Source organism: Rhinatrema bivittatum, chromosome 10 (genome assembly GCF_901001135.1).
Source record: "Rhinatrema bivittatum chromosome 10, aRhiBiv1.1, whole genome shotgun sequence".
Lineage (NCBI taxonomy): Eukaryota > Metazoa > Chordata > Amphibia > Gymnophiona > Rhinatrematidae > Rhinatrema > Rhinatrema bivittatum.
In genome coordinates this window covers 54,974,916-55,263,273 of record NC_042624.1, presented here as the reverse complement: position 1 = coordinate 55,263,273, position 288,358 = coordinate 54,974,916, and the positions used below count along the sequence as shown (strand labels likewise).

The following is a 288,358-nucleotide window of genomic DNA, read 5'->3' as shown; positions in this document are numbered from 1 at the left end:
AAACAGTGCTCACATCCAACCATGAAATTCTTCTCGGTCATAGACACTTCTTTTTTTTATATATATAATTTTTTCTTTATTGAATTTTCAATTAAGAACATAAAGAGAATACAGGCAAACTTGTAATCCAGTTCAGACCTTAAAGGAAATAGATTAATCATATAAAATTACTGAATCAGTTTTATGATCCTAGTACGGGAGTGTTCCGATGCTTTGCTGATCTCCAAGTATTATATAATCTCCCCCCAAAAGACTTCTTTGCTTTTTTACAGGCGAGACATTATATCCAGGCCTTATTTGGAATGCAACCACTGGAAATATCATGGGAGGGGCTTAGGGAGATTTTTAATCCAGGTCCCAGAAGGGGCAATTCCTGTTCCATGTTCTCGAGGGCCCTAAGGAGCCTCCCAGATAAGTCTGCCTTGTGGGTCATTCAAAATCAGTGGGTAATACAGGCCAATTTATATCTATCATTGGGTGATATTGTCACAATTTTGGGGGAATATTATAGGGTATCTGAAAATGTAGCAATTCAAGAGACAGGATTTATGATCCTTCACTGTATGTATATGCCTAGAACTAGACTGTTTGCAGCTGGATTATGCGATTCCGATCTGTGTTTGAAATGCCAGAAGGAAAGAGGTTCTTACTTTCACAGTTTATGGGAATGTAACCAGTTGGTTCTATTCTGGGAGGAACTGTTGAGCAGTCTGGGGCACGTACTGCGGACGCCGATCCCTAGAGATCCAAAATTATGTTTATTTAGACTAATCCAGGTCCAGTTGGATGAACTATCAATTCATGAGCAAATATTTTTGAAGAAGTCTCTGTTGGTTGCCCTACAAATGATAATGCATCTATGGATTACAGGTGAACGACCGACAGGGAATCACTGGCGTGTCCGGTTGACTCAACTTCTACAGCACGAATACTTGTCAGCTAGGGCCGGGTTTCTGGCTGCCAGAATGACACTTATGCCATATGGAACAAATTTTGGACATCCCTACCACGCTCCAAGCAAGTCCTCATTGCAACCATTAACAAAAATATACGTTCAAGAACTCAGCAACGTGTGTATCCATACCCTGAGAGGGTGAAAGATAGACTCTGGCTCTTGCAGGGGGGGGGGGGGGGGAGGGTTTGGGAGAGTTCTCTCAGTTTTCATTGTTGTTACGGTTATAGGTGTCATTGTTAGACATCAATATGTTCCGGTGTAATAAAAACCAAGAAAAAAAAAATTACTGATTACATGAACTAATAATCTTGGGGGACGAAAAGACAAATAAAACCATTAGAAATAAAAATCTAGGAGAAAATATATTCATTTTGGTCTTTATCTAACAAAAAAATTCTCAAGATGCAATGGATCAGAAAATATAAACTTTTTCCCCTGAAAAGTTATGAAGCATCTGCATGGAAACTTTAAGAAAAAAGTTACTCCAATACCTGATACTCTACTTTTCAAGGTCAAGAAATGCTTCTTACAGACCTGGGTAGTTCTGGAGACCTCAGGAAAACCAAAAAATTTTCTGACCACAAAACAGTTCATCTTTGTCTTAAAAAAACTTTTCAAATACCAATTCCTTATCTCTTTCTAAGGAAAAGGATACAAATAATGTAGCCCTCTTATTTATAATATCTACCGATTCTTCTAAAAACGTAGAGATTACTGGGCGGTATTCAATTTCTTCTTCTTGTGTTCTTAGTCATATTACTAGGTTTATTTGAAAAATGGAAAATTTTTGAGATAGAGGGAATATTATCATCATAATATTTCTTTAAGAAACTTTTTAAATATTTCATAAGCAGACAACAGTCTCGTACATGGAAAATTGACAAAATGAAGATATTTTAGTCTCATCAACATTCTCTACCTTAGCATGCAATGCTAAACTATCCCTAATAAATAATCAATCACAATGAAAAGAGCCCAATATATATTGCAAACAAAATAATCTATTCAAAACAAACACATATTACAAGAGCAAATTAGCAAAATATTGCTAAAATAAATTAGCTTATTCAAATAGGACTGTCATACCACCCTTTGGGTTTAGAACATAGCGATGTTCAAAGGAGACCAATTGGGTCTTGTATAATCATCGGTCCGATTGTGGCCAGTTCAAAAGACTCCGTGCCACAGGCTGGAGGCCAACCTGGAAGCTGGTAGTATAGGGCCCTGTCTCCCACACAGAAGCACCATTCCTTTCTCACATACATACACACACAGAAGCACCATTCCTTTCTCAATACACACCACATACACATACACAGAAAGAAGATTGGCGTAGCCGGTCTAGCTGATCACGTGGCCGAAGAAAGGAAGATCGGTGCAGCTGGAAACCAGGCGCCGAGACTTAAGGGGCGTTGCAGCAGGCAGCAGAATTTTGAAAGGACAAAAAGTGCCCTTTCAAAATTCTGCCAGCTCCTGACTCGCCCTGCCTCCCCCCCAGTGCCACCCTCCCGACGCCCCCCTGGTGGTCCAGCAGAGGGCCTGGGAGCGATCTGCTGCTCCTGTGGCCTCAGCTGCCTCTAACCAAAATGGTGCTGATGGCCTTCAGCCCCTACCATGTGACCAGGGCTATTGGTGCCATTGGTTGGCCCCTGTCACATGTTAGGGGCTAAATGTCACTGGCACCATTTTGGTTAGTGGCAGCCGAGGCCTCGGGAGCGGCAGATCGCTCCCAGGCCCTCCGCTGACCCACCAGGGGGGGGGAGCATCGGGAGGATGGCACTGGGGGGAGGCAGGGTGAGTCGGGGGCTGGCAGAATTTTGAAAGGGCACTAGCTCGCCTAGTGGTTCCTCCGGCCCTGGACGGAACACAGCTGCACGAACAAGCCCAGCAGCGATTGAAGCCCTTCAGAATGGCAGGAGACCTCACAGCACCTCCTCTCTCCTCAATGGCGTCCCTTGTCATAGTCCCATCTTAACAAGTCACCTTCTTTGCAAAAAATATCTATAAGGCTGCTATGGCCCATATTCCTCCTAGGTTGCCACTGACACCACCTGGAAACATAGTAATAGTTCACTGGCCTTCCATGTCTTGGTTTTGCTGAACTGATTAGACTAGCTAACCCTCCAAGGAACTGTGAAGATCCCCCCCTTAACTCTCAGAACTCTGCAGCAGGAACCACCTGCTCTGTATACCGCCTTATAATGACCCCAGGGAAGCTCCTCCTTGTGGTTCTCTCTCATAACGTTCCTTTAAAGGAATATACCAAATCACCTTAATCAAGCTCTGCCAAAACGACTCATCACCAAAACACATAAGTAGAGGTTAAGTAACATCCCTCAACTTTTCTCAGGATCATTTCTAGTGAGCAGAATCTGATTTAGGGCCCCCATCAAACATTTAATAAAATTAATGTTGCCCTTATTTGTGTTTAGCTACTAATTGATGATTGCTATTGTGCACAATTTTTCCCCACCCCCTAAATAAGCACTAATCTCTATACCCAATTTGAGTGAGGGTTATTTTACACTTATTTGTCCATAGCACTAGTTGATTCCTATTATGTACATTTTCTCCCTGCCCCTAATTGGGCAATAGTCTAGATTTGAGACAGGGTAGGTAGGAAAAACAAGCAAGGAAACAGCTCTATTTCGCTTTCAAATAGCAAAATATTGTGTTTTTCTCACTGTCAAAGAGAAAATAATATGCTTCACAGAACAATCAAGCAAACTCCCAAACAGAGAGAAATGTACCTCAAAGTACAATCAAGCTATTCTCAGTGATCAATAGTTTAGCAAGATATATAGATTCCAGTTTTTACCCAGTATCAAGTCTCACACTCAGCAGCTCTTGATTCAATAACAATTGTAATAATTTAGCTTGTAATAATTTAGCTTCTAGGTGGGTAGGAAAGCATTATAGGAGCTTCAGGCTGTGATATAACTGCAGTTTTTCTTGACATACATTGCTCTGTTGCTAGTATCTAATGGCTATATACCTAGACCTTAAAATCAGCTTCAAATGGAATGAAACTTCTTGTTTGTATTGTGAAGGCAGATCCTTGAGCCGTGACAAGGTTGACACTACCTGCAGAGAGGAGGGCCTGCAGGTCCTTGTCGTCAGTAGGCGGAACTGGTTGAAGTAGAGACCCAATGTGACCTTCACCAATACCAGCCCTCGTTCCCTGCAGGTTGAGCCCTTGGGTGCCAGGGCCAGCTGGACTTAGGAGCGGGTTTTTGATAGCGAAGAGTCCCATGAAGGAAGAGACCAGGCTGCCGAGATGGATTCACAATGTCCAGCAAGTAACAAGCAGTGTGTAGGTTTCTCAAGGTTTGAGGCAGGCGTCGATCAGGCAAAGTCAAGGAGTCATACCGGGGTCGGGACAGGCAGCGATCAGGCGACGTTCAGAAGTCATACTGGGGTCGAAGCAGGCGGCGATCAGGCAAAGTCCAGAAGTTGTACCAAGGTCGAGGCAGGAAGCAATCCGAAGGGACAACAAGGCAAGGGAAAGGAGGTGGAGTCTGGAACATGGAATCAGGAACACTCAACTAGCTACTCCAAGGGGCTCGACCTGTTGCTGAGGCGTCCAATGCAGGTCTAGCCAGGCCTTAAGTAGTAAGGCCTAGGTGATGTCATCACTGGGTGCCGCAGGAGGTTTCCTGCCGCAGGCCCTTTAAATAGCAGCCAGATGCACGTGCGCATCTAGGGACACTCGCACAGCGGAGCGGTGTTCCTGGCATGGCATGTCCCATAGTGTGCAGCGGCCTGCCACACCTGGAGCCTGAAGATCATTGTGGTGGCGGTGATTTCCCTGGCCATGGCCCTACTCCACAGTCGGCCAAGCACAACAGTTTGGGTTTTAGATTGAATTACCTATTTTTACCAATCTGAGCCCAAGGAGAATTGAAAATTCAGGTACAGTTGATAGGGTCCTTCCCAAGAGGGCTTACAATTTAAATTGGTACCTGAGGCAATAAAGAATGAAGAGTTGCCTCACAAGGAGTATTAATGGGAGAAGCAAGATTTGAACCCTGGCTTCCCTGATTTTCAGCTCACTGTTCTAACCGCTAGGCTTGTCCTGCCTTCATTCTCCACTTTGAATTCCTAGACAGTCAGCTAAACATCATCATTCCCAACTTCCAAATATCAGAGAACTTTCTTAAATTCCAATGTTTATTAGAATGAAGAATCAGTGACTTGCAAGACAAGAAAAGCAGCTTTACAGACAGCAGCCTGGTTAGCGGTTAAGAGTCTTTTGAGCTCAGCAATCTGACGAAGACAGCTGCAGCTGAAGTAGTTGTGGCTACTGGCTACTAATAAATAGGATAGGCTAGCAGCAGATGGGCAATAGATTTGGAGAGAGAGAGAGTGGTGAAATAATGATGGCTTTCTAGGAGCTTGAAGAAGATACAGGAGAGCTGTAGCTTGTAAGAGTCTGCTTCTAACTGAACCTAGCAGGAAGTCAGACCAGTCTCAGATTGCTCTGAGTCAAGAGACCAATGGGAAGAGGAGATAGAGAGAGAGAGCGCAACAGGTAGATATCCAATAGGAGTTCAGCAACTTTCAAACAATATCCAGTAAGAAAAAAAGAGAGCTCCACATCCTGCAGAGACTTTAAGCTAAGCAATTTTCCTAAGATAATACAGGGTGGCAGCATAATAAATATATGCATACACTGTGCAAGTTACACCAAAGGCTACTCCTCCACTTTTGTTCCTTATACAAGGTTTATTTGTTATTTCAGTTTACTTTTTTCTTTTTACCTAAATCAACTAAAATGCACCAGAAAGAAAATATTGAATTGTTTCTTTCAAACCTTTACAGTAAGCCAAAAAGTATAGATGAGATGACATTTCCTTGCTAGTGGCTTTTTGCACTGCTACAATCCAACCTAATAATGTTTAATATTTTGAATACCGGTAATTTTTCCTGTAAAATGCTGAACTTTCTCTCTGGCTCTCTGCTGTTAGTAGCCTTTTCTTTGTATGAAAGTACTGCAGAACAACCTGTCCCTGACTGATTGTGCAGTCATGACATAGCGGAGGTGAAGATCCAACTTTAAACATTGCAAGATAAATCATTTTCACATTCTTGCTTAAGTAGCTGTTTTAGTGTTGAGAAATACATTTTCTGTCGAGAGCTAAGCCATTGTCTCCTTGACCCAAGGTCTTGACAATTTTTGAGCAACATAGAGCAGGTATGGTAGTTTGTTTATGAGCTTTCTAAATAAAAAGATAAATTTAAAAAATAAATTGCTTTGCAGAGTTTTGAAATTCTCTGACACTGTGGAGTTCTTGATATGATATGATACTATGTAAAAATGGTAGCCACTATGAAATTTGCATGCATCTATTGAACACTGTTTGAAACTTGGCATTGTATGGATTCATTATGGAACATACATTCAAGTTTCTCTCAGCAAGTGGGATTCTATCTTGGCCCCCTTTGTATCTCTGGGCTCATAGTCACGCTTTTGAAAGAGAAACCTGGAACCACATACATCCATAGCAGTTGTGCAAAATTAGAACTGGCTCAGCCTTTTCCTACAGGAACTATGGCCTCCATTCTATGTAATTTGTAGGTATGCAAAAATCATGTATGCAGCAAACCTCTACACTATAGAATCAAATTCTTCCTAACATAGCCTCACTACTTCTTTTGCAGTTTGTGAAAAAAATACTAGCTTTTGCTATCAGTGAATTTTGGACTGTAGGAGGCCAAGTAAAATTTGCTATCTTTTCTTTTGATCATTGGTTGCTTATATTCCACCGACAGAATTAACCAAATTATTTCTAGTGTAATTTTCCCTGTTTATACAAAGAACATGAGAACAGTAAAAAAATCTGTAAGTGTTCTTTACTACTTTGGGAACTGTTACTGGAGTTTTATGTGCTGTTTACAAAATATGCCCTTTTATGTTCATAATAGAATGATTTACATGCCAACATTATGCACACAATATGTTTTTCCTTACAATAAAAAAAATCACTAGAAATAACTCTTGGCTGAACATTTATAAAGTCTGTCAAAAAATGTGTTAAGAAAAATAAGCCGCTCAAAATAAATGTGTCCCCAGATTACTCTGGGGACACATGGTTTCAATTGATATTTCATGACAGCATTTTCCCCTATATTTATTTATTTATCGGTTTGATTTTTTTATACCGGTATTCGTGGGTACATCATATCAGTTTACAAGGAACTTGAAACATTGTTCAAAGAACAAGGGGCAGAAACTTGGAGGGGGTAATATAACAGTGTACAGAGAACTTGATTTAGGCAAAGTGCTGTAGATTATATAAGAATATACAAAGCAATGTCGGGGGGTACAGGGGAGGGGAGAAAGAGGGCAAATACAACGATTGAAAGGAGGAAGGGGTAGGAGGGGAGGAGAAGGGCAGATAAATAAGATTATTGTATTTATTTATTTATTTAAAATCTTTTCTATACCGTCGTTAAGCGGGTGCCATCACAACGGTTCACAATAGGGCACAAAAACTATATGTTGTAAAAGTGTCTAGAATTCTAACTCTTAAACAGGTGCCATCAAAATACTGTAACATAATTTCACAATAAATATTATTTGGTGGGTGTTATAAGTCATGTCCAGTTTTTCTTACTCCGCTATAAGATTAGTACTACTTAACTCTAGTTCTTTGTTGGAACGAGGGGAGGGGGTGAGGGAGCAAATATATATATATATATATATATATATATATATATATATAAACATTAAAGGGGTGGGGAGAGGAGGGAGGGGTATAAAGATGGCATTATTGAGCATATACAAAGATTATTGGGTCGGGATAAAATATTTTTAGGGCAAAGGAAGGCCTTATTGAGCAAAAGAGGGGTGGGAGGGAGAGGGTGGATGCATGGAGAATTGATTGAAAACAAATGGAGATAAAGGATGGGGGGGAGGGAGATTGGGGCGAGGGGTTCGGAGGAGTTATTCTGGGAACGCTAAATGTTCCCAGAATAAATATAAAAGTTCCTCTATTCTCTAAAAGTTTTATCCTGTAGGTGCTGGTTATTTGACTTCAATAGTGGTATTAATTAAAAAATACGATATGTTTTATGCAAAATCTATTGACATCGATAGAGCCTTATAGCGAGCAGCATGCAACAGTCTCACATATTCCAAATGTTTTAGTGGATAGCACTAGAGGTTAATTAAATAATCACAGCTCTTCTTTGATATCCCTGTAACACTATGATGACTGTTTCCAAAATAAAAATTATTTAGGTTAGGATGATCAACTTTCCAGGTCTGCTTGGAGAAGGCTTTAGGGCATGTATACTAATTATTGGTTTACTTGACAGTGATAAAAATGTTTGTGCTTGCCCTATGGTATTCCAGTATTGAATACATTTGTCCAGTATGGAAATGCTCTACCATGTAAAAAAATATGACTCAGTGCTAAATGAAGGCTACTGAATTGTCATAGGTTGCCTTAAAATAAATAACAAGATATATAATTTAAGTAGCCAAAATAATTATATCACACAACTATCAACTCAAAACCATACAAAGTGACATATATTTTCTTATTCTTTATTGCATAGAAAAAATATTACAACAATCTTTAAATATTTAACATATTACCCACAAAAATATGCATCTAAAAATTCTCCCTCCATTCATACATACTCTTACATACTTCTACTATCTTCATAAAAACTGTCCCAATCCTCTCAGATTAAGTTACATGCCAAAACTTCCTTTCTTACAATATATTATGAATACGAAATACAATTTATTAAATAAGCAGAGAAAATCCCATTTATCATAAATTATCACTCATTTAGAAAACAACAAATTCTTTAATTCTTCTTTTATTCTTTCTTATTCTCTCAACATGTTTCGCCCACAGGCTTCCTGGAGCAAGGAGGTATAAAAAAGAAGAGGGGAAGTGGTTTCCTCACTTCCCTTGTTTCACTTCATGTCGGTATCCGTTTGAATGTTATGAAGGTGGCAGTGTGCTAAGATTTACAAGATATGGTGAGTTTTTCCTTCACTTTGTCACTCATGTTTATGGGAGTAGGAAAGGAAAAAGTTTTTTTCCTTGTTGGTAGGAATCTTTAAATGATTGGAGTGATTGTTTTAATTCGCTCAGGTAACTCACAAAGGAAGGGTGGAAGAAGTGTTTAAACCCAAGCGTCTGGGCAAATACTTGTTGAAAAGACGTGGAGCAGCATGAATGGAATGGTATACTGAGATGTACGTCTAAGAGAAATCTTTTTGAGGACGTACAGGTAAAAGCTATCTATTGAGTGTCTTTTGAAGATTATAAATATAAAAAAATGTCTTTGATGAAAATTTATTGAAAATCATGTTAATTTGATTTTATTAAACTTTATAGATGAGATACTTTCAGAAATATGTGATGAGCATGAACAGATGAGCAGTAGGAGATTCGTTTATATATCTCCTGAGGAAGCCTGTGGGTGAAACATGTTGAGAGAATAAGAAAGAATAAAAGAAGAATTAAAGAATTTGTTGCTTTCTAAATGAGTGATAATTTACGATAAATGGGATTTTCTCTGCTTATTTAATAAATTGTATTTCATATTCATAATATATTGTAAGAAAGGAAGTTTTGGCATGTAACTCAATCTGAGAGGATTGGGACAGTTTTTATGAAGATAGTAGAAGTATGTAAGAGTATGTATGATGTATGAATGGAGGGAGAATTTTTAGATGCATATTTTTGTGGGTAATATGTTAAATATTTAAAGATTGATGTAATATTTTTTCTATGCAATAAAGAATAAGAAAATATATGTCACTTTGTATGGTTTTGAGTTGATAGTTGTGTGATATAATTATTTTGGCTACTTAAATTATATATCTTGTTATGCATTTCTTGAATTGGTGCTATATTATAGCTTCTGGAGATGTCCAAAAATCAGATAGTTCTGGGAAGAAGTTGTAGATTTTTGCAATAATAAATATTAAGTAATGATTTCTTTCCAAAGCAAGGTGATACTTATTGGAGTTGTACTAGCAAATAACCTTGGGGGCTCATTCACAAAGCTGTGCTAGGCCATTAACTGCATGATAAATTATGAGGAGCAATGGGGTTTTAAACCACGAGCTGTGGGAGTGGCAAGCTAAAGCCACTCCCACAGCTGTAGGCAGTAAAAATTTGGGAAGCAGTAGCTCTGTGAATTCCCAGGTATTGTGGGCTGGGTTATGCCCAGCCAGAGGCTCATTGGCTGGAAGATAGACCCACCCTTGTAAAACACCTGTTTTAAGCACATTGTTATTCCTAATCCTTAGGGCTCAGTCTGAAAAGGGCTACACTGAAGGATATTAAGCTGTTTGGATCCCCCTCTTCATTCGCCTAGTAAGTGAAGCCTTTTTGGCTGCTTAGTTTGTTCTCCTATATTATTGTGAGCAGGGGCGGATTGACCTATCGGGGGATCGGGCATCCCCCGGTGGGCCGGTCGCGCTAGTCACGTGGTCTGCTGAGCATGGCTGTGACAGAGCCGCGCTCGGCAGACCATGTGGTATCTCCTGGGCCGGCCTGGGTGGCCAGAGGATAGTGCTCCCCCGCCCCCCGAGAAGTAGCATTTTAACACTTATCTGGCTATATGACTTAGCTGGATAAGTAGCGAATTGTTAGATTTATCCAGCTATGTGGCAGCAAAGCCACCACTTACCCGGAAAAGTCAAAATGTATCCACGTAGGTGGCGTAAATCTTCTATATGCAAGTATACACATAAGTGAACCTATAAGAGGTAATTTTCAAAGGAGTTGCGCACATAAATGTAACATGCTATAGTAGCAATTTTCAAAAGTCTATTTATGTGTTTAAAGTGCTAGTCCTCTGGGAATTCTGCACAGAATTTGCGCAGAATCCCCCCCTCCCTGCGCAGAATTGCCAAATTCTGCAATAAAATGGCAGAGGAGACCTGAAGGCCCCGGCACACCATTCACGGCAAAGATGAAGGCCCCCGTGTGCCGCAGGACGCACTCTGCTCATGGCAAAGATGAAGGCCCCGGCACACCATTCACGGCAAAGATGAAGGCCCCCGTGTGCCGCAGGACACGCTCTGCTCATGGCAAAGATGAAGGCCACGGTGTGCCATTTGCAGCGAAGATGAAGGCCCTCATGTGCCGCGAACGGAGTGTGCACCGTTTGCAGCGAAGATGAAGGCCCCCTCGTGTCATGGGATGCGCTCTGCTCGCGGCGAAGATGAAGGCCCTGGTGAGAGTGAATGTGTGTGTGTGTGTGTGTGTGTGAGAGAGAGGAGAGAGAGATGGGTTTGAGAAAGGGAAGAGGGTGTGAGGGAAGGGGTGTGAGAGGCGAGGGGAGAGGAGGGTGAGAGAGTAGGGGGAGGGGTGTGAGAGAGAGAGAGCAGGGGGTGAGAGAGCAGGGGGGTGAGCAGGAGGGTGTGAGAGTTAGCATGGGAGGTGAGAGGGCGGGGGGGGGGGATCCTTGAGTGTGGGTGCCAGAGAGAGGGAGCCTATATGAAGAGACTGTGAAGGAGTGTGCATGTGTGTGAGAGTTTGGGAGCTCATGTGTATGAAAAAGGGATCGTGTGTATGTGAGGGTGCTAGCCTATGTGAAGGGATTGTGTATGTGTGAGACAGCCTGTGTGAAGGGGTGCATGAGACAGAAACATAGGTAGCCTCTGTGAGGATGTATGTGTGAGAGAGAAAGGGAGCTTGTGTAGGTGTGTATGCAAGAGAGGGGGAAGCTGTATGAGGGGATGTGTGTGTGCGAGAGAGTGAGGGAGCCTGTATGAGGGTATGTGTATGTGTACTAGAGAGAGGGAGCATGTGTGTGTGAGAGAGAGAGGGACAGAGGGAACCTGTGTGAGGGGCAGTACTAAGGATGGAGTCAAACTCTGAAAGTGGTGATAGAATGGAAGGGGTTGAGCCTAGAGGTGGAGGGGGACAGATGGAGGTGGAGGAGTTGGGGCCTGTGAGGGCAAAGTGGCCAGGGGAGTAGGGAGAGTGAGTGGAAGTGACACTCTTACAGTGAATTTCTAGGGAAATTCTGCTCAAAATATTTAAAATTCTGCATCTCTAAGTAATAACTTTTTTCTGTATTAATCTAAATTGTAATTACTTAAAGGCTGTCATGTAAATTGTATTTTGACCAATATACAATTTGCAGAATTTTGCAGAATTTTAAGTTTTTGTGCGCAGAATTCCCCCAGGAGAATTACTGGACAATTCAATGGCATATATTACAGAAATTTTCAAAAGCCACTTATACATGTAAAATGTGTTTTCACGTGTTAAACCCAGTTTTAAGCTTGTAAATGCTTTTGAAATTGAGGCCCTAAGCATGTACATGGGCTTTTGAAAATTGCTATGATCGTATGTTACATTTACACATGTAACTCCTATTTGTGTTTAAGTTTATTTTGAAAATTTGAATATATTTTTGTAAGGTGAAATGCCTTATTTCTACTCTGCACCCTTTTGTTGGTAAAGTTTTTGTGGACGCACAGTATGTTATCCTAATTGGATGTGCTTGGTTTCTATTGAGGTTCTGTCCCATCCTGTTTAGACCCCCAGACTCCACTTTCATAAAAAAAATTGGTTGAAGAACAAAGATAGTTAAAACTGGCCAAGGGGTCTTAATTGCATATAAGGACCTGTAAAACATTTTCTTTAAGGGTCTTCATAGCCAGATGCACCTAGTGACTGGCCAAGGTATGCATTATCTAGGATGCACTTTACTCCCCAGTTTTTTAGGTAAAATTTAAATTTGGGTTGCAACAGGTGGACATGTGTACGGCATAGGTGCAGATAGTGTATACCTGTGAGAGTGAATGTGAGAAAGTGGAATGAATTGGGAGGACTCAAGGAGAAATGTAGATATAGTAGTGAGATTCTTCTGCACTAGGTAGGTAGGGTCTAACATTATTTAGACACTTCAGAGCAGATTACATTCAGGTACGGTAGGTATATTATTTCCATCTCACTAAATTACCCACAAGTATCTTACCCCAATTAAGATTCAATCCAGAACTGGACTTCTGGATAACAGAAGACGAGGTGTTTACACCAAAGCCATTAACAGCAATCCATGTGTACTTCAACGTTCAGTTCTCCATCCATGGAATTTTCTGGCCTGCATATATTTATTTATTTGATTTATTTATAAAATGTATAGCCCGCTGATCCACAGACCTCGACTTAGACCTCAGCGGGTTACAATAAACATGCATAATAGATATATATAATACAACATTACAGTTAAGGCAAAAATCAATATAAAACCAACATAACAAACAGCCACTGTATGGGGAGCCAGTGAAGATGAGCTAAAATTGGAGATATATGGGAATGAAGAAGCCTTCTCAAAACCAGACAAGCAGCTGAATTTTGAATGGCTTGTAAAGCTGTTAGAGAGACCCAAATAGAGAGAATTACAGTAATCTAATGACGTAAGGATTAATGACTGTGTAACAAGATGGAAGTCAGATAGATAACATAGGCTTGATAGTGCATAAAATACGAAGTTTGAAAAAACAGTTACAAAGAAGAAGCTGAGTTTGTGAATGTAGAGAAAGCGTTGAATCTAACTGAATTCCTAAGACCTGGGTTTCAAGTTTAAATGGTAGGAAACATGGGTGGTGGGAATGGATGACAATTCGGGGATATGCAAGGGGATTTTGTATGTAACAACCTCTTCAGAATCCTTCTGCAATGCAGGGGCACACAACAGTCCCTGGGACTATTCTTATTTTCAGCTTTCTACACATCCACACAGTCTTTTGGCCATCAGGGTGACGGGGTTCTTCCAGCAGGGAGCAGGAGGACAAGCTTCCAGAGCTCTAAGCTCACTGGGGCGGGGACATTTAAACAGGGCTGGTGGAAGCACTAGACAGACATCTAGAGTGCCACTATTCTGGAGGTGACGTGAGGACAGCATCTCCTCCTTGCCCAAAAGAGCAAGTGGTGTAGTGGGGCCATGCACAGGAAGGAGGAAATACCATCTCCCTCAAGAGCAGGAGCACAGCACATTGCAGCATCAGCCGGTGGTGCTAGGAAGCAGGAGGCCTAGGAGCCAGCCCACAGCATGATCAGATGAGGAAGAGCATCTGAGCCTCTCACATTCAAGAGAAGGAGCGGAGCTCTACGTAGTCAGGAGGAACAGCAGCAGTTATGCCTCCCTGGTGGTCAGGAAAAGAAGCAGCAGTCAGTTCATTGGTTTGGTTTTACTATTTTGAGCGATGTTTTATGTTTCCTGATTTCATTGTTTGATGTTTTATGAGGAATAGTTTATCCAGTCCATAGTACTGGCGATGGCTAGTTCTACCACCCTATGATCCTACCAATGTCTGTCAAAAAATATTTGAAAGGAGGAGACAAGTACTAGCTATGGTAAACTATGTAGATTGGTGTAGTTCAGCTACAGAGAGAATTTTGACCCATTCTACCTTACAGATCATTTGATTCCTCATGCCGCTACAAAATATTTAAGATCTGAGGGAAGGAACTGCACACTATCCCATGACGAGTATCCTCTGCATGCCCATGCACAGAAAATGTACCACAATTATGAAGTCAGACTGATCTATGACACCACGTGAACCGAGCGCCGTGAGACTGACACCTGGAAGAGCTTCCCAGAGGCTAATCTTACAACGTCTCTTTATCATCACCTACTGTGCTTTATACTATTATTTGTGAATCATTTGCAAACTTCTATGCAGCAATAAAAATAAAATAGAAGAATGTGAAATACGTACACATTTTATTGGCTGTTTTACAATTCCTATAATCCAGTATATGTGCCTCACATTAGAGGATAAATCCTTATATTCTGCCTAATTCTTTAATATAACATTTCATTTGTAACCTAGATCAGCATTGCCTGATATTGCAGATGAGCATTATAATACCGGGTACTTTTATGCAATGCCCACAATCTATGTAAACGTTTCTTATATTAGAGATAGATACACACAAAAATTAAGGTAAATATAATAGTAAAAAAATAGATTGTGCTGTAGGAGTTATAACTAAGGATATTTGTTACAGATATAGCTCAAAAGGAACTCCTTACTGATTATAACTCAGTGTAAACTTGTTCAGGATTTGGCATCAAAAGGTTGCATCAGGTAGACCCATCTGGAAGCAAAACAAACTAACTTGTATAACATTAGGAAAAGGCAGTCTTCCTCTTCCAAAGGGCAACTGCATCAGAGCAAGTGACACCCTGGTCCTCTACTTCCCTTTTAGATAAATTTAGAGAAGACACTATTTAAAGAATTGACAGTTTTGCTTTACAATAATATGGGAAGAATTTGTAATAAGCTGGAAAGATTTTTTTTTTAACAATAAATAAACTAATACTTCCTACCCAAGGGCAGGACGGTGTGGGTCATTGTTATAACATTTATTTCAATGCCCCCAGTAAAGCTGTTGCATTAGTTTTGGAGAGGACAATTGAAAAAATTTGTCTGGCTAAGCTGAGGACTTAGCCAGTCAGATCTGTGGTTCAAATATGTCCCCCCACTTTCCAGATCATTTGTAGCCCAATAGGTCATTATCTGGCTAAAACTTATTCGTATTTAAAAAGAAATGTTCCAGGGCAGGGCTTAAATTTAGCTGGATAGCACTGAATATCCGTCCCATCCAGCTAAGTTTAGCTGAGTAAATCTGGCCATGGTAAAAGCAGTTTTACAGTTAGCAGAGATAACCTTAGCCTTACCCAGCTATATTCAGCATCGTCATTTTAGCAGCTGCAAAATAAAAAAAAAAAAAAATGTTTGTGAGCCTTCAGGTCCAATCCCGAATTCTTCCACCCCATGAATCACTTTGAAATAAGTGTGGGCTACTGTCCAAATCCCCACCTCCCACCCCACGCCTCCTAACCCACAAAATTAAGAAAAAAAAAAAAGAAGCCATAGCGCTCTGAAGCTAGGACCTCTCCTCTTTCCTTATTTTTGGTAAAGATTGTGAGTCTCCTCTTGCCCACCCCCAACCCCATTTACCTACAAACTCTACTCCCCCTCCTCACCCCCCCACCCTAACCTGGACTCCAAGAAACCCCACAGCCAGGAGCTCAGTAGTGTCTCACTCACTCCTGGCCACGTCCAGCACTGCACCGACAGATTAGAAGGCCAAACTGGCAAAGGGTCATATAAAATTAAATCTTTCCTTCTTCGCTGAACATCATTCTAGATTTGCTAAAATTTAATTTTGAATATATCCAGAGACCTTTGTTTTCAGTTTTTATTTTATTTTTCCTGGGAATATATCAGTGTTGATTGCAATAAAAATAAAAATGGGAGAAATTGCTGGAAAAAATGATGTCAATTTTTCCAGGTAAATATTTTTGTTCTTAAAAGACAGTTACATTTCCAGATGAAATGAAATTAAAAACTTAAAATGAAATCCCTAAATAAATATATTTGCTCATAGCTGATTACATCTTCTAGCTTGCAAAACCTGGAGGATTTTTGTGCCGTGCCATAGGATAAACATGCTGATATTCTCCATTCTTTTCCCACATCACTAATGGTGAAAGGATACAAAATCAAAGAACGTAGACAATAGGAAGATGTACAGCAAGACTCCATTCCCTCCTCCCACCTGCTAGTTCTTCATTTCTTATCAAACACCTTGTACTAAATCTGAGTTTAACTCTTGGTTTTACCATTTAGTGCTTGCTTGAAGCCATCAACTTTGATTTGTGTTCAAGAATCAGTGTAACAGGAACCAGATCAATGACGATACTGATTTTATTCCCTTCCCAGGCCCAATCAGGTTATGCCTTACATGCAGTCTCGGGAATTGCTCCTTAACTGGGAAGTTGTGAAAGCATGCAATGATGTCTCTAGCTGTTTTCCCCACCTTTGGGCCAAGAGCTCTATCCAATCTATCTAATTTGATTTCCATTGTAGATTGCCCAAACAGGGCCAAAGAAGAAGCAAGCAGCTCTCTGCAAATAGCAATGACAACCGACCTACAGTCCTCATAGGCAGGGGTCACTGGCACCCTTCGAAACCACAGATTACACCTATGGGACCTATTCTACAGGTCCTCGAGTTTATCCATAATAGAATTCTATTCCATCGGCATTTCTATATAGACTCTGCATCTATATAGACTCTGAAGATGATCTAGGGTGGTGGTTTGGCCTTCAGCTTGTGCGTCGAGCTCATCAACACACCAACCCAAATCAGTGAATTCTTCTCATAGATCTTCCATCATAGCTAATATTTCCTGTATGTATGCTTTCATGTCACATCTTTTCTGGAAGGTAAGTTGCCCTTCACTGGAGCTGAAGCTGACTCTGATGTAGGTGGATCTGCATCACCCTCACTGCGACCTACATCGCCTGTTTCAGTGTTTTTCTCGCCCAGCTCCACCGCATGTTTGCTAAATGCAAACTACTTCAAATTCACCGTTTTTTTCTTAGACATCATGGTTTGGTCAATGCTCATCCGTAGCAGATGAATAAGCTTGTCTCCAGTGGCAGATGGCAGACTTAATGGTCAGATTGCAATGGAGAAGGTACAGAGAAGGGCTACCAAAATGATAAGGAGAATGGAACAGCTCCCCTATGAGGAAAGACTAAAGAGGTTAGGACTTTTCAGCTTGGAGAAGAGACAGCTGAGGGGGGATATGATAGAGGTATTTAAAATCATGAGAGGTCTAGAGCGGGTAGATGTGAATCGGTTATTTACTCTTTCGGATAATAGAAAGACTAGGGGGCACTCCATGAAGTTAGCATGTGGCACATTTAAAACTAATCAGAGAAAGTTCTTTTTTACTCAACGCACAATTAAACTCAGGAATTTGTTGCCAGAAGATGTGGTTAGTGCAGTTAGTATAGCTGTGTTTAAAAAAGGATTGGATAAGTTCTTGGAGGAGAAGTCCATTACCTGCTATTAAGTTGACTTAGAAAATAGCCACTGCTATTAATAGCAATGGTAACATGGAATAGACTTAGTTTTTGGGTACTTGCCAGGTTCTTTTGGCCTGGATCTGTTGGAAACAGGATGCTGGGCTTGATGGACTCTTGGTCTGACCCAGTATGGCATGTTCTTATGTTCTTATTACAAAACAGAAGAATGGGAGCTCGGTTCTAGGCATCCATGCTGCCCGATGATGTCACTTCCTCCCTCAAGCAGGCATATCTAAGCTTTCCCATACAGAACCTACAGAAACTAGCTCCTGTAAGAAGCTCTTCATGGCTGTCCCTATTAGAGGAAAAAATCAGGTTGGGATGTCTCTTGCAGAAAGCAGAGAAAGTTATTGAGCTTGGGATTCCATTGAGGAAGGAGTCCCGAGACCGGAGTTGTAAAGCCAGGATAGTTCCAAGTTCTAAAGCAGGGCTGGTGCTTCTATTAGACAAACTAGGCAGTCACCTAGAACATTAAAATTTCAGGGCCAGCAAAATCCTGCTAGTGCAAGACCCAGAGGCTGCTGTTCCAAAGCAGGGAATAGTGTGCTGGAGCCACAACTACTGATAGGAGGGAGCGCTGTGCTGGAGCTGCCCTAAGGGGAGAACAGGGCCTCCAATAGTAGGACCTGGGGAAATGGCATGGAGAGGAGAGACTGAGGAGGGACTGAGGGATTCAGTGGGAGAGTAGAAATTTGCAGATTGAAGGGAGAGAATGGGGGGAGGGGGGAATTGAGGGAGAGAGCAGAAGGGAGGGAGAGAGAGTGGTCCCAGGTGGGAAAAAGCCTGAATATGGGAGAGCAGGTATTGGATTGGGGTGGGGACAAGAGCAAAGATTGGGGGATTGAGTGAGAGAGCAGTAACATAGGGGAAGAGTGAGAACTGGGAGATGAGATGGAGTGAGGATGCCTGTGGAGAAAGAGCAAAGACTCTGGGATTGAGTTGGCAGGGGGGCTCATGGCTGATGTTTTGCCTAGGGCACCTAATATCCTTGCACCGACCCTGATGATGGAGCTGCCCTAAGGGGAGAACAGGGCCTCCAATAGTAGGACCTGGGGAAATGGCATGGAGAGGAGAGACTGAGGAGGGACTGAGGGATTCAGTGGGAGAGTAGAAATTTGCAGATTGAAGGGAGAGAATGGGGGGAGGGGGGAATTGAGGGAGAGAGCAGAAGGGAGGGAGAGAGAGTGGTCCCAGGTGGGAAAAAGCCTGAATATGGGAGAGCAGGTATTGGATTGGGGTGGGGACAAGAGCAAAGATTGGGGGATTGAGTGAGAGAGCAGTAACATAGGGGAAGAGTGAGAACTGGGAGATGAGATGGAGTGAGGATGCCTGTGGAGAAAGAGCAAAGACTCTGGGATTGAGTTGGCAGGGGGGCTCATGGCTGATGTTTTGCCTAGGGCACCTAATATCCTTGCACCGACCCTGATGATGGAGCTCATCCCAACACGGCCCAAAGACATCAGGAGGCCCGCGGGACCATAGTGAAGCTCATCCCACCATGGCTCAAAGAATTCAGGAGGCCATGTGTGTATGAGTAAGAGTGACTGAGAACAAGTGTGTGTCTGAAAGACTGTTTGTGCATGTGTGTGTGTCTGTTTGAGAGTCTATGTTTAAGTAAGTGTGTCTGTGTGAGTACCTATGTGTGTGTGTCTGTGAGAGACTGTGTGCCTGTGAATGTGTCTGTGTGAGAGCCTGTGTGTATGTTTGTGTGCCTGTCAAAGCTCATGTGTCACATATAGGCTCTCACAGGCACACACATACACATAATGTATCTGTGAGGGAGAGGGGGCCTGCATATATTAGAGAGAGGGAGTGTATGAGAGAATAAATGTGTTATTGTGCATGTGTGTGAGAGAGAAGATAAGATTTGGGCATATCTACCTCCCCCAATCCATGATAATCTCAGGGTGACTGGAAATCAGAAGATCACAGGTATGGAGAGCAAGAGATTTTTTTTTATCCTTAGTTTTAATTATTGGGTGTAATTTGTTGTTTCTGCTCTTTTAAACATTTAATTTGTTTTTGGGGGGGGGGGAATAGAACATTTTTAATTATTGGATTTGTTTTATTCATCAGATGTTTTGAAATATTTTATTGGTGTTTGGGAAACTGTATGTTTTATCCATTAACTGAAATATTTATTCTTTTTATGAATATGATTTTACTATTATGATGTTTTATATTTCTTGATTTTATTATTTAATGTTTTATGAAGAATGGTAATGTTTCTGTTTGTCCATTGTTGCTCTGCATGTAGATGCTGGCTTCTTGTGGGTTCCAGTTCAGTTCTTCTCAGCACGTTTCTGTTTATACTTTTTGATCTCTTTATTCTGTATTTGGTGAGGGTCTGTCTGTGTTCTGCATATGTAACTGAGGTGAGGTATTTTGCTGGCATGTGATTTCTGTTTAGGGATCTATAGCAGCCTGATTTCCTAATAAGAGTTTTATTGGTGTTCTAGGGCCTTGTGTAATATGTGCAGTGTTACCTTTTCATAGATAAGGTTGTTAGGGTTGTTTTGGTACGGGAGGTTTACTATATTGTAATGGTAATTCTGTTTATTCATGGCTTTCTGAGGGTCAAGCCCACACCCAGCACACGTTACAAAAAATGTAATTCCATAGGAGCTCCAAGTGTCTTTTTTGCAGAGTTTTCTGGTTGGCATCACAGGAGTGCATATAAATATAATATGCATGTTGTAAGTGTTATTTTTGCCTCAGCAGACTGTACTTTTAAATGTTCTTTTTCATATAAAATTTATTATAAATGCATAATTTAATTGTGTGTCTGTAAAGGGTGTGGGGTGGCGTGTGTGCAAGGCTATAAAGTGTGCCTAGGGTACCTAATACCCTTCCCTATCCATGGGTTTTGGGGTGGGGGGTGGGGCATGTCAGTTTTTAAATATATAGATTGCAGGACGGAGCTGGGCTTTATTTGATGAGCCCGGGACAGTCACTGAATGAATGGGGGGGGGGGGGGGAGGGGCAGCACAGTAATTTTTCCCACAGGGCAGCAAAAAAGCTAGCACCAGCCCTGCAAACAGCTCAGTCACCAAAATTGTTAGAACAATTTTTCACTCCCGATCCAGCTGCATGCATGGTTTTGAAGTGTTAACTTGTAAAGCACAGTGGGAGCCTGTTTGAAAAAAAATCATTGTATCAATGCAAATTAAAGTTATACTGTCATTTTCTGCATTAAGTCTGAACTATACTTCAAACACATGCACATAAGGCTCCAGTTTTGTTTAATTGTATAAATCATGCACAGATATGTGTCAAAGACCAGCTAAGTAATTCTGATAATCTGGCTCAGGGTATCTAAAGATACAGTATGACAGTTTACACTGCAATAAAGTTTATATGCACAGTGTAAAGTAGAACTTGACAAATTGATTTTATTATCTACTCAGCTCTGCCTCTAAATATCCACTTTCCAGAGCTTTCAATCTGAGTTTCACCTGTAAAGATGATTAAGTAACTTCAGTGCCTCTGTCATTCATGCTTGTAACGCTTACAAAGCTGTATTCAAACAGTATAAATGTTTAGTCTTTAATGCATTGATACTGTTCATTAAAACTCAAATATATAAAGTGATTCTTCTTTAAAATATAAAAAAAAAAAAAAAAAAGTTTGTTAGAAAAATAATAGTACCTTCAAACTGCATACAAGATCCATGGGTCGAAGTTTCAGAGCTGAAGTCTGTCAAGTACAGCGGAGTCTTAAAAGAAAGACCTGGAACTCAAAAACTTAAAGCAGCAGTAAAATATTAGTCAACGCCTGTGAGAAATGAGTCTGTCCCTTCATTCAGGGTGTCTGTGTTTAATGGTGAGCTGGGATGCATATAAGCCAGCCCAAGCATGAAGGGCAGTAGGACACTCATATGGAAAAGCCAACTTTGTCCCTCAGTTATCAAGATAAGAAACCTGTCATTTCTCACATTCACTCTGTCAGCCTTGAGATACTCCAAGCAGACTTACCTCTGTGTTATACACCCCATATATCACAAAGATGAAGAGACCCTGTAAAATAAAACGGAGGGGAAAAGCTGTTAACTCTAATCATTTCAGCAGTAGAAATACCTGAAATAAACTTTCCTGGGAACAGACAAAAGGAGACACACTCCATCAAGGTCAATTTACTTTTCTATTTTTCACCATTATAAGCTGTACCTTGAGCATTTGATAATGTGGGAGGGCTTCAAATATTTGTGCAACTCAGTTGCTTGACAGTAAAATTCTCCCAGCCCCAGAAAACAACTCATGCTGATTAGAAAAATTAACAGGAGGTGCCCAAACGATCCCCTGCTGCTCAAAAATTAAAACTGCAAACAAATTCTAGCCGACACTCGTAAGGTGTCCCCATAGACAGAGAATGTGTGCGGCTTTCTGACTAGCTTAGCTGCGCCCCCTGGTTTCCTAGCTATAGTTTCCTAATTTGGGATTTATTTACCTATTATTATGTGCATTACATTTCACTTCTTCATTTAGGATTCTAGGAAGAGAGCAGCGCAGAGAATAAAGATGCTCAAAATTGTTTTGGAACTGCTTGTGGTTAAATGTTTAAAATGTTTTGCCTTGTGTATTAAATATTGGGTGAATTTTCAAAGGAGTTACGCACATAAAATTAGCAGATACACGTATAAAAAGCCAGTACTCACATACATGCTTTTTTTATAAACAAATATTACATGTGTATTTTCGCTTTCACGTGCACATCTACACGCACAGAAAAGGGGAGGGGGGTGTACAGAGGTGTTCCAGGGCGGGGCCAGTCTCTAGGCATAAAGAGAAGAGTAAGCCTGCTCAGTATACAGCTTATATTTGTATTATCCCTGTACTTAGGAATGGGGAAAACATTTTAATTGCATATCACCGGTATAAAGAACTGCACAAGAAACCAAACCTAAATAAGAAAGGACATCACCTAGAATTATATTCCTATATAACAGTGGATCTAAACTGATGGGTCTTCAGATATCAGATTTTGTCCCTATTGTCAAATGCCAACTCATAAGTATTATAAATGGCAAAATACTATAGGTATTATGTCCTACTTCTAAATTTCCCAGACACTAATCATGGGACCTATAATTGGCCAAAATCTTAGAACTAACTATAGAAGCAAGTGAAGCCTTCAGATATCACAATCTCATACTACAGTTCAAATATGAAGTGGAGATTAGCTGTGTGAGCTGTTTACACTTTTGAATTTAGCATGTGATGGCATACTTTGGAGGCTATGATGTAATTTATTGGTCTGACCAAAAGAAGTTATGCATAGATATTACCATACATTAGCTTTTGGGTCAACGTGGGTCCTTCCTTCAGACATCTCTGGTTGATCCAATAAAAGATATCATGACCTCTAAGGTATTCCATCTTTATTGGGGCCAATGTGGCAGCACTTTATTTCATAAATAGGATTTAGCAGATAAAGCTATCCATCCTCACCAAAATAATGGCTAACCTTCCTTCAAAAGATGTTTTGAAATGAAAATGCCCTAAAACTGAATCTGCACATCCATGATAAAATGTTGTTTTGCATTAGTGTACTCGTGAAAGACCTCAAGAAAAAACGTTAACCGGTGATTTATTTTACTGGCTGCTAACAATTAAGCTGCAGCCAAAAATATCTCTACTTTTTATTTTCCTGCTAACAAAGATATGGTAGTATCCTCTTAACTACAGAACTTTTATGAAGAAATAAGAATGATACAAAAATATAGGCTCTGATTAGCTTGCCTAAGGTAATAAGGAAAGCATTCAGATGTAGGAGACTGTACCCTTAGAAATTCTCCGTTGTGATGGAAATGAGACACATCAAGGAAGACAGACAGGCTAGGGAACCAATTCAGTGCTACTATTGCTTGATTACTATAAATGTCTTCTACTTTGAAGTGGCATGCTGCAAGCACACCAGATCATTATTTTAAATTTTCTGGTGTAGGAGGAATATGTAGAACTCAAGAAGAACATTTTATACACAGACTAAAATTGTAAAATGCTAAATTTCTGCATAGCAACTACAGACCTAAGCTTGGCTATATAGTATTTATTGATATTGGCCCCATTCACATCCCATAATTCACAACAAAATGTAATAATAGCAACAAAAATGCACCATGAAATGCAATCCAATAAATACTGCATAATGATTTTTCTATACAGCTTAATATATGAATTAATAAAATCAAATAAAAAATCAAAACAATATTATTATATTGCTGGCAAACACTGTAGTACAAGAAATCAAGTATGGTTTGTCCGGACAACCTGCGAGACCCGCAGGACTGGCAAACTGCACTACTGCAGTAGAGATGACACTGGATTCAGTTCTATTTCATGCACATTTCTATTTCATATATATTTTCATGACTATCTTTCCCAATAATAAATGCATGAAGCAGAATTTCCTTTACGGTAAGTACCACAGATTTAGCAGATGGGCTTGTCCATGATAGGGGATTTATCAGCCTAACCTTGGATTTAGAGTCATCATGTTCCGAAAGTTGCACTTTCAGGCCGAGAAGAAAAGTTGGGATTGCTTAGTAAAGCAGAAACTGAGTAGAATGGGAAACAGAAGTTGGTAAATACTACAGAAGGGAATGGGGATGAAATGGACATGCGAGCTGAGCTGAATTAGAAATAAAGGCTGCAAGCACAATTTTTTTTATTTGGGGGGGGGGGGCATCTAGTAGGGAGTTGTCAAAGAAGACCCCAAAACTGGTTGATGAAATAGACTTTTGGTCTCCATTCAGATTTGCTGTGCTACCATGTATGATGGAGCAGTGATATTGCTTCATTTTCTCTCTGACTTGCATTGCCTGGTTAACATACTGTAAATGCTTTATATTTTTCAGTTCCTTCTAGTGCTTTTGCCCTGTACTTTTGTATGGGAAACCTTGCCTTCCTTCCCTCTTCCTTACTTAGGTGCACCATCTCCTCTCTCTCTTGCCAAATACATTTCTTCTGAGGAGGGGGTCAGCCCCCTCACAATGCTGACATCTAGTGGCCATACTCTGGTTGCCTGTATACCATGTTCCAGAAGGGAGGTGTGGCCTTTGCGACCCCGGGCTGAGGAATATTGCTGCCATGACTGGATTATACGGGAGGTGAGAGAAGAGGGTTAAACTGAGGAGAAACCTCCATCGTTGCAAATGACCAGCTTGTGATACCAGGTGCAAGTGAGTTGAAAGTCCCAAGGAGCACAAAGAAAAATGTCAGCCCGATATAAATGAAAATAAAAGGGCCTCTCATCCTTTCATTCCTCTAACCCTTAACTCCTCTGATCACATTAGCTTCTCCTAGTCATTCTAAATTCCTTTAATTGATTTGCAAAAATCACCTTTCTGACTATCTTCCTCGGGGTGAGTTTCATTCCTAATATGGCCTGCACTGCTATGAGCAATGTACAAACAACACAAACTGTAATGATGTCTGATGTATCACTTATCAGCCTCTGAATGAATGCACCTTATTGTCAAGGAGAAACTGTTACCTGATTTAAAAAAAAACAAAAAAAAAACACAACTACATTTTCCTTTAATGTTGCCAACAAAACTGCACACACACACACACACACACACCCCTTTCTGGCTAAGAAAGCAGAAGACAACTTTCTTCTTAATTTGTCTTCTAAACTATTTAAAACAATCCCGAAGATTTAAAAGCTATTTCTGCTGCTTTTACAGGCCTTCAAGAGTAGCAGAACTGACTCCTGGAAGAGAGGACAGATCTAGTGTGTTCCTTCGCATTTCAAAATGAATGTGTCCTATTTAAAACCCAATGGAAACCAATTTACATCAATCCAGCCCGAACAGTTTCTTGACCTCTACAATCCTGAGTGCTCCTGGCCTCCTATTCATCCAGAAACAGTCACACAAAATACCTACTGTTAGCACAACTCTGAGCTGCTGCCACTAATCCCCACCCAGCCAGAGAAGGTGACCCTAATTCCGGGAATCATTTCACCAAAGCACCCGGAGTGTTATAAATAATGGACCATTTCCTGAAAGAGTAACGTGAATACTGGATTGTATGAGTAACTAATACCAACTAAAATCCATGCAACCAATCAGGTTTCCAGATCACTGATACTAATTTACCCCTCAGTGCAAAAAAAAAAAAAAGAGACAGAATCAAATACAGCTCACTCATAAAAAGTATAGTACACATTTCATAGTATTTCACCCATTTAGGAGGCAACCGGCTTATCCAAATATATTATTGATTTAAGCAGGTGTGGCATAAAATACTAGGATGAAAACTCTGATTGGCCTAGCCAAACACATGGGAAGTAATTTTCAAAGGAGTTATGCACGTAAATATAACATACTATCATAGCAATTTTCAAAAGCCCATTTATGCACTAAGGGGAGAATTTCAAAGAGAAGCTTTTGTTAAAAGATCCACATACACAAGTATCTGGGTCAAGCGCGAGCAACTTGTATTGTAAAAGCCACAAATTATGCATGTATATGCATGTGTGCGACCAACCAAATGCATGGCCAACATTTACGTGCATAAATCCGTATTTTAAATCCTGCAGCCGCAGCAGGCAATTAGCAGCATATATTTACTCAGAAATCTCTTTTTAGGCCTAAAATGAATAAGTGAGGGGTCTGGGTAAACTGGGGGGGAGTGCAGGCTGAAGAACCAGAGGAGTCTGGATGAACTTGAGATGGACTGGGCAAACTGGTGGACCAAGTGGTAAAACTGGGATTGTCCTTCACATGCGCATATTTTAAAATCCGCTTACATGCGCGTACTAAGGGAGATAAGCAGACTATGGGCTGGATTTTCTAAACTATCATGGCTCTGTGAATTCAGCAGTACCGGGGGGGCGGGCCTGCGAAAGCCGGCAGCGATCGCACCTCCGCAGTGCTATCGCTGCCGGCTTTCGCACCCAATAGCACTATTGGGCGAGCTACTGGCAGCAAAAAGGGTTCTTACCTTTCGCCATCAGAGAAGTCATCGCGTAGTCCACCCCGACGCTGGCCCGACGACTCCTCTTCTGGTGCGGACTCTGCCCCGATCTAGGTATCGCACGCGAAAAGTCCCTTTTCACGAACGACCCCTTTAGAAAATGACCCCCTATGTTTGCTCGGATAGCTGTTTAAAATTAAGAACACACATCACATGCCTGCTGTACTTTAAATTGTACACATGCAGTGTGCGCACAATTTAAAATTCCTGCATATGGGCACCTGCGCCCTTGTTTTAAAGTTAACGTTCCTAAGTGGATTTACGCATGTAAAACCTATGGAAAATTCAATGGTATATATTGTAGCAGTTTTCGAAAGCCCACTTACACGCGTAAGGTGCATTTATACATGTAAAACCCAGTTTTAAGCGTGTAAATATTTTTTAAAATTACCCCCGCTGTGTACTTCACAGCTCCATTTTCTCACAGGGAAATATCATTAAAATACACAAAAGGCCTAATTTTTAAAAGCATTTACACACTTAAAACTAGGGTTTACATGTGTCAATGCATTTTACCTGTGTAGGTGGGCTTTTGAAAATTGCTCCAGTATATGCCATTGAATTATCAACAGGTTTTACCAGTCTTAACTGCACTTAACGCAGGTAAATGACTTTTGAAAATTGCTATGATTGAATGCTAAATTTTCATGCAAAACTCCTTGGAAAATTCACCTGTATATGTTCATCATGAGCATCCTGAAACAAGTTTGACATTTCAGTAATAACTGACTATTTTAATTTTAGAATATTGGTAGCTGGTTTGATGCTTGCCACCAGCCGAGATTAATGATGGGGCAAGTTAAAGACTCTCAAATTTGCTGCCACTCTTCAGTTCCTCCCAGCAGCCATTATCTTCCAGGAAATGCCTCTCCCTGTTGATCATTCCTACCTAAGCACTGTCTGAGCAAACAGAAAATTACAATCAGAGCGTAAAACATCAATACATGTACATAAAACTATAACTGTATGTAAGGAACCTTTGGTTTCTTTACCAAAAGGATTGAACCAGAGGTCTGGGTGTTGCTCCCCCGTGTGGGAGGAGCAGGTGGTATGCTCGGAACCACCATCTTAGAGTGTAGATTTTAGCTGTGGGTTTCAGTTTGGATATTCAGTTGACAGCTTAAGTTAACCTTTTAAGGGGCAGCATATCCCATGCTGTACCACTTTTAATTATTTGGTGGGTCAGGCCTCTGGGGTCTCTCTACATAGAGCCTTGGGACAAGAAAGGAGACAGAGTGCCCCGTCCCTGCATTTTTGTCCATGTTTTGTGGTAACCATTTGAGTTGCCAGAGGGGGAAGTTATTTTTTCCACCCTTCCTGCCTCTTGTTTTTGCTAGTAAGATTTTTGCTTTCTGTCTGTCGCTGAATGCCCAAGAGCCAGGGGTTCAGATGCTGCAGTTTAAGGAGGGGGGGGTGCCTTTCCGGGAGTAGAAGAGGTATCAGCAAGGAAGACTGGACTCAAATTTATCTCCAGGAAGAAGCATGGACTCAGGGATGAGCCTCAGAGAAGAATGGTGTGATAAGGCGCCCCTCAGGAACCACAGTGAAGATTAGTGGGAACTGTGGGAAAAGCAGGAGAACTGGGACTTTGCGTGACTTTGGAAAGCAACTTGAGAGAATTTGGAGAGTAAAGTATAAAGTGAGGAGACATAAGGACTCAAATCATTCAAGGAATTGGCTGAAGGAATTGGAAAACTGGTTACTGGAAAAAGTATGGTTGCAAATGTATTAAGTTTCATTTGTGAAAATTAATTGAACAGTTTCAAATTTGAGTTGTCAAAAACTATCAATTTATTTTTACCACCTATCAGTAAAATTAAATTGGAACCCACCCAGTCTCCAGAGTGAGTTTTGCTACTGTCTATGTTGGGAGATCATCAGTGCTGTTTACATGAACTGGAGAAAGAGACTTACAGAGGGGTTTATGAGGAACTAATACAAAAGAGCCTTGAAGCTGAGTCCCCCCACCCCCACACCACCCTTTCTGATGTGGGTCTCTGGGTTCCATATTAGGGTTTTCCCGCCATGGGGTGACAGATATAAAGAATATGTATGCACAGTATAGTTCCTGATCGGCAATTCTAGTATGTTCACAACTTGTCATTAATGTCCGAAGAGCAGCTCTCACCGAGCTGCACCAATGCCCCTTGGTGAAAGCTGATTTGAATTTCTAGTCATTTTGTATGATAAAAATGTCATTGGCTCACTGAGGCTGCAGCTCTGTGCACTGCGATGTGGGGAGTCCAGATCTGGGTGTGTCATGGCCAGTCAGATCTGGAAGTGCAACAGAGATGGCACGCTCAACCCTAGGGAAGAAAGGAAAATGACTTCTGCCTTTACTGGAGCAGCGCCTGACTGCAGTGAGAGGTGCAGAGATGGCTCCTCAGAGGCGGTGCTCTTCTTGCCCTTCCCAGAGCCGGCCCAGTCATGCTGTTCAGGAAGGGCAGGGGCAGAGACACTCGGGAATAAAAATGGGAGAAAGACATAAGTAATTAAACATGCAAACAAGTCAATGGAAAACAGATTGTGCCAGTACAATTGCCTGCTTTGTCAATAAACATCTTGGCTTCACCCTAACATTTATTCTCTGCAGACACCCCTACATTTCATGCTACAGCCACATCCCATTACTCTACTGCACCTCTCCTAGCCCACCGACATTATCCTTTAAGCAGATCAGGATAAGCAGACAGCACGTGGTCCCGTTACTGGAGTGCTGTTAACATTCTGCAACCTCATGCCACTGTATTAGGAGAAGCAGAATGATAACTTATTTTCTTCTGTATGTAAGATACCCCATGGTAATTACACTTGTGACATAATATGCTCAGACTTTCTTTGACCGATGGACTGAGAACGAGCAATTACCTGTTTAACAAAGCATAATTGGATGTTTGGCTCATCACAGAGCATGCATTTGCAAAGAAAACACCCATTCTGACATATTTCTTGGAGAAATCTGGGTGGATCTGTTTATGACGTAGCACCGATCGCCCCCTGCCAGTGACTAATCAGTGCTAAGTAAGGAAGTAACCTGTGGAATTAATGTACTACATTAGCTACAGTGGGATAAAATTACAGTAATGCCACCAGCTATAAACCTTTATAGAATCTGCTCAAGCATGCAGTAATTCTCCTAACTATACCATTATGTAGAGCACAAATATTTCTTTGGGAGTCTGAAGCAATACATCAGGGAAACATTTACTGCTGCACCTAGATTGAGAGTAAATGCATCTTGGGCTGCTATGAATAAAAGCCCTAGCTTCTCATTACTTTATGACAAGACACAGAAATTCACTTTACTTTTCATTTAAGCTTTTCTGCTCCAGTTTATAGATGTATGCCTTCACGCTTTTATTCCCTTCCCGCTTCAGCTGTACGTAATAAATGATTATAAATTTTCACATTTGACCACCTCTCTGCTGGGCTCATGCCTAATGCACAAAGTTAGGCGGCTGCAGGTAAAAATCTCACAAACACTTTTATTTATGATGTTGTCCTTGGTAACGGAAATTTCAATGTACTGAAATGAAAAGTATGATTAAAGGGATACGACATGCTGACAAGGATAGGAGAGGGCAGCCTTCTATTTCCCACTGAAAATATATAATATTTTTTGACATCCATTTCATATAGAATAGACATGGATTAGTCATGGGGTGGGGTGGGTGGGGGGGAGGGAGGAAGAAGCAGATACAAATCCAGCTCCAAGCTTCCAGCTGTTGTGCTTTCTTCAATTAAACATCTGTACCAAGATGTGCATCCCCTAAGGGTTGATGAACTTTGAGAATGGAATAACTGAATCACAGTGATAACGCACTATGAGGGAAGCCGGAGCGAGAATGGGTTAGAATTCACTGAGGCATGTGACCACCTTGAACCTGAAGCATAGCTTCTTATAAACAGTACATGAAGCTATATTTAGTAGAGATAATTCCAAGATATAGATTACAGATATAGATATAGCAATAGCATATAACACATATGACACAGCTGCTATATGTGCTGCCTTGTAAATATAGTAAGCAGTAATATAGATACATATGGTGGATATTTAAAAAAAAGCCATATAGAAATATATATAATTTTTTTTGTTGCACGTACAATACTAGTTCACCATTTTAGACAGCTTAAACTTGCAACATTAATCCAAGAAATTTCATTCCCCTACCCAAGCTATCGGCAGTTCAGATGCAGACCTAGTGTAGCTACAAAGCATATATCCATATAAAGGTACAGTGACATATTTCTTTTCCTGTATTCAAAACTCAAATATTATACATAAAAAGAACTGAATAAAAATATGATGATATTATGATAGAACTTTTTTTTTTTCCTAGACTTTTTAACAGTAATCAGTATTCATTTGTGAACTAAAACTTTAGCTTACATTCTAAAACTTATCAAGGGCAGTGGTAGAACTTTCTATTTCTCTTACTCTGGAAAGAAAATCTCAGCCTCTGACCTCCCACCGCCTCTGGAGTGCCAAGAGGATCATCATGGACACCGTGGTCAGGTTTCTGGGATCCAGTTACAATGCCTATATCCTCCCGCAGTTAGCAATTCATGAGCACTTCCAAGAAGGGCACACATCACAGGGATTTGGCTTTTAGGTACACATGCATTTATCAGTACTATCACACACAACTAAATTTTTATCTCCTCCATATCTAGGTGGAGTTACAACATTGGCCCAGGAGTACAGCTCCACCCTCTAACATGGAACTGCCATGCTGCACAACACTAAGGAATATCTAACTCTTCTCTTCTATGCCTCTCGCCTACGAGTGATAGAGGATATCCACTTAAAAACTGGCTCATGATCCCATGAGCTAGTGCACAGACCACTGCAGATACTTGCTATAATAGGGTCCACCAGCAGATCAGGATAGTCATTAAGAGAGCCTTTGGCCTACTCAAAACACATTTCTTTTTTTTTTTCTTTTTATGCATTTCAAAAATTACACATATTATAACAATGTGAAGAAATTAAGGGTGATACATCAACAGAGAATAAAGAATTAATAAACTTCCAACATAATCTTATAGGTACATTATAATACCCTATTTATGCCCACCCTAAAAAAATAAAGGAATGCGTGGGGGGACAGTAGTCACATACATGGAGCGAAAAAATAGGCAATAAAGAAAAAAGAAAATACTAAGATAGCCTACTCATTGCCTAATGTACTGATCAGGTCACATTTGGGTGAGCATCCAAAAAGAATTTCAACTGGGAAGGTTCAAAGAAAATGTAATCATTACCCTGATATTTTATATAACACTTACATGGATACCGAACAGTAAATTTAGAACATATCTTTAATGCCTCTGATCTCAAACTTGGAAATTTCCTTCGCCTATCTTGAGTGACTTTAGTGATATCGGGGTACACCCATACCTTTTGACCATAGAATAATTCTGCACTGTTTCTAAAAACATTCGAAATATATTGTTCTTCTCAGCTAGAAAAGCAAAAGTCACTAATAGTACTCCTCTTTTAGTGATTATTTCTTCTTGAGATAGTTCCAAAAAATCAGTCACATTCAACTGTTCTTCCACCTTTCCTTGGTCATTCCCAGCTTTCCTTTGCGGCAAAAAATATGCCTTAGTAACTAGTGGGAGTGCTTCCTTTGGTATCTTTAACTTTTCAATTAAGTAATTTTTGAATAATTCCACAGGTATATCTGAGGTATAATGGGAAAATTCACAACTCTTATGTTTGTACTCCTTAAAGAATTTCCTTATTTTCCAGTTTTTTGTTTTGGACATTCTCAAATTGAATTAAATTTTGTTGATTTTTTTCAATCTGTTTTACTTTCTCTTCCATTTCCAAAACAGTTTTTTCCTGTTTGTTTATTCTCTCTTCATTATACCAACTGTTTTTATTTATTTCAAAGGTAGACCTTGACAAACCAATAATCACATTTTCTATCGAAGCTAATGCCTCCCATAAAGTTTCCATTGATATTTTTGTAGGTTTTACTAGGAAAGGTCTTACTTGGATCTGTTCACCTCCTCAGTATCATTGTCCTGAATCGCTCCCAACGTCGGCTCAGCAGGGTTATTCGGTTCTCGGAGTGGGGGTAGGTAAGCCCCCTGTGGGGGGACCAAAGGTCTCTCCAACCGCTCGCTTTCCTTTTCCCCTCCTCAGTCTCCTCCTTGGCAGCTCTCCTTCTGGGCTGTCAACTCTGCGGGGCTGTCCAAAGACGCCAAAGATGAATTCTCTCCTGCGATTCTCAACCATTGGGGTGGGGACGGCGTCACAGGCGCGCTGGGACTCAGCGAAATCTCTTCGGCCAATATCGGAGAGGCTCGCTCTGCTTCTCCGATTACCGCGGCCCTCGCTCCCGGCTCCATCGGCAGCAGCAATGGGTGCCGACAAATGTTACATGTATAAATCCAGATAGGCTTTCATCTCTATGAAGTAATGGTTTTCTTTTCATTGATATATACAGGTTTTGAGACATAGAGGTATTTTATTACAATGTGCATCATTCTGCTTCAGGTAAATAGTACTCCTACCTACACATCTATATAATACATCTTTTCTGCTGGAAGTAGTGTTGTAGTCAACATGACCACTTAATGTGTGTTGCTAGTCTTCCCATTCAGTAACTTTTGTATTGGAGAAGCATACAAGAAGTTTTTCTCTTAGAAACATACAAACAGAAATGACAGCAGAAAAGGACCAAATGGTCCATCCACTCTGCCCAACAAGCTTATGGTAGCATCAGCTTGCCATACAGATCTCCCCCATAATGGTAGCATCAGAGAGTGGCATCTGTCGCGCCATACAAGTTACCCTCATACTTATTTTCCCAAACCATCAAAGTGAGGGCCCTTGTTGGTTGCTGTCTGAGTCCAATTCCCCATTACCTCTTGCCGTTGAAGCAGAGAGCAATGTTGGAGTTGCTTCACAAGTATAAGGCTTATAGGTTAAGGGTAGTAACAACTGCATCAGCAACTTACCCCTATACTTATTTGTTTTCCCAGACCCTAAAATTCATTGCCTTTGTTGGTTGCTTTCTGAAACTAATTCCCCTTTTCCTCTTTTCCCCTGCCATTAAAGCAGAGAGCAATAATGGAGTTAATCAACAGTATGAAAACTTATTGGTTAAGGGTAGTTACTGCCACACCAGCAAGTTATACCCATGTGCTCTTTTATTCACTTTCATCCTCTATCCTTTAGGGATCCACAGTTTTTTCCCATGACCCTTTGAAATCTTTCACCGTTTTTGTCTTCATCAACTCCTCCAGAAGGGCATTCCAGGCATCCACCACCCTGTCTGTGAAGAAACATTTCCTGACATTGGTTCTGAGTCATCCTCCCTGGAGTTTCATTTCGTGACCCCTAGTTCTACTGATTTCTTTACAATAGAGAAGGTTTTAATGATGCACAACTGACAAACCTTTCAGGTATCTGAAGGTCTGTATCATATCTCCCCTGCATCTCCTCTCCTCTAGAGTGTACATATTTAAGTCCTTCGACCTCTCCTCATAAGTCATTTGATGGATACCCCCCACCATTTTTGTCACCCTTCACTGGACCGCCTCCATCCTGTCTCTGCCCTTTTGAGATAAGGTCTCCAGAACTAAACACAATACTCCAGGCGAGGCCTCACCAAGGACCTATACAAGGGGAGTATCACCTCATTTTTCTTACTGGTTATTCCTCTCTCCATGTAGCCCAGCATTCTTCTGGCTTTAGCTATTGCCTTGTCACATTGCTTCGCCATCTTTAGATCACAAGGCACTATCACACCATGGACCCTCTCTTGCTCCATGCACAAGAGACCTTCACCCCCCATCACATATAGCTCTTTTGGATTACCACACCCCAGATGCATGACTCTGCACTTCTTGGCATTGAATCCCAGCTGCCATATCTTCGACCACTGTTCAAGCTTCCTTAAATCACATCTCATTCTCTTCTACTCCTTCTATCTGGTATGTCCACTCTGTTGCAGATCTAAGTTAGTATCATCTGCAAAAAGACAAAACTTTACCTTCTATTTTTTCCGCAATGTCGCTCACAAAGATATTGAACAGGACCGATCCCAACACAGATCCCTGTGGCACTCCGCTTAACACCGTACTCGCTTCAGAATAGGTTCCATTTACCATCACACGCTGTCTTCTATCTGTCAACCAGTTTGTAATCCACGCCACCACCTTGGCGCTCACTCCCAAGCTTCTCATTTTATTCACAAGCTTCCTATGCGGGACTATATCAAAGCTTTGCTGAAATCCAAATACATGACATTGAGTGCTCTTCCTCAATCCAATTCTTTAGTCACCCAATCAAAAAAATCAATCAGGTTTGTCTGACAGGACCTTCCCCTGGTGAATCCATGCTGCTTCGAGCCCAGCAATCCTCCTGACTGTAGATATTCTTTTCTTTCAGCAGTCTCCATTACTTTTCCCACCACCAAGGTGAGGTTAACTGGCCTGTAGTTTCCAGCCTCTTCTCTGTTTCCACACTTGTGAAGCGGGACCTCCACCGCTCTTCTCCAATCACTCAGCACCACTTCCATTTCCAGGGATCTAGTGAACAAGTCATGCAGAGAACTTGCTAGCACATCTCTGAGCTCCCTCAGTATCCTGGGATGAACTTCATCAGGTCCCATGGCTTTGTCCACTTTCAGTTTTCCTAGCTCTTCCCATACATTCTCTTCTGTAAACAGAGTTTTGTCTATTCCATCCATATTTTATTTATTTATTTAAAATATTTTCTATACCGTTGCTAAGTTATATACCACCGCAACGGTTGACATGTAGGCACATAAATTAATGTAGGTGAATGCGTACTATAGTACATTCTAACAGGTGCCACAAAAGGTTCTGTTACAAAATATCGTTAAAGACAATCAATTGTTTAGTGAAGTAGGTCATGACCAGGTGTACATGTAAGGTACTGTTCACGGGTAAAATTCGTATTCATAGTGTTTACAATTACGTTTATTGTGATATAGAATTCATAGACTATTATAATGCACATTCTTAGAATAGAATAGTAGAATAGGAGCGTGGGATAAACACTGTGGATCCATCAAGTCTAGAGGGCGTGAATAAAGTGGAGGCAGCAAAACACTGCACGGAGCGGCAGTAGCCACAGAGGCATTCACGGAGCAGGATGCCAGTGGCCAGTAGTTAGTGTTCCACCTTCACGGAGCGGAAGGATGGAGGGCTGCTATCTCCAAAAAATAAAAAAATAAAAAAACAAACAAAAAAATAAAAACAGGAGTGGGTAAGAGTATGGGGCAAGGGTGTGGCCTGCTTGTTACAGCAGTTGCTACCCCTAATTGAGCTGGATGTCACTTGGATGCAGATACGGCGCTGCTCTCTAAATTGGTGGTGGGGTGGAGGGGAATTAGGGCTGGAGGGTACTGGAAGCCAATAGTAACAGGTGGGAGAGAGAAAAAGGGAAAAAAAATGGCTAAAGTGCGTAGCTTGCTGGGCAGACTAGATGGGCCGTTTGGTCTTCTTCTGCCGTCATTTCTATGTTTCTATGTATGTAGTGCTGTGTGCTGGTGCTCTTCTGCCTATTCCTGTATATTTTCTATTCTCCAGTCTTTTTATAAAATGCTTGTTTAAAAAGCCATGTTTTTAAACTTTTCTTAAAGGTTAACTAGTGACAGTCCTTCTCCTGGGTCTTCTTCAATGAACACCGAAACTGAAGTATTTCTTTAATATTTCTGCCATTTCTTCGTCTCTCTCCACACATTGATCTTTTTTCACCTTTCAATTTCTCTATACCACTTTGGACCTTTCTCCTTTCTCTGATGTATCTGAAAAATGTTTTGTCATCTCACTTTACCTCTTTGGCAATCCTTTCTTCCGCCTGAAATTTTGCTTTCTTGACCACTTTCTTTGTCTCCTTCAGTTTCACCAGATATTCTTCCTTGTGTTCCTCTTTTTGGGATCCTTTATATTTCTTGAACTCTGTTCTTTTTGCTTTTATTTTATCAGCCACCTTCTTTGAGAACCAGATAGGTTTCTTATTTCTCTTGCTTTTGTTTACTTTTCTAACATGTAGATTTGTTGCCTTTGCAATTGCTCCTTTTAGTTTGGCCCACTGATGTTCTCCCTCTCTCATTTTCTCCCAGTCTTCTAATTCTACCTCCAGGTACTTCCCCATTTCATCAAAGTCCATATTTTTGAAATTCAAAACTTGGGTCTTTGTGTGACTTCTCTGTATCCTATTTGCAATATCAAACCATACCGTTTGATGATCACTGGTGCTGAGGTGGGCACCCACCCAGACATTAAAGACATTATCCTCATTAGCGCGCACTAAATTGAGAATAACTCCCTCCCTCATGGTTTCCATTACCATTTGTTTGAAGAGAGCCCCTTGCAGGGCATCCACTATCTCACTACTTCTGTTAGATTCCGCAGAAGGGATTCTCCAGTCTACATCTGGCAGATTAAAATCAACACTTCTCCCTTCTTTCCCACATTTTGGATGTCTTCAACCAGATCTCTGTCTAGTTCTTCCATTTGAGTTGGAGGCCTGTAAACCACTCTAGTAACAATGGATACACCATTATCTTTTTTGTAGGAAGGCAATTGTCTTCACCATGTGACTAATCTGCTTTGCCAGAGACTGGAAATCTCTCTGTACCACTTGGATGTTGTTTCTAGCAAGATCATTGGTTCCCAGATGGATGATAATATTGTCAGAGTCCTTACTTTCTTCTTGGATTGCATTGACTATCTGAATAGCATTTCTACCAGCCGATGAACCTGGAAGACTTTTAACTATTGTGTTTCCTTCAAAAGGGTTCCCATATTAGTGCCTCTGATGATTGAGTCATCAGAGGTTGTATTATGGAATTTCTGTGTGCATTGGGTTTCTTCTTTCCTTCCATTTGTTCTTGGGTTCCTGTATGCTCTGTGTAAGTGGTGGGGAGGGGGGACATGTGGGCTGCACGATTGTGAAGAATGGGCATCTTTGGGTCACAGGTCTTAGCCTACCTGAGCCCACTGAAAACCACTTTTTTCTAGCCTTTTGAATTTTCTGTGGTAATGGGGAAACGATTCCTGAATTCTGTAAAGTGGGTGAGGATTCCTTGGTGGTTTCTGATACTTTATTGCAGCTAATTTAGCTTTAGGGTGACCCAATTCCTTTTTCAGGACAGAGAGTTCTGAACAAATGGGGCAAGCCCTAAATTTATAGACCATACCTGTGCTTGTGGCTAGGCTGCACTCACTTCTTTCAACCTTTGAGGAGCTAAAAGGCTAATGGTGACTAAAATCTGTTCTGTGTAGTGTCCATTACAGTAAGGTCAGCCTGGGGAGCCAAGTATAGACTGCACACTCTAATTACCAGAAGTTACACATGAGCAGATATAAGGGCAGATAAGATGAAGATAGAGATAATTGTACAGATCTGCAAGACTAGTGTGAGTGACAGAGTGATTGCAATAGGCTATGAAAAGGGTCTTTACTAGGGATAGAAATGGACCAAAGCAAGCATCCAATAACATAGACTCACACTAAAATGAAAATTATAAAACATTTAATAATAATAATATAAATATTAAAAACTTTTCAAACCATTTACAATTTTAAAAAAAACTAAGAAAAGGGTGGGAAAAACTAGGGGCTAAACTATTTCCAAAATTAAAATTAAGGCCCAGAAAGCTTAGGAGGCCAGGTCCTGAATGTGGCAGCTGCCTCATGTCCGTGAAGCCCTCTTGAGCCTGGACTATTCATACCACCACCTCCTCTAGCCTCCTGTGCTTGACTCTTGACCCTGCTCATTTCTTCCCCCATCCTCTATACTGCCTGGCCCATAGCTACCAGAGACCCTGCCTCCTGACCTGGAGTGGGTGCACAAGCCACTGAGGCGTTCTGGGCAATCACGAGGTGCAGTACAGAATCCGATGGAAGGTCAAAAGCGAGATCATCACTTCCCTTGCCCAGCAATGGCTAGGCAGCCTCAGGACCGCTGACGCCCAAGGTCTCAGGACAGAAAGGGGAGGAGGCCCTACGGGGAAGGAGAGATGGCTAGATTCTAGTATTTAAGAGCTTTTATATACCGATGTTCATGTACTGGTACATATCACGTCGGTTTACATAGAACCAAAGTTGGAAATTACATCGAACATTCTGTCAAAACAAGAGGGTACAAATAACATGTCAACATCATGAGAACTTATTGATAATGCTGAGAACTTATAGATAGAGCTGAGGACAACTTAGAAATTAAATTTAAAATTATAAAATTATGACATTATTACAAATAACAAATAAATTATAAAATTATTACAAGAAACAAATAAATAAATAAATAACAATCAACTAAGTCGGAATTAAAACAGACTTAATAAGCATGGGTGCGGATTGAAGTAAAGTAGAGCTAAATGGTAGATGATGCAAGAGGCCCATAGTTTTGCCGCCACAGGGTCCTCGACTGTTGGTTCTGTTGCTGAAACAGTGGTAGTGATGACTACTGCAACTGCAGGAGGGGCTAGAAGCTCACCTTCTTCTTCCTCTTCCTCTTATAATCTGGTGTTTGCTGTGAAAAGTGCAAAAAAGTGAGTGTGTCAATCCATCAGCTTGTATGCTCCAGAGTGTGATGTGCATCATCATACAAGCAGTTAGAGGGCATTGTGTAACAGATACTTAGAGTTCAAATCAGGGTCTGGGTTGTTTTAATTTTCCCTTTGGTAGCCATTTACAAACTTCTCAGGGAAAAAGAGAGGGAGAAACCGTTTTTGTTTCAAGCAAAGATATAACTTTATGTAATTTAGATTGAAAAAGAAGGTTGTTTCATCAGCAGCCATAAAGATTAGGGATGTGAATCGTATTTCTGATGATTGAAAATATCGTACGATATTTTCAAAGTTATCAGAAATCGGGGGCTCCCCGAAACCGATAGGAAAACCCCACGAAATTGTTTGTGGGGTTTCTCTTATCATTTTGGGGGAGGGCGGGAAAAACGGCACACAAAAATAATCCTTAAACCCACCCCGACCCTTTAAAACATCTCCCTTAGCTTCCCCTACCCTCCAGACTCCCCCCCCCCCCTACAAAACGTTTTAAATTACCTGGTGGTCCAGTGGTGGTCCCGGGAGCGATCTCCCACTCTCAGGCTGTCAGCTGCCACTAATAAAAATGGCACCGATGGCCCTTTGCCCTTACCATGTGACAGGGTATCCGTGCCATTGGCCGGCCCCTGTCACATGGTAGGAGTAATGGATGGCTGGCGCCATCTTTAAAAATGGCGCGGGTCATCCAGTGCTACTCTGAAGTAATCTTCTTTAGGAGTATTCTTTTGGCTCCACAGCTTTTAGGAATCCATTATTCCATCTGAAAGGAAAGTTTCTACAACTTGATTCCTGCAACCCACTAAGACTTCCACTGGCCTCTTGCCTACAGCACAGGTCTGCTGCCTCCTCGGAGGTCTTTGTTGGTCTGAAAAGCCCTTTCTGGACTTTTAGCATAGGGGTTCATATTCAGCTGCTGTGTTATCTGCCTAACTCTGAATATCGTAGTTAGTGGGATAACTTATCCAGCTAACTCAACTCCTCCCTGTTATGCCTATTCCCACCCCTAGCTGGATATTCAGCAAGCTCGTAGCCAGATAAGTAGTATTTATCTGGCTAAGTGCCGCTTTGAATATCGGGCTCCAAATGTTTATATTGATTAGCTTTTATTGCCAAAGTATTACAATCTAAATTACCTTATACCTACATATATTACCACAGGTTTACATCTGCAGAAGTATAACGTTATCTACAAGAGAAATAGTTATTATCAATTGTGCTTCTTAATAAAATTATTTAGCACTAACCTGAAAGGAAAGTTTCCACATCTTGAGTCCTGTAGCCCACTCAGATTTCCACTGGCCTCTGGTCTACTGGTATCCTGTTGATAGCACAGATCTGCTGCCTCCTCCAGGGGTCTGTGCAGGGCCAGGTGCTAGCTTTTTTGCTGCCCTGTGCAAACACTGTGTTGTCCACCCCTTCCCCCCCCCCCCCCCCAATTCATTCTCTGTCCCGGGACCAGCAAAAAAACCACCCACCTCCCTTCAGTGATACAAACTTTAAAAACTGACACCATCCCTCCACCCACCCCCCTCAAACCCATGGCTGGTTCAAGGGTATTAGGTACCCTAGACCAACCTTATGTTGCGACCGTCGCTGCTCGACACCCTCACTCCGCCCTCTTTACCTCTGTGGCGACTCCCTCCGGGTCTGATGGACGGCTGGCTACTGCAGCGTCGCCATGCCGTCTCCCTCCGGCGTCCCCGGACCGGCTCGACACTGCAACTCCGCTATCTTGTCCTGATGCCAAGGTGGTTTCTACTAACCTGTTTAATAAAAGAACTAATGTGTGTGTCTCCAAACTCTAGCCTAGCCGGTGGTCCCTCTCGGGGTATCCTCCCGGGAGTGTGGTCATCTGCCATCGGCCCAGGGATCCACCCACAACTATATCCGATTCATTACAGATTGCTACTCCTTAGCAAGACGATATCTGAGACACTACAAGATTGCTGACTCCTCCCTCTCCAGAAGCCCGCTACACAGAGCTTTCTCTACAGATTACTCCTCCTATCTGATTGCTTCTCCCATCAAGCATCTTCTCTATAGCAGATTCACAACAGATTGCTATCTCCTCACGGAGATCCATAACAGATTGCTAATTCGAGCAGCAGATATAGAACAGATTGCTTACTCCCTAGCAAATCGATAACACCTTATAGCCTTGCACAACACCCCCTGCCCCATTCCACACACACAGTTAAGCGTTACGCATTTATATTTTACATGAAAAATATCAAAGTACAGTATTCTGCAGTAAAATTATCACTTGCATTATATTTACATCACTGCTGTGATGCCAACCTGAAATACTTGCAAAAAAGACACTTTGAAACCCTATGGTATTAGGCCTATTGTGATGGATGTTGGGTGTGGGCTTGACCCTCCAGAAGCCTTAAAACACTAATATACTTCCTATTAGGAGAATGCCTCACCTCAGTTACACATGCAGAACATAAACAGACCCTCACCAAATACAGAATAGAGCAACCATAAAGTAGAAATACAAATATGCAGACAAAAACTGAACTGGAAACCGCAAGAAACCAGACTCTCTATGCAGTGCAACAATGAAAAAACAGAACCATCACCATTCCTTAAATATCAAACAATAAAATCAAAAAATAAAATAAATACATAATCATAATACTAAAAACATACTAATAATATTTCAAAAAAAGCTGATGAATAAAATATCAATAATTAAAAACTCATATACAAGTTTTTTTTAAATGTCTCAAACACCAATAATATATTTCAAAACAGCAGACACAGCAAATAACACTTGAAAAATAAAACTAAAAAGGATTTTTATAGTTCACGTTCTCTATACCTGGGAACTTTGATTTCCAGTCATCCCGAGATTGTCATAGATTAGTGGAAGAGGGATGCACAAACTTTCTCCTCTCTTTCTTATATGCACACACACACACACACACACATACGAGCTCATACACACATACACACATACGCTGTCTCTCAAACACACAGACATCTCCAGCTTTTCTTTGGTGGGATCTACCAGCAGGGTCAGGCCATCATCTTCATTTCAACTGTTGGCAGGTTGGAATCCACCTGCAGCACCCATTGTCTCTCTCTCACACACACACACACACACACACACACACACACACACACACAGTTCCCATTCATACACATGCACACATTGAAGGCAGACCCGCTCTTTCTTTTGCCAGCAACCTCGGAGCCTCTCTCATTCCTCTATTGCCACATGGCTATTGGGGAGGCACCGATCGCTGCTACTGGCACTGAAGCCCGTTCTGCTGCCTCCTCTGTGCAGGCCCCACGGTATTAAAAATTTGCAGGGCTTCCAGTTCCTCTATGTTGATCTCGTACATCATGAGATCAGTATAGAGAAAGTGCTACTCTTGCACATTCCCAAAGATAACATATGCCAGACACTAAAAATTCAAAAATGATTTTTTTTTCTTTGTTGTCTGATCTTAGTTTTCTAATTGGTTGGTCACAGGCTTTTTTTTTCCCCACCTTCCTTTTCGTGGCCTTTTGCCAATTCTGTTCATAGGGTCTCTTTTTTTTCTGTTTCTTCTCTATCCTCCTGTCTGCTTCTTTTCTTTCCTCAAACACACACTCAGGCTTTTATTCTCACATGCTGTCTTTCTCTCACACACACACACACACACTTAGGATCTCATTCTCAAACTCTGTTTCTCTCTCACACACATACACACACATGCACAGGCTTTCACACTCACATGCTGTCTCACACACACAGCTCTCACTCTCAAATGCTCTCTTGCATACATAAATACAAACTGTCTCTCTTTCACATGCTGTCTCTCTCTCATACACACACAGGCTCTCTCATTCACATGCTGTCTCACAAACACACAGGCTCTCACTCTTACATGCTGTCTCACACACACACAGGCTCTCACATGCTGTCTATCCGATCATACAGGCTCTCACTCACGCACACTGTCTCTCAACTCTCTATCACACACACTCTCATACACACAAACACACACACACTCTATAGGGCCTCAGCCTCTCTCTCACCTCTTGGCTTCCTCTTCGTGGGGTGCCGCAGGATGGGCTCTATGGCGACCTTGATCTTCTCGGGCTGCTGTGAGGTGGGATTTGCAGCATCCCTTCTTCCAGGCCTCCTCTTCTCGGGCCACCATGAGCTGGGATCTGCAGCGGCCCTGCTGCACTCGCTACTGCTCCTCTGCACGTGACCAATGTTCCTCCTCCTTCCTGCCCATGCAGCTCCACCAACGTTTTTCTTCCGGGGCTGCGCAGACAGGAAGGAGAAGGGGCATCTGGATGTGAATTTTTCTTTAGGCCATGGTGGAATGTGCTCTACCACAGCCCCGCCGATCAAAGTGACACGCCCCCCCTAATCCCACCCCCTGGTACGAAACTGCTTCCTGCTTTTTCTGCCGCTGGTGGACCCGATCCTCCAGTGGCAAAAAAAGTGAAAATCTGCCACCAGTGGGATCTGGTCCAATGGCAGCAACAAGGGCCTCTACAGGTTGCCGACGCTTCCCCACCGGGTGTGCCGCCCCATGCAATTGCACGGTTTGCACACCCAGTGGAGCCGGGCCTGGGTCTGTGTAGGACTGAGAAAATTCCACCTTCCTGCTGGCTATGTGCATTTATTCAGCATCTGTTTCTCCAACTACTAAGCATGTGCATTGCCCTTATGGTTACTGTAAAGCAACAGCATCCAATTAGGTATGCTTTATGCCCTTCTCTCTCTCAAGGCTTCTTAAAGAGAAACTCACTGTATAAAAATAGTCAGTGGGGAGAGGTAGAGGCAATAGTAAGTGTTCCTAGCAGTGGGAAACCAATGTACTATAGGGCATGACAAAGATAGGTTCCCCAAGATACAGAAGGTTCTATAAAGCTGTCTTTGAAAATATGATGCCTAGGTAGTAATTGGGGCTCGAGTTAAGCTCAGTGTCTAGGTGGTTTGTGTTTGTGTGTGGTCTAGATAACAAGCCATCAAGGGCCAGGATGCAGCCCCATGTATCTGGATCATAGTTGGATAGAAGGCATTGACTTTCCCTGGTAATAGTTATAGGCAGAGTTTCTCACACCCTCTTGAGTTCACTACTAGGCCTGAAAGTGCTTTACCTGTAGTGTTTCATGACAGTATTGTTCATGACCGAGGAAACATTTAATGTGTATGAGGGTTTTTTGAAGCTCTAGGCAGAGATAGGGTCTTGCAGAGTGGCAGTGCAACAGTGGGGCCTGTGATGGACACAAAAAATAGACAGACCTTGTTGACCCCTCTCTGATGGGCATTTAATGAACTTTCCTCTGACCTCCTCCTGCCAGACACACAGCTGATCCAGCAACTCCCCCTCCTTATGTCTCAGCTCCCAGGCCTTCTTCATGAGGTCCTCAATCTATACAGAGACATAGGAATCAACGTTTTGTGTTCAATATTGCTGATTCTGAGATCTCCTCAATGGTTTTTCAACTCAAGCCTTGAGTCTGTTGCATGGCTATTTGCTCTCCCTTCATTAATCTATAAGTGTTGCCAGCCACCTGATTAGAAATTAAACCAGAGCAAGGACAATCCCAGAACCACCAAGGTACCCAGTGTCAGGAGGGAGATAGCAGACCAGTGCAGTCTTTCAAACAACATCTTTCCGAAGGGAAAACAGATAGCACACAGCTTTGGCGTGTAAGTGTGACAGTAAGACTGACCCATTTCTCTCCCTTCTGGAACAATAAAACCTGAGACATGTCCCTAAAGATGCTCTTCCCTATACTTATACCTTTACTATAACCTTTCCTGAAGAAGTCCCTTTTTATCCTATCCTGGTATTTAACTCTTTCAGTATATTTTAGCAACACTAAAATCATGCCATTAATGTAATATAAACCAGTTACAGCATCTCTATATGCTTATTGCCTCTTGCCTTACCAGTAGCCCACACTGGCCCCCCTTGCACCCACCCCCACAACCTTACCTCATCCCAAAAGCTCCCTAAATGCCTTCCAATTGTCTATTACCCATCCCCAACACCCCACCCCCAAACCCCAATTGCTCCCAATCAGGGCCGGAGAGAAAGGAATTAGGCCCGTGCCAGCTAAGAAAAGTAGGCCCCTATGTAAGGCTCTGATGTGATACTTAATAAGAGAAATCATTTTTGTTAGCAAATTCTTCAATTACAATTGAAATTTTTATTAATGCATGTTAGAAATAGATATATTTAGCTTTTTTTTTTTTTAATTTTGCCCAACAAAAGTAGGCCCCTTGAACATTGTAGGTCCTAGCCAAATGGCCATACTGGAGCCCCAGTCCTGGAGTGCTCCCAATTGCCCCAACCCACCCTTAACACCCCCCACCCCCAAAACCCAATTGCCCCAACCCATCCCTAACACCATATCCCCAAACCATTACCCCCACCCACCTTCCTAGTTCCCACAATGTACTTACTCCACATGGGAATAAAGCTCAGTGACTGAATTTGGCCTGAAGCCACCAACAGGCCTGCTTTATCAGATGGTTATTCCTTGTGATCCCCCCAGACTGGAAATAAAACATGATAGATATGCATATTTTATAATTGTGCAAATGAATACACGCAGATTATATAATACAAGTGCACTTCTGCATGGTCTCATATACACACATAAATGGGACAGCACACAGTTCTTTGAAAGTTATCTGCTATGCTTTTCCAGCAGCAGATTTATGTACTCCACTTGCCCTGAAGCATGTGGACAGCTGGCTGGCCCCTCACTCCCAACAAGGTGGTGTAGAGCTGCAACTGCTGATGCAAAAAAGCGACTTGCACAGCAGGGCAGCTGCCCTTAGAGATTTGCCTATTCTGCCTATTGGTAAGTCCGCCCCTGTTCTTTTCTAAATGCTACACTGTGTTCTTGCCTCTAGTTTGGTTTGTTATACACAAATGAATCAGGTTCTAGCTCACAGGATTGCAGGACCATTAACCATAGTCACATTTCATCAATGAAGAAAACACAGCCTGGAGAATCCTGCAGGTTCACCCTACCACTCAAAGCCCAGCATATTTCTACGGTGGAAAATCTGTGTGATAAGTCATTAATGCTCTGCATACTAGAAAATATGTTCTCATAGCTGATAACATTAAGCATTGACACTGTTCTAGGCCACCTCTGTTTACACATAAGAACGTCCTTTAGCTGCTAGTCTATTCACAAATTGAAGTTTAGGATTCTCTTCAAATATGATTTGAAATAAAAAGGCATTTTCCAGTACTAGGCACTTTTTCTCTAGAAGCACACAGTACTGAAACAGTAAACTCCAATGATTATAAATAGACAGACCGGCACTACATTTGATGGCAGGAATCCACATTGTTACACAATTATTTTATTGTTCGCATAAACCGAAAATGGAAGGATCACCCTTCTGCTTTCTGTTGAGATCCAGAAGGGGCTGGTGCGGCACTGAATGGTGCTAGACTCTGTTCACCATTGTGAGCAGCATGGACTCTCAGCCAACGCGTTGGGCCTGATGCCAGTGCTAAGCTTCATGCTGCAAATCGCAAGATCCCAGGAAAAAATAATCTGCTAATTATCCTTTGGATGCCCACAGTCATCTAAGCTCAGCTTTGACCGCCATCTCATGCCACCATTAAATCTGTGACGTTTTACACTTGGTCAAGTTTTTTGTCCATTGTTCTTTCTATAACATTGCTACCATAAGCACTCTGCTCAGTATCCTTCGTGCAAGTGGCATAGCTTCTAAATATATTTAGTGTTTGCAGCTAGTGATTTTCACAAGACATGCTTGCAGTAAACATGTGGTGCCAATTACTGAACCCAAAGGTTAAAAGGATCACCCAGGCATTCACACTTTCTTTTAACTTGTTAATGTCTCTGAACTCTTTTGTTGCACAAACACTTTAATCAACAGTGTGGATGTTAACCTTACTATTTAACTGCCTCTAAAATATGTTTAGTTATCAATTACACATATCAAGTTGATGTGCTGCAGAGCCGGGAGCTGTTCAAGAGTGCTGGGTGCCCGACGGGCCACAGCAGTTCCTTTTGCAGCTTTCGGCCTTAAGACTGCATGTTCAATTGGCCTCGTTAGGCCGGCCAAAATAATTATGGGGCCCGGCCGTCTAAATAAAGCCAAAAATATTTCACGGGAAGAATTTGTGCGGTAAATGACAAAGCCACCTACAAACTGGATGCCGTCAAGTGTATAATAAGAGGACTCCACTTTCCAAATCAAAAGCATCAAAGGAATAAGGTAGGTTAGCTTTACCAGTGAGAGTCAAAAGAAAGTTAACTCTTGTCCAAGTTCACTTGCAATAGAGCGGCGGAAAACCAGTTTGTAAGGAGACAGAGGTTAAAGCCCAGCCCTCGAAGACAGAAGAAATGGGATTTGTGGTTTCTATTCTCAATCCTTCCAGTGACTCTCTGCACAACCTCAGATGGTCCCTTTATGCTCCCTGCTTCTGTTCACTCACCTGACATTGGGTTGCAAAAATACTATTTTCTCTGTCATTGCCCTTTCCAAGGCTGTCGTGTGTCCAAGCATTAAAACTGAGAACCTGGGAATCTATCCTAGAGGTGGCTGCATGGATATTTCAAAAGCACTATGAAAATGAAGCAAGCTGCAATTCTGTCCAAATGTAAGGTACTAAATAAAAGCAAATTAGTTTTATTATGAAGGGGGACAATGTCTTTCTGACGTAGATGGAGCATATACCTGAATTATGGCAAACGCATTGATCTGGATTCAGACAGAAGTTACCGGGGCCTTTCTAAGTCTGCAATAAAGCTTTCTTTGCATTTACCAGGCAAGCACATAACCATTTTAATGAACTGTTTTTATATGGTTCATTGGACAGCTAACATTCTCCTTTCATACAAATCACTCCGGTGTCACTCACAGTTCTCTCATTCTGCCCTTAGTTTGCAGTTCACAAAACGCAAGCTGAATTTCTAAAAGCTGCAGCGGTCCATTCAGGAGAAAGATATAACAGGTCTAATTCCACTAATTCTGATCTTAATTCTAAGTATCACCTTCTAATTGATCTCTTCCAGCCTTCTATATTCTATGCATTTAAGGAAAGTTGTAACATGTCAGGGAAATATCCGCAAGCTGAGGTTTCATTTCCGCATGGGTCAATACCGCATGTAAAATAAACCTCTGCCTCTTCGGCTATTTTTTCCATCACACATATAAGAACATTATTAGAGACAAGGCGGGAGGAACAAAATACCGATTGCAAAATAAAACAATACAGTTAAACAGGCCGACCTAGTGTCTCAGGTGGCAAGTGCTATGCACTGATCTAAGAGCGACCTCCAGCTTGGTCCTAGAGTCAGGTCTTCCTCTCCCCTGGGCTGAGGAAACTGCAGAGGCAGCGTTCACAGCCACCAGTGGGGTGGGAGTCACAGCTGTTGTGTAAGGGTGATGACTAGTTTCAGGGCCCATCATTGCAGGCTTCTGGAAGGAGCACTGGTCCTTGGCCCCTGGCCCAGGAGAGTCACTGCAATGACCATGCTAGGCTTGTTCGGGGGTGGGAGGACTATAAAAATAGGGGGGGGGGGGGGGGGGGGGGGGGGGGAAATCCCCAAGTTGTTGTGAATGAAAGCTCAGAGCCCAGCTCGGTTCCCAGCTGAGCCAGAAGTACAAAAATATGGGAGCAGGAGGGAAATACAGAGTCAACAAAATGATAATAAATTAAAATCAAAAGCTTGTTTCTAAACCACAAATCCTTTAAACAAAAAAGCTTCATGTAACATATAATTAGGCATGGAGACAATTAGAGGGTAATTTTCAGACAGACTGCATAGTTGTAAAGTCTGCATGCACATTTGATATGCTTCTAAGTTCACTTTGAAAATACTCTAGTAATTGGCTGAGTACACACATGCATTCACTCGGGTAAAGATTCACCTTCTCTTCCGAGGGTATGACATATTCACTCATGTAAAGATTCACCTCCTCTTCCAAGGGCGTGACTTACGCATTCACTCGTGTAAAGGTACTGCTCCTCTTCCAAGGGTGTGACTTACGCATTCACTTGTGTAAAGGTTCATCTTCTCCTCCAAGGGTGTGACTTACGCATTCACTCGTGTAAAGGTTCACCTCCTCTTTCAAGGATGCGACTTACATTTCATGCATGTAAAAGTTCACCTCCTCTTCCGAGGGCATGTCTTTCGCATTCACTCGTGTAAAGGTGTACCTTCTCTTCTGAGGTCATGACTTATGCACTTTCACTTAACCTGCACACTTCTTAAAATCAAATGCCGACTCCGCCTCCTGGAATGTCTCTCCTCATTGCAAGGGAAAGGACCCATATACTTTTATGGGCACCTAGCCCAGGTCAGTTTTAGAATGGCCATTTATGCGCACAAGGCTGGATTTTATGAGAGCGAATGACTTTGGAAGTTACCCCTTAGCGTTGATTGATTTTTATTCATAGAAACAAGTGCTAGAATTTATATTGGTCCAAAAGAAATCTTTGCAGATTGTGGCACCTTTTATTAGAGTGACATAAAAATTATCCAAGCATGCCCTACATGAGCCCTCAAGAGCACCTCAGCTCCCTCTTCAAATGAGCACCTGTACATTCATTCTTATTTCAATTGTAAAAAATCTCCCATTATTCTGAACCATGCTCTTGAAAGTCTTTTATTTAAGAAATGAAAGCTGAATCTAAAATACTTTAAAAAAACAGCAGAAGAGAGGTCAGCAGGAGAGGGAAGGTGTGATCAATGTATCAGATAAAATAAAGATGTCAGAGATGAGACACTGGCAGGAGGGGTGATGACACTGGAATGGACTTCCATCACCTTCTTAAGATAAATTTATTTTTCGTCTAAATAGCTATTTGAAACATCAAATTTTAAAATGTCTGCCAATTTTTAAGCTACAGTTTCTTCATATTGGAGATTTTTGTCTAGTAAATGTCCAAAATGTCTGCTTTTTAATCCACACTATTAACAAGTCCAGAAGGAAACAATATCTCAGCTGCCTTTCTTCGCAGTTTCTCCATTTCTTCTCCAATTTCCGTAATATCTGGATTTAGCCAGAGAAGTTGTATGCAGTTTTCCAGAAGCTCATTTTATAGTGGTTCTCTCCTTCAGAGGATGGCCCAGTGATAGCATTAAGAGCTATGTAAGGGCTTGAAATGCAATCAAAATTAAAAGTATGCATAAAAATGTTATCTACTCCCAACTCTACCCCCTGGAGCGCCTCTTTCTTGTGTGCACAAAATTATGCCTAAAATCAAATTAGGCAATACTTTTTGCATGCAAAGACGGGAAAACTTTCTAAGAAGCCATTGGCATGCATGCAACCATGTTTCATAAGCATAAAAGAGCTTTGAAAACCTAGCCCAAAATTTATGCACATGAATTCTCTCAGCAAAACTTCACACAACAGATAGCAGGTACAGTGGTGTGCACATAGTATTGCCATTAGTGGCTCGTTATAAAATTTCACAGGGGGTGTGCACATAAAAGCATTCATGTAAACTGATTTCCCATATACGTTTAGGTGCTTGTGGGGTGGAGTTGGAGTTTATGCACCTACTTTTGATTTTAAAAAGATGATACCCAAGAAGTGTGCTCTAATGAACTCTCGACATTTCTCGGCTTATTTCCTGCTCCTGCATTTTTCCATTCCCTATATGTTATTTTAAGTGATATGCTCCATGAAATGAGGCACCATTTACTGTTTCCACTGATTTTCTTCTATTCTCAGAAACTGACAATAAAGTCAATTACAGTTGTAAACATTGCATTGAATCTTACCTATTCCGCCTGCAATCTATTTTAATGCATATTATGCTAGAGGTCCAAAACCTGACCTCGGGGACCCCCCCCCAGCTGGCACAAGGGGAAGGAAAGACTATCATTCAACTATGTGACAGGCTCCAATAAAGTACTGGAAGGTGACATTTTCCACAGAAAAAGGAAACTCAAGGCACAAAATTGCCCACATACTCACGGATGTAGGCCACGTGCAAAAAAAGCAGATTTTAAAAAGCCACAAAATACACGCGTATGTACCCGTGTGCATGTGAGGAATAAGGGGATGAGGGCATGGGCGTTCCAGGTCAGGGCCAAGACTCAGGCACATTTTTGCATAATGTCATTATTGTGAAGAGTACTAGTGGTAAATTTGATAGATTAATTAGATCATACTCAACATACAAGTGAGGTTCATTTCTGTCACAGTATGCACAACACAAACCTATTTGGAGATACAGACCCCAAGAGAGATTTGTCATTCATATAGTATACTTTAAGATTATTTATTCAATATTTAATAAAAAATATTACTAATTTTCTTTTCAGGTAAATGTTTAGAAATATTCATATTTAAGCTGGACTTAAAATTAAAATGATACTAATAGCATCATAAAGATGTTATATAGTCTTAATATATCGCAGTATGAAAAACATAATTAATTTGCAATGTATGAATTTCTGAATTTTATTTCTGAATTTTAAAAACGAAACCCACAGCATGCATTCGCTAGACATCCGTGTGACTTTACTGCTGCTCCTGATGAGGAGCAAGTCTGGAGATCTAAAGTTTTAGGGCTTATGGAACAGGGTGAGGGGTCCAGGTCAACTGGGCAGTGTGCAGAATGAAGAACCAGAGGGGTCTGAAAGGCCTCGCTATTAACTGGACAAACTGGTGGACTAATTGGAAACTTAGGAATGTGCCTCATGCGAGCATGACATGCTGGCATACACGCATAAAAACCGACATGAACCTTTTGAAGACCCATGCATGCTAGCTGTGCTCGAGTAACCTCTTAAAATTAGAAGCAAACTTACACGCGGTTAGTGCATTTTAAAATATATGCATACTCATTTAAAATCGACCTGCAAGGGAGCAGTACAGTTTAGAGCAGGGGTCAGGAACCTTTTTGGCTGAGAGAGCCATAAACGCCACATATTTTAAAATGTAATTCCATGAGAGCCATACAATATGTTTAAAACTAAATACAAGTAAATGTGTGCATTTTATGTAAGATCACACTTTTAAAGTACAATAAGTCTCTGAAAATATTACACCAGGCCTTAAGACACCAATACATCTCCTATTAGGAAAACGGACCAAGTCAGGCTGCTATAGAGTCCTACACAGAAACTACACGCCAGCAGAAAACCTCACCTGAATCACGTGCTGTCCCTCACCTAACATAGAATAAAGAGACCAAAACGCATAACAAGAAGCATGCAGACAAAAACTGAATTGGAAACTGCAACAAGCCAGAGTCTCTGTATGCAGTGTAACAAAGGAAAAAAGAAACATCACACATCCTTATAAAACAAATCAAGAAATATAAAATCATCAGCAGTAAAACTGTACTAACAAAAAGAACATATTTCGAAACAGCTGATGAGTGGAATATCCAATAATTAAAAACTCATATAAAACATTTCCAGATACCAACAAAATATTTCAAAATAGCAGACACAAAGATCCAGTAATGAAAAATAATAAGGATACAAAAATTTTTTTGCTCTGCATACCTGGGAACGTTTGATATCCAGGTGTCCTGAGATTGTTCTGAATTAGCAGGAGGTGGGGTGGTTTGCTTGGAACTTTCTCCTCTCTCAGTCACATACCAGCGCTCTCTCTCACACTGGCTCTCAATGACACACCTATACACACATGCTCTCAGTCACTCACATATACAAATGTTTTTTCTCTCTCACTTATATAGGCTCTTAATTACACATTTACACACATGCTGTCTATCTTTTCACGCTTACACACACACAGGCTTTCAATCACATAAATACATGCTGTCTTTTTCTCTCACACACAGACTCTCATTCACATGCTTACAAACATGTCCTCTCTTTCTCTCATTTACACACAGGCTCTCAATCACATACTCACATGCTCCCTCACCTAAATCAGCTCTCAATCACACACATACACACATGGTCTCTCTCTCTCTCATTTAAACACAGGCTCTCAATCACATACTCACATGCTCCCTCACCTAAATCAGCTCTCAATCACACAGACACACATGGTCTCTCTCTCTCATTTAAACACAGGCTCTCAATCACATACTCACATGCTCCATCACCTAAACCAGCTGTCAATCAGACACAGACACACATGATCTCTCTCTTACTTATACACACAGGCTCTTAATCATACATACACATGATCTCTCTCACACACAAAGGATCTCAATCATACACACATACTCTTTCAAACAAACAGGTTTTCAATTACAAACTTACACATACAGGTTCCCAATGGTAAACTTACATTCATGCTCTCTCTCTCACAGGCAGGATCTCAATCACAGACATACTCTCTTTCACATATACAGGCTCTCAATCATTCACATACATGCAATCTCTCACTCACACACACAGGATCTCAAACACACATGCTTGCTCGCTCATTCATTCACTCTCTCTCTCCCCCTTCCCCCCCCCCCCCCCCGGGAACTCGCGGCAGCAGCAGCCACCTCCCAACGCTAACCTCCTTCATTTTCAGCCCTCGCGGAGGCGAAGGCGGAGTCCCATCGGCCGCAGTTGAAGATTTTCATTTTCCTCCGAGCCGCGCTGCAGTCTTCTTCCTGTCGGACACTAGCGTGCCTGCGCGGGTCTTCCCGCGCAGGCACCCGATGCTCTCCACTTCCTCTTCCGGGCCGCGGGAAGAAGAGAGCACCGGCGTGCTCTCTTCTTCCCACGGCCCGGAAGAGGAAGTGGAGAGCATCGGGTGCCTGCGCGGGAAGACCCGCGCAGGCACCCGATGACTCCAGCGCTGGCACCCGGCTGACACCCGATGACTCCCGCGCAGGCACCCGGATGACTCCAGTCGGCGTGCTCTCTTCTCCTCCCCCCCGCGGCCCGGAAGAGGAAGTGGTGAGCATCGGGTGCCTGCGCGGAAGAAGAGACCACGCTAGTGTGGTCTCTTCTTCCCGCGCAGGCACCCGATGCTCTCCACTTCCTCTTCCGGGCCGCGGGGGGGGGGGAGAAGAGAGCACGCCGGTGCCGCTGACGCCAGCTGTCCTGCCGCGTTCCGCCCGGGCTGACAGCATTTTAAGCCCGGGCGGCGGAGGACCGGGGAGCAGCTGGGTCAGCGGGGAACCGCGAAGTATGGCGACACTTGTCTGCGAGCCAGATGCAGCCCTCAAAAGAGCCATATCTGGCTCGCGAGCCATGGGTTCCCGACCCCTGGTTTAGAGGAAATTCGATGCACGAATCAGGAGCAGGATCTGGGGGTTTGATCATATCTGATTATTTCAAGTTGGCCAAACAGATGGATAAGGTTATGGAAAAAGTCAAAAAGATAAATGGGTGCATAGGGAGAAGAATTAGAAAAAAAGAAGATGATATTGCCCCTGTATAAGTCTCTGGTGAGATCTCATTTGGAATATTGAACAATTCTGGAGATTGCATCTTCAAAAGAATATAAATTGGATGGTGTTGGTCCAGCAGGTGGCTACTAAAATGGTCAGTGATATATGTATGGGGACAGACTTAAAGATGTAAACATGGATACCCTAGAGGAAAAGTGGGATGGGGGAGATATGATAGAGACATTTAAATACCTCTATGGTATCAATGCACAAGAGACAGACCTCTTTCAATGGGATGAGAGTGAATAGAGATAGAATCAGAAGTAATCTAAGAAAATATTTCTTTACAGAGAGGGTGGTTGATGCATGGAACAGCCTCCCAACAGAGATAGTAGAAAAAGAAGACAGTATCTGAATTCAATAAAGGCACAGGAGATTTGAGGGAATAGTAGAAATTTCAGAGACTGGCAGACTACATAGGCTGTATGGTCTTTTTCTGCCATCATGTTTCTATTTTTCTCAAGTTTCTGTCATTAGTTTTTGCTTCTTTGGAAAGTTTTCCTTATAAATACTCTCTTGGCTTCTCTTATTAATGTGCTTATTCTCTATTGCTGTTTCCTATTTTCCTTATTAGAACCTGTTTTCCATTTTATAAGGATACCATTTTGGATTTGATAGTCTCTTTAACAGCATCATTTAGCCATGCTGGCAGACAATGGTTTTCATCCAACTTTTTTCAACTTGTAGAATACATTTCACCTGTGCTTCCAAAATAGTATTTTCACACAATTTTTTAATTGTCTTAGGCACCACCAGCCTAATTAAAACAAACTTTCAAATACATCTCAATAGATTATGTGTGTGTGTGTGTGTGTATATATATATATACACACACACACACACAGAAGGAAACACTGTGTAAGCGTATCCAAATTATAATCCTGCTGTTAACATATCAGAAATACCTCCACAAAAATCAGCAAGCCAGTCAGTGTGCCCTATATGTTGCATGTACAATTGGTCTCTTCAATCATGGGTGGAGGTTTCCAATACACTACGTATGAAAATCATTCAGGAATGTTGACTAAGGAATTTATATGCTATTCAAAAATTTTTCTCAAAAAACTTTTTGCCATAAAATATATTGGAAACATCCACCCATGATTGAAGACACTGAGTGGCCCGTGCAATGCAAGCACATTGAGTGGCTTGAGATTTTGGTGGAGGTATTTATGTTGTAAGGTATTAATGGCAGGACTATAATTTGGATATTTTTACACACTGTTTCCCTTTGTGTTGGTATTTAAATTTTGGGATTCATGGCTCTTTTCTGTTGTTAATTTGGAGCTCATTTTTGCATAATGTCATTATTGTGAAGAGTACTAGTGGTAAATTTGATAAATTAATTAGATCATACTCAACATACAAGTGAGGTTCATTTCTGTCACAGTATGCACAACACAAACCTATTTGGAGATACAGACCCCAAGAGAGATTTATCATTCATATAGTATACTTTAAGATTATTTATTCAATATTTAATAAAAAAATATTACTAATTTTCTTTTCAGGTAAATGTTTAGAAATATTCATATTTAAGCTGGACTTAAAATTAAAATGATACTAATAGCATCATAAAGATGTTATATAGTCTTAATATATCTCAGTATGAAAAACATAATTAATTTGCAATGTATGAATCATTATGTTTTACCTCACCACAGAATGAAATTCGATATCTCATTACTGCTCCATTAATAACCCTTCTCTCCCTTCCCGTTTTCTTACATGGTCACAGTCTCATAAATTCATTTAGAGTTTTCTATGAGGATGTCAAAAAAGGAGCACTATTACCAGAGATGTGAAGAGGATAGGGAAGGAGGAGACACAATAAATTATTCTATCTGGGAAACACAATAAAAAAAAACCCAGCAAAACTACAAACTGAAATGAAATGAAGGAGAAGGAGTGGTATAGTAGAGAGAGATACCCGCCAATCTTAACACAATGTTGTTGTCGCACTGTCTAGCTCCAATATGGATAAGTTTATTCTTATGAACGGGTACAGAAGGTTCCTAAGTTACACTTGCATATGGGGGGAAGAAGAGTAGAAATTGCAGCATCTTGTCTCTATATACTAAGTTTGCAGAGACAACGTGCGGTCCCAATGTGCTGAAGAACACCCGGTCCCTCCGAGAGTAATAGGTAATTTTGTCTTTGTACAGTGAATGAGCCGAAACAAATTACCTGCACCTCTTACAGCTGCCAGCCATCTCCAGAATGCTGAGCAACATGCTTTAGTCTGGGCCCTATCAATTAACAGAAGATGGAGGAGGAGATGGTTTTCTGTATCTGATGGGTCTGTGGGGGAGGGGGGGGCAAAAAGAATCTATGATCTGGCACTTCAGGACAGAAGTGGAAAACATCCTTCTTTGATAGGGCAGAGACTCAAACGTGCTGCTCGGGTAATTGTTTCAGCTCACTCACTGTGCAGAGACGAAATTACTTATCACTCCTGGAAAAACAAGTTCCTCTGTGGTATGTAAATATGGCAGGAGACAGAAGCTTTTTGGTGGAGTAGCCTAGTGGTTAGAGCAGTGGACAATAAACCAGGGAAACCAGTGTTCAAATCCTATTGCCTCTCCTTGTGACCTTGGGCAAGTCATTTTATCCTCTGTTGCCTCAGGTACAAACTTAGATTATGGACCCCCCTGGGGACAGGGACATTCCCACAGCAGCTGAAGTGCTAAAATGCAGAATATAGATAAAAATCCTCCATAGCTTTGGGGTCCTGGGTGCCTGACTTTATAGATATGCTTTCCCTTCTACACCTTTAAATTCAGTCATCCAGCCCTGCCTAGTTTGTATTTTGGATTTAGTTCTTCACCTGCCCTCTCCCTTTTATCACTCAACGCACAATAAAGTTCTGGAATTTGTTGCCAGAGGATGTGGTTAGTGCAGTTAGTGTAGCTGTGTTTAAAAAAGGTTTGGATAAGTTCTTGGAGGAGAAGTCCATTAACGGCTATTAATCAAGTTTAGGGAATAGCCACTGCTATTAATTGCATCAGTAGCATGGGATCTTCTTAGTGTTTGGGTAATTGCCAGGTTCTTGTGGCCTGGTTTGGCCTCTGTTGGAAACAGGATGCTGGGCTTGATGGACCCTTGGTCTGACCCAGCCTGGCAACTTCTTATGTTCTTAAGGATAGTGGGCTGCTCCTCTCCCTCTCTTGGGGGGCTAAGGGTCATGCTGAGCAGCAGCTGATGATCTTTACAGAGTCAGGGCAGTCCTCCCTTTCTCATGCTTCATGGTGGTTCATCAGACACTCCCCTTTACCTTCCCTTTCCATCTCTCATCCCTTGCACCCTCTATCTCACCTCTAAATGCGGTGAGTGTATAGCTCCATGTCCAGGGGGATAAATTAACCCTCATTGCACACATGGAAATGCAGTTCTGCTTTTCTTACGAAACTCAGTAGGAAAATCAGAAGTACATTTCCATATTTGCAACGAAGTAAAACCAGGACTACTTCAGCTTTTGCCCCTGGACATGGACGGTCCTCCTGAAGTTGATATTCAAAAGATCTAGCACATAACTTAAGGAATTAGATGCCTAGATTAGGAAAATTGAAAAATGTTCCCATTTAAGCATCTAAATTTAAGCACCTAAAAAGTAGATAGGGCCAGGAGAAGGGTCGCGTCAGGAGAAGTACTGATTTCCATTACTAGGCACCAAACTTAGGCCTAGATTTATCAATCTGCTGTAAATATTGCACGCGATAGGAAAAGCGGTGTGTTTTATGGTAATTGCCTAATTATCACAATGTGTGTTATGTACAAGTATTACTGCAAAAGTACATAGTTGCATTTTCCTACCTGCAAAGTAGAGAGAGAGAGAGAGCGAGAGAGACTGAGAGACTATCTACAACGGCCTTGTAGTAGTTAGCTATTTATATCTCTATAGGGGGAACACCCTTTATGTTGCTATATCTCATCTATGAAAGTAATGCTGGACATATCAAAGCATCAAGGTTAGCTGTGGCTGTATGTCATTATTTATTGTAAGATGTCAATCTGTCCCTTATTATATACTTCAGAATTTCCACAGATACTATATGAAGAGGTCAGAAAAAGTAGGAGTATATAACATTCCCTAACACTTCCTAGTTTTTCCAAGGAGTGTGATTTCACAAAATGCATGTACTCACTTTGGCTGATGTTCTTTCACCTTTTCTTCCATCCTGGCAAGGTGACTGAGGCTCAAGGTTGGAACCCTCAAGCCTTCCAGAAGGTAGAGAGATTGAGGATCCTGAGATTGAGAGAGCCAAAAGAGGTGAAGAGTAGTAAAAGAGGCATTAGTCCATGCATTTCAGGGAAGATTTCCCTTAAGGTTTGCAGAGTGGGTTTCTGGCTGGGGGCAGAGTAAGGTCGGTCAGACTGGGAGATGTACTTTCAGTGCTGCTGCTTGTAAGGAGATAGGAGGATTGGAGCCCGTCTGTTCAGGAGAGTGTTACAGTTCATGTTACTGGACCACAGAGATCTGCACATTAGAAAGCAGGTACCAAAAATGGGAAGGGCCCAGGACTGGTCCAGTCTACAAAGAGTGCCTACTTGCTAGGGAGTGGTTGGTAGAAAACCCCTAGTGTGCGAAGACTTGCAGTGACTGTGATTTCTGAACTGTTCAGTTTTGGACTGTGTATTTGTTATGGTTTGAAGTGTTTGAGTGGATTCTCGGGGTACTGTGGAGATGACCACTCCCACAGGGAGGAGCCCTGTGAGGAGCCACAGTACCAGGCTAGACTCAGGCCACACATATACAGAGATTTGTCTTTATTAAACAGCTGATGAGTTCCACCAGAGGTGGCAGTAGTGAGGCAATCCAGAGACAGCAGTCCAGGAATCCTCGGCAGAGGAGACCCATCTCACTGAGATGGTATAGGGAAGTCCGATTGCAGGTTCCCAGAGCAGCAGAGCTGTAGATGAGACAGACTGAGTTAAATTACTCACTAGATGGTAGCTGTGTGGTGGCGATACCAGCAGGCAGAAGTAGTTGGTTACAGGCACCAAGGCAGGGAGAGCAGGCCCTCGAGGAGCGAGTACCTGATCCCAGGTAGGCACCTAGAAGAAAACAGAGGTCCCCCAAGGAGCAGGTACCCAAGTTAGAGAAATACCCCGAAGGGCAGAAAGAGCTTCCAGCGGCAGCAAGGAAGCGGCAGAGTAGCACAGACCGGAGGCTTTCCATCCAACACGATCCTTGCTGAGCTAGCAAACAAGGGCAGGCTAAATACCTCCAGGAAGGGGCAGAGACCAGTGGTGGTAGGCCGGCCTTCCTGTGCTGATCTTCTTTAAAAGAAGGGCTGGCTTCGCCGCGTGCGTCTAGAGGACATCAGGGGTGGAGTTTCCGCTGCGATGGCGTCCCGAGTGCAGGGGTAGGTCTTTCGACGTCGCGGTAGTCCCCGGGGGTCTGGAGCGTATCGGACCGAGGCCGGAAGGGGTACGCTTGGTCGGCCTCCTCGGCTAACCAGCATAACAGTATTGCCTTTTGTTTTTGCTGTATAAATTCCACTACTCTTCAGTATGCATCAGTTATTCCAGTAAAGGATTTATCTCTGTTAATAACACTAGACTGTATGGCAATGTGCTACTTTTGCTGCATGGTGTCAGGAAACCTGCAAACAGCCTAAGGACCTTGAAAGAGTAACTTTCCCCTCATAAGAAAAGAACCCAAAGAAGCATGGGGTGCTACTAGCCCCACCATTCCTGAATTTGTTCCAGAGTTGTAAAATCCGGTGGAATAGGGGCTACACGATACTATATTTATACTGAGAGCGCTGTGTTGGTAGTTTGCTGTACAACAACATTTCCACACTCCACTATGAGCTCCCATCTAATTTAGTCTTCATCTTTTCAGAGCAGAAGAGGACAATTTAAGTGTCAATAATTGCAGAATCTAAAAGAGGAGGCAAGTCCGTTTACTTTAGGTTGCTTCAAGTTGCCCAGCAGCCTGTCCAATCTGCTTCCAGGCAGCCTAAGAAATTGCATTGCTTTAACTTGCTGAAAGGTTTCCTCAAGTCCAGATTTCTTAACCCAGAGGAGATCCAACAATATACACGACATGCCCAGCATCCTGTCTCTGACCATGGACAACCCAGCTCTCTTGGAAGTAGCCAACAGATCCAAATGGGGAGATCCAGTACCTGTTTTGATTCCTAAGTCCACCTGGATTTGAGCTTCAGAAACTTGTTCAAATCCTTTTTCTAAACTCACTATACCACTGGACAGGACCATGTTTTCTACTTACAAATTCTGAAATTTAATAATGCATCGACAGAAAAAAAATTCTCTCAAATTTGTTTTAAATCTGCTAGCAGTTGATTTCATGGTAGGAAGTCAGTATATACTGAAACCAGTATCTAAAACGTGACTAGATGAAATCTATGACCCTGAGCAGCTGCAATGCAAGAAGATCCCCAAAGTCTGTATGAAGGGGGCATCAGGCTGAAATGAAAGAAGGCACAAAGAAAACACCTGCAGTACCTGAATGGAATCCACTTTGATGTGTCCCACAGGCGGAAGAGAAATCAAATAAATAAATAAAATGAGGAGGTCGTTCATGAAGCTGGGCCTGGTACCTCAGTGGTACCCAAATGGTCGGGTTTTCAGGATATTCATAATGAGTGTGCATGAGACACATTTGCATACAATAGCGGCAGTGCATGCAAATGTATCTCACGCATATTCATTGTGGACATCCTGAAAATTTAACTGGCTGGGAGTCCCCCCGAGGACAGATTTGGGAGCCACTGTCCTACCTCATATATACACTGAACTTCCATTTCCAGAATCTGCTACGCAATAGGCAAGTGGAGTGCTTGAATCTGTGAAATAACTAAGTCACATGCAAACGTTACGTCTCTCCATGCTTTGACACGATCAAACAGCAGTTTCATAATGTGCTTGGTATTTCCACTTGTAACCCGAGGAATCAGGAAAAGCGAAAACAATTCCACCCAGAGGTGTAGATAGACAGAGAAGACGACCCTCCCTCCCAGAGGAGTTCAGCATGATAAGTAGCCCCAGCGAGAAGCGCTGTGATCAGTCACAAAGGCAGGAGAGTTATTAGCTTAGCCCTGAACCTCCTACTTAATGTGGGGCCAGTGGTGATAGTTAACAGACCCTGGCTAAGGTGACAAGCTTTGGACCTGCTTGAGGAAATCCAATTGAAAAGCAGCCAAGAGGAACAACAAGCCAGAAACAGATGTTCCAGCTACCAGGATGTGCACAAATTTAACCCAAATAGGTAGAAAATGTTATCTAAATTTAGGGATTTCAAACCTCCAGGTATGGAAAGTGTTAATTACTAATCCCTGTACACATCATAGTCAGCTAGATAACTAAACAGATAAAACTGCTGGTGCATGAAAGGTCTATTTTTAGAAAACATGGGTTACCCAGTTAAAGTATTATTACAATAAGCAATAAATAACACGGAACCTGTTTATTAAATATTCTTTTTTTTCAATGGCATAAGTTGAGAGAAATTGCTAATGAATATATTTTTATGAAACAAACTAAGAGTGTATTAAATACCTCTCCATAGTGGCAATTCCTGTTCACTTGTGTACCTTGATTACTTTTTTGTGTGTGGGCTGTCTCCTGATTTTAATAAGAAAAGGTAAAAGGGAGCACTCAGATAGGCAGTTTTGCTTTTTTTTTTTTCTCACACTTTGCTTGTTAATATAGCGGGGAGAAGGAGAGACATGGGGGTCCTTAGCAAACCACAAAGCATTGTGAGGCACTTTCCCTATAGGTTCCCAATTGACTACAGCCCCTCAGAGAAAAAAATCACACTATATCACTGCAGGGCTGACTCTGGCCACCGTACCACCTCCCTAGAAAATGTGTGTAAAAGAGCGAGGGGAAGCCATACAGAGTTTTGTTTTCTTTTAATGAAATGTAAAAAAAAAAAAAAAAAAAGTTAAAATAAAAATGAGCATGTTATGTTAGGATGCTGCCTTTTTCCTTAAAAAGAGAAGCTAAAAAGGGATCAATGCAAGAGAGCTTAACAATCTGGATCTCAAAAGTGCTACTGCAAAGCCTGTCCTATTCTTATGAGATTCCACTGACAGAGAGTGAGAGGGAGTCTTCAGAAAATAAAACAGTAAGTACATAAGGCATGTACGATTTCAAAAAATAGTACATTATTTTGAGATTTTTTTCTACCCTGTGCTTGGAGTACCAAATAGTCTATACCTGCTAAGCTGCCAAAATCCTCAGCACACTCTGGTCACCAATGTGTCTTTGAAATTACAAGTTATAGAGTATCAATGTCAAATTCTTTTTTTTTTCCACTTAAAGCACTTTCGCCTTCATGCAGACTCTACTTCAATATTTCTTAGAGGGCAGTAAGTCAATATCTTCTCCAAATCTTTCATTTATAACTTTCTTTAACAACAACACAAAAAAAAAAAGGTTAACCTTTTATTTTTGGCATTTGATAAGTTATTTAGTGAAAGAAATGATCGAGAGCCAATAATGGGGTATTCAACGGCCCTCTAGCTAATAAAAAGAGAATCCCCTGGGGTGTAGGGTGAGGAGTTTAAGAAATAGCCTTTGTTCTACGAAGTGGTTGCACAGCAGACTTCAAATCAATTCCGATGTAAACATTTTGCAGCCTGAATGCCAGCCTTGTCTTCCCTTCGCGGAGTAGATGCATGAAATTAAAAACGTCCCCTATGAAACTGAAAAGTACGCCCTTCCCAGTAAATTGCATGTAATCAATACAGAGCGATCACAGTGTTTGTCTGGTCTCTGCAAACCCAGAGTGGGACCTGTCTGTCTTTTTTCTAACTCATTCAAATGAATTCTGTATTGTCAAAACCTACGGTTAATGTTACCTATCCTTTCTATGTCATAAACAGTTAAGATTTTTTAGCCAGATATACACTTTTGTCAAATAAAGCTTTGTGCCATTGTTTCGTAAATGTAGAGGACAAAACTAGTTTTAGGCTGCCCTTAATTCTTAATTCTGCAGGATTTGCAGTTCTTTTGTGCACAACTTCATCCCACTTCTGATATTAACATATTCATCATGAAACTCATAAGTTAAAATATTAGACTATGGTTGTTACAGAATTTCACTCACTGCTGGCCTTCTTGTGGATCCTGCAAGATCATTTGTTTTGAAGTCATATGATAATTTTTTCTACATTGGTCATCAAAACTCTCACTAGACTAGATAGATTTCTGTTACAAACTGCTCAGATACTAGGTTTTAATTGGCAGAAAGGAGGATATTCAGATTGTACTTCTACAGTATTTCTCTTGCTTGATTTAGTTGTCTGTATAATAATCTCTCAGCCTTTGTTTCTTGTATGACCTTATTTTTGCATGGTTCCCTCGGCACAAATAAACAGATTCTGTAATTAAAAAATGCATGTATAATAAAAGTAAAATACAAGTTTCATCCTAGTTCTTATTCCAGGCCAAAGATAACCTGTAGTATCTGGCCCTGTGCTATCTCTGGTACAAAAAGACATGGATTTGGCCATACAGACAAGATATTATAGGCTGCAATGAAAAAAGTCCAATGCACAATGTCAAAATACTTATCTATAAACACAGGGACACTTTATAGTTCTGCTGAGAAGGAAATAATCTGCAGTTATTAAATAATTCAATTAAATTAATTGGACTCAACTGAATAAGTTACAGCACATCACAGCAAGCACGCCAGATTTAGAGCAAGGCAATAATGCTAAAGTTATCCCAGGAAAATGCCTTCTCTTGTCAAACAAGCTGGGCGAAGAGTGCTTTTCTTAATACGTTTTAAACTGTTGTCCTAAATTCTGATGACTTTGAGCCATTTTGTTTCGCAATATAAGTATTTCACTTTGCATTTATGGACCCAATGTTTGGCCGGTCACACTGGTCAGACTTATTCAAAACATCTGGATATATGTGGTAAATTAATACTTATATAGACGGCACTCAAAAATAAATAATGTTTTTCACAATGATCAGACAGGATCTTGAAGTTAAAATTCAGTCTAAGTATTGCTTGTGCAGATTATCATCTGTCTACTTGGATTTGTGTAAGAGGATATGTTCTTGTTGCAGTATTGCTCTATGTTATTTCTTATTCATCACGCTGAACGAGTTTAAATCTGTAAAGAAATTAAGAAATTATAATAAATAAATAAAACATACAGTAATCTATTGTACTATTTGTTTCAAAATATTACATAATAAAAGTACTGAACTGGACCACCAAACACATTTCTACAAGTCCAATGAGGGTAATAAAGCTGGTGTGCGCCACTAAATTTATTTAAAACTTTTACTGGCTTTTTATTTTGAGCACTTAAGCAAGGTACAAGCAGAAACCAACAGAATAAAGCCAACCAAAATATGACAAACATGCTGGCTGATTCACTAAAGTGTGGTACTGCTTTACTGCGAGTTATTTACTGCCATACTCATTGTTTCTAATGGGGCATATTCACTAATGTAGTAGCTCACTTTAGTGAATCAGCCTGTTGGACATCAAACAGGCTGATTCAAATAAAAGTTAATCATCAGCAATTCTAATGCAACAAAGCATCCAAATAGACAAAATACATAACCTAAAATTATTAGTACCTAGGTAAAAATAAAATCAATCATGACAGCAAGCAATAAACTAAAAAAACCGTAAGGCAACAGTAAAACAGCATTAGGTAAAATTTGGTTCTGACAGAATCATACTGTCAGCCTAGAATCTCATATAATATCCGCTAGGACAGGATAGAATAATCTGTGCCCACTCTCCATCTGGTTTTCCACATGCCATCATGCAGTGCACACATTTATAGCAGTGGTGACAAGTAAATAATCCAATCCTTATTATGTCATCTTTGGAAATTGGGTGGCTGTTTTATGTAATCAATGTACCAAGATGATATGATAGGATGCTCACAAAACTCCTGAAATAATTAATTATAAGGAATGCCTTTACCTCGCTTACTTTAGGAAATATAACAGCGGAAGTATTTAATAGCAATGAATAATGATCCACTTTCCTGCCACACAAGGCCGTTCACCGCTTGCTGCCTGTTTAAATGTGTCTGTGCTAACCTGGTGTAGACCACTAAGTATGCACCGAATTTTCCCAGCATATAAGACCTAATTTCCACACTGATTGACTCCCTAAACCACTTTTGGTTAACTAATTTTAAATGTTTTCATCAATTTGTTTACTAAGCAAAGCACAGTCTAAAAAAAGAGGTAATCAGCACAGATTTTATTTTCGTTTTGACATAGGCACAGAGTGGGAGGGAGCCCATTTAAAAACAAGAGTCTACATTATAGTTCTACAGCTGAGAGCATATTAACACCAGCAAAGTGATTTCCCTACATAGCAAACACGAGCAAGATTAAGATGAACACAAATTCTCTCTTTCGCTATAAGTAGACCAACAAAGTTCCTCTACCCATTAATATTCTATCCAGCGTGACATAATGCAGGACCAAATTGTCACCTTTATTATGGCTGAGAAGTTAATAAACTAACCCTGCTCTGCATCTTCATCTCCCAGCTGGAAAAGTGATTCAAATTAAAATCAAAACCGATGGAAAATAAAATACCTCGTACAAAAACACATTTCTGAAATAAACGCATTTTCCTTGCAAATGACTGGTATGTTCAAAATCCAAAGTTGATTGACACATGCTTTGGCTTAATGACGGTAATTACAAAGAATAACACCGCCGAACCACATCTGTTCAGTGTAACAATCTTGTGGTGCTATGTGGATCACACTGCGAGCTGTCAGAAATGCCAATTTTGCCACCAATCAGGCCTAAGCACACTTGGAAGACATGAAACAGATTAATAAGCATCAACACTTTTCTGTAAACACTTGTTAAAGAGAATAAAAGCCGTTCACACTGAAGGAAACGAGCCCAGAGTGTCCCTAGTATGAGCTTTCTTCATCAGGTTGGGGGGGGGGGAAGAGTGCACAGGAAAACCAAAACTTTAAGAAAAAAGCTTATTCTGGAACTTTCCTTCCAGTGACAGCTCCCAGCAAATTGGGACAAATGGTATAAAACCCCACAACATGAGAAGGTGTGAATTTTCAAAAGAGTTACATGCGTAAAATTAGCATATACATGCGTAGGTAGCCTATACTTGCGTGCATGCTATATTATAAGCATCAAACATACATGCGTATTTTCATTTTTGCGTACGATATATACGCATGAAAAGTGGGTGGTCTAGGGGTGTTCTGGGGCGGGACTAAGAGGTACTGAATGTGATAATGTATTCACACAATTTTACATCTGCTAATTATCTTGCATAACTGATATCGCACTTATCTCTTGTCAGGTATTGGTTGTGTGGGAGGTCTGGGTGAATTGAAGGGAATTCAGGCCAAAGAACTAGGAGGGTCTCCATGACCTGGAGGAAGACTGGGTGAACGGGTGCAGGAATAAAAAAAAAATGGTGATTTCAATTACACGCACACGTTTCAAAATATACCAACTTGCACGCCTAAATAAGTTGTATTTTTTTCACACATAAAATAAACATGTGTATGTTTCTAAAATAGACAGGAAAAGTACAAGCGTTCAATGTATTGAAGTATGCGGTTTCAATTCATTGCAGGTATTCGTGCAGAAGCATACACCCGCACATATGGGGGGAGGCCAGACATATGTGCAGGATATAAAATGCTGTAGTAGTTCTCCATGCACCATATATGCAGCCGTGCACAGTTGTTTGAAAGTTCTCCTCAGAGTCTGCCAAATCAACCCTTGCACTTACCTTCTCAGAGATGGTTTCAGTGATAAAACTCATCTTAAATATTTTCCAAAGACAGAAAATATGGGAATATAAGTCTGATGAAATTTTATGCATTTACTTAAATATTATTCCAATTCTAAGAAAAAAAAAAAAAAAAAGACTTCTCAATTTAATCCAAGGCAAGTCAAATTCTATCAACTGTTATATTTAAGGCAGCATAAAAAAAAAAGTTTGCCAAAAATATGAACAATTTTGACAGGCACCTACTTAAAAATAAATCAATACAAATATGTAAAGTAGTAAGTTGGAATGAGAGTAAAATTTGAAGTTGAAATTGATAAATGAGAAGATTGTTGAAACAGCTAGCTCATAAGTTGCATGAATTTCTTTCCTTATTATAGATCTGGTGCTGTTATTCAGAGGCTGGTTAAGGCTGGGGGTCATGTTTTTTTTATAGCAAAGGGGGCACCAGTCAGTTACATGATCTCAGCCAAGTCGGTAATATAACATGGCTCTGTTTGCTTTTCTATGACACAAGGCATTACAGGGTAGCGTTGATATGTCATAGAATTCTAAGATAAATACAATAACCTGAAAACAGACGGAAAATAGGGTCTCTGACTATGTCAAAATGAGACAACCAGCCAGGTTTCCCATCTCTTCCTTTGTAGTACAGATGTAATGTGTACACAAGGAAATAGCTTCTAATTTTCCCAGAAGAACGTATATACTGCCCTAAACTATTGAAGTATATTACTGTAGCTGTCCTATTAGGAAGCAATTAAAATGCTTCCAGTTTTAAGAATTTGTTTACAGCATTTTTGCACATGATAACTCAGACTGCGTACAGCTGTTACTGTGAAGGCCTAGACGGTATTACTTGCGTAAAGACTGCTTTCATTTCTCATGCTTAGAAAACCATAATAAGATGATGTAAAATTAGTACAAAACTAGAATGCTAAAATCTATGTACGTCTGTGTCACTGGATGTCTTCACACAAAAATGAGTTTGATCAACATGCATGATATGCAGAAAGACAAAAAATAATGGTATTTCCGAATATAAACTTTAGCACATCCCTGATGACTAGGTGATACGCACAGAAGTCGGCCCGCGTGTGCTGCACGGATTTTAAAAGGCATGCGAGTACGTGCGTATCTCCTGACACAATCACAAAAATGTTTTCTTAAAATAGGGGTGGGGCGTGGGCTGTGTGGGGCATGGGCGTTCCAGGATGTTTTAATGAAATCTGCATGTATTTACTTACGCACACCAGTGTGCACCAGGGCAGGGCTGGTGCAAGGGGATTGGGCGCCCTAGGCACGTTCAGCCTTGTGCCGCCCCCAGCCCCGCCCCCGGTCGCAGCCCTGACTCCGACTCCTCCCCCTCCCCTAAAGGAAAACTTACAAAATACCTGGTGGTTCAGGTGGGGGCCCGGGAGCGATCTGCTGCTCCCGGGGCCTCGGCTGCCACTAACCAAAATGGCGCCGGTGGCCTTTAGCCCCTACCATGTGACAGGGGCTACCAGTGCCATTGGTTGGCCCCTGTCACATGGTAGGGGCTAAAGGCCACCGGCGCCATTTTGCTTAGTGGCAGCCGAGGACCCAGGAGCGGCAGATCGCTCCCGGGCCCTCCGCTGGACCACAAGGGGGGGCGTCGGGAGGGTGGCACGGTGAGGCAGGGGCTGGCAGAATTTTGAAAGGGCACTTTTTGCCCTTTCAAAATTCTGCTGCTTGCCGCGGTTCCCCCTAAATCGTGGTGCCCTAGGCACAGGCCTAGCTCGCCTAGTGGTTCCTCCGTCCCTGCACCAGGGCCCCTGTTACTTAACATTACTTCTACCTCGGATGAGGTATAAGTTGTAAAATAAAAAAAATCTAGGCTAGTCAGCGGGGTTTTAAGGGTCAGAGCTAACAGTGTAAAAAGGACGTTATTTAGCTGGGGGGGGTAGGAAGTCCTATTTTTTACCTCAGCGAACTGGGAACGAACTGGGGAAAGTGGTAAGTGTGTCGGCACTCGTGTTTCTTAAAATCCCCCCCACTTTTCGCGGTAGAGGTGGAATTTGCGTGCGCATGAGCAAACCCATATAAAATTGTGTGCACACGTAGGCTTACACAGCCTGTTTTATACCATGTGCGCACATTCACACGTGTGTTATAAAATGGCCGCATCCATTCGCAGAAGCCGGCATATGCTTGTACGTGCGCCCGCCCAGCTGCTTAAAAGTTATTGTCCCAGGTCCTCCTTCACTTTTTCCCCCCCCTATAGACACAGAATGGAAGAAAAACCTTAGCAAATCAGGCCCTTTGAAACAAATCTGTCAGATACTAGATTTTTAATAAGAACTTCAACCTGCAGTCAATAATTGGGTGCAGACCCATAAGGTCAAGATAAATTCTATTAACAGAGCTTTTACATTCAGTTCTCTGAGCCTGATGACTATCATTAAAAATGCCCCATCTGGAAGAACTGCTACACAAAGTACCTTGCTCGTTGGAGCTTAGCAGCACATGTTCTCTGTTTATAGTGGAGGAACCCGCACAGGTAATATTCTCACCCTATACTCAGTTCTGACCAAATTTTCTTCAAAGCAGCTGTTTCCGCGGTGGCATGTTGGCATCCAAGTTAAAAGGATTTGCAGGAATGTCACAGAGCAGGAGCCACTTTAAAGGCTGCCAGGGACGGAGCTGGAAGAAGAGTAAAGAGGCATAGCTATGACAGCTGAAGGCAGGAGAGGCTGCCCCAGATCTGTTTCCATGCTTATCACAACACCCATTAATCAGTTCCAATCACGACAGGCCCACCAGCTGAGCCACACTCCACCTCTCAAAAACCGCCTGCCCCGTCTACTGATCCTCCTGAAAAATGGCTCGAATGAGTGGATGCCAGATGTACAGCGCACTGTGTACTGTGCCCATAACATAATCACTTTTAAATCTCAAAAAAAGGTAGACATCCAAAACAAAAGTTATTTATTTAGTAAAATTTGATTTCACACTATTTTTCCAAGTTCCAACTAAATGCTTGGTTGCAGAATTATTTTTTTCCAAAATACATTCAATGCAGTGTTTCATCCTTTTAAACCATTGCATTGAAATCTGGGTCTGCATTTTGGCTGCACTAGTTGCATACAATAGAATCAGCTTATTGGGAAATAAACATCTAATCTACAGTATATTAAACTGGTAAATCCTTTGATACAGCAGATGATCTTTATAAATCAGGATTTCCCAAACCTGTATTGATGACCCCCACCACCAGTTAGGTATTCAGGAGATTCACAATTAATATGCATGAAACAATAGTGCATATATTAGAGGTTCCACCCGGAGACCCCATCTTCATCTCCTTCCAATCAAAAGATGGTTGGACTTAATAGACCTCTGGTCTTCTTTCAGTCGAACCTGCTGTGTTACTGTCAAACCAATACTCAGCTTCCCCAAGGAGTTTTCATTTGAAAGTTAGTGGTCCAGCAGGGGCCATGGGCACATAGGAGGGCAGAGTTTGGGGGTGCAAACTCCCCACCGAGAAGTATGCACGTTGAGTTAAAAATAAACTCCCTGTTCATACCGTGCTGAGCCTGGCCCTGGTCCCAACTCTGCCCTCAGTACCCTCAGTACCTGCCCTTTCCCTGCCCATGGGGAAATGCCCAAACCCTGTGGATAGTGCATGTACTTCTCCCCCATCTGTAAATTTGTAAGAAAGAGTTTGATTTCGTCACTACTTTGATTATTACCTTCTGGGTGAAATACTGCCCATTTTTTAGGCAATAGTATAGTCTTTATTCACCTATGCAACTTGATCTGCAAGGACCTCAAATCCTTTCAAAAAACCCAGTGTCTTAGAAAGAGGTGCTGAATGCAGTCAATCCTCCTTGGTTAAGAAGGACTACATCACTACTTTAAAGCTGGCACAATATATAACAACTTCCTAATAGGCAGAGGGAAGTAGGAACAGTATTATGTATTAGTAGTTACCACAGAGGAGACTGAATCAGCAGGGAAAATATTGTTTGGGCCAAAGTCATACACAGAGAGTCCATGAAGAAGCCAGGACTGTACAGAGTCCAGCAATCCCACATTCGGACTCGTACGGAAAGGTTCGCATTTTCCCTAGGCCAGGAGTGACCAACTTCTGCCCTCAAGAGCAACAAACAGACCTGGTTTTCACAATATCTATAATGAATATGCATGAGATCAATTAGCATATGCTTCCTCCATTGTATGCAAATCGATATCATGCATATTCATTGTGGATATCCTGAAAACCAGACCTGTTTGTGGTTCTTGAGGACTGGAGTTGGCCACCCCTGAACTAAGCTGAGAAGGTAGCTGCATAAGGGGTGCCATGCTGAAAGGGACACTTCTGCCTGTGTCCCGGTCACACCCTCCCACAAGCACCGCTTAGCCCCCCATCAGACCCATCCCCTTAAAGGCACAGAGGCTCGTGGGCCACTACCATTCAGGCTGAGAGGTGCCTTTGAGAAAATGCCACTGGGACACAGAATGTGATGCCCCTTTCAGCACAGTGCATATTCAGAGGACGGGCAACTCCTCTGCAGCCTTGGAAAGTGTCCCCTTTTCCTTAGGGCCCTTAATAGGTAAGCCCAGCCCAGCCCAGCTTACATACCACAACTTTCTCACATTCCTCCATTGTCTCTTGAGGGTAGTAAGGACCTTATTCATTTAAAGGTAAATTGTAAAAGAGATATTCGTGCAAAAGGGGCCAGAGGCGGGTGAAGGTGACCCATATGCATGTACTATGCATTTTATAAAGGGTTCACTATTACGTCCATATATATATATATGTGCACGAACAAAATAGCGACTGTAAAACAAGGGACAGTCCAGGGGTGTTCCTGGGTGGGGCCAACATTAACATATATAAGCTGCTATTTTAGATTGAGCCAAAGGGTCATGCATGAGAATGAATGTGCTTATTGCCAAATACTGACTGGGTGACAGGTGAGAGTAAAGAGAGGGTTATCAGGATGACAAACCAGGAGGGTATCGATGACCTAGAAAAGGACTGGGCAAACTGGTGGCCACATTGGTAAAAACAGTCATTTCCCTCACATGCATATGCTTTAAAATTTGTGGACTTGGTCATCTAAAAGCCGACAAGTGCTAAGGAAAATATATCTGTCAAATCTCCACGTATAAACGTTTAAAATTAGTACACATGTAAAGCAGATGCGCGCCACTGATCTGGATCAGTTTTGCCTTTTCTGGCTTGCCGCCACTTCGCCAGATAGTAACAGGCTCATACATCAAATTGCAATGGGCCGTTATCGCTTGTGTTAGGGCGTTATTGCACACAATAGCCCTAACGCATGCGATCGATAACCATGGCATCGCGATTTCAAAATGCAAGTTAGGGAAAGGAGAGGAGTTTGGCCGGGCTTTAGGCAAAGTAGAGGGCTATAGTGCTGCAAGCCTTAATGTAGCTCACATTATCACCCGCAGTAGCAACGGAAATAGCTACAGCTGTTTCATTGGCGCTATGGGGGCAAATGTGTGCAACGCTCTTGCAACCACAGCGGGCAAAAATGCACCGCTGCGATGTGGCCAGCTGCTCACCATCGCACACACACACACTCACTCCTTTTCTGGCTGTGGCTCATCATTCCACTATATTTATAACGGAATGATGAATCCAGGGGTAAGATAGCCGGAAAAGTCTTCAAATGCTAGTTATCCAGGAATCTTACTTATCCAGCTAAGTAGCACTTTGCTTTAACTTATCCAGTTATCTTACTTAGCCAGATAAGTCTTAAACAGCACCACTTAACCGGATAAGTAGCGTTTTTTCAGACTTATATAAATGGCAACTTTGCCACCACAGATGGATAAGTCAAAACTTGTCCAGTTATTTTGAAAATGCATGTCGTGTATCTTTTAGAGATCTGAGCATGTTGTAGGGTAGATTTACATGTATTTTACATTGTGCGCGTGCATGATATAAAATATATATGCGTGAGCACATGAGCTCCTATACATGCATATATGGGTATGTGTGTGTATGAATGTTTTAAAGTTATTTTCTAAGGTTTTTGTTCCATTCTGTATTTAAAAAGAAAAAAAGAGCTTAGTGACTTGGGCCCTAAGCCTCTTCAGATTTGCTTAACACTACTGTAAAAAAACAGGAAGTCTACCCAATCATTGCTGTGTACCCAGCAAGGAAGTATCTAAGCTACGTATACAGTGCCTCACTTTTAAATAACTGTAAAAATTCTTTTGAGCTAAAGCAAAAGTCTCTTGCAACTCCATAAAAAAAAAAAAAAAAAACCTCCTGAGGATTCAAAAATTGTGAACCGATAAATTTTAAAAAGTGAACATTTTGGTGTATTTTTCATTTTGGCAAACAGCGTGCACCATTTGCAAATAGTGCATGATATTTGCCAAAAACTAAAATACACAATAAAACAAACTAAAAATCAATAAAAACAGAAAAAGAAAATATCAAAAGTGAATTGAAAATGAACATTTTAAGCATTTTGTTTTTAAAATGAAAAACAAACCAAATTTAGTTTGTATTTCTTTTTTTTTTAAAAAATGCAGGTGTTTGGGGGATGGGAAGAGGAAGAAATACTGGAAAGCTAAATGTTTGACTGCTATGGCCTTCTAGGTACACAAGAAAGACGGCACCTGAAGGATATGTTAATTGTTGTTTATTTCTTCGCTTCTAATAAAAAAAAAAATGAAAACTAAAAACTGCAGACCTCAGCCCTTGCTGAAAAAATCCACCGCCTGTGCCACCAAAATTAAAAATCAAAGGTCCCCCAAGTCCTCCTCTATGCCATCCCCCCCGACCCCTCGTAAATGGAGCAGGAGTGATCTCTGGAGCTCTTACCCCACTGGCTCCAGATTTAAAAATGGTACCAGCAGTCTCTGAGGTTGCAACCATTTAGGTGAATGGAGCACTCTGCATGGATGGACTCTTCCATCCAACACATCAGCGCCAGCCTCAGGGCTTTCCAGCGTCTTTCAAAGTATCAAACCGGTGCGGCAGAAGCATCTGGGTATTGTTTCTGCCTCGTTTTGACAGCTAAGATCCATAGCCAGGGTAAGAGAGGTCCAGAGGTAGGATAGGAGAAGGCCCAGTAGACCTTCAGTTTTAAATTTTGGCAGCAGGGGCGCTGGATTGTGTTGGCAGGGAAGGGCTCCAGCCTCTTCCTCTTCCTTTCATTTTGTTTTATTTTGATTCATTTTCTTTAGTTTGTTTTAAACAAAACAAATTCAGGTGCATGCTCTTAGCCTACAAAGTTTATAACTCCATTTTATCTTTTTCCCAGTGTACTATCTAATCTATATGATTCTGTATGACAGAGCCAAAGGGGCTCAACTCTTCATATCAGGAAAAGATCCTTTATCTACCTTACACCTCTGCCACACTCCACTTTTAGGGCATTTAGTGTTGTTGAGTCTCCTTGGCATTAAACATAACCATCGTACATATTTGTAGTAGATCAGCCTATGCTTTGTGGATGTGGATCCATTCCTAACTCTGTCCAGGGTTTCAAGCCAGATGTCAGAGGAAATTTCAACCTTGTATTTCTTCTTTCCGTTTCCTTGTTACATTCTGCATTGGAGCATTGTTACTATTTGCCTGCATATTTTTATATAGAAGTCACACCAGTATGCCTTCAAATTTGTTCTTTCTGAAATAAATGCCACAGGTATAAAACTGATTTTGTCATGTGATGTTTTGAACGTGTCTTGTATCATCACTCAAAGTTGTAGATACCAAAAAGAAAACACATTGAGGGAACCCCCAAAACAAAACAATGTACTAAATTATGATTTAAAAAAAACAAAAAACCAACCTTTGTAATACAAATCACCTGTAAGAAGACAACTCGTGACAGTATAGTTGCTTCACTTATACAGTCTTCTATGATCTTAAGACACTAACACTCAAATTGGTCCCCTTCCCCCAGCCCACAACCAGTCAAGTTTCTAGGATACCCCTAATGAATAAGCATGAGGTATTTGCATACAAGATCATTATACATTGCCAAATTTATTGATCACATCTTACAGAAGGCTATTTACACAATATCAAAGCCAAAATAATCAAAATAGAACACAACAATACAACAATAAAATCAGGGACATCCTAAAAACTCAACTGGCTGGAGGTAGGGTAGGGCATGCTCAAGGAGCCGTTTGGCATCACTGCCTTAAGATACCGAACAATCAAACCCGAGCTTTATTAAAAGAAGTAAAACAGGAAAATGAAAATGTTCTTTAGTATAAAGCAAAATGCTTCAAGCATCATTTTTTTTAATTAATTATAAAAATTAAATGACCATGTTTTGCTTTGAAACATTATCTAAGAGTAAATTAATCCTCTGGCTGTCAATTGATGAAAGAGGTGATGCTCAGCTCCTCTTGAAAGGACACTTCTCTTACAAACCAAGGAATCTGCAAACTTCATAGTCAGGGACAAAGCTGATTTAGTCCACACTAGTTGCAAAGTAAAACAGAGGACTTCCTCTATTACCTAAAATCTGAATTACGTTTTTAAATTGCAATTTATATGTCACTTTTCACCTAAGCACCTTATATGTTAATAGAAAGGACCACAAGCCAGTGGCAGATCACACTGAAACGTACGCAGCTAAGGTACGAACTGTAGGGTTGAGAAAAGGGAAGGTCACGAGTGCACCTGTCAAAAACTGGAAGCAGCAGGGATTTTCTAAAAACAGGTATGGGGCTCAGGGCTAGGATAGTCAGGGGCAGCCCTGGTGGTGGATGGTGACAGATTGAGAAATGGCTCAGCGGCTGCGGCCTCAGTCTTCCATTCTGCCTGCAGTGGGGGAAGAGGAAGCAACTCTGCCACACTTCAAAAGGAGGATCCAGGTCAGCGAGCCAGCAGAAAAACCATCTCTGTCTGGGGGAGCTGATGTCCTAAAGTGCAGCTGACGGTGTTTGCATAAGCATTAGCACGCATTAAAGTGGCAAAGTGCCAAATTTTATTTGCAAGCACTTTCGCACATTTCCTGTTTTCCCACAAATTCTAGGCTGAATACTTAATAAGATGCAAAATTTGAAGTGAGCTCCTGAAGGAAATGTACTTTTCTGCAGTAATTTTCATATGAATGCAAACTCTAATGTGTACCCTTTAACTTGCACATTACAACTGTGTGCTTCCATTTGCTGCAGGTTAACATTCCTTCCTTGCTGCTGCCTACAGAAATGCTCAAACAGAAGTCATATGGATGGAGGGACATGGTGTCCATGCAGCAACGGCCCTTCCCTGCAACAAGGACACAGGCAGCAGGAGAGGACCTTAGAACCAGCTAGAGGGCAAAATGGAAGCAACGCAGGAGGCAGAGCAAAGATGCAGGGGTCTCCCCTGCCCCCATCCCTGCCATCAGCACATTTTCCGTGAGCAGGACCCTCCCTGCTGGGTCTTTGGGGGCAGGAAGTGGTAAGACGGTACCGGCTGGGTCTGGTGCCCAGTATGGCCTAATTCAAACAACTTAATGACCTCTTTCCTCCGGACAGGCAGGTCTCATGCCACACCCAGCCTTGTCAAATTATTCAGCTTGTCCCACTTTATGGCCTGAGCAAACCATCGTGGCTGTAGTTGGTGGAATGGAGCAGGTCACCTTCTTCATGTCTGTGCCAGGTGTTACAGACACGATGGGTACAGTGAGATCAGCATAAAGAAAGCGCCATCCCACAAGCTTCAACCATGCTCGCAGGGTTAGCACAGACGATGAGGAGCAGTGGCAGAGGCAGCACAGGATCCTGCTGCCGAACAAGTCCAGCCAGGGGAGGCAGGGGGAACAAGGGGTGATGGGCAGATGTGCAAGGGATATGCTGGGAGAGGGGGAGGAAGGAGAAGGCAGGAGGCAGATGCTGGGGATGGTGGGGGTTCAGAGACAGGGGAGGATGCTGGGGCAGGAGAATAAGTGGTAGGGGAGAGGATGCTGGCAGAGGGATGAGTGGGAAAAGGGACAAATGCTGGAAGATGGGGGTTAGAGGCATGGGGTGGGGCAAAGATGATTGAGGAGGATGCACCACACCCTGCACTTCACTTGCAAAAGTTAAATGCCCAACGGAAGGGCATATTTGAGGGAACATTGCTCACCATACCTGATCCTCGGCTGCTTTGCTCTTTCACTGTGACTCCTTGCCATAAAGGCAGCTGGAGTTGTTCAGAACCTCTGATCAGCAATTCATTTTTTTCCGCCATAAACTAGAGTGCAGCCTTCCCAGACTTTGCTGGGAGCTGGGCCCAAGTCAGGGGTTCCACTGCGACCTGGGTCGTCTACTAGGAGTCCTTGCCCGCGTACCACTTCTTCCCACTCTGTGCTCCCTTCTCTCCCTCCTTCTCGCTGCTTGCTCTGGCCCTCCCCTGCTTCCTTTTCTGACTCTGTCCAACTTGCTCCTCTCTACCCCCTTCCTCCCATTATTGCTGCCCTGCTCTCCACCTTCACCCGCTGTCCACTAGTACTCCCCCTCTTGCTCACCTCTTCCCAACTCCTTACCCCCTCCTGACATTCCTGGCCTATCCCTATTCACCCCTCGCACAACCCTCTCACCAGCCATGGAGTCGCACTACATCCTAGCACACTCGAGATACAAAGACACAGATTAGGAGTGCACACAGCAAAATATTTTGTTTCATGAGTTGGGTTTTGGGGTTAGTTTTTTTTTTATTTTGTATAGATTTTCAGATTTTTCTTCATCTTTTTGTTTTATTTCAGGTTTAGCATGTGCTCAATAGTTTTCGTGTGGCAGTAAACTAATCAGTGCATACTAAATGGTTTTAGCATGGAATAGCTCCATTTAATGCATGTTACATCCACTTAGCAAGAACTAAAACCAAAAAATGTAAGAAAAAGGTTTTTTTGAGAGATAGGTTTGGGGGTTTCATCATTTTGTTTGAAAATATGAAACAAAATACCAAATGCCATTGATGTTTTCATGTCGTTTTCAAATTCAAACATATACTGAACCCAGATATAAACACACTGAAAGACACAAGACAAACACACTCTTTTGCACACAAATAAAGCCTAAAGACAATAGGAAGGGAAGTCCAAGGAGCACATAAAAAAAAACCACCAAAAAAAACCCCACAACATCAAGCACAATCCATGATCAAATTCTGAATGATATCCTCTCCTACGCCAAGGCTACACCTGCCCCACAGCACAAACGAGGGCATGGCAGCATATGGAAAACATCAATAGCTTGCATTCTCGCTGGCCATTTTGTGTATTAATGATGCAAAAATAAATTATTTAGGGGCAGATTTTAAAAGCCCTGCGTGCGTAAATCCGGCTGGATTTACACACGCCGAGGCTATTTTGCATAGGCTCGGTGATGCGCGCAAGCCCCGGGACGTGCGTATGTCCCGGGGCAGGGAGTGGGCATGGCCAGAGGCCTCCGAAAGCCCACTCAGCCGGCGTGCACAACCTATGCCTTCCCGGAGGCAGGCACAACTTAAATAATAAAGGTATGGGGGGGTTTTAGGTAGGGTTGGGAGGCGGGTTAGATAGGGGAAGGTGGGGGGCGGAACGAAAGTTCCCTCCGAGGCCGCTTCGATTTCGGAGCGGCCTCGGAGGGAACGGGGAAACCCATCGGGACTCCCCTAGGGCTCAGCGCGTGCAAGGTGCACAAATGTGCACTCCCTTGCGCGAGCGACCCCGAATTTTATAACCTGCGTGCGGCTGCGCGCACATGTTATAAAAAATCGGGCGTAGATTTGTGCACACCATGCTGCGCGCATAAATCTAAGGCCCGCGTGTAATTCTTAAAATCCGGCCCTTAGTGTATGAAGTCTCAGAAAAATAACATGCACTAAATGTGTTAAACAATGCAAGCTTGTTAACTATAAGAATTCATAAACCCCTGTACAAAGCAGAAACTGAAACAATCAATAAACAAAAAATTCTGCTACTCATAGCTCATACAATATTATATATGGAGGGTGTGGATGACCATCATATGTGTCTTGTCATTGGCTCATTGGTAAAGCCTATGATGACAGTGAGACCTGGTATTTGTGATGCAACAGGCTGAAAATTGTGTGATATAGCCTTAAAGCACAATATCCAGTTTAATCATCGGTCATTCCTCAGCACAGTCTTTGTATAGGCTCAGAATCGCTTAGCTATGATGAACATAAAATAGTGCACTGAACAAAATTTAAAGTGCACTTATCTGAGTCCTGAAGTTAATCCTCCAACTTTGACGCAGCAATAACAACCACAGCAGAGATTATGCCGTCGAAAGCATTATAGGCTAATGAAAGCTCAAGCCATCCATCCAAGATATCCTGAAGCTCCCTGAAGAAGGAGTGTTATACACTCCGAAACCCTGCAGAGTTGGAGGATTAACTTCAGGACTTGCTATTCATCTTTGTTGCAAGCATATCCTTTGGGATGCTTCACTGTTCAGTTTTCTTATACCGAGGATTACCACAAAATATTGTTTTTGTTGTTCGTTTTAGTAAATGCTATTTGCCGAAATATGCGTGTTCTCTAGAAAACAGTGTTAGGCCAAAACAAAATAAGCAAATGAACTAGAGCAGTGGGTCCCAAACCTGGCCTGAAGGACCCCCAGTCAGTCAGGTGTTCAGGATATCCACAATGAATATGCATGAGATAGATTTGCCAATGGTCAAGGCCATGGCTGAAGTCTTAAAAAGTGCAAAAAAGCAGAATATAAAAATCTAAAATAAATAAATTGGCACCATTGCTCACAACTTTCATACTTGTGGTAATTCAAACCCTTTTTGTGTCCATTACCAAGGGTTTAATTTCTGACAGAATAACTGCAAAGGGTGTTCTGCCACCATTTGGAATTCTGCTAATTCAAATCCTTTTTTTTAGGTCTGTTCTTTGCTCTGCTTCAGTATCACCCCTTCCCGTTCTGTTCCCTGTAATATAGGAGAGGTGGGGGAGGGGGAACAAGAGGGAAAGGGGGCTGAATTAGGGAGCTGAGTGGCCGTTTTCTTCTCTGTAAGGTGAATTTTAAAGCCCGGCATGGCCGAGCTGTAAGCCCGCAAGAGACGCCGGAGGGAAAAGTTGCCAAAAATTTATTTTTAATTCTTAATTTTCCTAATAATACCATGCCGCATACAAAAAAAAAGGGCCGTCTAAGAGGTGAGAATGTCGGCTCACCTTTAGAGGAGCCGAGACAGCCACAGATCTCTGGTTTCGTTGCGGGTGCACCACCGACAAATCCGGGAAGTCTGGTCGCTGGGAGAATGGCTTTGGAGCATGAGCCGTCCCCCTTGACTCTAGATACGACCCTAAACCCCGGATCACCAAGGAAATCAGCTCACCCCAGGGACACCGCAATACCTAGCCTTGCCTCGGTAGAGGCAGGAGAGGCCATGGTAATGGGACAAAACTTCTAAAGGCAAGCGGATGGGAGCCATGAGTGCCAGCGAGGTACAGCCGCTGGGGGAAGTGAGCTCAAGGGAAGGAGAAATGCAGAGTCCTGCAATGGCTTCCTCACCGTTTGTTCCAGAGATTGCTGTCCTACCATCGATTTCAGGTATCGGGGAGAGTGGGGAAACTGTGGAAGATGAGGGGATGAAACAGCTGAGAGTGCTCTCTGTTTCCCCGTCAACGCTTAAACCTGATGCAATTACCTTGGATGGGATTTGGACAATGCTCAGTACTATTGAAAGTTCCATTAAGATATTGTCGGTGGCAACAGTGGAAATTAAAAATCAAGCGATTAAAAATAATAACTTAATATCTACTTTTACGAATAAAATGGAAGAAGTGGATAAACGAATGACATTATTTGAAAATAAGCAAGTTAAACTGATAGAATCTGAATGTAATACTACTAAAAGGTTGGAATCAATAGAGAATGCTTTACGTGCTCACAATCTCCAGATCTTGAATTTTCCTGTAGTGAGATTTATTTCTCCAATGGATTTGTTTAGAACATATAGGATGAAAGTTCTCAAGATTCCAGAGTCCACTTTGCCAGTTGTTGTAAAAGCATTTTACCTTCAGCAAAAACCACAAAATGAGGAACAAGAACAGTCTTTGGAACTGACTAATATATTAGAAATGTCATCAGAATTGCAGATTAACTTAAGACCACCTATGTTCGTGTCATTTGCCTTTCTTTCTGAAAGAAATCATGTTATGCGTCTGTTCTTTAGGGACAGGCCATCTCCCCTCTATGGCAATCCTATTTGGATATTCCTTGATGTGGTCAAACCTGCTCAGGTACGCAGAAAGGAATTTCTTAGGCTGTGACCTGAGGTTTTGAAATTGGGAGCTCGCTTTGTTTTGAAATATCCCTGCAAGGCATGCATCAGATATTTGAATGAAAATTATGTTTTTCTTGATCCTGTACAATTGAGATCATTCTTAGCAGGTCGGTCCCGTTATAACTTCCACAGGCCCGGTGTGAAATAGTGTAAGAAGTGGTAGCAACTCAGCGAGTTATCGATTATAAATATTTTGAGTTAAGTTTATATTGAAGATATGCTCCATTCTGCCCCTAATTACTATTATTTTTCTTATAATTTAAATGTCATACTATATGGAATATAACATTTACCTTATTGTGTACCATTGTTATCTTATCGACATTGATTTTTCTGTATAGGAATATTTATTCCTGGTAAATTTTCAAAAATTTGAAAATAAATCATTTAAAAGAAAAATAAAAGCTCGCACATGCATCAATTAGGGGGTGTGTGAAGGAGTCAGGCTTAAATGCGCCAACCACATTTTGAAAAGCACTCAGATACATGTGTAAATGCCGTGGCATGCACATCTAAAAAATTCCCCAAAAGGGGTATAGCTTGGGCATAGTCTGGGTGGGACATGGGCATTTCAGGGCATGCCCAAGAGATGTGTGCGTAATTTCTTGCACACCCCGAGGTCTCCTACTGTGTAACTTTACTTCTGCTATGGATGATGTGTAAGTTATAAAATAAATGGTTAGAGTCATTTCTGAGGAGTTTAAAGAGTCTGGGGTAAATGGGGGGAGTGTAGGCTATCAAACCAGGATGGGGTTGGAGGACCTAACTCTTAACTAGATTAACTGGTGGATGAACTGGTAAACTGGGAATGACTTATGCAATAGAAACGGAATTACACACCCACTTAAAATTTGGCTCACAAATGCGTGCAGTCAGGCAATTTTACAACATGCGTGCAAGTTATTAAATAGCAATGTCCCTGGGTGTAGTCCAACACGTGCCTAAATTTGCGCCCAAGCTCCGGTTTGAAAGTTACTATCTCTGTGTTCCAGACTCAAGCCCCTTCCCTTCTCTTCCCTGAAAGCTACCGGAGGGGAGGGACTGGAGCAGAACACCTCTGCTGCTTTGCCTCTTAAGCCTGTGAGGGAGTCGGTTGGACCATTAGATGACTGAAGGGTTAAAGGGGCTCTTAGCGAAGATAAGACCATTGCAGAAAGACTAAATTAATTCTTTGATTCTGTGTTTACTAATGAGGATGTTGGGGAGATACCAGTTCCGGAGATGGTTTTCAAGGGTGATGAGTCAGAGGAACTGAACCAAATCACTGTGAACCTGGAAGATGCAGTAGGCCAGATTGACAAACTAAAGAGAAGCAAATCACCTGGACCAAATGGTATGCAACCCAGAGTTCTTAAGGAACTCAAAAATGAAATTTCATATCTATAAGTTAAAATTTGTAACCTATCATTAAAATCATCCATTGTACCTGAAGACTGTAGGATGGCCAATGTAACCCCAATATTTAAAAAGGTCTCCAGGGATCCGGGAAACTATAGACCAATGAGCCAGTGGCGGGAAAAATAGTGGAAACTATTTTAAAGATTTAAATCACAGAGCATATAGAAAGGCATGGTTTAATGGAACACAGTCAGCATGGATTTACCCAAGGGAAGTATTGCCTCACAAATCTGCTTCATGTTTTGGGAGGGGTTAATAAGCATGTGGATAAAGGTGAACTGGTAGATGTAGTGTATTTGGATTTTCAGAAGGTGTTTGACAAGTCCCTCATAAGAGGCTTCTAAGAAAACTAAAAAGTCATGGGATAGGAGGCAATGTGCTTTTGTGGATTACAAACTGGTTAAAAGACAGGAAACAGAGTAGGATTAAATGGTCAATTTTCTCATTGGAAAAGGGTAAACAGTGGAGTGCCTCAGGGATCTGTACTTGGACCGGTGCTTTTCAATATATTTATAAATGATCTGGAAAGGAATACGATGAGTGAGGTAATCAAATTTACAGATGATATAAAATTATTCAGAGTAATTAAATCACAAACGGATTGTGATAAATTGCAGGAGGATCTTGCAAGACTGGAAGACTGGGCATCCAAATGGCAGACGAAATTTTATGTGGACAAGTGCAAGGTGATACATATAGGAAAAAATAAACCATGTTGTAGTTATATGATGTTAGGTTCCATATTAGGAGCTACCATCCAGGAAAAAGTTCTAAGCATCATAGTGGATAATACATTGAAATCGTTGGCTCAGTGTGCTGTGGAAGTCAAAAAAGAAAATAGAATGTTAGGAATTATTAAGAAGGGAATGGTTAATAAAATAGAAAATGTTATAACATCTCTGTATCGCTCCATGGTGAGACTGCACCTTGAGCACTGTGTGTGTACAATTCTGGTCACCGCATCTCAAAAAAGATATAGTTGCACTGGAGAAGGTACAGAGAAGGGCGACCAAAATGATAAAGGGGATGGAATGTCTCCCCTATGAGGAAAGGATAAAGAGGTTAGGACTGTTCAGCTTGGAGACGGCTGAGGGGGGATATGATATGTCTTTAAAATCATGAGAAATCTAGAACAGGTAAATATGAATTGGATATTTACTCTTTCAGATAATAGAAGGACTAGGGGGCACTCCATGGAGTTAGCAAGTAGTACATTTAAAACTAATCAGAGAAAGTTCTTTTTCACTCAATGCACAATTAAGCTGGAGCTTGTTGCCAGAGGATGTGGTTAGTACAGTTATCGTAGCTGGGTTCAAAAAAAGATTTGGTAAGTTCTTGGAGGAGAAGTCCATTACCTGCTATTAATCAAGTTGACTTAGGGATTAGCCACTGCTGTTACTGGCATCACTAGCATGGGATCTACTTAGTGTTTGGGTACTTGCCAGGATGCTGGGCTTGATGGTCCCTTGGTCTGACCCAGTATGGCAATTTTTATGTTGTTATGTTCTTAAGCCTGAGAAGAAGTAACGGAATTGTGTCCCAGGCCGTTGCATCACAAATTAAACACTGCTGGGCCTTCCTCCTCTCCCCTGCCAAACCCCTTCCCCAGTATTCAACCCCATTCATAGGGTCTTCATGAGGCAGAAGTGATCCCCAGTCTCTCCTGCCCTGCAGGTATAATACAAAATGACACCGGCCTGATCAGAGGCCGAAGCTATTTCGGATATTTTGCCATATTGCAAAATGGCACTGGTCAACCAGATATTGTTCCTTCCCCGTAAATATGCCAGAAGAGGGTTGTGTGTGTGAGGGGGAGGGGGGAAGAGAGAGAAAGGGCCAGGGGACTTGAAACAAATTTGGGTGGGCCACTAGTTCTTTTTCTTTTTTCCTAACAAGGCACAAAGAAAATGTTGTTTGTTTTTATTTTGTTTCATTTTCAAATTGAAAAGGAATGAAATAAATTTCATTGAGATTTTCTCTTGTATCAAACAAAAGCATGTTCCTAGAGAGAACTACCAAAAAGCAAATCACAGAACTCACTGGAAAAGCAGTAATTCCATATTATCCTTATTGTAGGCTTGAGCAGCGAGGTTCCACAGGCCGTAGAGACTGCAAAGCACAGATGCTGAAGAGTTATAGAATGTAGGGATGTGAATCGTTTTAGGACGATTAAAATTATCGTCCGATAATTTTAATATCGTCTTAAACCGTTATGGAACACAATACAATACAGATTCTAACGATTTATCGTTATAAATCGTTAGAATCGTGAGCCGGCACACTAAAACCCCCTAAAACCCACCCCCGACCCTTTAAATTAAATCCCCCACCCTCCCGAACCCCCCCCCAAATAACTTAAATAACCTGCGGGTCCAGCGGCGGTCCGGAACGGCAGCGGTCCGGAACGGGCTCCTGCTCTGAATCTTGTCGTCTTCAGCCGGCGCCATTTTCCAAAATGGCGCCGAAAATGGCGGCGGCCATAGACGAAAAAGATTGGACGGCAGGAGGTCTTTCCGGACCCCCGCTGGACTTTTGGCAAGTCTCGTGGGGGTCAGGAGGCCCCCCACAAGCTGGCCAAAAGTTCCTGGAGGTCCAGCGGGGGTCAGGGAGCGATTTCCCGCCGCGAATCGTTTTCGTACGGAAAATGGCGCCGGCAGGAGATCGACTGCAGGAGGTCGTTCAGCGAGGGTTCCGGCGCCTCGCTGAACGACCTCCTGCAGTCGATCTCCTGCCGGCGCCATTTTCCGTACGGAAAATGGCGCCGGCCATACGCGTATGGCCGGCGCCATTTTCCGTACGAAAACGATTCGCGGCAGGAAATCGCTCCCTGACCCCCGCTGGACCTCCAGGAACTTTTGGCCAGCTTGTGGGGGGCCTCCTGACCCCCACGAGACTTGCCAAAAGTCCAGCGGGGGTCCAGAAGGACCTCCTGCCGTCCAATCTTTTTCGTCTATGGCCGCCGCCATTTTTCGGTGCCATTTTGGAAAATGGCGCCGGCTGAAGACGACAAGATTCAGGAGCAGGAGCCCGTTCCGGACCGCTGCCGTTCCGGACCGCCGCTGGACCCGCAGGTTATTTAAGTTATTTGGGGGGGGTTCGGGAGGGTGGGGGATTTAATTTAAAGGGTCGGGGGTGGGTTTTAGGGGGTTTTAATGTGCCGGTTTTTCGATTTTTCGATTTTTAACGATTTTTAACGATTTTTCACGATATTTTACCCCCCCAAACGGCAACAATACGATTCCCTCCCCCTCCCAGCCGAAATCGATCGTTAAGACGATCGAGGACACGATTCACATCCCTAATAGAATGTGTTAATAAGGCTGGTGGGAGATATAGCATTTGGGACAAGAGACGTAGGATAGGAATGAGAATATCTAAATAGAGCTGAGCAGTTCTAGCCTGAGAACATAAGCCAAAGCACACCTCGTAAGCCCTAAGGGGTACCCCGCGGCAGTCCTGCATGTTTTGGATCTTAAAAAATATTTCAAAACAAAACTCCAAAAGAATAAGCTGCTCTCTCCTTCTTCAGAGATACCCCGTACACAGCATATTCCATGTATATCTTGAAAATAGCTTTAGCAAAAAGTAAAACAAACAAGCTATCCCTGCAGATTGTGGAGAACTGGAACATTTCAAGTTGTCGAGAATCCAGGATGAGAGCACTGTCATGAGAGTTTATGGGCAAGTTAGAATGTTGACCCAACTGGCTAGGAGCTAGAAAGAGATTTAACGTATAATTACCAACAAAATGAAATCACATCTCTGGCAAAAAAAAAAAAAAAAAGATTTTATTGGAAACAGACCATTTCTATCAAAAAAAAAAAAAAATTGCCATCGTAAACCTAGGTCTCCTTAAACGTACACGTCAGCTTCGCAGTGGTCCTGTCCCCATTTCTCATGGGGGGGAAGTGAAAGTTTGGCCTCATCCTGCCCCACCTTATTGTCAGAACTGTCGAATATTAAATCTTTGGGAGCTCGGGTGCAGAAGGTTGGTGATAGGTGATGGCAGGGGTGACTGCCTTATTTCTGAATTGGCAGCACAGCAGAGATCCCACCGATGTACTTTCTGAGAAAGGATTCCTTTTTACATCACAAACTACTCCTCCACCCCTGTAATTATAACCGCCCTGTCTCTTACCGCAGAAGAGCACTAAAGGCTGCAGTTACAGCACTGGGCAGCCTCTGTGCCCATGCAGGACCTCTTCAGTGTCAAGGTCGGCCCTGGTTCTACAAATCTGCTGTTGGCTGTTAAAACAACCAATATTAAAGTCTGATTTCAAAATAAATTGCAATATTTAGGATTTTTTTTTTTTTTTTTTGGGGGAGGGGGTGTTTTCCTCATTTTCTTTATTCAAGAATCATTCAACGTGATAGTTTTATGTCTTTGCCACCCTGTTCTCAGCAGGCTGGAGCCCTGCTTTTGTTCCCCTGCCTCTGATTTTGAGGATTGCTGTTGCTCTTGATCCTGTTATAGGAAGGTTTGGGCTACACCAGCCAGATGGCCATAACTGTTATCACATATCGAAGCCTACACTGAAGTTTTTCACCAAATGCAACTGAAAACTGGTTTCAAATCTCAAATTAAACTGTCAGATCAACTTTAGAGGATTAAAGTGCATCAAGACAATAATGAAATTTGCCATGTGCTAGAGAATATCTAGAGTCACAGAGATATCATTCAGCAAGACAGCTACTTCTCCAGGGCTGGGTGCTGTGAATAATCAGCAACTCGACACACTCCAAGGCTGTCTTTTAAACAGCTACACAGGCGCACGCGCTAATGAACGTGGCCATTTTATGACGTGCGCATAGTTTTATATGGATGCGCAAATGTGCATGTAAATGCCATCTCTACGGCATAAATGGGTGAGGATTTTGATAGATACGCACACTGACGCAATTAACAGATTCCCCAGTGTGTTTGCAAGTCACCTAGTTAAAGGATAGGACCTCCTAACCCCCTTACTTAATAAGCCTCCCTTTTAACCTTTTAGCCCCAACCCTTAAAATCTCACTAACCAGCCTCATTTATTTTGTTTTATTAGTTACACGCCATCCTTAGCAGAAGTAAAGTTACACGGATAGAGACCCCGGTGCGTGCTGGCATGTATCAATACTTACGAGTTCAAAAAAGAAAACAAAAATAAAATGTCAAGGCCCGTCAAAAAAAAAACCAAAACAAAAAACAACCAGACCTCTCCTCTGCTTCACCCCACCCCTAACTGAAACTTCTTCACTTTTTCTTACCGGGGCAGGAACGTTGTGTCCCGCTGGAAGTTTGCTTCCAAATAGCCCCAGGAGACCACGGCCAGTGCCATTGTTTTCTTCTGCACAAAATGGCAATCACTCTACCCAGACTGAGATTGGCGCCATTTAGAAGCAAACCTCTGGCAGCGCAGATTGCTCCAGCACAGGAAGACAGAGAATCCCAGTAAGATGGCTCAGTCAGGGATGGAGGAATCAGAGGGGAGGCCAAGGGGAGGGGGGGGGGTTGTTATTGGCAGCAAAATTTTACAGGGAAACAAAAAATAAATAAAGGCCTTGATTTACTCAAGCTTTTCTCCCATTCCATCTCTATAGGGAAAATGCTTAGTAAATGAGGCCCAGCATTTTGTTTGATTTTCTTTTATTTTAAAAATGAAATAAAAATGTCCCCTTTCGTTTCAAATGGAACCCATCTTCCTACTGCTGACGACAGTGCAAGGGGAGCAAGCCCCTCCAGCAATGCATATACGCCACTTGCATGCGGCAAGCACACTACAAGGAGGGAGCTTAGGTACTGTGGATGCAATGGTGAGCCCCAACCCTTCCAGAAAGGCTGCTCTCGCTCGGTGGAGATATCAGTTTGGTGGGCGGAGGAAAAATCCCTTTGCTCTTGACTTCCCCCGAATAACTGGCAAAAGCAAAATCAAAGAACGGGGTTTCCAGCTGTGCACAGCTTTGTGTGCATCACTGCTAAGCCATCTGCAGGATGCATCAGATGTTCCCTCACTTTCCATCCAGAGAGTTACAGCAAGGATGAGAGGGAGAAAAGGAAAAATGAAGGAGAGAGAGAGAGGCAGGATCAAATTTTGGTCTGCAGCAGAAGCAATTTTTTTTTTTCATCTTTTTAAGTTTCCATTTTTCCATTTCCATCTTGTAGCAGTAGTGGAGTTAAGCCCAGGAGAGACCCTACGCAGTCCAACCTCATCCCAGCCAATGACGTCAGCTTCCACATGGCCAGCCCAGGTTTGGGGTAATTAACAGCCTGAGAAATCCACTTACCTGTGGGCAATATTTCAGCACCGCATTTGTACTGCAGTTTAATGCAAAGTACTCACCGATGCTACAGCTGTCTCTTTCCTATTCTCTTCTTTACTCTGGGCCCTTGGGCATGGAGTTAAGAATGGGAAAAGAAAGCACATAAAAGGGTTTCAAGGCTTTATAAACACAATTATTATAGTTAATTTAGATGCATAACAGATTTAGCAAAGTTCCTACTTTTGAAGTAAGTGGTGTAAGCCACCAAGAACACCATGGCTCTGACAGGCAGACTCTTGCTGCCTTTCCTTGTAAGAGTGTTGTTATTAGTCAGCTCTAAAAGTACCACAAGGATGATCTCTCTGTCATGTTATCCCAATCATAATGTTTCCAGCTGCCAACAAGGATTTTGGACTACTTAAAGAAACCAATTGAAAAATGAATACTGAAACTAAATAGACATATAGCCATTTCAACTGGTTATAAGTTAGTTAATATGCAAGCAGCAAGTCTGTGGTCTCCATCACAGAGCACATCACAAATGGCAAGCCCAGTGGAATACTGTAGAACACTTCCATCTAGTGGTACCTTGTGGTACTGCAAGAGGAAGTAGTACTGAAATAAATATGGAAGCATTTTTTAATATTTATCTGATAAATTATTGTGTTGTCCTACTTTCATTTCCTATCATATCTTTAGAATGAGAAACAATAAATGTTTGTTGCAATTTACAATTTTTGAAATTGTTTTAATTTTTTGGAAGGGTTCTGCCTGGTTTCTTTTCCCTTTTTATTACTCAAACATCTTCATAGAACAGCCTGAAAGGCTATTGAAAGGTCACCTACCTACTCCATATACTTGACACTATAGGTAAATCATATCAAGCAAATACTCGTCTACCTAACTTGGTGTATGCCTAGAATGACCTTCTGGAAGAGGTGGTGAAGACGAAAACAGTCAAGTAATTCAGAGGTGAATGGGATAAACACTGTGGGGCAGATTTTTTAAAAGTACGCCGGATTTTAAAAGATACGTGCGCAAGGCTGTGCAAAATCTGCAGCCTGCGCGCGCTGAGCCACGCAGCCTGCCTCCATTCCCTCCAAGGCCGCTCCGAAATCGGAGCGGCCTTGGAGGGAACTTTTTTTTTTGTACCCCCTCCACCTTTCCCTCCCTTCCCCTATCTAACCCACCCCCCATCCCTAACTAAATCCCCCTCCCCTACCTTATTTTGTTAAGTTACGCCTGCCTCTAGCAGGCGTAACTTGCGCGTGTCGTCGGCTCCCTGCCCCGGCACAGGCCGCTGTGCCGGAGCACTCGGCCCCGCCCCCGGACCGCTATCACACCTCAGACCCCTCCCATGGACCACCACCACGCCCCCGGACGCAGCCCCGACATGCCCCCCCCCCAAGCAAAGCCCCGGGACGTCCGCGTATCCCGGGGCTTTGCGCACGCCGGCGGCCTATGCAAAATAGGCGCGCCGGCGTTCAAGTGCCCTGCGCGCGTAAATCCAGCAGGATTTACGCGCGCAGGGCTTTTAAAATTTACCCCTGTGGATCCCTAAATGCTAGAGGTTGGAAATAAAGAAAAAAAAAAAAAAAAAGAGTGCATGGGGGTAACTGGGGGTAAGTTGTTGGTGTGGCAATTGCTACCCTTAACAAATAATCCTTGATAATGCATCTTTGCTCATAATCCATCATTGCTCTCTACTTCATTGGCAGTGAGAAAAAGGGGAATTGGATTTAGACAGCAACGTATGAGGGCCCCAACTTTTACGGTTTGGGCAACAAATAAACATGGGGGTAACTAGCTGATGCGGTACTTACTACCCTTAATCACTAAGGGCCGGATTTTAAAAGCCTTATGCGCATAGGGGGGTTTACGCGTGTAAGTCCCAGGGCTTTACTAAAGGGGTGGTCCGGGAGCATGGGCAGAGGCCTCAGACACAGTGGCCATTGCCGTAGCCACTGTGTTGGAGGATTGTGTGCCGGCAGGCGCAAATAGAAAGACAAAAGTCAGGGGGGGGTTAGGGTAAGTGGGGGGGAAGGTCAGGCTAGGTGGAAGGGAATGGGGGAAGGCAGCGCGGCTCGGTGTGCGCAAGGTGCACAATTGTGCACCCTACTTATGCTCACCAACTTCTGATTTTATAACATGTGCACACCTGCGCACGCATGTTATAAGATTGGGCATACATGTGTGCGCACCAGGTAGCGCGCGCACCTTTTAAAATCTACCCCTAAGCCTGATACTTTTGATGCTTCAACATTGCTCTCTGCTTTCACAGAAACAGTTAAGAGAAAATGGATTCAAACAGCATCCAAGGGTCCTGACTTTTACAGTCTGGTAAACTGGTAAGCATGGGGGTAACCAGCACAATGCAGCAGATACTGGCATAAGCTTACTGGGCAGACTGGGTGGATCATTTGGTCCTTTTCTGCCGTCATGTCTATGATGCTTATAAATTTCTGAGGTCAGAGCTTCCACCACCTCTCTAGGAAGTCTGTTCCAGTTTTGACTACACATAAAGCTCTTCCTAACTCGTACACTAAATCACTCCATTGTAATTTAAGCCCACTACTTCCGTCTCCAAACAATCAAACACTAACATAGGATAAGCGGGGAGGTTCCTACATGCTCAAAATGGGAGTAAATCCTTTGTAAACGTGGTCCTGACATCTCTGGAAATAACTGCAACCTTATATTTCACTTCTGGGTGGCACTGTTAGACCAATGAAAGGTACACTGCCACTTACCCATCAAGAGTTATCTCCTTCACAGTCATACAGGAAAAGTGAAAAATGTGCTTCTCTCTGTTGGAAAAGAACTATTGTTGCTCTCCTCATTTCTTGGTCTGGTGGGAAAAGTCTTCTCCTTTGCTAAACTCCTCAGCATCACACTTGTTCCAGCACAGGGCACTGCAGAATGGGTCTCTTACCTTCTCTCCCTTCCCAGGGTTTGAGCACCACCTCCATGGCATTCCTGACCCACACTGGTGCTGGACAGGAGATGCAAATCCAGGCTCCTGTAGCCCTGTGGGCAGTGCTATGACAGAGTCATAGGTTCAACCCATGCAAATATGTTGAAGTACTTGTTTACCTGTGATCCACAGAAAGGAGGCTAAATTACTACAGGTTTCTACCTTGTGAGCAGTATTATCAGGCACAAAGCTCAAACTATTAGTCCCGGTCATTCACGCATCACTCATAAGAACATTGGCCACCACCTCCATGATCTGCTCTAATCACAGTAGGCAGGGCCAGTGTTTGGGTAGGGTAAGCTGGTCTGTCGCCTGGGTGCCATGAGCTGAGGGGCACCCTGGGCACCACCAGCATCATCCATCCCGAAGCGGTGTGGCTATAGCACCGCAGCTGAAAAGAGGCCCGGTGTACCCACTACAGATCCCATCCCAGCATAGCAGAAGAGAATTCCGGCATAGTCATGATGGATCGCATCCTGTCACAGGTGAAGAAAGGCCCGGAGGAGGGGGGGTGCCATCAGGTAAGGGAGGCACTTTTCAACCAGGGCGCCATTTGCCCTAAAGCAAACCCTGACAGTAGGTAAGGCAGAGAGATCAGGAGGAGGATGGTTGATAAAGTAAAGCTCTTTGTCAAAAGTACAGAACTTGAGAGCAAACAAATTAACCCTGTCTACCTCGTTTTCTTTTTGGTGTTCATCACTACCATCCTGACACTTTATCACTTATTCTCAGATATGTAGAAATGTGACGTAGTCTGTACTGGAGCAGCAGAGGAACAAGAGGTAATGGTTCTTTAAGCCACATATCAATGGCCATATTTACTAGTGTCATTTAATAGCTTTCTCTGCCTTCAAACTCTCCATCTTAGTATAAAGAGACTCATTTTAAAACAGTTCTTCTGTCATGAGCAGCCCTTTTTTCTCTGATGTAACTTCCATAGTCTGTGGCTTGATGAAGACACTAAAGAGTTGATTCACTCTCTGGTACTTTTGGTATCTGAAGGCCGATGTTGCCAGATAATCAGAATTTCCTAAATAGCAACTGTCATAGTGGGCTTTTCAGGAGATACATGGGTGTTTAAAAATATTTGGGGAACACACAAGGCAGAGCCACAGTAGACAATCCATTAATGCCATCTGCTCTACTCACAGACCATCCCTATTAGGGATTATACATAGTAGCATAGTAATCACGGCAGAAAAAGACCAAATGGTTCATCCAGTCTGCCCAGCAAGCTTACCTAGGTAGCAATTGCCACTCTGTGCAGGTTACCCCTATGTTCCTTTTACGAGTAGTAACTGCCATTCCGGGTAGCTATCCCAAGATTTATCATAACCCATAAACATTTCAGCTGGCAACATTTTTTACTGGGTGATGCTCTCTTTCTTGAAAATTCAGACAGTGCTGCTTGATGTGCTTTGCTTATGGACTTTGCTGTAGAAGCAGTCCTGTGCTTTTTTTCCTTATGTCTGAGTATCAGTACCCCAGAGCACAGAAGTTGGGGCCCTCTTGGTCATTGTCTAAATCCAATTCCCCCCTACAAAAGTGGGGAAGCAATGTTGCAGTTGCATTAAAAGTATCAAGGCTTATTGGTTAAGAGTAGTAATCTCCATGCATTCTGCACTGCCGCACCAGCAAGTTACCCTCCTGCACACTTTCTTCATTTCCTTTAGAACTAGGTCGCAGATGCAGTCCTATGCTTTTTCCCTTATGTCTTGGTATCAGTATACCAGACCATAGAAGTCAGGACCCTTTGTTGTTTTCTGAATCCAATTCCCCTTTTCCCCCCCCTGCCATTGAAGCAGGGAGCAATGTTGCAGTTGCATTAAAAGCATCAAGGCTTATTGGTTAAGGGTAAATATGAAATTAGTCAGGTGGCACTTTATAGAGTAAAAGTAGTCATCTCCATGCCTTCTAAGGGTAGTAACCACCGCACCAGCAAGTTACCTACCTGCCTGCATTTCTTCATTTCCGTCCTCCAGCCTTTAGAGATCCACAGTTTTATCCCATGCACCTTTGACTGTTCGTCTTCACCATCTCTTATGGAAGGGCATCCACCACCCTCTCCATGAAGAAATAGTTCCTGACATTGGCTCTGATTCATCCCCCCAGAGTTTAATTTCAGGACCCCTAGTCCTATTGTTTTCTTTCCAATGGAAAGGTTCAAAGTTTGTGCATTATTAAAACATTTTATTTATTTTTATTTATTTAAGCATTTTTATATACCGGGTTACGTTGGGAACATCACCCCGGTTTACAGGTAACTTAATGCAGCAAGAGGCTTTACAATGAACAGATATCAACGTAGTAACAGGATTAAAAGAACAACAGTAATAATTAACAAAGTGGAAGGCGTATAAATATTACAAGCAAGCAAGGGGGATGGCAAGGGATGCATTGGCCTGGAAGGGATATGTACAAGGGATATTTTTAGGAAAGTCTGTAAAATATCTCCCCTGCCTCTCCTCTCTTCCAGGATATACCTATGAAGATCCTTCAGCCTCTCCTCATAAGTCTTTTGCTACAGACTCCATACTATTTTGGTCGCCCTTCTCTGGACTGCCTCAGTTCTTAGGGATGTGCATTCGTTTTGAACGAATGTGCAATCCGCAACGTATAGGTCCCTATTCGTTGCATTTGTGGGGTTCCGAAATGTTTGGTGAACCCCCACGAATGTAACTTATCACTAATGAATAAAACCCCCACCCTCCTGACCCTCCAAGACTTGCCAAAAGTCCCTGGTGGTCCAGCGGGGGTCCTGGAGCGATCTCCTGCACTCGGGCCGTCAGCTGCCGGTATTCAAAATGGCACCAATAGCCTTTGCCCTTACTATGTCACAGGGGCTACCGGTGCCATTGGTTGGCACCTGTCACATGGTAGGAGCACAAGATGGCGCCAGCCGTCCATTGCTCCTACCATGTGACAGGGGCCGACCAATGGCACCGGTAGCCCCTGTGACATAGTAAGGGAAAGGCTAACAGCGCCATTTTGAATACCGGCAGCCGACGGCCCGAGTGCAGGAGATCGCTCCAGGACCCCCGCTGGGCCACCAGGGACTTTTGGCAAATCTTGGGGGGGGGGGGGGGGTTCAGGAGGGTGGGGGGTTGTAGTTAATTAAATTTAAAGGGTTGGGGGTTTTTTTGTTGTTTTTAACTTTAATGGGAAACGAATACCATACATAACTAATGGACGAATCGGGGTCTCCCAAAAACAGATGTAACTGATTTGGGTCCCGATGAATACAAATACCGAATCAAACGTATCCGCCCCTGCTGCACATCCCTAATCTCTATCCTTTTTTAGATACAGGCTTAAAAACTGAACACAGAACTCCAGTTAAGGCCTCTCCAAGGACCTGTTCAAGGACATTATCACCTTTTTCTGACTGGTTATTCCTCTCCCTATGCAGCCCACCATTCTTCTGACTTTAGTTATTGCATTGTCATGTTGCTTTGCTATATTCAAATGGGTTAGCTTTGTACATACCTTGATAGAAATGAACCATAGGCGCCAGCCCTGTGGGTGCTCCATTAGCCCCAATATTGTCTTCTGTACTACTGCGGATCAGGAGCGGAGAGCTCCATCCTGCAAGAGAAGCAGGAAGGTGTGTTTCTGTTCCTGCCTCCTCCCTGCAGCTTATTGGCTGGCTGTGAAATGTCTGACCAAAGGGCTATAGGGGAGGGCACGCACTGTACTTCTGTCTCTCAGCCACTGTTCCTGCCTTCCTCTGCAGCCCATTGTCTGGCTGTGGAATGTCTGAACAATGGAGGACCAGAGAAGAGCAGTATAGGGCAGATAGACTTCCTGAGGTGCAGTGGAGCTGGGAATAGCTGCTGATAGAAGGTTTAGAAAGGAAAAGATGGACAGTGAACTATAAGGAGTGTAACTCCTTTTTCATAGGTTTTGCTGTCCCAAAGGTCACACAAAATAATTTATGGTTTTCTGGTGCTGTCTTCAATATCTTTTTCTCTTCAGTTACTTCAAGGTGTGAGTTCTTTCTGCGACGGGAAGCTGATGCTTATGGCTGGGGCAGTGGTGTACTTTTCCCTATGTGTGTATGGATTTTCTCTGTAAACTCTGGGTGTTCAAATAAACTTTACTGATTTTGGAAAAAAATTAAATAAATGTCTAATCATCAATTTAAAAAGTGGGTTTCACCGCTGAAGATTCATTTTCCTCTTTGTTTGATGCAACTGCAATATCACTATCTACATTGACGATAGGGGAGAGGGGAACTGGATTCAGATGACAACAAACTTGGGCCCCGACTTTTATGGTCTGGGGTATTGATACCCAGACCCAAGGGAAAAGGGCTAGGACTGCTTCTCTGGCCAAGTCCAACAACAAAGCATATAAAGCAGCATTTTATGAATTTTTCATGAAGGCTCATTTCCCAGTTAAAATTTGCTACCAGAAATTTTTATGGGTTTGACAGTTGTTTGGTTTGAAAGCATGACTACCCTTATTATAAGGCTTGAGGATAATAGCACAGAGTGGCAGTTACTACTCTTAAGAGAAACATGGGGGTAACCTGCATGGCACGGCAAATACTAGGCAGACTGGATGGACCATTTGGGCCTTTTCTGCCATCATTACTATGTTACTAATAAACTCATATTCCTTGTGACAGTTATCATTGAGTGTATAAGATGTCCAGTCTCTGGGGAAATTCCTACCCTGCATGGAGTCCCCTTAAAACAAGGAATAATCCTGAGTCTTGGTACCCAGCCTGTGTCCTGGTCCCCAGGATAAAGACCTTGTTGAGGGTCTCCAAATTTCATCACCTTTTTCCTTAGGAACCTGAGCTCTCAGAAAGGTAGGTCTGATGGTAACGTTCAGACCTGTGTTCGAGCAAGGAGGGGTGACAAAAAAAAAAACTTCTGCCAAACAAAATAGTATAATTCTTGGATAGACAAAAATCTTCTTTGGAGGGAATCACTGTCACTGCAGGTTCTCCAAGGTCTTCGATGTTCTGGCCTCCAGATCCAGGGCACTGGCTGGAAGAGGAACTGAAAGAAGAAACTCTGGCTGGGAGAAAAGGAAATGAGGAACTGTCAGGGGAATAGGGACTGGGAGAGGAGTAGTCACAGCTGTGAGGATGAGAGGGACTGGGAAATAACAGAGAGAACTGAGAGAGGGGACAGGAGCTGAGAAAAGAGAAAAAGGGATGCAAGGTGGAAGAGAAGTCATGGGCTGTGATAAGAAGAGGAGCAGGGGTGAGTGGCTAGATGAAGATAGCTTAAAAGGAAGACAGATGACAAGGATTGAGACAAGAGCTGAGTGGATGAGGGTGGGACACTGATAGGGAAAGTAAACCAAGTGGAGGACTGCGAGAATAGAGAGGATATTGGTGGAGGGAAAGGTGAAAAGAGAGATGGAAGGGCGAGACTAGGAGGATGTAAGAGATAAGTTGTGGAGACAGTTGGTGGCTAGAAAGAAGGGATACACAGAAAAATAAAGAAAAATGAATGGAAGACTAAAAAAATAAGCTTTAAAAGAGAAATGAAGGAATAAGGCAGAAAGGAAACAAAAAAAAAAATCACAAGAGCCAGCAGAGATAGAGGATAGATTCAAACTACAGCCACAAAGGTTGGAAAATTATTTGATAAAGATTTCTAGGCGAGCTGTGCAGGCTCAACATTGGGGAGGGGGCAGGTGGTATCTACCCTTTGCGTGCAGCCCTGCAGTTACCAGGGTAAATGAATGTTACTGGCAGGATGAGGAAAGGGGAGGTGATTGTGGTGTCATGTGATATAGGCACAAAATCTCTCTCTGAAAAATTGGCAGCTCCAGGGTTCAGGACATGCAGGTGGTGGAGTGACTTATGTGGATACAGGCATGGGACTGGAATCTAAGGCTGGGAGAAGTGCTGCCGGGGGGGGGGGGGGGGGGGGGGGTGTGGAGGCAGGAATAGTTCCAGAAAAACAACTGTGGCCGGGCTTGGGGAGTGCAGAGCAGGGGCCTGATCAGAGCCTGTGAAGGAGGGGAATCACAAAATGAAAGGTGAGCTGAACCTGCCACTGAAGGAAAGCATAATATGCTGATGAAGAGTGGGAGTGGAAGGATGGATGAACCAAGCCTGCAGAGGAGGGCAACTGGCTATGGAGAGGTGAGGAACAACCTGCTGGGGAGTGCAGGGATTGAAAGAGGAACTGAGAGGGGGAACAGAGCAGGACAGGTCAGTGGCAAATTGAGAGTAGAGCATTCTAAGAGGATGTAGGGAGTGGAGCTGGAAGAGAACAATTAAAACTCCTCCCCCCCAAATATAAAACTCAAAGTATGCCCGTGCAGGAGGGAGAGAATAAAGAGGTGAATTTTAAAAGCATTGCTCGCTCTAAAAGGCTCATATATGCAAATATCTGGGCTGCACGAATAGGTGCATGCTCGAGCAAAAAATAAAGAGGCGGAAAAAGAACATGGCCTGGGCATTTCAGGGCAGGGACAACAGTTATGCACATAAATCCATAGTTTAAAAGCGGAGGCCGCAGCATGCAGTGGCTTGTTAGGAGCGTATATTTACTGCTATTCCTGAGGAGGAAACACTTTTCAGGTCTAACACAACAGGGTGAGGAGTCCAGGTCAACAAGGGGGAGTGCAGGATGAAGATGAGTTTTGGATGACCTCGAGATAGCAAGCAGTCCACCAATTTGCTTGCTCTAAAACTGGGAATATCCTTCACACGAGCATGTTTTAAAATCCACTTACCTGCTCATGTTAAAGCTGACAAAGTCCTAAGGAAGATACGCAAAGTACATTTGCTCAAGTAACTACTTAAAATTAGGAGCATACATATGTGCAATAGGTGTATTTTAAATCATACATCCATAAATGCACACGATTTAAAATTCAGGCGCACGTTCGCACGTGCACTCTTGTTTTAAAGTTACCCTCAAAGACTGCAGAGTGAGCAAGGAAAGGAGGAGGAAGAGAAGAGAAAAGGAGGTTGAGAAAGTATGATGGTGACAGGAGACGGTGGGGAAGGAGACTGAGGTGGATAGGTTGGTGGTGGGGGAAGGCAAAATGGAGCAGGAAGGAAGAGACTGGTAGGGATGAGGCGTGATTGGAAAGAAAGAATAAATTGTGGGACTTTGAATTTTTCCCATGTCCACATTGTCTTCTCCTCTCTCGACATTTAAATACAGACTGGTCAATCAGGTTCACAACCCACTGTGTTCTATTTTTTCTTTTTCGCAGAGGGAGCACCAAGCTTGGCATCCCCAATCATTTTCAAAAGTTGGCTCCTATGCCCCTGGGCTCAGCCAACATCACTACTGGAATACCCTCAGATCTTCTACCAGATTTCCTGGAGCACACCTCCCCTCCAGAAGATCTATTATGTATGCAAATACACGGTGTGCTCCTAAGGATAAAAAGCAATGTACAGAGCTCCTTGGAATACTCAAAATTCTGGATTCATCGGCTGAACCTAGATCCTGCTCATTAAATTATGGAAAACACCAATTTCACGCTCTTACAGCTCAAAAATAAGTCCTCAAATATAGGTTCAGAAGTCACCAGGCTTTGGCATAGTTCATTTACCTCACCAATCCGCCATAGTGGAATCAGCTATGAAAATAGCAAAGAGAACTTGTATTTATTCCAGTTCCCCACCAGGCAAAGATCAAAAACTTCTGAACAACTTCAGCAAAAGGATATTCCAAGGTGCAATTGCTTTCCACTCACATCGCTATTCATCAATTCTACATGGCATAATACCTCCATGATTGTCTTCAGAAGCTGAAGCCATCCATACATTCCTCCATTCTGGGATGCGGAAAAAGCTGTTTGACACCTCTTCCATTTGGTGTAAGAATTGCTCAAGTCTGCTTCTTGAACCTCTGTAGCTTCTATTGGAGCACGACGTATGGCGTGGCTATGAGCAAGTTCTGTATGTGAGGATGTCTGCAAGAAATTGGCAGACTTCCCATGTTTGGGAGACAACTTCTTTGGGAAGAAGTTCAGAATCTCCCAGATAAAAGACCAAAATGTGGTGGTACAGTCTCTCTCCCTGATGCCAGAACAACCTGCTCAGTTATGATGTTCATATTAGCCTTACAAATGACCCTACTTTCACAAACCACCTCATTGGCCTTTTCAGTAATAGCAGCTTCCACCTCTTCTAGCACAGTTTCAATAGCAACTTCCGGCCAGACCTAGACTACAGAAACGCCATCAGCCAGAAACCACCCAACAGGCTCAGCCTAAATCAGGACTGAGTTTGAGCCCTTCAAAAAATCTCCTCCCTTCTCTTCCTGTAGTGGGACAAATTCAGCATTTTCTGGACAAATGGTGTCAAATAATCAAGGACTCCTGGGTCACAACATTGTGCAATATGGGTACTGGTTGCATTTCTCCTAGCCCCCCATCCCTTTCACATTATTTGCCTCCCTGTCTAGATCTGTCTCATCTCCCACAGATCCATCTGGAAATGCAATCACATTTCAAACAGGCAATGGAGATTAACCTTGCAATCACAACACATGCAGGATTTCTATTCCAAATACTTCCTCATCCCCAAAAATACTGGACTTAAGGATTCTCAATAAATATACCACTGGTAAAAATTCAAAATTAACTCCCTCAGCTCAACTCTCCCATTCATTCAGCAGGCAATTGGGTGTGTGCCCTAGATCTCAATGACACCTATACGCACATTCCGATTCATCCTGCCCATTGTGTTACCTATGCTTCCAAGTGGATGTGTTACTACCAATACAAAGTTCTTCAGTTCAGCCTCTTTTGCACCTACAAAATGCCTTGTGATAATAGCAGCACACCTGCGTTATCGGGGAAATACAAGTTTTCCCATACTTTGATGACTGATCGCAGCACAGACTAGAATGGCAGTTCTCTGCTCCCTTGTCATTCCAATTCATCTTCTACAGCGCTTAGGTTCTCATCAACCTGAAGAAACCAAACCTAGAACCCACATTACACCTCCAGTTCAAAGAAATATGCATCGACTCATTGCTTAAAAAGAAAAAAAAAAAAAGCATTCCTGCCCAGCAAACTACGTCCACCATGATTTCGCTCATCCCAACATAGCAGTCCTTTCCAAATTCACAGCCAGGAAGCTCCTCAAAATATTAGGGCATATGGGGGAAAGCGAAGAAATGAGGTCTCTCTGCCATTCAATTCCACTAACCAAACTACCACAGTGAATTACCTGTCCCCTGTGACATCATACAAGGCCCTTCAAGGGAGATATAAACCAATGTGTGACTGGAAAGAGTGAAGAGAGGAGGCCTCTCTGCCAGGTGATTCTATCAACTTAACTGCTGCAGTGAGTTGCCTCCCCCCTGTGACATCATACAAGGCCCTTCAAAGGAGAAGAAGGATGCAGCAGCACATCACCACCAGCGTGCTGAAGCTGCTGCGCACCCCGGGCCATAATTTTATGCCCTCTCTTTGCTTTTGAACTTCTGAAAGAGATGGAGGGAAGAAAAGGAAAGGAAATGTCAAGGTACTCCCAACTGTTCCTGCCATTACCTCTCTGACTTCCCAATTGACATTGGAAGTTTTTTTAATTTTCAAATACAATCATTTTCAGACCTTAATGAAGTTGGAGCTATGCACTCTTTTCTGGGTGAGGCTAATGTCTCTCTAAGTCCCAATGGGCAGACTCCTCCGCAGGTTCTTGACTTTTGACAATTAGAAACTAGGATAAAGAATGTAGAGACTGGAATAAATGCCTCGCCTCCTTCCTGGGCTGGGGAATTTCTTTTTGCTGAGGGTCTAACTTCATCTATGACCTCAAATATAGAAGTTAAAAGACAGACTTTACTGGAAAACCCTGCAGTAATTACACTGACTGGGGTATGGTCAGCCTTTGTTAAACTGGAAAAATCTCTTTCCTTGAAAATGGACACTATAGTAAAGTTATCTAAAGAACAGAAAAATCAAGTCAATTTTCAGTCTCTGAAAATACCAGAGCTGGGAGAAGAGTTGAAGGCTCTCACTGAAAAGTATGCGGGACTTTCAGAAATTAGTTCAGCCCTGGTCAAAAATAGCCTTCTCTTGATAGGAAAATGGAAAACCTGGGGAATTTCTCCTGAAGGCTAAGCCTCAGGTTTTTAAATTTCCCTAAATGTTCAATGATTCCACCCACTCTAGATGTTTAGGAGATTTTATTTAGACTTTTTGAAAGTGTCTAAAGAAACAATTTCAGCAGTTTCAAATGAGTATTATGTGCCTGTTTCTTCTGAATTAAATATCGCAAATCGTGATTCTTCTGATTCCTTTAATCATTCAGCCTCTCTCAAGCAATCTGACTCTGATTAGCGAGCGACTCTTCTTGTTACATGCATGCAGGAGTCTGAAACAGTGGACATTAAGGTTTTCTTCATTTGAAAAATTCTCTTTTCTTAGGGCAAAAGATTTTATTTCCTGACTTTGTTAAAGAAACTCAAAAACATGGATTTTTTTTTTTTAAACAAAGTGATAGATTTAGGGGCTACCTGAAATTTCCATGCAAATGTATTGTGAAGCTTCAAGAATTTAAATATCTTTTGATCCAATTCAATTAGAAAATTTTCTTCAAAATAAGATGACTCCAGGCTAATTCCTTACCCATGGACAAGCCTTATGTATTAATTTGCTAATCTCAATTTTGTTTTCCTTTTAACTCTCCCTCCATTTATGTGATCTAAATATTCCAAAATGTTGGTATTTCTTAGTTTAAGTATTATTTTAATTTTATCTGGCATTTGGATATTTTTCTAGAATCCAGTTTATTCTTGTGTATTTTCTGTTTTTGAAATTAATAAAGAGATGCCTGCTTTCCCATCAGCTTGTCCTCACAACAAATGCTTCCTCCAGAGGTGGGAGGGAGTGAATGTGAGATCCTTCTGCTCCCAGGTTTCGAATCCTTAGGAGTCTCTCTTTTAAAATTTTTCTCTTGGAGTTAAGAGCAATATGGCATGCTCTCACCACACACACATCTTCTCGGAGGGAAGAGAGTCATAATTCAAACAATCAGGTAGCCATGGTCTAAGTCAACAGGATCATGGCTTCTCTGCTGGGAAGTGCTGAAAATTTGGAACCGGACTGAACGATATTTGTGAGAGCTACTTATGTCACATCTCTTTACATGCAAATTCTCATATCTCATGCCCACAGGATGCTGAGTTGAACGATATATAATGCATGGGTGCGAGGTTTGCAGGAATAGTAGACCTGGAAAGGGAAAGAAAGAAAGATGTATGAACATTTCATGACAACATACTTTTTCCATCTGTGGTACAGACATTGAACTCTGTTATTACAAAGTTAATTATGTCTACTTCTGTACAATTAGCATGGATATATTTTCAGAAGAGCTGCTGAGTGGCCACAATAGATGATTACATTCATCTGGATAAGTTTCAGTGAATTTTTAGTCACAGCATTGCAGCTGAAAATTTAGCTTAGGGGGCTCAACATTGAGCAGCTTCCAGAAGACCTACGGCTGTGCCAGAGATTCTACCCTCAATGAAGGGCCTGCCCCTTAATCTTAAAAAAACAAAAACAAACAAAAAAAACCCTCTCCCCAGACTTCATTCCAGCCTCAGAGCCCAGATTTCACCCCTCTTCCTCCAAAGGCCCCAATCTTAGACTGAATGCCCGCACCAATGCTCGCAAACACTGTTTTCACACATGACCCACTACTCCTGCTTACAAGAATGGCACTCCTTGGTGACTGTGTACCCTCACCATCCGTTGGACCATACAGCCAGTGAAATGATGTGTCTAGTTTTTAAAATGCATAATATTTCACATTTATTTTCTTTCACAGGTCCAACAGGCCAGCAAGGATTAGACGGTATGTCTGAATTTAGAAATGAATGGAATAACAGATTATTCTCTCTCTGCTGCTGATGCTATATAAAAAATAAAAAAAAAAAATACAAAATGACATACTGGGTCAGACTAAAGGTCCATCAATCCCAGCATCCTGTGTATGATAGTGACCAATACAGCTCATAAGTGCCCAGCAGGATCCAAAAGAATAGATCCAATTCTTCTTGCTTATAAACAGAGATCAGCAGTGGCTTTCCCAAGTCTACATGGCTAATAATGATTTATTAATTTTTCCTCCAAAAACTTGTCCAAGCCCTTCTTAAATCCAGCTACACTAACTGCTTTCATCAGGTCCTCCGGCAACAAATTCCACAGTTTAATTATACTTAATATGGAACCCAGCATCACGCACCTATAGTTTGAATTATAGTCTGTCATTTAGATGCAGAGGAAGAGGAAAGGGATCTTGGAGCTGATGAAGAATAGAATAGAAGGGGGATGCAGGTGAGGAAGATAGGAATGAGGATGACAATGGTGAAGGGGACGGAAGGCTTACACAGAGGGGAAGAGGAAGAAGAGGTGGAATAGGATTGTGGGCAGGGAAAGGTAAAGGTGGAGGTGAAGGAGTGGAAGCGAAGAGGGTGGTGTAAGTGGAAGAAAGAATAGAAATAGATGAGGAAAGACAAGCGAGAAGTTAAGTAGAAGGAATGGAAACTATTTGGGTGCAGGAGTTAGAGGACGAGAGATTAATTGAGAGGGGGGGTCTGGGGTATTTTGGGGATATGCAGGTGGTATAGTGAAGAAAGGAAGATTTTGGAGGATGGAAGGATCTAAGAAGAATTGGGTGGGGCAATAGAGGGACCAATGTTGTGATAGGTGAGTGAGCGATAAGGATCAGGATTTTAGAAGGGAGTGGAATATCTAAAAGATGGTGGAAAGGGGTTACAAATGAAGGAGAGAAAGGGGTGTCCTGATGGCTCACTTTCCTTCATTTAATCTGTTAAAGCAAGATTCAGATTTTAAAATGTATAAAGCAGAATGCACATCACAATTATAGGCAGAGGGGGCAGTCATGAAAACCATGTCTATGGTTAAAATGCTGCTTTATCCACAGAAATGGGGCATTTGATTATTGTCCCGCCACTATCCAAGTAAAAGTATGAGCATGCATCAACAAGGCATGTACTTTTACCCATGTAGTTTTGTAAACATTTTGGGTTTGGGGTTAGTAAAGGGGAGGCAAATATGCTTGTAGTTTTCCCTTAAAATGTCCACACGAAAAGCAGGAAGGGTATTTTTGAGGGGGCAACAAAGAAAGCAAAACCAGATACAGTATGTACTTTTGCATTCATGATTGCAGCAAACCTTGCGGGTTAAAATTACTCATGGCATGTGCCAGAACTTTATCTAGGTCAAGGCTAGGAACCTCCAGACTGTGGACCAGATGAGACCCATAGCTCAATTCCATGCAGCCTACAGCCAGAACCCCAAACCAGGAGTTCATGGTGGGAGCTTTTGCTCCGTGTCTCTGACTCCCCCCCCCCCCTCCCCCATAATCAAATATTCATGGCAGGAGCAAGCATGATCTGCTGCTTTGGCTGATTCCCCCTCCTCTCCTGCCCTTAAATTAATTATTCATAGGGAGAGTGGAGCATGAGCTCCTGCCACATCTTTGGCTCCTTCCTGCAGCCCCACCCCAAAATTAAATGTTCACAGAGGAAACAAAGCAAGAGCTCCTGCTGCTTCTGGCTGCTCCCCATTCAACCATAATTAAATATTCATAGCAGGAATGAAAAGAGCACACATCAAATCTCTTCCTCCACTTCTCTAAAATAAAATATTCATAGCAGAAGTAGAGCAGGTGTCATGTAATTCCCTCTTGCTGTCCCTGATAGCAAGCACTGCAGAGGCCTTGTATGCACCTGTCTCTCTCTCCTGGCAACCTTCCACCCACGAACCGGGTTTCCATTTGCTTCTGGGCAAGTACCCTACACACTTGCTCCTTCATGAGGGTTTCCTGGGGACCTTGTGACTCCACAAACCTAGGGTCTCAGAGAACCCAGAAAAATAAAGACTACGCATCCAAAAATACAAGGGATCACACAGCAACTCACTTACCTAGGATACACAATGCTAATAAACTAAAACGTTTATTATTAATACAGCAGATCAATGAACATAAAAGATTTTAAATAAAATGCATTACAACAGGCAGGGAAAAAGAAAAGGAATTTCACAGTAACACTAACTGGCTTAGACTTTTTGCAGAGCTAAACTTTACACCTGTCTCAGTCAGCTGTGAGAATCCTGATAAGATCAGCCTAGATTGCACTTCTGGCTACAGAGCTCAGACTGTCTCTGATACCATTTGTCTCTCTCAGCTTTACAGACTCTCCCTGTCAGCCCACAACTCTGTCTCTCAGCCAGAGGAGTAAGGAGGGGGGGAGGGGAGGGAAGATGATTGTGGCAAAGAGGTGAAGGAAAGAAGTATTGTGCCAAGAGGGTGGGAAAGATTATTGCACCAAGGGAGTGGAGGTGGAGAGGGAGGGAAGATAATTGCACAAAGGAGTTGTGAGAGAAGATAACTGTGCCAAAGGGAGTGGTGAGGGAGCGATGATGACTACAATGGGAGCTTGGGGAGGAAGAGAATTGCACTGGGGCAATATGGGAGGAGAGATTATGATTGTGCCACTGGGGTAGGACAACAGATGATCTGGGCTGTTAAAAAAAAAAAAAAAAAACTGTGCTGGAAGGGAGGGGGAAGGAGGGACAGCATACTGGGAGGAAGACTTGGTGTCTGAAGGGAAGGAAAGGGAAGTACAAGAAGCAGAAAAGGTAAATATCCAAGTGTATTTTGATGGATTTTTTAAAATTTGGTCTTTATTTTTCTCTTTTTAAATTGGTTTTATTTTCTTTTGGTTTCTTTTCCTATATCTTTCCTTTTTCTCTCTCCTCTCTCCTTCCAGGCAAAATCCCCACCTTTTCTGCTCCTTGTACTTCTCCTTCCCTTTCCCTCCCTTCAGGCATCAGGTTAATCACCAGCCTTCCCCAGTGACTGAATAGACTGTTCACAACTCCTTGGTCCAAGGACCACTTCTATGGATATAATACTCTGCTGAGGTGAACTTCCAGCATATTCTGAATTTCTGGAAGATAAATTGCCTGCAAATGAAAATTGTGATGACTTGCCTTAGACCGGAGCTTCCCAAACCTGTCCTGGGGACCCCCCAGCCAGTCGGGTTTTCAGGATATCCACAATGAATATGCATGAGATATACATTTGCATATACTGAGTCTCCATGGTATGCAAATGTATCTCATGCATATTCATTGTGGATATCCTGAAAACCCAACTGGCTGGGGGGTCCCCAGGACAGGTTTGGGAAGCCCTGCCTTAGATCATATTTGGATGGCCTCCTGGTAATAAGAGAACCCATGCCTCCCTGTTTATGTATAACATGGCCACCTGATTGTCTGGATTCAACTTCTCTTTCTTTAAAGGAGATGAAAGATCTGGAGTATAATGAATGATTTGCAGTTCAATTGATTGATCTGTAGATGCCCCTCCACTGGGGACCACAATCCTTGTATTTGTGTAAATCTTGTATCAGCTCCCCACTCATTTGTGGAGGCATTCGTAGATAGTCATTTGATATGGTAGGACATATGAGAGATCCACTCTAGATTCATCCACCACTGAAGGGATGCTCTCATCCCAGGGGTCATTGAGATTTGGTGAGATAAGGTTGATAGAGTTGATCCCATTTATTTTGAAGGCTCCACATGTGTAAATGAGTCCTAGGAACCACATTAGTACAGAAGTCATATGCCTGAGTGGGATCAAGATAGACATTAATGCTAAAGGAGACCATACTAGACCCCTTAGTAATGCAGCAGCTCTTTTGAAACATTTGCTCCCAAATAGTCTATCCAAGTTTCTATAAAAAATCTGTTGAACCAAACCCAAGTTCAACTTGCCAAAGTTGATGATGAGCCCCTGGGACTGGAGGAGGCAAATGGTCTTCTCAATTTTACTCTAGAACCAACCAATTGTCCAGATAAGGGAATACATTGATTCCCTGCCAATGAAGTTGTGCCACCAGTACACCCAGGCATTTTGTGAATACCCTCAGGGCTGCAGATAGGTCGAAAGCTAGTAACTTGTATTGGTAGTGCATGTCCTTCACCATAAATCTCAGGAAATTCTAGTAGAAGGCATGAATGGGGAAGCAAGCATAAGCATCCTTCAAGATCCATAGTGCATATCCAAGCTCTTGGTTGTATGCAAGGGAGAATTGTCTGGAGGGAGTTCATCTTGAACCTCTCCCAAACCATCAGTTTGTACAGTTTTCATGAATCCATTATAATCCTCAATCTACCCAATTTCTTGGGGATTAGGAAATATCAAGAAAACACCCTGGCCACACACCTCAGAAAGTACACCTTCTGCAAAAGGAGAGACTTCATTTCCAACTGTAATTGGACAAATTGAGATCGGCCTGATTTGAAGACTGAAATCCACTGGAGTAGAGTGTGAGAAAAAAAAAGTACAAGCGGTAGCAATATTCCATAATATTCAGGAACCACCAGTCCTTGGTGATCTGGTGCCACTCAGATGGAGAGAATTGACCTTTCCTCCCACCAGTAGCTGTAGAAGGTGTGCTCAGAGCTGTCAAAAACCAATATCCAAGCTTAGGTTGCATCTGCAGTGGAATCTTAGACTGATTCCTCTCCCTTTAACACCCTTAATTAGGAAGCGTTGTTGTAAAGGAGGCTGGACTTAATTACTCTGAAAAGAGTGGAAAGGGGGTGTGATAACATGGAGAGCAGCCTAGGCTTAGGTAGGGCACCTGAGGACAAACCAATCTGAACACAGGCCTTGTTTCACAAAATCATTTATTATTTACAAGAACCCAAAGGCAGAAAAAAAAACCTGTTTCTCAGTAAGATTTAATCCAAGAACAGCAGCAGTCAAGATAAAAATAGTCTTTGCATATTCTCTCCTATATCCAGCTTCTCAGGGCCTGCTTGTTCCCCTTGGGCCTTCCCTCATTGCCCTGCTAAAAAAATAATGCCCTCAGCCCAGGAATCCCCCCTAGGTTGTCTCTTAAGGTGAACCAGGCTAAATGCCTAGCCTTGGTCTTTTAATGGGCTCCTAATATAGACTAATTTAAATACCCTCCCACTCAGGTCAAGCACTGGCTCCTGCAAGGGTTACTTCCCAGTAAAGGGATTCACTTTCCTGATTCCCTTTCTCTACTTAAGGCATCCTCTCCTTCTTTATTGTGGGGAAGGGGGATGTTGGGTTATAGCTGTTAAATCCCAGGGACTGGCTTATTATTGCCCCTGTGTTTCCAGATAAAATTACATAAGTTATCTTTTCCCTTGGTACTTCTAGAACTATACCGATTACTCTCCCCATCTCCCTCTGGAAGTTCAACTAAGTGATCAGAGTATATTTGACAAGGCTCCTCTATTGGTGACAGCCTTTAGCTGCTGGCAACCATCGTACTTCTTTTCCTGGGGTTGTCATGATTGAAGCATCTTAGATCCTCTGATGTATAAGTCTGGGTTTCTCAAGGAGAAGGCCTCACTGCTTTCTGAGGTGGTCTAATTTGGAAGTTGTTTCCCAGATAGTCTCAAACTCTGGGTAATCCCATCCCAGCAGAATTGGGTATGGGAAAGAACTAAGCTGGCTTGTCTAGCTGGGGTCTTCAGCAAGACCTGACTGTTTAGGTATTTTCACTGGTTTTTATGTATGCCAAACTTAAATACACTATAATATTTAGCGAGGTGGGAAATAGAATGCCAAGCAATGTAATATCCCGCACTGCTGTATCCACTTGAAAACACTTTGTGCTCAATAAGACCACTTCAAATACTCCAAAACTCAGCTGCAAGAATCTTGACAGGTAAAGGAAAAAGAGATCATATCACTGAAACGCTAGCTGAACTACACTGGCTGCCAATTGAATACAGAGTAAAATATAAAACCCTTTGCACTATACATAAACTAATCCATGACGAAAAAGCTGAATGGCTAAACAGCACTCCGCGTTCATGTCCCACACAGAAACCTGAGATCTGCCAACAAAGCCCTACTAACCATCCCCTCAGTCAAAACTGCAAAACTAACACAAGTCAGAGAAAGAGCACTATCATTGGCCGGACCGATACTATGGAACACCATGCCCACAGAGGTAAGACTACAGAGAGATTTCAAAACTTTCAAAAAGAGCTTAAAGACATGGCTCTTTAGAGAAGCTTTTTTTACAAAGAGAGTGAGAAAGAGAAAAACGCTGAAAGCTGTACAAACAAAATCTACACACAGCACTAGCACTGTATATGTATGTACATCATGGTTTTGTTTACTACACCTCTTAATTGAATATATAATCTATTAGTCTGTATTGTAACCACAGGTCAGATTAGACATCACTGAACATATAGCCATTATTATGTAACCGAGCTTATCAGGCACCTCCATTAACAATAGCAACAGATACATGTACAATTTTCTATATGTGCCCCTATGTAAACCGTTGTGATGGTAATATACTGAACGACAGTATAGAAAAGATTTTAAATTAATATACAACTATTTATTTATGTGAAATTGACCATCATAGAGGGCATCATCAGAATGACCAGCCGCTTTGTATTTATTCACAGGTCAACAGTGTCCATAGGCCCAATATTTCAAATCATTCTTATTTTGTATATGCAAATAAAATCCAAATTGTCATAACACTTATCTGTATAATGTTTTCTGAACAATGGTGCTCTCAGTTCAAAGAGGCTTCTTAGCATATAAATACATCTTGATCTTTAAGCCCTTTTCTATCACCTAATGTCCATGTCCAACATGGGTCCATGTTGGAAACTTGTCTTCAAGTTCTTCTGCAGGGAGATGGTCAAAATTCATCTCTCTCAGCTTCATCATGGCCTCATAACCACCAAACCGGAAATGTACAGGGCCATCATCTTCTCATCGTCAATTCATCCTCTCTCAACTAGCTTTATGTGAATGAGAGTCCTTATGCTTCCTAATCATATCAGGGCTTATATGGGAGAACCATCCAGTTCCACTGGAACCACAAAAGGGGAAGCAGTGAGCAGGAGTTGTCAAAGTTACAAAATTATGGAGTCCTTCCATTGATATCTATAGGTTCACCTCTTACGCCAGGACAATCCCGGGCAAAGTGATCTGGCTCTCCACAGCTGAAGTAGTGTGGCAGACCTATATCCCATGATAGGTATTTCAAATTGTGATCTCCCTATCCTCGTGGTGGCAATCTCAGGCTCCCTGGAGTGCACTGGCATCAATCATGCTTGATGAAATGCGTTAGCTGCTTCCAAGGCTGTCTCTTCTAGGATGATCTTCGGGTACCAGCATACCTACTGTTGCATAGGCTTGTCCAAGCCATCCAGAAACTGCTGTAGTAGAATCAGGTTGGCTACTTCAGCAGCTGCTTATTCCTCTGGCTGCAGCCATTTCCAGCCGATAGAATGGGGCTGAAGGACTCCCCCACCAGAAGTGTTGCCAATATACTTCTGGGCTACACCCAGCCCTTTCAAAGATGGTAACCTCTGTGTAGCTGGCCCTTCCGTCTGACTTGGCAGCTTGGAAGGCAGCCTGACTGCTGCCTGTAGCAAATTGCCCGGGTATATGGTCCATATGGCTTCTGGCCAGCCTGCCAGCCAGGCAGTTGTCAAAGTTCCACAAGATACAGTCAAGATCTTCTCTAATCATCATTTTAAGTATTTCTGGAGACCTGAGCAGTGGCCAAGATGTCGCAACTTGCACACTTTGTACTATTTGAGTCAGCGATAGCCAGTGCTGACTGAGCTCTTGCAGCACCTGTTTCTGGGTGAACGGGTTGTGTATAAGGGTCTAACTGCTGCTGTGCCTCTGCAGTGTCCTACAGTATTTGCTCCATTTCACCTTACTGGGCTCTCGAAACTGAATGGCCCTGCCATTCAGGAGCACATGCAAAACAAAATGTTTCCCTTTTGCCTTAGGGAAGATGGGGAAAAAAAAACCCTAATCTGTGAGAGAGTCTTACTATAAGTCCCTTTTTAGAGGCGGGGCTAGCGCTCATAGCCTACATTTAATGGTTGCCGATGAAGCCAGGCCCCCCCAAAATATAATTTATCTTTTTATCTTTCTAGCATGGGTTTCTGCCTATGCAGGTACTTTGGAGCAGAAATCCCATTCTGCTACCATGTGTGATACCGTGAAGAGCATCCTGGGCTTAGATATGGTGCAGAGGACAGACCAGTCTGGACATGGGCTTTATTCACAGAATCCTTTATTATATACAAGAACCAAAGAGTAAAAAAAAAAAAGACCTTCTTACCTCAGCAAGGCTTAAACCAAGAACAGTAGCAGTCACACATAGGTAGTCTTGGCATATTCTCTCTTACATCCAGCTCTCCAGGGCCTGTTTGTTCCCTCCTGGGCCTTGCCTCTTATCACCCTGCTAAGGGAAATGCCCTCAGCCCAGGATTCCCTATGAGGTTGCCTTAAGGTAGATTAAGCTAAATGCCTGATCCACCTTTAAGGAAGTCCTAATATAGATTCCTTTACAGAGTAGCCTTAGAAAAATGGTAGCTTGTATGAAAAGAAATGGTGTCTAGTTGGAGCAGTCTAATCTCCTGCCACAGCTGACAGCAATTGTAGCACGGGAATGATACGCCTTAATCTGTGCTACCATCCCCTTAACTATCACCAAAAAGATTATCCCCCAAGAAGGGCACATCTGTGAAATCATGCACATCTTCTCAGAGGCCACTAGCTTGCAACTAGGAAAGTCTCTGGGTCCCATTAGCCATTGCTGAAGGTCTAAGCACTGTGTCAAAAGCATCATAGATAGAATGGATATGTTACTTCTCACATTTCAATATAGAGGAAAGTGTCAAAGAACTTATGCTTTAACCAAGAACTTACTGTTATTCTATTAGTCAAATGTGGTCAAGTATTAGTGGACCATCATAAGCAGCTCTACCAGTTATATCACCTTCATAGCTTTTTATTTAATCATCAGTCCTGATCAGTCCATTTTTTTATATAATTTTTCAATATGCAAATTAAGTTGTTTTGGTTTTTTTTTAAATGTTTATTACTTACCTTACATTTCTCCCTGTATTCCACTGCCCTACTAACGTCTGCTTCCTTTGGGTTGGACAACTCCTGATTACAGCAACTAGAACTGAATCAGCAACGAAGGCATGGCAGGATTTGCTGGTTAAGGTTTTAGATAAAATAGCACTATGAAAGCAAAGATTCCATATAGAATGCATACTGCCCCATAGTATAATAAGTGTATGAGGGATGCTAAGAAGCAATTATGAATTGTGGCAAGTCGCTAGTGCAAATTTAAAACTTGCTGCTGATTTAGCAATGTGTACTGTGTAGTTGGACAAATAGATAATTAGCAGTTAAAACAAAGCAGGAATTTTATTCTGCAAAAATTAAGAGTACAAGGAATTATCCTAGGGAAGCCACTGATAGTCTAGATACAAATGATAAGAGTCAATTGACTATCTCTGAACACTTGCCACATTTTACTGGTGAAATGACTAAGCTATGTAACAGATTTTCAACAGATCATACTGACATTAGATGATGAAGCCAATGATTATGAGAGATGGAGGTTTTTCAGATTTTTTTTTACACAGACTGGAAGATTGGGCATCCAAATAGCAGATGAAATTTAATGTGGACAAGTGCAAGGTGATGCATATAAGGGAAAAATAACCCATGCTGTAGTTACACAATGTTAGGATCCGTATTAGGAGCTACCACCCAGGAAAAAGATCCTAGCATCATAGTGGATAATACATTGAAATCATTGGCTCAGTGTGCTGCAGCAGTAAAAAAAGCAAACAGAATGTTAGGAATTATTAGGAAGGGAATGGTGAATAAAATGGAAAAAGTCATAATGCTTCTGTATCGCTCCATGGTGAGACCGCACCTTGAGTACCATGTACAATTTTGGTTGCTGCATCTCAAAAAAGATATAATTGTGATGGAGAAGGGCAACCAAAAGGATAGAGAGGATGGAATGGCTCCCCTATAAGGAAAGGCTAAAGGGATTAGGGCTGTTCAGCTTGGAGAAGAGACCGCTGACAGGGGGTATGATAGAGGTCTATAAAATCATGAGAGGGCTAGAATGGATAAATGTGAATCTGTTATTTACTCTTTAGGATAACAGAAGGACTAGGGAGCACTCCATGAAGTTAGTGATTAGCACATTTAAGACTAATCCGAGAAAATTCTTTTCACTCAATACACAATTAAGCTCTGGAATTTGTTGCCAGAGGATGTGGTTAGTGCAGTTAGTGTAGCTGGGTATAAAACAGATTTGGATAAGTTCTTGGAGGAGTCCATTAACTGCTATTAATCAAGTTGTCTTAGGGAATAGCCACTGCTATTACTGGCATTAGAAGCATGGGATCTTAGTGTTTGGGTACTTGCCAGTACTTGGGCTTGTCACTGTTAGAAACAGGATGTGGGCTTGATGGACTCTTGGTCTAACCCAGTATGCAATTTATAATCTAATTCATATTTTTAATGAATAATTTCTCCTGTCCTTTAAATCTGCATGTGATAACCATAGTTTTAATAGCAATCCAAAATGAGATTGCAATAATGTAACCAAACTAAGTAAATCTGTCATGGAGGAAAGACTACTTGCTGGCACAGCTGAAACAAGCATTAGGCCAGTCTTTAAAAAAAGAAATGAGCAGAATCTTGATCTATTTAATTTAATGATCTATCTTCTTATAACATCTCTGCCATTTCTTGCCAAAGTGTTAGAAGGGGTGGTATTAAAACAATTGCAAGAATTTTTGAATGATCACAAATTAGATCAGTTTGAGTTTGGTTTTCAAGCAGGGCATAATATAGAAACTTGGTTGCTGTCAAGCCTTCATCAGCATGGAAACAATGTTTAGTGGGGTGGTGATATTACCAATGAACAACAATTAGAAGTGCATCACCCCCCTTGGGTCCTTTAAAGTCAGGAGTTCCACAAAGCTCTGCGCTAATGTCACCTCTTAACATCTACTTAAGATGGGAAGACAGCCCGATATAAACAGAGTCTGAGCCCTGTTTTGGTGGTGCTGCTGCTGCTGGAGTCACCGGGAATTCCTTTTGTTTATATTATTCATTGATTTTGTACCAAGTCATAAGAGGCGGTACAACTTGAGGAAAGACCTAGCAGAACTGAATAGAAGAGCAAGCAGCATTAAGGGAGTTCCAGTGTAAGTTTGCACACACACAAAGTAATGGTGCACTTGGTTATCTAGTGGGATTTTGTGCCATGGAAAACAGGCAAGTAATGAAAATGCCTGAAACCAGAAGAGACTGCTTCTGTAGCCCTGGGCCTGTTGCCCGTCACATCAGAGGACATGAGGGAGAAAGTTACTTAGCTTACACGATGTATATTTGATGCCCTCTGCTTTGAACATTGAATAATATGGTAAATAAATTATTTTAAATACTTTGCAGACTGCTTGCCAACAGAGGATTAGCATATAAACTGTATGCAAATAACATACTGTTTTCATTACCACTATCAACAATGGTAGAGGCAGCACTCACAAATCGCAGATAGTATTAAAGCCATAAAACATTGGATGTCTGCAAATAAGTTGGCCCTTAATATTAATAAAGCTGAGATAATGGTATTAGCTACATTTGCAAGTGATTATAGCCCTCCTGTTTTTCAGATGGAAGAATGGCCAAATCTTATATCCACTCAAGTACAAAATTTAGGTATTATTTTTGACACCTCTCTCTGTGCCTGAAGGTTAAGGCTATTGTTAAGAATGCCTTTTATAGATTATGGTTACAGTGCAAACCCAAAACTATTTTTGCAGCTGGAAAATTCAGTCAGTATTAGAGGCCTTGATTGTAAGTCTGCGTATATCACCTTGCTGGCAGCAGCATTAGAGGCACTGCAATGGGTTCAGAATGCAGCATAACCAGTGTCCGTTGCATATCCATATAATCCCCATTTTACATTCATCACATTGGCTCCTGATTCAGTGACATATTAAGTTTAACAGCCTTACATTAATTTTTAAACCTTGAATGCCAGCGTTCCACCTTGTGTAAGTGCAGCCTTTAAGATCTATGTACCTGTGCACTCAAGATCCCAAGAGAAAAATGTGCTTGAGGTGCCATCGATCTGCTAAATGCACTTATGCGAAACACGTGAAAGAATGTTTGCGGTAGCTGGCCCAATGAGCCGGAAGATGCTGCCAGCTGAATCAAGGTCTGAGTTATGTTTAAAAACTTTCAGGAAAAAAGTTAAAGATGTAACTGTTTGTGCGCATGTACGGAGCCTGAAGTTTCTGGAAATATCAGGTCAAGAGTTCCAGATTGGAGAGCTATTAGTGTATGTTTGGGTCAATATGTTTTCTGAGTGTCTATTGTAACCAACCTCAGAGTATCAATAGAGTGGGTAATAAATATTTTAAAATAAAAACAATAAAGGCTTTAGCTTCTGGATACATTCATGCAGATACTGCACAATATAGAGTTGGTGAGCTGCAATTTGGGCATAACTCTAGAAGACATTTTTCCCAAATGAGTCCAATAACTTCAGGTCTTTTCCTGGGAGAGTGGTGGAAGGGTCATAGGTACACTTAACATGCTTCAATGACGACTCCACCATCACCAAGTGGACCACCCTGAAACCAGGGAAGCGTGCACTCTATTTTAAGTCCAGTTTCCAGGTCACCAGAAGTCATGACGTAGATGTCTACCACATCCATGTCTGGAGATCCTAGAAAAGCTTATGAAGCAAAATACCTGCAGAATCCGCTGGAGGTTGCAGAAACTAAAAAGGAGCCCAAATATGGCTGTTCTAGGGTCCTTTTCTATTCTTAATATTTATATCTAGGAACTTATCCAAGAATCTGGGAGTAGCAGAGATCCTCAAGGGAGAGAGGGGTGGTGATATGTTATGGCAAGTCCAGATATGGATCAGATAGAATTCCTGTAGAGCCATCCTCATCTCCTAACCATAGAGGAATGCTAAGCAGTGACCCTAATGATGAAGAAGGTGACCGATGTGGAGATATCAGCTGGCCTGGAAGGGAAGCATCCAGAAGGAACACAGACCAGATAGATCCCACTTCTTCCCACTCCCTCTTATTCTTGAAGGGACCTCCTTGGAGGAGAAACAGTACACCTGGAAAGGACTTCTACATCACTGCATACATTGCTGCAGGAGCTTCCGGCACTGGGTGTGACTTGGAGCTTCCTTCATCTTGGACAGTAGAGGCTCTAACCTGCCCCCCCCCCCCCCTTCTGTCTTCGGGTATTCTTTACTAGCTCTAATAATTGGGCTTCCACTGATTGGAGTTGGAGATACTGCTGCCTCAGAAACCAAGATGGGCTCTGCCTCAATAGAGTTCACAGTAAGGCTGCAGAAGAGCTTGCTGCAGTTGCAGTGGTGGCTGACCTAGGCACTCCGTTCAAGTTGTGCAACAATTCTTGGAAGATCAGCAGCTCTCTGCAGTGATAGCACCAGCACTTCCTTCTGGGCCATAACATGCACAGCAAGACTCAAACATATGCTCCAAAGTGCTCTGTTCTGGTGCTGTGGTGAATTTGTTATCCACACAGAATGCATAGATGGCATCTAGGAGTGTGCGTTTCACACAGACTACCAGGATGCCAACCATGTCATCTAAGTAGCACAGATGACTCTGTACCATGGGGACCTTATGCACCAGAAAAAGATGATTCCTGCACTGACAAGTCTACATCATTTTTCACTGTTGAGGACAGGCCCACTCCCGTGGGGTACCTGCACCAGTGGCACTGATTATTTTTTGGTGCAGAGGATGGCCCCAAACAGATCCCTGCTCCATACCATTTAGATGCCTCTATGCATTCTCTGGTGTTAAAAGCTTTCACACCATCTCAGCCCCTGACCTAGAATATATCTGCAGCCCATTGCTCCTGGGGGGTCCTTATGCCTTTGGAGTAACAGGGGAAACCCCCCAAGTTGACTGCAGTGAAATAGAAAATACATTACTTCATTCCATGAGGAGGAGCAACTCTGCTGCTCACCCTCACAGAAAGACTCGGGGCTCTTACCAATCATTGCCTTCCAAAGGACCTCCGATCTTCCAGGTGCAATACTGCTGCAACCTGGGGAATATGTGATCATAGCTGTAACAGACTGATGAGTCTTGGTCTGGATCCATGCATTGATAAGATTGAGTTTCCATGATGAACATACAGCCTACACGGAAGTAAACCTTAAACCTGCTTAGCACAGCTTCTCAACCTTTGGGCTTCTCAGATTGACTTTTTTTTTTTTGCTAGAATTTAAAAGTTTTGTTGGAGTGGCTGCTGAGGCAGCAGTGAAAAAAAAAAAGTTAGCAATGAAGCAGAAAAAACAAGGCGGCCCTAGGCCTTAGCAGGAAGACAAAAATTTGAGATTGAATGGGATACATCTGTGCAGTAGCTCAGACTAAGAAAGGCTGAGGCGCTAACAAGGCAGTGCATGCACAAGAACTCCTACGCATGTTCAATAATTATTTATTGAGCTTTGAGAGATGTATCTGTGTTGGCACTGTCTGATATCATCACCGAGGCATAATGGCTAATTCATGCCTGCTTGATGACAGAAGGATCGGCAAAGACAATGTCAAACAAAAAAACATAGCCCACAGCACTACGCAATGAATGTGAAAGGACACTATGCACAAGAGATATCAAAACACGTGGGGCTCAGCAGATATAATTCTGCTGAGCCCCAGTGTCATATCCCCGACAGATTACCTCATCATGGGTCTCGACAAAGGTCATGCCTACTTACTGATCCTCCTGGACCTCTCAGCCGCTTTTGAGACTGTTAACCACTCCCATCCTGCTAAATCAGTTAGTGAACATCGGAATAACAGGCACGGCACTGGCCTGGTTCAAAACATTCCTTGGGAACAGAGACTACAAGGTCAGATTACACAACAAAGAATCTAAGCATTATCTTTCCTCTCTAGGAGTTCCGCAGGACTCCTCCCTCTCACCCACGCTCTTTAACATTTACCTTCTCCCGCGCTGCCAACTTTTAACCATACTGAACCTTAAATATTTTTTATACGCGGATGATTCCAGATAGTCATCCCCTTCAAAGAATCCTTCACAAAAACTCTAGAATTCTGGGAAAATTGCCTTCTAGAAATAGACAGCCTTCTCTCCAGTCTAAACCTAATACTAAACTCCTCAAAAAGTGAACTCCTCCTCATATCCCCGGAAAACAATAACATCTCTACAACTCCTCCAGCCAACTTACAAACATCACAAGTAAGAGACCTAGGAGCTATCATTGATAACCGGCTAAACCTAAAATCATTTATTAATCAAACTACCAAGGACTGCTTTCACAAACTTCATGTCTTAAAAAGAATGAGACCACTTTTCCACTATCACGACTACAGAACAGTCTTGCAAGCAATAATCTTCTCAAAGTTAGATTATTGCAACTCTATATTATTAGGTCTCTCGGCATCTCGCACTAAAGCCCTTCAGATGGTTCAAAACACGGCAGCCAGAATATTGACAAACACACGGAGAAGGGACCACATATCTCCAATCCTCAAAGACCTACATTGGTTGCCAATTCACTATAGAATCATATATAAGTCCATCACCACTATCTACAAAGCCATCCATCAACACTCTCCGCTTAACCTACAAATCTCATTCAGAAAATATACATCCTCCAGACCCATCAGAGAGTCCTTCAGAGAATCTTTACAGGTGCCACACTCCAAAACCTCTCAGCATATAACCTTCAGAGACAGGGCATTCTCCACAGCAGGACCGCCTCTATGGAACTCCATTCCACCGGACTTACGACAGGAACCCTGCCTCCCAACATTTAGGAAAAGACTCAAAACGTGGTTATTTAAGAAAGCCTTTCCAGACCCCAACGAAAACTTAATGCACCATTAACCAACGTGCAGACTTTACCTTTAACCTGGTAAATAATAAATTTGCAAAATTCCATAACTTAGTAAATACCATTAATTGGTAATTTTGTCCTCTTTGTTAAATTCCTATCGCCTCTTCACTACTCCAAGTTATGTAATTCCCTGTTTTATTGTAACTGCAACCTTTCGTTCAGCACCTGTTAATGTTCTTATTGTTTCTTCCTTCGCACCCCTTTGTTAATTGTAAACCGGCATGATGCGATTCCCATCGTGAATGCCGGTATAGAAAAACACTAAATAAATAAATAAAATAAATATGGAGCATGCTATGCCCATTATCAAAAATCTTTTACTCGCAGGTGTGCTAATATGCACTATTTTTAAATTGTTCTCTGGAATGTATAATCAAAACCATGAGACATCCAGCATCCATAAACATTCATGTGAGAAATCCTCACCTCAAAGCCAGGATGCACAGCTATAAAAAAAAAAAAAAAAAAAAAAAAAGAGAGAATCAGCATATTAAAGAACCCTGAATCAGGCTGATACTTCCAATTTGCCTGCATCAGGGGATGAAACAGACATTTATCGTCATGCTGTGTTTAAGGCAGCAATCCTGGGCTCTGCAGAGAAGAAAATGAAAAGCCACTGAAGTTGTTGAATGGCCGTCCTAAAGTTAAACGCCCTTTGATTTTTGTTTTCCCCACCACAACCATGACAATTGCGTGATTTTGATGGTTCAACCCCCTCCCCAAGGCAGGTGATACAGAAACATTGGCAGATATCTCCTCCGCTTTGTTTAAAGTAGTGCACCCCAGTCTAGAGAATCAAATATTTCCCACGCAACATTCCAGAGAAAAAGATTTTAAAAATTGTGCACACTACCACACATAGCATGCAGCACCACAGCTGAACCAAGAGCATGCGTTGTCCCTTCATACCTAAAGGACAGTGCTGTGAGTTTTACCTCAATGAAAAGTTTTAAAACAAACAGATTTAGCATCTTCTCCTGTTCTTTCCTGCACGGTGCCCTAGTTACAAGTTGTATGCCATTTAATTGCTGGACTCCAATGATTTGTCATCTATATAGATCAAGGCAAGCTCATGCTCTACTGATGTATTACACTTAATACATCAATAGACTTGGATGTGGTTAATAATGGATTAGAGGAATACACTATCAGAGTGACGTGAACTGATAGATAGAACTTGGTCGATCTATGAACTGTGAACATTTAGGAGTTTAATCAAGAGAGTATTGAAGAGTTCATGCTGGATTGATAGAGCAGGGTATGTTTTTCTGTAGTGTCAGTTCATCTCTAATAGAGAAAGCACTTTGTGGCTTGCAGGTCAAGAGTTTAGCAAAAACACTGAAAAATCATGGTTTATGGGCTAGCAAATAAAATGCTTAAGACCAGACCATTAATACCTTATGTATAGCATAAAGCATTCATTAACAACAAAAAAGAAAAGTATCAGGGGAGCCCTAGAATTATAGAAAAAATAGCTAGGTAGTAAAGAGCTTTCACAATGCTCTGAAAACACTGACTGTAAATTGACTTTTTTGCTGTTTCTAGGTCTATATATATAGTTCACCCAAAACCACCATGTGCATATCTGCTCGTGGAAATTACTAACCCAAAAATAATGTGTAAATCTTGAATATAAACATAAGCAAGAGGCTTACGATTGGCTGCACGGGCAATCAGAATTTATCGTCTTTCTTTCAGCCAGTGAAGTACAGCTCTCCGACAAACAGAGTGTACGACTGTGGGAGGATGTGGCACAGCGACCCTGAGGAGAAGAGATCCACCACAGCAAAGAACTCTACAATCTGACATAGTAACAATGGCAGAAAAAGACCAAGTGGTCCATCCAGTCTGCCCAGCAAGTTTCTTATGGGTAGTAACTGCCACGCCATGGAGGTTAGCCCCATGTTTGTTTTAATGCCATTCTCCTTAATTTCTGTGGGCAGGAAATTGATCTGTAAACCCAGTTTTTCTCCAGGGCTAGGGATGCTGCAAGTAAAAAAAAAAAAAAAAAAAAGTGTTCACAGTCCTAGGCTGGGGCAGAGCCCCAGGGACACCCAATGCTTAGACTCAGAAGGTACACTTACCAGTTTTAAGAGGGCTGCTACAGTCTGGCATGCAATGATTTGGCTAGTTGTATTGGCGGGGGCAGGGGGGGGGTATGGAAATCCCAGCTAGCTGTGAGTGAAGACACCTGGCATTGCAGCCCGGCGCGCACAACCTTTTTAAAATCCGGCCCTATGTGCAGTACCACTTTTGTTACTCTCTGTTCATTTGTCACATAGACGCACGGTACCACAGGAGTCAGTTAGTGCTTACGTTTTTAATGCCATACTGGGAACTAGAAAAGCAAAGTTTTCCATTCTTTTTGCGTCTAAGTCCCGGGGCTTGCAAAAAAAAGGGGAGGCGGGGCCATTGCTGTTGTGTTGAAGGATCGCGTGCCGGCAGGCGCTAAAGGTAAAATAAAACTTTGGGGGGATGGGGGTAGGTCAGGTTAGGGGGAACGGGGAAGGCAGCGCGACTCGGTGCACCCCCTTGTGTGCGCCAATCCCTGATTTTATAACTTAAGCGCACCCGTGCATGCAAGTTATAAAATCGGGTGTACGTGTGCGTATATACACCCGCACGCACCTTTTTTAAAAATCTACCCCATAGGTAGGTTTCAGACTCTGGCTAATTCAGTCATCTTCCTGAGTAAATATGAAAGAGAAAGGGGCTTCAGAATGTTACTCCCACCTAAAGCTTAGTGTTAGAAAAAAAAAAATTAAAAAGCTTTCACTTTGATCTAAAAGAAAAAATGTGCACATTCATTTAGATATTTATTGCAGGGAGCTATGATACAACAGTGGGCACGAGTATGGTTCATAAAAAATAAAAAAAAGATCAGAAACATTTATAAGAATTCCGCCGAGGACTTGAAATGTTTCATCTTTTACACAACTTAGCCATCTATTTTAAATGTTATTGATTTTACTATCTTTACAAATACATAGCTTACAGTCTGATATGTGATTCTATACCGATGCTTTAAACTTCACCAATTATAGGACAAAGTCAGTCGAGCACATGCAAGCCTGAAATGTGGAGGGAAGTCCAAGCTGTGCAAAAAATATATAGAAAAGATAATTTTAGCATTTAGTTCCCTAAACCCAGGCACTTTACAACAAAATTAATAAGAATCAATACAGTAAAGTGTATTTTCAAATATATACATTGTTTTTACAAAGTATAAATACTGAACTTTTTAAAAGTTTGATAAAGTGAAAAAGAGCAAGTAATAGACTGGGGAATCTTATGTGATATATATAGAAACATAGAAATGACGGCAGAAGAAGACCAAATGGCCCATCCAGTCTGCCCAGCAAGCTTCCCTCATTTTTTCTCTCATACTTATCTGTTTCTCTTAGCTCTTGGTTCTATTTCCTTTCCACCCCCACCATTAATGTAGAGAGCGGTGATGGAGCTGCATCCAAGTGAAATATCTAGCTTGATTAGTTAGAGGTACAGTGAACCGGGAAATTAAGAGAAAAAAAGGGACAAGAGGGCTCAGAAACCTGCAAAATAAAGAGAAGCAGCAGGACCACGTGGTGAGTGATACTGCTCCCACCCCCAACCCAGCCGTCTAGCCCAGCACTGTTTTCAGGCCCTTAAATTGCAGACGCTCCCTGGGGCGTCGCGCACCAGGCGTCGCGCACCCGAAGGAGCGCGACCTAAGGGGCTTGCCCCTTAGCGCGTCCCAGAGCAAGAGCCATTACCCACCCTTATCCATCCATCCAGCGATCACACATCCACCCATCCAGTCTCCAGAAGCACTCAACCAGTCTCCTGCGGCACTCATCCAATCTCCAGCGGCACTCATCCAATCTCCAGCGGCACTCATCCAGTCCCCAGAGGCACTCATCCAGTCCCCAGAGGCACTCATCCAGCAGCACTCATCCAGTCTCCTGCAGCACTCATCCAGTCTCCTGCAACACTCATCCAGTCTCCTGCAACACTCATCCAGTCTCCTGCAACACTCATCCAGTCTCCAGAGGCACGCATCCAATCTCTAGCAGCACTCATCCAATCTCTAGCAGCACTCATCCAGGCTACAGAAGCACACATCCAGTCTCTAGCAGCACATCCAAGCTCTAGCAGCACTCATCCAGGCTCTAGCAGCTCTCATCCAGTCTCTAGCAGCACATCCAATCTCTAGCAGCACTCATCCAGGCTACAGAAGCACACATCCAGTCTCTAGCAGCACATCCAAGCTCCAGTAGCACTCATCCAGCACCGATCCAACCTGAACAATAATGTACTACCGACCACGCACCTACAAATCACTCATCCCAATCATGATTTCCCCCACTACACAGTTACTAGGCCTCACCCTATTCACCATAATCCTATTCAACGCCCAGTCTCTCACCAACAAAACTCTTATACTCAACGACATACTGCAGGACACAACCCCAGACGTTTGCGCCATAACAGAAACATGGCTCAAATCCACGGACATCACACTCATTAACCAATTACCAACGCAGACTTACGATTTCTTCTCCATCCCAAGACAAAAAAAAGAGGAGGGGGTATCTTCCTAGCTGCAAAAAAATCCTTAAGGTTCTCACACCACCCCATCAGTACAGTAACTAAACTAGAACTAGGATTGTTCAAATCAGAACAACTCCAAATCCTGCTAGTCTACGCCCCTCCAGGCTTACTAGAGTTAGACTCCTCTCCTATCATCGAAACTATAACTCTGCATCTCAATCTTGACTCCCCTGCTATAATCCTGGGTGACTTCAATTTACATGTTGACAAAGTTCCCCTCTCTACAAACTGTGAAGCCCTCCTCACCACACTGTCAGCGATGGGATTCAGACAACAAATCAATAAACCCACCCACAAAGCAGGCCACACGCTCGATCTACTCTTTACAAACACTGGTATTTCTCTTACAAAACAACCAAATTGCAAAAAAAGTCCCATGGTCAGATCACTCTCTAATCTCCACCAGCTTTTCCTTACCTCGATCAGACTCCAAACTCAACTCAAGACCCTCTTTCCTATACAGAAAACCTTGCAACTCGGAACATCTAAGTAAAGCTCTAACCTCGGATCTATCACTCATTGAAGTATCTACCCCTAACGCTGCCCTCCAATCCTGGTCCAAAATAACAAAATCTATAGCAAACACTCTCTGCCCACTGACAACCAAAACAAGGTCTGCTAATACATCCAAACGACATCCCTGGTATAATGATGAACTACGAAAACTCAAACAATTACTTCGGCAAAAAGAAAGAAAATGGCGCAAAGCCCCTTCACCAGCCTCACTCTCTGATTACAAACGATCACTCCATCTTTACAAAAGTACCACGTTGAAAATCAAAAGAGACTACTATGCCCGAAAGGTTCATCATCTCAGCTTTGACTCAAAAGCTCTATTCGCCTTCGTTTCCAGCCTCACTAAACCTATCACTCCAGATATACCACCCGAACAAGCCCAGACTAAAGCAGACGAATTGGCTCTTCATTTTAACAAAAAAATATCGGATCTCCTTAATCAGCTGATTCCAAACACTACGTCTCCAGATAACACATATCTTCCCCAAAATAAAGACATCCAGCTTAATGCCTTTGAACCCATCACAATCACAGAGATACAAAATGTATTAAAAAGAATGAAACCGTCATCACACCCATTTGATCAAATCCCTACCAAAATGCTTCTTCTTATCCCGGACACAATAGCAAAAACCCTAGCAGATATTATAAACTGCTCCTTATCACATGGCATCTACCCAGATGACCTAAAAACTGCCTCAATCAAGCCACTGCTAAAAAAACCAAATCTAAATGCATGTGATCCCAACAACTTCCGCCCTATTTCCAACCTACCATTTATAGCTAAAATCATGGAAAAACTGGTAAACACCCAACTATCCAACTACCTAGAGGACCACAGTATTCTGTCCCCAAACCAATATGGTTTTCGCAAAGCCGCAAGCACCGAAACGCTACTAATTTCACTCATGGACTACCTACTCTCTGGTATTGATAAAGGCCAAGCATATTTACTAATCCTCCTTGACTTCTCGGCGGCCTTTGACACAGTCAACCACGCCCTTCTTCTAAAACAGCTGGCAAACATTGGTTTAACAGGTGCCACACTAAACTGGTTCAAAACATTTCTAGAAAACAGAGGATACAGAGTCAAAATTCATAATAAAGAATCCCAATACCACCCTTCTAATAGAGGAGTGCCGCAAGGATCATCACTTTCACCCACCCTTTTCAATGTCTACCTGCTACCACTCTGCCAACTACTTACAAAATTAAGCCTGAAACATTTCCTTTTTGCAGACGACGTACAGATCGTAATCCCTATAAAAGAATCAATCTCAAAAACAATGGAATACTGGGACAGTTGCCTATTAGAAATTAAACTTCTCCTCAACAGTCTAAACCTTGTACTCAATGCTTCGAAAACAGAATTCCTGCTCATATCACCGGAAAACAACAACACACTTCCTAAACCACCCACACTCCTTCAAACAACCCACGTAAGAGACTTAGGAGCCATCCTAGACAATCGTCTCAACCTCAAAACATTCATTAACCAAACCACCAAAGATTGCTTCTACAAATTACATATCCTGAAAAGAATAAAACCGCTGTTTCACACTCAGGACTTCAGAACAATCTTGCAAGCAATAATCTTTTCCAAACTAGATTATTGCAACTCATTACTATTAGGCCTCCCAGCTTCTTACACCAAACCTTTACAAATGGTTCAGAACTCTGCAGCCAGAGTCCTTACAAATTCCAGGAAAATTGACCACATTTCACCTATTCTCAAAAACCTCCATTGGCTTCCGATCCACTATAGAATCATGTACAAAACCATTAACATCATTTACAAAACTATCAACCAACACACGCAACTCGACCTACAAATACCACTTAAAAAATTCACCTCCGCCAGGCCTATCAGGGAACACTACAAAGAGTCACTCCAAATTCCAAAGGCCAAAACCTATCAACATAAATCCTTGAGTCTCAGAGCCTTCTCATCAGCAGGTCCAGCTCTCTGGAACTCGATCCCACCTGATTTGAGACAAGAGCCATGCTCTTTAACATTTAGGAAAAGACTAAAAACTTGGCTTTTCAAAAAAGCATTTCCAAGCCTTGAATAAAACCTCCTCTCACTAGCACTAACTCGTATGCAATAATGGAATGTAAACACGAATCAACCAACCTCAAACCCTCTCTCACTAATTCCTGCTGAATATTTATCATACTATTACCATTCACAACTGTGTCATATTTATTCATTTGATTACCTATGTACCGTTTCATAGTCTTATTTTTTCACTTGCTATTCTAATGTATTAATAGGCTGAAATGTAAATATTGTGCTGTTCAATTTCTCCCCTTCCATCCCAAGTTTATTTTCCTTGTTTTTTGTAACTTTCCCTCTCCCTTTTTCTGATTCACTGTATTTAAAGTTCAAGGTTCTTATTGAAAATATTGTTTTTTACGTTACGTTATGCTTTACACTCCTTGTTATTTGTAAACCGGGTTGATGTGATGCCTATCATGAAACTCTGTATAACAAAAACAATAAAAAAATAAATAAATAAATAAAATAAATAGAGGTAGTAGGGGTAGTAACCGCCGCAATAAGCAAGCTACACCCATGCTTATTTGTTTTTACCCAGATTATGTTATACAGCCCTTATTGGTTGTTTATCTTCTCCCCTGCCGTTGAAGCAGGGAGCTATGCTGGATATGCGTGAGGTATCAGTTTTTTTCTTCTCCCCTGCCGTTGAAGCAGAGAGCTATGCTGGATATGCATCGAAAGTGAAGTATCAGGCACATTTGGTTTGGGGTAGTAACCGCCGTAACAAGCCAGCTACTCCCCGCTTTGTGAGTGCGAACCCTTTTTTCTTCTCCCCTGCCGTTGAAGCAGAGAGCTCTGCTGGATGTGTGAAGTAACAGTTTTTCTTCTCCCCTGCTGTTGAAGCAGAGAACTATGCTGGATATGCATTGAAAGTGAAGTATAAGAATGGAGTGATCAAGCTAGTTGATAGGCATCAGGAATAGAGTAAGGTGGAGGTGGTAATTTGGTTATTTGGTTTGGGGTAGTAACCGCCGTAACAAGCCAGCTACTCCTGTCTTTGTGAGTGCAAAACACAATTCCTCTTTGTATAATAAATACGGTCACCTTTTGGCTGAACACACTCATAAAAAAAAAAAAGAAGGCTACAAGAAATGTCATGGAAAGCAATTCCTGCTATACTGTACCATTCAGTACCCTGAATCCTCTCTGTACAAAGGGGGATGCAAGATGAATACAGCCCATGACGTATTCTAAAAGTCTCAGAAGTGCTGTTGTATAGTTATTGCTAAATCAGAGGGGTGTAGTCAAGGGAACCCCTTTCAGAAGACCTAAGTCTGCACTGTGCACTCCCATTGGCTGCCAGGGGTACCTAAATCACTAATGTGGGATTGTGGAATCAAGTGGCTATTTGGGATGCTTTCTGGGGAACAGACTTTACCCTGACAACCTGATGCAGTTATCCTAAACTATGTTGGTAAAGGCCAGGTTCTCAGGTAGGGAGCACATTCACTAGCACTGCAACCACGAACATCTTTCCTCTGATCTGAAAAAGTAGAACAGAAAAAAGGACAAGGTTTATGATTTTTCAATATTTTCAGAGGATATAAGAAACAAAGACATTGAAAATGATTAAGTGCAATTAAAAAAAAAAAAAAAAAAAAAAGGCCACTTCTAGAGAATTGTTTTTCATCTTGTTTGAATTGACATACTGTATATATTTTAACTTACAATGTTAAATATCCATTACAATCTATCAGAAGTATTCCAAAATACTTCAATGTATTTGGCTGGGGGAAAAAAAAAAGGGTATCAATTCCCAGAATATGCTTGATTTCACAAAATTTAACCAGTTAGAATATCTATTTCTATTTCTACAATACCTGAGAAAAATCCCTCAGTACCCTCAGAAGAAATACATTTTAACTTGTATTGACAGGAGAGTTTTCTGTTGACAAGGTACTTATTTGTCTGTTACTGCCCCTTGTAGGCTAAAGGTCCAGTCAGTTTCCATGGACTATTAACTCTGCCATGAGAGCATTTACTGCCAGTAAAAGCTCTGTCCATCAGTGATTACTGCTCAGATAACCAAAAAAGTAGTATTAAGTGTGCTCTACAGGAACACACTGCTTTTCAGTGTGATTTGTCAAGAAATTGTACACTGCACTATACTTAATTTCACTAGACTATCATCTGTCAACAAAATAAAAAGGCACAGATTTTATAGCTGGGGATGTCACATAACCCTCATAAACTCTCAAATTGAGAGTAGTATTCTTGAAATAGAAGTTGAGTCAGGAAACAAGACTACAACAGGCAGAAACAGCAAAGTTGCTCATCTGTAACAGGTGTTCTCCAATCTCCATAGGCAACAGGATAAAGCAGCCACACAAGTGGGTGACCATCAAGATGGATAGCTCTTCACAGAGCTTAGAAAGACTGAGGTGGTCTTTCTGAGCATGCACAGGTGTTCCTGCACAGCTGCTGCCACACACGTCTCCTCGGTCTTTGTAGAATGCTAACTTTCAGCTCTAAAGGGGAGAAGGATGGGATTGTGTGGCTGATTTGTCCTACTGTTTATAAAAACACCTATTACAGGTCAGCAGCTTTGCTTTCTCTGTGAACAAGTATGACAAGGATCAGGTACATAAGTGGGAACTCTCCAGCTAAGGGTTGCATGAAAGTTATTATGCCTTGTACTTTACAGAGGAACATGCAAACCATATAATGCCAGAGGAAGAATTGAACATAAGAATATAACATAGGAAATTGCCATGCTGGGTCAGACCAAGGGTCCATCAAGCCCAGCATCCTCTTTCCAACAGAGGCCAAACCAGGCCACAAGAACCTGGTAAGTACCCAAACACCAAGAAGATCCCAAGCTACTGATGCCAGTAATACTGGAGGCCATTCCTTAAGTTAACTTGATTAATAAGAGTTAATGGACTTCTCCTCCAAAAACTTATCCAAACCTTTTTTGAACCCAGCTACACTAACTGCACTAACCACATCCTCTGGCAACCAATTCCAGAGCTTAACTGTGCGCAGAGTGAAATAATTTTTTCCTATTAGTCAAATGTGCTACCTGCTAACTTCATGGAGTGCCCTCTAGTCCTTCTATTATCCAAAAGTGTAAATAAGCGATTCACATCTACTCATTCAAGACCTCTCATGATTTTAAAGACCTCTATCATATCCCCCCTCAGCCGTCTCTTTTCCAAGCTGAGCAACCCTAACCTCTTCAGACTTTCTTCATAGGGGCGTTGTTCCATCCCCTTTATCATTGTGGTTGCCCTTCTCTGTACCTTCTCCATCACCACTATATCCTTTTTGAGATGCGGCGACCAGAATTGTACACAGTATTCAAGGTGCGGTCTCACCATGGAGCGATACAGAGGCATTATGACATTTTCCGTTTTATTCACCATTCCCTTTCTAATAATTCCCAACATTCTGTTTGCTTTTTTGACTGCTGCAGCACACTGAGCTGACGATTTTAAAGTATTATCCACTATGATGCTTAGATCTTTTTCCTGGGTGGTAGCTCCTAATATGGAACCTAACATCATGTAACTACAGCAAGGGTTATTTTTCCCTATATGCATCACCTTGCACGTCCACATTAAATTTCATCTGCCATTTGGATGCCCAATCTTCCAGTCTCACAAGGTCCTCCTGTAATGTATCACAATCCACTTGCGATTTAACTCTGAATAATTTTGTATCATCTGCAAATTTGATAACTTCCTTTCCAGATCATTTATAAATATATTGAAAAGCACTGGTCCAAATACAGATCCCTGCCTGTCCAAAACTTCTGTCTTGATGCAAAATTTTCTAAGCAGTAATGAGCAGTAAAATACGGATGAAAGACCAAGTGGCAGTAATATATATTGTCTACAGAGACAGAGTGAAGATATGCTAAGAAAGCTGCTATAGACTTAATGGGCTTTTACTTTTCTTTGGACATGGCGTTCTGATTGCATCGCCTACTGTTCTAATCAAATATCCAAGTTGAAAGAGCTTTCTTTATAACCAAAGAACCACAATTTACTGGGTTGAAAGCAACACAAATGTGTGAATATTTTCTGAAGGAGCTTGTTCTTTGTTAGCCCTTCTGCAGTCCAACGTATGCTCACCCTTACCAGTATGCAGCTTAGAAAGAATGTTGGCAAGACAATAGATTCAATTTCATTTAAATCAAAGACAACTGCTGGTAGGAATTTTGGATGAGTTTTCAAAACCACTCGAATGGAAAATCTGAATATAGGGAAGGTACAATATCAAGGCTTGTAGCTCGCTTACTCTCCAGGCAGATGTAACTACTAAGAAGAAGGGGGGGGGGGGGGAAACTTTACAAAAGAAAAACTGCTTTGGCCAAAGATTCAAATGGCAGTTTCATGAGTTGAGCTAGAACTTCATTTAGATCCCAGGGTACAGGAGGATCTTTAAATGGGAAGTTTAAAATAAATGTATTCCTTCATTGGCAACTGAGATGAACTCTTGACAGAATTCAGTCCTGTCTGAGAAAGGCTCAACTGGTATTCAAGCCACAAACAGGACAGATAAATGAATCTTGTAGAGTTCCGCATCAGATAGAGAAAAGTTCTCCATTTCAAGATATAAGATCTTCTCATTGACCATTTTGTGGATGCTAAGAGAGTTCTACCAAGTAGAAGGCAACTGTAAAGAAGATACTAGTTTGCTTTCAACATCCATGTTAGAGCCAATGACTGAAAGGTGGGATGTAAGATTCCCACTGTGAGATCCAGAGATGGGAATATGTGTAATTTTACAAGATATTGAATAGCTAGTCATTGTAGAAACCAAACTTGGCTAAGCCAAAAAGAGGAAATCAGTATCATTTAACCACCTTTCCCCCTTAATTTTTGAAATAGTTTGTATATAATGGAGTCGAAGATCAGCCTAGAGCAGTGGTTCTCAACCTCTTTCCTATTGGGATACACCTGGCAGATAATGACGTACTGAAGATTTGACCATCATGGGGCTAAATGTAAACAGACTCTGCATCCATAGGAACCGAAACCACGCCCCCACCCTCCCATCCCTAAACAATGGATGCAGAGCAGAACTAGGATATTTCAAATACAACTCGCTAAATTAAAAAGATATTCTGATTGTGGTGCTATCTCAGTAACAGAAACATAAACTCCCTTACTACCAAACCAAATACCAAAATACCAAACCTGGGGAAAAAAAAAAAAAAGCTCAGCACATAAGAACATGCCATACTGGGTCAAACCAAGGGTCCATCAAGACCAGCATCCTGTTTCCAACAGTGGCAAATCCAGGCCATAAGAACCTGGCAAATACCCAAAAACTAAGAAGATCCCATGCTTCTGTTGCTAGTAATAGCAGTGGCTATTTTCTAAATCAACTTAATAGCAGGTAAAGGACTTCTCCTTATCCAATTCTTTTAAACACAGCTACACTAACTGCACTAACCACATCCTCTGGCAACAGAGTTTAATTGTGCATTGAGTGAAAAAGAACTCTCTCAGATTAGTTTGTTTTTTTTTTTTTATTTTATATTTATTAAGTTTTACACTCAATTTAAGCATTAATTTCTTAAATTAATCACAGGTTTTTGAGGAAAAACAATTCAATATGAACAGCATGATACGACATTCTGTTACCAAATTATACAACATATTGATCGAATAATATACTTAATCAAAAATTCATAACATTATATACTATTCAGTTAATTATCGATCATAAATTCCATACTTTTAACATATTTCATTGTTTTATCTACCTGTGTCTAGCCCACATTGAAACCAAAGTACACATTTCCAAAACATTGTTTAATTTTAATATTTAAAAAACACATCTAACTGGGATTACTTATTTTATTGGAGGGAATCACTTCACATCGTTTTATGACCGGGTTAATCAAGTTAATCAGGCTTTGGAGTGGAGCTAGCTGTCCGTGGAATTTTACTCTGAATATATTGTGTTAATTGATCCGCATGTAAGAAAATATATGTATTTCCTTCATGTTTTATGAGGCACTTACATGGATATTTCAAAATAAACATCATCCCCATCTGAACTACCTGAGATTTTAATGCTAGAAATTGCTTTCTACGTCTTTGTGTAGCAGGTGCTAGATCAGGGAATAATTGCACCTTGCACCCCATAAATTCCTTAGATTTATTTAAGAAGAATTTTTTAAAAATCCAATCTTTATCTGTCTCTAACATAAAAGATACTATTAAAGTAGATGGTACTACAGATTCTATTTCAGATTTTTCTAACATTTCTGTTACATTTAAATCTTTATTTTGGGGTTGAGCATTATTAACTAACTCCTCTATTTTTAAATTTCCAATATCTCTAACAACCATTGATTTTTTCATTGGTGGAAGATAAAACAATTTAGACATTATAGGTAAAGTAGCTTCTGTGATATTTAAATTTTCCATCAAATATTTTCTCCATAAGAATAACGGAGTCAAAACAGTAGATTTAGGAAAATTTATACATCTTATGTTCTTAACCCTAGCTACATTCTCTAAGTTTTCCATTTTTAATTGTAATAATACATTTTCTTTCATCATCATTGTCTGAATCTCCCTAGATTTTCCGATTTCTTCTTTTACTTTCTTCAAATCATTTCTAACTATCTTATTTTCTGTTTCCATAACTTCAACATTCTTCTTTGTTAGTAAAACAATTTTTAATAATGCAGACATTTGATCTCCCATATTTTTATTCACTTCATTTATAGCATCCCATATGTTTTCTAAAGAAAAATCTAGTGGTTTAACTAAAGGTTTGATCTTAGTTATAAAGGCACCTTCCTCTTCAGCCTCCTTAACCTCTACCTCGGTCCCGATTGAAGTTTGCCCGGGATCTAAGATGTTACTTAAATCTGAGACGTTCTCTACCCGATCTCCTTGCCTCAAGGGGGGGCTAGCACCTACATCATCGGTAGAATGTTGTCCCCCTGGGGACAGGTGTAGACGCTCAGCCGGATTCCGGGGAGGAGTTCTCTCTCTAGGGGAGAGTGATGTTATCAGATCTGAGAGTGCGGAGGGCTCTTCTTCTCCCCTCCTATCACTCAGCAATCTTTCTTCCCCTTGCTGTATTCCACGTCGCACATGCATATCCATGGGACCCACTCTGGAGATAGGCTCAATTGCATCTGAGGCCTGACACTCTCTGGCCCTTCTCTTTCGTGCTGAATGTGGCATTAACACTACTTTTTTATGGATATGTGCGAACAAGTTAGTGTTTTACCTTGGTTCCAACACAAAGTGGCGGCTCCAGCTGTAAGTGACTGTTCTTAATCCTAGTTTTCCAAAAAATCCAAAAAATCTGAAGAAGCTGAAAAAGCTGAAAAAGCAGCGCGTGCCTCTTTGGCGTGTGCGTCTTCGGCTGCGCGCCGGCATCGACTGCACGCCGCCAAGAAGTGAATTTAAAGCCCCTTCCGTCTCGCAGCAATGACGTCACCAACTCAGCTCAGCTGATATCTCCGTCGGGGCCGGCCAGCACCGCACCCCCGGTAGGCGAAATGGGCTCCCACTCAGTCACTCACAAGTTTCTGGCGCTGCAATACACCAGGCTCAAGAAGCAAATTTAAAGCCCCTTCCGTCTCGCAGCAATGACGTCACCAACTCAGCTCAGCTGATATCTCCGTCGGGGCCGGCCAGCACCGCACCCCCGGTAGGCGAAATGGGCTCCCACTCAGTCACTCACAAGTTTCTGGCGCTGCAATACACCAGGCTCAAGAAGCAAATTTAAAGCCCCTTCCGTCTCGCAGCAATGACGTCACCAACTCAGCTCAGCTGATATCTCCGTCGGGGCCGGCCAGCACCGCACCCCCGGTAGGCGAAATGGGCTCCCACTCAGTCATTCACAAGTTTCTGGCGCTCTCTCAGATTAGTTTTAAATGTGCCCCATGCTAACTTCATGGAGTGAAGCAAAGCTTCCATAGCACTGCAACACTAATTTCAGGAACTCAAACAGCAATAACCCTTCCTATGAAAAGGTAGCAGTGCAGCACCAATGCATGTCCTACTGAGAATAAGAAAACGCAAAGAAGATTGATACAAATCCCTACCTATTAGTAAAATACCTCACCTCAGTCACACAGATCCAACCTTCACCAAATACAGAATAAGAGACCACAAATTCCAAATGTGGAGACAAAAACTGGAATGGAAACCTCAAAAAGCCACTCTGCATGCAGTGCAAAACTGGAGAGCTAGAAACAGAAATACAAATCCTCCTACACTGAGCAAAGTACAAAGAGAAGAAATGCACATTCCCCTACCTGACATATTATGGCTCTGGCACCCTGTCACTCCCCTGCCGTGCCTCCATCATCCTTCACTTTTCCCCAATTACTCCCTTTCAATCATCCGCTCACACTCACATCCCTGCCCAGCATTCCTGACCCCCTCATCCTCTCTCCCCTGCTTGACTCTCCCTACCCTTTCATCCCATCTCCCTGCCTGCCCAGCTAACCTGGCCCCCTGTTTCCCATCCCTTCCTGCTCAGCAGCCCCCACACTTCCCCCTCCGTTCCACCTTCATCTTCCCAGCATCCCCAACCTCCTTTCCCCCACCCCCCAGCAAGCGCACACACATATGCACCTGTTTATACAAAGGGATGGTAACTTTTAAAGAGTGAAAGAATGAGTTTGCAGAGGGATTTGGCTTGATGTGAGTTAATCATCTAAATAGGGAGAAAAATACATTATGTAACCTTAGATGAACAGCTATTACTGCAAGGCCACTTAGAGTAAAAAGAAAACTTGATATTATTGATAGTCTCCGTTTTACCACAAGATCAATCCTCTCTTGTAACTTTTGTGAATTGGAATGTGTGTATGCATCTTTGAGCTCTAGTGTAGGCAACCAGTCAATCTCCAGTTGAGTAAAAATGATACTTAAGGAGTTCATCTTAAACATCTATTCAGATACGATATTTCTAAGGTCCAGGATAGGATCAAGACCACCTGTCTTCTTTCAAACTAGAAAAATACTTGGAGTAGAAATCTATGTTCCTTTCTTGTATTGGAACAAGCTCCAATGTATTGGCTTCAATAGCATTAATAGTTCTTGTTGCAGAAGTTTGATTTAATCTGCAATTAGAGGGAGCCTTCTTGGAGGAAGGGATTTTAAATTTTACACAGAAGCCTTGTTGTATTATTCTTAATACCGAACAATCTATTATTAGAGACTATGCTGGAATGAAGTTTTGACGTCTTAGCCCACTGGAAGACTAAGAACTGTTTAATGTAGTCAAAACTCCAGTTTGATTTGGTTTGAGAAAATTACAAAAATTTAGTTTGTGCTCCTTCAACACACTGCTTGGGCTACTGCTGCTGAGGGCAAACAGTGAAAAGGATAAGACTGGTATCTTCTCTTTGAACAGAAGTACTGTCTTTTGTAATATGGAGGTTGAGGCTTTTTAGACATAGAAGGCTGTGTACATTTCTCATTTTTTTTTTTTTTATATACTGCACAACAGATTCCAGATCTGGCCAGAGCGGTTTCCAGTCAAAATGATTAAAATTTACATTCAATGTAACTGTACATAAGCATTAAAAATCACCCCCAAAAAACAGTGTATAGAACATTAATTAATAGCACTTCAATATCTACCCTTCTTAGTAACTTTCTCTTTGAAGTTAAAAATTCATTGAGACCCAAACTATGATGGAAAAAGCAAGGCCTTTACCTTTTTCCTGAAACTGAGAATTCGTTTCCACTCTCACCTCCAATAGCGTAGAGTTCCACAAGTCTGGACCACCAACTGAGAACATCCTTTTCTTATTTGTCACCTTGTATATCTCCTGCCTGGTCGGACCACTACCAAAGCCACTGATTGAACACAAACTGCAAGTAGGGAGATAACTCCTAATCTTATCTTGTAAATAACAAGCACCCCCTCCATTTAATACCTTATACATCAGCGTCATTAACTTAAATTGCACCCTCTTGTCGATTGGTAGCCAAATGGAGGCATCTTAATGGTGTCGTGCTCACTGGTCTCGAAAGACCAAAAATTAAACAGGCTGCATGTTACAATAATACAATACTGGGCAGATTAATGCCTGAACCACCAAGCTAAAACAAAGACCTCTAAGAAAGATCAAAATCTCCTTAACTGAGTCTAAACCAAACCTCCTGAACCAAAGAAATTTGGGGGTCCATGCTAAAAGACTCATCTAGTAACACCCCTAAATGCCTCACTTTTTGACTTTTCAATAGACATATCCTCTATCTTAAGACTAACTGGTTCCTTAAAAACAGCCTCCCTTCTTACACACAACCATTCTGTTTTCTCTACATTTACTATGTCTAAGATTCAAACCACCCCAAGATTCTTTTTAACCTACATTAATTCTATTCAACAAGTCAGACAATTCTTCTCCTACTGGAAACAATAATTGAACATCATCAGTATATATATACACCCATCAAACCCTTGTTCCTGAATAAATGAGTCTAAAGGTTGCAAAAAGATTAAACAAAAAAGACGGGGGGGGGGGATCCCTGAGGTACCCCACAATCTAGACTAAATGATGTCGAAGGAACCCCCCCCCCCTCACACGTACTAGAGATGTCCAGCCCATCAGAAAAGAAGATAACCAATTCCAACTGAGAAGTATGCCTGAACAGAAAACTAACATGGAGAAGGAAAATCCCCAGAAGCCTCTGCTATTCTTTAGCCTGCCTGGGCTGAATGAACTCTGAGTGACTTTCTGAGCATGACGTTGCAGAATGTCCCTGAACAGGCAGACAAGCTGGCACCAGAAAGGTGAGGCCTATTCACTGGGTCACAAAGAAGAAACCAACGGCAGGAGCTTCAGGCACTATTCTGTTGAAATCTCACTGGACAAGATAGTCAATAGAACAAAGGATTATTTGGAGAGTGAGGGCAAATGGGCTACCCCTGGGAAAACTAATCAGGGCAGTTCAGAGATAGGTTGTCATGTCAACAGCATGATATGACTCTGTAAATGATTCTTTGGGCAGTCACGCAAGTCTAGAAGCTTCTACAATATTGTATGTTTATCTATAAAAGAAGGGTCACTTCCTGTATCCAATGAGATGCTGGTCAGTTTGTAAGACTAAGGGCACCCAGTATCCAGCATCTCCCAAGAACACTTATATTGCCTAATAAAAATACTTTATACCTTTTACTGAGTCTAAGTGTTCTTGTGTCCCTGGCCCTAAGCATAGAGTAATATTTACACAACCCTTTCCCCACTCCTAGCTGCCTACATCTTTCTAAAAGTAAACCATGCGCTACCATGTCAAAGGCATGCAACAGATCTAATATCACAGAGACTCCCCCTATCCCTGTATCTCAAAATCTTGTTCTGCACTGCCGCTATAATTGTATCTGTACCTTACCCCTTTCTGAACCCCGAATGACACCTATACAGCCCTCTCACATCTTCCAAATAACTGGACAACTGAACATACAACCTTCTCAAGACCTTTGGCTAAAAAAAGGCAATTAGAGATAGCTGGCACAACTTGGATTTATTCAAGACTCGCTTCAAAATAGAGGCCTCCACAGACTGTTTCAGCAGCCCTGGCAAATTACCCTCCTCTAAGGATGCATTAAACCATCAATTGTAATCTTGGTAATAAAACTTCTGGCAATGACTTGATCAAAACAAAGGACAAGGATCCAAATCACAAATAGTTACTTTACAATTTTGCAACACATTCTGTAATTCAAGAATAGAACAAAGAATAGAACAAAAGCCCTATGTGATATTTCCTCCTAATTCTAATCAGCACATGCTCACATCCCTCTAAAGGATGTGAAAACATCTGTTCTAAAACCCAACCATCTTTGGAAAGCACTGCAACTCCTCCCCCCGGCCCACCTGTCCATGATTAAATAAGGCATGGAATCCCACTGGGAAAAACTGAGGAAGAAGAGCAGAGGAATCACCACATAACCATGTTTCTGTTAAAAAAAAAAAAAAAAAAAAAAAAAAAGTATGTCAACCCCCCCATATTATGTATTAAAGTAGCCTTATTTCCCAACGACAGAGTGTTTAACAAATATTTCACCTCTCTCCCCCCCCCCCAATCTATCCTATCCTCCTGCACCCCTACTCTGCTTCTTAGCCACCTTTTTGAAAGGAACCCCCCCCCACACACACACACCCGCGGAATAAAAAAGACTGACCCAACCATCTTATTACCAAGTTCACACTCCCCAAAAAGACAGGTAAAGCAGATTCTAGAAACTCACAAAGAACTTCAGCATTCTGTCTGACAAGTGGCCAATCCAGGTCATTAGGAAGGACCCAGCACATCCCAAAGAGTAAATTCAATTCCTTATTCACTCCAAGGGATAAACTATGGATTTCCCCCAAAGACCACCTGGCTAATAACTTTTTATGGATTTTTCCTTCAGGAACTTGTCCAAACCCTTTTTAAACCAAGCTATGCTAGATGCCTTGACCACATCCTCTAGCAGATTCCACAACTTAATTGTGCAGAGAGGGAAAAATAAATACTTTCTCCAGTGTTTAAAATCTGATAGTTTCATGGAGTGTCCCCTAGTCTTAGTCCTATTAGAAAGGGTAAATAACCGTTCCCTATTTACTTGTTCCACTCCACTCATGATTTTATTAAAAAATCTCGTATCTCCTTCTCAGTTGTCTTCTCCAAAATGAAGAACCCTAATCTGTTTAGCCTCTCTTCATAAAGGAGCCTTCCCTTCCCCTTTGTCATTGCTGCCACCCTTCTCTCTACCTTTTCTAGTTCTAGTTTCTCTTTCTTGAGATGGAGTGACCAGAACTGCATACAATGCTCAAAGGGCCAGATTTTAAAAAGGTTATGCACGCAAATCCATTTGCCACTGTGCCAGGGATCGTGCGCCGGCAGTTGGCCGGCTGAAGTAGGTTTTGCAATAAAAAAAAATAAGAAGTCAAAAGGTAGGGGGAAGGCAGTGCGGCTCTGAGTGGGCTCAGCGCGCGCCCGGTGCACAATTGTGCACTCCCTTGCGTGCGCCAACCCCGGATTTTACAACACGCGCACGCATATTATAAAGTCAGGCATACATGTGTGCGCGCTACCCTGCATGCACACATGTACACCTGTGCGCTCCTTTTTAAAAATCTACCCCAAACTGTGTTCACACCATAGATCTACACAGAGGAATTAGGATATTGTTTTATTTTCCTTTATTCTTTATAAATGCATAAGTCTTACAGAATTCTGTGGCTCGTCCATTGCTTTTGGAAGATACCGTGAAAATTCTACTAAAAAAGCACATACCAGATCTTGGCAAGCCTGAGAAACAACAATGTTGAGATATTTAAAGAAAAAAAAAAAAAGGTGATAATCACTTTCAAAAGCATATGCTTTTTATTTTTTTTTTATTGCCCCACCCATTTTTTTTTATTGCCCCACCCATGAAAAAGAACAGTGACATATTAATCTATTTCACTGACATCATGGCTGACAAGTACTAAACCACATATTACTATGATTTACATAGAGATAGATTCCTGCATGTGGGATTTCTTGGCAGATGTCAACAAATGCAAACTTTACATACATCATTCAGTCATTTTCTTAGGGGGAACATTTTAAAATAGCATCATAGGTATCGAGGATTTGCAGGCTTGCCTTGGGAGTTAAACATCTGTTCCTCCACAGTCGTGCATAATCCTCCACTTTTCTCCCACTAGATACACCACTATTAGGGTTACACCAAGAACATCCCATCAGAATTTGCCATGCTTCAAAAAAGATAAGTACTGAATTGTAAAACCATTGAAGATGACAAAGATTTGCACAGTTTACCTGGGAGTGTGACAATCACTAGTGCAGTAATGCTAGCAGCAAATTAAACCCACTGTATTCCACTGGCTGAACACCACATGGAATTTGCAGTCTGTGCTTGCAAGGTATAAATACGTTTTGGCACAATAGCTTGTTTCCAAGTAGATGCATCAGTTCTACTGTCTTTCCTCAAGTCCTTATTTCTTTGCGAGCACGTGTACTGAGGTTCTAATTGTTTCAAATCTTCCTCAGGTTCAAAACTTCCGATTAGTGCTTTGGTCAAAGAGTTCAATTCTGCTGTTTCTATCAAAGTTTTTGAGGTTTTAACGTTTTCCATCAAAAAAGTAAACAAGTTGGCATTCTCATTGATCTGCCCTGCAGAGGTACACAGATTATCCAAATGACGCATTAGCAGATTACAATCCTTGTACGTCTCTGTGGGGAAAAACAATGCAGGGATTTAGTCATTATTAGCACTGGCACATCCTGCTTACACAGAGTTCAGCAACTGGAGACAAACATGACCAGAAGAAAAAGTTGGAGAAACATCTACCTTCTGAGACTTCTCTGCACTGAGAATTTTGGCATACCTCTTAATTCCTGGGGATAATTTTTATTATTGACCCGGCAGCTTCCTCCTGCTCCCTTGCACTTTCAACTCAACTGGAACCAAGGCTAGGATCTGACACCATAAGCTTTAAATTTGCAACTACCTGCAGACATTTCCCTCCATTTTATATCCCTACTCCTCACTGCCCCTGCCCACAACATACCTAGATGTTGTGGGTGTAGAGGGGAAGGGGAATACTGCTTTTCCAGCATCTCCATCCCCAGCCAACTTGGGAAGTCAAAGAGACCCAACTCAGATCGAACCAGGGATGATCAGCCAGGCATGCATTTTGTCCAAAATTTGATCCACCTTACTGTCAGAAAGTTATAAGACAGAATGCAACTACCATTCCCCTTTAAGCAGGTGCTACAGAGTTGATCTTCATAACTCAAACTGGTTGATTATCATACAGCTTTGTTCACCTATCACCCTGACAAATCTGAATCATTTACTTCATCTCAAAGCTGTTGGGCAAACAAAATTTAGAAGTATGCAAACACTGCTTTAGTGGAAACCATAATGCTACATCTCCAAATCATATTCTACATTTTATGCGTTTACTACATTCTGTCAGTACCCTTTCGTGAAGAGCTTAATATTTGCTATCCGCAAATTACAGTATGACCTAACTGCAGGATGAAGTCTCTGAAGGCAACATTGTTGGTGAAAGTTAACAGTCTGTGACAAAACTGTAGCTTGGAAGGATTTGGTAATAAAAATGGAAATCAAAAAAGAAAAAAGCCAAACTTTACAGAAAACACTAAAATGTTCTTCTATCATTCAGGTGACAAAGATGTTTAGATAATTACCTTTTAATGTAGACACAACTATCTGATGCACTTGATCAACACAGTGGTTTAATTTCAAGAGTTCCTCAGCAAGGCGTGATATCTTCTTTAGGTCCTGACACCTGGATTCTTTTCTCAACTGAGTCCTCATATCAACCTGTTTTTAACAACCAAACTATTTACTTGAAATTCTAGGTTCACAATGTTACTATCATCGTTCCCATATGAGCAGTAGAAAGTTTCTCTCTAAAATTAAAACCTACCAGGATAATCAACAAAATATTCCGTTTTCTGGAGTTCAGGCATTGACTAAGAGGCCTAAAGATAGGAGTGTGAATAGCAGGCCTACATTTAGATACTCCATTTTAGGTACCCACTTTCAGGAGCCAGAGATCAGCTGAAATCAGGACCCTCACTTGGATGCTCAGTGTTTTTGGCATATTGGCCTCCACAGCCCACAAGTTGAGGTTTTATTTCTCCTGTCATGAATAGGTGATCAAAGAACATTACTTCACCTACTCATCCATCCCAAAGCCACATCTTGCTAAACAGGAAAAAAAAAGTGTGCTAATCTTAACACATTTTCCATTCTAATACATTGCATGAGTTCTTTTTTTACATTAGTTTTAGCACTGAAGCTTTATTTCAACCCTGAAAGTGATGTTTTAATTTCTATTTACTTCTATAAAAAGTAAATAGAAGTTAAAAAAAAAAAAAAAAAAAAAAAAAAGCCAGCTACAGACTCATTTCTCAATTTGGGGACCCCCACACCCAGGACTGCTGTACTATTTAACACACTCATCCATTATCCTACCCTTCCCCCTCATTTATAGGAACCCTTCAGAACCCTCCTATACTTTTCTGTCTTGTTGTACTGTTCCTCCTTTCTTTCCCTACAGCCATTTTTAAAATGACAATGGGTCATCTGAAGTCAGTGTCCTCAGGTGAACCTGCTGAAGTCACAGAGACCTGCTACAAGACAGGTAAGTATAGGAGGGTCCTGTAGGGTAACTATTACGGGGGAAGGAAAGCTATAGTAGGCGGGTCAGTGAATGGGTGAGCTTAAGTTAATGGGAAGGGGGACAAGTGGATGGGAAGGTGCACGTCCCTCTGCCTCAGAAGTCTTGAGCCACAGTTTCTGAGACAAACAGTCATTTAAGATACAAATTATACACAAAGATCTCTATTTGACACAAAACACATGCATTCCACACTAAGGTTTTTCTTTTGATATTGCAGTTGTTTCATATCATCTAGTTTGTCATATTGTCAAATTGAAACGCTACCTAAAAATGAATCCCTTAAAAAGAAAAAGCTTGACTGCTAACTGAACAACAATACTCTGGATTCAATGCCCTTAGGATCTCTCCAATTTAGCAATCCATTATTTAAAGAAAGAAATCTCATTTATGAACACACTGACTACAGAACATAGACTATGAAATAAGCAGTTCCTGAGCAGGATCTAATCAAGAGATACAATTTCTCTTTTATAAAATGGCTCAAGGCCAAGTCGTTGTCTGGGAGCACATCATATAGTAATGACAGCAGAAAAAGACCAAATAGTCCATCCAGTCTGCCCAGCAAGTAACTGCCGCTTCAAGCAGGTTACCCCCAAGCCTTATGTTAAAGGTAGCAATATTAACAATCAAAACCAAGCAATTGTCAGATCCAAAAGAAAAATTACTGCTAGCAAGATTTTTACAGGGTGAGTAGCCTGCTCGATGATTCATAAGATGCTGCTTGAACGTGTTTTGCTTTTGGGACTTGGCCATAGAAGCTGCCCTGGGATTTTTCCCCTAATGTCTGCGTATCAGTACCCTGGACCATAAGCGTCAGGGCCCAGTCTTAGCTGTCTGAATCCAATTCCCCTTTTTTCCCCCCACCACCAAAGTGGAAAGGGATGCTGCCATTGCATCAAATCATGCAAGGTAATTGGATAAAAGGTAGGAACACCCGTGCCTTTTGTTAGGGGTTGTAGCTGCCACACCATGCACCCTCCCAACTCTGGTCTTTAGAGGGATCCACAGCGTTTATCCCATGCCTTTTTGAATTAGTTTACTGTTTTCAACGTCATCACCTCTTCCAGAAGAGTATTTGTATTAAACAGGAATTGAAAATGTGAAGTATTTCGGTATTACGGGTCAGGGTCAGTTAGGCCCCCGGACGTTGAACCACTGACCTGGGTGTATAAATTGTGAATATATACAGCATATTTAGGATTTGTTAAGCTTTTTACCTTCTCTTTTCTATTAAGCTCTGTCTTTTCTGAAAAATTAAACCACTGAATTTTGGGTGCAAGTCTGTAAGGCCCTAAGGAAACCTGTATTATTGAGTTACCTATAGGTCACATTCCACTGACCTTTTTGAACCATCTGGCAGGGCCCCTTTACCTTAGGATTGGAATGCATGAGAAAGAAAGAAGGGAACATGGGATCTTCTTGATGTTTGGGTACTTGCCAGGTTCTTATGACCTAGTTTGGCCTCTGTTGGAAACAGGATGCTGGGCTTGATGGACCCTAAGTTTCCCAGTGTATTCACAAGCCTCCTATGCAGGACTATATCAAAAGCTTTGCTGAGATACAAGTAAATCACATTGATCACTTCTCTTCGATCCAATGCTCTAGTCACCCAATCAAAGACAATCATATTTGTCTGACAGGACCTTTCATGTTGCCTTGGGTCCAGCAACCCACCAGTTTGTAGTTAGTTCACTATGCTTTCCTTCGGCAACATCTCCATTAATTTTCCCACCACTGAAGTGAGGCTAACCGGCCTTTAGTTTCCAGCCTCCTCTCTGCTGCCACTCTTGTGAAATGGGACCACCACAGCTCTTCTCCAGTCACAAGGCACCACTCCCATTTCCAGGGATCTATTGAACAAATCTTTCAGCAGACCTGGCAGCACATCTGAGCTCCCTCAGTATCAGGGCACTGTTTCACCACTTGTACACCCTATGTTAGCTTCATGTAACAAAGCTGCAACATCTAATTAATATAGTATTTAGATTGAAAAAAAATTAAATATGTTCTGCATCTTAAAGCTATGTACTACAAAATATCAGGCTTTAGAAATACAAGGGAAATGGACGAGATGGGCAGCACACACCGATACAGAATATAAAGCAAAGAATATACAAATCCAATATTTGCTTACACTGTTCAATGCAGCAGTTTCATCACAACACAAAGTTACAGCTTTTATATCTGGCTCATTATATACAGTATATGAAATGGTACACAAAATATATTTGCTATAGAGAATAGTGCTATTTGATGTTATATACACACACACACCCCTACATACATATACATCTAATTTCCTTACCTTTAGACATGCTGCCATGCTGTCTTGAAGAAATACTGTTAAAAAGATGGCATTATTCTTTATCTGTTTCTGAAACTAGAACAGATTGTAATTATTCTTTCATGGAATATGCTATTCAAAGCGCAGAATGAAAATCTCAATTTCAGAGCCACTGTACAATAACCAAGCATGCCAGACAGATGTTAAAGTCGTTCAGCTGTTTACTTACTGAACCAGATTTATTAAGCCACACAAAAAATGGGGAGGAATCTTTTAGGAGATTTATAGTTTTTGTGACAAAAGCGAGTATCCTTGGTTTACATACAACTTTGAAATCTGCGAATTAAAGCTCAAAGTGGCCAAGCCCTGACTTTACTTCTTAAATCTGTCAGTCTGTGCACCCAACAAAATACATTGCTCACTGGCCCTGTGTATCTTAGGAAAGTAAAATGAAACCTCCCTTTATGCTGCTGTGTAGACTTCTGCGGATAATCACAGCATATATTCTTTTATCAGCTTAATTACAAGTATGCATGACCCTCATTTTATTTTAAAAATTTCTAAATCACCTACCAAATAACTAGGCAATTTACAAAGCAAATTCATAATTTCCATAAATAAACATATACATAACACAGCCAATACTAAAAAATGTAGCATAAATATGTAAAACATTCACAGTGAGTCTTCCCCTATATTTAAACTTCAGAAATTTGCCATCATAATAGCGTTACCGGTTTTGAAACCTTTATTGCCTTATGCATAATCACATGGGTTGCTTAAAGAGAAACATAGAAATGATGGCAGGAGAAGACCAAACAGCCCATCCAGTCTACCCAGCAAGTTTCACACTTTTTTTTCTCTCATACTTATCTGTTACTCTTGGCTTTTAGTAACCTTTTGGTTCTATTTCCCTTCCACCCCCACCATTAATGTAGAGAGCGGAACTGCATCTAAGTGAAATATCTAGCTTAGTTAGGGGTAGTAACTGCCGCAATAAGCAAGCTACACCCATGCTTATTTGTTTACCCAGACTATGTAATTCAGTCCTTGTTGGTTGTTGTCTGTATATAGATCCACTTTTCTTCCTTCCACCTGCCGTTGAAGCAGAGAGTTATGCTGGATATGCATTGAAAGTGAAGTATCAGGCTTATTTGGTTTGGGGTAGTAACCTCCGTAACAAGCAAGCTACTCCCTGCTTTTTTGTGAATGCAAATCCTTTTTTCCACATTTCCTCTTGCCGTTTAAGCTTAGAGCAATGTTGGAGTCGCATTAACCGTGTGTATGTTTATTGAATAAGGGTATTATCTCCAGGTAGTAGCCGTCATTCCCGCAAGCCACCCACTCTTCATTCACATCCTCTAGACTTTATAGATCCACAGTGTTTATCCCACGCCGCTTTGAAGTCCTTCACAGTTCAGGTCTTCACCACTTCCTCCAGAAGGTTATTGCAGGCATCCACCACCCTCTCTGTGAAGAAATACTTCCAGACATTGGTTCTGAGTCTTCCTCCCTGGAGCTTCAAATCATGACCCCAGGTTCTGCTGATTTTTCCCCGACGGAAAAGGTTTGTCGTTGTCTTTGGATCATTAAAACCTTTCAAGTATCTGAAAGTTTGTATCATATCACCTCTGCTCTCCCTTTCCTCCAGGGTGTACATATTTAGATTCTTCAATCTCTCCTCATAAGTCATTTGATGAAGACCATCCACCTTTTTGGTCGCCCTTCTCTGGACCGCCTCCATCTTATCTCTGTCTCTTTGGAGATAGAGTCTCCAGAACTGAACATAGTACTCCAGGTGAGGCCTCACCCAGGACCTGTACAAGGGGATAATTACTTCCCTTTTCTTACTCTATATTCCTCTCTCTATGCAGCCCAGCATTCTTCTGGCTTTAGCTAATCGCCTTGTCACAGTGTCTAATGATCTGAAGTCAGCGAAACAATCACCCCAAGGTCTCTCTCCTGCTCCATGCACATCAGCCATTCTCCCCCCATCGAATACAGTTCATTCAGGTTTCCACTCCCCTTATGCATGACTCTGCACTTCTTGGCATTGAATCTCAGCTGCCATATCTTCAACCACTCTTCCGGCTTCCTTAAATCCAGTCTCATTCTCTCCACTCCTTCCGGTGTGTCCACTCTGTTGCAGATCTTAGTGTCATCCGCAAAAAGACAAAACCTTACCTTTTATCCCGTCCGCAATGTCGCGCAAAGAAATTGAACAGGACCGGTCCCAACACCGATCCTTGCGGTACACCGCTTAAAACCACTCTTCAGAAAGAGTTCCATTTACCATCACACATTGTCTTCTGTCAGTCAACCAGTTTGCAATCCAGGCCACCACCTCGGCACTCACTCCAAAGCTTCTCATTTTATTCACCAGTCTCCTGTGCGGGACCATATCAAAAGCTTTGCTGAAATCTAAGTAGATGACATCAAGTGCTCTTCCTTGATCCAATTCCTTGGTTACCCAGTCAAAAAAGTCAATCAGATTTGTCTGACAGGATCTTCCCCTGGTGAATCCATGCTGCCTGGTCCAGCAATTCTCCCGACTGTAGATAGTTCACTATTCTCTCTTTCAACAGTAACTCCATTACTTTTCCCACCACCAAAGTGAGGCTAACTGGTCTGTAGTTACCAGCCTCTTCTCTGTTCCCACTCTTGTGAAGCAGGACCACCATCGCTCTTCTCCAATCACTCGGCACCCCTCCCGTTTTAGGGATCTATTGAACAGGTCACACAGCGAACCCGCCAGCACATCTCTGAGCTCCCTCAGTATCCTGGGATGAACTTCATCAGGCCCCATGGCTTTGTCCACTTTCAGTTTCTCCAGCTCTTCCCATACATTTTCTACTGTAAATGGAGTTACATCTACTGCACTCCCCCTCCAATTTCTTGTTAACTAGTGACTGTCCTTCTCCAGGGTCCTCTTTAGTGAACACAGAACTGAAGTATTCGTTTAATATTTCTGCCATTTCTTCTCTCCACACATTGATCCTTTCCACCTTTCAATTTCACTATACCACTTTGAACTTTTCTCCTTTCTCTGATGTATCTGAAAAATGTCACCTCTCTTTACCTCCTTGGCAATCCTCTCTTCCGCTTGACCTTTTGCTGTCTTGATTAATTTCTTAGTCTCCCTCAGTTCTACTAGATATTCTTCTTTGTGCTCCTCCCTTTGGTATCTTTTATATTTCTCGAATGCTGTTCTTTTAGCCTTTATTTTGTCAGCCACCTCTTTTGAGAACCAGATAGAAAAGTAAAGAAAAGCAAAAGAAAAATGAAACCTAACATAGATTAGTTGCCTCGGTAATTGCTCCTTTTAGATTGGTCCACTGTTGATCCACATCTCTCGTTCTCCCAGCCTTTTAGTTCTTCCTCCAGGTACTTCCCCATTTCATCAAAGTCCGTGTTTTTGAACTGCAAAACTTGGGTCTTTGTGCTTCTTTTACGTATCCTTTTTGTGATATTAAACCATACCGTTTGATGATCACTGGTGTTGAGGTGGGCGCCCACCTGGACAGAGACAATATCTCCATTAGTGAGCACTAAGTAGAGTATAGCTCCTTCTCTCGTGGGTTCCATTACCATTTGTTTGAAAAGCTACTTGCAGGGCATCCACTATTTCTCTACTATTATTAGATTCTACAGATGGGATTCTCCAGTCTACATCTGGCATATTAAAGTCTCCAATGATCACTTCTCCCTTCTTTCCTATCTTTTGGATGTCTTCAACCAGATCTCTGTCCAGCTTTTCCTTTTGGTTTGGAGGCCTGTAAACCACGCCAATAAAAATGGATGCCCCATCTTTTTTTTAGGTCGGCCCATAGTGCTTCTTCGTTGCCCCATCTTCCTTGCAGCTCAGATGCTTGGATATTGTTTCTGACGTAAAGAGCCACTCCTTCCCCTTTCCTATCCTCTCTGTCCTTCCTTAAGTTATAGCCCGGTATTCCCATATCCCAGTCATGAGATTCCATAAACCACGTTTCTGTGACAGCAACAACGTCCAAGTCCGCCTCCACCATTAGGACTTGCAGATCTGGGATTTTATTGCCCAAACTACGAGCATTTGTGCTCATAGCTTTCCAGCTTTCTTCGTTCAGGTTACTGCTGTTCCTGGACTCCTTTTGTGACCTCTTTAGTTGAGTTTTGTTATCCATTTTTCCCTTTGCATTTGTGCAAGGGAAAATATTAGTGCCTTTGATGACAGAGTCATCCATCACAGTGAGCTTTTTTCTTTGGTTTCTGATCTGGAATCTCTGTATGCATTGGGTTTCTTCTCTCTTTTCAGATAACACTTCAATCTTTTTCTCAAGAACTTCTTCAGTATTTAATACAGAGACGGCATTTTGTACTTGTTGCACTTGATACAGTGTGTGTCTCCGGATCACAGGTCTAATTCTACCAGAGCCCACTGTAATACTGTTTTTGAGTTTCTTAATGCCCTGTGTGAGTGAGGGGGGGGGGGGTAGCATTGTGGGCTGCTCAGCTATCAATAACGGGTGTCTGTGGGTCACAGGTCTTATCCTACCTACCTGAGCCCACAGTAAATCTTTTTCCTTGACTTCTGGTTATTCTGCGGTAATGGGAAATTAATTCCTGAATAATGTAAAGTGGCTGAGACTTTATTGAAGCTAATTCAGATTTAACTTCAGCCAGCTCCTTTTCCAAGGTAGAGAGTTCTGAACAAATGGGGCAAGCCTTAAGTTTCCATATGATTGCCCTCAATATAAAGGCACCACAACAGTTGCATTGGATAGTCCTCATTTTGGTAAATTTGATGGATAACACTTAAGGAATTACCAAATTACCAGCCTATATAGTTGACAAATTATGTATTCAGGCAGATTATATCAGAAACCCAACCTAAGGGGTGGGTGGGAGTTAAACAGTTACCCTTGGTCAAGGTTGCTCTCAGGATATCTGCTATTGCGTTTGACAATAGCCTCCCCCAGATTGGCTTCCTATGTTAAACCTTTTACTTAGCTGGACACAAGAAGCTTTAGCATTTCCTGTATTCTGGCCGAGTACAGCCCTCAAAAGATCTAATTGCCCCCTGGTGGTTCTGTGAGTCTGCTGCCCAAGCTGGTTAGAGCAAGGCTGTTTCAGCAATGCTTTCAGTTTTGCTTTAAAATTAACGCCACAATAATTTTTTGCCCCAATGTTCATAGACAAACTGATTTTACATAATGTTCTATAAAGAACAATATGTTTTTTGTAAATTTTCTATGCAAATAACCAGAACATTAAAATAAGTCATAAGTCCATCACCCCGGCATGGTTTGCGTTTTGAAACTGTTTCTGCATCAGGGGGCCATCATTCTTAGTAAATAGTTTACACATTATACTTAGCTAGAAATAAAAAAATATAGTTACCTATAGAATAATATAGGTGATCAGTAGTCTTATTTCACCCGTTCTTACCAACATACCGCAACCAAACAGCGTCTAATGTCAGTTTGGCACCAAATCTCAAACCGGAAATATCCCTGGTACCACTTAATCTTCAAATTTAATCCATATGGCATAACTATTTATGCTTGTGCAGTAAGGTATACATAGGTAGAAATAAAAGGAACCCTGGACTTTAATAGAACACAAGATCTGTCTTACCACTAAGAGAGAACAAGCCCCCTTAGTGAATTATTGGAGAACAACCATTTACTTGAAGATCTACATTGGGGCATATTAGAGCAAATTGAGTCGCCAAGAGGGGGTGGTTGGGAGTCACGATTAAACATATATGAAAAATTTTGGATCTTTTCTAAATAGTTATGCCATATGGATTCAATCTGAAGATTAAGTGGTACGCGATCATTTGAATCTTCATATAATTTTTTTGGAAAAATACTTTAGTATATAAATCTGTAACGGACTAGGGATATTTCTGGTTTGAGATTTGATGCCAAACTGACATTAGATGCTGTTTAAATGGTTGCGGTATGTTGATAAGAACGGGTGAAAAGACTACTGATCACCTATATTATTCTATAGGTAACAATTTTTTTTTTATTTCTAGCTAAGTTTAATGTGTAAACTATTTATTTATTTTATTTAACATTTTTCTATACCGAACTTCATGACAAGCTTCATATCAGGCCGGTTTACATCAAACTTAGGGGTTAACTGAACATAACCATATAACAGGAAGGCCGAAGCGCAGATACAAATAACAGGGAGAATGAACTTGGGGGCTAGGGTAGCCAGGAAATAAAGGACAGAAACAACTGGAGAATGGGAACGTATGAATATACAGTAATGCTGATGACCCCCTGATGCAGAAACAGTTTCAAAACGCAAACCATGCCGGGGTGATGAACTTATGACTTATTTTAATGTTCTGGTTATTTGCATAGAAAATTTACAAAAAAATATTGTTCTTTATAGAACATTATGTAAGCAAGCCATATGATTATGCATAAGGCAAATAAAGGTTTCAAAACCGGTAATGCAAATTTCTGAAGTTTAAATATAGGAGAAGACTCGCTGTGAATCTTACTCCTCCTCCTCCTCGCCCTTGTTTATTTTGCTTAAATATCTAAACAATGCATAACTCATGAGCATAAACACAAACGTATTAAACAAATCATGAAACTTAAACCCTGCAGCTCGACAGTGCCCTCACCAATTCAAATTGACTGCACTTTGACCCTCATACATCAAATGCCTGCTGAAACACATTAAATTCAGAAAGATTATTAAATCTTTAGAAGTGATGGTTTGCAATTAATTGCTTCTGGTAACACTCCCTAAGACTGGTACCCGTACACAGAAAAGGTGCTCTCTAAATTAGAGAAGTCTTTGTCTGATAGAAAGTACATACCATACTCCCTGTGACTGATCTTAAAAACTTCTAGTGGCCTGGTAAAAAGTTTAAGTTCTGTATTAAAAGTACTCTGTGCAAGCTATTAATACTCCTAAAAACTTGAAGTTTTGGGGGGGGGGGGGGGGGGGGGTTTTTTAAATCCAACTTTATCTGCCACTTCTAATATTAAGAGTTACTCCTCCTTCGTTATCAACATTCAGAACTGGGCAGTCAGTTCTATCAAAGGTAGAAGTTGAAAAATGTTTGTCTAAACTTCAGTAAACAAAGCCTCATTTGAATGGCTTACAAAAGCATAAAAATAAAAAAATAAAAAAAAATCTTATGCATACCAACTCCAGAGGTAAACTTGGGGAAAATAAAAAATAAATAGAAATCTGTTTTTGATTGAGAAAACACTGCCATATCTATACTGAAATTATAGTGACTGATCTACAAAAGTTTGGGAAAGATGACAATTGTACTAATGAAAAAACAAAGATATCGTCTCATCTTTACTGCACACTTTGCATTGTCCTCTCTCCTTTATGACTAGGACAGTACATCATAAAAGTATATTCCTTTAAACACCTCTCCTCTTTACAACTGTAAAGAGACATTATCCACTTTACACTACCTAGGAAAACATGACAACCTCTCAAAGTTGCATGCCATGTGTAGGGGGATGGAGAAAGGAAGGTATCTGGATAGGGACAGGACTGCCATTATTTTGCTGCCAACTCAGAGGTCCTGATCTAATCCCAGACCATAGGTGCCAGTTGACTCATGAACATTACAGGTATATTGGATATACCAGAAAAGTGTAGGCAAGATTGGCAGCCATAAAGACAACACAGCTAGCCACAATAAAAAGACTAATGCCACTCTGACAGGAGCCACTAGTAAGGTACACTGTCAAAGTTAGCTCTTCCAGATTTAGTGCAGGAGCAGCCACAAGATGAGGAGGAGTAAAGGCCCCCCTCTCTTATCTCTCCTTAGACTCCAAGGAGACAGCTAAGGGTTCACATTTTGTTTGACAACACACACTAGGTATATAAACAAAAAAAAATATTTACTTACAAACTAGAAAACAAAAATCAGTTTCTGTAAAATAGATATGAGCAATAACCCATAAACAGAGGTGCGCACATAGCGCAAGGGAGAGATGCACGTGAAATCCATGATGTACTTTGTATTCAATAGATGGACCTCTTTCTACAGTTCTTACCTGGTGCTTTGCACATTCATTATGGACAAATCATGCATGAGATACCTGAGCAGTTTAAAGATACATATTTATACATGGATCTAGGATGTGTATTTGAGAAGATGAGATGCATGTGTGTAAAAGAGTAAAACACAAGTGTGAATTGTTACTGAGTGTCAGAAAAAGAGCAAGAGAGAAAGCGTGAATACGAGAACACATGGGAAGGGTGAGTAAGTTACGGCTTTCCAAAAGGTGAGGGCTAAGATACTTAGAAGGAAAAGCTGCACCAGTCCTTAAAAAGGACATTTTTCATGAGAAACTTCAGTCAATGTTTAAAAAATAGAAAAAAAGAGATTGTATTATTGAATAAAAGGCAGCGAGTTGTAGTTATACTTCCTGTTTTTCCCCTACATGTATAAAAGTCATCTCAATCTACACTTTTTCCTTTTCTTGATGGCTTTAGATTTGTATGTAAATATTTAATTTATTGTAGATCGGTGCGGCAGGACTTATGAATATACTGAAGTAATATGCTGTGCTCGTGGGTAGGGACAGAGGGCATTTATTGAAATATTTGGGTGTTTATTTGATCTTCTTCTAATGTGTAAACCCAATAAAAAAAAATCATCTCAATTGCTCCCATAAGAAAAAGGAGTTGCATAGCTGTGGCGAAATTATGATCTTACAACAGCCTCACTTGATTTGATTTTTTTTTTTTTTTTTTTTTTTTTTTTTTAACAACTCTGTTTTACACAAAAATATCAGCTCAAAATTTAAAAAAAAAAAAAAAAAAAAAGATACATCACCCTTAAGGATAGCCAAGAAAAAACCATGAATGTGGGGTGGTGGTAGGGGAAGACGGGGAGAAAAACAAGGAGGAGGGGAAGAGAGAGTAATCTCAGCCCCAAAGACCTCCTGGACTTGGCATGCTCAGTGGGAGTGAATGCAAGGCTTTCACCTCTAGAGCTGTTTCTCTCTCTTCACATACCAAAAGGACCCTGTTAAGATAAGGAAGTGAGTACTTGACTCATCTCAGGAGCTATTACAAACTTTACTGTTCAACCTACCAGGCCAGAGTCCACAGCTGGCAGGCTGGTGTCAGCATAGGTGTATATAAAGGGTGTCAACAATAAGTCTATCTGCTCGGTCAACATAACCCATTTGTCTGCACTAGTCTGACTAGATAAAGTGTCCTTTTAAATTGATTTATTTGGGTAAGACAGGGACAGTAACCTTTAGACAGCCACACAGGTGCCTATGTATGCTCGTATGCTGGCTCGCGCCAAAGGACATGGCCATATTATAACAAATACGCATATATGCACGCATGGTATAAAATAGGCTGTATGTGCATAATTTTATATGGATGCGTGCAAGTGCGCTCAATGCCACCTCTACCACCTAAGTGGGGGGGATTTTAGTAGACTTGCACAGACGCAATTACTGGTTTCCCCAGTTTGACCAGATAAAGGATAGGACCTTCCTAATTCCCCTAGTTAACTAGCCTCCTTTTACCCTGTTACTCCCAAGCCTTAAGATCCCGCTAACCTCTTTTAGTTTTGTTTCAGGACTTACACACCATCCATAGCAGAAGTAAAGTTACATGGCAGGGGACCCCAGTGTGTGCTTCTGCGTAAAGATACTTACGCACAGATTTCATTGAGAAATCTAGGAATGACCATGCTCCATCCAGACCACTCCCATGTCCCGCCATTTTGCAATAAAATATTGTGTGCCCATACCAGGAGATATATGCGTACGCGCATGCATTTAAAAATCTACGCGATTCTCTCAGCTTCGGCGCACATAGGGCTTTTGTTTTTATTTTTATTTTTTTTAACACACAAAAGTACTGCGGACACAGATCATAGAACAGTTGTCAGAAAAAAAAAAAAGCTCCATTAGTTGAACACCAAAAATCTCAACTCTTCAGAAGAATGGCGAGCAAACAAGTAGTTTTGAAAAAAGCCTTGCACACACACTTGTGGGAGTAATCAACACTTTACTGTTTAGACAGTGTCAGAAATGGAACTACAAATTAGGTATAACCAGATGGACTAAATAAAATTGTGTTTTGGTAAGTTCATTCTAATTTTGTAGGTTTGTTTCTGATTGGCTTTTGGTGGCAGCTGATCTCTTTATTCTGCGGCTGTGCCATTGGTGTTTTCTAAGGATCCCACCATTCTGAAATGCTAAGGGTAAGCTGACTGAAGAAAGGTTTTAGTATTGTATGGTGTGTGGAATAGAGATGTGTTTTGCTTTTAACCTTGTTTGTGCTGATTCTTGTGCTTTCATTCTAGCGACATTGTTTGGACCCTTGAGGAAGACAGTTTATCTGCCAAAACACTGGCTGTGTCAGGCATGTTATAAGCAGGAGCACTCTATACACTGAAACGGATGACGGGGAAGTGACCTGAATGCCCAGTTTTTCAATAAGTATGTTTTGGATCCTTGACAAACATTTTTGTGATCATGTAGTTCTGTAAGTTTTGATTTACTGAGGAGAAGCTTTAGATAAGAGTTGTGCGAGGTAGCTAACAGAACTGATAAATGATTTGACTTAAAGTGCTCCTCTATGATGCTGTCTATAGCCCATTGTGGGCAAGAGACAGCGGATCATATATAGCATGATCTAATTCAGATACCAAGTTCTTATTAGCTGCTGGATTTTTCACTTTTGTTTTGTGCTTGGTTTTGAACAGAAGGTGTCTGCTTTAAGTATTTTATGGAGATTGTTCTCAATTTTATAACAAGCCATTTATGCACATAAACCTGTTTATGCTCACAAAAGGCTTTCAAGATTTCCCCGAAGTGCATACCAAATGCCTCCCTGAAAGGGACTAGAAATGGTGACGGCAAAAATAAGCACCTACAGTGAAAGCCCAGTCTGTGGTAGGGGAAAATATGCCACTGTGATAAAACATTTGGTTGGGTAATAACAGCCTAGGAGCTTATTTTCCCCCCATTGTACCTCAGTTTGTGAATAACACTTAAGAAGCTCCCTCTGCATTTCTTTTGCTGTGTTTAGACAAGAATGAAACAGGCAATCCAGGCCCGAGCCTACTCCATCGTAAATGGCAAAACTCGGGTGTTCCTAAAAGAGAAAGAAAAAAAAAATAGTGACAGAAACCTAGTTTCAGCTTAGAAAAAGTCAGGGTCTATCGAATTGCTTGCATTTTTGCATGGATATATATGAACTACAATAACTGTAAAGTGCACGATAGAGTGTGGCGAGAGCACATTCATATATAATATTTGTGTAGTAGGTGCCAGTTCTCAGAATTTGGACAGGGTGAAAGGGGCACAGCACTGTGTTTGTTCACACATGTACATGCACGCACCCTCAGACTATAATTCATTTGCTTCCGGCTTTTGGAAATTTGAGATAACTAAGAATACTGAAACTGTTTTCACACTTATAATCAAGCACACTTCTCTCTTGCTTCTACAGCTGATTTCTCCTTTGGTGTAGTTTGATGTGGTGAGAGGATTTAAAAAAAAAAAAAAACAAACAAAAAAAACACACAACCAATCAATTAAGTGTATATATTACAGGGTTAAAAATCAAAAGCTAACATGCTAAACTTTTGAAATACTCAATTTAAAAAATATCAGAAATCTGATTTTTTTTTAAATCAGAATCACCCATCCATCCAAACTCCTAATACACAATCTAATCCAATTCAGTTAGAAAAAAAAAAAAGCTCACATACTGGGGGGCTCATTCTTATCAGATACCTCCCAGAAACTTATATTTTATTTTTCAGATTTGCACTTTGAATACTTGGACTATTGGTGTGCTAAGTCTCAGCTTCCTACCCGAGGGTTGTTCAGAATATACAGCCATGCATTTACTTAAACACACACATACCAGCAACACCACAAAACAGGCACACCCTCATACATGCTGCCTGGGTCGTGAAAACGGATGACTAACCAGGTACCCTTAATACTGAGGAAAAATAGAGATATAGCTACGTATAAAAGTTTAGCAAGCCCTGGCCAAACTATTTCAATTAACATATGCATGAGATAGATTTGCATGCACTGCCTCCATTGTACGCAGATCTCTCATTTACCTAGCCTGCTTGTGGCTCTCGAGAACTGGAGTTGGCCACCCCCCTGCTCCAAATGAACAGAAGTTGACAACTGGTACATGGTGCAAAGTTGAACATAATGATATCTTTCTGCAATTTTTAATGCAAAATTACCATTTGTTGATTAACAGATTGAAAACAACAAAAACATCAAGAATGGCATGTGCAAAGTCAGCACTTTGCAACATCTCCTTTCACAGAAACAGCTTCTAAACATTTCCTGTAGACAGCTAAGAGTCTTTCGATTCTTGCTTTTGGAATTCTCCTCTTGCACAAGTCTTCCAGCTCAGAAATATTCGTGTCTTCTTGCCTGCACCCCCCACAGATTTTCAATATTAAAGTCTAGAGACTGAATGCCATTCCAAGATCTTCATCTTTCTTTCCTGTGAGTACTTTATGGTTGATATTGAGATATGTTTCAGATTGTTGCCAAGCTGAAATAGCCACTCTTCAGCTACAATTTCTTTACTAACTGTGGGACATTAGTTTCTATTCTTCCTGCACAATGTTGTGCCACTGACTACCACACAACCCCAAAGAATAGCAGATCCACGCCCGTGTTTAACAGTTGAAGGGTAGGGTTTTTTGTTTTTTTGTTTTAGCATTTTTATATACCAATATTGATGTATAAAATTACACATCACTTCGGTTTACATTAGAACGTGAACTGGCATGTAAGAATGCATTACATCACAACAAGGGATACATTAACTGGGATCAACCAGGCAATAGAAGATGGGCTCTTCCGGAGAGCCCGAGGCTAAAGAGTTGAACAAATTGACTGTACCTAGGGTACCTAAAAACTGAAAAGAGTCTTGTGTCTAGGGAACCTGAGAAATTGAAAGTGTCTTGTACATAGGGTACCTGAATATGGAACTAATCTTCTGAAGAGCGGAGCTGGAAGGAACGGATGAATTAAGGGAAAGCTTGCTCAAACAGCCAGGTTTTGAGTCTTTTTTTTTTTTTTAAGGTAATCTGGCATTGTTCGCGCCAAAGTTCTGGTGGGAGAGCATTCCACTGCTGCGGGCCAGTTGTGGAAAGAGTGTGTTTCCTTAATGTGCCTTTTGTAAGGAGGGGGGGGGGGGGGGGGGAACGAGTGTGTCTCTGTAGGCAGATCTTACCGGTCTGGAGGGTAAGTGCGGACAAAGTGGGATATTAAGGTCCAGTGGAGCAGTATTGTGGATGGCTTTGTGTAGGACCATGAAGACTTTGTACATAATTCTGAATTCGATTGGGAGCCAATGCAAATTCTGCAGGATGGGTGTGATATGGTCTCTTTTATTGGTCTTAGTCAGAATCCTTGCTGTGGCGTACTGTAACATCTGTAAGGGTTTGATGGTATTTGCTGGGAGCCCGATCAGAAGCGCATTGCAATAGTCAATTTTTGAGAAAATGATTGCTTGGAGAACTGTGCGGTAATCTTGGAAGTGGAGGAGCGGTCTCATCTGTTTTAGGACTTGTAATTTAAAGAAACAGTCCTTCGTGGTGTTGTGGATACATTTTTTTTAGGTTTAGCTGATTATCCATGATGATTCCGAGGTTTCTTACTTGGGTGGATAGAGGAGGTTGCATTATGGGAAGCCGATTGTTAGCAGTAATATGATTGGCATCCTGAGAGATGAGGAGGCGTTCGGTCTTATTAGTGTTAAGGATGAGGTTGAGGCTTGAGAGCAGGTGGTTGATTGAAGGCAATTGTTCTAGAAGCAGAGGGTTTTGTGAAGGGAGTCTGTAATCGGAATAAGAATTTGCACATCATCGGCATATATGTAGTGAGTTAGTGTTAGGTTGGAAAGGAGCTGGCAGAGCGGAAGAAGGTAGATGTTGAAAAGGGTAGGGGATAAGGAGGAGCCTTGTGGAACTCCCAGGGATGAGCTGACGGGTTGAGATTCTTTATTGTTGATTTTTACCTTGTAGAATCTGTTTTTGAGGAAAGACTTGAACCAGTTCAGTGCGGTGCCTTTAATGCCGATGTCGGATAGCCGATCTAGAAGGATAGAGTGGTTCACAGTGTCAAATGCAGCTGATAAGTCGAGGAGTATGATCAGTCAAGGTTGTTTATTGTCGAGATTGAGAAGGATGGTGTCTGTTAGAGAGATTAGGAGGGCTTCTGTATTAAGAGATTTAAGGAAGCCATACTGAGAAGGGGCTAGGATATTGTTTTCGTCTAGGTATTAGACAGTTGCTTATTAACTATTTTTTCCAAGATTTTGGAGATTAGGCAGCCCACCTATAAGCGTCAGGAGGCAAGTTTGGTTTTTTTAATAGTGGTTTTAGGATGGCAAGTTTCAGGGGGTCTGGAGCCCGGCCATGAGTTAAGGAGCAGTTGATAATTTCAGCAATTGGCTTGGCAATAGTTTTTGGGATGGAGATGAGAAGGTTTGAAGGGAGCGCATCCGAGGGGTGGGATGATGGTTTGAGCTTCTTTAATACGTTTTCTATTTCTAAGGAGGAGGTAGGCTCGAAGGATTCCAGGCTTGTGGTCTGTTGTCGAGATGTATTGTAGGGGTGGGGGGGGGGGGAGAGGAGGAAGCCCCTTGTTGGTCATTAAAGGTGCTGTCAGATTGGAGATTTTTTTCTTGAAGTATGAGGCGAGCTCTGAGGCTTTGCTGGCCGCTTGATCATCCGGAATAGTCGCGCGAGAGGGTTTGGTGAGGATTGAGACGTAAGAGAATAAAGCTTTCGTGTCGCGGCTGAAGTGGTGGATTTTCTGTGAGAAGAAGTCTTTTTTTTGCTCGGAGAATGGAGATCCTGTATTGGTGCACGAGAGATTTATATGTGGCCTGGTTTGTTGATGTCGGATTTTTACGCCAGGTGTGTTCACTGCTCCTTAGTTTTTGTTTGAGAGCTTTTAGTTCTGGTGTGTACCAGGGTTTCCTGTTGTCCGCGTTAGTGTGAAGGACTTTTGTGGTCAATGGGCAGGTTAGCTCAGCAACTTTTTTGGTGATCTTGAGCCAAGAGGACCTAGGGACAACTACTCCATTTTTCAGCAGGTTGTTCGCAGTGATCTGTGGGTTCGTTTTTTCAGATTTGACCTTTTTTTCAGGCTGTTCAAGCAGAGATTTATCTTGGCCTCCAGATCTTGCTTTGACTTCAGCAGTTTTCATGTAACTTCCAATTCTTAATGTGTGACAGCTGAAATTCCTAGTTGGAAGCATTTGGAGATATTTTTTGTATAGCCTTCCTTTTGTAAGAGCTACATCTTCATTTTCAAATGCTCAGACAGATGTTGATTAGAGGAACCCATGGTTATTGTTCTGTCTACTTTCAACAATCACAACCTGAGAGATTAGAAGGGTCATAGTATTTATTCAACCAAGGAATTGTTAAGCCTTCAATTAGGTTAAGACAAGTCAACCAACCTATTGGGACCTTAACTTTTTAAAACAGGGCATAATGAATCAACTGGAAGGGTGCCCAAACTTCTGCACATGCCATATTCACCACTGAGTTATATTTAATCTGTTAAAATCTACAAATGATTAGTAATTTTGTAAGTTTAACTTCATACCATACAGAGATGGTATCATTTTCTGTTCACTTAGAGAGAACAGTTACTTACCTGTAACAGGTGTCCTTCAAGGACAGTAGGATGTCAGTCCTCCCACATGGGTGATATCATTCAATACAGCCTGGCACAGAACTTTGATTTTAAAGACTCTAGAGCTTTCAGCATGCTCTACTGAGCATGTGCAGCTATAGCCACCTTCCTGTCTCTCAAGCAGAGACCCTCAGTCCATGAGATAGCAGATACATAGAAAAACAAACTCCCAGAGGAGGTGGAAGGGCAGTCTGAGGATTCGCATCCTGTTGTCCTCTGAGAACATCTGTTATAGGTACGCAACTCTGCTTTCTCCAAGGACAAGCAGGATGGCAGCCGACCTATAAGGGTAGTCCACACATGGGTGAGGACTACCCTTATAGGTGGGCTGCCTAAAACATTTTTCAGTGAAGCAGCCGACCTATAAGGGCTCTAAGAGGGAAAAGTTTGTTTTTTCACTTCAAAAAAACTGGTACGATACACAGCAAGATATCCAAAGGCAGAGACGTAATGCAAGCACAGAGCAAAAAGTCCACTGAGCCTCACAAAAACCAATAGAGTCAGAGCTTCTAAACAGTGAACTCTGACTAGCACCAGTAGGCCTAGGACCCCTCTGATACAGGCAAAGGCACAAATTAAGTACAAGACAAAAAATAACTTTTGGATCAAGACTGGGGGGTTTTTTGTCTTTGGTGTCACAAGACAACCGAAAGCCTGCTGGGAATAGACAGCCCAGCAGAAAGACAGATTGGGTATGCCCAAAAGGAACAGTGAGCATGGAATCCAAATGTCCACCCAGAGAAGAAGCGGCAAGAAGCAGAGTCTACAGCAGACCTCACCCGCCAAACTACAAGTACAAGATCTGACCTACAAGGTCAGATTGGATAAAAACCCCAAGTGCCGAGGCATGAAGGGCTACTCCTCCCCTGGGAGCCCCATGCCAAGACGCTAAGCAGGATAGTGAGCAAGGTCTGAAACTCAGCTAAACTATGTACTGCACCACCAGGGGAAGTTAAGCAAAAAGGAAGCACCTTGGTCAGGGATCTGGCCAAAGCAGGGGAAGGATAAACTAACAACCACTCCCATATGCCCCCTGGCTTCCTCTTGGACTATCTCATAGTCAAAAGTGAACACCACAAGAGACAAACCCATGGGCTGCAGGACAAGGGAAATAGCCTTCAGGCTGTAGAAAATACAGGTGGGGGGGCTTCCCAACCATTTGACATCCCCCCCCCCCCACCGCCAATCCCAGCAGGGAGTTGTCTCTGCATAGCCCATTCTCCACCCAGTAAACCTCAGGCAACATATATTGAAAAAGGTCCTAGCCCCAAGCAGGGTGAGAACAACCTGAAAAAGTCTGTAAACCTCTGCCAAGAGCAAAAAACAGGAATTCTGCAAGAGGCAGCCCCTGTGGAAGGAGGACCTTCTCTCTAATCTGGGAACCCTGAAGGTACCAAAGAAGCAGTGTGATCAGCAGAGCAAAAAGCCCACCAACCAAGCAGAGGTATGAAACCTATGGCTCAAGATAACCCATTGTTCCACCTGATAATGTCATGGCATACAATTGGAAATATCTGCATGGATAGGGACTGCCTCATCAGCCAACACACACATCTGACAGGGTCACCTCTAAAAGGGACTACAATATAGTTGGGGAGCCGCTTTTGTGAGATCCTCCACCTCCAACCCAAGCTGCCTTAGATTTGGCAAGCTATCAGAAGGCAGACATGTCACTGATGAAATAGGAGGAGAAGCCTCCCCCCTCAAGAGGTTGAGTGCCATCCAAACTCACCACCAAGATGTAGGAGTGGCACGAAGTGAGCTATGCACATTGTGCTCAGCAGGTATCCAAAGAGGACGTCTACCCATGTGAGAGGAATCATCTTCTACTGAGAAGCAGATTTCCAGGACAGGGAATCCCTGACTCCATGAGGAGTCCTGATCTGGGTAGCTCATCCCCTGCCACAAAGCGTCTCCACTGCACAGCATTGCAACAGTGGAGTAAGAGATCCCGATGGACGACCTTCGGATCCTGTGCAAAAATGGAGTGACAGCCACTCAGAGGCTAAGCCAATTAGGAGGATGAGGTGGGAAAAACAAAAACAAAACAAAAAAAAACCCAACCACCATCTCTGAGTAGAAAACAAGGCACCAAGAGGGAATCTACTGAGGGCACCTCTTGAAAGCCAATAGTCAGACTTCTCATCCTCAAGGCAGGGGAAGCACAGTGTTCAACTGAATTGGTTTGACTGCAGAAACTCTCCTACTCCCCAGATGAGAGTGGGGCACAATTGCCGACCTATAAAAGGTTCTGTTGGCAACACAAAGTTGCTGGTGGCTGCCTAGTTGGACACTAGGGCCAGCATGGCAATCAGGTGCAGGAAAGTACAGAGAAAGTGATCCAGGTAGTCCATGTTGCTGCACCAATTTATGGAAATGAAGGGCTGTATCATCATCATCATCCCGGTTGGAGCCACGCACAGAAAAGGAATGTGCCCTGGAGGCTCCCCCTGAAGGGGATCCAGAGCAAAAGTCAATAAGGGGGAATAATAAGAATGAATAGGAATAAATTCTCATACAAGACATCCCAGTGCACTGGCAACTGCAGTACACAGGTATCTGATGCCTTCCAGCACAAGCAGTACACACACACACACACATATATGCCAATGGGCACCTAGTAACTATGCTGCTCCTAAGCCGAATCTGCATCGTGTAAAAGCAGTACTCCACTAAGCAGACAGTAACATGCATGCATGGATGGTGGAGGACTGTGTGAGGTGTTGCCATTGGTGTCATATAGCAATCTTGGGTGCCAGACACATGAAAGTTCTAGGAGGCATCTGTAGCACCACCTGCTGCCAGCTCCTGATAGTGGTCAAGAGCTGCTCCAATGATGCACCTGGCTTAAGCAGATCAGAATTTAAGGTATATCTTGGTATGCGTGGTGATGGTGTGCCCTGGCAACACCCTATTCAGCACCTACCACATACAATGGGTAGGAAGGGCATGCAAGGAGTCTACAGCACCCAGGTGCGATCATCGCCGTGGGTGTCGACGACACCATAGCTGTTGTGTTGGCAATGCCGCTGCCCACATTATGCAGGCACTCTACAGTGCCAATTGCAATGGTAGTGCCCCAGCGGTGTGCATGGAGATCAGAGGCATAGATGAAACCCTGCCAGTGGCAACCATAGCTCCTTCTAAGCTGAGCGTGAGAGTAGTCACTCATACATTTCGGAGAGTTGCTCACAGGTCTTACATGGTCACTCACATGCTTATTTTCTTTGTATGGCATTCGACGTAGAAAGTGTCCCCAGACTTTGTCCGCGCATGGCATCATCCATGGCGCTCTACTGTGCCCATGGAGCCCAACAGCAACCCAGGCACTCAGTGATGATCATGGTGCTCAGTGATCATGGTACCAATTCCAATGGCATCCAGGATGCTCACGGTGCTTGATAGTGTCCATGGCACCTGTATCCATGGCAATGCCCAACAGCAACCTAGGTACATGATGGCACTCCTAGTGCTCAATGGCATCAAGGGAAACCCTGGTGCCCAACAGTGTCGAGGGCCTCCATGATGCTCACCAGTGTCCATGGGGCTCAATGATGCTCCCGGCGCTAGATGGCAGTAGTGGAACCAGGTCTTTCAATGGTGTCCATGGCATCCCTCTCTCAGAGTGCTAGTTTGTGCCTCTGGCACCTGACAGAGTCAATGGCACCCCAGGTACTAAACAGTACCTGGGGTGCCAATGGCACCCCCAGCACTTGATAGCCGCCATCGATGGTGTCTAATGCCCATAGCACTCATTGGTAGTGATGGCATTGATGACATCCATGCCACTGTGCTCAACGGCACCCAAACTGCTCAACAGCATTAATAGTGTCTGTGGCACCCATAGCACCAGCTGGCATTGAAGGAATCCATGGCACACGATGGTCACCATGGCCCTCATTCCAGGGGGCCAACTGGCATCATGGCAAATATGGCGCTCGATGGTGTCCAAGGCACTTGACAGCAAAAGCATCCATGACACTCAAGGGTGGCTAGAGCTCTTTATGGCACCCCTGGTGCTCAATGGAGACCACAGCCCCCAATATCAGTGCTCTGGCACAGATGTGCATGGCACCAATAGTACATCAGCAAAGCTGATCACCCAGGCTCATGCTCATCCTCTCTCCAGAGCAGATGCAGTGCCAGATAGATCTGACAAGCACAAGAGCAGGCTACATCATCCAAGACACCAGCAAAGGAAACTAGTTCCCAGGAGTGTGGGGAGGATGAGCTCTCTGCCCCAAGAGAATATCTGATCCTGAATCCCTTCACATTCTGAGCCTCCGTCAATGCCCAGCAATCAGACAGAATTTCCTGGAACTCTTGCCTAGGTAGGAATTCAGGCAAGTCCCTAGTCCAGAGACCTACTTGGATCACAAACAGACTGTACATTGCCAGTCTGAACATGCACCTGATGAAAGAAAATAAAACAGACTGTAAGAGGAGAACAGGTACAAGCTGCAGAAGCAGCATTATTTATTAAGGGGAAAACCTCTGTTGGCTGCAGTGTGCATGAGGCCTGCCATGCAGCTGATAGAAAGATGCTAGAAAGGGAGAAAAAAACTAAATTAAACAAACTACTGCAAGGGAAGTGAGGGAAAATACAGAACACCAAGGATCTGCCTGAAAAAACAGTTGCTTGCAGCTCCAGAACTAATACAGCATTAGTTGTAAGGAGAGCAACACTGAATCCACAACCACAATGCTATGTGGGGGAAAAACAAAAAAGACTGAGAGATTCTGCCTGAGAGACAGGGAGGTGGCTACAGCTGCACATGCTCAGTAGAGCATGCTGAAAGCTCTAGAATCTTGGAGATGAAAGTTCTGTGCCAAGCTCCATTGGATGATGTCACCCTTGTGTGAGGACTGCCATCCTGCTAGTCTTCAGAGAATCAAGAGACATACAGTTTGACAAGGGGTGGCAAAACATTGGCACACAACTGAATTTCCTGCATCTTTCTCTTCTCCCTATAGTAACTATAATCATACCCTAAATAAAAGCAGGTTTGTGTTTTTAAAATGCATTTCTGGCCCATACATAGCAGGCTTCTTGATTTGGAGCTTTTGCACCCTGTTGGAAACTAAACCAGCCAGCTCCTTCTCTCTGTTTATACCTTAACATCTGTTGTGCTCTCTTCTGGGAGGTGCAGCTCGCTTCCCGTGAATGTGGCCAGGTGCCCCACATGTTTTACTGCCTGTTCCACTGTTTGAAGAGCTTTATCTCGTGCCTCCGTGACCATGGACAAAATATCCGAACAGCAGCCCTGGAACAGGTAACATACGCCAGTCAGATCTTTCCATCACTCCAAATTGTGCAGTTCAGAACAGACAATTCAAACAAGAAAAATGAAGCATCCAAACCCATGTATGTGAATATTTTTGCCTTAACCTTCTAGAATTCCTTCTCAATATTCCATACTCTTAAAATACAGGACAAAATTCACATACCAATACCATATATATCTCTTTAGCTGCCTTGGCAGACTATAATCCAGGTAACATTGAAATCAGATGTGCCAATCATCCTGTTTCTCTCTTCTGTTGCAGCTTTTAAATGTTAAATACCTATGTAAAAGTGCAGCTTGTATAGAAGGAGAAGCTTCAGAACATTTCCTGCATGCTCTCCATAAAACCTGATAGTTAATCCCTGTACTAACCTCCAATACTTTAAAAAACAGTTCAGCATGGGAAACCTGACCTCTCTATCCATCAGGAGGAGACAGGTTTCAGATTATGAAATGCCTGCTGTTGGTGCTGCTTGTGTTGTGTAAAAGAGAGAAAGAACACAGCCTGGATTTCATCAGTCTAGTCAGCTCCACTTTAGCTTATCCACAACTATGCAAATGGTAGAAATGCAGACAGAGAACAGCAGGAAGTGTTTAATTTTCACTGGAGGAATATTTTATTTTTCCTCAGGAACACAAAAGATTAATTCTTTCATGGTTCTCCGAAATCAGCACCAATGCACGACAGCTATGTTCTGATGAAGCCTCTGCTCGTGCCTCAGATAACGCTTCCACTGGATAGCGGTATTCTCCATTTATAAACCCGGAACGGTACTTTGGTGTCAATGGCTTTTTCACTTTCTTTAAGCTGCTGCTGTATCGTTAGCAGACAGCTCATAGAGACGCTAGATTGCACCTTGCACAGTATTACGATATTTGTTGGAAAACAAAAACAAAACCCTATAAGATATGTTTAGTAATCACACAGAAATACTAAAAAAATCAATTTGCAGTCATTAATGAGCCCATATACAAAAGTAGTGTAACAAGTTTAACAAAAAAAAACCAAAAAAAACAAAACACCACACACACACACAGGGACACCATAAGTGATTTGCACCTAATAGCAGCAGCCATGCTCTACATGGCATCTCTTCAAATGATATTTTTCTGAAAAAAATACACTTCACGTAAGTCTGACCTGAATGAGTTGCAGCCCAGATGGGCCTGCATAAAGGGCATAATCTTATAACTAATAAAAATAAAATTTGCTTCATTCAACAGATGCAATTGAGTTATAAATAGACACACTACTAGGACAACTTGCAATGGTTCTGCATGGTTCAAAGACCTCTTAAGACAGCCAATGATTGCTACCAGACAGGAAAGAAAGACACAGTTGCTCATCTCTAATGGGTGTTCTTCATAGACAGCAGGAAAAAAAAAAATCAGCCACGAAGACAAAGAATCTTTAAACTAAGTAGTGACACAGATGCACCTGTTTAGTACCTGTGTGACTTTATTCCACTGACACTTTAAGGTCCATGCACAGGACCCCAGAGGCAAACAAAGCTTCAGGGTCTCAGTGCAGGGAAGAGGGAAACATTTTGAGGAAGGAGGATGCCTATTCCAAAAAGATAGCTTCCACCTTAACCAGGGTGGAATCTGGCTGCTGGCACCAACATTTGAAAAGGAGATAGAGCAACTTTTACCTAAATCAAGGGGAAAAGCCAACAGTCTCTCAGGAGCATATGGTTCAGAGTGAGGTATCTTCAAAGAGATGCTGACATAATGGGGAAGTTAAAATATCCTGTCAGATTGTGATTGCTTTTTTTAAATGCACCTGAGCTAACAGATATTTCAAACAGATTTCCAAACTTGTGACCACCTCTTCCTAAAATAGGCTACAAGGCGGTTTACATTATAAACAAATACAATTTGCCACACATATATCATAAGCAAACAGGACAAAAAACTATTCTAAACCCTGTTCAGCCGTTAGATTAGGAAAACAATAAAAAAACCACCACGCACTTTGAATTTAATGTATGCGAATGCTACAAATCTAAACAAGACTTAAGAGTTAAAAAGGTATAGCCATTGAATAAAGACAGACATAATAAGCATCTCAGAGACCTGGATTAACCAAGAGAACAGCATGATATCAGGGTAACAAATATATATTGAAATGATAGGCCAGGTCAAATTGGGGAGGGGTGGTACTATATCTTAAGAATGGCAGAGTCAGACTGGATAAAGTTCTGCAGAAAACAAAGTGTACCATGGAATCTCTATGGAAAGAAATTCTAGGTATGATGGGAAGGGTATAGCAGTAAGGATATACTACCATTCACCTGGCCAGGATGAAGAGAGAGAGAGTAAAACATTAACAGAAATTAGGGAAGCTAAATTAGGAAAGATCATCATAATGGGAGATTTCAATTACCCCTAATATTGACTGGATAAATGTCTATCAGGACATGCTAGAAGAAGTTTCTAGATGCCATAAATGAATGCTTCATGGAGCAGCAAGGGTGAAAGCTACTCTAGATCTAATCCTCACTGTGACAAAGGATCATGAGAGGTAACAGTGGTGGAGCTGCTTGGCAATAGTGATCATAATATAAGGCAGGATGTTCTGTTATTTAAGTCACAATAACTTAATGAGCCCTCCATATAACAGCACAGAACAAGTATCCTCAGCCTAAGAAATAAGGCATCTTCATCACATTATCCTTTCAGTTTATCTTTTCCGTGATATGTATTAATTTAATATTATGGCACCTACATGCCAGCACAATTTTAGCCATCCTATGCTAAAAAAAAAAAAAAAAAAAAAAAAAGTTTTTTTACATATGATCTTCACTATTTTGCATACTTTAAAGCAATATAGTAGGAATCAGTTCAATTTACCTGCAGCAATAGCTGTAAATAGCCACCCAGTTTCTTCACATCTTGATGCAATTCTCCATTCATTTTAATGGGTTCAACAAATTGTGGGAAACTGTCCAGCCAGTGCTTTGCCAGAACTGCCAGCTGCTCAAAAGCGGAAGTCATCGCCACACTATGGACTTGAGCAGTATAGTCAAAAGAGAAAACTAGAAAAATCAGCAGAAAACACACTGATCAGAAAAACTTAGGATAATATACATTACACTTACAGCTAAAGAAGATGATATACTTTAACATAGCTAATCCCAAAGGAATCAAAAAGTTCAAGTTTTATGTTACTAGCTGCAGCTAGAATATGTCCTACTATTTTTTATTTATTTTATTTATTTATTGGTTTTTATATACCGCCGCTCATCAAAGATATCACGTCGGTGTACATAGAACAAAAATACGCAGTTGCGTGTACATATAACAGAATAATAATAGCTGAATTCAACAATAAATTAAAACAGTAAAATACAATATAAAGAACAACTTATTTAACGGAATATTAGATAGTAATATAGAGTAAAATAAATGTGATTGCATAAAAGAATCTAGTATTAAGGCTAAAAAACTAGGGGTATGGGAGGGGTGGGGAGCAAAATGGAACAGGAGCAAAAAGGGGAGCAAAATGGAACAGGAAGGGAAGAGAAAGGGTAAGGAAGGAAAGGGTTATATACATATGTACAAAGGGCAAAATCAATGGATATAAGGAAGTAACAATAGTACTAGAATGACTAGAAGAGGAGGGCATAGTTAAATTAAAGGTGAGAGAAAAAGTGTAGAGATAAGATGAAAGATTGGCAGACTAAGAAAAGGGAGTAATAGGAGTTAAGAGAGATCATGAAAGTTAGAAACATATTAGAAACAGGAGAGTTAAGGGGAACACGGAAAAATCAAGTGTAGGCTTTAGTAAAGCAGTTATCAAGACCCTCTGCTTTGGAACACTCTCCCAGTTGAAGCATGTAAGAAAGCTAATTACCTGAAATCAGAATGCCGATTAAAAACTTGGCTATTTAAATCAGGCCTATGAATTATATTTGTAATGTCCATAGGTTTTGTTTGGTCTGAGGCACGTAGGGGTCCATATTCAGTCATTGTCTGGATATGGAAGTCAGCCAGAAACTTATCCAGCTAACTGTGGATCTATATTTAATAGTGCAGCCTTTACTGAATATAACCAGCTAACTTTAGGACAGCAAGTTGGCCTGAACAGACTTAACTGGCTAACTCCAATATTCAGAGTTAGCTGGCTAACTCCTCCCCCCCAGGTATGCCCATGAAACGCCCCTAACTTATTCAGCTATTTTATTATCCAGCTAGAATCTAGCCAGCTAACTTAAGTAGTTTGGTTTTTTTTATGGAGAATTGTATTCACATTTTATTCTAAGTTTAGTTACAAAAGTACATTTCACTTTTTAAAATTATACCATTAGTTTTTAACCTATATATATATATATTTATATATATTATTCTTGTAATGCAATATATATATATTTTGCTATAAACTGTTTTGCCTACTTGAGAAAAGCGGTCAAACAAAATTAACTAATTTCTCTACTGTGGCACAGCAGGCCCTGCTAGTAAAGTATTAAAAGTAATTTCAACTGTTCACTATGTCAGTGCTCAGGGCACACCTAGCCAGTTATGTTTTCAGGATATCTACAAGGAATATGCATGAAAAATTTGCATGCCCTGCTTCCATTGTATGCAAATCTCATGCATATTCCTTGTAGATTTCCTGAAAACCTGACTGGCTAGGTGTGCCCTGAGGGCTGGGTTGAGAAGCACTGCATTATGCAGCTAGAACTTTGTGAGCCTAGATTACAGATTGTGATACGACATCTTGATAAACTAGGAATTCTGGTACTTACTGATCCCTCCCTCCAAATGTGAGCGCTAATGATGCCTTAATCTTTATTAACAACTTGCATAACACCCAAATAAAGCAGAGCTTTCATCCATTACTTACGATTCTCATGACTGTCCTCATCCTGCTGCTCATATGCCGTTGAAATGGCACTTACTCCAGTATAAACAGTCAGCAAGGAGGTGATCAGGCTGTCTGCTACACTCCTCTCCTCAGTGTAACTCCTGCCAAGGACATCCAGGGCACAACCAATCAACTCCTTGCAAATTCCAGGCAAAATGGGTTCAGAGGAATCTGAGCAAACACTGCTGGATTTATCCATTATATTGCTAGATTTATTGATTAACCCTGTTTTAATTAAAAAAGAAATATTAAAATATTAAGGGAGTGTGTCAAACTGAACCAGAGAAGCAGCAAAAAAGTTGCATTTTCTTATGCTACTTAATAGAAGTGTGTATAGCTGAAAGTATTTGTATACCTAGTCTACTAAACCTTTATAAAGTGTAGTGTCAAGAAATACATTTATATATTTTTTCATTTCAATTAAAATCTTCAAAAATCACAAAAACTTGTAAGTTTAAATATTTGAAGAAACCAGAGTTCAAATTCCAGCAGGGGGTAGCCGAGTGCCTAATTGGGTTCCCTTCTGGATTTGAGTATGATCTTGACAGAAAGCACTTTACTGGGGCAGACAAAAACTATTACACTGAGTAGGATATGTTGAGGAGGCACAGCTAAGATGTCTCATTTGAAAAGCAAACAAAGGCTGGGTTGTTTTTTTTTTTGTTTTATTTACTGAAGTTAAAACTAAGCAAGCCTTTGGACAGTTACTAGCAGTGCTGCTAGTGTTTGTTATAGACAAAGTGCCTAACAAAGATCAATTTCTGAGGGAAGGCCAAGAGCATTAAAAATTAATTTATTGTAATTTAACCACTACCTTTTTGAAAAAGATTTATTTATTTTATTTTTAATTTTTATATACCGAGGTTCTTATAGAGACTATAAATCACTCCGGTTTACATATAACGATAAACTGCCCAACATAGATAAGGGGGCTTTACATAGAACAGTGGTACATATAGAACATTATAACTGGATGACAATTTACTAGCTTTTACTAGCTTTAGATGAACATTCAAATCCCTGATTGAAAATTTATAGCAAAAATCAAGGTATACCTGGATTTAGATTCTGTTATTTATTCAAATTTTTAAATATATGATTTTATTTTGGAGCTTTAAAATATGAATGTAATAATTTAGTTTTACTACTAATTTCCTTTCCTTCAATCCTGCCAGATTAATCCAGACACATGGGTTTATGTCTCCCCTACCAGCATTTGAAGAAGACAAAGAACAACTAGTTTGCAGACATCACCCCACATAAGGCCCTATGCAGCCTTCATTTCTCTAGTATTCTTCTAACAAGCCAAACAACCATTGATTCCTCCAAATTGAAAGACATCTGGTCAAGAAAAACTAAGGAAATAGAACATTGTATCATTAACACCAGTTTCAACTTTCATTAAACCTGCACAGAATTGCAAACTGCAAGAATGCAGATAGCAATGCAGGCATAAAGACTACATTTTTCTTTTCTTCTTGTTCAGATCAATTTAGATGTGGCGGATGTACCCAGACCACTCAAACCAGGTGGGATACTGCCAAGCCTGCTCTCAAAAGATGGCACCTCTGGCCTGCACATCCAGGTGATAATTTTCAGTGAAGACATGCAAGAAAGATCAAGCAGCCGCTTTACAAATTTCCAAAGGAGGTACCAACAGTGCCATCCACAATGCCACCAGAGGTCTAGTCAAATGCGCTCTAGGTACAAAGTTATCCTCCAACATAGGCAGAACTATGCATCTCTCTAAATCCAACAGACTGCTGATGCCCTGGATGCTGCCACTCCCTTCTTCTGGCTACTAAAACAGATGATTCAATTTCTGAATCATTTACCTTTCCATATCTTCATTTCATTTATATTCTGCATTTCAACTTTATCAATGTGGATTACAAGATAGACAACAATACAACACATAAACCATTAACTAAAGTAGTATCCTGTGTATTTCCAAAAAAGATGCAGTTTTCTATATTCCAAGGGTAACGCTTAAAAGGCCAGGAGTGACGAAAATAGATTCATGCAAAACTGAGATAGTACCTTGGGCAGAAAAGATGGAATTGTACAAATCGTAACAGTTTCAGCCGAGATAAAAAAAAAAAAAAAAGAGAGGAGCGCCTCTAACTGTGATATTCACCTTGCCAAACAGATAGCCATGGATCTCAGAGTGATATTTCCACATCACCTACTTGACAGGCTCAAATGGAGATGAAATCAAGGTCTTAAGAACAAAGCTGAGATCCCAGAAAAGAACGATTGCGCTCCTGGCAAGGCATTTTTCACTACCTTGAGAAAACAAGAGATGTCTGGATGTACCAGAAGGGACATTCCCTGTACCCACCCCCTGTAGCAAGTGATTGCTGCAACCTGAACCTTGAGCAGACTTTTCCCCCAAACCACCCCATAAAATGGTCAAGATCATAGAAACTGAAGCCTTAAAAAGGGAGAATTTGCCCTCTTGGCATACCAAGCATAAAAAAAAAAATGTATCTTATATAAAGCATATGCTAGGAAAGTGAATTGTTTTTGAGCTGGAGAAGGCTAGATATCACCTTGGCCAAGTAACCCTTCTTACTCAGCTATGCCCTTTCAAGGGCCAGGCTATTGGACAAAAATGGAGTTGGATCCTCTAGTACCAGACATTGTATTAGAAGGCCTTTGCCCTGAGGAATTTTCAGGGGGTTCTCCTGCCTTGATCTTTAGGAGATCAGCATACCACGGATGCTTGAGCCAACCTGGTGCCATTATGATCATGAGGCCCTGATGGCTAGCGATTCTCTGAGGACCCTGCCTATAAGCAGCTAAGGATGGAAGATATAGGAGATTATGGAGTGGCCACAGCTGTATCAAGTTCTTCCAATTTAAGATACCATATCTCCTTTCTTCAACTTAAGAATATGGGTACCTTGGTATTCCTTTGAATGGTCATTAAATCCATCAGGGGCTTGCCCCATCTATCCATGATCATGGAGAAAGCTGATCTTAACTCACTCTCCTGTGTCTGGGTCCTGGCTCAGGAAATCTTCCTGCATGTTTTCCATGCCTGCTATGTGGGGAAGTGCTTTTCCGCCTACTTTAAGCACAAACTCACTTTTTTGGCTTCCTCTAGACTTTTGATTCCACCCTGGAGGTTCATATATACTACTGCTGTCATTCTCCAAAAGAATCCACATTGCCTGATCCCAAACAAATGGCACAAATGGCAGCCTTTGAGTCTGAGCACTTGGCCTCGGAGGCATTCCACCAACCCTGGGCAGCTCAACCCCGACAGTGAAATTCCCCAAGCTGGAGCATCTAGATTCATTCCTTTCTCTAGATTCACCATGGATAGTCACTAGTCAGACTTCTGCTGGTAGTAATAAATTGACAAGTATGCCTGCAGCTGGGATGACCACCATGACATGACATCTCTCCGTAAGGGCCGTTTATAAGCCCTCGCCAGAGATATCAGGTCCAGGGCCACCAAACTCTAGGAGCCCTGAGCTGCCATCACATCTTGCTCCTGAGATTTCAGTTCTCTCATCCTCTCTGCTGTCATGAAGGCACTCGCTTTTTGTATCAACGTGGTCTCCCTGGTACTCCAAGGACCAGATAGAGTTCAGTTTGCTCTTGACAAAGTTCACCACTCAGCTAAGGTCCTGTAGGAGCTGAGTGACTCTGGAGGCAGAATTGTGACTCTCCTCTGCAGACTTTGCCCAGGTCAACCAATCATCCAAATAAGGATGAATAAGCACTCCCTTCCTTGAACAGAGCTCCTGTCACCACAATTACCAGCTTGGAAAAAGTCACTGATGCTGTGGCAAGACCAAAGTATAATGCCTGAAACTGGAAATGCTCAAGGACTGAAAGAGAAACCTTGGATTATCCTTCCTATATAGAGATATGTAGCTATGCCTTCATTAAGTCCAGAGATGTGAGAAACTCTTCCTGACTGTAATGTTTGACCATAGTGCCCTTTTGACCAAAATGGATCAGAATGTGCCCTTATTTTTGGATACCATGAAATAGAATAACTTCCTTGGCCCCATTCTTTTTCTGGAACCAGCACCATTGCTTCTAAGGAGGCATTTCAAAGTGGACCAAATTGCTGCTATGTTCAGAGAGGAATGGCAGGTAGACATCATAAAGCTATTTGTAATAGGATAGGTAAATTCCAACATGTAGCTGTCTCACTGTCTCCAGGACCAAACAGTCCAACATAATCTGGGCCTACTCCTGGTAAATGATGCAAATAAGTAGCTGCCTAACTATCATCAGTGAATGGGATTCCAAGTTTTCATTTTGTGTTCAGAGTATCAGATGCATCCCTGAACTCCCATCTTTGCTGTTCCTTCTGACTCTATGAAAGGAATGAACCTTGTTGAAATAATGGTTTCTTTGGGCTGTGGAAGTCCTCTCCAGGTGATCCCCAACTCCCAGAATAGATGACTCCTAGCTGGAGAATATGAGGGCCTCTAGGATAATTTGGAAGATAATCTATATCTTCCCTCCTTAGCTGCTTATAGGCATCCAGCCAGTTGAGAATGACCCCAAGCCAGAGGTTCTGCTCTGGAAGCCTCTTGCACCCTCAGTTCTCAGCTGGGAGCCAAGTGGACCCTTAGGTTCATCACCACAAGAGACTTGTATTCTCTTCCTTCTTCCTTTCCTTCCAGCCTAATCAGCCAGACTTCATAGCACTGCATGGCTATACTTGTCTACCATCTGCTGGAGACAAATACTGGAGAGCTGCATGGGTCCCTAAATAAGGGGTGATGTCAGCAAGCTAGTTGTTTTGTCTCCATCTGCTGGTAGGAGGATAAACCCTCACATCTGGAATGGTCAGACAAAAAGGAAATATAAAAAATGTATTACTTGGGCTTATACATTTTTTTTCATTTATGTAACCTTGGCTATACTGGTATTTTTCAATTTGAAGGCAAATATTTTTCTTAAATTATTTGTAGCCCTCTTACAAAGGCTCAGACCAAATGTATCTTGGCAAGATATATCAGGAGCAGCTGAATTGGTGTTTTTGGAAAAAAAATCTTCAAGAAAATTAGGACAAGTCCCAATACATTTCATGGGGGTTTTACTTTAAGAAAACTAAAAAAAAAAAAAAAAAAAAAAAAAAATGATAAGGTGGCAAAATATGTTTTCATTACTGTGCTGCTACTCTAAACTTAGACCTTATTGCAATGTACAGATAAACTCATCTTATTCTTTTATATGGACAGAACATGGAAACTAACATTTATCTATTCTGAAGGCTCAAATGTACATTATAAATGCCTTTTACAAGAATTCAGGAGGAGCTCCTGCATGTTCCTCTGATATTGTGGCTCAACCTATGCAAACTTACAGACAGGAAAACCACTTTGCTTGCTTTATTCACAGCACACTTTCACAAACTGCCATCTGCAAGGCAATCATTCACAACAAGTGTTCTTGGATATGCATTTTTTGGTTAACACAATAGCTTGACGCTTAGAATTTTGTACATCATTATGAGCTCTCTCGCTAGCACAAAGTTCAAATCAAATGGGCAGACTGAAAAACGGATCAGAAGAGCAGCAGAACCTTCCCAGGATTTGAGATAATATTTTGTGGTTTTCAATCACAGGGAGGGAAATTTTAAACCAGGTAACCCAGCAGCTACCCGGGTATAAGCAGGGGCTGCAGGTAAAAGTATCTGTGCTACAAAGGGGAAGAGGACAAAGCTGGTAGATGGTGCACAGGGATCCCAGTTTGAAATCCCAGCATGTGCTTTCCGATGCAGGTGCACAGAACAGGGATAACGAAGTACCTGCAATGCTATCCAGCCCTGGATATGCTTTGAAAGTTTGCATACAGGTCCCTAAATATTCTGAAATAAGCTGAATCCAATAATTGGTTTATCTGTACCCCCTGAATGAGACGTCTGAAGGGACTGCATGAAATAAGGGTTCACCCCATTCAAACATCCTGATATTCTCCGGCTCCTCATCAGACTTCTGCTCCTGAAATAGAGAGAAAAAACAAAGCAGTCTTCATTACATATGCCTTATGCTTTATTTATTTTCGGGGGGAGAAAGATACATTTCAAGAATTTGTTCCTAAAATGTAATCCGTTGTAAATTTCTTATAATCCTCATGTAATTTTCCCTGAACTCCCCAATGGGGCAGCTCACTCCCCCTCCCCCAACAGCCTCAGAGAGGATTCAGAGTGTTAGGCTTAAGCACCTGAATTTGCGTCGTTGGTTGGGTTTATTCATTTAGAAAAAAAAAAAAAGTCCATTAATTTCAAGGCATATTTGCACTTCAGTAGCAAGAGAAACAAAGAATTGATAGTTGAAAATGCCCTTTATTAGATGATGCCCGACTCTGGCCGAGTTTCGCTCTCTCACACAGAGCTGCCTCAGGGGCAATCAATTGAAGCAGGGCTATTATCTGTAATGTTAACGCCTCAAAAGTATATGTGAGCTCAAACATCTGTAAGACTACAAGTGAATTTCACTCTGCAGCCTTCTGCAACGATCAGATCGAGGTCTGCAAAAAGTGCCGTCAAACAGCACCATTCACTCAAATTTTTTGAGGCGTTAACATTACAGATAATAGCCCTGTTTCAATTGATTGCCCCTGAAGCAGCTCTGTGGGAAAGAGCGAAACTCGGTCAGAGTCGGGCATCATCTAATAAAGGGCATTTTCAACTACCGATTCTCTTTGTTTCTATTGCTACACAGCCAACTGGATCGGCTACCGCTTTGATATTTGCACTTCAGACATTTTATTAAATGTATCAAATGCAAATGAGAGCAGAAAGTAACGGAGGATTATGCTAAGCTGCCTCTTCTCTATTTCCCTACAATTGCAGGGTTGCACTTTACTCCCTGCTGCTGGACAAGGCTGTGCATACATTTTTTCTGTTTAATTCTGATGTGGAGAAACATGGGAGCAGGACACGCCAGGTAAAGTGGGATCCATTCACTTGGATAACTGAAGAAGGCCCTCAGCAGCACACAGGATAGCAGCTCTGATCAAGGTTCATGGGTTACATTAGGAGTGTGGAAAGAAGACACATCACACGCCATTAGGTGACGACCCATGTGCCCGCATGCCTGTGACTTTTGATACATGCCCGATGATTGTGGCCTACAATCTGATCATTTGAGGCTGCTCTACAGAAAACATCTATAAACATTAAAACAGAAGGTTGAGTTGGCCTCTTAAACAATTTCTATTCAAGCTAGACCATGAATAGTAAAATGTAAAGGGGAAAGGCCTATGAACGTGCAAAACCAGGACCTGTAGGTAAAAAGATCCAATTACTGAACTGTCCACACATGCCACAATAAACAGTGTTAATGTAACACACGGGCAGAGCGTCCAGCTTTCAGGAGGTACAAATGCCATCTCTCTGGCCTTGTGAAGCAGTCAGATGTGAACCCTGAAGGTGCCCTCAGCCAAGGGATTCCAGTCTGAAGGCACTGGTTCCAATTATATGCTCAAACTGAACAATCATAACAGCTTGGAAACTGTTTATTTCTCTTTGCCGATTTCATTTGTTTTGTTTTTTGATTAAAATAGCAGCAATGTGAGGCCAAATTTACAAGAAAGGCAAAAGCTAAGCATCTATGGCAATGTTTGTGCAGATTTCACTGGAACCAGTCATGAAATTAAGCTTACATTACTCTCTCCCAATTTCCTTTTCAACAAATCTTTTATTATTGTTATTTGCATGTTTTCTGCTGAACGACACTGAAGCTGAGATGGAGGGTGTCCCAAACGTTTGAAAGGGATTACCAAAAATCAGACGCACGCTTTCTGTATTTACTCTTGTAATTTTCTGCCTGGGATAAAATCCAAGCGTCAGATCATTCTCCCAGTCCCCTGTCAGCCTGACAAGTAAAATCTTTTGTCTGATGATCACGTCTCTATTATTTCATGCAGGGAAGCGGCTGCCACACTCCCATTTTCTTGCACGAATGAGGAGCAGTGAACACAAACCTTTGTTTGAGACAAACACATCGGCTACAATAAAGTCATAGGACCTATAATAGCTATTACAAAATTACAAAACCAATCCAAAATCAAACCCTTTCAAATTGCAGCTTTTGCTCACTGACTTCAAATTGGAAAGCTCTAAAACTAGTCCCCATATTCTTTTTTTTTTTTGTCAATTGGATTTTATTAACCATTTTCGAAATAATACAGATCATCAACCAACAATACATAGAAATGATGATACATTCAATGATATGTAGGAGTTCTGGGAAAATAGAAAGATATTCATATAGTCATCAGTGAAGTGTGACCTTGTACACGAGTCTAGCCGCTATGTGCACTTCTATGATGTTCCCGTTGCCAGCTGTAAAATGAAGCGTCCTCTGTGTAATAGTGTGAAATCTACCATGAGTGTACTGTGACTCAATAAAATACAACATCTTGGAGACCCTTAAGTGTGCTGCGAATTTGTACTTGTTCTCCATGTCTGGTAAGGCTGCCAGATGGTCATGAGTTTGGGCTGGTTACGGTGCTTTTGGGCAGTCAATTTATACAGTTCCTTCATCGTATCCAGTTTCCGGAGGAGCAGAGGTAAAGCGGGGAGATCACAATTTCTCCAATGGGCCGCTAACACGCACCATGCAGCAATTAGGATTTGATGGATTAACAACCATTCAGATTTATTACTTGACACTGGGACACTAAGCAGCACCTGTTCGGGGAATAGCACAATGGTTTGCCTAAATATTTGATACAATATATTGGAAACCATTTCCCAAAATCGCCGCACAATAGAGCATCCCCACCACATATGGAAAAAGGTTCCAATGTCTCTACAATCCTTCCTGCAATTAGCGGTACTCCTTAATTTAGCTTTCCATAATTTGTAGGGAGTACAATACCACCTTAGTAACATCTTGTACCCGTTTTCCTGCAAAGAGGCTGAGATAGAGCTCCTGCATATTTATGCAATTTGGAAGCTGAGGCACTAAAGCAAAGAGGAAACAAAGGCCAAGGGAGTAAGCGATCATGTTTCCTGAACAAATGGGTCTCTTGTAAGAAGATAATTTCAGCCCCCGAATGTATAAGGTCTTCCCTCAATAACTGGTGCTTCCTTGGGGTGTTTAGACCTTTGGCATTTAAAGATCGTATACTAATGGAGGCCATGTTTCCGTCAGTTTGGGTTTGTCCTCCCTGCCCCCTATGATTAGGTCCAACAGTTGGTAGCTGCCCACCCTGTGCAAGAAACAAGAAATCCTTGGACTAGTAAATGTTAGCCTCACATACCACCAGAATATCTGAAAAGTCCCCCATTGATGACCCAAGAAGTAATATACCAGATCCCAGAACTCAACACCCCCCTCCCCCACCTTCCTTGTTCTGCCTAGAAAACTGGACAGATCTGCTATAGCAGATGAGAACAGTAGCACCATTGGAGCATGCTTTCCTTCCCCCAATTCAACAATGATATTTAATGGTATAAACAACAAAAACCAATTATCAGCTTGTCAGATTAGTGACATTTCTGAATCATCCATGCAGTAACCAGTTCGTTCTACTCCCGTGTATAGCATCTAAACGCCGTGGTAGCAGATTTAGGACTCTGAGCAGCTGCAATACTCATCTTGTCAGCCATTGCTGGATAGTCCGTTCCTCTGCAGGTCAGCATCCTGTCTGCGTAGCCTACGACCGCCTTTCATCACCCGTTGCCATTTTGGTGTTTCTGGAGGCGGATTAGTGGAGATTCGTTTCGGAGCTGGAGGGAATTTCACCACGACGCGGCGGCCATTTTGAAGGAAGCAGGCCGTCAGACTAGGCTTTTGTAGTCATCTCATTGATGGTAATGGCCAGGCCAAAAACGGATAAAGCCAGCGGTAACTGATCTCTTTTCTTAAAATAGCTGTAATGTCTCTAAATTCCAACCGTCTCTTAAGCGTGATAGGGGAAAGATCAGCGAAAATGGAGACTGTATTGTTTTGCCACTCCCATTCTTTTTGCTGCCTCGCTGCCTGCCAGATCTTTTCTTTTACCGGGAATCTATTAAAGCAGACAATGTCTCTGGGTTTGTCTCCAAGCCCAGGGACCTATGCGCTCTCTCGATTTCTATCTCCGGTGGGGTTGCCAGAGGCGCCAAATCCTTCTGCAGGAAGAACATACCAATTTTCTTAATAGTGTCCACGCAATCAGTATATTCTGCAGACTCTGGGATGCCGCGAAATTGTAGGTTATTTCGACGACTTTGATTCTCAAGGTCCTCCAATTTGTATTGCAGCTCGATCATTTCTTGGGAAAGCTGCTGACCCTGAGTTTGCAGCGCGTCCGTTTTCATAGCCTGGGCATAGAGTCTGCCGTCTAGTTCATCAACCTGTCTGCCAATATCAGATATTTCCTCTTTTAAATCCTCCATCCCATCAAGTAATTCTTTTTTATTCGCTTTCATGTCCTTCCTAAGATCCCCGAACCACTGGCGAAATTCTTCTCTATTTGGGGCGGAATGCAAGCCCGTCGCTCCGGACCCAAAATCAACATCCCCTTCATCGTCAGACACTGCCATGCTGCCGGGATCCCCCGGGTCCATAGGCCCCGGTTTCTCCAGTCTCATTTTTGGAGTATGAAAATTGACTAAAATCAACTCCTTTCTTCTTTTGAGCATCTTACACTGAAAAGCTACTGTGTGGTATATCTCGAGCGGATATCTCCAGAATGTATGAGGCTATTTGCTGTTTATTGCTCGGGGAGTCAGGGAGCTCTGGTTTATGCAACCATTCTACTCTGCGGTGCTAGCGCCCCCCTCTATTCCCGATATTCTCAGATGATACCACAGCCACCTTTGCTCAGTGGGGCTTCTTTGTAAGACCCACGTGCGAATCTCTCACCCAATCATAGCACCTCTAGCAGAATCAGAAGTAGCAAAGAGCTCCTGATTTGACAAGAGACTTTAAAAAAAAATGCCCCAGGACATTTTTGCAAGCTGCCTAACATTTTACAAGACCAGCATAAGAATTAAACCACAGAAGGCATGCATGAACTTTCAAGACCACAAAATGTGTCGTCCTCCTAGTTCATGAAGACTCATGTACAGCATATCTTTGGATAAGTCCCTGGCGAGATCTCTTTTGGAACACTGTACATTTCGGGAGACTGCGCCTTTAAATGGATATAACATGGATGAAGTCAGTCGAGAGGGTGGCTACTAAAATGATCGTTGTAAATCAAGTCGGGATAGACGAAGATCTAAACATTCCTTAAAGAAAATGGGGAATGGAAGAGATAAAGAGATGTAAATGCCTCCAAGAGGCAGAGCTCTTTCACTGTGCAATGATGGGTCATAAGATGAGGGTAAAAGGAAGAAGAGTGAGGCATAATCTAATGAAATATTTCTGGTGGATGCAGACAGCCTCCCAGTGGAGGTGATGGAGACAAGGACAGTACCTGAATTCAAGATAAAAAAAAAAAAAAAAAAAGAGAAATACAGTGGCTCTCTGAAGGAGTGGCAGAGATTGTAGTGCTGAGCCGTTGGTGTGGATAGACAGATTAGACAGCCCTTATGGTCTTTATCTGCTGTCATTTTCTATGGAAAATCTCATACTGGGCCAGGAAAAAAAAAAAAGTCTTCCAGCCTGCCAAGGACCCAGTTTTATTCAGAGCCAACATAGATCCTAGAGCTCTGCACCAACATCGTGCATAAAAGTTACACCAATTTTCAAAGCAAACCTACGTGCAACAGTCTGCTTTGAAAATTACCCTACCAAATTTATCTGCACACAATTACAACTGCTAAATGTAACAAACATTTTTCAGGAAAATTTAACACATACACAAGGTAATTTTTAAAGGAAAATGTAAACATTATCGTAGCAATTTTCAAAGCCCATTTACCCGCATTAAGTGTATGCTGTTGAATTGTCAATAGGTTTAACCTGCATTAGGTACACTTAATGCGGGAAAATGGGCTTTTGAAAATTGCTATGATAATGTTATATTTACATTTTCCTTTAGATTTTAAAAAGTATCAGGGTCCTTTTCAAAGTATGTGCCAAAGTGTAAACCCCTTCCCAAATCCTCCACTCAGTTCAGGTAAACTTACCTTTCCCTGCTCCGTTGAATATTGAGTGCCAGTACAGCCAGCATCGACATTTAGTATTAATTTATTCACTTCACCCCAGGTGTCAGAACCCAGGACTGAAAGGGGATTGGCTCCTTCCTTGTTGGCGAGTGCTGAATGGGGGACTGGTCTCTTCTGCCAGCGAATTAATACTACTAAGTGCCAGTAGCTGTTGGCTGTTCCAGTTCTTAGTATTCAGTAGAGCAGGAGGTAAGAACCCCTCCTCCTGCCTCTCAGCTTTGGGGGACTCTTTTGGTGGTTTAGCCACAGTTTAAGGTAGGGGCAGGGATCAGCGCCTCTTGGCCCCAACAATTTTAAGATATTGGGAGAGAGCCACTCAGCCCACACTACAATTTAACATATTAGGAATTAGGAGGTGGGGAAGGGAAAGGGAGAAAAGTCAGCCTGTGCTCAGACACTACTCTTTTCTTTTTTAGCTATTTGGTTACCTTTAGGATAGCAATCTTTCCAACCAGAATTAGCTTGATAAACTTTAGCTGGCTAGCACGGAATATCAGCAGCAATAGGATAAATTTTAGCCATTGGAAAACCTGCTATACTAGCTCTTAAGCCAGCTAAAATGTTGTGCGGGCAGCGACTTATCTGGATAAAATTTAAAACGAGAGGCAGGAAATATTTAGACATCAGATTCCAGTCGGCTAACTCCACAAGCTAGCCATACTATCTAGGCCTCTGTGTGCGAGGTAAAGTAGGATCACCAGATGCAGACATGAACAGAGCAGCACACAGACATGAAATATTGCATTGGAAAAAAAAAACCTATGTACACCTCGTTTCTAGCTTCGGTACAGTATTACTACCAACCAGACACCAGAGAGCACTGCTCAGCTGGAAATAAACAATGGCAGGCTCCTTTTTAAACCAAAGGCCCCTGCTGGACTGTCAGTAAATGTAAATAAGAAGCACACTGGAACAGACAAGGCCATAAGCTGAAACTGGCAGCAGCCCAAGAATTGTCACCAAGAGATGGAAACCCAACTTCAGGCAACACGGGAGGGGAATACCAACGCACAGCACTATAGACGAAATAAAAGAGTGAAAAAGATACCCCAAAACCAAGAAAAAGACGAAAAGGGTTTTTCTTTTACCTTCTTCGGGATAAAGATGAAATGGATGTATTTGTTATTTCAGGTTCCCAATTATCAGCAGGATCATAAAAGAGATCGTCATCTTTGCTACCAGTGTTATTCTAGAGGAGGAATGACACACATCTTTAACAGCACGACATCAAGTAAAAAGGATACAAAAGCACCTTAAAAAGGTGAACATTGATACATTTGATGAGTCGCACATCGTTATTATCCAGCTAGTGCTAGATACCCCTGATGGCCCATCCTATTATTGGGTTGGAAGATAACTCTGAATTAGCAATGTACCTTGTCATCTTAGTTTCCCATCCTGCCCGAGTACTAGAACAACCTCCTAGGGCTAAAATCTACTTCTCGCGCCAATTCAAATGAACACCTCTAGCTAGCCAAAAAAAGAGTGCTGACCCAAGAAGGCAAAACTTATATTATTCTCTGAATCCAGTTCTCCTATTTGGTAGAAAAGAAAGCTGACAGCTGAGCCTCAGAGCTTTTTACATAGTTTCACTTTTGCATATTCCCGATTACATTTTTACAGAAAAAACCTTATTGATCTTAGATGTAGTGGGGGTAATTTTAAAAGATTTACATGCATAAAACTGGCTTTTACACTTGTAAATGCACTTTACCTGTGTAAGTGGTCTTTTAAAAATTGCTAAAAAATGCTATTGAATTGTTCATAGGTTACACACATGTAAGTGCACTTTACGCCCGTAAATAGCTTTTGAAGACTGCTACAATAATGTTACATTTACACGTTTAACTCCTTTAAAGATTACCTTCATTGTGTTGATATTAAGTGAACAATTTTGATAAACTAAATCTTTTGAGCAGAAGCATAGTGGAAGGAAAATTTTGCTCTTATCTGCAGTACCTGAATGTAATCCACTTTGAAGGACAAAAAGGCAGAATACATTTTTTTGCCTTGGGTCCTACCAAACCCATCCAAATGTATGGATTTTTGCCTCCCTACCAGCAGGAGGAGAACTAGATTGCTAAACCTGACCTATAAGGCCCTGTGCATCCTACAGCTCTTCAGCAGTTCTATATCAAAGCAAATAGTAAAACATTTCTCCCCAAGCATGGAAATTTATAAGGTCATTACTGTACACCATGAGAAACTATTAGGGGAAACCTCTTCTGATACGCAGGCTAAAGTAAATCCAGGTGGGCACCTGGACTGGTCTGGTAGGACACAAGGAAATAAAATGAGCAGATAAGGCCAATTTTTTCCTTCCTTTTCATCCCAATAGACCAATCCAGATGCATGGGATATACCCAAGCTATCCATAAACTGAGCAAACCAGCAATGTCTGGTCTCAAGATGCCAGTCGCAAAAGCAAGAGAGTCTTCTGCCCGAACATCCAAGAAGTAATGCTTGGCGAAGGCATGCAAGGAAGCCTAAGCTTCAGCCTTGTATATCTCTTCTGACTACAAGTGATGCTCCACCCAAGAAGTCATGTGATCAATAATAAAATGAGTTCCAAGTCTCTTTGGAACCAAATGGCCTTTGGAGATATAGGCTGAGCCTATGGACTCCTTTAACCACCTGGCTATCATAGCTTTCGATGGCACCTCTCTTCTGACCAGAAGAGAAGGATAAACCAATAAGCTATTCTCCTGAAGGCATGTGACCTAAGCATCACAATAAAGCACTTACCACATCCAGAAGCAGCAGCTCCTTCCAATTCTCCACTATATCACCCTTCAAGGACAATACCTTTTGGCAAAAAGGATGGTAATATACAAATGACCATTCCTTCTTACAAAAAGGTCGAAAATAGCTCTACAAGAAAAAGCCTGCAGTTCTAACACGTACCTCGCTGAATGATAGCTATTAGAAACACAGTCTTGAGTGTAAGGGCCTTGATCAATGCTACTCATAAGGGCTCAAATGGAGCTGAACACAAGGCCCAAAATACCAAGCCAGGGTCCCAAGATGGCATAAGCCTTACTGGAGGACAAGGATGCTTCACTTCTATCAGGAAGTATGAAATGTTCGGGAGAGCTGACAGACATACCCTGCACCAGCTGATTGTAATAGGCAATTGTCACCACCTGAAATTTGACAAAATTCAATGCCAAACCTTTCTGTAAACCAGACTGCAAAAAAGGCAAATATCAATGAAGTGTACGTTAGAGAGAGAGGGAGTGTGCAAGAGAATGAATGTGTTCTTGTGCATGTGTGAGAGAAAAAGATTTGTGCGGGCCTACCTCCCTCAATCCACAACAATCTCGGTGATTGGAAATCAGATCCCAGGTATGGACAGCAGATTTTTTTAAATCTTTATTAGTTTTAATTATTGGGTGTAATTTGATGATTCTGCTCTTTTGAAATTTTTTTTGGGGGGTGGGGGGGAGAAATATAACATTTTTAAATTGGATTTTTTATTCATCAGTTTTGTTTTTTTTGTTTTTTACTTTTTTTGGTGTTTGGGAAATTTAATATTCTATTCATTAACTGGTTTGAAATAACTTTTTATGAATATGACTTTACTATTATGATTGTTTTATATTTCTTGATTTTATTATTTAATGTTTTATGAAGAATAGTAATGTTTCTGTTTTTCCATTGTTCCTCTGCATATAGAGGCTGGCTTCTTGTGGGTTCCAGTTCAGTTCGTGTCAGCACATTTCTGTTGATACTTTCTGATCTCTTTATTCTGTATTTGGTGAAGGTCTCTGTGCTCTGCATATATGACTGAGGTGAGGTATTTTGCTGGCATGTGATTCCTGTGTAGGAATCTATAGCAGCCTGGTTTCCTAATAAAGGGTTTTATTGGTGTTCTAGGGCCTGGTGTAATATGTGCAGTGTTACCTTTTCATATATGAGGTTGTTAGGGATGTTTTTGTATGGGAGGTTTACTATATTGTAATGGTAGTTGTTCATGGCTTTCTGAGGGCCGAGCTCATATCCAATATACATTTCAAAAAAGTCTAATTCCATAGAAGCTCTAAATGTCTTTTTTTTTTTTGCAGAGTTTTCTGGTAGGCACACAGGAGTGCATGTACATATAATATGCATGTTGTGATATTTTTGCCTCAGAAGACTGTACTTTTGAATGTTCTTTTTCATGTAAAATGTATTATAAATGTATAATTTGTGTGTGCTGCAAAGGGTGTGGAGTGTGTGTGTGGGGGGGGGGGGGGGCGTGTGTGTGCAAGGCTGTAAGGTTTGCCTAGGGTATCTAATACACTTCTTTATCCATGGGTTCTGGGCAGGGGGCCCAGACAGAGCTGGACTTTGATAAGCCTGGGATAGGCATTGAAGACCCGATTTTTAATGGCCCGCGAGCGTAAGACACAGGGGGTTACATGCACAGCCGGGCCTTGCGCGCGCTGAGCACATTTTAAAAGGACCCCTGTTACTTGCACAAGAGCCAGGCCTCGGCAGAGGGGTGGTCCAGGGGGTGGGGAGAGTCTAGGGGCGCCCGGTACAGCAGCCATTTGCTGCTGTGCAGGCACGCGCGCAACTTGCTACAGCTCCTTTGCAGGAGCAAAAAGTTTAAAAAAAAAATGGGGGGGGTTAGAGTAGGGGGTAGGGAAGTTCGCTCCAATTAAGGAGCAGACTGGGAGGGAACTGGGGGAAACCCGATAACGTGTCGCCGGGCGAATTAGTGAAATTATACCCCCCTTGCGAGCACGCTGCCCGGGATTTTATAACACGCTCGCACCACCGCACACGTTATAAAATCACACGTCCATGTGCATGCACAGGGTAGCATGCTCACATAGACGTGCGCATGTATTTTTTTTTTAAATCTACCCCTAAATGAATTGGGGTAGGAGGAGGCAGCACAGTAATTTTTTGCACAGAGCAGCAAAAAAAAAAACAAAAAAAAAAAAAAAAACCCAGCACCAGCCCTGCTTAGAAGCATTGTCTGCCACTTAGTTCTGGAGCCATAAACCCCTGGCCAAGACCCCTGAAGGCATCACCGTTGCCCAATAAGGTCAAAGAGCATCCGCTACAAAAATCAGCCCTGCCTTCAGATGCACGGCTTCCGTGAGATCCAAACCACTTCCTTCTAGGTTCTGCTGAACTTTATGCAAGCAGACCTTGCATTTATTCCACTACAAGCAGATGCATCTAAAGCCTGCTTAAGCAGTGCCTCAGTCTTCCTATCCTGCAAATCCTACAGCACTATGCCACTCTTTACCAAAATTGTGCCTTTCTGCAAAACCACCAAAATCAAGGCATCCACCTGAGGGACCTTAAGCTTATTTTTCTCCTTGGTAGACAGGATATAAACTTACTCATTGCCCTTACTGCAACTGGCACTTACCACCATGTAGAAATTAAACTCATCTCTGTACAACCTTTAGTTGTCCATTTCACATGGGACTTGCTTCATTCGAAGCCTCCCATCAAAATCCTCTTGCAGTGTCATGGGGACCTTGATATGGTATTGACTCAGTTGCTGAAAGCTCCATTTGAACCTATAGATTCCTGTGAGCTGACATACCTGACCTGAAGGACATTTTTTGATATTGACCACTTTGGCCAGAGTCTAAACTTCAGGCCCTACAGAAAGGAGACCACAGGACTCCATGAGATACAATTCTTGCATTCCTGAAAAGCAAGTTTTCCTTAACAAGAGAAAACAAAAATCCGTGACCAGTGGGTTCCACATGGACACTTGGCAGTATAGCATGCTGCACATGCTCAAAGTTTCTGGAAATCAAACTTCTGTGCTGGACTCCATCTGATATCACCCATGTGTGGGGACTGCCATTCTGCTATTCCTCAGAGGTTGTTTCACTGGAGATAAGGGGACCAGATGCTTTGTCCTCAACATTAAAATAAAGCCTGACCTGAACATTGAAGCAATAGTACATGAGTTAGTAATCCTCTGTCCTTAATCGAGAGGACATGCCATTGCCTTTTGACCCACAATGTGTTGTGTATAAGGGTGTTTTGTACTCTCTAAATTGCAACTGACCTCATACAGCTCCTTCATTGCAGCAAGTTTATTCTCAAACTTTTCCAGACTCCAGAAAGTTGTGATTCCCAGCTTGATGTTTTGAACTTGCACTTGCACAGAAGGCCTGACCATGCTTCCTTTATCAGATATCTCATGTCTGGGAAAAAAAACAAAAGCAGCCTACCATCACTGAACTGTTCTACAAAAAATTTAAATAGTTTAAACTAGAGGCTTTCTTGTAATGAGGCTGCTTCTGCGCCAAGGTTTTTACTCCCACCACCACCAATATTAACTATAAACATTTCCATTATAGCACAGGACTTGTCAACTGGGACCACAAAAAGCTTTATTGTATCAAAGAAACAATATGAAACACCTACAAGGGACATTCGTCTTCCATAGCAGTTTGAGTCATTCCAGGAGCACCCAGGTTTCTTACATCCACAAGTGCAGCTAATAGCAGCTTACCTGTTCAGGTATGGGTACTTAACTTTATATTAAACACCAGAAGATGTCAGACTGCTATGCAAGTTTTTCCTCAAGAAATGCATCCATTCACAATCAATTTGGGCATTGCCTTTCTTAAATGTAAGCGTTTGAGGAAGTTTGAGAAGCTAAGCTTACAGCTCAGTTTTAGAAACATATTGACAACATCCACAATTATCCCTAGAGTGAAAGGTGAGCATGTTGAAGATCATACAGAGAGGGTGATGTATGTACTGATGACAGAACAGTAAGTGACTGCTAAAATCTTGTGCCATCAATGACACACAGAGGCGTCGCTCTCTTAAAAATGCCAGAATGCCTGTGGCCAACTGCAAGCTCCCATGGCAGCTCCACTTGTCAAGCAGGCTTCAGTGAACATCTAGACTCAACTTAGTTTCTGGGGTAAACACCCAGTGATTCCATTTAAGGCTATACAATTGCAAAACAAAGAATCCTGGCACCAGGTCAGTCGTCAGATATGAAAGGGAAGCACTGGAGGGAGACAACAAGCAGAAACAGTGCTTCAGCCTGGGACTGGTTGTGATCGACAGTCAGCTCAGCACCATGGAGCTCTTACTGCCCTGCAATAGCCATTTCATAAGAAACATTTTCAAAGGAATTTGTGAAGCTATAACTGGACTGCACTTGTCTGTCAGATAACAATTTGAAATAAAAAATAAATGGCATTCCAGACACCAAATCTATTGACAGGAGCAATTAAATGCAAGACATCCTTTAAGAAAGGTTGTATAATTCAATATGCTAAAATAAAAAAAAATCTTAATTCATTATGCCATATATATAAAAAAAAAAAAATCAATTGGTGAGAAGAGTCAAAGTGAGTGGCATCCTTACCTACAGAAGACAGTGTGCTTTCTTAACTTGCTACTGATCGTGTTTGCCTCCTGGATCATCACGGAGAGCTTCATGGAGTTCCAATTAGGCTGAGCTAGTGCAAAACACAGTGCAATCAAGGACTTCCCCTTCTCTAGCAAAGCTTCACTAAGGCTACTTATAGCACTAGTAGCCCACCTCACATCATATAGTCTTATGAAGTCAAGCTATATAGTCTTGCAATACAAATATGCAAGGGAGGGAGGGAGAGGCATCTATTATACCTGGAATTGCCTAGGTTTTACTTTAAGTTACACCCATTATCTAAAAAATGTTTTATATTCTACAGACACTCATGCAGACTGGAGTATATACCCTGGTCACCAACATATGCATACCAGACATACAGGATTAGTAAAACGTAATGGGATCCAAACTGGATGAAAGGCACTCTACAAATCCCCCCCAATGCCTTGGGTATGAAAGAACAACAAAGCCAGAGTCAGCATCAGGAAGGTCACAAATAGCAGCATTCAAACAGCACTGCTAGGCTTTGTTAGAGTAGCAGGCGTCAGCAGAAGGCTCCCTGGTCTCACAGTCACCACCTCGTAGTGCAGAGAAATAGAAACTGCCAGCAACAGACACATACAGCACTGAATATGCATTAACGTATGGAAGGATGAGTGTGGAAAACTGTTGCCATCATGTGGCAGAAGTATGACTAACAAGATGCCATAAAATTCTATGTTAAAGGCTTTATGAAGGTCAACAAGCAAGGTGAAATCTTTTTATTATTCACATGGTATATAAAACATTTAAATAAAATAAATAAATATTGGACTAAGAATACATCCATGACTAGCTTTTGAGAGATGTGCCCCTTTCTTCAGGCACGTGAAGTAACAGTGCAGTATAATGGACCTGTGAAGGGAGCACAGCTCTCAAAAGCTTGCTATAGGAAAATTAGTTTCTTACCTGATAATTTTCGTTCCTGTAGTACCAAGGATCAGTCCAGGACACCTGGGTTGTGACTCCGCACCAGTAGATGGAGACAGACTAAAACTTGTGGGCGGAGCATATATGCCCCTGTGCCAGTCACAGCCCCTCAGTCATACGTAATGTCAAAGTAGAAAAGCCATAAGGCAACCATAGCTAACCATACAAAACTTGCTATTTAAACGGAAAAAAATTCCAACACCCCTACAGGAACCAGACTCTCCAACCGGGAGAACGAATAAACAAGGGGTCAGCGCACTGAAAACAATAATGAGCGGACTCTCCGTTACTATAGCGCAGCACTGCGGGCGGGATCCTGGACTGATCCTTGGTACTACAGGAACGAAAATTATCAGGTAAGAAACTAATTTTCCTTTCCCTGTACGTACCAGGATCAGTCCAGGACACCTGGGATGTACCAGAGCCAACTTACCGAGGGTGGGAAGCAGAGAGTCCCGCTCGGAGTACCCTCTCTCCAAAACCCCCAGCTTCAGTAGCTGGAACATCCAACCGGTAATGTTTAATGAAGGTATGCAACGACTTCCAGGTAGCCGCCCTGCAAATCTCTTGAGGCGACACCTGAGAAGATTCCGCCCAAGACGCAGCGTGAGACCGCGTCGAATGAGCCCGAAGACCCACCGGCGGCGATTTTCCACGCAGAATATACGCGGAACCAATGGCTTCCTTGAGCCAACGGGAAATGGTTGTGCGGGACGCCGCAGAACCTTTCTTTGGGCCCGAAGTCAACACAAACAGATGATCCGTCACCCGAAACGGGTTGGTAATCTCAAGATAGCGAAGAAGGGACCTCCGCACATCTAGCTTTCTCAAGTCTCTCGTTTTCGGGTCCGAAGACTCCCCAACCGCGAAAGCTGGGAGTTCAATCGATTGATTCAAATGGAAAGCCGACACGACCTTAGGAAGAAAGGAAGGAACCGTCCGCAAGGAAACCCCGGAATCGGAGATGCGCAAGAAGGGCTCCCTACAGGACAATGCCTGTAATTCCGAAACACGACGGGCCGACGCAATCGCCACCAGGAATGCAGTTTTCAACGTGAGATCCTTGAGCGTAGAACGTTTCAAGGGCTCAAACGGCGCGGAACATAAAGCAGAGAGCACCCAGTTGAGGTTCCAAGACGGGCAAGGGAGGCGCAAAGGAGGACGGAGGTGTTTAGCCCCCCGAAGAAAACGGGAGATATCCGGATGAAGAGCCAGAGAGACTCCCCGGACCTTACCTCGCAAACACCCAAGCGCCGCCACTTGCACCCGAAGGGAATTGCACGCTAAGCCTTTGGCGAGCCCCGCCTGGAGAAACGCCAAAATATCGGAAATAGAAGCGGAAGTGGGATCCAGACCCCGCTCCACGCACCATTCCTCAAAGACGACCCAGACCCGAACATAAGCTAGGGATGTAGACTGCTTTCTGGATCTCAGCAACGTAGCAACGACCGCATCCGAGTAGCCTTTTCTTTTCAACCGATACCTCTCAAAAGCCATGCCGCGAGACAGAAGTGATCCGCATCCTCCAAACAGACGGGGCCCTGCCGAAGAAGCCCCGCGAACCCCTGGAGTCGAAGGGGTGCAGCCACCGACAACTGGACTAAGTCCGCAAACCAGGGACGGCGCGGCCACTCCGGCGCCACCATGATCACGTTGGACGGGTGCAATTCTATGCGTCGCAGAATCTTGCCGATCATGGGCCACGGTGGGAACACATACAGAAGCACTCCCACCGGCCAGGGAAGCACAACGCATCGACTCCCTCTGCGCCCCTTTCGCAACGTCGACTGTAAAATCTCGGAGCCTTTGCGTTGTGCCACGTGGCCATCAGATCCATGTGGGGCGTTCCCCAAGTCTTGCAGATGAAGAGAAACGCCTCGTCCGCCAGCTCCCACTCTCCGGGATCCAGGCGGTGACGGCTGAGAAAATCCGCCTGTACGTTGTCGACTCCTGCGATGTGGGACGCAGAGAGATGGCTGAGATGCCGCTCTGCCCAGAGCATCAAGAGCCGCGCCTCCTCCGCCACTAGAGGACTTCTTGTCCCGCCCTGGCGATTGATGTAAGCCACGGTGGTAGCGTTGTCCGACAATACCCGGACCGTCCGTCCGCGAACTAGGGGTAGAAAGGCATGCAGCGCCAGAAGGACCGCTCTGGTCTCCAGCCGGTTGATAGACCATCGGGTCTGCGACTCTGACCACAGACCCTGAACCGACTTCCCTTGGCACACTGCCCCCCAGCCGGAAAGACTGGCATCCGTGGTCACCACCGTCCAGTCGGGCACCATAAGGGACACGCCACAGGAGAGATGTGTGGAATCCAGCCACCAGCTCAGGCTGGATCGCGCCTTCCCCTCGAGAGGTAGAGGTAGATAGAACTCCTCTGAAACCGGTTTCCAGCGGGAAAGCAATGAGGACTGCAGCGGCCGTAGATGAGCGAACGCCCAAGGGACTAACGCCAGCGTGGATGCCATAGATCCCAGAACCGTCAGGTAATCGCAGACTCGTGGCCGGTGTAGCGACAGAAGACGTAGTACCTGAGACTGCAGTTTGCATATTCGTTCCTGAGAGAGAATCACCTTGCCTCGTTTCGTGTCGAAAAGGGCTCCAAGATACTCCAAGGACTGAGAAGGTTCGAGATGACTCTTGTTGTAGTTGACCACCCAGCCCAGGGACTGCAAGAGCTGTAACACCCTGGCCACCGCCTGCCGACACAGACTGAGACTTCGCCCGGATCAGCCAATCGTCGAGGTAAGGGTGAACCAGCAGGCCTTCCCGCCGCAACTGCGCCGCTACGACCACCATCACTTTCGTGAATGTCCGAGGCGCTGTCGCCAGGCCAAACGGGAGCGCCCGGAACTGGAAGTGCCTGCCCAGAATGCAAAACCGCAGGAACCGCTGATACGCTGGATGGATGCCCACATGAAGGTATGCCTCTGTGAGATCTAGGGACGCCAGGAATTCGCCGGGGCGCACTGACGCGATCACGGAACGAATGGTTTCCATCTTGAAATGAGGAACCCGAAGGCATCTGTTGACTCCCTTCAGATCCAGAATGGGGCGGAAAGAGCCGTCTTTCTTGGGGACTACGAAGTAAATGGAGTAACGGCCCTTGCCGTACTGATCGGCCGGAACCGGAGAGATGGCTCCCAAGCTTTCTAGTCTTTGGATGGTGTCCAGAACCGCCGCCTTCTTCTTGGGATCCTTGCAGGGTGAGACCAGAAATTTGTCCTCTGGGATGCGAGCAAAATCTAACTCGTAGCCGTGTCTTATCACGTCGAGGACCCACTGATCCGACGTCATGCTGGCCCATTCCTCTAGGAAGAAGGAGAGACACGCCCCCACGTTTGGAACAACGTGTCGAGGACGCGAGGAGGGATGGGCCGGCTGAACTTCATTGTGAAGGCTTGGACCCCGCACCAGACGGAGCCCCTCCTTGCCGGCCAAAACGTTTGCCCCGAAAGGACTGCTGCCACTGAGCATTCCGCGAGGAGGACAGTCTATACGCGGGTCCAGAGGATCTTTGCGGTCTGGATTTCCTGGGCCCCCGGAACCGGGCTCTTCCTGAGAAGGAAGATCGCGGCCGGGCCCTATCCTCCGGGAGCTTAAACGCTCGATTCTCACCCAGGGAAACCATCAAATCATCTAACTCCTTGCCGAATAGCAATTTCCCCTTAAATGGCAATGCCCCGAGGTGAGCCTTGGAAGAGCCATCCGCTGCCCAGTTGCGCAGCCAAAGAAGACGCCGCGCCGACACCGCTGCCACCATGGAGCGAGCTGAGGTGCGCAAAAGATCATGGAGAGCATCAGCCCCATAGGCAATGGCCGCCTCCAACCTGTCTGCTTGAGAAGCCTCCCCTGCAGAGAGATCCGCATTCGCCTGAAGGACTTGAGCCCAGCGCAGACTAGCCCGCATAGCAAAATTCGTGCAAATGGCAGCCCGCACTCCTAGGGCAGAAACCTCGAAAATCTTTTTGAGTTGAACCTCCAACTTCCGGTCTTGAATATCCCGGAGGGCTGTAGCTCCCGTGACCGGGATGGTAGACCTCTTCGTGACAGCGGACACCGCCGAATCCACCTTTGGAAGCCGGAGGAGCTCCAGCGCGTCCTCTGGCAAAGGGTAAAGCTTGTCCATGGCTTTGCTGACCTTCAGACCCAACTCCGGAGTATCCCATTCCTTGAAGAGGATATCCGTGGCCGAAAAATGAAAAGGAAAAGCGACCGCCGGCCCTGTGAGCCCGAGCAGAACGGGATCCATATTTGCTTCCTGGCGGACCACCACCGGAGGGGCTTCAATCCCCAGCTCCTGGAGAATGGCCGGGATAAGCGGCGACAGTTCCTCCCTACGGAACAAACGCACCACCTTGGGGTCATCCCCATCGACGGCCTGTGCTCCTTTCCCTGTACTGGGCTGCGCGGAGCCATCTGACGCTGCCGTCCCGGCCCCCGGCAGGGGCTCCTCAGAGGCCTCTGTGTCCGCCCCGGCGGATTCTTCGGACTCCGAGTCCTGCGGCACCCCTCGTGGAAGCCGCTTGCTCCGGTCCGCGCCCTGAGCGACCTTCGCCGCCCTCTTGGCCGGCTTCTTCTTCGGCGGGGACCGGTGGACCCGCGCGCGCGAGGCGTCCCCCCGGCTGCGCTTGCTTCGCCTATATCGGAGCACCTTGCGCAGCAAAAGTGCCAAATCCTCTGAGAACTCGCCTGAATCCAAGGAATCGTTTTCCGAAGTCCCCCGGGACCGGGGCCCCTCCGAGGGGTCCTCCCCCGCCGCACCCCGCTGCGGGGATAGCTCAGGGGGCAAGACCGAGGCCCCCACCGTCTCACGCGAGACTACCCGGCCGGTGGACAAGATGGCCGCCACTCCCGCGGAGATCGGGAAAAGATCAGAAGGCCTGTCAGGGACTCCCCCCACCTGCGAAGGCGATCGTGCCACCCGGGAACGGGTCCCCCGAGGTGCCCCCGATGATCCCTAGTCTCCCGGGACGCAGGCCGAGCAAAGGCCGTCCCGGGAGAGACGCGCGCGCGCCGAGCCGCAGGCCCTGCACTGCGAGCCGCGCGGCATAGCAAAAACCGCGGGAAGGAAAAGAAAGCGCCGAAAAACAATGAGGGACGCTGAAAAAAATTAAAAAATCACCGTGGCAGAAAACGGCGACCTCCCCCCTGCCGACGACGCCCCCCCCTCGAGCGGAACGGAGCGCAACGCCAGGAAACGGAGAGCCGACAGAAAATAAAAATAAAACACTTTTTTTTTTTTTTTTTTTACAGAAAACGCTGTCCCTGGTACTGAAGAGCCCTATGTCCTGCAGGGGTGAGTGAACCGGGCTCCCCGGTGTCACCCCTGACGCTGCTACTAGACCAGCCGGGTCCTCGACCCTAGCAGCGGCCTCAACCTGGGGAGGGTAGTCCCCTCAGGACCTCTCAACTCCCCAGGGAGGCAGGGCAACCGGGACTAAAACTAACCAAATTAAACAAAACCCCAATTTGCAGAAAAAAACCCCAAATAGGCTAATAGAAAATAAAAACCAAAAGCGAACCTGACAACAAAACCAGAATCAGGCCCGACAGGGCTGTGACCAGACCTGCACCACCTACTGGAGACAGAGTAAGACTGAGGGGCTGTGACTGGCACAGGGGCATATATGCTCCGCCCACAAGTTTTAGTCTGTCTCCATCTACTGGTGCGGAGTCACAACCCAGGTGTCCTGGACTGATCCTGGTACGTACAGGGAAAAAAGTATTAAGTTAGTCCCAATAAAAAAAGTTTCACCTACAGCTTGTTTGTTGATTTGTTTGTGTATCCAAGAAAAAAAAAAAAAAAGCTTACACAGAAACTATGCTGCTTTAAATGTAAGACCAAAAGCAATATTGTTTACTTAGAGGAAAAGTTATTTATGTCTTAAAAATCTAAGCACAAAATGAATTGTTCGAAAGGTGGTGTTGAGTGCCTTTATCCTTCCCACGTTTGTCATATGCATCTACGGATTGCTATTCCATATTTCACACAAATACTGGGATGGCACTAAGATCCAAAACAAGCAATGGTTTCCTCGCAAACAATGAAGTTCTTTGACATGACCAAAAATATTCTGTGGATCAGAGTACGGCTCCTGCGCTTGGTTGCTGCTGGAGAAAGCACAGGATCAGAAAGAGCACACTGCCTCTGTAAACTGTCCTCCTGGACAGAAAGAGAGCACAAGGGGCCAGGATCTCACTTCCTTGATTCACAAAATTTTTTTTTTTTGTTTGCGGCCCTTTTAAACCAAGGGCTTTCTTATGAAAGAAAAGGCAAGAGGGCACTGCAACACGTACCAGCCGCATCCTTCTGCTTGTTGCGTGCCTGCATGAGCTCTTGCACTTCATTGGAGATTTTCTGTTTCTCAGCCTCCAAGGCTTCAAGAATCTTGGCGTGACGAACCGTGTGGTCTTCTAAAGCCTGAATATTATGAAGATAAAGAGGGTAACATACAAGTTATAAAGGCAGGCAGACATTTTCAGAAAGGTTGCAAAACAGATTGAAACCACAGAAAGAAATATGTCGGCTCTGAACAAGATGCCCTGTTCGGACCATGCACTTTTTTTTTTTTTTTTTTTTTAAACAGACCTAAAATCTGAGCACAAGAGACTGAACCTGTGACAAAGTTGTCCTGGGGCCAGTTTGGAGATGCAGCATAGCCAGCAGAAGAGTTGATAGAAATATCTATTTGGCAAATTCCATTGGCATGTATGAAGTATATTTTGGAGTCTTTCCTAGTCAGAAATTCCAGATTACCAGCTCTTTATAAGAGCAACCCCCCGCCACCCGTTTGCCCCTAAAATTAAGTAAAGTAATGATAAATCATAAATATAAATCAAAGCACATGGACAGGGCAAAAACATTTTTCTGATTTTCATGGGATTCCTGAGAACATTGAAGTTTCTGGGAAAAAAAAGTTAAACATACATATACATACACACACAACCTCTACCAACTTACAGGGTCATTCATCAAAATGTGTTATGGCATTAACGCACATGATAACGCATTAGCACATGCGATAACCATGTTACCGCACGAATACAAATTTTTTGAAGGGACGGGATTAATTACTATACCTTTTTTCCTGGCGTTAAGCTGTGCAATATGCTCAAAACGTGCTAAAGGTTGCATTTTGGCTATTTCTGGGCTGAGGGAGAGAGAGAGACACAGAGAAAGCAGACTCTGGGGAGGACTTCACAGTTTTCAACTATTTATATCACTATAGGAGGGGCCAGCTAGTAACTCGAGGTGAGGCGTTGGTGGTAGTTTAGGGTCTGGGGCCAGTTTTACATGCAGAGTGAGACGTACGAACAGCACAGTTCACCTCTGTGAAGATTTGATGTCATTTGGAGTGAGGAAAGTCTCTTTTGCATGTCTTCTTTCTAAGAATAAAAAAAGTCTCACTCCAAATGACATCAAATCTTCACAGAGGTGCACTGTGCTGTTCGTACGTCTCTGCATGTAAAAAACTGGTCCCTAAACCACCACCAACACCTCCTAGAGAGATATAAATAGTTGCACACTGTGAAGGCCTTATAGTCTGTCCTCTCTCTCCCTCACACTTGGAGAGCTGATTATAGCATTTTGATGAATCTAGGGGTTAGTTTGTGAGAGGCATCACACCAGTATGTGTCAAATATAGAATGAAAAGTTAAAAGAATAGAACCAGGAAATAAAAATCATTCAACAAGGAGATGTAATCATTAAAAATTAGTCTTATTTTCTATTAATTATTAAATTCATATGGTTTCGAAATACCCGTCTGGTAGCCAACGTCTCCAACTCTAAGCGTTTTTTGTTTACATGCGCTTCCTGCTCAAGATGCAGAGTCTTTTTTTCCAGCTCTTGAATTTTATTTTTAGCTTTTTGATTATTCATTTCTTGCATCTGTTTCTTCTGCACTTCTTCTTTCTAAGAATAAAAAGTCAAACATTGCATGTCTACCTGGAGAAATTGTAGCTTGTAAATAAAAAAGAAAAAAAAAAACAAAACAGATGAGGTGAAACAGGGGATTCATTCATATACTCCTTCCTTATGGATTTCTGGAAGGGTGTTTGTTAGAACAGATCAAGTCAACCTCATTTTCTAATTAAAATAAAATTTAAAAACCTTGAGGTTCCATCTACAGTGGGGTTTATCCAGGTAATTTTTCAGTTATTTGGACAAAAACTTTAACTGAACATTTCACTCCTCTCACTGGATACATTTTACCCAGGTTAACTTTTCACCTGCGCAAAACTTAGGTGATTAAAAAGACATAGGGCTGAGATGCTCCAGGGCAGGGCTTATGCAGCACAGATACTGAGCACTACCCAGGTAAAACTATCCACACAATTCTGGACAGACAAAAGACAGCCCTAAAGTTACCTGTTACCACCCACTCAATATGAACTACCTTGTTTCTCAGTTTATGGAAATGATTGAATGTATTAAGATTTTCTCTTAACATTAACTTCTATTCTATTAATTCCTAAATCAGTCAGGCCCTGGGGCCTTATTGCCCAAGGAGTGCAATAGATTGCAGAAGAAACATGCAGGAAGTTACATCACCTCTCCCTCTTGCCCAATCTAAGTACCTGTCTAGAAATTCATGAGCCGAAAATATGTGGTGCTAACACGTTATCTACAATACTATACAGACCAACAGCTTGTGATCTCCCCAGACTGCTTAATGACTTAGTGAAATAGCAATTCGCAATAAGGAAAATTCACAGTCTATGACACCTTCCACAGCTAGCAATCATAACCTGTAGGACATAGCAAAGTAGTACCTCACAAAACCAGATCTTGATAATATGGCATTTGGAAGATGAGTTTAACTGAAGGGAATCCCCCATATCCATCCACACAAACCCACAACTTTCTACAGCCACACGCCAACAGATACAATCCCATTCACCTCCCCACAAGTCTATGTTAGAAAGCATTATCAATGCCATGCTTCCCCTACTTGTTAGTTTCCAAATATACTACTGTACAAATTTTATTGAAAACATACCAGTGTATTGTTTTGCCAATGATTATATTTCATGCATTTTGTAAATGGCAAACAGAAGATATGAATATCAATGCTATAAGATTTTAAAAACTAGCAAATTTGTGGCTTGATTATGCAAAGTTCAAAAGGGATAGTAAAATAGCCCTAAAATATTTTGGTTTTATAGCATTTTTGGCCATTTGCACTGCTGAGAAATTTTGTGTCTGTCTTCAGTTTTTAAGACCTTTAAGTTCTAGCTTTCAGCCAGTAAACTATCAAATATGGAACATGAACTAGGAAAGGTTGAAGCAGTTATGTTTATTTAGCTTGGAGACATAGGTTGGGGGGGGTGGCAGGGTGGTCAGATGGCGATATGAGAATATGTCTACAAGTTATGGAAAAGCAATTCTGAGCAAACAGGCAGATTTGGGGTCAGGGAGGAATATTGTTCACTACTGAGGAATTAACTTTGAACGTACAAGTTGTTTTTTTTTTTATTTTATCATCTGCTCTGCAGAAGATCAGCATTACTCAATCTGTCCTAAGTAACCCTAGCCAGTCTAGTTTTTAGGATATCCACAATGAATATGTATGTGATAGATCTGCATGCAAATCCATTTCATGGCCATGCATTGTAGATGACCTTTTAATAAAGCTTCTCCTAGCCCTATCTTGATTTTACAGATCTCTGGCTACATTAATGGTATCTTCTATAGAGAAAAAAAAAAGAAGGATGCATAACAAAACATATGAAGTATAAAAAAATCTTAAGATACCAATTCTGTTTCAACTTTGGCTCTGCCATTGCAGTCTTCAACTTTCAGCAGACATGTCAAAAGGCATTCCATAATTACTATAAAAGTTTGTTTTCTAATTCTAACTGCACGACAGTAGCTTACCAGTTCTGTTTCTAGATCTTTTATCTTATTTTCATAGATGGTTTTCTGAGAAGAAAGTTCTTGTTGAGCCATCTCCTTTGCAATCTGGATGCCTTGCATCATTTCTTCCTTGGCTTTCAGTCGCGCCTCTTCTATTTCCACTTCAAGTCTTAACCGAATCAAAAAAAGAAGATTTGCATGCAGATTTCAGTGCACTAATGAACCCACTTCTAAAACAGTAGAAGCAAATATTTAAAGTATCTGCTTTATGTCTGATCTTTTCTTGTTGGATTTGAGAGGACAAAAAAAAACTTCATGGCATAGGAAGTCAATCTAACATTCTGAATCCCATGAAGAAACCAGTCAAAAGATAATTAGATTCCTAACTCCTGATTTAGGTCATTCTTTCAGAGTCACATCCCAATATTTTGCATCAGTCATCAAAACAGACCAAAAAGCTGTTCATTTCCCACTTTGCAGCTCATTATTACTATTAAAAAAAAAAAGTTATCTGAGCCGGGCAAGCCAGTGTGACTTGGAGGGTGGTCATGTTTTCTTCAGAACTGCATTAAAATGCTCTGCTAAGACAAAAAGAGCCTACGTTTGGTAGTACCAAGTTTATCATGCAATATGTAACTCCATTCCCATAAAATATGCTTTACTTGATATTTATATCTAAAACTGTCCTTTAAAAGCTATTTCTAAGGAAAATATAGCAATGATATTCCATTTCTGGTCCCCCTTTAAAAAACAAACAAAAGCATACACAGAACATAATTGTGGAGGGCTTCCTAATAGGGTTTTGCACAAGACAGGTATATAGTCTAAGACAGTGGATTCTCAATTCAATTATTCAGGATATCCACAATTAACATGCATACAATGGAGCAGTGCATGCAAATTTCTCTCATGCATATTCATTGTGGATATCTTAAAAACCTAACTGGCTGAGTGTGTTCCAAGGACACTGATCTAATCAAGGTGAAAGAACAATTTAAGAACTGGAGAGGTGCCTAATGGTTACAGCAATGGACTGAGAATCAGGAAGACTGGAGTTCAAATCCCATCACCCCCAATGACATTCCTTGTGACCTTGGGCAAGTCATTCTCTCTTTCTGCCTCAATACCCCTTTAGATCGAAAGCTCTGTGGCAAAGGGTCTTATTGTACCCAGATAATGCTGTAAGCCACCTCAAGCATTATTTGGAAGGGTAGACTAAAAATCCAAAAATAAATTAAGATTCTTTACAAAAACAAAAATGGCCAGTTTCATGGTTGCCATGTATAAAGTTTATAATGTAAAGTCAAAAAGACCAACTTACACTTGAAAATTAAAATTAGCAATCGGTCAAGTTATAGTTCGTTTTACAAATTCAAAGGGGCTAAATTTAAAGGGCCATTTGTGTCCCTAACAAACAGGTTTCATGCTGATAAATGGCTTGTATAAAATTGCACAGGGTTTCTGCACATAGATGTGGGTGTGTAACCAGATTACACACACAGTCCCAGGAAGTGGAGCTAGAATGGAGTTTGGATTTCTGTGCACACTAGATTTTTAAAAAGTATGAGGTCTATTATATTAAGAAGCATTTAGTTGGATAAATCCTTTTATCTGGTTAAATGAATATTTGGGCAATTGCTGGCTAAAATTTAGCCGGATAACTTAGGTGACATTCCAGGGCAGAGTTACATTAGCCAAATAAATTCTCTCCAATACTCAAGAGTTAAGCAGATGACTTATCTGGCCAAAGAGCTGGCTAACTTTAAGGTAACCGGCTGTATTCGATACTGCGGCTGCACTGCTCTGCAAATAACAGGTGTAAATTTGTGCAGGCGAGTTCATGCGTGTTATCAGATCATTTACAGAGTGAAAATATGTCCATAACTTCTCTAGAAAAATTAGTGTAAATTGAGTGAATTTTCAGAGACGTTACAAGTGTAAGCATACCATATATCCCAGCAATTTTTTAAAAGCTCATTTACAAGCATAAATTCTTTTGAAAATTACCTATCAGATACATTTTTAAAGGAGTTACACATTCAACATACTATCGCAGCAATTTTCAAAAGCCTTTGAACCATATTAAATGCATTTAAATGAGGGTAAAATCTATTGCCAATTCAATGGCATATATTGTAACATTTTCAGAAGACCAGGAAAGCCAGGGGTTCAAATCCCGCTGCTGCTCCTTTTGATCTTGGGCAAGTCACTTCACGTACAAACTTGGATAGGACCATTAAACCGGCACGCATGCGCACATGCATGCATACACTGGCGCCATTTTATAACATACGCACGCATTATAAAATAGTCTGGCTGCGCACACATATCCGCCAAATTTTAAGTGGGCAAGTGCTCACACATGCAAACCCCACTTATCGCATAAATCAGGGGATTTATGCAATAAGTTTGATAGCCTTCACTCCCTCCAGTTAGCCCCGATCCTTAAAACCCCCTCAGATACTCCTGATATTCTTTAAAGTTTTAACTTACACGGCATCCATAGCAGAAGTAAAGTTACACGGCAGAGGGGCCTCCGTGTGTGTCAAGTCATGTAATATTGATGCGCACATTGTAGGTTCACTCCCTGAAACACCCGTGCCCCAGCCATCCCATGCCTTCACCCTGCCCCTTTTTAAAAACATTTGGGATGTGCGCGCTGCGGGAGATACACGTGCATCTCTGTGGCTTTTAAAATCCGCTCAGCAGTCTTGAGCCCTTCTTTGCACATTTACTAGTTAATGAGCACGTCAGGCTTTTAAAATTCACCTCTTAGATTATAAGACTGCTGGGGACAAGGAAATATCTCCAATACCTGAATGTAACTCTACTTGAGCTAACAATGAAAAAGCATGAGCTAAACAAGAGCCCACTTACACAGATGAAGTGCGTTTACACATGTAAAAACCCAGTTTTAAGCAGGTAGATGCTTTTGAAAATCAGGCTCTGTATGTGTAGCTGCCAAATTACCCTCAGAAAGCAATAAACTCTAGATAAACCTGGGTGAAGAGGAGATGTTTAAGCTTCAGATGTGAAAGCCCTACTATTAAAGACAGATGGAAGGACTTTGGCTTCCTTACATACTGATTTAGGGCTCGGGTCACAGTAAATGAGTGTAACTGAGTGTGAGTATCGAGACTTACAGCGAATTCTGGGCAATAAGCAGTTCATTCTTTGCAAATTCAAAGTCTTTGGGCCCATCAGACCCACAAGATCTTTTTCCTTTCTGAACCTCTACTGGGTGATTGAATCTGAAATAATGTTCACCACCAAGAATCACTCGGTCACCCTAAAAAGCAAGAATTGTAGTAAAAAGGGTTAAGTTCATTTTTTCCCTCTCAGATCTACAGAAGTTCTGACAGCAACTTTCAGATCATTTAAATTCTGCCATAAAGCATAAACAAAAGAGAATTCCCAATCTAACACTTACAGAGAAACCAATATACATAATGGGGCATTGAAGGGTGCACTTATTGCTGTAGAATATTCTATTTTTATTATTAAACATCTAAAATGAATCAAACACACATTAAAGCAAAATTACTAGAGGACTTTCATGGTACAAATCAGACAAAAGATGACAACAGCCAGGAGGAAGAGACATGAGAGGAAGGAGAAAAAAAAAGGAAGTATTTGTGCTTGACCTGATAATAATTCTACCCATCTACACCAATATCATTAAGGGCTGTCAGCCTGCAGTGTTTCCTAAAACAAAAAACTTTAAACATGCAGTGTGTCCCTGTGCAATACAAATTATATTTCAAGCTGCACTTTTCCTTTAAATCAAACAGGACATTTAGCTATGCATGCAAAATTAAATGATTTTCTGTCCAGGGATACTTACATGGTGCAGAAGAGTTAATTCTAAAATATGCTCTCCATTAACATATGTCTTGGCATCTACCAGTGGGGTAATACTCACTGTACCATCAACATTTCTTATGACACTGTTAAGAGAGGAAAAATCAATTAGAAATGACATAGCCAAAGCAAAAATGTGTGTCCTGGGGAGGAGAGCTCTCTCAAAGTTAGTAATTCATGTGTTATTTAAGTTTAGATACAATATTCTCCTCTCCCTAATCTCTAGCATTTATATTTTGTATAGTTCTGAATGTTCATTGGATAACTTAAGTGATCTAGAAGTGTTAAAATCTTTCCAGTACCAATACAGTGCAAGTGTTTAAAATTTTTTGTAAGTACTAGCTTGTCTTCCCTCTGGTATCCCTACCAGTGATCATCAGCAATCAGAACTCCGGTCAACTGGATGTCATGGCTTGAATCTGGTTTGGATTTTCCAATTGTGGTTTCTCCTTCTTTTAACATGTATAGCAGCATTTCAGAGAGCTGAGGATCCTCATTTAGGTTCACGAGGTTTGGCAAACGGTTGTCCATCTTGAATGTAATTCCAGCTTTCTATAATACAGATCCAGTTAGGAACACTCTACACATGTACAGTGTTCAAGATAAATATGTAATTTTCTGTTACAGTTATATTAAAAAAAATGTTAACATAATTAATTACATTATGGACTGAAAAAAGCAGAAGGCAGCATACAACAGCCATAAACAAAATTTCAATAAAGGCTAATTTTATAACCACTCACATAAGTTATGCATTGCCAAAAACACACAAGTTAACGCCAATTTCCAAAGCAAATTTATGCACATAAATTCACTTTGATAATTATCCCTACAAATGCGCACAAACTCACCCGTAATCTTTGCAGGGCATAACTTGAATGGGTTAATTTACACGCACTTTTTAAAAATCAAAGCTGTGCACATAAATCTTAACACTGCCTCCCAAAATATTTATTTTTTTTATGTACATAAAAGCATGCACAAAAACCAGGCTATTTTATAATACGTCACTTATGCACATAAGCAGCTTCGAAAATTACCTTGACATGCAGGTTGCAGGCCTGCTAAACAAAAATAAAAAGGATTTTCTCCTACTCAAGAGTCAGATATTCAGACAATCAAAATAAATAAAAACCACCATTTGGTGTAAAACAAAGTTCAATAGAATTTCACTGGCTCTTCATAAAGCTAGTCTTTCCTGATGGGGAAAAAAAAATAATAATAATAATCAGAAAACATAACAAAAAATGCCAGATAATAAAAAAGAAAAGCACCTGCAGTTCTTTTGTTTCTTCGTATTTTCTTATCTCTGCTTGTTCAAGCCTCACCTTCCATGCCCTTGGTGTACCCAAAAGAAACAAAACAATTAGATTTTGGCGTCTACACATATTCTACGCTATCAAGTCACACAGCCTGCGGTGGAACATGGGCTGTAGCCGGCTGGATTGCCCTTCTTATGCTGTAGCCAGGCAGATTAAGAAAACCTCATAGTATTGTTATTCTTCCCTTTATCTTTCTGTCTTATTGGGATTTAAAAGATAAACTGCAAGCAGTATCTAAAGAAGAGAAGGCTGCACTTACCTTTGCATCTCTGCTATCGCCATCTCCTGCTGGCTGAGTTTTGCCCTCAGGGATATTATTTCTTGTTGGCTGTGTTTGTATTTCTCCGAGTCCATGCTCAGAGTGCTCCTTTGGGCTGCTTTTAGCTTCTCTATTTCTGCTTTCAGCTCTATATGAAAGAGTAATCCCTAAATGAATACAAATTGCCTTATATCCAAACAAAGCATATAAAAAAAAAATTCTGAAGACATTTGGGATAAAAATCTTTAGATGGGATCAAAGTATTTGTTTGTGTTCATTTATATTTTACAAAAATGCATATAAATTCACTTCTAAAGAGTAGGGTTTAGTTTGATTTACTAAGTCTCCCCCCTCCCATTCTATTTCCATGAAGGGGAAAAAAAAAAAAGTTTAGTAAATCCGTCCCATAGTGTATTTGGGGTTAATGCCATGACAGGTTACAACAGGCATAAATGCACTATCAATGCTTTCACTTGTATTTTTTTTCAACTTTACGAGAGGGTCTGATATACCAAAGATGTTCTCCCACATCATGTCTGTGCAGGAAAGCTTTGCTTATTGTGACCTTAAGTGTTCCTAGCGCCAGAGGGACCCAATAACAGAACCTTTACAGGAGGGTCAGTGCCAATATGCTGCTCTCCTTCCTTTCTAACCCCTAGATTCATCAAAATGCATTAAAGCATTGATAACGCGTGTGTAGGGAACTTTTAGAATTACTGCACCACATGGTAACTTACCGCTTCGCATCAGTAGTATCACGCGGTGCGGTAAACTTAGTGCACCCTGCAATAATCCCTATTTTTCGCATCTTTGAGAGAGAGAGACAATCTACAAGGCCCTCATAGTAGTGAAGTATTTCTCTCTCTATAGGAGGGCCATCTAATAGGTCGAGGTGAGGTACTGGTGGTGGTTTAAGGGCCAGTTTCGCATGTAGAGTGAGTCATACGAACAGCACAGTACACCTTGGTGAAGATTTGACGTCATTTGGAGTGAGTGATACCATAAGAACATAATAAAATGCCATACTGGGTCAGACCAAGGGTCCATCAAGCCCAGCATCCTGTTTCCAACAGTGGCCAATCCAGGCCATAAGAACCTGGCAAGTACCCAAAAACTAAGTCTATTCCATGTTACCATTGCTAATGGCAGTGGCTATTCTCTAAGTGAACTTAATAGCAGGTAATGGACTTCTCCTCCAAGAACTCATCCAATCCTTTTTTAAACACCACTATACTAACTGCACTAACCACATCCTCTGGCAACAAATTCCAGAGTTTAATTGTGCGTTGAGTAAAAAAGAACTTTCTCTGATTAGTTTTAAATGTGCCCCATGCTAACTTCATGGAGTGCTCCCTAGTCTTTCTACTATCCAAAAAACAGTAAATAACTGATTCACATCTACCCGTTCTAGACCTCTCATGATTTTTAACACCTCTATCATATCCCCCCTCAGCCATCTCTTCTCCAAGCTGAAAAGTCCTAACCTCTTTAGTCTTTCCTCATAGGGGAGCTGTTCCATTCCCTTTATCATTTTGGTAGCCCTTCTCTGTACCTTCTCCATCGCAATTATATCTTTTTTGAGATGCGGCGACCAGAATTGTACACAGTATTCAAGGTGCGGTCTCACCATGGAGCGATACAGAGGCATTATGACATTTCCCGTTTTATTCACCATTCCCTTTCTAATAATTCCCAACATTGTTTGCTTTTTTGACTGCCGCAGCACACTGAACCGACGATTTCAATGTGTTATCCACTATGACGCCTAAATCTCTTTCTTGGGTTGTAGCACCTAATATGGAACCCAACATTGTGTAATTATAGCATGGGTTATTTTTCCCTATATGCATCACCTTGCACTTATCCACATTAAATTTCATCTGCCATTTGGATGCCCAATTTTCCAGTCTCACAAGGTCTTCCTACAATTTATCACAATCTGCTTGTGATTTAACTACTCTGAACAATTTTGTGTCATCTGCAAATTTCATTATCTCACTCGTCCTATTTCTTTCCAGATCATTTATAAATATATTGAAAAGTAAGGGTCCCAATACAGATCCCTGAGGCACTCCACTGTCCACTCCCTTCCACTGAGAAAATTGTCTATTTAATCCTACTCTGTTTCCTGTCTTTTAGCCAGTTTACAATCCACGAAAGGACATCGCCACCTATCCCATAACATTTTACTTTTTCTAGAAGCCTCTCATGAGGAACTTTGTCAAACGCCTTCTGAAAATCCAAGTATACTACATCTACCGGTTCACCTTTATCCACGTGTTTATTAACTCCTTCAAAAAAGTGAAGCAGATTTGTAAGGCAAGACTTGCCCTGGGTAAAGCCATGCTGACTTTGTTCCATTAAACAATGTCTTTCTATATTTATTATTTATTTGATTTATTTGATTTTTTTATATACCGGCATTCGCGATGGGAGTCGCATCATGTCGGTTTACAATTAACAGGATGTGAACAAAAGGATAAGAACTTAGAACAATATCATGTGATGTAAGAAGAAGTAGCAGTTACAATAAAACAGGGACATAATGCAACTTGGAATGGAAAGAAAGCGATAGAAAAAACATTAACAGTGAGATAGTAGAGTATCAAGGTAATAGACCTTGTTACTCTACTATCTGTTCTATATGTACTATATGTTCTGTGATTTTGATGTTTAGAATACTTTCCACTATTTTTCCTGGCACTGAATTCAGGCTAACTGGTCTGTAGTTTCCCGGATCGCCCCTGGAGCCCTTTTTAAATATTGGGGTTACATTTGCTATCCTCCAGTCTTCAGGTACAATATATGATTTTAATGATAGGTTACAAATTTTTACTAATAGGTCTGAAATTTCACTTTTTAGTTCTTTCAGAACTCTGGGATGTATACCATCCGGTCCAGGTGATTTACTACTCTTCAGTTTGTCAATCAGGCCTACCACATCTTCTAGGTTCACCATGATTTGATGCAGTTCATCTGAATCATTACCCATGAAAACCTTCTCCATTACGAGTACCTCCCCAACATCCTCTTCAGTAAACACCAAAGCAAAGAAATCATTTAATCTTTCCGCGATGGCCTTATCTTCTCTAAGTGCCCCTTTAACCCCTCAATCATCTAACGGTCCAACTGACTCCCTCACAGTCTTCCTGCTTTGGATATATTTAAAAAAGTTTTTACTGTGAGTTTTTGCCTCTACAGCCAACCTCTTCAAATTCTCTCTTAGCCTGTCTTATCAATGTCTTACATTTAACTTGCCAATGTTTATGCTTTATCTGTTGGATCCTTCTTCCAATTTTTGAATGAAGATCTTTTGGCTAAAATAGCTTCTTTCACCTCTCCTTTTAAACATGCTGGTAATTGTTTTGCCTTCTTTCCACCTTTCTTAATGTGTGGAATATATCTAGACCGTGCTTCTAGAATGGTTTTTTTTTTTTTTAAACAATGACCACGCCTCTTGGACATTTTTTACCTTTTGTAGCTGCTCCTTTCAGTTTTTTCTAACAATTTTTCTCATTTTATCAAAACGTTTCCCTTTTGAAAGTTTAGCACGAGAGCCTTGGATTTGCACACTGTTCCTCTTCCAGTCATTAAATCAAATTTGATCATATTATGATCACTATTGCCAAGCGGCCCCCACCACCGTTACCTCTCTCACCAAGTCCTGTGCTCCACTGAGAATTAGATCTAAAATTTCTCCCTCTCTCGTCGGTCCCTGAACCAATTGCTCCATAAAGCTATCATTTATTCCATCCAGGATAGCATGTCTCGAAAATACATTTACCCAGTCAATATTGGGGTAATTGAAGTCTCCCATTATTACTGCACTACCAATTTGGTTAGCTTCCCTAATTTCTCTTAGCATTTCACTGTCCATCTCACCATCTTGACCAGGTGGACGGTAGTATACCCCTATCACTATAGTTTTCCCCAACACACAAGGGATTTCTACCCATAAAGATTCAATTTTGTATTTAGTCTCATGCAGGATGTTTATCCAGTTGGACTCTATGCCAACCCAGACTTAAAGCGCCACACCTCCTACCAGGTGCTCCTCTCTGTCATTGCGATATAATTTGTACCCCGGTATAGCACTGTCCCATTGGTTATCCTCTTTCCACCATGTCTCTGAGATGCCAATTAAGTCTATGTCCATCATTCACTGCTATACATTCTAATTCTCCCATCTTACTTCTTAGACTTCTGGCATTAGCATACAAACATTTCAAAGTTTGTTTTTTGTTTGTATTTTCATTCTGCTTTTTAATTGATAGGGATAAGTTAGAATTTTTTAGCTCAGGTGAGTTTTTAGTTACAGACACAGACTATTTTTCTAATTATTGGAACCTCACTGTCGGGATGCCCTAATTCTAATGCATCATTAGTATCCTTTGAAGATACCTCTCTCCGAACCATGCGCTGCTGAGCGACTGTCGGCTTTCCCCTTTGTTCTAATTTAAAAGCTGCTCTCTCTCCTTTTTAAAGGTTAGCGCCAGCAGTCTAGTTCCACCCTGGTTAAGGTGGAGCCCATCCCTTCGGAAGAGACTCCCCCTCCCCAAAAGGTTCCCCAGTTCCTAATAAACTGAATCCCTCTTCCTTGCACCATCATCTCATCCACGTATTGAGACTCAGGAGCTCTGCCTGCCTCTGGTGACCTGCATGTGGAACAGGGAGCATTTCAGAGAATGCTACCCTGGACATTCTGTATTTAAGCTTTCTACCTAAGAGCCTAAATTTGGCTTCCAGAACCTCCCTCCCACATTTTCCTACGTTGTTGGTGCCCACATGTACCATGACAGCTGGCTCTTCCCCAGCACTGTCTAAAATCCTATCTAGGTGACACGTGAGGTCCGCCACCTTCGCACCAGGTAGGCATGTTACCAGGCGATCCTCACGCCCAGCCACCCAGCTATCTACATTCCTAATAATCGAATCAACTATGATGGCTGACCTAACCCTTCCCTCCTGGGCAGTAGGCCTTAGGGAGATATCCTCAGTGCGAAAGGACAATGCATCACCATCAAGCTAGGGTGAGAGAACATAGTACAAAATTTCATCTTTGTCTTTCCTCACTCCAAATGACATCAAATCTTCACCAAGGTATACTGTGCTCTTCATGTGTCTCACTCTACATGAGAAACTGGCCCCTAGGCCACCACCAACACCTCACCTCAACCTATTAGATGGCCCTCCTATAGAGATATAAATAGTTGCACACTGTGAGGCCCTCCCCAGAGGCTAACTCTCTCGCTTTATTCCACTCCACTCTGCCCTCTCCCTCCCCCCCCCCCCCCCCTCTCCAACCCAGAAATGACCAAAATACATTTTTTGAATTGCATCGCGAATTGCGTTATGGCCATTTCAGGCATATCGCACAGCCTGATGCCTGGAAAAAAGGTGTCATTATTTCTGGCGTTAAAATCTTGCCATAGCATGCATTATGCTATCGCACAGTGTGATAGTGTCCCTCATTTTACTTAATACGATTTTTGTTTAAGGCCAGTAATCTATCTAGCTATATATCAATTTTATGTATTTTTAAATCTAATTTTAATTTGTTTTTATACTTTGTAAACCGTTTTGACAAAACCTATTTTTAAAAGCGGTATATAAACACTTTTCCCTGTACGTACCAGGATCAGTCCAGACTGCTGGGTTGTGTCTCCCTTCCAGAGGGAATCAGAGAAAAAAAAAAAAAAAAAAAAAAAAGACTGAAAAGGCTCCCCTCTTAACCTGGTGTGCCACCTGCGATCCCTCAGTATTTTCTCTGACTCTCAGCAGAAGGGTTGACAGAACCTGCGGTCCTGATTTTTCAATTTCTTTAAATTTAGTTTTGTTTTTTTTTTTTTTTTTTATTACACAGAGTTCTAAGCTCTGGATGATTTAGTTAACACCTTTGGCTACAGCAAGTTGGTTGTATAAAAAAACAAACAAAAAAAAAAACCCAGCTCAGTGCAGTTTTATTTTCCCAGGCTTTTCACTCAGCACGCTTCAATACCTCAGTAGGCAAGGTCTTCCTCACTCGGGATAGGAGGCTCAAGTTGGTGGTGCAGATCCATTGGCTCATGTCCTTACCCTGCCCATAGTATGGGATTATTTGCAGGTACTTGGTTCCATGGCGTCTACTCTGGAGGTGGTTCCCTGGGCGTGGGTGCATATGAGACCATTACGACGCACATTGCTTTCTCGGTGGGATCCGAAATCTGAGGAGTTTCACCTGCCTTTGCCACTGATGGAACCAGCCAGGTCCAGTCTCGATTGGTGGTTGATTCTGGCCCACTTGTTACAGGGAATGGACCTGGAGGAGCCGCAGTGGGTAATAGTCACGACGGATGCCAGCCTCACTGGTTGGGGAGCAGTTTGCCGGTCACAATCCGCTCAGGGTCGTTGGACAAGTTATCAGTAGACGTGGTCAATCGATTGGAAACCAGGGCAGTACGCCCGGCGTTACGTGTTTTTCTCCCTCTGGTAGCCCAGTGTGCGGTGCGAGTCTGGTCAGACAACTCGAAGATGGTAGCCTACAACCAGGAGCCAGTCGGTGGCCTAGGAGGCCGAAAGGCTCATGACGTGGGCAGAGGAACATCTAGTCTGGTTGGCGGCCTCGCACATAGCCTGGATGGACAATGTGCAGGCAGACTCTCAGCCGCCAGCATCTAGATCCCGGCGAGTGGGAATTGTCAGACGCAGCTTTCCGGCTGATCACTCGTCGTTGGGGGGTTCCACACCTCGACCTGATGGCAACTCGGACAAATGCAAAGGTGCCCCAGTTTTTCAGTCGTCCGAGAGACCATGGGTCGGAAGGAGTGGATGCTCTTGTTCTTCCGTGACCTTGCGGCGTACTACTGTATGTGTTTCCACCTTGGCCACTAGTGGGCAAGATCGTGCGTCGGATAGAGAACCATGTGGGGTTTGTCATTCTGGTAGCCCCAGAGTGGCCCCGAAGGCCGTGGTATGCAGATCTGATCTAGTTGGCGATAGACAGTCCAATGCGTCTCACCCACCTTCCAAATCTTCTTTGACAAGGTCCAGTATTTTTAGATCGAGCGGATCGCTTTTGTCTAGTGGCCTGGCTTATGAGAGGAGGCAATTGAGGAAGAGGGGATATTCGGATTCGGTTATTTCTACCCTCTTGCAAGCACGGAAATCATTCACGGCGCTGGCCTATATTCGTGTTTGGAGAGTTTGAGACTCTTGGTGCCAAGGTTTGAATGTCCCCCCGCGTCTGGCTTTGGTGGCACACATCCTATCCTTCCTGCAGGAGGGACTGAAGAAAGGTCTAGCTTGCAGTTCTCTCCGGGTGCAGGTCGCAGCACTGGGTTGTCTGCGGGGCAAGATTGATGGCTTTTCGCTGTCAGCTCATCCAGATGTGTCCCATTTTTTGCGCCCACTGGTACGACAAATTTGTCCTGCCTGGAGCTTGAATTTAGTTCTTAAGGGCTTATGTGATCTTCCTTTTTAGCCCCTCCGGTGGGCTACTTTGAAGGATTTGACACTCAAGACTTTTTTTGGTAGCCATTACCTCTGCACGGCGAATTTCAGAGCTTCAAGCTTTGTCGTGTCCTGATCCGTATCTTCGTATTCGGGAGTTTCGCTGAGGACCGTTCCCCTCCTTCTTGCCCAAGGTGGTATTGGCTTTTCATGTCAGACGGTAGAGTTACCAGCCTTCCCGAATTTGGATCAGACTTCTGCAACGGATAAGGATCTGCATAAGTTGTATGTGCACCGGGTTCTCCTTCGCTATCTAGAGGTGACCAATGCTTTTCGATTATCGGATCATTTGTTTTTCTTATTGACTGGTCCTAGACAGGGACACAAGGCATCCAAAGCTACGGTTGCTAGGTGGTTGAAGAAGGCCATTTCCTCCACTTATCTTTGCGCTGGGCGGGCCATACCAGAAGGCTTGAAAGCGCACTCTACCAGGTCTCAAGCGGCCTCTTGGGTGGAGAGTCAGTCTGTCTCGCAGCAGGAGATTTGTAGAGCAGCCACTTGGAAATCCTTGCATACTTTTGCAAAACATTGTGTGGACGTCCGGGATCCGGAGATCGACTGTTTTGGCAGCAGTGTTCTTCATGCGGGACTCTCCAGATCCCACCCCAATTAGGGCAGCTCTGGTACATTCCAGTGGTCTGGACTGATCCTGGTATGTACAGGGAAAGGAAAATTTGTTCTTACCTGCTAATTTTCATTCCTGTAGTACCAAGGATCAGCCCAGACGCCCGCCCTTGGGTTTTTTGGAGAGTCCGTTTTTTCTGTATGTTTTCTTCCTTCTTCTTACCTTGGCAGAGTTCTTTACAGGCATGGGAAGGAATCTTCTTGATATGTTATGCGGCGGTACGGTTTGTTTCTTTTACCGCGCGTATTGTTGTAGCCACTGGTTGTTATGTTTGGGGATTTGTTCTCCTTTATTGATTATTCTGCTTTGATATCGTATATACAGAGGGATCGCAGGTGGCACACCAGGTTAAGAGGGGTGCCTTTTCAGTTTTTTTTCTCTGACTCCCTCTGCTGGAAGGGAGACAACCCAGCAGTCTGGACTGATCCTTGGTACTACAGGAACGAAAATTAGCAGGTAAGAACCAAATTTTCCTTTAAATAAAATAAATAAGTCCCACCCAAAGTCCTCCCTGATCCCACCCCTCCCAAAAATTTGCATTTGCGCCATGCGTTACTGTTCTTATCGCATGCATTATGGATTTAATGCATGCGTTAATGACATAACATTTTGATGAATGACCCCATTAATTCTGTAAGTCATGAAAACCTTCTGCATCCCCTTTTACAGAGAATGTGGTGGTAGATCTGCAGCTAAGTATTATTTAGTGACCTAAGTCTATTCTTCTGTGCTATTTCAATACAAAATTCTTAAAGGAAATTGTCAGGACTGGTAAACTAGATATTTCTAAACTTATCAAAACAGAAAAGATGGCAGAAAAAGGACCAGTCTGCCCAGCAAGATTATGGTAGTATCTGCTGCACTGTGCAGGTTACCCCCATACTTAGTTTCCAGACCGTAAAAAGGTCAGGGACCTTGTTGGTTTGCTGTCTGAATCCAATTCCCATTACCTCTTGACACTGAAGCAGAGAGCAATGTTTGAGTTGCATCAAATGTATCAGGCCTGTTGGTTAAGGGTAGTAACAGCTGCATCAGCAAGTTACCTCAGTGTTTGTTTCCCCAGATCATAAAAGTCTGAATCCATGTTTGCTATCTGAATCCAATTCCCCTTTTCCTCTTCCCCCTGCCATTGAAGCAGAGAGCAAAGACGGCGTTACATAAATGGTATGAAGGTTATTGGTTATGGGTAGTAATCATCACACCAGCAAGTTACCCCCATTTACACTTTTCTTCATTTCAATCCTCTAGACTTTAGGGATCCACAGTGCTTATCCCATACCCCTTTGAATTCTCTCACTGTTCCTGCTTTCACCACTTCCTCCAGAAGGGCATTCCAGGCATCCACCTCCCTCTCCGTGAAGAAATATTTCCTGAATTTGGTTCTAAGTTGTCCTCCATGGAGTTTTGTGACCCCCTAGTTCTACTTATTTTTCTCCAATGGAAAAGGATTGTTGATTGAGCATCATTAAAACTTTTCAGGTATCTGAAGGTCTGCACCACCTCTTTTCCAAGGTATACATATTTAGGTCCTTCAGCCTCTCCTCATAAGTCATTTGATGGAGACCCCTCACTTTATTTTGCCCTTCTCTGGACTGCCTCCATCCTGTCTCTTAAGATACGGTCTCCAGAACTAAACACAATACTCCAGGTGAGGCCTCACCAAGGGGGGGGGGGGGGGGGGGGGGGGGGATCATCAACTTTTTCTTTAACTGGTTATTCTTCTCTAAGCAGTCCAGCATTCTTCTGGCTTATGCTATCACCTTGTCACATTGCTTTGCAGTCTTCAGATCGCTTCTAAAAGAAACCTTGTTATCCAACTATTATTCCTTGATACCCATTTTTTGTAAACCTACTTTCCAAAAGGAAGCTGGGTTATGAAATCAGGGACCATAACCTTCAAACCGGTGCACTTTGGAACATGTGCGTCTGCAAGCACCCAGATAGGTAGCCATTTTATATCTTGCACACACGTTATAAAGTGGCCGGGCCGCGTGCACCTAATTTTAAGTGGGCATGCACACAAATCCCAATTCTACCATGCAAGTCAGGATATTTAATAATGGGTGTTGTGTCCACACCATTGCCAGTTTCACCAGTTCAGCCATCAGTTCACCCAGTTGAGAGCTAGATCCTCCAAACTCCCCTGTTTTGATAGCCTGCACTCCCTCAACTTACCCTCCAGACCCTTTAAACCCAGCAGAAATAACTAATTTCTTTTATTTTTTAAGTTACCCCTCCTCCATAGCAGAAGTAAAGTCGCGTGACAAAGGACCTGGGTGCACGCCAGGGCACGTAAGTATTTACGTGTACATCTCTTGGCCATACCTCAAACACACCCATGCCCCTTTTTGAAATTAAGATGTGCAAACACTGGAAGATACGTGCACATCTGGGCAGCTTTTAAAACAGTTTAGTATCCTGTCCACACCAAATTTTCAGTACATGTTAGGAGTCCAAAGGGATCCTGATGAAGTATTTGCATATACATGCAGACACGTGTATGCTTGCCAGAGAGATGCCATTTATGCATAGAACATCTTTTTAAGGTTTGCATTATTTAAAGTTCTGGGGCTTTTTATTTACCTTTTTAATGAAAATGTTAAAGTTTTAGTACCATATCAAAATATTTATTTATAAAATTTATGAATCACTTTGTCTTCACAATAAGTCTTCCAATATTTGATATTGCTATACAAATTAAATGGCTAGACTGTGCAGTATCTCACAAGGAACTGGTTCAACATGATGAGCTAGTTCTATTGCTTTGGTCTGATTCTTACACCCAAAAATTGAGGTTTCAAAAATAAACTTTCCACTTCCCACTTTCTCCACCCTCACATGTGAATGTGAACCTCCTGCAGTGATGGCAAGGTCAAGAGAAAACTTGACCCCATGTAACTTATAGGATTACAACACTGCTGTTTGAAAGGGTAAGACAATGACAAACTCGCCTCTGATCAGTTTAGCATTCATATCTTCATTGACTTTGGCAATGTTGACGATCATGCGAGCTTGCTTGGCATATCGAAGTGTGCCGAGAGATTCTTCTACATTAGTAGCAGCAGGGCTAATGGTGGCAATCATTGCTGTTTTAGAGTTTCCACCTAAACTCTCCTTCAACAACCTTCAAACAAGAAAAGAATTGCATTAAAGTTGCAAAACAAGTAACAAAATATGTCCTTTCATTCACAGATTTGATGGAACAGATTCTTTGCTATTTTGCTTCTTAAAATTATATATTTTTGGTCTATTACATGGTTTAGGTCAAAGATAAGGTGTGGCAATTTTCTGGATTTCAGGCTCGAAATCCTTAGTTAGGTTATGCTAACAGCCATAAGGACAAAGACTGTGCATTTAGGCCTGGCTAGAAACAATAAAGGCAGAAATACTAAAGATGAAGTAGCTACAGCATACTAGGAATTCTAAATTAATATAATATTTAGTAGCAAAAGCCTAACCATATATGGAGGAAGTTAAAGTTGTTTATTCCAAAAAGAAATAGGAAAAATGAGCTTATGCATAGGTATTAGTTACACGGAACTGGGTATAAGATTCTTGGTGAATTAATGAATATTGATGCATAATCTAGTCCTGGGGGAATTCTTCACTACCATGGAGCGCAGAATTCCCCCCCTGCACAGCGGTTCCAAAAATTCGTGCCTGAATAAGAGCATAACCTCCTTGTCTTCAAGTTGAAATCTAATCAATAGAAACTCATGACAAGGGTCCAACCAGAGCAATCTCTCATGATTGAAAAGCTTGGGAGAACTTGACATGTCTTTCATTCATTTTTTTTTTATCAATTGATGAGAAGCAACCATCAGCATAGATCTGTGTGTCTTTTATAATTTTGGGCTCACAGTTCATCCAGATAAAGGGGGTGGTTAGGAATAAGAGCTAAAGTTGAGGGAAAATTAATGTTTTGTCTACTGTACTTATACTGTATGGTTTTCTCTTTTGTGCTTTACACCATGAATAAAAATGGTTTTAAAAAAAAAAAAAGCAGAGGGAAGAGGGATGAGTCTTGGAGAACTGCCCATTAGGCCTAATCTAGGAAAGCCTATTAGGCCTATTAGGCTTTCCTAGATACAAAAATGGAGGGAAAAAGCCTAAGTAAATTAAGCCCTTAGTTTGGTGATTGCCTTACCATTTCCTTGGATTTATTTCACTCTTTAGCTTCTCTCCTAGGGCATCCAAGATTAATACATTCAAGACTGAACTTTATGGTAGCATGTCCAAGAGGATTGCATGGTAACTTGCCTGATTGGTTCAAAAGGTAGCAGGCCTCAAGTCACCTAAATAGGATTTTAAAGAATTCTGTGAAGAAGCCAGCTGTCATGGTTCATCTGGATGCCAGCAACATAGGACAGAAGGGATACTCTGGAGGCTAACATGAGGCTTTTAGATAGGAAATTGAAATCCAGAGTCTCCAGAATTGCATTCTCAGAAATGCTCTCTGTTCCATATGCAGGACCCCAGAAGCAGGCAGAGCTCCAGACTCAAAGCACTGATGAAACAATGGTGCATAAAAGAGGGTTTTAGATTGGTTAGAAGGAGAGTCTATGCTGAAAGGATGGGCTGCCCCTTAACAAGGGTGGAACCCAGCTGCCAGCACCAAGATTTAAAAAAGGAGATAGAACAGTTTTTAAAACTAAATCATAAGGAAAAGCAGATAGTTGCTCAGGAACACATGATTCAGAGTGATTTATCTTGAAAGGACACAGGCATAACAGAAAAGGTGGAAAATCCTGATGGAGAGGCAGTGGTAACGTAGCCCAGGTGGAATTAAATAAAGATCAGACAAAACATGAAGAATTCCAAATTACTTTCAATCAACTGCGAATAAACAGGTTGTGAATACAAACAAAACACACACACACACTAACTTATTTGTATGCAAATGAAAAATGTCAAAAGAAAAGAGACTGGCAAGTTAGAAGCTAAGGCACTTAATGAAAATATAGGCACAAATTTTCTCAGAGACTTTGGGATAGAGGGGCACTGATACCACAATACAAACTGTACCATAAGGCAGGTGAGGGGTGGCACTATATAAAGGATGGCAGAATCAAGCAGGAAACAAGCCACACTGTGGAATCTTTATGGACAGAAATTCCATTTGTGTTCACAAAAGAGTATAGTAGTGGATGTATATGACTATCTACCTGGTCAAGATGAAGAAAAACGTGGTGACCCCCTGGTTGGCCACTAGATGGCCCTAGGTCCCTACAATAGAAGTTAGCTAGTAAAAGGAGAAGCCATTTATCAGTACCTTCCCTCAGAGACAGTTTGTAGCAGGTGGATCCTTTGTCCATAAGTGGGGCTAGTAGTTGGTTAGATGTGGCTTTTGAGTTCTGGTTTTGAAAAGTAAGGAGCTCTTAGAGTGTTTTCTTTAGACAGAGGTCTATCCCTTCACTAAACACCTGGATTTTAAAAACCCTGAATGCATGAAATCCAGGCTTTATGTGCATGGCCGTGCCTTGTGCGCACCGAGCAAATTTTCGAAGGGACCCGGCCACGTGCGAAAAGCCCTGTACATGCCCAAGTGCCAGGCTTGGGCATGTACAGTTCAGGAGCTGAAGTAAGTTGTGAAACAAAAGAAAAAAAAAAAAAGGTAGGGTTTAGGGGGTTGGGAGGAGAGGGGAAGGGGAAGGCCGGAACGCATCGCCACACAGAAATCGCAAGAGCCCACACCCTTGTGTGCATCGCCTGCACATATGCATGCGGATTATAAAATCTAGTGCGTATGTGCACACAGCCCACAGATTTTCTACCCTGCACATGCCGCCACATGCATGTTAGAAAAATCTGCATGACCATGGGTGTGCACCGGGAAGCGCGTGCACATGGACACGTGTATGCAGAGTGGAAAATGTACTCCTAAGTGAATTTTTGGAGGAAAAAAATCCTCTCTTTACTGCCTCCTGCTTAATATCATTGCGATATTAAGTAGGAGGAAAAACGAAACTAATTTAACTTTAAAAAAAAAAAAAAAAAGCCAGCAATCCACTGACAAAGCGTCCATGTCCTGAAACCCCTGACTGTGCGACATTTGGGAAAACGACACAGAAACTCAGCATCAGTTTTCCCTAACCGGTGGACGGCAAACACGCTCAGGCTCTGGTTAGCAAGGAGGCGCTAGGGGCACGCAAGCAAACCTAGCGCCTCCTTGCTAATGTGACCCCTAGTTTAAATATTGCATGGCGCCCCCAGGATGGGCGCCTGGGGGCTCATTAAGAAAGCGGGCGCTGACTGTTCAGCGCATGATTATTGCATCAGCCCCATTGTAAGAAATTGCAAGACAGGATATCCAAATGGCAGATTGAATTTAATGTGGACAAGTGCACAGTGATGCACATAGGGAAATTAAATCTGAACTATAAGCACACAATGCTGGGCTCCATAATAGGAGCCACCACTCTGGAAAAAAGGGATTTTGTAATCCTTGTGGATAAGATGCTGAAATCTTCAACTCAGGGTGCAGGTGCAGTCTAATCTATTCTAATCTTGAATTTACATATTTCATTCCTGGTCCATCAAAGGGTCACCCAATATGGTTTACAACAACTGAAAAACCATAATCAAATACCTCCTAAAATATATAATACAATACATAATCACATTCTAAAATATAGAAACAAATGTCACATAATCAGACCAGACTCCCAATCACCCAGCAGATCCCATATCTTGAGCAGTCACTAGGCCATCAACTGCCCAACCAATTAAATAACCCCACCCTTCATAAAATCCAAAGCCTCAAAAGCATACAAAATCCTCCTCCACTAAAGGAGCAGCGATAACAGCAAAATTCCCCACAATGCATCATATAAGAAGTCTCCATGAAAGGGCATGCTGAAAAAGGTTTGTGACAAACTTGGGTAACCCAAGAGCAATTAAGTTCTGTTTGACCCATCCCCCAGGCTAAGAGGTTGCTGTGCAGCCATTCTCTATGGATTTAGGCAGAGAAGTCACTTTGAAAAGCCCCATTTTCCAGATTGAAATTAATTTTATTTTTTTATTTATTTTTAATTAATCTGGAAATAGAATAGATTAGACTGCACCTGGACCCCGAGTTGAGGATTTCAGCATCTTGTCCACAAGGATTACAAAATCCTTTCCCCCCCCCCCCCCCCCCCCCCAGAGTGGTGACTCCTATTATGGAGGGGGGGGTGGGGGTAGACCGGTGTCTTGAAATCTCACACTCCTGACAAGCAACAGGCAAACCAAGCCAGAACTAGGTGGATGCATTACTTTCACCACAAATCTGAGCAGCGGTACCCTCTAAGTACAGTTTCCTTCATTTCAGACCTGTGTGTTTTTATTTGGCGTTCACCCTGGTAGTCAAGACAGAAAACCCCGACAGTCCCTCCTGTAATAAAGGACCATCCAAACACTATAATTAAAAAAAAAAAAACAAAACAAAACACACAAGCAGATACAGACCATTCCATGCTACAATATTTGTTCTCGTTAGTAAAAGTAAAAGGAAGGCTGAACTGACCTCCCTTGTAATTGGGGGGGGGGGGGGGGAAGGGTGACGAGTGCCAGCTAGTCATCAGTCAGTACTCCCAAAAGGAGAACGCAGTTAGCAACATTATATCTTAATGAACTCTTTCAACTCTGTCCCAGGAAGTTGGGTAGGAAACGTTAACCCCCAAGGATCAGGTAGCTGTTACTGCTCCGAAGCCCGTTGCTTCAAAGCAGCTCTGCCAGCTCTGGCTCTCACTGTATGAGTGGAGGTGGAAAGATGACACGCAGGCAAAGGGATAAAAGGGAAAACAGGGGTGGGCGACAGAGAGGCAGAGGACAGTGCTCACACAGAGGCGATGCTAGTCAGTTAACTTGATTTATCCAACCTTGGGACATCATTCCCCGAGACAGTTAACTCTGGCATTCTGACAGCTGGTGGTTAAATAAGTCAATTACTGTGTATTTATTTTTGAGGTAATAAAATTTTAGCTTGGTAGTTAGAAATTGTGTCAGAATATATTTTTCTTTTAAAAAACATTACTTCCTAGTATTTTTCTACTGTTATAGTATTATTCTACTCATCTTAAATACTGTTTTTATTCCGGTGCTGCGCCACCTCTGAAGGTGAGAAAGGTGAAAAGGGAAATATTTCTAGGTTGGTTTAAATTTTTGCTCAGTTCACCTCCCAAATGAGAGCAGATCTAATGAAAAGATTTTCTTTGATAGTAAGAGGCATTTTCCTTCTTGGGTAGTGTTGTAATTCTGCTGGGGATAAATGCCAGGCCACTACGTCTTCTATTGTAATGACAATATTTAAAATGTACCAATCTAAAAAACTATTCCCAGTTTATGCAGCCACAGTATAATGTTGTCCCCGATGGGTTTTATGATAATATATTTATGATTGGAACCTTAGGAGGTTTTCAGTATTTGTTTTGGAACTGTTCAAAATAATACTGTATATATTTCAGAAGTTGTTCGCTGTTTTACAGTTGTCCCTCGCTTGGGTGCCTAATGGTAGTCGGGTGAGAAATAAAATTAGTGAAAAGTCTTCCATGTTTATTGGGCACCTTGTGAGATGAAGTTATATAAAATTCTAGATGCTCCTCCCCTTCCATAGGGGAGAAAAAAAAATACTAGATTGAGCTATTTAGAGCTTTGATATTAAAGTTTTTTTGCCACAAAATGGCAGCACTTGTAAGGGGTACAGCAATTTAGGTACTTGTATTAAATAGATTTTTCCTCTTAAAAGGGGAGTTTTATTTCTAGGACCTCAGTTTTTCAATGTTTTGGCACAGATTACCTTGGTATGGATTTTTTTTTTTTTTTTTTTTTTAAGAATATCTGAGACCTGCATACAAGTTGTGGATATATATTAAACATAATCACCACCACAACCACACTTTGAGAATCTTGTAGATAGTCCCATGCAACCATGTCAAAATACTCTCTCAGCGTCTAACTTTACAAGTCTCTTTTCTAGACTCAATTGTGATTGCTGCTATGAGCATTCTGATACTAAATGATAGCCTGCTAGCTGCCATAAAGTGTTTTGTTAGGGTATACGAGTTCTGGAATGTAGTATTTGATTTGTTCTGCGAAACAATTTGGCGATAGTTCTCACATATTGATTTAGAAGGGATACAGGTCTATAGAAGCTAAGCAGATCAATAATTAACTAGAGGGACGACAGCAGAAGACTCTGGTCACATTAGGTATGTGCATTCATTTTTTTCGTGCGCACTAAAACGAAATAAAAAAATGAGTCAAATAATAGGACTAAAATAAAACAAAAAGAAAAAGAAACATTTTCCAGCTGCACATCCCTATCACTTAGCATCAGTACAGAAATCATCCTAAGACTAGGGTTCACATGTTGGTCACGATCCTACAGACTGAAGCAGACTACCCTATGGTCTAGACTGGGGGAAGAATGAAATAGAAAGACCAGATACAACTCAATATTGAACACAGAAATATCTAAATTTGTCTACCAAAAACAAAAACAAAAGCACAACAAAAGTCCAGTTTCCCAGCTGCTACTGGCAACTGTTTAAAAAGTCCCAATTTGAGGTCACGTGATGCACTAGCCTGGTGAGACGTGCTCTCCAGAGCTCCGGGTGTGAGCCAGCTAAAAGCTAACAATTTGAAGTGTTAAAGTTAGGCGCCGCGCTGCCAGAAGATCTTGAAAGATTGCGGAAGACTCTAAGCACCTACCAGGAGCTTTGTAGGCTGAAGGGTATGTCGGCAAGACCGCCACGGAAGGAGAAAGAAAAGCTGAAGTGTGGTGGCAGTGAGCCCAAAATGGCCGACGGCGCGAAAGAGCCTGAAAACGCTGGCTTTGATGAAGCTGCGATTACCCGAATGACGGCGGCCGTGGTGGAAGCGCTTGAGCCCAATTTTGCGGGGATTGCCGAAAACTTTACGACCATTAAAGAGTCGTTAGGGGGCATTGGACACCGGATTGAGATCGCGGAGGGCCGGATAGCCGCGGTGGAGGAGGACCAGCAATCCCTTGCGGCCCGGGTGACGGCCCTCGAGCAGGCAGCGAGCGTGGCGGATACCAAATTAGAGGATCTCGAAAACCGGGCGCGGAGGAACAATCTTAAGTTTATGGGCCTACCCGAAGAGATCCTGGAGGGTGAGTTGCAGACCTTAATTGAAACTTGGCTGCCCGGGGCACTGAACTTGGACAGTTTGGAGGGAAAGCTGGTTGTCGAGAGAGCGCACCGATTGGGGCCCCGGAGGGAATCAGAAACCCGCCCGCGTTTAGTCATTGCCAGATTTATGAACTGGGCTCAAAGATCTTTGATCCTCACTGCCTACCGTAAGAAGCGTGACCTCCGATATAAGGACCACAAAGTAGTGATGTTTCAGGACTTCTCGGCGGGAGTAGCGGCGAAGAGGCGTCTGTTTGGCCCACTGTGCAATGATCTCTATAACAGCAATGTTCGTTTTGAGCTACAGTTCCCCGCGGTCTTAAAAGTGTGGCGGGATGGAAAGGTGTTCACCTTTGACATGCCTGATAAGGCGAAGGAGTGGCATCAAACTAATGGCGGTGCGAAGTGACAGTGTGGTGCCGGACAAGGCCTTGGATTCCTGGTTATTGGTCCGGGAACTGATTGACTGCGACTTTATGGTATGAAGACGGAGGAGCACTGGGAAGCTATGCTCAAGTTTCGAAGAACATATCCTGCCGGGGAGCCACGGCTTTAGGAGGAATGTACAGTGTTATTGGGTTATAACTTGTTTGCGATTGTTGCACCACAGAGGCATTAGTACCCCAGCCACGAGGTGACTTAAGATAGCAGCACGGTTTCTTCTGGCGGTATGTTAGGGGCACCTGAGCTCCTGATCGGGATACCATGCTTAACGCTTGCGCAGTGCGACGCTGCCCAGTGTCTCTCCTGCCCGCGAAAATTGCACGAGATGGAGCAGGATTGGTGGCGGAGGGCATGAGCCCATCTAAGACTCTGCTGGGCTGCCACATCTGATCTGGATTGCTGGTGGGACGCAGAATAACCTCTTGCAGGGGCTAAAAATACCTCAGTTATATTGGTGCTTGTTTCTTTTCTTTTTTTTGCTGTGTCATGTTTACATACCTTGTATCTTTTTCTTAATTATCTTTTTCTCAAATGTTCGTTAGGACGGATTATATGTGTTCAATAATGGTATGCTACGGGAGGCTTAGAACGGTGCGGGGGCTGGCTCACACCTGGTTGCATCATACACGGGCCTCTTACCCACTTCTATGTGGGGCTTATCTCTGGTTTTTCTTCACTTGGGGTGGGGGGGTTTGGGGGGCGGGGAGGGAGTTCGGGAGGGGGTAGGGGGGGGATGATGATACACACTACACCACGCCGAGGCAGGAAAGTGGCATGCCACCTCTCCGGGTGGCGGCTCAGGCTGGGAGGCCGCCGTCCGGTGGATGGCACCAATGGACTGGGTGGTATGAGACGGCTCTAACGACAGGATAGGACGGATTAGGTACATATCCTGGAATGTGGGGGGCATTTCTACGCCGATTAAGAGACAAAAAATACTGAGTGCCCTTCAACGGCAGCACGTGGGAATTGCAGCACTTCAGGAGACCCACTTGTCTATGGCTGAAAGTCTGAAACTAAAAAAACAGTGGGTGGGACAGTGTTATGCTGTGCCTGCGGTGGGGAGGAAGGCAGGAGTCGCGATACTAATACATAAATCTATTAAGTTTGAGCTAATACGACAGGTGGCAGATGAGCGGGGCAGATATATTATTCTGATTGGCAAAGTACATGGCAGGGATATAACAGTCTGCAATCTCTATGCTCCTAATGTGTATACTCATGCCTTCTTCCAAGGTGTAGTAGCCGAGTTGGTGGGTATTATTCGCGGTCCCGTGGTGATGTTGGGAGACTTTAACTGTGTGAGGGATTCTGAGGTGGACAGGTCCCAAAGGGCACAGTTTACACAAAATATGAGGGGCAAAGGGGTAGCATATATGTGTGAGGAACTTCAACTCCTTGATATCTGGCGAACTTTAAATCCGACCGAGAGGGACTATACGCATGTTTCGAAGGCGCATGCAACTATGTCTAGAATCGACTATGTGTTGATTTCGACTAGTTTACTTTCCAACACTGGACAAGCCAAAATAGGACCTATAGAAATATCAGACCATGCCATCATCTGGGTAGATATAGGTGATGGGGATGGGGGTGATGGGGCACGTCAGTGGCGGTTTCCCAGTCATCTGTATGCTGATGAAAAATTTCGAGATTTCCTATTGAGTAAGTGGGACGAATTTGCAATCCATAACAGCGCACATAAAATCGACCCATGGCTGTACTGGGAGACCAGTAAGGCAGTCATGAGGGGGGAAATAGTGTCCTACACCATAGCGAAATCCAAAGCGATGAGCAAGAGTATAGTGCTTTTAGAACAACAATTGCGACAGGCGAAGCAGCGCTTGGCTCTCCTGAAATCTCCTCAGGCGTTAGAGCACTATAATGCGGTACTGCGCTCGCTCAATACTTTACTTCATGAGAGGGCGCGGAGGGGGATGCAGCGAGGAGCGCATAATTTTTTTAGGTATGGGAATAAATCTGGTCGGGTTTTGGCAAACATGGTTAGGATAGCGAGGGGCAGCACGGTGATTGACAAACTGAGGCGGGCGGATGGGACCCCACTGGTTACGGGGGACCCCACTGGTTACGGGGGACGAGATATGTGCAGAATTTCGCATGTTTTATGAGAAGTTATATAAGGAGGATAGGAAGGGGGGTCGTTTACAAGAGGAAGAGTTTTTTTTCTGGCCTTTCTATTCCTAAGATCACGGCCCACCAGTTGGAATATCTAAATAGACCCATCCAGCTTGACGAATTGCAGAGCGCTATACGGGCTAGTAAGCTTAACAAAGCCCCAGGTCCAGATGGCCTTTCCGCCGAATACTATAAGTGTTTGCATCTGAGGGCAGGGAGTGACCTATTGGCTTTTTACCGGGAGAAACCGGGAAAGAACCTGTCTACCCCCGGGGCGTATAGGCCGATCTCTCTTCTTAACTTCGAGGCAAAATTGTTTGCCAAGATTATGGCGGATCGGTTGGGAGGGGTTTTCCCTGATATTATCACACCAAATCAGGTGGGGTTTGTTAAAGGGCGTGCGATAAGTACCAATGTCACCAAACTGATCATTGCCATGGAGGAATGCCATAAACAAGGTGTAGAGGCAGTGGTGGTGGGATTTGATTCGGAGAAGGCATTTGATAGGGTCTCTTGGGAATATCTTTTTTCAGTGTTACACAGATATGGCTTTGAGGGGGAAATTGTCCAGGCCATTCAGATGCTCTATCGCGCACCAACCTCTGCGATTAGAGCGAATGGGCGGGTATCTGAGGCTTTCCGGTTATTCAGAGGCACGAGACAAGGATGCCCCCTGTCCCCACTGTTATATGTTTTATCCATTGACCCTCTGCTACGGAAAATTGAGGCGGATGCCCTGATAAAAGGTTTTGTCTGGGGGAGGCAGGAATTCAAAGTCTCAGCGTTTGCTGATGATGTTCTGGTGTTTTTAACATCTCCGCAACCATCTTTGGATCGAGTTCTGGCACATCAACAGTTGTTTGGGGCTTTTGCAGGGCTAAAAATAAATGTAGATAAATCTGAAGCTATGGAGCTGGGCCCGAACATACGGAAAAATTGGATAGGAGAGTTTAAACTGCGCTGGGTAGACAAGACCATGCGATATTTAGGTATTTTTCTCACTAGAGATGTCCATTGCCTCTATGAAGTGAACATCCGTCCGTTACTCACCAATCTGTCTAACAAGCTTAAAACATGGGGTACTTTACCGTTATCCCTGAAGGGGAAAATTGCATTACTCAAAATGTTGGAATTACCTCGCTGGTTGTATGTCTTACAACAGCTCCCCTTGTGGATCAAAAAGACTGATCTTGATCATATCCACCGGGCGATCCGCACGTATTTATGGGGGGGCCGTAAATCAAGACTGTCCCTGCAGACCTTGCAGCTAACCCTGGCGCAGGGGGGGTTGGCTTGTCCCAATTGGAGAGCATATAATTTAGCGTGCATCTTACGACACATACAAGACTGGTTAGAGAATACAGGGAAGTTTACACCTAGAGAATTTCTTTTAGCCTGGCTCTATCCCTATAATCCGGAAACGTTGATACAAGTGCCTGGGGCACAACTGCCCACGGAGTACCATCGTCATATGCTGCTTGCTTCAGGGAGGAAGGCATGGAGGTTTTTGTGTCTTCAACAATTAAAATTAGGTGGCATCACCACGCCTTATGTTACTCTCTGGGGTAATCCTATGCTCCCTAGTGGGGTACGGGGTGGGGTGTTCCAAGGGTGGCGAGCTAAGGGGATACAGAATGTTTATAATTTATTTGCCCCAGGGACTGGGATAATGTGGACATTCCAAGAGATGCAGTCTGTATATGGGATTCCGAAGCAAGACTTTTTCGCTTATTTACAGGTTAGGCATTACATATACACCCTGATAGGCACCTATACTCTGGCCCCAGGTTGGGAGAGTTTAAGGGGGTTCTTTATGCCCCGATCCAATAAAGGTCATTCGTGCGCCTCGCTGTCTCAAGCCTTGCGGGAAATCCCTGTGCAGCTGGCTATACTGGAGATACAAAATAAGTGGGTGAGGGTGGCCAATGTCTATCTGGCTACTGAAGCAATAGGTGAAATCCTAGAAAAAAGCGCTAAAGTGTCAGAAAATGTGATCCTTCAAGAGGTGGGTTTCAAGCTTTTGCATTGTATGTACATTTCTCAGTCGCAACGTTTTGCAGCGAAATTATGTGAATCTCCTACCTGTATTAAGTGTCAGAGGGAAATTGGCACTTTCTTTCATGGGATTTGGGAGTGTGAGCAAATTGAGCTCTTTTGGACAGAGATCTTGTTGCGTTTGGAGTCTCTGACTGTCTCACTTCCCAGGGATCTCAAACTATGTCTGTTTCGCTTGCCGCATACGGCTTCTCTGCAGGACTTACCAGACGTGGATTGGACTTTTCTGGAAAAAGCTTTAGTTATTGCGGTACAGACTATTATGTGCCAATGGATTTCACCGGAGAGACCTACGGCGGGTCAGTGGCATGAGCGGCTGGTGTCGCTGTTGCAACAGGAACTTTGGACTGCACAGACTCAGCCTATGGCGAAACAGAGTCTATGCTCGGCAATATGGAACAGGCTCTGGTGGTCTCTTTCGGATGCTCGGAGGAGTCTTATTTTAACCACCACTGGTTACAAGTATACGCATTCCAGGAACGGTGGCAGTTCGAAGTAGGATGCCTGTAACTGTCCGGTCCATACAAGGTTTCAGAAGAAGGATGCAATTACGGGCCCTTACATTGAGTTTGGAAGGTGGGCAATGGATGGTATGACACGGCTGTGTCTGTACGGTTAACTACTTGTGGAGTGGTGTGTATGGGGGTTGGGGGAGGGGGACGGGTCCTGGAGGGGGGGGGGATGGGGACGATGTTAGAACACGATGTTAGTCTTGGAAACAGTTTTGTTCCTTTGTAAGTTGTTACAATAAAACCTCAATAAAGAAATTTAAAAAAAAAAAAAAAAAAGTCCCAATTTAAATCCTGGATTTCAAATCAGTCCAAAGAGCTAAGAAAGTTCAAATTCCTCAGACCCAGGACCTATTGGGGGATGGGGTGGGGGCTGCAGTGCAGCCCATAATTCTTTCCTTCCAATCAGATCACTCAGTCTCCATGGTGACAAGGTACGGAGACAGAGACCCACTGATCCAGAAAAATAAGAAACAAAGTGGACGGAACTGTTGACTGAGAAGGCAGACTACAAGACATCAATAGTCAGAAAGAAATTAGAGAGACCCTAAATATGGGGACAGTTCAAAACTTACAAAGAAATGCACTCAAGGAGATCAAAGAAGAAAATTTGTATTTGGTTTTCTCAGACACACAAGCTATGCTGACCTCCAAGAAAAATAGTACTGCAACAAGAAAAATTTGGACTTGCTGCATAGTAATCCAGCTTTAAGAACAAAGAGCAAATTTGAAGCCATAAATGGGAGGTAAAGGTAGGGGGTTGTATAAAAGTTGTATGTTAAGATGCCAATACACTTCTTTTGTATAAAGCTTTGAACAACATGTAAGCCAGAGGTTTATTAAATTGTTCCTTTCCCTGCCTGTCTAAGGTGAATATAGTTTCAAAGAAGATAGCCCATGGCCATTTGGTGCTTACAGAGGAATGCTAATGCTAAATGTTTCCTTTGAAGCCAACAGATCATTGTCACATCATTGAGAGGGGCAATTACATTTCCCTTTGATATTTAAGAGTTTGTGTGGATTTTTTTTTTTTTTTAAACCAGCTGGAAGCCAGTTCTGTAGTTATTGTTAAGACTACACTGACACCAAGTGGACATGGAGATGCTAAAATTTATAATAAAATCAGTGTTCCAAAAAACAAACAAAAAAAAATTTAAATTTGAACCAAAGATGAAAAGGACTATGATGGCAGAAAAGAACCAAATAGTCCATCCAGTCTGCCCAGCATGTTTCTTATGGTAGTAACTGCCACTCCATGCAATTATCCCCAAGCCTTATGATAATCCATAAAATATTACTGCTAGCAACATTCTTACTGGGTGATGAGCCTTCTTGAAATTTCAGACAATGTTGCTTGATGTGCTTGCTTAAGGACTTGGCTGTAGAAGCAGTCCTGCACATTTTCCCTTATACCTGCTTGTCAGTACTCCTCACATTAAAAGTCAGGGTCCATGTTGGTTGTCATATGAATCCAATTCCCTTCCTTCCCCACCCCGTCAAGGGGGAGAACAATGTTGCAGATACTTCAAAAGCATCAAGGCTTATTGGTTAAAAGTAGTAATCTCCATGACTTGTGTTAATGATAGTAACTGCCACTCCATGCAGGTTGCTCCATGCTCATCAGTACCCCAGACCATAAAAGTCAGGGCCCTCGTGGTTTAAATCCATTTCCCCTGCCGAAGTGCAGAGAAATGTTGCAGTTGCATCAAGTCTTATTGGTTAAGGGTAGTAATCTCCCTGCCTTCTGTTAGAAGTGGTAACCGCCACACCATGCACCCTTTTCTTCATTTCCATCCTCTAGCCTTTAGAGAGCTACAGTGTCTATCCCATGCACCTTTGAATTCTTAGACTGCTTTCATCTTCACCACCTCCTCCAGAAGGGCATTCCACCACCCTCTTCATGAAGAAATATTTATGATGGTTCTGAGTTGTCCCCCTTGGAGTTTCATATTGTGATCCCTAGAACTACAGATTCCTTTCCAATGGAAGAGGTTTGTGCATCGTTAATATTTGTCAGGTATCTGAAGGTCTGTATCGTATCTACCCCTGCACCTCCTCTCCTCCAGGGTATACATATTTAGATCCTTCAGTCTCTCCTCACAGGTTTTCTGACAAACCCCACCATTTTGGTCACCCTTTTCTGGACCACCTCTAGTCTGTCTTATATGCTGATGACATACAATTTGTGATACGTATACATTCTTCTGGGTTGATACTCTTGAGCACCTTGACAACTGTTTCTCCGCCATTAATAAATGGTTGAAACACCACAAATTGTCTAAACATGATGAAAACTGAGTTCCTTGTTATTCACAGTCCCTATTCACCTATCAGCCTTAATTCATTTCTCTCTTTGGCCACAATTTCACTATCCAACAGCAGGCCAAAAAAGTCTTGGAGTCATTCTAGACACTATCTTTCCGGTCCCACATTAACATGTCATTGCTCAAGGTTTCTATCACCTTCATGTTTTATTGGGTCTTAAACTCCTTCATGCACGGGATTTTTTTTTTTTTTTTTTTTTTTTCGTTTAAACAATTTTTATTGGTAACCAAGCAGCGTATATACAACATGTATAACAGGAACAGTTAGGAGACACACAACCAAGTCCAAGTGTCTACAGTACAAAAGAGTTCTGCATGTTGTGCTAACTATAACAAAGAGTCACCATCATTTTAACAACATGGAGAAAAGAAATAACCCCAGCCAACCCATTATCCCTCCCCCCACCCTCCCACATGGTCATAATTGCTGGTGTCCAGAAGTGAGGAAGCCAGCGGCCCCTCGGTAAGGGATTCATCAGAGAAGTCAGGAACAGAAGAAGACAAAAGAGAACAAATAAAAACACAAGAGGGCACGATACAGCATACCACTGCGGTACTCAGCTGAAAGGCACCGCTGAACGGACCCGTGACAGAAGTCAGTAAAGACCACACACCTCTGAGATTGGGGAATGAAGCAAAACCCTCGTGCATATACGTAAGATATTACCCAGAAGGGAACACAAAGATTGGGTCCGGTAGGTGAGCAATTAATTAAGGTACGAGTGGAGAAAGAACCTCACCCTGTTTCTGTAACCAAGTGCAATAAGGTTCCCAAATTTTATGGAAAGCTCCTAGGCGATCCCGTAGCACAGCCGTCAGCCTACCCATGCTGTAATATGAATGTAAACGTTTATGTACATGAGCCAAAGAGGGAGCATGAACCCTCTTCCAGTGTAATGCGATCTCTGCCCGTGTTGCAATAAAGATTTGTAAAAGTAATTGCTGTGTGTGTTTTGGAGTATCGTCAATGGGGAGACCAAGCAAAGCATGCCAGGGGCGAATCTGAGGAGAAACAGGAAAAAGCCGACTCACCCAAGCGAGAACCTGCGACCAGCATTCCTGGACCCTTGGGCAATCCCACCAGATGTGATAAGTACCCTTGTCACCACACCCCCTCCAACAGACATCAGGAATTGAAGGTACAAATTTATGGAGGGCCTCAGGTGTTCTGTGCCAGCGATATATTAATTTATAACAATTTTCCTGTAGGCCAGCTGAGAGAGAGCATTTAGTGGCGGTGGAATATATTTGCTCCCAATCTGCGTCATCTAGCGGGATCGAAAGGTCCACCTCCCAAAGAGTTCTGTGACGTTGTACCCCTAGCCGACGTCCACTAATAAGGGCATAAATTTTGGAAATAACTCCTCTAATTGACGAGGCATTCTGGCAATACGTTTCAAATAGGGTATTCTTCGTCCTCAAGGTGCCCTCTCGCAGCCCCTTTTGAACGAAATGGGAAACTCTAGCATACAAAAGAAAGTCCATGCTGACAAAGGCATATGTATCACATAACTGGGTCTGGGTCAGCAGAGCCTCCTGCTGCAGCACATGTCCCACTCTATATATGCCAGCTTTCTCCCAAAGAAGTTGGGACCTGGTGCGTTCATGTCCCCCATCGGCAAGGTGTGTAAAAAGATGTGTCATCAAAGAATAGGATTCAGTGCCCACCAAAATGGCACGCCACCGGCGCCACACCCGCAGCGTGGTGCGCAGTGCAAACGGTACAGTCACGGTCGTAGGCCATTTTACTGGAGGCTGCCAAGGCAACGCCCCTATTGGAAAGGAACCTATCATGGCCTGCTCCAGTCGTACCCACTGAGGTCTATCACGGGTGCCGTGGATTGCCACTAGTGCACGCAACTGCGCCGCGCAGTAGTACCATTCCAGATTGGGAAGATGCAAACCCCCCCTAACCTTGGGTTGATACAAGGTGGCCCTCGCAATCCGTGGCGGGCGTCTGCGCCAAATGAAACTGCATAAGAGCTGTTGCCACTGCTTGAGTTGCTGGGATGGAATAAAAATCGGTATAGTGGTGAAGAAGTATAAAAAACGGGGGAGTATATTCATTTTGACAATTGCCAGCCTTCCCAGCCAGGAATGAGCACTGTCCATCCACTGGTCTAGATTACCACCTATGTCCCTGGCAAGGGGGCGGTAGTTTAAGTCATAAAGCTGTTTGTTATGCGATCCTATACGAACCCCCAAATACTTAAGAGATGAAGGGGCCCATTTGAAGGGGAAACGACGCTGGAGCTCGGCGGCTAACTGAGGAGACAGTGTTAGATTAAGGATCTCTGATTTGTCAAAATTAATTTTCATCCCCGACACCGCTGTAAACTTATTTAGTTCGCCAAGTAGCCCGTCCAGCGACCGGTCTGGGTCGGTGAGGGTGAACATAATGTCATCAGCGAAGAGAGAGATCTTAAAATGGTCATTCCCCGCCCGCACCCCCTGAATCGCCGCAGCCTCCCTAATCCTGATAGCGAAGGGTTCTAAGAATAAAGCAAAAAGCAAAGGAGAAAGGGGGCAGCCTTGCCGGGTTCCCCTCTTAATGGGAAAGGGAGTCCCATAGCTACCATTAACTTTCACTCTGGCCGCCGGGTTCTCATAAAGTTTACATAAGAGGGAAATAAAAGGTGACCCAAACCCCATCGCCCGCAGGGCCTGGAATAAGAACTCCCAGTGGACAAGGTCGAAAGCTTTTTCAGCGTCCAAAGCTAAAAGCACTGAGGGTAAATTAGACCTGTGAACTATGTCAACGATATCAACTATCCTGCGGACATTATCAGCCGCTAAGCGCCCCGGTACGAAGCCCACCTGGTCATTATGTACTAAACCAGGAAGAACCCCATTCAAGCGTGCCGCCAGTACCCTGGCCAAGATCTTGAGATCAAGGTTGATTAAAGAAATCGGCCGGTATGAGCTGCATCTGGTAGGATCCCGGCCTGGTTTTGCCAAGATTGTGATACCCGCAGTGTTGGCGTCGACGGTGAAAGAGGAACCCTCCAATAGGGAATTAAATGCAAGGGTTAAGGGGTCCACTAGAAGCGCTGCAAATCTGCGGTAAAACTGGCCTGTAAAGCCATCCATTCCAGGTGCCTTGCCGAGTTTCAGCTTTTTAATAGCAGTCAAAACTTCCCCCGACTCAATGGGCTTGTCTAAAAATTCTTTTTGTGAGGGGGTGATCTGGGGGAGGGGCACAGCCGAGAGGTACTCTAGTATAGCGTCAGGTGAAATAGCCCCATCCTTACTATATAATTGGGAGTAAAAATCAGTAAATGCAAGCCGAATGGCTTCCTCCGAGGTAGCTAGCTGTCCAGCATGATCATACACCTTGGCTACAACAGTTTTAGCTTGCGCTGCCCTGAGGCGCCTAGCTAAGTATCTCCCCGCTTTGTTGCCCCCCTCAAAGTGTCGCTGTTTAAGTCTAGTCAGATAATGACTAATAGCAGTATCCTCAAGGGCCCGGAGCTGGTCCCGGACTGCTAAAATCTTCCGATATAACCCCTCTGATTTCGTTGCGCTATGGCGCCGTGTGAGGGCAGCCAATTCCCCCAATAACTTCCTCCGTTGTGCCTCTCGTGCTTTGTTACAATACGCAGCCCTTGCAAGGAAGGTGCCCCTCATCACAGCCTTTGCACATTCCCATACGATAAGTGGGGAGATACCCGCTGTCTGGTTGTTCCGAAAGTATTCTTTCAATTGGTCCTCTACTTTAACGCAGAAGGACCGGTCCTTAAGGAGACAGTCGTTAAGTCGCCAGGACCGAAAACCTCGACCGGCGTCCCCCAATCTACACATCAGCCACACTGGCGCATGATCCGACCAGGTGATGGTCTCTATGTCTGCAGTTTGGACCCGGGGTTGTAAGGATGAGGATATGAAGAAATAATCAAGCCTCGTATAAGAATCGTGCGGACACGAATAAAATGTGTATGACCTGGAGTGTGCATGTCTAACCCTCCAGATATCCACAAGGCCCCACCTACTCAAAAAGGTACGCAACGCTCGCCTCCCCCCTGAATGAGAACAACGCCCGGAACTGGAGTCCATCGCCGGGTCCAGCACTAAATTAAAGTCCCCCCCCACTATCAACTCCCCATCCGCATGTTGAAGTAACAACGTATGTAAGCGATGGATAAATGGCTCCTGGTGGGTATTGGGAAAATACACATTTAACAAAGTAATGAGTTTGTTATCTACTTTAAGTTTAACCAGAAGGAACCGGCCATGCGGATCCCGTTCAACCAATAGCAGCTCGTGAACAAAAGAAGAGGAGAGCAGTATTCCCACCCCTCCATATCTAAGGCCAGCGGTGCTGGCTGCCCAAAAAGCAGTCGGGTGTTGCGGAAAAGCCAAAAGCCTTTCATGATGCTTCCGGACGTGGGTTTCTTGTACAAATACTATCCCCGCTGCTTGTCTCTGCATCTCCCTTTTAAACAATAAACGCTTCCTTGGCGTGTTTAGACCCTTGACATTTAAGGAAATCAATTTAGTAGCCATTTAGTACATGGAAAAGTAACTCGCACTCCAACCGCTCCCAGACAATTCACAGTCCCCCCACACAATATGCCGCCGCCTGATTGCCCTCCCCCTCTGTGAGAATCCACCCACTGTATCCGTCACCTCTGCAAAAGATAAGAACAGGTTATTGACCATGGCCCCACAGTATTCTATACGATCCCAGAGACCTCCATGGGACCCCCTCCTCCAGTGAGCCTGCTGCATCAATCACGGAGTCCGACCCGCCACACCCTCCCCCCTTCCCCTCCCCGAGCACTCACTCAGAATCCTATACAGGATAATCTAGAACAACATTTATCCCCGGCTGAAAAAACTTGAAATAAATTGTATCGCAGCAAACATTATAAAACTAACATAAGTCAACAGAAATCAGCAATGAAAAAACCTCATGGGATTAAGTTCTGACCCAGACCCCTTTCAGGCCTCCAACATCAGTGAAGCGGGACCCTCAAGATCCACGCAGTAATTCAATAAGCACGAATGTTCAGGGGTCTTCAACCTTGCTCCTCATGTTGTACACGGTCCTCCTCCGGTTGGCGACGAAGTCTCTTACCCCCTTTTCCAGCGCGCTGCCACCGAGGTGCATTGTCCCTAGTAGGTACCTTATCAGTCGGTTGGCGGGATTGAAAGGTAATTGGCAGATGAGCCTTATGGAAAGCTTCAGTCGCCTCTGTGAGATTTGTAATCCTATAAGTGAGCCCCTGGACCTGAAAAGCCAGTCCAAAGGGGAAGGTCCAGCGGTATCTGATGTCCTTCTCCCGTAGAGCTGTAGTAACTTCCCTAAGCTCAAACCTTTTTTGAAGCGTGATTGGAGCAAGATCCTGGTAAATAGCAATGTGGAAATTACGCCACTGGATATCCTTCATTTGGCGGGAAAGTGTGTAAATACGCTCCTTCATCATGAAGCTGGTGAAGCACAGGACAATGTCCCTTGGTTTTTGGTCTCTACGGGGCCCCAGGGCGCGATGCGCCCTCTCAAATTGCACCGTGGTATGCAGGTCCTCGGGATCAGAGGTAGCAGTACCCCCTTGAATTAAAATGTCCTTGCAAATCAGGGCTGCCGTACCTGCCACGTCCGCAAACTCCGGATCCTCGGGGACCCCTCTGATTCTTAAGTTGTTTCGCCTGCTCCTATTTTCTAGGTCCTCGACTTTAGCTTGCAGAGCTTGTATCTCGGTAGAAGAGGTGTCCTGCCGGGCGATGAGGGAGTTGATCGCGTCACCATGGCCGTCTATCCGATTCTCCGTTTCGTCCACGCGGCGTCCCACAGCTGCCAGGTCTTCCTTGATTTCAGCCATAGAGGCCATGAGGTCCGATCGGTGCTGCTTCAGATCCGCCCGCAGGTCTATAAACCATTGACGGGCCTCCTCCCGGGTAAGGAGTGAAGCCAGGCTCGCCGCTCCGGGGTCCGCCAATTCGCTAGTCCCGAGGCCTGTGTCAGCCGTTTCAAGCTGTGTCGAACCCGGCTGGTCGGCGCCATCTTGGGTGAGCTCCGCGGCGGCCTTGCCGTATGAAAATTGTCGGAGGTCCGCTGGTTTTTTCTTGGAGGTCATCATAAATAGCACGGGGCTCTCCCCTAAGTGATTCTGGGTCAAAATCGCCGCGAACCGCCACTAAAAACGGCAGGCTACCGGGGTTTTTAGGCTCGGGGAGGGAGGAGCAGAGCCGGCACACGTCTGCTCACATGAGCTGCAAACAGCGCCCCCCCATGCACGGGATTTTTGAACAGTACTACAAGCTTCTCTTTTTCCCCATAGTTGACTACTGGAATTCGCTTTATCTTAGATTACCCAATATCACCATTAAGCCTTTGCAGCTATTACTCAATGCTGCTGTCCGTCTACTTTCTGGCCCGATAGACTGCCAGCTGGATGCTGCACTCCAACTCCTCCTGGGACTAGGAGGCAGGAGGGGTGGCCAGGTCCTCCTCTGAGCTCCAAGGTGGATCGGCGACTGACACCAGGACCAGTGGAGACCATCGCTGACTCCGGCATCGATGGAGGATAGGCACTCCTCACTGCAGGGTCATCATGGCAAGTGCAAGTGTAGACCCGAGCCCTGCACCAAGCATCGAAGGCGACCAGTACTGATGCTTCCTCGGCTTCCTTCTATGCTCAGCCCGGTCCTTCCCTGGTGCCAAGGTCAAAGACAATGAATCCAATGCCCTCGACCTGGAAGAGACTGACAGGGGCACCGGGGACTGGTCCCTATCTGCTAGCAGCATCGATTGAGTAGATGGCCCCACCAATGGCAATGGTGCGGTGTCCATCTGTGTGGCTCCATGGTCCTTCAGAGTCTACGCTGATGTCAATGGCTCGGGCTCTCTCGCTCTGAAGAGAGTGTCTTCATCTTAGAGGCAAGCACGACGTCCCTTCGGGGTCATTTGGTCGCACAAGCAACACCCCTGGATGTCTTGTGATACCACCAGGCAAAGGATATACACACATCGTGTTGGTCTGTAATGGACAGTCCTCAATCACTGGGAAGGGGGGGTGGGGAACTGACAAAAACACAACAAGGCCAGGATTGATACGAACCTAAAAGATAGAAAACTACAATGGAGGTGGTGGGTGACAGACACACTGCTGCCACAGGGAACAGAATCGAAAGAAAAAAAAAATAAATTACTGAACTGCCAAAAAACCTGACTAAGGTACATGGGAACCAAGAGGGACCTGCATATGGGGGAAAAAAAAAAAAAAAACACAAAAATGATTGGTGAAAGTCTTCCAATACTTTTTTAAAAGCAACACACAAGCTCAGAAACTGAGGAAAAAGCACCGGGGGGGGGGGAGAGAGAGATTGAAGTGGAACCTCATGTGGACTCGAGGTATAGGGCATGCTCAGTGTACCCAAAGTTCTAAAAACTTTGACATAACTTTTCCGTGCCAGGCTCCATCCTATGTCATCACCCATGTGTGCCATCCTGCTTATCCTAGGAGAAATTTGCCTATAGGGTTCAAAGATCACGTGAAATTTAACTGAACTTATGCTAATATTCTGGCCAGAATTTAGGTGGTAATTCTGAATTTTTTTTCTTGACCTGAACTGAAATATTGGGTGGGGTAGTGGTTTTCTATTTTAAACTACAAAATAAACTGATTTTATTTTCCAAATGCTAAGAAATCTTTCTACTATAATGCCATGTGCCTCCGTTTCCTACAGAGTATAAGAAATCCTCATGTGTTCTGTAAATGTGCATGCACTGATTTTGTTCGCATTACTTGCAATAGTAATGTATTGTGTATTCATAAAATTTATGTACACTGTTTTCATTTTCTGCTCCCCATCTGTGGAAGACCCTTTGTGTGGGCCATGTTGCACATTCCTAAATCATACAACTGAGGTGGTGGTATTTTTGTGGGGGGTTTACAATCACACAAATTTATGCTGCAGTTTTCCTTACCAGTTATAACAAGTACAAATACAGTTAATGAACACCTCAAAAATGCATGTTGTAGAAAAAAAAAACCGGTCTAAAGAGAAAAGAAAAAAAAAAAAAGGACCACCACTTTGCTCTCTCATCCTCAATGAAAAAAAGGCCTCAAGTTGGGCGGAAGAATCTGGTGGACGAAGAACCTGTTGCTTTTATGGAAAGTGACCGCGAAACTGGCTAGGCACTGTAAGCACAAATATCCCATCGGACAGTACACTTACCATGTCAGAACAGACTCCCGATAAGGAATGAAAACCCTTCTCCTGGTCTGAGAGTCTTCAGACAGCGCAGAAATAACTTTCCCCAGAGTTAAGAGAGATTTGTTGATGCTCACCCCTTCCTAATTAAACAAATCAGAAAAAGAAAACAGAACATGTTTTAAGGAAAAAAGTCATTGCAAAGCATTTAGATGCATTATTGCAACTTAATGTTTCCTAATTTTAAAAATGTCTGCTCAATTCTGCGCCTCAATAATATATTGCACCTTTCACTTTTTGGATTTAGGAGAGCTGGACTTTCTTGAAAGCAGTTTAAAAAAAAAAATGAATACATTGCTAGGTAGCTTGATGTTCACCAGAATATAATGTATGAGAAAGAAAGTCAATAAATAAGGTGAATTTAAAATTGTTTTGATGCTATACTTAAAATTCCACTTATCTGACTCCCCCCCCCTTACAGGAAATTGCATTAAAAATTAAATTCCAAACAAGCCCTTTCTTGCCATGCACAAATGTTACCTTCAGTTGCTCTCCAGAAGCCTGAGCTGTGATGCAGCGTTCACTGCCTGCCAGGTCCACCAGATTTATGCGGCTGGTAATTCTATGATCGTGCTCCTCTTCTTCCACAAACTCTGTCTGCATCAAACACATTACTGAAATTCATAAAAATACAGCTCTAGCCCACACTCCTAGGTTCAATCAAGCATTTTTATTTATTTTTTTTAAACAAAAGCAATTTAGAAAAATTGCGTTTGACAAAGTTCCTCATGAGAGGCTTCTAGGAAAAGTAAAAAGTCATGGGATAGGTGGCGATGTCCTTTCGTGGATTGCAAACTGGCTAAAAGACATGAAACGGAGAGTAGGATTAAATGGGCAATTTTCTCAGTGGAAGGGAGTGGACAGTGGAGTGCCTCAGGGATCTGTATTGGGACCCTTACTGTTCAATATATTTATAAATGATCTGGAAAGAAATACGACGAGGGAAGTAATCAAATTTGCAGATGATACAAAATTGTTCAGAGTAGTTAAATCACAAGCAGATTGTGATAAATTGCAGGAAGACCTTGTGAGGCATCAAATTGGGCATCAAAATGGCAGATGAAATTTAATGTGGACAAGTGCAAGGTGATGCATATAGGGAAAAATAACCCTTGCTATAATTATACAATGTTGGGTTCCATATTAGGTGCTACAACCCAAGAAAGAGATCTAGGCGTCCGTGGATAACACATTGAAATCGTCGGTTCAGTGTGCTGCGGCAGTCAAAAAAGCAAACAGAATGTTGGGAATTATTAGAAAGGGAATGGTGAATAAAACGGAAAATGTCATAATGCCTCTGTATCGCTCCATAGTGAGACCGCACCTTGAATACTGTGTACAATTCTGGTCACCGCATCTCAAAAAATATATAATTGCGATGGAGAAGGTACAGAGAAGGGCTACCAAAATGATAAGGGGAATGGAACAGCTCCCCTATGAGGAAAGACTAAAGAGGTTAGGACTTTTCAGCTTGGAGAAGAGACGGCTGAGGGGGGATATGATAGAGATGTTTAAAATCATGAGAGGTCTAGAACGGGTAGATGTGAATCGGTTATTTACTCTTTCAGATAGTAGAAAGACTAGGGGGCACTCCATGAAGTTAGCATGGGGCACATTTAAAACTAATCGGAGAAAGTTCTTTTTTACTCAACGCACAATTAAACTCTGGAATTTGTTGCCAGAGGATGTGGTTAGTGCAGTTAGTATAGCTGTGTTTAAAAAAAGGATTGGATAAGTTCTTGGAGGAGAAGTCCACTTAGAGAATAGCCACTGCCATTAGCAATGGTAACATGGAATAGACTTAGTTTTTGGGTACTTGCCAGGTTCTTGTGGCCTGGTTTTGGCCTCTGTTGGAAACCGGATGCTGGGCTTGATGGACCCTTGGTCTGACCCAGTATGGCATTTTATGTTCCATCATGTTTTTTCTAAAATTGTAAGCTCTATGGAGAAGGAACTCTTACGTGAATTTGTACAGCGCTGCATACATCAAGAAGCGCTATAGAAGTGATAAGTAGCAATAGGGAGCGATTTATTTATATTTCTAGCATTTCAATTCAATTCTTTCTTATGTACCAAATACCTGTCCCATGTGGTGTACAATATCCATATATAAAATACAATTAAACAATTAAAAAAATTAAACCACCATCATTGGCCCACCGCTCAACCTCCCAACTGCTTAACCAGCACAGAGAAAAAAAAGCTTCCTCTCCACACCAACCCTACTACATACCCCCACCCCCCCCAAGAAAAAAACATTGCATAACCACCTAGTTATACCGGCAGAAAAGATTCAAGTAGTCCATCCTGTCTGCCCAGCAAGCTTTATTTCATTCTTTTTAAATTTATTTTCATTCTGTTAAATGTATTAACTGCTGATCCGTACAAGTTACCCCCATGCCTTCTTGTCTAGGGTTACTGCCCCACTTGTATAATCCCATTTTATCATCATTTATCACTGAAGAATACCAGCTCCCTTCTACTCCCTATCTGCCTGGCAACAATCAGGTTTTCACCTTTTTTTTTAAGCCGAAAAATGTGATTCTAGCCTGATTTCCAAAAAAAGCAGAGTTCCACAACTCCAGGCCTACAACAGAAAATGCTTTCCTGGGGGTAGGTTACTTTATTTAGAAAGGACCTGCAATAATATATTCATCTCACGAAGCAAGTTACACCCTGGGATATAGCATCTCAAGGCCTTATACTCTTAATAGGATCATCAACAAATTTTGCTTGCTCCCTCACAGGCAGCTAATGTAGTCAACATAAAGCAGCACTAAGTCTACAAGGACAGCCATTGCCTCCATATTCTGTAATACTTGGCAAATGTAGCCCTTTCAACTGCACAGATTGTAGTTTTACCTCACCTAGGGCAAATACAAAATCAGATCTAATACACAAATCATAAACACACATCCATCAATAAATGCCCTTTAACTGTAAATACCTGTGCATGAAACTTAACATACTAACATAGTATGATGGCAGAAAAAACAAGACCAAGTAGCCATCCAGTCTGCCCAGCAAGTTTCTAAAGGTAGCAACTGCTGCTCCATGCAGGTTCCCCCCCCCCCCCCCCCAAGGGTAGTAATATTAACAATCAAAACCAAGCAACCATCAAACCCATAACAAAAATTACTGTTAGCAAGATTTTTCAGGGTGAACAGCTTTCTTGATAATTCAGACAATGCTGCTTGAACATGCTTAGCTTTTGGACTGTAGTCCTGTGATTTATATCTATGTACACCTTTTTGACTAAACTTTGTTTGTAAGTGTGGTATAAAAACCATTTTAAAATAAATAAATACTTTGAAATCCTCAGCTTGGTGTGCAGTAGTTAAAACAACAAATAGAACATTAGGAATTATTCAGAAAGGGAGAACATCCAAATTCCTCTGTACAAATCGATGGTGTGACTACAAGTTGAGCATTGCGATCAATTCTGATCTCCCCATCTCAAAAACATTTAGCAGAGCTAGAAAAAAGTACAGAGAAGGGCGACAAAAGATAACAAAATGAAATGATAAACTCCTTAATGAAGAAAGGTGAAACAGATTAGTGCTTTTTTGAGTTTTAAGATGAGAGGGGGTATGAGAGCGGGTACAACGAGCAAATAAGGGCCTGTTATTTATTCTTTCAAACAGCAGTAAAACTAGGGGACACTCCATGAAACTAACACGTAGCAGATTTAACATAAGTTAGAACAAGTATTGTTTCACTCCGTACACAATGAAGCTATGGGATTTGTTGCTAGAAGATGTAGTCAAGGCATACAGCATAGCAGGGTTCAAAAGCGGATTGGACAAACTCCTGGAAGTCCATATTAATAGCCAGTTAGACTTATCCCTCTTTGGGATCTGCTGGGTGTATTCTAGAGAACCAGACCATCATCCCTTTCATCACTTCTAGATCAGTAATAAGTTAAACAGTGGACCCAGCATGTCCCTTATGGTTTTAATTGACATGCATAAATCCACTCTTTGAAAATTGCCCTGCTTCGCACTTCTCATCTGATTGAGGGGAAGCATTTCCAGGGCTATGTTGGATGGGATCAGGGAGAGTATTTTCAAGCCAAAAAAAAAAAAATCTATCCACACAAAATGTAGATGCACAAGTTTGCAGGTGCATTGTACCCAGGGAACATTTCTAGGTAAAAGTATAGGTGTACACACTCTTAGGGGCGGATTTTAAGAGCCCTGCTCGCGTAAATCCGCCCGGATTTACGCGAGCAGGGCCCTGCGCGCCGGTAAGTCTATTTTACATAGGCCTACCGGCGCGCGCAGACCCTGGGACTCGCGTACGTCCCGGGGTTTTCGGAGGGGGGCGTGTCGGGGGCGTGTCGGGGGGCGGGCCCAGTCGTCGCGGCGTTTCGGAGGCGTGGCTACGGCCCGGGGCGGTCCGGGGGCGTGGCCGCGCCCTCCGTACCCGCCCCCAGGTCGCGGCCCGGCGCGCAGGAGGCCCGCTGGCGCGCGGGGATTTACGTCTCCCTCCGGGAGGCGTAAATCCCCCGACAAAGGTAAGGGGATGGTTTAGACAGGGCCGGGCGGGTGGGTTAGGTAGGGGAAGGGAGGGGAAGGTGAGGGGAGGGCAAAGGAAAGTTCCCTCCGAGGCCGCTCCGATTTCGGAGCGGCCTTGGAGGAAATGGGTTAGGCAGCGCGGCTCGGCGCGCGCCGGCTATACAAAATCAATAGCCTTGCGCGCGCCGATCCAGGGATTTTAGTGGATACGCGCGGCTCCGCGCGTATCTACTAAAATCCAGCGTACTTTTGCTTGAGTCTGATGCGCAAGCAAAAGTAGGCTGATCGCGCTTCTTTTAAAATCTACCCCTTAGGAACTTGGAGCAAAACATGGGTGTAAGAAAAGTACCCACAGACTTTGACCCAAATGTTGACAATCTGCAAAACTGCCCCCTAAAAGAGTAATTGCTTAAATGGAAATTGCTAAGTGCATCTCCATATTACTTCACTTTACACTCAACTGGCTCCACCCTTGACTTTCAAAGAGTAGACAAAACGAAAGGATTCGTTCTACTTTTGAAAGCAGATTTACTTTTTTTTTTGCAAGGTCTCTCTCTCCCAGCTTCCAGAAAAGCAGCAGTGCATGGCCTGGTTCAGCCCATATGGGAAAGCAACCCCAGGACGAGCTTAAGTCCTGCGACTCCCCCGCCCTGGTTTAGTTATAGTCAATTGGGTAAAAGGGTTTCCTGCTCCAGCATCAGCTGCAAAGCAATACCTTTGTCTGCGTCATCACCAGCATGAAGACGGAGTGAGATCGGGAACTCTTGTCATTCATGCCTGTGGCAGCAGTTGCTCTCTGCTTATTTCCTAGTTCAAGCCAACTCTGAAGATAAAAAGAAATCTTAGATCAAAACTTCGCTCAGCACCGCAAAGTTCAGAGGACAAAATAAAGCAAAGGAGACAGCTGCAGGAAGGGAAACTTTCAAAGGCATTTCTGCAGGTAAAACGATGCATTTCCCATGGAAATGGCTCATTATAAAAGTTACCCCACTGATATGTGGGTAAATTTATCCATGCATGTCCTGTCCGCCCAGACTGTACAGCGGCATCTTCAGGAGGACTTGCACCTTACTGGTGAGGTTTCAAAAGTATGCATGTAAATTTTCAGAGAAATTGCCTACATGCAAATTAGCAGACGTAATGGTTTGTGGGTAGTTTTGGTGGGATAAATTTTCAAAGCTTGAAATTGGCATATGTTTACTTGGCAGCTTTTTTTTCTGCAGGCCATTAAATTACCCCTACAATGTACAGAGGATGAATGAAAGAGCAAGCAGGGACAAGCATTACAAAAAGACACAGAAAGCCATGAGACAGACAGACAATATTTCAATGGATGACACTGAATGAGCTAATGGTGCAGTTCAAACAGTACGGCCTACTTCCCTCAAAATATCAGCTTGTCTGCCTTCAATTCTAATCTTCCTGCTACCATTCTTATTACAAGATAAAATATCTTTGGAAAAATTAGTTAATTTCGTATATCCCCAAGTTGTAAATAAACAGTACATTTTTTCATGACCCTGTGCATCGGTCCCTCTACATTGTCTAGAGGTGCTCATGTTTTATTCAGAACTAGAAAGCTGCAGATAACTCACATGAACTCTCCAAGATCTACCAAATTCTAAAGAATGATGCTGAATAAAATGAAGGAGCTTCAAAAAACAAAAAAATTCAAACCCTTCCTCCTCACAAGGTTCTGTTTATTCTAACTGCTGGCTGAATGATTTATAAAATGATTTTTGGTACTGATACTGCTTTAAAGCAAATCCAAACCAGATCATTTGAAGCTTACATATGAAAAGTGTCTTGCAAGTCACAAACTTTGTCTGCCTGTCGTAGATCTCATCATACCAGTTAAAAGAAAGGATGGCTATTTACCTGAATATCAGAGTAAGATGTGACCACATTCCTATAAAACAAAATAAAGTCATTTATACTGCAAGAACTTGGTCCTCTATTTTAAAAGAAGCCCAGGTTTTAGATTTTTAAAAATGAAGGAAAGGTTTCAGTGAAAGGTGTATTTAAATTCATGATCTGAAATATAAACACAAAACAAAACAAAAAAGTCTTACACAGACAACTCCTCGACATAAGGTCCGTGCGTTGGATGCTCTCTCACCCTGAGCTGTTGGAGGGAAAAAAAAAAAGTAAAATTTTAAAACATGGCTTGTTATTGAATCTTTTGAGAACACACATGTCTATATCACAAGTTTATCTAGAAAAAAAAGGTACACTTAGCACCTTACTTTAGGATTAGGCAAAACATCTTTAAATCAGTTCACTTGCACAATTTTGAAGTAATTAAACCCAGAAGTAGAAGTTGCACTTTTTTTTTTGTCTCAAGTGAATTATTTTCTGTTACAAAAGGAAAACAAATAAAATTTTGAGAGCAATTATCTATGGAACAAGCTATACAGTTATTTTAGCCAAATCTTAAGCTCCCCCCCCCCCAAGGCAATACTGGCAAGTTCCCATTCTGTTAGTCACCATACCAGGTAAGGAACAAGTCTATAGCCAGAGATTTAAAAAAAAAAAAAATAAAATGTATCCATGGGGTCAGCTGCGCTGGGAGCATTTCCTCACTCACCATCTGTCTCAGTAGTGAAAAGCAACTCATCTGAGACAAGTAGGAGATTGCATTATGCAAACACTGTCAATAGCTTTTCCTGTGCAAAAGGAGGGATACCAAAGCTGGCTGTGAACATCAGAACTGGAGAACAGACTAGCAAGCAGATGCTCTATAGCTTTGATCAGTGCTGACCAAACCTATCCTGGTGACCCCACAGCCCATCAGGTTCTCAGCATGGCCACAATGAACGGACACCAAATAAATGCAAATTTAGACATGAATATTCATTGTGGATATCCTAAAAACCTGAATGGCACTGGGAACTATTAACCTGGACTGCAGATAACTCAGCAAAGACTTGACAAACACAACAAGAGCTGACAGCCTGAGCAGCCACCTGGACATTAGGGTGGAAATTCTGTAACGTTACAGATGTGTGCACATTGCTGCAGCACCAGTTTTCAAAGGGAACATGTGTGTGTATGTGCGCATTCACTTTGAAAATTGTCCCAATGACGTTAAATTGCCATCCGGAGTAAGTATGTCCCATGTACGTTTGCATGCACCCTTTTCAAAATCAAAAATTATGCACGCAAGCGAAAACTCCAGAGGGAATGCTTCCGCAGAGTCCAGATAAACTTATGCCCAAACAGGACACAGAAGCAAATGCATCTGCACACCAGGCAGGCAAGTTTATAAAGTCCTATATCTGTGCATTAAACAACGATTTTCAAAACTGACCTCCAAAATTAACAAAAATTGAAAAAGGTGCAAACAGCCATATTCTTACCGGTTGCTTCTTTTGGCCATTTTCACCTTTAAACACAAGAAGATCATGAATTTTCTCATTGTAAATTTCAAAATAGCTCATTTCAACAAGATGTGAAATCTAGGGGGAAAAAAAAAAAAGCCACATTTTGATTGTTAGATTTCTCCTCTTTCCTCAAAAGGTTTTGTCTCAACTATGTTTAAGAAAAAGCAGCTGTGAAGCAATATCGTAGCATAACACTTTCTTCAATAAAGGCTCTCTTCCCTCATGAAGCCGATCTAACCCATGAGTAGGTTTGTGAGAATGAGTTAATACTGTGCAAACTCACTGTCGGGCTTATTTAAATATTGCTGAAATGGCTTTGCACCATAGAGATAAATCATCTGAATCCCGACCCCTTTTTCACAGAGGCTATCACAAGGAAATCTTCTTTAGAGAATTAATTCGTGTCCTTTATGGTCAGAAATTGGTAAAATTATCACAAAAAGAGCCAAGAATTTCCAACATTGATAAGGGAAACCAATATTTAGTAAACGTATATGTCCTGCAAATGATGATAAGTAGACACATCACCAAGCCTGACAGTGTGCCCTCTTATTAACAGGCCACCTGGACAGCTCCATCATTTGCCGTGAACTGTTTTTATCTTTTTAGTGTTGCAATAAAAACTACTATTGCAATTTAATTCAAGTCAAAGGGACCCATGGCTCAACAGCGGCCGTTGTTTCGAGTGCAGCTTCCTCAGGATCCCTGTGATCACGTAAATCAACCAATCTTCAAAACATTCCCATCAGTATACAGTTTTCCTTCATGTCTCATCTGCTGAATCGCAATAGTAGTTTTTATTGCAACACTAAAAAGAAAAACAAAAAACAGTTCACCGCAAGAGATGGAGCTGTCCGGGCAGCCCGTTAATGAGAACTCGCTGTCAGGCTTGCTGATGTCTCTACTTGTCATTATTTGCAAGACATACACGTTTACTGAATATTAGTTTTGAATTTCCTTTGTTTCAGAAATTGGTAAATACAGAACATATTTACAGAAAAAAAATGCCAAGATAGCAGAGATATAGAAAAGCCAGGCAAACAAAAAGCACAAGCAGTACAGTACTGTCCTCTCGGTTTCACTTTATACAATGCCTTTAAAAAAAAGAGAAAGAAAACTAGAAACATGTTCAAGGGTGTGAAGACATTCTGTTGTCCAAAAAATAGAAATCGAAATGCATTAAAATAGAAATGGACACTGATCTACACTAATTATTCTACACTTTCATTGTGAAACCATTGCAGAAATATTGCAAAAGTAATAATAAAAATAAAAAGCAAGACAAGTTAGCTCCAGTTCAAACTATCTTAAGGCCCATAACAGAGCCCACCTGTGTTAAGTCACAATAACTGAGCTGATCTGAATACACCTGAATGCAAAATCAAGCTGTTTCTATTGTATGAAGTGAATTTCAAGCAAAGTATGCCAGACAGACAAAGAGCTATGGAAAGAACTCTGGAATAAGCTTTTTCAAAAATGTACAGATTGGGTGAAGGCTCTAAGAAAGTTTCAATATATATTTAAGCATCTCTTGGGACACTGTAAGGTCCATCATTCTAAAGTGGAAACAGTTTGGCACCACCAAGACACTGTCACAATCAGGCCACCCCTCCAAAAAGTCAGTAAGCGGGTCATCACTGTGAGGCCTATGTTTAGTACAGAGGGTCTCTGGCCGAGACTGTGGAGTTGTGTTGAAATAGCTTAGCAGTCAATATTATCCCCCAAACATGGCCTGTATGGGAGAGTGGCAAGAAGGAAGCCACTGTAGAAAAGCCAGAATGATGTGTCACAGTGTTTGCATGCAAGCAGTGGAATATGGTGCAGGTAGCATCACGTTGGGATGCTTTGGGGCAGTAGGGACAGGGAGCTTGTGAAGATGGATGCTGCCAAGTGCAGGCAGATTCTGGAAGAAGACTTGTTCCAATCTGCCACAGATCTGGGGACTGCTGGGGAGAAGACTCACTTTTCCAGAAGGACAATGATCCTAAGCACTAAAAGGAAAAGCAATAATAGAGTGGCTCAGCAAGAAAGTGAAAGGGAATGTCTGCGAGTGGCCCGGTCAATGCCCAGACGTGAATGTAATAGAAAACCTCGGAGTCCATAGACTTTAGAGCTTGAGCTCTTCTGCCAAGAAGAGTGGCCATGAGCTGCACCATCCTGCAGTGCAAACTTGGTAGACCACTTATCCTAGCAGACTTATGGCTTCCATCAAGCGTTAAGTCAAGGGATATAAAGACGTACAATCCAGACTTGTAGGATGGTTAATTACATTTAACATTTCTGCTATTGCTCTGTCATGATGAAAGTCCAGAGTATGTTGTGTAGATCAGTAACAACTACTTTAATGCATTTTGATATTTATTTTTTACATAGCAGAATGTGAAAAAAAAATGTTACAAGGTGTGTGAGGAGAGAGTGTATAAAAGGAACCAATTTTAAACATACATATCTGCTCATTTTATGTTTGCCATATTAGCTACGCCCAGATCCAGTGGCATTGCTACACTGATCTGACATGGATTGGAAATTAAATAATTCGAGATGATTATACCAATCTATGGTGCCATCCAGTGGATACAAGCTCTCACACACCCGAAAAGGTATTCTATTTTTCCTGACCTATAACTAATCTGATCTATTGCTAACACATGCTAATTGTCATGTTTGTAAACGTGTGTATAATCCCCTCTATTTGATCCCAAGATCACAATAAGAAGTCTCTCTCTCACTGGCGGAAATGTCTCATGATAGATACTCTTTCCCTTCTGGCTCTGGTTTAACCTTGAATACTGAAGCAAACAAGGTTCTAAAAACAACTGCAATTTCCCTGCTGTTTTAGCAAAAATGGAAGCTGTATTCTTTTGCTGGCTCAATACAGTTTAAGAGGGACAGGCCTAAGAGCCTCATATTCTAGCCATTGCTCCACAGTAACAAACACCCCAGTAACATTCAGGTGCATCTCAAGTTGCATTTATTTACAGCAAGGATATTTTTAGCAATGAAGTCCATGCAAAATTTTGAACGTCACTGCAGGGAAAAAAAAAAAAAAAAAAAAAAAAAGGATATTGCAAAAATTGTTCCAATGAAATTTTTCTACTGTGAAATCGCTGAGCTGATATGCATGATTGCTCTGCTCATCACCAAATTTTATGTAGTTTTTGCAGACAGCTTTGCAAACGCAAAATTACATATGAGAAAGACCATCAAATAGCATGCAAAAAAAAATAAATATGCAAATGTAATTATGTAGGGGAAGACAGCAAATAATATGCATAATCACATATGTGAAGCCTTCACATTTTAGCACATCAGCCTCCTAGTATAAAAAAAAAAAAGTGATGGAGAAAGACCTGCAGCTGCAGACGTGTCTAACCTCTTCCAGACTAAACCCCCTAAGCGAGAGGCTGCTATGGAAAAAAAAAAAAAGGGTGGTTTATGCACAGTGCATGAAACCAATAATCTCACGCTGAGGAGGAAGGGGTGAGGCGGAGAATCATAATTAAACCAGCAGAAAGTAACATGATAGATAACAGGAGAAAAATAAAACGGATATGAAAATCTAGAATATTTTAAAGATCAATATAAACAAAAAAAACCACACACCCCCTTACAGATGTTTGCTCCTATTACCCCTGTGGTAAACTTGTATCCTTCAGGGATGCCATTTTAGTCCCAAATTATGTGCTTTTACACAGTATAATTTCATCCTACTAGAATCCCAATATTTTTTTGCTTCCTAAGGCATCATCATCTTAATTATAAGATGCTTCATTGTAAACATGCGGCTAGCTGGTTTGAATGTACAACGATAAAAAGGGAGAGAGAGTTACCCTACCCCCTCCTCCCCAGGCCATGGGGCTTTTATTATTCAAATGGTCTTTCAAAAGCTCACCCTGAGGTAACCGTGGATTCACAGCAAATCTCTCTCAACATTTCGTCTAACAAAGCCCAGTGCCAGCCAAGTACTGGACCACTTCTTGTGACAGACGCTCACAGACTACAAGGATGCAGGTGACTGCCACACCCCTGCCATGCTCAGGGGGTGGAAGGGCAACTATAAAAGCCTCTAAAAATAGCATCCCTCAGAAGACGAGGGTAGCAGCTACACTGCCCCTCTGCATCCACATCAGCAACCAGCAGCCCAGCACATCAAATTATATCTCTCTATATATAAAGTTTAATATTCTTCCCGACTTGGCCTGATAGGCAGAGGGCTTTTTCAGGGATGTGGCTTAGATTTACCCAGCTAGCACAGATATTCAGCTCTAGGCAGGTAAATGTATCTGGTTAACTTTGGTCAGAAAAATAGCAATCCTAAAGTGAGCTGTATAACAAAGAAAAAAAAAAAGCATGCAATCCAGCCCCCTTGTCTATCCCCTACTTTAAGAGTTGGCCAAATTCCCACCCCAGCTCCTGAACCCCTAAAAGTGACCCCTCCCCTGCACTGAATATTACGTGCAATACGGCAGACAGCACATTAATGAATTAATTTATTCACTCCACTCCAGGTGACAAGATCAATGAATGGTCTCTTTTCTGACAGCATCAGCAGCCATGGAATAAGATGTGCCATGCTGGGTCAGGTCAAAGGTCCAACGAACCCAGCATCCTCTCCCCAATAGGGGCCAATCTGGATCACTAATAAATATCCAGCAGATCCCAAAGAGTAGACCCATTCCTTGTTGCTCATTGATAGGGAGAAAGAAGCAGCTTTCCCAAAACTACCTGGTTAATAACAGTTTATGGACTTTTCCTTCAGGATCTTGTCCAAATTCTTTAAACCCATTTATGCTAGTTGCCTCAACCACGGTGTTTTCCGTAGATAGCAACCACGGTGTTTTCCGTAGATAGCAGGATGAATTAGCCATGCTGTTCTGGGTGATGTCACAGACTGTGGTCTAGCAGACATAGTATAGTCTTGAGTTAAAGTTTTTAATCTGCTGGGTAGCGCTTCCTGCGCGAAGTGTGCAATGGTGTCTTCAGTTAATAAAGCGAGAAGGTATTTAAGGTAGAAGAAACATGTCCCAGGAGGAGGGTGGGAATGCACTGCTAATTCATCCTTTCTACGGAAAACACCATTTAAGGTAAGCAAACTTGCTCTTTTCTGTAGATAAGCAGGCTGAATTAGCCATTCTGTTTTGGGAGTCCGAAGCTTAGGGGAATAAAAAAAAATTTTTTTTTTTAATTTAGCAGTCTGTTGCCATGCGGTATCATGAGGAGTGGAATGACATTGTATGTATAATAAAAATTTTTGTTCCCTTATTCCTGTGTGGACTTTTTTTTTTTTTTTTTTTTAAACTTAGTACATTTGACAGAACTGCATTTCCCAGAGAACTGTCTAAAGAACTCTGCTTGTCCAGGCAGTAATCTGAGGTAAAAGTGAGGCCTGAAGACCAGGGTGCAGCTCTATAGATGTCCCCTATGGGCACATTATGTAAATGTGCAAGAGAGGAAGCTGTGGCTCACAGTTGATGAGCCGAAACTGAATTGGATAAGGGTTTCTGTGCTGAAGTGTGGCAAAATTGGATGCAATTGGTGATCCAATTAGATAAAGTTCTCTTGGAAACGGCTACCCCTAAGGAGTTCGGGTTGAAAGAGACAAATAATTGCAAGGATGGATGAGGAGACAGTTCTCTGTTCGTAATAAGTTAGTTAAAGCTCGTTTGCAGTCCAAAGTATGTAGCAGTACTTCCCTTTTGTTGTTGTGGTTTTGGAAAAAAGGTTGGCAATGAAATATCTTGATTGATGTGAAAAGCAGAGACCACTTTAGGGAGGAATTTGGGATGAGTCCTGAGTACTACTTTGTGATAAAACTAAGTAGGGAGAGAAGGGAATCAAAGCCTGCAGGCTGAGGTGATAGCTGTGAGAAAAAGCACCTTCCAGGTGAGATTCTTCAAATGAGTAGATTGCAGGGGTTCGAACGGCAAACTCAGAGCCGTGAGAACTATGTTCAAGTCCCAAGGAACTGGAGGCTGGATATTAAAGAGGCCAAGGAGTGCGAAGCCACAGAGGAGTCCTTTTCCCTCTTATGGTAAGCAGCTATAGCACTTAGGTGGACTTTAACCGATGATGGTCACTAGGCCCAACGTCAAAAGATGGAGTAAATAACTGAGGATCTCTTTGGGAGGTGAGAATGAGGTCTATGTGATGAAGTCGGCACCACTCAGCATCTCTTCTCCATTTGAAATTATTTATAATCTTTTCTATACTGTTAAGTTATATACCATCACAACGGTTTACAGAAAGGCACATATATAAATTTGATAATTGTATATGTTAATACATATCTATAAGAAGTGCCATTAAAGTCCGGTAAGTTTCATAATAAAGATTTATTTGCTGAATGATATAGATCTTGTCCTTTTCCTTCATGTATCAGTATTAATTACATGTATGGCTCTATTGGATTATATATTTTATGTTAAGGGGAAATAAAATAATAAAATCACACATATTGAGCTATGTGCTGATGTTCTGCTGCCAGCTTTCATTATTCCACTATTCTCCGTTCTCTTTGTAAAAAGCTTGTTTAAATAGCCAGGTTTTTAAAACCCTTTTTGAAAAATTTGAAATCTCTCTGTAGTCTAATTTCTAGGGGCATGGTGTTCCAGAGTACCAGTCCGGCTAAGGATAATGCCCGTTCTCTAACTTGGGTCAGTCTTGCAGTTTTAACAGAAGGTTAAAACTAGAATGTCTAGTGTATGGTTTTCTTGTCACTATGATAATTTTCTAGATAGCTGCGGGAAGAGTTAGGCCTTGTAGGATCTCACGGTCAATATCCAAGCTGTCAAATGGAGGGAGGAGTGTAGAGGATGAAGATGACCACCATCCTTCTGGGTCAAGGTCTGGGTCTTGACCAAGATCTAACAGATTGCTTTCTGGGTATTGTACCAGATAAGCAAACCAGGGTTGTCCCAGTCAAGCCGGAATAAGGATAATGCCAGCTCTGTCCTGTTTTTTGTTTTAACTGTCTATGAAATTAGGGGAATTGGAGGAAACGCATAAAGGAGTCCCTCGACCATGGAATTAGGATTTTGTTCTGTTGCGAAGAGGTCTATCCATGGTCATCCCCAGCGTATGAAGATTTGATGTGCTACAGATGGGTTGAAGGACCATTCATGAGGATGGAATACTCTGCCAAGGCGGTCAGCTTCCCGGTATGTATGTGGCTCTCAAGGTTATCCTGTTGAAGCCCACTCCCAAATCCAGGCCACCTCCCTGCTCAGGAGCCAGGAACCTGTTCTGCCCTGTTTATATAGAACACAGCCACTTGATTGTCCATGTGAATCATTAGGGCATGACCCGAAGCAGACGTGTAAAGGCCATTAGTGCATATCTCATGGCCTTGAGTTCTAAGAGGTTGATCTGGTAATGAAGCTTGTCCTTTGACTACTGACCTTTGGTCTGGTAATGAAGGAGATGAGACCCCCACCCCTGTGTTGAAGCATCAGTCGTGAGAACCAGGGTGTGGGTAGGATCTTGAAGGGGTGCCCTCATGGAACGGACCTTCCAATCTAACCATCAAGGTATGACCTTTCGCATGGAAGGAAACATGGTTATGACTGTGGATATTGGTTGAAGATATTAGGTCCATTGACATTTCAAGCCCCATTATAGGTGAGTGTGAGGTACTACATGAATTGCTGCTGCCATGTGACCCAAGAGTACCAGTACTTGGCAGGCGGCGGCCCTTGACTGCAGAAGTAAATTTGTACATAGCTGATTATTTTCTCCTGCAGAAGGAATGCTCGAGATAAGGGCCAAAATAGACTCGATCCAATGAACTGCAAAACCTGTGTGTTTGAGTACTGATTTCTCATAGTTGATGAGGAATCCTAATGATTCCAAACAAGTTAGTTAATGTGGACTCCAGATGTTGACGTAGAGATAGCAGATTGGGGGCAACAATAAGCCAATCATCCAAATAAGGAAAAATGCAAATCCCCCAACATCTGATATGAACTACAGCCACAGCCAGGCATTTGGTAAAGACTCTCTGAGCTGAAGATAGGACGAATGGCAGAACCTTGTACTGATAGTTTTTGGAATTCACCTGGAAGCATAGGAACCACCAATACGATGTGTGTAGGCATCCTTGAAGTCTAATGAACACATCCAGTCGTGCCATTGAATAAAGGAGAATACTAACTGGAGGGATGTCATCTTTAAATTTCTCTCTGCGCAGGTACTTGTTCAGGGAGCACAGATCCAAAATGGGTTGGAGACCTCCTGAGTGTTTTCATATGAGGAAGTATTGGGAGTAGTATCATGTGTTGACCTGATGTTTGGGTACCAGCTGAATAGCCATTTGCTGGAGTTGGGCATGAATCTCTTGCTCCAGAAGAGTTGACTGAGAAGCATCATCAGCTGGCTGGTAAGGTGTGGAAGGGGAAGGTGATATAGGAAATTCAAAAAACTGTAACCCTCATGGATGATTCGAAGAACCCAGTGATCTGATGTGATGTGTGTCCAATGTGGAGCAAATTCTTTTATCCTGCCCCCTACCCGGAGAAATGGCTATGGCTGAGCATCCTTCAAAAAGACCATGGGGGTTTTTGAAGGGAGGACTGGGTGGGTTTTTACTGTTTCCTGTCCTGTGGGCATGGTCAAGGTGATATAGTTTTGAGCACATTGCTTCTGGAATGGTTGGTATAGTGAAGGTCTGAAGGCTTTCCTATGGGCATAGTACAGTCTCCTTAGGGCTAGTAGAAATACCTGGATGCTGTTTGGGGATCCGAAAACAGCTGACAGATTGAACTGCCACATTCTGGTCCTTTTGAGAGAAGCTTAAAGAAACAGTATCTCCCAAGCATGGGAGGTTGGCCAGCTTATCATGTACATCATCCCTGATAGAATTAGAATGAAGCCAGGCAATTCGTTGTGCTGCTATGGCAGTTGCAGAAGTCCTTGAGGATGTTTCAAAAGGATTCATATACTGCTCTAAGCAAATGCTATAGACCCTCTTGCATTTCGTAGAAAGACTGAGGGATAATTTCCTCCCCCAATTCAGACCGCAAGAATGGTTTTAATTACTGCAGGGTTTCGTAAAAGGTATTGCACCACATAAAACTGGTGCTGCTGAATGCGAGAAATTAACATAGCACTCTGGAAAGTCTTCTTAGCGTATTCGTCCAGGATCCTATGTTCTTTGATTGAAGGAGTGGACACATGGAGCCTAGATTTCTTAGGCCGCTTCATCGCAGATTCAACAACTACTGAAGCATGAGAGAATTGAATGACCCCATAGATCGGTGATTTTTGTAACCTGAATTTGAGATCTAGTTTTCTGGAAACAGGGAGGATGGAAGGAAGGGGGGGGGGGGGGGGGGGGGGGAGGGGCAGGGACTCATGTCTTTGCTAAAAGCACAGCTAGTAGTTTGTGAAGGCAAAGCTGAAGGTTCAGCTGGGATGTCCAGAATTTTTAGAATACCAAAGACCTCTTTCCAAGGGTCTGGAATTTTATGGATTTCTACTCCCAATAGATTTCCCAGTTTCTCTATGAACTTGGAATATGTGAGATCTCGGGTGGAAAGGAGTCATTAGGAGGCTCCTCAGGCGGATCAGACTGAATTCATGTTGAACTGACTGGTGATTTATCCAGTGGAGAGTCCAGTTGAGAAGTTGGAAAGTGGTCTACAATGCTGCACTGTCTGGAGCTCTTTAACTGGGGGAAGGAGGTGCTGGATCCCCCTCCTTGTGATAGCCCTGAAGTAACAACATGGGGATACTTTTCAGAGGCCCCGTCTTGTGTGCAAGTAAAGGGGCAGATTTGTTCGCGCAACCCGGTGCGAACAAATCTATGCCCGATTTTATAACATGCGTGTGCAACCGCACACGTTATAAAATCCAAGGTCGGCGCATGCAAGGGAGTGCACAATTGTGCAACTTGCGCGCGCCGAGCCACCCACTCTCACATAGACGTAGCTTCCATGCTCATGTCCCTGCACGTACCCAGCACAACCCATGAAGTTTCAAAGCTGACCCACAAATATAAGTCTGCGCTGAAAAATTGGGCTAAAGACTATGAATTATAAACACTACACCCACACTTGTGTGGCCCGAGGCAAAAACAAAGACATTTCAGGAGCTGCTTGAAGCAAAATATCAAAAACCCCTCTCAGTCTAACATGTTAGATTGAAAAATACATTTTTTAACTGATTTTCAGTATTAAACATTCCCCCATCACTTAGTCAGATTGGCAACCACGTCAGTTTTTGGGGGTTTTTTTAATCATTACTAGCGACTAGATGTCTGATCTAACCACTAAGAATCCTGCTCAGTCGCACGCTGGCTAACTGCAGCCAAGAGTTACCATGGCTGCTGCTGTTAGGGTCCAGGGCAGTCCCCTGCACTGGGCTACCAAGAAATAGAAGCACTGTTTTAGAGAGAGAGGAAGGGAATAGGAGGTCAGAAGGTGACAAAGGGAATGAAGCTGGAAGCAGAGGGAGGGAAGAGGAGATAGGGAAGAAAAAAAAGGCAAATGAGAAAACAGAGTGGAGAGGAAAGATGTGGCACAGGCTGTAGGTTGTTTTTTGTTTTGTTTTTTTTTGAGGACTTCTTGAGCATTGCCTGACCCGCCGTCTGGCTCAGTTTCATGCATCTGAACACACACACACACACCCCTCCATCTCTTAACACCAGCAAATCATTCCAGAATCCCACCTGTGAGGTTTCTATCCTTGACACCCGGGAAAAAAGATCTTCACAAAACCTTGGAATTATTCCTGGCTCTTCATCAAATCCCATCATTCTAAAGTCAAAAGAATTACAATTACATTTTGCATCTGTTCAAAAGAAAAATATTACTAACCTAACCCTATAGAAATAGAACAGAGATTGCAGGTTCAGAAATCCATCAAGGTGTCATAAATCCTGGAAAAAGCAACAAACAAGACCAGTTAAGGATTTGCTCCCATTCTGTAGCCATGGTAAAAAAAAGGGGCTTAGGATGAATCCAAGCTAAAAATTATCCAAACTGGCAGTGTGCCACTGTACTAGAGAATAGAATATGTCAATATGATGAAGGTCTATAAAGTCATGAGAGGACTAAAACAGGTAAATGTGAATCTGTTATACTCTGAGATAATGGAAGGACTAGAGGGCATGCCATGAAGTGAGCAAGTAGCACATTTAAGACAAATCAGAGAAAATTGTATTCAATGTACAATTAAGCTCTGGAATTCGCTGCCAGAGGATATGGTTAAGGCAGTTAGTATAGCTAGGTTTAAAAAAGGTTTGGATAAGTTTCTGGAGAAGTCCATAAACTAACAATCATGTTGACTTAAGGAATAGCTACTGCTCATTACCGGCTTTAGTTGAATTGGATCTACTTTGTTTGGGTACTTGCAACCTGGATTGGCCACTGTTGGAAACAGGATACTGGGTCAGACTGATTTTTTTTTTCTAAAATTAAGAACAAGTTACATGTATGAAAACATTTCTCCAAATTATTTGCTACCAGAATTAGTAACAAAAAAAAAAATATATAGATGAAAGGAAAATCAATCATGAGAGAATGTGAGTGAAAGCAAAATGCATTTTGAAAATGAAGGCTGGGGAGACATTTGGATTGGTGAAATATAAATGTTCTCACAATAAAAAAAAAAAAAAAATGCTGTTGAGCACCTACTTGATGGTGGGAAACATATCTATAAATCTCAGCCAGCTAGCGTTTTTGTTGCCATTTGGGTTTTTTTTTGCAGCACACGTGGGCGAGTTGAAGTAGCTCTTTACCTGCCAGCTAACAAGGCTCAGTGGTACATTTGGGAGCGCTGGAGCCAAGTTCCAATTCATGCTGCCAGATTCTTCCTCGAAAAGTGGGGATAGGGGAAGTTAAGCTTTTAAGGCCCTAGGTTTCCTCCAGTAAAAGAAACTGCACTTCCCAGGGTCAGCTTTCAAAAATTAAAATCCTTTTACGGAGTACTTGATTGCAGATGAAGAGTCACAGCAGCTACATTTTAGAAAATAAAGTTCCTAAGACTCACCATTAGAGACAGTTACCCTTATTTACAAGTACCCCACTATGTAAGATCTAAAACGGGTTGCGCAGGTTTTATCTAGTGGTATATCCTTGATGGAGGGCCTATGTGCTAATTCTGGGAAAAGCAGGAAAATAGGATCCAAATTCTATGCAATTTACTGGCGACCTCCCTGTTAAAATCTAAGCATTTGATCACCTGGCAGAGAGATTTAAGGATGTCTCTCAAGGAGACAGCCTGGGATTTATGTTTTGTCATCAACGGGATGAAGCTCTGTTTCTTCCTTATTAGTGCTCCATCGCTGGTATTTAACTCTGGAACACCATAAAATATTTGTCTACATACCACCGGAGTTTTGGCGATATGGGACCACATTTGATGGGAATGCACTAAGATATAGAATTATTGGGACATGGCAATTCAGATAATCCACAACATTACTAAGTGTGCGATTCTCAAAGATATTCATTGCTAAGTGTCCCGGTGCCAGATTCAAACACTATCCTTCAGACTGCAATAGCGGCAAAAATTAGTGGTGGCGGCTTGCTGGAAATGGGGAAAGGTCCCCTTGGGTGTGGATTAGGAAAAAAAAAGTCTGCACACTTTTTTTTTTGTTTTTTACATGGGCCAGCTCATAGCACTAAGACAGGACACGCTGGAGAAATTCAGTAAGACATGCAACCATATTTGGTTTAGCTAAACGTGAATCATTCGATTTATGCACCTAGCTATTGTTATTACTTATAGTAGAAGCCAACTGGTGTTATATATACTGTTCACATATTTATTAAATGATTTTGGTATAATTCTGAGAGGGAGGGGGAGGGTTTATCTGTAAAACATGTTATCTTTTGACGACTATTTTATTCTAGTGCTGATTATACTATTGCTTCCTGTTAAGGTTAATAAGCTTTAAATAAGAAAGTAATTTTTTTTTTTTTTTTTATAAAAGGAGACCTTCTCAGGCACTTCCCTGAATGGTATCTGAAAACTGGATGCAAACTACCTCCCAGTAGGAAACGCCTCCTGATAGTCTTCAGACGAGTCTCTTTTCACAACTTCCTTCAACAGCAACTCTGCAAGTAGACTTCCTAGTCTGGCAGTCCTCAAGCTGACTCCAACCAGAAATCCACTCTTCAAAGCTCTTCAGTAATCTCCCATGGGTACTAGGACTAACTTCCCTCTCCATCCTCTACTCAAAATCCTCCTTGAACATGTCCGCCAACATCCAAGGAGCTGGGAACCCCACCTTTGGATCCCCTGCCAAGAGGACATGGCAGATCAGAGTTGCAGGAACACTCCCTGCTGCCAGGAAGCAGCAGCTAATGGAGCAAAGCCACGGCGAATACTCCTGCTGACATCAGGCCACAGGCTCTATGATGAGGGAGCAGGAGAAGCAGCAGGAAATGTCTTGGGGTGTAGGAGGGCAGAAGAAAGAAGAGCCTAAGAGGACTGCATCTACTGGGAAGGGAGAAAAAAAAAAAAGACTGCACACTCTCCAGGGAAGAAATGCACTCACCATGTACTGCTGCCACCCTTTCTCCTCCCGAAGAGCAAAGTATTATGGGGTGCTGGGAATACAAAGCCAATGCAATCTGTTCTTGGCAAACAAATCAGGATGCTTTAAAAACTCAACGTTAACAAAAAACTTTCATGAATAACTGCACTTACGTGTAAGACTTTCCAGAGCCCGTCTGCCCATAAGCAAAGAGGCAAGTGTTGTAACCCTCGAAGGCGCGCTCCAGGAGAGGGACCGCCAACTTCTTGTAAACCATCTCCTGGCTGGCATAGTTAGAATGAGGCTTATCAAATGACCAAAAAGAAAAGTCATAGACAAAATTATGGGCTTGTTTGGTTTCTGGATGTTGCACAATCGTTTCCTGTCCACTCATGAAGACAACTTGGTATGCATGTTCACTTTTTTCCCTGAATAAAATAAATAAAAGTTAGAGCAAACACTACAAAGAAAGCAAACTAACAGTTACATCTGCTTCTGTTTTTTTTAATATTAATGTTCATTTCCATAGTGCTACCAGGAGCTTTTCAGCACTGTACAAACACTAATGATATACTAGTGATATACTTAGCGGCGCAACACAAGGCAACCCGGCGGTATATTTTCCTATGTGTTTGTTAAAGAGAAATTAGAGATAAACTGTGCATTTTACACTAAGGTGTATTCCTATTCCACAATCCTAGAATGACATATCTGACAGGAGCTCATATACAGTAAAGATCACAGCATTATCCAATCAGGATACCAATAGATGGTTGCCAACCACCAGGTCCTGCATGATATAGTGCTCATACAGCCCCTGAAGCAGCCCATTTCATGTGATGAAACTCGGCCAGAGTCGGGCTATTATTATTGAGCAATTTGCCTCTATAATTAAAAAAAAAACAAACACCTTTAAGGACTTGAGATCTATTCCTATTCTGTTTACCTCACGGCTGATAGCCTTCCTTGTTGTTTCCTGGGTCCATCCCAAAAAGGTTGGGAACTCCCATTTTAAAAGTTAGATTTTCACACACAGTTAACAAGCATTAAACATACCCATACTGAATACTTTCTGACAAACCAAAAAGAATGAAAATGGCGACTCGCCTGCTGCTGAAGGGCCTTACTCGCACAGCCACGATTACGGCAGAGTTCTCCGCCTTTGAAGGATCTTGCTCAACGCAGCTGTTCTGAGCCACTGCCTCTCTTAGTAAAATAGTGCTGGAAGCTCCGCTGGGTTCTTGTGTCCTTCCAGATCTACATGCAAGGAAAGAATTGGCCACGGTTGTCTTCTTGGTCGTATCTGGCAGGTTGCTTGCCCTGTTTTTAGAAGCAGACATCGTAGGTCTCCGGACATTTTGGAGAGTGTCATCCTTTGATGCTAATCTGGTGGCTAACATAGCTCCTTGTCTGGGTGCCTTTTGTTGTTCTAAACTTCCAGATTTGGTATCTGGCGTTTTCATATTTGCTCTTCCAATTATTTTGTGTGCAGTGTCTTTTTCACTGGGTTTGACACCAGGTATCCCTTTAAAAGGTTTGGCAGTGCATGAATAATCCGCATGAAGAACCTCGCTTTGGCTCTGCATGTCGTCAGTGGGCGCCCTACCATTTCCACAGGTCGATTTATCTGTCCCATCGCTACGTCCAAGAGCAGAAAACGAGTCTTTGCTTTTCAAATTGCATTTCAGTTCAACCACCATGCGAGATGCCATCGGCTGAATAACTGGTGTACTGCAGTCTGTCTTGCTACCAACATTGGTTAGCAAAAAGGTTTCATTTTTTGGCAGTTTGCCTGAATCTGTATTTTCTAGACCAGGCTGGCTATTCTTATTCATTCCTACTTGTTCTGCGGCATACGGTCTAGTCCGCCGCTGCAGCGTAAATTGCCTTTCCGCCTGTCCATTCTGCTCAGCGCCCTTATCTGTTTCTTTGTCGCCAAAGGAAGAATCTTTCTTGGGCGTTCTTCTCTGAAGGGTTAGCCTGCCATCTTGCTTCGGGGTCGAAGGAGCATCTGCAGAGGTAGGGATTATATAGGTCCTATTTATTTCTCTGCTCGTAGCCAGAAGTAAAGGTGACTGAACACTTTTGTCATCCTCAGAAGACTTGGGCTGCCACCCCACCCTACTGCTTCTCGCAAAGATGCTTAAAGGGCTTTTTACGTGTGAAGATGAAATTCCAGCCACACTGGCTTGCTGTTTGGTAGGTGCTGGGTAAATGGGCATTTTGCTCGTAAGCAGGTTTTAACTGCAGGATGCAAGCAATGAAGACACCAAATTTCTCCTTCGATATGAATTTGAATCTTAAACACATACTAACGCCATCTTTTAAATCACTGCTGTCGCAACATATTAAGTATACGTCCTTGGAAATGCCCTGTAGGAACACAAGACAAAAAAAAATTTAAATTAAACACAAGTCAAACAGATCTAAGCATCTCTGTTTGCCATGAGTCACGCTTTGTTACTTTCCACTCAGCTTTCTTTTACTAGGGTATTGAAAAAAAAAGTTACGTAACACAACAAGAGCTTCTTTGTATAAATCTGCACAACTGAGTATACATTCTGGATGGATTCAAACTTACCAGCACCTGCATATCGTAGCAAACATCCAAAACTTTTGGAATGTAATATTCTACATATGAGGTATGAAGAGGCATCTAAACATTACGCCATCTTTCCAACTGAAACTACCACCAATTGAATAACACTCTACACGTTGTCCCCACCTTTCTCCATAATAAAAAAAAAAAAAAAAAGTCAATCTTTACGTTAAGTTCTCTTAAGAAGCTGCTTAGAAAATTTCAGACTTTTAAGAAAATAAGTAATCTTTAGCAAGGAAATCCAAAACAGAAAGCCCATAATTCCATATAACTACAGTAATTCTCTCTCCATTGTTAGCGTTATCTAAATATGATATTCCTGGCTTTACGCTTTTATTTCAATAATCTGTAATATTTCTTCTTGCAACAAGCAGAAAAGAAGCTATTTAGTGTAACTTTTCTTGAATCTGGGGAAATAGCAGGAATAGGTTTACCCACAATGGTAATTCCAACAGGTCTTTATTCAGAATACACAATGTTTACTTCTTAATCACCTCACTCCAATAAACTTTTACCTTAGGGCAAGACTGCTTAATGTGAAAATATTGCCTTCCTTTTCAAAATTACGCCCACATATATGAGTTCCTTTTAGCAATTCTTTGCCACATTCTTTTCCTCTCCAGCTCTGAGATAAGCCAACCACCATCCCTTTCCCTATACTGCTATGCAGGCAGATCTGTTCAGCCCAGATTCTTACAGAAGTCCACAAATTCTGGAAATTGCAACTTATGCCAATTTTAAATAGAGATAAATATCTAGCATAACTTCATTTCAAATTATGAACATTAACATCGCTTTGAATTATAAATATTGGAAGATGGGTATGTTAACCATATTAAAAACTTATCTTGATGCCATATACGGTATCATTACCTCATAAAGCACTTACCAAGGTTCTTAAAGCAACAACAGGCTGTCGGATGGAAGGGAGAAGCTCTGGTTCAGGTCTGTTTTGTTTTTCAATATTGGCTTCCATATGGTAGGTACCATAGCTAAATATGTACCATTCATTTTTGCTATATTTGCATTTTCTTTTAATAAACACATTTAAAAGATAAGTTTATCTTGAAACCCCAGAATCAAGCTCTGCTTTGCAGATTTCTCCCTCCTCTGCCAAAAGAAAAAAATAATGGATTGGCAGTGGGAAAAGTGGCTAAGAGGATCCAGTTCTAACCCATTGCACATGGGACACCAGTTTACAAAAGGTGTAGGATCCCATTATACAGGAGCCATCACTAATTTAGTGAATGGATAATCCACCAAAGTTCTTTTGTTATTTTTGTTACACATTAGAAGCAGAGTTTTGCTAATGTGCAGCATATGCCTGAGTCCTCTTATTTACAGGTTTTATATGGCTCTCTAGCCAGAGGCATCAGAAGAAAAAGCAAGCAAACATTCTCCAACCAATGCAAAACTCCTTGACTCTTTCTAGCAAGTCAAATTCCAGATATGTATTTATTTATTTATTATTTTTATATACCGACATTTGATCTCAATTGAGATATCACACCGGTTTACATTCAGGTACCGTAGGTATTTCTCTATCCCCAGAGGGCTTACAATCTAAGTTTTTGTACCTGAGGCAATGGAGGGTAAAGTGACTTGCCCAAGGTCACAAGGAGCAACAGCAGGACTTGAACCCTGGTCTCCTGGTTCATAACCCACTGCTCTAACCACTAGGCTATTTCTCCTCCCTCTTATTCAGACTACAGACAATTATGATTCCAACTAAAGGTCTGTTTTCGAAGAGTAATATTTACATCAGCAAGTAACTTCACAGTAAATGCTTGTTCCATCAAAAAAAAAAAAATACATATTTATTGGATTTATATTCTGTCATTTAGGTGCTTTCAAAGCAGGTTACATTCAATTTGGAGAAAGCAGTAGCAACATTAAACATTACCTCCCAGTAAGGCATAGTTCTGGGTGAAGATCTGCCAGTGAAACAGCCAGTTCAATGATAGTTACAGCGTCGTGGGGTGAAGCTAATGCCTTCCTGAGCTGAGATTCTCTCCCTGGCTTCTTAATCACTGAAATCCTAGCCATTCCAACTTTAGGAGGGGCTGAATCTCACTGAGCACCCAAAACAAGTTACTCTTCACAGAGTTGTAGTTCCAAAAGAAGAAAGATATCGCTGGTTGTTCTGCATTCTCCTTCTAGGGACATAACTGCAAGTCCAGCATAGGAGTGAGGTAGAAGGCTTGGAATTGTCCAGGCTGTTAAAAAGAGCTATTTCAACTCCCACCTTTACAATTAGATCTAAATCATTTAGGAGGGTCTCTAACACAGGCAAGGTGTCTCGCTAGCGACTAAGTGAGCATTTACAGGCACACTCCCTTAAAAAGGGAAACTACGAAAGGAACAATGACCTCCGTGGCACACCTGGTTCTAATGCACAGGGGTTACCACAGGCTTCAGATGCTTGAAGCCGGGCACCACAATCCATGCAGCTTTCCCCATGTCTGCCATCACTTGACAAGCTGAGATAGGAGGTAAAGGAGACAGCCCCAATGGGTCCAAACCCGGGATAAGAGGGCAGAGCTTATAATTTCTTTTTTAAACCTCTTTAAAAAGGCCTTGAAGAGAAAAGATGCCAGTGAGCCAATGCTCTATGAAGCTGTGACCTAGGCAGCTTCTTCATTTTTTAATATTCTGACAGTCAAATATTCCACTGCACAGAAAAGACAGCCGGAGTACAACAAGAAAAAAAAAAGGAGACTTTTTAGAACTACTCTCAGGATTAAAAAAAAAAAGCCAAAGAGAAAACCCATATACAGATGGGCTCCAAAAAGGCCCAGATAACATAGTTAATTGCCTAGAGGGCCAAATAGACAGGCCAAAGAGAAGCCAGCTTCTGCTTGCTATAGTCCCATGTGCCAGCACAGCTTCGAAGAGGCAACCCCATCACCATGGCACTGCCTATGGGAGCCACAATCTTAAGCTGGTCCTGGCTCCAAGTACAGAACTTGCAAGCTTGAATTCCTGGCTAATGAACGATGACCACCATGGACCATCATACAAAGGAATGGCACACTCGGTGTTGCAAAGAATGTATATAGGAACCATACCAAATAATAAAAAGGAACACAAATCCATTGGGGGGGGGGGGTGTCGTTGGATCCAGAGGTCTCAATCCATAAGTTCTTCAGACATTTTAAATGTTTTTCAATACAGTTAAAAATCCACTATTGAACAATTTCTATAAACAACCCAAAGCAGTTTACAAAAAATAAATAGTAAAATAGAAATAGAAAACATAGCCAAATCTCACTTTACATACAGTTCTAATAAAACAGTAAGGGCTCTAGGTGAGCACTACAGCACATGTGTGCATGCATGCTGATGCTCACCCAGAGCTGAGGGACAGGCACGCATGCTGCTGCAGCCGAGGCAGAAACCTCAAGCAGGAAGGCCATGCTGGCTGCATCAATGCAGCAGCAGGGGTTTGGCTGGCAGCAGAAAGGATAGCGGGGTTTCCCAGGCCCCATCAGTGGCAGGAAGACAAGGGGCAGAGGAATGAAGTGAAGGTAGTTCGATAGGAGAGAAGGGGTGAGTTGCCAGGGAGATGGGTGTCAGTGAAGGGGAGAGTTAGAGGAGTGAGAGTGGAAGCTGATGGGCTCCACCTTAAGCAGGCTGCTGGCATTAATATGTAAAAAGAAGATAGAATGACTTTTAAACTAGGCCATGTAGGAAAGCTGATTATTAGTCACAAGCATATGGTTTGAAGGGAGGTATATTCCAGATACTTGCAAAACAAGGAAGTTTTAATATCCCCATTAAGAGATTATGTTTAAGGCTGATGTAACCCAGATGGATGTGGATAAAGAGTACACAGATGTCACTCACTCTATACTGCTTATATCTGTTACTAATAAGCAGGTTGTGACTATAAATGGAAATAAAAATACAAATAAAAAAAAAAAGTTTAAAATGTCTATATGCAAACGTGAGAAATCTGAATAGTAAGACTGGAGTGTTAAGAGTGTATGGCATTATATGATGATATAAGCATTTTAGAATGTGGTGAAAGGAGAATAGGCAGTGGGACACAGTGATACCAGGATATAAGTTATATTGACAAGACAGTAGATCAAATTGCATATAGTGCCACTCCTCATTCAAAGGATAATATAGAATTAAGCAGGATAAAAATCTTGCAAGAAACAAAATGCATTATAAAGTCCTTATGGATAGAAATTCCTTGCATGATGGGTAAAAATATAGCAAAGGGTGTATACTACCATCCAACTGGCCAAGATAAAGAAACAGACTGTGAAATGCTAACTCAAATTACAAAGGCAAATAAACTTGGCATCACAATAATAATGGGAGATTTTAATTACCCCAGTAATGATTGGGTCAATATCTCATCTGGACATGTTGGAGAGGTTAAATTTCTTCATGCCATGCATGATTGCTTCCTGGAGCAGTTGATGAAAGGGGCAGCTACTTTAGATCTATTCCTCTGTGTAATACACAATCTGGTGCAAGGCATCACTGTGGTGAGGCAGTTAATTAATATCAATCATAATGCAATCCAGTTTGAAATAATCACTAGAGGGAATACATTAAGTGGAACTACTAAGTAGCAAATATCTTTCAAAAGAGATTAATTAGGAAAAAATTTAAAAGAAGCAATTCAAAAAAGTTAAATGTTTGCACGAAGCATGGACATTTTGTTACCATCTTAAAGTCCAAATAAAATGTATCCCATACATTAAAAAAGGTGTAAGGAAGATCCAAATAAAGAAAATATGCAAGAGCATAAATACAGGAGACTGCTGTTAAAACAGCAGCAGATTGTAAAGAACTGCAAAAGGGCCTTGCAAGATTAGGAGACTGAGCATCTGAATGGCAGGTGAAATTTAATATGGAGAAGTGCAAAGCAATGCACGTAGAGAAAAACTTCCAGCTACAGGCACACAACACTGGCAGTCATCACCCAAGAAAAAGGAACATGGAGAATTTGGGGACAATATACTGAAGTCCTCAACTCTGTATATGGCGCCAGTCAAAAGTAAATAAAATGTTAGGAACCACTCAAAAAAAGCAAAGGAGCATAAAACAGAAAATATCATATTGCCTCTGTATCAAGCCATGGTGCGACCCCCCACCTTGTGTACTGCATGCAGTTCTAGACACCCCCATCTCAAAAACGGCATAGTGGAACTAGAAAAGGTGCAAAGGAGGGAGACAAAAATGATAAAGAGAATGGAATGACTCTTCTACGAAGGGAAGCTCCACAGGTTAGAACTCTTTATCTTGGAAAAGATGCGGCCGAGAGGGAACATGACAGAAGTTTAGAAGATCATGAGTGGGGGAATGGGTAAATAAAGGACCTTATTTACCCTTTCAAATACTACTAAAACAAGGACGATACTCAATGAAATTAACTAACAGATTTAAACAGAATCTGAGAAAGCACTTAATTTGTTTAGCACACATCAAGCTGTGGAATCTGTTGCCAGCGGACATAGTCAAGACCAGCAAAGTAGGTTTTAAAAGTGGTTTGGACAAGTTTCTGGAGGAAATAGTCAATAAAGCATTAACCAGAGGGACTAGAAAAAGCTATTGCAATGTCTGGGAGTGAGTAACAAGAAATGTCTGCTTTGGGATCTGCTGGATACTTGGGATCTGAACTGGCCTCGGCCAGAGGCTGAGCTCGATGGACCTAGCATGGTATTTTTTTATGTTCTTATGGCGAAGGGAAAAGGGAAGAGGGGGACAGGCAGGGAGAAATTGGGCATGCACACACACACTCACCCCCCCAACTCCCCTCCATATACACAAATGCACACAAGAGGAGCAGGCTAGAACATGAAATTTATTTTTGGTTTTTTTATATACCGATCTTCTTGCATTGGATGCAAATCAAACCGGTTTACATTGAAACAATTAAACTTGCCTGAGAGCATTACATAGAACGAAGAACATATAAGAACATTAAAATAACATGGTATTGAAGTATTCATCTTATACTAGATGCCTTGCAAGAAGCCATTGAAATTAAAAATTAAAATTAACAGTTAACAGATGAATGCATCGAATGAAATTAGGCTAGAGTGCAAGGGGAGGACAGGCAGAGGGAGGACGCGGGGATGAAGGATAGGGGAAACAGAGGATCCAAAACTTGGTGGATTTAAAAGGAGGGTTAAAGGGTGGATTTATACCATAAAAAAACAAATCATAGTTGCCAAGGGACGTATATTTATTTATTTTTGGGTTTTTTTTATATACCGATCTTCTAATGCAAGAAGGTAAAACGTGTACATACCCCACTCCAGTATATCCATTACACACACCCCTTCTCCATCTCTCCCCAGAGAGAGAGTGAAATGTGCAAGGGGAAAAGAATGCATATGCACACATGCAAACCTCAACTCTCACAACCATTACCACACCCCTCCACACAGGGAGTGAAGGGTAGGAAATACAGAGAGCATACACCCTCACAGAAAACCCTAAACCACTGCCTCCCTTCACATACATCCCCCACCATACTCACAACTTTCTACCACACACCTGACACTCCCCCACCCCATAGATATACACACCCAAACCACCCCTGACATACTAACATCCCACCTTCCCACATATACTCCCCTACACCACCACTCCCATACATATTTTTTTTTGGGAGGGGGGAGAATGACAACATCCACAGTGCAAGGGATAAGGGCTGCCCCCTCTCCCCAGGCTCAAACCCTACAAGCCTATCAACTCACATCCTGCCACACCTTCCCCACCGAGCCCTACTGACACCTACCCCTATTCCTCCATCCCTACAGAGCAGCTATAACATACATGGGGTCACAGTCATAACACAAGTTCTTTGAAGTTGGCATGTAGTTCTAAACTTCTCTTTTTTGGCATTACCTTAACCTTCAGATAGGCTCAGTCATCCTGCATTGGGTGCCAACCAGCCTGTCAGTGCATTATCTGTCAGTCCCCTCATCTAGCCATGCCTTGCATTTTAGGCCTATGCAGGAAATAGACTCCAGAGCAGAGTTAAGCAGCAGGGTTGGCAAGCAAAGCCATTAGGAGGGCAGCCTTTGCTTCATATATATTTATTTAAAACGTTTCTATTCCACCTGTTTCCAATTACCGTGTACACAATTGGCCTCCTTCCCCTGCCTAAATGGGAACTATGGAAGGGTATTTAAGGTATTTACATCATGTAACCTACAGAGACGGAATGTTTCCACGTAAAATTGTAGCATACCGCGTCTATTAACAATTACATCTTGAAGTATCTTCCGCAATCATCCATTTAATAGTAATTCTTGTAGGAACATGAATGAACCTTTTAACACACACCCTTGGGCGGTGCTTTCATTCTCGATTAGCTTTTCTCAGCAAATAGTATCCAGGCTGTGACCTAAATTATGGTAACATTCTCCGTTTTCCGATACGGGAGTACTTTGGAGACTTTCGATAGCTCTGGAGTTTAACAGCTGGCTCGAATCTGCTTCGCCAGTTTGCATGGAGTAATAAGTAATGTAAACTGACACCAAGCAGCTGTCAAATAGGAGGCCAAGAGTTATGAACGGACTCTGGCGCGTTATTGACGGCTGTTTCTAGCCAATCAGTTTCGGGCTGAGGGGTATTCCAGGACCATCCCACTCGAGTCACGTCCTTGCCATTGGTTGTTTTTCTAGCATTAGCAGAACTCTCCTCTCTCGGGATTGGCTGCTCTGCATTTAAAATCTCCCACAGCGGGTAATTCTTTCTATAAGGTTGTGGCAAGCAAGCTACGGCCAAGCAGAAATAAAGCTTGGTTGGGGGGGGGGGGGCTTTCATGTGGGGCCGTGTCAGTTCTCAGCTGAGCCCCCAGCAGCGCGGAGTTTAGGCGAGGGAGAGAAACCTGATTTGTATAGGGAAGTAAGAGGTGGCTCACCTTATCTTACTCCTGGGTAGCTCCTTCTGTCGCCTTTCACGGCTCCCCTGTCCTCAGTGTCGCCAAACACTGACCGGAAGGAGTAGCTGGCCCGCCTGCCACGTTTACCGGCGCCTTCCGTCCGTCCATCCCTCCCAGGGCCCACTCCCTCCTCGCCCTCGACTACTGCATACACTTTCCCCCCTCCTCCCACTGCGCCGCTAATAAGCCCACTTCAACTTCCTCCGCCCTACAGCGTTTGAACCGCGCGGTGCCGGCAGCTCTCGCGACATCTCTGGCCCAGCCACGCCAGAGCTCAAACTGCGAGACTGAAGCAAGCAGACGCGCACATCCTTCCACTGGCCCGTTTCACTTTTTTTTTTTTTTTTTTTTGGTGGTGATTTCTGGTGCTCGCGCTAAAAACCTGCTCTACGCTTATTCGCCTGGGCTGGTGAGAAAGCTAAGAATATAAGAACATAAGATATGCCTACTAGGTCTGAGCAAGGGTCCATCCAGCCCAGTATCCTGATCCAACAGTGGCCAATCCAAGTCACAAGTACCTAAACATTAAATAAATCCCATGCTACTAATGCCAGCAGTATTCAGTGGCTATTGCCTATTAATTAATAGCAGTTTATGGACTTCTCCAGGAACTTACCCAACCCCTTTTTAAACCCAGATACACTAGCTGCCTTAACCACATCCTCTGGCAATGAATTCCAGAGCTTAATTGTGCCTTGGGTGAAAGATTTTTCTCTGATTTGTTTTAAATGTGCTACTTGCTAACAATGTAGTGCCCCTTAGTCTTTGTATTATCCAAAAATCCTTTCATGATTTTGTAGACCTCTATCATATCCCGTGTCAGCTGTCTCTTCTCCAAGCAGAACAGCCTTAACCTCTTTAGGGGAAAAGAAAAAAAGCCTTAACCTCTTCAGGGGAAAAGAAAAACTGTTACTTCACACATCCAGCAGAGCTCTCTGCTTAAACGGCAGGGGAGAAGAAAAAAGGGTTCGCACTCACAAAGCGGGGAGTAGCTGGCTTGTTACGGCGGTTACTACCCCAAACCAAATGTACCTGATACTTCACTCTCGACGCATATCCAGCATGGCTCTCTGCTTCAACGGCATGGGAGAAAGACTGATACATCACGAATTTCCAGCATAGCTCTCTGCTTCAACGGCAGGGGAAAAGAAAAACTGATACTTCACGCATATCCAGCATAACTTCAACGGCAGGGGAGAAGAAAAAAGGATTCACACTCACAAAGCGGGGAGTAGCTGGCTTGTTACGGCGGTTACTACCCCAAACCAAATGTGCTTGATACTTCACTTTCGATGCATATCCAGCATAGCTCTCTGCTTCAACGGCAGGGGAGAAGAAAAAAACTGATACCTCACGCATATCCAGCATAGCTCCCTGCTTCAAAGGCAGGGGAGAAGATAAACAACCAATAAGGGCTGTATAACATAATCTGGGTAAAAACAAATAAGCATGGGTGTAGCTTGCTTATTGCAGCGGTTACTACCCCTACTACCTCTAACTAATCAAGCTAGATATTTCACTTGGATGCAGCTCCATCACCGCTCTCTACATTAATGGCGGGGGTGGAAGGGAATTAGAACCAAGAGCTAAGAGAAACAGATAAGTATGGGAGAAGAAATGAGGGAAGCTTGCTGGGCAGACTGGATGGGCCATTTGGTCTTCTTCTGCCGTCATTTCTATGTTTCTATGTTTAGCCTTTCGCCATAGGGGAGCTGTTCCATGCCCTTTATCATTTTGGTCACCCTTCTCTGTGCTAATTTTAAAGGAGGATGAATGTTGGCTAAGTTATATCCTTTGATATCCCAACAGAGGGAGAGGTTTAGATTCCCAAAGGTGGATGCTCTTGTATGTTCAGTGACCAAACAAACCACTATTCCAGCAGAAGGCGGAGCCGCTTTAAGGATAGGAAGATAGAATCGGTATTGAAGCAAGCCTTCAAAGTAGTGAGTATAGCGTTCCAGATCACAACACATAGTTTGCACATCCCCGCATGTCCAAGAAGAGCTCATGGAGTCTAATGGGGACACTGACAGTTCTACTCGCTTGGAGCCAAATGTGGCTTACTTAGTCAATGCCTCCTTTGATTTGATGCGTACTTGTGCTAGAGTATGGCATCTGTTGCAGTAACTAGAAGGCTTTTTTGGTTGTGAAACTGATCGGCTGACTCAATTTCAAACAGCAATTTGACAAAACCTCCATTTAAGGGATCTCTTGTTCAGAGAAGATCTTAAAAAGATGGCCAAACATGAGGAGACTCAAAGGTCCCAAGATAACAGGAAGACAAGCCTAAGAATTCTCTCCATACCATTCCAGTCCAAAATAGATTTAGGGATGGCAGAAGGAGTAGGTAGGGTCGCCGCTATTGCTCTCAAGCAACCTTGACCTTTTGGTAAATTTCAGTCCTTTCGACCAACAAAGAGGTGGAAAAGAGGGATGCTTGGGGGCAGCAGCTCCCTCCCATAGTATATAATGAACCTTGGAGGACCCAATCTCCAATTCTAGGGCTAGGTGGCTGCTTTTCAAAGTTTTGTCAAAGATGAGTCCACGTTACTTCAGATCAGTGGGCCTGAGATATAATTCAAAACGGATATGCTCTGGAATTTTCCCAGCCTGTTTCAGATGCTTTTATGATTTTTCCTTCTCATTCCATCAGAAAGAGAGAGGCACAGCACCTTCTTACTGCAGAAGTGGTGGAATCTGGTTCCCAAGTCTCAATAGGGACAGGGATGCTATTCTATGTATTTTGTGGTATCCAAGAAAGAAAGTTCCTTTTGTCCCAATCTGGATTTGAAGGCGATCAACAAATTTCTCAAAATTTCTCATTTCAGAATGTGAACTTTTAAGATCGATCATAATGGCAGTGAGAAGCAGATTTATTCACCATCTCATACCCCCATAAGGAAGGAACATCAGAGGTACCTTCGTTTTGCGATACTAGATGAACATTTTCAGTTTCAAGCTCTCCCTTTTGGTCTAGCCATGGCACCTTGGATCTTCTCAAAGGCAATTGTGGTGTTAGCAGAAGCTTTAAGAAAGCAGCGAATTTTGGTTCACCAGTACCTTGATGACGGGCTAATAAGGACAAAATCGGAACAGGATAGTCTGCAAGCCACCAAACAGGTAGTACACTTTTTCTACTTTTTGCTCTGTCCTGTAGGGAGTCTTTCTTAGATTTTACACAGGATATGGGCAAAATTCATATGGTTCCCTTTATTTCTGAAAGAAGTATCAGTTTTCCATCTAAATCAGATGGTATTTGCCATACTTTAGTGAGATCTCGAAGGCCAAAAATTTCCTACTCTATATTCTTTGGATGTGAGGAGATATTTGAAAGTGAGCTTAAAAAAGGTTTGGATAAGCTCCTGGAGAAGAAGTCCATAAACTGCTATTAATCAAGTTGACTTTGGGAATAGCCACTTCAGCTTAGTAGAATGAGATCAGGTTATTACTGTGGCTTATGTGGATTAGGGGGAAGGCCTTGCCCAGACAGGTCAAGGCACATTCCACCAGATCTCAAGTAACTTCTTGGACAGAATTGTGACCGGTATTGCCTCAGCAGATTTGTAAAGCAGTGACGTGGTCTTTTCTACATTATTTTTTAGAGCATTATTACAGGAATGGCCAACTCCAGTTCTCAAGAGCCACAAACAGGTCTGGTTTTGAGTAGTACTTGGATACACCTACTCATCTGGACTGGTCTGAATAGATGAAAACGAAGGTGAAATTTACCCTTACCTGATAATTTACTTTCCTTGAGTCCACGCAGACCAGTCCAGAACCTTCCCTGTGTTTTTTTTCTGCCAAACTATTTCTTATCAGACAACGGTTTTATATATTCAGAAGAAGGCATGAGCGGCCATCTCAGGACTTAAAGGTGCATTAAGATATTTGTTACAGTTTATAAATGTTATAATTCTTCATTTCAATGTTTCTAATTTGTTGGAAGCCCTTTGATGTTTCAGGGTTTAGCGAATTGTAGAGATAGCTTGTTACAGATCATTTTGGTAGGCTGAGGTCAGCACAGATGCTTATAAGGGATGACATCAGTGAACCTGTTGATCTGGCTCCAACTGCTGGTCTGCCTGCACTCAAGGAAATGATCAGGTAAGGGTACATTTTATCATTTATTTATTTATTTTATTTAAAATCTTTTCTATACCGTCGTTTGGTTAAGCACCATCACAACTGTTTACAGAGAGGCACATATATTTAATGTTCAGCTTGGAAAATGCTATCTTACAAAGTGCCGATATAGTTTCGGTTACATGTTTCAATAATACAATCTTATGAAAGGTGACATGGAACTTTTCCATATGTATGATTAATATGGTAACCATATAATTATAGTACTTTATACTGTCTCTATCTAGCACTAGAATTAACATGTGAGAAAAAATAATAAAATATGCAAGTATGCAACTGTGTGACTTTGTGCTGATGTTCCGTTGCCTGTTAGTTCATATTTCTATTCTCCGTTTTCATTGTAAAAAGCTTTTTTAAAAAGCCAGGTTTTTAAACTTTTTTTGAATAATTTTAGCTCTCTCTGTAATCTAGTTTCCAGGGGCATCGTGTTCCACAAAATTGGACTAGCTAGGGATAGGACTCGCTCTCTAACCTGGGTCAGTCTGGCTGTTCTGACTGAAGGGATGGTTACAAGGGCCTTATTGGCTGATCTAAGATTTCTCCGGGGGACATGTAAACGCAGTGCTGTGTTTAACCAATCTGCTTTTTCTTCATTAATTAGTGTGTGAATTGTGCAGATTTATTAGGGATATCCTGAAATCTAACCTGTTAGCAGCCCTCATGGGCTGGGAGCGAATACCACTGTATTACTTGATTTAAGTCTTTGGGTAGTTATGTTGAGTATGTATAAATCAGGGTTAGGCAACTCCAGTCTGCATGTGTTGCAAGCCAGTTGAGTTTTCAAGATATCCACACTGCATTTCCATGCAGATGAATATTCATTGTAGATATCCTGAAAACCTGACTATCCAGTGGCACTTGAGTACCAGAATTGCATAGCCCGAGCTAAACTGTTTTTGTAAATATATTGGTTATTATTTGGTACAATTTTGATTGTATGATCTTATTGCCAAAGCCGATTTAGATCTTAGTAAGCCTAAAGTACTACCAAGCTGGGTGATATGATATGACTATTATTTTGCTATTGTGTATTTTTAAAGTTTTATTTTATTAATTTTGTATTATTTGTTAATTTAATTATGTGCTGTTTATAAAATGTATGTTTAATTAGTTGTAAGCAACCGTGGGTAACTTCAAGGTTGATAAGGCAGGGATATAAATGCAATAGCTAAGGAAGAGAAAATGACTACTAAATCCCACCTAGTTACTTTGCAACACTCAGGAACTTCAATAGGCTGCATCAAGTTGCCTGAGGGCTACATGATTCGATTAGTAAAACTGACTTGGTTTAGAACATCATCACTTTTCAGGGTAATTATCTTCACAGATTTTCAGGATAGTGGTTCAACTGTTACAGTAGTTCCAATTATCTCCTCTGGTTGTCATCAGCTTCTGATGCAGGTGCAACAAAATGTGATACCTGGAATTTTATTTATAAAAGGTTCACTTAAATTCCTGCCTCTGATTATAAGAACATCCATAAATCACAGCATTTCTCTAAATCCATGCCCTTTCTCAGGTAAATACAGGCTTACACAAAATTTGTATTTATTTTTAATTCCACCTGCTGACACACTTGGGGAAAATAATTATTTTTACACATTAAATTCTGTCTGTTTTCCTGAGTGTAGTTACATGATTTCCTCCTCTATTTACTTTTTCCCCCTTAGAAGCCATCTAGTGGAAAGATGTTTTTCATCTAGATTTTATGACTTAGGGTATGTAAACATTTAAGGTTTGGTCACTGGTAGGGTCCCAACATTTGGTCTCTTCATTAACAGCATCATTAACAAATTATGCTAAAACAATTTACTGTTCACACTGCACATTCCAAAACATACGTGTGGAATGCTAATCCAATTTCAAGGGTCAAATCAAACTAGAATAAATAAAAACAAACTCACTTTACAATAAGCTAAGTAGCAAGAATATATATATATATATGGTTCATTTCACAAAAAAATGTATCCATGCCAGCTTCCTTCACAGCAAGTTCCCTCTAAGCAGGGAAACTACAAAATAACATCATGTACATCTGTCTACATATTTAGGACCATAATTCAAACTGCTGTGAAGCCAGCACAAAAGCCTCTGTAAGCAGCATCATTCCTATGCAATTTCTTCATGGTAAATGAATAAACATAAAAATGCATTATACTGTACTCTCAGAACCTATAGCTTAGAGCTACATATTTGTCCCTTTTTTTGAATACAAAGTAGTGTAGTTGGAGGCGGTCCCAATGACCCTGCCTAGCACTGCCCTGCAGCCCACGCAGGTTTGGATCTTGCATCCAGTTTCTCCTCTCTCAGACCAGGAGATAGACATCATGTGAGAGGGAAGCCCAGGCATTGCTCAAGAGCACACTTGTACTAAACTCCAGAAGCACCCAAGCAGGCCAACACAATATGGACACGCTAAAAACATGCATCCACGCTGGGCATGTGGTTTTTTTTCTTTTTTTTAAATGGTGTACAATCACCTCTCCTGGGTGCCCGATACAATAAGCAAATGAGCTGCCGTGCTAAAAAAGGTTACACTAGGGATAAATTGTGCATCCCTAGCACATCCATGGAATCCAGAGCCCAGGAAACTTGGCTGGGCGAGGGTTAGGAAAATAGACACTCAATTTATGAGCATCCATTTTATCCCACGGCAGCTAATTTACTGGCACAATACACAAAATTCAAGGCCGGAGCATGGATACTGTGCATCCCCAAATTTTATTTTTGTGTCTACTTTTTTTTTGCAGGGTGTTGCTTTCTTCTTACTTAGTAGGAGGAACCATAGAAAAAGATGTTAAAAAATGTGCCTCAGCCACACAGGGATTTTTTGCATTGCAGGTTAATAGGTAATAGTCTCCTCTTCATGTGATCGGTGCTATTATCTACACCTTTGTTTGGACACACTGATCCCCTTATTGCATCGGGGGTTATGGGCACACATCCAACCACTCATTAAGCTGGCATGCTAGACTGGGCCCACTTTATTGCATCAGTCCCAAAGTCTCTCTCAGGTAGAAGACTATCATTGCAATGGCTGGGCCAGCACAGGAATAAAATAAGGAAAACTACCCCAGCAGCTGTGAAGGCTCATGCAGGTTCAAATGCCCAAACCACAGGGAAAACTGCATTGTTACAGAAAAAGAAAAACTACAAACACAAATAGTGCAACCAATCCTACATAAATTAACATAAAACACAAAATGGTATGGTAGGAAATACTTAAATGAAAACATTTGTAATAGGTGTCATATGAGCTGCATAAGATCTTCAAATATGTATTTTTCTGAATTTTTATGATAACTGTGGACATAGATGTTGCTCAAGTCACTAATTTCACTTGAAGGTGAATGATTATACTTAGAGGTGCTGAGCCTTCCATGCTAGATGTAAGATGGGCAGCCCTGCATAACCCAACTTATGAGACACCTATTACAAATTTTTTCACAGAAAAAATTTGTAATAGGCAGGAGTTCTTACTGTTATTTGTAAACCGGAGTGATATGTATTGTATACAGGAACTCCCGGTATATAAAAACTATAAATAAATAAAATAAACAGAAAAAGAAAGCCAGTAAATCCTAGGTACAGGGCACGAACAGGACAGGGTGTGGGTCTCATACAAAGATTTTCAGTACCAAGACCTGGCTGGAGTTCAGGCATCATTGCATAAGCAAGGCCATTGGTTTTCTGGGCCAACCCAGACGTACATTCTGCACCCAAAGCAAGAACATTTTGAACGTCTACTGCAAATTTGCAAGAATTTAACTCACTTAAAATGCAAAGTAAATTTCTTTAAAAAATGTAAGTGTTAAACGTTTTCTATAAGAAAAGGAGGGTTACAGCCTCTTTGTGTACAGCTGAATGATTTCTTTTGTTCTTAGTTCATTATTTCTTTACATTGTCCTTTTCAGTTTTTTGCTCCTTTGGGGTTCTACTTCTCATTTGTTTTTCTTTATCCTGTTTCCTTTTTTTCTCTTTACCAGTCCCCTCACTACAGCCTCTCCCTTCCCTTTCTCTCCAGTGTCTCAAGTTTAAAGGCAAACATACAGAAAATTCTATTGACACAGACGGACATGTACAAAAACGGTTGAATTAGCACAAGTTGGAAACCATGCGTCTACTGCTTATATCAAGACTTCAACCTTAGCTACCCATCACTGTGTTTCATAACCATTTGTGATTGTCACATTCTTTGGGGGGGGGGGGGGCAGGACCCTCTTGTATTTGCTTATTTCAGGATTAAAACAGGTATCTGGACTGTTGAAAGAACTAGGGTTGTGTTTTTTTATGTTTTAAAGACTAAACTGGGAAATTTAAACAACTCACAAGATGCAAATTTGAAAACAACAACCATTTTTATGCAGGTTTAATCTTATTATGTCTGCTCATCTGCCTAGCAATCCATAAATATAGATTGGGGGCCCTCTCTCTGTCAGGCAGTTTAGCTCTTTATAACATAGGAATACTGCTGCCAAATTTTAACAAATATCAGTGGATAACAAGAACCCCTAATCCACATATTACAAAAAAGCAGGCAGAGGAAGAGAGAGACAGGAAGTTGTGAAAGTGGCTCTGATGGTGGCTGCTAGTAGAACCCATGGCCCCTGTCACTAAAATATCCAGCAAAGCCTATGCCCTGGTTTCCAAAGAAGCCTGCTGGTGCAGAATGGCTGTTAGAGGCAGAGTTCATCCCACCAGCTGCCAAAGTGTGGCTATGCACCAGCACAGCAAACAAACATTTTCAATCCACACAGGCCAACACAGATTGGCTGGGGGGTTAGCACATGACTGATGAGATCAGCATAGGCAGCTGCTGCACGAGTTGGGAAAAGGCTTGTAGTGCAGGCCCGCACAGCCACATTTGATTTTCAGTGAGGAAGGGTTATGAAATGGAGGGAGAGAGAAGGGATTGGAGGACAGGAATGCAGGATGGGATATAAGAAGGAAAGATTAGAGTAAAAAGAAAAATTAGTTCTTACCTGTTAATTTTTGTTCCTGTAGTACCACGGATCAGTCCAGACCGTGGATTGAGCCTCCTGTCCAGCCGATGGAGACAGACCAAAACTGAAAGGGTATCCTATATCAGGACAGAGCCTACCCTGCAGCCCCTCAGTATAACCATTGTCAAAGCAAAGAACAAGATCAAGCAAGTAACCAAAAAAAACTCAACTGAGTAACTCTACAACCTTTGAAGGAACTCTGTAGAAAAAAAACCGCTCTTGCATATACTTGGTCAGTAAAACCAATGCTTCTGGTGTCCTGAAGATAAGAATACAGTACTGGCAGCCGGAGATCTGTTGGAAAAGCTTTGAGTGGATGACGTGAAAAAACAGGGAAGGGCATCTGGACTACAGGAACGAAAATTAACAGATAAGAACTAATTTTCCTTTCCCTATACGTACCCGGATCAGTCCAGACTGTGGGATGTACCAAAGCTTCCCTAAACCAAGTGTCCCGCTTGAAGCACTTGCCGACCAAAAGAACCAAAGACCGATGCTTGCACATCCAGCCAGTAGTGTTGAGCAAACGTATGCAAGGACGTCCAAGTAGCGGCCCTGCAGATTTCTTGCGGAAAAACAGATAGACTCTCCGCCCAAGAAGTAGCTTGAGAACGCGACGAAAGGGCCTTTAGGCCCTCAGGAACCGCCCGACCTTGACGAAGATAGGCCGAGGAAATTGCCTCCTCCAACCACCGAGCAATAGTAGTCTTAGATGCCAGTTTGCCTCAATTTAGACCACTCCAGAGGACAAAAAGATGATCAGAGACCCGAAAGTCATTGGTAACCAGAGATACCGAAGCAAAACGCGTTTAACATCAAGCCTACGAAGATCGCCACCAGCGGGACCCGCAACTTCCTCTTGAGAGAACGTAGGAAGCTCCGACTGGTTGACATGGAACGCGGAAACTACCTTCGGCAAAAAGGAAGGAACCATTTTGAGAGAGAATCCTGAATCGGAAAACCGCAGAAAAGGCTCCCGACAGGACAATGCTTTGATCTCTGAAACCCGTTGAGTGGAACAGAGAGACACTAGGAAGACCGCCTTGAGCGTTAGATCCTTTACCGTAGCCAGACAGAGGGGTTCGAACGGAGCCACAAAGAGCCCGAAGGACGAGATTAAGACTCCACACGGACAAGTGGAACGCCCTTCAAGAACTGAACCACGTCCGGGTGAGTCACCAAGGGAAGACCATCAACGCTACCAAGAAGGGAGCCGAGAGCGGACACTTGCATGTGCAATGAACTGAAGGAAAGACCCTTGGAGAGACCCTTCTGGAGGAAGGAAAGTACCAACGAAATCGGAGCAGCGTGTACCAAAAGACCTGATTCCGCACAGGCGGTTTCTAAGACTTTCTAAACACGTACATCCGTCAGAAGTAGACTGCTTACGAGCCCGCAGTAGCATGGAAATAACTTCCTCCTTATAGTCCTTACGCCTCAGATGTCTCCGTTCAAAAGCCAGGCCGCTAGACAAAAACGATCAGCCTGGTTGAAAAATACGGGCCCCTGCCGGAGCAGACGAGGAAGATGTCAGAGACGAAGAGGCCCGTCCGTCGCCAGATTGACGAGATCAGCGAACCACGGTATGCGAGGCCATACGGGTGCTACCAGAACAACTGGCCCTTTGTGAATTTCTATTTGGAGAACTTTTCCCACCAGAGGCCACGGAGAAAACACGTAGAGAAGGACGTCTGCGGGCCAGGGGAGAGCTAGAGCACCCACTCCCTCCGAACAATGCTCCCTCCAGCGGCTGAAGAATCTGTTGGCCTTAGCATTGCGCAAGGTCGCCATGAGGTCCAGGAGAGGGGTATCCCACCTGCTGATGATCAAAGCCATGGCTTTTTCCGAGAGTTCCCACTCTCCCAGATCGATTGGCGACTGAGGAAATCAGCTTGCACATTCTCCTTGCCCGCTATGTGGGAGGCCGCCAGGCAATCCAGATGATGCTCCGCCCAGGCAGAGAGTCGTCTGGCTTCCAGAGCCACCAGGCGACTCAGAGTGCCCCCCTGTCGGTTGATATAAGCGACAGTGGTGGAGTTGTCGGAGAGGACCCTCACCGCTTTGCCGTGGATCAGGGGTAGAAACACCTGTAGAGCCATACGCACCGCCCGGGCCTCCAGCCGATTGATGTGCCAGCGGGACTGAATTGGAGACCAGACCCCCTGCGTGGTCTGAGACTGACAGACTGCTCCTCAGCCGGAGAGACTGGCATCCGTGGTTACTACAATCCACTGTGGAGTCTGAAGAGGCAACCCGCGGAGAAGATGAGGGCGCGAAAGCCACCACTGCAAGTTGGCGATGGTAGAGGCAGAAAGCGGGAGAACCGTGTGAAACTGTTCCGACACTGGCTGCCAGCGGGATAGCAAAGCTTTCTCTAATGGTCGTATATGGGCAAACGCCCAGGGGACTAGTTCAATGGTGGAGGCAATCCCACGCTGTCGGAAACGGAAGCAAGAGAAGATTGCGCACCTGTTTGATAAGTTTGAGAGCCCGAGCGCGAGGTAGGGACAGCTTGCCGTTCCGAGTATTGAAGAGTGCCCCCAGAAATTTCAACACCTGGGAAGGCTGAAGATTGCTCTTGGGAAAATTGATTATCCACCCGAGAGAGGTGAGGAGAGCTAGAACCCAATCTACAGCCTGCCGGCAGCAAATCTCCGACTTGACCCGCACGAGCCAGTCGTCCAGATAGGGATGGACCAGTACTCCTTCGTGGCGGAGGGCAGCCGCCACCACCACCAATACCTTGGTGAAGGTGCATGGCGCTGTGGCCAGACCGAAGGGCAACGCCTAGAACTGAAAATCCTGGTTCAGGATGTGGAAGCGAAGATACTTCTGGGGATTGTGGTGAATCATAATGTGTAAGTAGGCCTCTGTCAGGTCGAGAGAGGCGAGGTATTCGCCGGGATGAACTGCTGCGACGACCGCTCTCAAGGTCTCCATGCAAAAATGTGGGATCTTGAGGGCCTGGTTGACCCTCTTGAGGTCCAAGATCGGATGAAAAGCACCGTCTGTCTTTGAAACCACAAAGTAGATGGAATACTGACCTAAAATGGCACCCAGGAGCCTGGTGAGTGTTTGGTCCACCTCCTCCCGCTTCAGACGACTGCAAGGAGAGACTACGAAGAGGTCTGGTAGATCGAGAAAATTGTAAAGCGTAACAGTCTCATATAATCGAGCACCCACTGGTCCGACGTGATTTTGACCCACTCCTCGAAAAACAGACAACCATCCAGATAAGGGACCGAGGAATGGGTCAACCGAATTTCATTGTGAAGCGGGCTTTGGGGTGAGACACCGAGAGGCCCCCTCACAGAAGGGCCTGCACCCACAAAAGGGCTGAGACCAAGATTGAGACCGGGAAGAATAACCTCTAGAGTAGCCACCGCGCCCATGAGGCGTACATCTACGTTGACCCCGGAATCGAGGACGGGAGGGTGCAAACGACAGAGATTGTTTCAGATTAGCCTCAGGCAGCTTATGAACCTTGTTTTCCCCCAAGGAGTTAATAAGCTGCTCAAGGTCCTCTCCAAAGAGAAACTTACCCTTGAAAGGCAATGTGCCCAACCACGCCTTAGATGACGGGTCCGCCGACCAACTGCGCAACCAGAGGAGCCTTTGGGTGGATACCGCCGAGACCATTGCTTTCGTCTGGACGCGGAGGTGGTCATACAGCGCATCTGCCCCATACGCGATGACGCCTTCCAACCATTCAGCCTGCTCTGCCTCTGCAGACGGGAGGTCCTGGGGGCCGCGCAATTGTTGAACCCACCTAAGACCTGCCCGCTGCATGAGACTGCTGCAGATAGTCGCCCGAACTCCCAGGGCCAGAACCTCGAAGATACGTTTTAGATGAAATTCGAGCTTACGATCCTGTACATCCTTCAGGGCCGTCGCCCCCACTACTGGAATAGTGGTGTGCTTGGTAACCACAGAGACAGAAGAATCTACTGTGGGAATTCTCAACATGTCCAAGCAGTCCTCCGGGAGGGGGTATAGCTTGTCCATAGCCCTCCCACCATGGAGCCCCACTTCGGGAGCTTCCCATTCCCGGAGGAGTAGCAACTTATGCATAGGATGGAAGGGAAAAGCACACGCCGCAGCTCTGAGTCCCGCCAGGACCGGGTCCATATGCTTGGGCAGCGAAGCAGTCAGAGTATCCGCAGGGGTCCCCTCAATCCCTAGCTCCTGGAGAACAAAGGGAATGAGGGGGTTCCAATTCCTCCCTCTGAAACAGACGGAGGATCCAGGGGTCATCCCCCTCAAAGGGGGAGGAAGCGCCCCTGCCAAATCCATCCTTGGATCCGGATCGACCAGAGGCATTGGAGGATCAGGAATGGAAGGTACCCCTGGGACCACCTGCACCCGGACTGACCCCTGTGTCCCCGGAGTCAGAGGAACGGGCGGCGGAGTTGGCCATGGGAGTTTCGCCGGCAGGGGACCTGGGGAAGGGTCCTCCTCCTCTTGCAAGCTGGCCAAGTAAAATTTGTGCACGAGAAGCACAAATTCCGATGAAAACGGGGCCTAGCCTGGGGGGGGGGGGGGTGGTGCGGGGACCTCGCCATGGGACAGCATGGGGCTCAAATCGGGGGAGGGGGAACTCCGCAAAATTTGATTCCTCAGGGCCGAGCAGCCCCGAATCGGGAGCTGCTGAAACACCCAAAATGGCCGACGTTCCCGTGGTTTGCCGACCCGGGAACGGCCTTGTCATGCGGTGAAGAACGCGACTCCGGACTGAATTTGCAAGCGTTGCCTCACTCGGCAAACACGCAGAGCAGAGCCCCTCTCGCATCAAGGGCTCACCACAAGCTGTGCAGGAATGTGGATGTGGCCTATTCACTGAAGAGGAGTCGCAATCTTCAGCACAAATCAGCTGATTTGAAAAAAAATTAGCTGCTGGCAGGAGTGGAGGCAGAGGAATGAACCCTGCACGCTCCTCTGCACCCAACACCCTGGCTGCCGGCTTGTGGATTTGTTTTTAGATATTTCCCTTTTTTTCCCAACTGAGAGAGAAACAGTGAAAACCTTCCCACCGCAGGGGAAGAAAAAAGGAGCTCTGAGCCCCCAAGGCAGCCAGGTAAGGGGGGGGGGGGGGGGGAGAATTGACTGGACCACCAGTTTCACGCCCCAATAATCACCAGGGAAGCAAAATAGGGCTTAGGCTATGCAACACACAAGAGGCCAAGCCCCCCTAAGCCCCGCAAGAGCAAGAACTGTCTCTCCTGATAAAAGAAAAGACAGACAGAGTCAGACACAAACAAATTAAATCTTTAAAAAAAACAAACCACTGGAAATAAATTACTACTTGCTTGATCTTTTAGAGACAAAAGTACCCAACAAGAAAAAGGGGCTGACTAGCCAAGATCAGGGAACCACAGGGTAAGCTGATCCATCTGCTGGAGACAGACAAATACTGAGGGGCTGCAGGGTAGGCTCTGTCCTGATATAGGATACCCTTTCAGTTTTGGTCTGTCTCCATCTGCTGGACAGGAGGCTCAACCCACGGTCTGGACTGATCCGGGTACATACAGGGAAAGGGAAGTATTCAGAAGTAGGGAAGTGTCTGATTTGTATTGTTATAAGCACACACTTCATCTTGCAGTGTATATGTTACACATAGAAGTACACAGGTATAGATTAGATACATGGTAAACAGTTAACCATATTTTGCTTATGTACTAAGCATTTTTTTTAAACACAGATTAAAGTGAAAAGATGTCTTTACTATGAAAGCTATCACTTTACTGAGAATTTTCCCAAAATGAACTTCAGTTGGAGAATCCAAAAATCATTAAGCAAGTTTTAAAAACATATGCAGAGAAAGGACAAATTGTGGCAAGATCCAGAGCAATGTGCGATTCTTTTAGCCCTTCTTCCAAGCTGACATCCTAGAAACTGCCAACTATGCTTTTCCCCCAGGCCCAGGATATTCATAGCCTTTGCAAAATCTCATTCCTTAATAGTTCTTAAATTCCCCACTGTACTTTTAAAACCACATCAATACCTTTTTTCTAACCTCTTTACTTTGATTACAGCAGGAGTTTGTGTTGTAATTAAGTACTAGTTTGTTTTGGTTTTTTTAAAGGTGATCACTAAGAGAACTGTACAGATACACAAGAGACAGC

The 288,358-nt window shown here is 42.5% G+C and overlaps 1 protein-coding gene across 2 annotated transcripts; it reads right to left on the bottom strand.

The window, feature by feature from the left end:
- Window positions 1–140,362: 140,362 nt before the first annotated feature.
- KIF14 (kinesin family member 14) lies at window positions 140,363–273,254 on the bottom strand. Of its 2 annotated transcripts, none has more exons than XM_029618382.1 (30): window positions 273,070–273,254; window positions 263,681–264,946; window positions 262,747–263,001; window positions 259,760–259,847; window positions 249,073–249,171; window positions 247,786–247,838; window positions 247,592–247,622; window positions 246,429–246,536; window positions 241,677–241,793; window positions 241,161–241,279; window positions 218,330–218,502; window positions 207,266–207,413; window positions 206,959–207,022; window positions 206,052–206,236; window positions 205,668–205,770; window positions 204,967–205,112; window positions 201,845–201,992; window positions 199,727–199,879; window positions 198,262–198,385; window positions 190,985–191,078; window positions 189,662–189,800; window positions 184,725–184,825; window positions 177,432–177,526; window positions 171,531–171,776; window positions 169,538–169,722; window positions 166,514–166,663; window positions 156,676–156,798; window positions 145,717–145,791; window positions 142,411–142,546; window positions 140,363–141,426 (listed from the first exon to the last, which is right to left on the bottom strand). In XM_029618382.1, the coding sequence occupies exons 2-30, from the start codon at window positions 264,793–264,795 to the stop codon at window positions 141,056–141,058; spliced, it is 4,944 nt and encodes a 1,647-aa protein (XP_029474242.1). In that variant the 5' UTR covers window positions 264,796–264,946; window positions 273,070–273,254; the 3' UTR covers window positions 140,363–141,055. The 2 variants fall into 2 exon arrangements, with proteins under 2 accessions (XP_029474242.1, XP_029474244.1); XM_029618384.1 differs by lacking the exon at window positions 273,070–273,254 and adding an exon at window positions 272,049–272,209.
- Window positions 273,255–288,358: the final 15,104 nt, after the last annotated feature.

Coding starts and splice junctions, on each gene's coding strand:
- KIF14 (XM_029618382.1), bottom strand. CDS start 264,795: ATGCCCATTTACCCAGCACCTACCAAACAGCAAGCCAGTGTGGCTGGA. Junction 218,503..241,160: donor CGGGAGTCTGTTCTGACATG/GTAAGTGTACTG, acceptor TCTTGTTTGAAG/GTTGTTGAAGGAGAGTTTAG. Junction 145,792..156,675: donor AGTGTTATTCACAAACTGAG/GTACAATGGGGG, acceptor AATCTGTTCTAG/TTTCAGAAACAGATAAAGAA.